The sequence below is a fragment of the Somniosus microcephalus genome, chromosome 22, assembly GCF_052327205.1.
Source record: "Somniosus microcephalus isolate GS21.2 chromosome 22, FLI_Smic_1.0, whole genome shotgun sequence".
NCBI lineage: Eukaryota > Metazoa > Chordata > Chondrichthyes > Squaliformes > Somniosidae > Somniosus > Somniosus microcephalus.
In genome coordinates this window covers 14,945,280-15,232,980 of record NC_141008.1, presented here as the reverse complement: position 1 = coordinate 15,232,980, position 287,701 = coordinate 14,945,280, and the positions used below count along the sequence as shown (strand labels likewise).

At 45.0% G+C, this 287,701-nt stretch overlaps 5 protein-coding genes across 9 annotated transcripts; 4 read left to right on the top strand and 1 right to left on the bottom strand.

The window, feature by feature from the left end:
• The first annotated feature begins 18,356 nt into the window (after positions 1 to 18,356).
• Positions 18,357 to 41,415, top strand: LOC147102058 (schlafen family member 13-like). Its single transcript, XM_085964213.1, has 5 exons — positions 18,357 to 21,501; positions 34,477 to 35,605; positions 36,681 to 36,809; positions 38,198 to 38,972; positions 39,881 to 41,415. The coding sequence occupies exons 2-5, from the start codon at positions 34,477 to 34,479 to the stop codon at positions 40,683 to 40,685; spliced, it is 2,838 nt and encodes a 945-aa protein (XP_085820339.1). The 5' UTR covers positions 18,357 to 21,501; the 3' UTR covers positions 40,686 to 41,415.
• A 23,708-nt stretch (positions 41,416 to 65,123) lies between these two features.
• Positions 65,124 to 88,877, top strand: LOC147102057 (schlafen family member 13-like). The gene is made up of 5 exons (XM_085964215.1): positions 65,124 to 68,273; positions 81,910 to 83,038; positions 84,150 to 84,278; positions 85,669 to 86,443; positions 87,352 to 88,877. Exons 2-5 carry the CDS (start codon positions 81,910 to 81,912, stop codon positions 88,154 to 88,156), a joined length of 2,838 nt encoding a protein of 945 aa, XP_085820341.1. The 5' UTR covers positions 65,124 to 68,273; the 3' UTR covers positions 88,157 to 88,877.
• Positions 88,878 to 103,396: 14,519 nt separating this feature from the next.
• On the top strand, positions 103,397 to 133,501 carry LOC147102056 (schlafen family member 13-like). 2 transcript variants are annotated; one of them, XM_085964211.1, is made up of 7 exons: positions 103,397 to 105,925; positions 106,743 to 106,831; positions 107,683 to 107,731; positions 119,284 to 120,391; positions 121,475 to 121,603; positions 122,981 to 123,755; positions 131,979 to 133,501. In XM_085964211.1, the coding sequence occupies exons 3-7, from the start codon at positions 107,690 to 107,692 to the stop codon at positions 132,778 to 132,780; spliced, it is 2,856 nt and encodes a 951-aa protein (XP_085820337.1). In that variant the 5' UTR covers positions 103,397 to 105,925; positions 106,743 to 106,831; positions 107,683 to 107,689; the 3' UTR covers positions 132,781 to 133,501. The 2 variants fall into 2 exon arrangements, with proteins under 2 accessions (XP_085820337.1, XP_085820338.1); XM_085964212.1 differs by lacking the exon at positions 107,683 to 107,731 and having other exon boundaries at positions 103,398 to 105,925.
• Positions 133,502 to 138,385: 4,884 nt separating this feature from the next.
• On the bottom strand, positions 138,386 to 240,601 carry LOC147102055 (E3 ubiquitin-protein ligase rififylin-like). 4 transcript variants are annotated; one of them, XM_085964206.1, is made up of 8 exons: positions 240,138 to 240,601; positions 231,407 to 231,448; positions 180,154 to 180,341; positions 159,226 to 159,636; positions 155,538 to 155,603; positions 149,257 to 149,470; positions 149,129 to 149,155; positions 138,386 to 145,764 (listed from the first exon to the last, which is right to left on the bottom strand). In XM_085964206.1, exons 3-8 carry the CDS (start codon positions 180,328 to 180,330, stop codon positions 145,583 to 145,585), a joined length of 1,077 nt encoding a protein of 358 aa, XP_085820332.1. In that variant the 5' UTR covers positions 180,331 to 180,341; positions 231,407 to 231,448; positions 240,138 to 240,601; the 3' UTR covers positions 138,386 to 145,582. The 4 variants fall into 4 exon arrangements, with proteins under 4 accessions (XP_085820332.1, XP_085820335.1, XP_085820336.1 ...); XM_085964209.1 differs by having other exon boundaries at positions 149,129 to 149,152; XM_085964210.1 differs by lacking the exon at positions 149,129 to 149,155.
• Positions 240,602 to 240,620: 19 nt separating this feature from the next.
• Positions 240,621 to 278,291, top strand: rfc2 (replication factor C (activator 1) 2). Its single transcript, XM_085964205.1, has 11 exons — positions 240,621 to 240,863; positions 251,436 to 251,505; positions 257,615 to 257,656; positions 259,637 to 259,743; positions 262,948 to 263,049; positions 264,314 to 264,414; positions 266,180 to 266,337; positions 268,393 to 268,458; positions 270,995 to 271,075; positions 271,870 to 271,983; positions 276,911 to 278,291. Exons 1-11 carry the CDS (start codon positions 240,736 to 240,738, stop codon positions 277,019 to 277,021), a joined length of 1,080 nt encoding a protein of 359 aa, XP_085820331.1. The 5' UTR covers positions 240,621 to 240,735; the 3' UTR covers positions 277,022 to 278,291.
• Positions 278,292 to 287,701: the final 9,410 nt, after the last annotated feature.

Sequence of the window (287,701 nt, the reverse complement as noted above, 5' to 3'; positions counted from 1 at the left end):
CACAGCATCTGCAGTGGTGGTGTACAGTCTACAAACCTCTGGATACAGGGAGTAATAGTCTGTGACGACAAGATAGTCCTTCCCTTGACATACGAATAGGTCAGCGCCTACCTTCTGGTAAGGTCTGTCTGGCGCTGGGTGTGGCTTTAGTGGTTCTACCGGATTGCTTGCTCGATATTTCAGGCATATTGTGCAGTTTGACACCTCATTTGTCACATCTTGGTTGATTCGTGGCCAGTACATCACCTCTCGTGCTCTTTTCTTACACTTTTCGATTCCCAGATGTCCTCCATGGATCTTTTTTAACATCTCTTTTCTCAGACTCTTTGGGATAACTATTTTACTTCCTTTGTAGATGATGTCTTCGACCACTGATAGTTCCGCCCTGCAGTTCCAGTACTCTGCCATGTCAGGTGAGCAGTCTTGCTTCATGTTGGGCCATCCATCCAAGATGCTTTTTCTCAGTCGTCTCATTGTTTCATCTTTGTTTGTCTCAGTCTTTATGAGCTCCATTTTTGCATCTGCTATGGGCAGTGCACTTGTGATCATGTCCACGTAGGCGTTCACTTTTTCATCCATTGTGGTGTTTGCGGGCTCACTTGGGTCAACAGCTCTGGACAACGTGTCTGCTGTATACATCAGTTTACCCGGTGTGTACGCAATATTCAGTGTATAGCATTGCAGCCTGGTCATCATTCTTTGTATTCTAAGCGGACAGCTATTTAGTGGCTTTTGGAACAATGCAATCAAGGGCTTATGGTCAGTCTCTACACTGATTGCTTGTCCTGCCACAAACTGGTGAAATCTTTCACAGGCGTATGTGATGCTGAGCAGCTCCTTTTCTATTTGAGCATATCGCGTCTCCGCGTCTGTCATTGAGCGCGATGCATATGCAATAGGTTGCCAGTAGTCATATTGTTGCAGAAGAATGGCACCGAGCCCACTCTGTGATGCATCTGATGATATCTTGATGGGTCTCGCTGGGTCATAAAACCTCAGAACTGGTTCCTCTGTGAGCAGTTTCTTTAGATCGCTCCATGACTTCTCATGCTCATGATTCCATTCCCATTCTATGCTCTTTTCAGTTAGTCTTCTCAGTGGCGCCATCTTTTCTGAGAGGTTGGATATGAATTTCCCCATGTAGTTGATCATTCCATTAAACCTCTGCACGTCCTTTTTGCATTGTGGCTTTGGCATATTCTCAATGGCGGACACCTTTCTGGGATCTGGTCTGATGCCCTCACTGCTAAGGTTATCTCCCACGAATGTCAGTTCTGTCACCCCGAGCTGGCATTTCACTCTATTCAGCTTCAGGTTTGTTTTCCTTGTTGCTTCCAGCACTTTTTTCAGTCTCTCGTCATGCTCAGTTCTCGTGGTTCCCCATACTATGATGTCATCCATTGATGTATCAACTCCCTCCAGGTGCTCATAGATCATATGGATTGTTTTGTGATACACTTCAGGAGCTGAGGCAATGCCAAATGGTAACCTTAGGAATCTGTATCTGCCAAATGGACTGTTGAACGTGCACAGTCTTGAACTTGCTTCGTCCAATTTCATCTGCCAAAATCCTGATGATGCATCTAACTTGCTGAAATACTTTGCATTTGCAAACTGTGCCATGATTTCCTCACGTGTAGGAAGCTTGAAGTGCTCTCTCTTTATTGCTCTGTTTAGATCTCTTGGATCCAGGCAAATTCTGAGCTTTCCATTCTTTTTGTCCACTACGACGAGGGAACTCACCCACTCAGTTGGCTCATCTATCTTCCGAATCACGTTCAGGCTTTCCATCCTGTCCAACTCTGCCTTCAGTTGCTTTTGAAGAGCAAACGGGACTTTTCTGCATGGATGTATGACCGCTCTGATCGTGTGTTCTCCTGGAATGCAGCCTAGACCCTTAAATAGGTCGTTGTACTCTTTCATGAGTTCATCATAGACTGTCTCTCCTTCGCTTTCCACAACGAGGACTCTCTTTACCAGGTTCAGTCTCTCACAGGCTTTTAAACCTAGTATGGCTTGCACATCCTTTGGCACCACGATTAATGCTAACGTGTGCTCTCTGTCCTTGTGTGTCACTTTGACAATGCATCTTCCTTTCACTGGTATTTCAGTACCTGAGTATCCTGTCACTTTCACTTTGATTCCACGTATCTTTGGTCTGGGTCTAATTTTCTTAAAATTAGTTTCTGATATCACATTAACTTGTGCTCCAGTATCCAATTTAAATGGAATGTGTATGTCATTCACTTTTAGTGTCAACATCCAGTCTCTTTCTTCTTTTTTGTTTTCAGACACAACATCCACGTAGAACTCCTCTATGTCGCTTTCATCTACTGTATGGACCTTGCTTTGTTGCACTTGGTTCTTACAGCAACGGGCATAATGGTTGTTTTTGTTGCAACTATTGCATGTTTTACCATATGCTGGACACTTTCTTGGTGGATGCTGTGTACCGCATCGACTACATGACTTTCGATTGTCCCTGTCATTTTCGTTCGCTGGCCACGCCTCTTTTTTCACATTGGTGCTCGTTTTGTTAAACGGTTTGTATCCGTTCTTTCTCACTGCATCCACGTTGCAGCTATTGTCACTGAACAGCTCCTTTGCCTGCAACTTCACAGTCTCTGTAGCCCTACACAGTGCTATGGCTTTTCCCAGGTCTAGATCTTGCTCTCTTAGCAGTCTTTCCCTTAGACCATTATCTGGAATACCACACACCAGTCTGTCTTTTATCAGCGAGTCTGTCAGTCCCCCAAATTCACACGATTTGCTTCGGTTTCTTAGTTCAGTCACATACTGATCAATAGTCTCACCCGTTTTCTGTACACATGTGAAAAATCTGTGCCTCTCAAACGTCACGTTACGTTTAGGTATGCAGTAGGCCTCAAACTGTTCCATTATTTTATCTAGCTTCATTTTGTCTCCATTAGCAGCGAATGTGAAGTTATTATACACCTCCAGCGCTTCATCACCCACGACATGTAAGAACAGTGACGATTTCCTTCTATTACTTTTCTCGTCTGCTCCGATTGCCGCTAAATACAACTCTACATGTTGTTTGAATCTCCGCCAATTTTCAGCCACATTACCTGTCAACTGAAGCGTCGCCGGTGGGAGTAAACCTTCCATTTTTCACTTCGTTAGCTATTCTCTAATGGTAAGTAACGATGTTCTCTGTTGGCTTGCTAATCTGTGGAGAGCTGATTTAACTTCAGATTTTTTCTCTTCATCTCTTTCAATCACTTCTGACACCATGTATTGATTTCTTTGTGGGTTCAATGATGAGACATTTATGAAAGAGAATGTCTTTTAATCTAAAGTCTGTTCAACTCTTTATACAGCTTTACAGGAGACACGATGCTAGTGATGCATCTAGAATGAAACTGAAACTAAACTCACTGCCTTGCTTCTCTCGGTCACATGCCCTCTGCTGGTCAGGCACAAGCAATCAATCAGGCAACTATGCTGGTAAGACATGATAATCAAACAGGCAAACATCACTATTTGCTGATATCATTACACCCACCACAGCCACTCTGCCAGTGCCCTTGCTGTTGCCTGTCAGCCAGCCAGCCCAGACTGCTGCCGTCCATGCAGAGATGGTGCAGTCTACAGCTGAGCCTTCTAGGCCCAGAGCTGTTCGAGGTCGTCCTGCAAGACCATCTGCAGTCTCTCCCACTGAAAGACAGCAGCCTTCTATCAGCAATGCTGCAACCACTGGGGTAGCGCTTCATAGCAGCATTAGGACAGGGCACAATGAAGACAGGCAGGAAAGGTTGGACAGGCTAGGCTTGTATATGCTGGAGTTTAGAAGAGTAAGAGGTGACTTGAGTGAAACATATAAGATTCTGAGGGGTCTTATCAGGGATGTGGAGAGGATGATTTCTCTTGTGGGAGAATCTAGAACTAGGGGTCACTGTTTAAAAATAAGGGGTCGCCCATTTAAGACAGATGAGGAGAAATTTTTTCTAGGAAGGTCGTGTGTCTTTGGAACTGTCTTCCTCAGAGGGCGGTGGAAGCAGAGTCTTTGAATATTTTTAAGGCAGAGGTAGATAGATTCTTGGTAAGCAAAGCGGTGAAAGGTTATCGGGGGTAGGTGGGAATGTGAAGTAATCCGATCAGCCATGATCTTAGTGAATGGCGGAGCAGGCTCGAGGGGCCGAGTGGCCTACTCCTGCTCCTAATTCGTATGTAATTCTCTTTCAGGTATGTAAAACACTTCAGAATTTAAAGATCAGTTGGATGCTGTGATTGGGAATCATGGAATAGAATTTTTTGCAGGGTTCTCCTGATCTCCTGCCGTAACTTTGGCAGGAAACCTGAGAGAAACCCCGTAAACGTTCGTTCACTCCATTTTTCTGGGTCTTCCGCCGGCGTTACTCCCATAGGTTTTTATGCAAGGTTGAGTTCAATGGATAGAATGGCCTCCCTTATCTACACCAACTGCTGTGATGCAAAGTGCACCTCAGGCCAGAACGTGCATGGAGCCCCACCCCTCACCGTGTCAACTTCACTCAGTTGGTAGCACGCTTACCCTCACCCTCAAAAGATTGCAAGTTCAACTCCCATCCCTGGATGTGAGTGCACAATCTAATCAGACACGCCCATGCTGCATTATTCCAGATCTCCTTTGGATGAGACATTCAACCAAGGTCCTGTCTGGTGTTTCATGGTGAATGTTAAAGCTCCCAACACTAGTATGGCCCCAGCTAGAGTATTGTGTCCAATTCTGGGCGCCACACTTTAGGAACGACGTGAAGGCTTTGGAGAGGGTACAGAGGAGATTTAATGGAATGGTTCCAGGGATGAGGGATTACAGTTACGTGGAGAGACTGGAGAAGCTGAGGTTGATCGCCTTGGAACAGAGAAGGCTAAGAGGAGATTTGGTAGAGGCGTTTAAAATCTTGAAGGGTTTAGAAAGAGAAACTATTTCCAATGGATTGGTAATGAGAGGGCACAGATTTAAGGTTATTGCCAGAAGACCCATTGGCGACATGAGGAAAAATGTTTTACACAACGAGTGGTTAGGATTTGGAATGCACTGCCTGATAGGGTGGTCGATACAGATTCAATAGTAGCCTTAAAAAAGGAATTGCATAAATGCTTGAAGGAGAGAAAATTACAGGGATATGGGGAAAGAGCGAGGGAGTGGGACTAACTGGAAAGAACCGGTGCACTCGATGGGCCAAATGGCCTCCATCTGTTGTATGATTCTCTGATATCACACGTTGAAGAGAAGGGACTTCTCCCAGAACCATTTGGCCTCAATTATTTAATGTAAAATGAAGGGTCTTAGAATCATTCAATTACGGCTTTAATGCCTTAATTTATTTAAAACCAAAGCATGCCACTCTAACCAAAGCATGCTACTATAACATCTATTAAAAGGAATTGCATTAAAATATAAAAAGAAATGGGGAAAGGGCAAGGAAATGGAATTGCAGTAGACAGCTCCAGTTGAAAAGCAAGCACTGGTTAGCAAATGTTACACCCTTGATCAAAAAAGGGTGTAAAGATAAACCCAGCAACTACAGGCCAGTCAGTTTAACCTCGGCAGTGTGGAAGCTTTTGGAAACAGTAATCAGGGACAAAATTAACAGTCACTTGGATAAGTGTGGATTAATTAAGAAAAGCCATCACTGATTTGTTAAAGGCAAATTGTGTTTAAACAACTTGATTGAATTTTTTGATGAGGTAACAGAGAGGGTTGATGAGGGTAATGTGGTTGATGTAGTGTACATGGATTTCCAAAAGACGTTCGACAAAGTGCCACATAATAGGCTCGCCAGCAAAGTTGAAGCCCATGGAATAAAAGGGACAGTGGCAGCATGGATACGGAATTGGCTAAGTGACAGGAAACAGAAAATAGTGGTGAACGGTTGTTTTTCGGACTGGAGCAAGGTATACAGTGTTCCCCAGGTGTCGGTTCTAGGACCACTGCTTTTCTTGATATATATTAATGACTTGGATGTGGGTGTACAGGGCACAATTTCAAAATCTGCAGATGACACAAAACTTGGAAGTATAGTGAACAGTGAGGAGGAGAGTGATAGACTTCAGGAAGATAGACTGGCTGGTGAAATGGGCGGCCACGTGGCAGATGAAATTTAACACAGGAAAGTGTGAAGTGATACATTTTGGTAGAAAGAATGGGGAGGGGACATATAAACTAAATGGTACAATCCTGAATGGGGTGCACGAACAGAGAGACCTAGGGGTATGTGTGCACAAATCATTGAAGGTGGCAGGGTAGGCTGAGAAAGCAGTTAAAAGGCTTACGGGATCCTGGGCTTCAGAAATAGAGGTACAAGGCAGGATTTTCATTGGGCCGTGGAGGCGGGATTGGAGGCGTGTGGGGGTTAAAATCCCGAAATCGGGGGGCACGAACCCATCCCGCACCCAACCCACCTCCATGCCAGTTTCAAAGGAAGCAGGTACCCGACCCGCACTGGGATCTGCCTCCCCTCGGCGGGAAGGGAATTAGTGCCAATTAACTACCTGCTAACAAGTAGTTAACAGGCAGTTTTAGCCTAATCCCTATTTTTATCACTGAAGTGTGGGATTCCCGACAGCTCCAAACCACGCCAAGTTAGAGGAGGCGGACCGTCGGGATGAAGGGCTTGGAGGGGTCGAGATGTCTGGTGTTCAGGTGAGTGATGGGTGCATGAGTGCAAAGGTAAGTGTGTTTGGTGTGTGTAAAGTGTTTAAATAAGTTTTACATACCTTTACTTACCGTTACAGCCTTCCTTCCTTCAGGTCTCGGGAGTCCCTCATCTCACCGGCACAGAAAGCAGAATGGCCGCGATCTGTCAAAAATTGCAGCATTCAGCTTTCTGTTCCGGGGAGATCTCTAAATCAGCCTGAGAGGAAGGAATTAACCTGGAGTACAGATTGTCAGTGTTTGACAGCTTCAAACAGCTGTGAAACGCTGATATTTCATCTGTCAAAAGGTCTTGACAGATGAAATATCAATCTGTGACGTCACCTATTGCCGGGTGGCCGTAATTGGCCTGCTAAGCCCGCTGGGCGGGCTCAACAAGGTCAATCAAGTCTAAATCGCGTGGGTTGGCTAGAACTCGATGGAGGCGGGACTACAACCCCGAAAGTTGTAGTCCCGCCTCCTACCCAACTCCTCAATGAAAATCCAGCCCATAGAGTACAAAAGAACCTGTATAAAACAATGGTTCGGCCCCAACTGGAGCACGGTGTCCAATTCTGGGCACCACACTTTAGGAAGGATGTAAAGGCCTTTGAGAGGGTGCAGAAAAGATTTACGAGAATGATTCCAGTAATGAGGGAATTCAGCTACGTTGATAGACTGGAGAAGCTGGGGTTGTTCTCTTTGGAGTAGAGAAGATTGAGAGGAGATTTGATAGAGGTGTTCAAAATCTTGAGGGATCTGGACAGAGTAGATAGAGAGAAACTGTTCCCATTGGCAGAAGGGTCGAGAACCAGAGGACACAGATTTAAGGTGATTGGCAAAAGAATCAAAGACGACGTAAGAAAAAAAAATTTTACGCATCAAGTGATTAAGATCTGGAATGCACTTCCTGAAAGCGTGGTGGAGGCAGACTCAATCTTATCTTTCAAAAAGCAGTTGAATAAGTATTTGAAGGTAAAAAATTTGCAGGGTTTTGGGGAAAGGGTTGGGGAGTGGGACTAGCTGAGAGTCAGCACGGGCTCGATGGGCAGAATGGCCTTCTTCCGTGCTGTAACCATTCTATGATTCTATGGTACACCCATGATGGGCTGAATGGCGTCCTCCTGTGCTGTAATTTCGATGATAGTGTGCGTGTGAGACCATGAATACATTCAAAGGAAACATTCTACCTTTTGAATACAGTTTCAGTAAAAGAAATCCTGAAACCTGCAATAGAAGCCCAGAAACCGAGTTCAGAATATTAAAACACTTTACACCTAGCAATCTCATTTTCATAAAATGAGAATGTCACTGTTTTAGAAATAAATTATCTGTTAGATTTTATTGGCTTAAAAAAGGTGAACTGTTTGATATTTTTCTCACTAGAAATGTTCATGAACTTTTGAGGAGAAAATCATCATTTCTGAGTAAAATTAAAATCTTCCCTGAATTGGAGATTTTCTATAAAATTCCAAATCTCTCCTCCATTTAATGGGTCTCATTTGAAAGGCTGAAAGCTGCTTAGAAAGAATAAAGAAAATGGGAGGAGAGAGATATGGGGAGAAGGCAGGGACAGGGTACTGAATTTGGATGATCAGCCCTGATCTCATTAAATGGTGGAACAGGCTCGAGGGGCCGAATGGCCTACTCCTGCTCTTATCTTCTATGTTTCTATAAGGAGAGACTTGCATTTATATAGTGCCTTTCATGAACTCCAGACATCCCAAAGCGCTTTACAGCCAATTGAGTACTTTTGAAGTGTAGTTACTGTAGTAATATAGAAAACGCGGCAGCCAATTTGCACATTGCGACAGGTGGTGAGGGAACCAACAAGAGGGAAAAACCTACTTGATCTCGTCCTCACCAATCTACCTGTTGCAGATGCATCTGTCCATGACAGCATTGGTGGAAGTGACCACCGCACAGTCCTTGTGGAGACGAAGTCCCGTCTTCATGTTGAGGATACCCTCCACCGTGTTGTGTGGCACTACCACCGTGCTAAATGGAACAGATTTCGAACAGATCTGGCAACTCAAAACTGGGCATCCATGAGGCGCTGTGGGCCATCAGCAGCAGCAGAGTTGTATTCAACCACAATCTGTAACCTCATGGCCCGGCATATCCCTCACTCTACCATTACCATCAAGCCGGGAGGTCAACCCTGGTTTAACGAACAGTGCAGGAGAGCATGCCGGGAACAGCACCAGGCATACCAAAAAATGAGGTGTCAACCTGGTGAGGCTACAACACAGGACTACTTGCATGCCAAACAACGGAAGCAACATGCGATAGACAGAGCTAAGCGATCTCACAACCATCGGATCAAATCAAAGCTCTGCAGGCCTGCCACATCCAGTCGTGAGTGGTGGTGGACAATTAAACAGTTAACAGGAGGAGGAGGCTCCAAAAATATCTCCATCCTCAATGATGGTGGAGCCCAGCACGTGAGTGCAAAAGACAAGGCTGAAGCATTTGCAACTATCTTCAGCCAGAAGTGCCGAATGGATGATCCATCTTGGCCTCCTCCTGAGGTCCCCAGCATCACAGATGCCAGTCTTCAGCCCATTCAATTCACTCCACGTGATGTCAAGAAATGGCTGAAGACACTGGATACTGCAAAGGCTATGGGCCCTGACAACATTCCAGCAATAGTACTGAAGACTTGTGCTCCAGAACTAGCTGCGCCCCTAGCCAAGCTGTTCCAGTACAGCTACAACACTGGCATCTACCCGGCAATGTGGAAAATTGCCCAAGTATGTCCTGTCTACAAAAAGCAGGACAAATCCGACCCGGCCAATTACCGTCCCATCAGTCTGCTCTCAATCATCAGCAAAGTGATGGAAGGTGTCGTCGACAGTGCTATCAAGCGGCACTTACTCAGCAATAACCTGCTAACTGACGCCCAGTTTGGGTTCCGCCAGGGCCACTCAGCTCCTGACCTCATTACAGCCTTGGTCCAAACATGGACAAAAGAGCTGAACTCAAGAGGTGAGGTGAGAGTGACTGCCCTTGACATGAAGGCAGCATTTGATCAAGTGTGGCATCAAGGAGCCCTAGCAAAACTGAAGTCAATGGGAATCAAGGGGAAAACTCTCCATTGGTTGGAATCATACCTAGCACAAAGGAAGTTGGCTGTGGCTGTTGGAGGTAATTCATCTCAATCACATGACATCACTGCAGGAGTTCCTCAGGGCAGTGTCCTAGGCCCAACCATCTTCAGCTGTTTCATCAATGACCTTCCCTCCAATATAAGGTCAGAAGTGGGGATGTTCGCTGATGATTGCACACTGTTCAGCACCATTCGAGACTCGTCAGATATTGACGCAGTCCGTGTCCATATGCAGCAAGACCTGGACAACATTCAGACTTGGGCTGACAAGTGGCAAGTAACATTCGCACCACACAAGTGCCAGGCAATGACCATCTCCAACAAGCGAGACTCTAACCATCTCCCCTTGACATTCAATGGCATTACCATCGCTGAATCATTTAAGTGTATTTTGTGAATTTTAGTGTGTTAAGAAGTCAATTATTTGAAGTAAGTTTAATTTTTTAAGGGTTTTTTAAACTCTTGGGCAGTTTAAACAGGAAGTAGAATCCAGGTATAAAAGGGGAGGGGCTAGTGCGGTGCACGGAGTGCTTTGTGCATTGAGTGCTGTTGGAGTTTTGCTAAGTGGGAGAGTTCGGATAAGTGGGAGGTGAGGGTGTGTTTTTTGCTCTGTTTTGTTCCCTACTCCCAGGCTTAGACAACACTGCGGAGGCGGAGCAGCGAGACGAGTCAACCAAACAGGCTCCACAGACAGTATTCAAGGAGGAGGTTGGTGATCAGCTGGTTGGTTGGTTTTCTTCCTTTTCTCTTTCATACCTTTAAGTTGGTAAGTCCTATTGAATAGTGGTGTGATATTATCATATATATCCGGGCAGGGTCTTCATAACTAATAATAAGAAATTTAATTAATTATATAGAATGGAGCAGGTGATGTGTTACTGTTGCGAGATGTGGGAGCCGGTGAGCCCCATTGAGGCTAACGGTGATTACATCTGCGACAAGTGTTTGCTGCTAGAGGAACTCAAGTCCCATGTTATGGAGCTTGAGACCGAGCTTCGGACACTGCGACACATCAGGGAGGGGGAGAAGTTCCTGGACTCTATGTTTCAGGAGATGGTCACACCGATGAAGTTAATTACTGCAGATGTAGTCCGTGGTCAGGGACAGGACGGTGTGACTACGAGTGAGGAAGGTACAGGGATCCAGGATGTAGTGTTGAAGGAGACGCAGCCCTTGTTCTTGTCCAGCAGGATCGAGGTTCTTACTCCCTGTGAGGGCGGGAGCGGGGACTGCAGGGAGGATGAGCAACCTGGCCACAGCACCGTGGTACAGGGGGCCATTCAAGTGGAGGGAGTAAAAAGAAATGTTGTAGTGGTAGGGGATAGTATCATTAGGGGGATAGATAGGGTTCTCTGCAGTCAAGAGCGGGAGTCCCGAAGGCTGTGTTGCCTGCCTGGTGCCAGGGTTAAGGACATCTCTTCTGGGCTGGAAAGAAACTTGCAGTGGGAGGGGGAGGATCCAGTTGTCGTGGTCCATGTTGGTACAAACGACGTAGATAGGACAAGGAAGACGGTTCTGTTAAAGGAGTATGAGCAGCTAGGGGTCAAATTAAAAAACAGAACCTCAAGGGTAATAATCTCTGGGTTATTACCTGAGCCACGAGCGAATTTGGCCAGGATAAATAAAATTAAAGAGTTAAATGCGTGGCTCAAAGACTGGTGTGGGAGAAATGGGTTTTGCTTCTTGGGACACTGGCACCAGTACTGGGACAGGAGGGAGCTGTTCTGTTGGGACGGACTCCACTTGGCCAGTGCTGGGACTAGAGTCCTGGCGAATCATATAACTAGGGCTGTAGAGAGGGCTTTAAACTAATTAGTGGGGGGGAGGTTTCTAGAGAGCAAATAATAGAAATGACAACAGAGAAGGTCATAGACTTAGGTAGCAGTGGGGGAATTAAAAAACAGAATGTGTCAGGAAGGGACAGAAGGTATGGAGTAAAAAGTAAAGTACTAAAAAGGGAAAAAACAGGAACTAAGTGTTACAAAACATATTTGAAAGTCCTTTATCTGAATGCACGTAGCATTCGTAACAAAATGAATGAGTTAACGGCACAAATAATGACATATGGGTATGATCTTGTGGCCATTACAGAAACATGGCTGCAGGGTGACCATGACTGGGAATTAAACATACCAGGTTATTTAACAATCAGGAAGGACAGGCAGGAAGGGAGAGGAGGTGGGGTGGCTATGTTAATAAAGGAAGGAATCACTATAATACAGAGAAATGATATTGGGTCAAAGGAGCAGGATAGTGAAACAGTTTGGGTGGAGGTAAGGAATAATAAGGGGAAAAAAACACTAGTGGGTGTAGTCTATAGGCCTCCGAACAGTTGCAACTCTGTTGGACGGAGTATTAATCAGGAAATAGTTGAGGCTTGTAATAAGGGAACAGCTATAATTATGGGGGATTTTAATTATCATATTAACTGGACAAATCAAATTGGGCAGAGCAGCCTTGAGGAAGAGTTCATTGAGTGTATTAGGGATGGGTTTCTTGAGCAGTATGTAACTGAACCGACCAGGGGGCAAGCAACCTTAGATTTGGTCCTGTGTAATGAGACAGGGTTAATTAAAAATGTCCTAGTAAAGGATCCCCTTGGAATGAGTGACCATAACATGGTTGAGTTCCATATTCAATTAGAGGGTGAGAAGGTTGGATCTCAAACAAGCGTGCTGAGCTTGAATAAAGGAGACTATGAAGGTATGAGAGCGGAATTAATTAGAGTGGACTGGGAAAATAGATTAAAGGGTAAGACGGTACATGATCAGTGGTGTACATTTAAGGAGTTATTTTACAACTTCCAAAAAAAATATATTCCACTGAGGAAAAAAGGGTGTAAAAGAAAAGATAGCCATCCGTGGCTAAGTAATTAAGGATAGTATCCGACTAAAAACAAGGGCATATAAGGTAGCCAAATCTAGTGGGAGGATGGAAGATTGGGAAGTCTTTAAAAGACAGCAAAAAATAACAAAAAGATTGATTAAGAAAGGGAAGATAGATTATGAAAGTAAATTAGCAAAAAATATAAAAACAGACAGTAAAAGTTTCTATAGTTATATAAAAAGAAAAAGGGTGGCTAAAGTAAATGTTGGTCCCTTAGAGGATGAGACCGGGAAATTAATGGTGGGAAACATGGAGATGGCAAAAACACTGAACAATTATTTTGTATCAGTCTTTACAGTAGAGGACACTAAGAATATCCCAACATTGGACAAACAGGGGGCTCTAGGGGGGGAGGAACTAAATACAATTAAAATCACTAAGGAAGTGGTACTTGGTAAAATAATGGGACTCAAGGCGGATAAATCCCCTGGACCTGATGGCTTGCATCCCAGGGTCTTGAGGGAAGTAGCGGTAGGGATTGTGGATGCATTGGTAATAATTTTCCAAAACTCACTGGACTCAGCAAAGGTCCCGGCAGATTGGAAAACTGCTAATGTAACACCCTTATTTAAAAAGGGTAGTAGGCAGAAGGCTGGAAACTATAGACCTGTTAGCCTAACATCTGTGGTTGGTAAAATGTTAGAGTCCATTATTAAGGAGACAGTAACGGGACATTTGGATAAACATAATTTAATAGGGCAAACTCAGCATGGTTTCATGAAGGGGAAGTCATGTTTAACAAATTTGCTTGAGTTTTTTGAGGAAGTAACATACAGGGTGGATAAAGGGGAACCAGTGGACGTAGTGTATTTAGACTTCCAAAAGGCATTTGACAAGGTGCCACACAAAAGATTATTGCTCAAGATAAAAAATCACGGGATTGGGGGTAATATTCTGGCGTGGGTGGAGGATTGGCTCTCTAACAGAAAGCAGAGAGTTGGGATAAATGGTTCGTTCTCAGATTGGCAACCAGTAACTAGTGGTGTTCCGCAGGGGTCAGTGCTGGGTCCCCAACTCTTTACAATCTATATTAACGATTTGGAGGAGGGGACCGAGTGTAACATATCAAAGTTTGCAGATGATACAAAGATGGGACGGAAAGTAGTGAGTGAGGAGGACATAAAAAACCTGCAAAGGGACATAGACAGGCTAAGCAAGTGGGCAGAGATTTGGCAGATGGAATACAATACTGGAAAGTGTGAGGTTATGCACTTTGGCAGGAAAAATCATAGAGCAAGTTATTATCTTAATGGCAAGAAACTGGAAAGTACTGTAGTACAAAGGGATCTGGGGGTCCTGGTGCACGAAACTCAAAAAGTTGGTATGCAGGTGCAGCAAGTGATTAAGAAGGCCAATGGAATGTTGGCTTTTATTGCTAGGGGGTTGGAATGTAGAAGCGGGGAGGTATTGCTGCAGTTGTACAGGGTATTGGTGAGGCCGCACCTGGAATACTGCATACAGTTTTGGTGTCCATACTTAAGAAAAGACATACTTGCTCTCGAGTCAGTACAAAGAAGGTTCACTCGGTTAATCCCGGGGATGAGGGGGTGGTCATATGAGGAGAGGTTGAGTAGATTGGGACTCTACTCATTGGAGTTCAGAAGAATGAGAGGCGATCTTATTGAAACATATAAGATTGTGAAGGGGCTTGATCGGGTGGATGCGGTGAGGATGTTCCCAATGATGGGTGAAACTAGAACTAGGGGGCATAATCTTAAAATAAGGGGCTGCTCATTCAAAACTGAGATGAGGAGAAACTTCTTCACTCAGAGGGTGGTAGGTTTGTGGAATTTGCTGCCCCAGAAAGCTGTGGAAGCTACATCATTAAATAAATTTAAAACAGAAATAGATAGTTTCCTAGAAGTAAAGGGAATTAAGGGTTACGGGGAGCGGGCAGGAAATTGGACATGAGTCTGGGTTCAGAATGGTCATGGCCCTGTGGGTAGTGGAGTGGGCCCAGGGGCCGTGTAGCCTTGTTCTGCTCCTACTGTGTTCTAATTCTGTTAGATTTCAGGAGATGGTTTTATTCCTGTTCCTGGCTGGGGTGGAGATCGCCTTTACAGAAGGTAAGTACTGTAGAAAATATAGGGACAGAGTGATCTCCTGGAAGAATTTCGATCGCCTAGATGGGTCGGAGAGGAATTTCCCAGATTTTTTTCTCCCAAATTGGCCATTGGGTCTTTATCTGGTTTTTTGCCTCTCCCGGGAGATCACATGGGTTCGGGTGGATGCAGAGTGATAGAAGATTTGAGGTTAGGATCAGATCAGCCATGATCTTATTGAATGGTGGAGCAGGCTCGAGGGGCCGATTGGCCTACTCCTGCTCCTATTTCTTATGTTCTTATGTTCTTATGAATCCCCCACTATCAACATCCTGGGGGTTACCATTGATCAGAAACTGAACTGGACCAGCCATATAAATACTGTGGCTACAAGAACAGGCCAGAGGCTGGGAATTCTGCAGCGAGTGTCTCACCTCCTGACTCCCCAAAGCCTTTCCACCATCTACAAGGCACAAGTCAGGAGTGTGATGGAATACTCTCCACTTGCCTGGATGAGTGCAGCTCCAACAACACTCAAGAAGCTCGACACCATTCAGGATAAAGCAGCCCACTTGATTGGCACTCCATCCACCACCTTCAACATTCACTCCCTCCACCACCGGCGCACTGTGGCTGCAGTGTGTACCATCTACAAGATGCACTGCAGCAACTCCTTCAACAGCACCTTCCAAACCCGCGACTTCTACCACTTAGAAGGACAAGGGCAGCAGACGCATGGGAACATCACCACCTACAAGTTCCCCTCCAAGCCACACACCATCCTGACTTGGACCTGTATCGCCGTTCCTTCACTGTCGCTGGGCCAAAATCCTGGAACTCCCTTCCTAACAGCATTGTGGGTGTACCTACACCATATGGACTGCAGCGGTTCAAGAAGGCGGCTCACCACCATCTTCTCAAGGGCAATTAGGGATGGGCACTAAATGCAGGCCTAGCCAGCGACGCCCACATCCCATCAATGAATTTAAAAAAAACACAGCAAACAACAAGATAATGACCAGATAATCTGTTTTAGTGATGTTGGCCAGGACACTGCTCTTCCGTTGCATTGTGGCATGGGATCTTTTACGTCCACCTGAGAGGGCTGACGGGGCCTCGGTTTAACATCTCATCAGAAAGACAACCCCTCCGCCAGCAGCACTCACTCAATACTGCGTTGGAGTGTCAGCTTAGAATTTGTGCTCCAATCTCTAGAGTGGGGCTTGAACTCACGACTTTCTGACTTGGAGGCGAGAGTGGTACCACTGAGCTACAGTTGACATCTGAAGGCTGTGGGTGACATTGGCCTAGAAATTGGACATTGACAAAAACCAGCCGGTGTCGCCGCGGCCTCGGGTTTATGGCCGCTGAAATTGGCCACAGCACTACCAGGCAAAAATTTGTGTTTGGGCTAAAGATTTTTGGCCCAGCGCTAACCTACAGTGTAATGCCGTCCTGGTGGCCTTGGTTAAGGCATCTGACTCGAAATTCCCGTCCCGGAGCGGCGTTGCAGCTTCTTACAGCCTCTGGGAGTGAGGCTGTGGAGTTCGCAATGAATTGTGGATAATTAAAAGGGCTATGAATTAAAGGGGCAATGTGTTCAGTGTTCATAGAAATTAAAATCAAATGAAAAGATCAATTTTTCAGCCCTTATTGCTTTTCAAAAAAAAAAATTACTAAAAAGAATTCCCAATTAGGAGTCTTCAGCACTTAAAGCTGAATTCCCTTCTGAACCTCAAAAAATGGGAAAAGTGTCTCAGAACTAACACAAATGGCTCAGCAAGCCAGGGAAGGGACCCTAAGGTCCTGCACTCAGCAATCCAGCTTTGTGCAGTGGGTCAACACTGCAAGAAGGTTCTCTACCCACAGGGGCCAGTAGGCCCTCCAGAAAGAATGATGTGGGACTACATCTGTGAGGCCGTCACTGCCAACAGTTTCACTCCCACCAGCTGGCTCCAGTGCCCAAAGAAGCTGCATGACCTCAGACCACTGGTCAGGGTCAGTGAATGCAACTTCAAAAGCCGTCTCCTACCAACTGAATCACTAGCTTCACAAACTGCTCAATGCACGACTCGCCCCACCCAATCACTCACCTACCAACAATCTGTACCGATTACGAGGCACATCTTCCATTCCTAGCCTCACCTCACCCCCTTGGAAGAGATGGTGCAGACCATTCTTGGCAGGGGCATGGCTGAGCCCTTGGCCAGCGGGGCGCGGGGCGGGGGGGCGGGCAGAAAGAGACAAGATGCTGGTATCTCACACGTCAACCTCCTTCTCCCATGCACCTCTTGCTGTTCCACCCTCCCATCGTCACAACTCCACCTTTGTGCCTTCCTGATTTCCTACACCCAGGAAATGCAGCCTACGCATCTAGGGGTTGGCCAAGAAGAGGGAGAGGAGAGTGAAGAGGAAACGTCACTCGATTTCACTCTCCCAGCTACCAGCTCCTCGAGGTTGACCAGCAAGGCCATTTGAAAGTCAGCAGCCTTCCACCAGCCATGCTGCAGCCACTGGTGACATCACTAGGATAGGCAAATTCACACACAAGATAGTCACTAAAGGAATGCATAAGAGTGATGAGTTGATTTCTTGATGTCATATTGGATGAATAGATGTATAAAGTTGGATTGGAAAGTTTGCTTTGTGGTGGCTTTTATTTCAGCATTGTGGCCAAGATGTGATGGTCAGTAACAAAGGGAAGGTAAGGTGTGGGGCTACTGTTGAAAGGGGAGTTGGGGTTGTGGTCACTGGGACCGCAGGCGGATGGTTCCATTCCCGATTATCCCGGCCAGAAAGGAGCTGTCTGGGTTGCATCCTTCCTTCTGCTTCCTCCTCTTTGGCTTCCTCCTCTTCCGTGTCTTCCTCTTCCCTCTGCGAGCGGATGCAGTAAATCCGAAATTACATCACAAAATACTGGAAATACTCAGCAGGCCAGGCAGCATCTCGACCTGAGACGTGAACTCCGTTTCTCTCTCCACGGATGCTGCCTGCCCTGCTGAGTATTTGCAGCATTTATTGTCTTCTCAGAGGCCTTCCTTTACCATCAAGCCACTATTACAACAAAATCAAAAAAAAAGTCCAAAAGCTTAAATGCTTTGTGGCTGTGGTGGAAAGGGTGGACAGCTTTAAGTTCCTCGGAGTCCACATCACGGAAGACCTCTCCTGGTCCCTCAATACCTCCTCTCTGGTGAAGAAGGCCCAGCAGCGCCTATATTTCCTAAGGAGGCTGAAGGGATGTAACCTGTCACCCCTGATCCTCTCTAACTTTTACCGCTGCACAATAGAGAGCATCCTGACAAACTGTATCACAGTATGGTATGGCAGCTGTAGCTACTATGACCGGAAAGCCCTGCAGCGGGTAGTCAAAACTGCCCAACGCATTACCGGCACCTGGCTACCGACCATAGAGCACATATACCAGAAACGCTGTTTACGGAGGTCACGGACCATCATCAAAGACCCTACCCACCCCAGCCACAGTCTGTTCGCCCTCCTGCCATCTGGGAGACGCTACAGATGCATTTGCACCCGTACGACCAGATTTAGGAACAGCTTCTTTCCCAGGGCTGTCATCCTACTGAACTCCACAAATAAACTCTAAAGCCTGCACATCTGCCAATGCACTTTATTATGGTTATGTTTATGTTAATGTATTACAAGCCAAATGTATGTTGAATGTTTAAATGTCTTAATCTAAATGTACACTCTCAGGAGCCGCAAGCCTACATTTCGTTGTACTGCACTTGTGCACTAACAATGACAATAAAAGTTGATTATGATTATGATGAAAAGATGTGTGTGTCCCTTTAAGGCGTGCTAACAGCGCCTCTGTCAGTCTGCTTGCACGTTGGGTTTACCTGGCAGCTTAGGACCCAGCACTGATCTCAGCGCTAGGGTCGAAGTTCGCCTTGGTGACGTTAAGTCGGCATTGCACGGCGACTGACATCACCACAGCACCATTTTTCTCTTCAGGGCGATACTACTTACCGGCAGTGCTACCGGGACAACGAAAATGGAGGACGGCAAGGGGCCTGCCACCAGCTGGCAGAACAGCGGCGGCCGCTGCTTTCTCCACATTACGCCGCGCTAACGTTTGGCGATAAGGTAGGGAATTTCCCCGCCAATGACTTTCCTCTAATCACAGCATTCTAGGAGAGATTTTGGACTGGCAGCTTTATTGCTGCTGAGTCAGATTAATCTGACACATTTCTTACAGGAAAGAGGATTTTTTGGTTGCTTGTGATAACTCAAGTGCACGCTTGTTAGATGTCTAAAGCCCAACGAATGGCTATTCTCCTTAGGATCAAGTGGGCTCTAAGCTGACGTGTATCTTGGTTGGCGACTGAGCGTTGGATGTTCCTCTGTCGTACCACCCTAAATGGGGCAGTATTGTTGCAGAAATGGCAGGCAAATCAGGCGGTGAGGGCACCACCCTGTGCCTGCCCCCATCTCTCTTTTCCTCCCCCCACCCCTGCCAAGAATGCCACCAGTCACCCCTTCTGGGGCAAAGCCTTAAAGGTGCAGGTACAGCTTAAAGATCCACTGGCTCTTCCTGTGGGGCACAAAAAGGGTGGTTTGGAGAAGCTCTGGTGACATTGCTGGTAAATCGGTGAAAAGTCTCTCAATTCTCAGGATGCAGGCGGGAACGTCACATTTGCCGAGAGGCGCAACTAGTGATAATGGTGTTGTCAGTAGCGATATCTGCTATCCACAACACGTTGTCAATAATACAAAAATACTAACAGTTTCTTACCCCAAACCCTAACACTAATTCTGACCATAACCCCTGACCACTAGTCCTAATTCTAAAACAAATCCCTGATCACTTGCCCTAAACCCTAAATCACGTGATGTCAATTGCACGGTTGGCTGCGGTGTCGATAGTAATCATGGCATTGTCGGTGATGCAGTTTGGTCACATTGTCAATAATCACTCTGTTTGCGCTGAGAGCCTTGGAAGTCATTGGGCTGAATTTTGCTGTAGAAATGATGGTGAGGCTAACAGCGCTCACTGTTGTTAAAGCATAAATTGGACAGCAATTTCCAGCAACCACACATGTGCAGTTAAACACGGAAATCAGGAAGTAGCTGTCCAAGTTGCCATGCTCCTACAGAAGCTGAACTAGAATGGCATCTCAGCGAGAGACACGGCATTGAAATACTTGGAACGGCATGAAGTTGCTGAATTCGCCAGAAAAAGTTAGGGTTTCTCCATTCCAAAGTCAATTTCTAACAGTGTGATCAGTCTTAATTACTGCCAAACAACCTCTCTGGCACTGAAAATTAACTTTTATGAGTGTGGAGGCTCATTCCAGATTTTAATTATTGTTGGAGATTTTAAAAAATTAAAACATTTAGCTAATTTTTTTTTGCTTTTTGTTTCTGCTTCTTTTGTCTTGCTCTCTTAATCCCATCTCTCTAACCCTCTCTTTATTTTGCTTTCTGTACCTGATTTGACGTTAAATATTCTAACTGACACTTCCTGGTTCAGATGCGCTGCTCATTAACGATTCTTCAATCTGATTGGATAAGGAGATGCACAATTTCTTGTCCTGTTCACACAGGCCCCAGATCCCCTGAAGAGGGCGCTGCACCTGAATGGCTCTCTAATTACAGTAAGTTCCAATGCAAAATCCCATCAAAAGTCTGTGGGCAATTGCAAGTGTAATGTTCGCAAGAGCAAAATCCGGCCCATGGTGTTCAGGTGGTTTGTGACGAGAGAAACATAATCATGTACATCAGTGGCAGTGGACTATGGTGCCCACATTCTGTGAAGGAGGAGAAGACACTGGTTGGATGGCTTTTGGAAGAACCAAGTTATCCTCTGCACCAATGACTGTTGACCCCACTGAGAAGACCCCTAACAGCAGAGAAGTGTCTCGAGCTGGAGGCCTGAGCATCTGTGTGCTGTTCCACATCTACCACCCGCAGGTAAATTGTGCATATCGCTTGGTTGCAATGAAAGTGTCTGTCAAAGTGTAATGGCTGTGAGCTGTGTGCAGAGGATTGGTGAGTTTCCAAATTAGCTTTATGGGATGCTTGATAAACCTTCCAAGAATTGTGTGCTGAAGTGAGCAGCACATTCACCGTCACCTTGCCCCTGAGAGCTGGATGCATCTTCCTCATATGCAGCCAGGTGCGGTCAGCTGGGTGACTGCATGGTCCTGAGCGCAAGACTCCCTTCATGCAGCTGGGAACTGTGCTCTTACTGGAAGGCATTCAAAAGCCTCAAATATGGTCAATGTCCTTGGGTCCAGCCAGTGCTGCCCACATGTCTCCACTGAGCCATTGTGAACAACAAGGCAACTTTTCTGTCCCCACCACAATTTGCCTTTTTATGGTGAGCTGCAGCCCTTTAAGAGCTGCTCCTACACCCATCGTTCCAATTCCTAGCCAGGTGAGCTGCAGGCCAAGCTCTCAGATATTGTATTAAAACAATGGTTAGAGCTCATAATCAGAACATTGGGTGCAGCACACCCCCATGCTACAGGTGTGCCTCACATTTGGGCCAGCATATCCCCATTTTTGCTGATGTCGGATCATCGGACCTCAATGTAACTTTTAATGCTTTCTTTAAGTTTCAGGTTTTTTTTAACCCTCCAAAAAAGTTGAATTTAGAATGAAAATAGTGTGTCATTGTATCTCCTGATCCAACTGGAAAGCTTGAGTGAATTGCTGAGGCCACGCCCACAGGAAATAAATAGATTATTTCCTGAAGACATTTTATTACAGTATTGGAGAGCCGGAGTCAGAGCAACCACTGAACCGGGCAGGAGATAGTTTGGAAAAACAGACCTGAACAAGTCAACACCTGAACTACAGTAAGTTTCTCTTCAAGAGTTCAGTAATTCTCACAGAGATTAGTTTAATTTAATTTTTAATCCACATCCATCGCTCCCATTTGTAATTGATGTCTTTTTATATTTGTTCATTCCGAGCTGGAAGTTAGATTTAATACTATGATATTTAGAACTATTGAAACAATATTGAGTAAGGTTCTGACTCCCGCCACTAGCCCATTCCCACTGCCCATCCCCCCGGCGTGTCTTTGTTTTCATTGAACTCCTTCTACTGCAGAAACTTGACCTCTATCACGGGATTTCTCGCAGACAGGACCTCGCTGATTACACGGTTTGACTCAGTGGTTGTGACGCTGCTTTGTTTTTCAGTCACTTCAAGTCTTAAGCTGCGGAATTCTTTTGTCAAATTAGTTTCCGATCTCCTGGACTTCTCCGGACATCTAGACTATATTTCTGCTTTGAACTACGTTGGATTACACTATAAGACTTAACTGCTGGGTCTCTATCTTTGAAAATGTAAAAAGATTTTTACCTTTAAACTTCCGGTTGTGTGTCTGCTGAACTGGTTCTACTGGTTTTTCAGCTCTGCTGGTTTGTAGGTAGCAGCTCCACCTGCTGTCAGGTGACTTGTTCTACCGGTTTTCAGCTTTGCTGGTCACTGGTTTGTGGTTTTACGTTTTCTCCGCCGCTTTGACCTACGGTGACCTCCAACTTGCGTCAATTTAGCCGTCATCGTTCTGCATCGGTACCGACTCTCATTCCTACAGCAACAACCTCCATCCTCGAACTCTCTACCCTTCAAATAGCTGCTGGACTTCACTCACCTGCTTTGGACAGCGGTTCATTGATGCTCCGTACCGGCCCCATCCTGCTCACGTCGGCTTTGTCCCTCCATGGGACCTCGGACATTGACCGTGGTCTTCCTACTGTTGTCCCCAACCTATTCCCTGCTACCAGGAAATATGTATTCCATTAATTATTACATTTAAACAGGCCTATGTAACCTGAGCTTTTGTACTCTATACCTCTACTCATGAAGCCCAGGATCCCGTAAGCCTTTTTAACCGCTTTCTCAACCTGCCCTGCCACCTTCAATGATTTGTTTGAGATGCACTGGCTACAACCGGATAGGTAGGAGTGGGACCAAGCAAAGGCAGTTCCATGGAGCAGGTCAAAGGAGAAGCAGTGGAGGAGGATGGCGTGATCTGCCATGTCAAATGCTGTGGAAAGATTGTGGAAGACAAGGAGGGATAATTCACCACAGTCACAGGGGTGATTGCAGCCCTCGATTATCTTGCTCAAGTGACTATTTTTAAAAAACAGAAGAGAAAACTTGCATTTATATGATCTCAGAATGTCCCAAAGTGCTTTAGAGCCAATTAAGTATTTTTGAAGTGTAGTCACTGTTGTAATGAAGGGAAATGCAGCAGCCAATTTGCGCACAGCAAGGTCCCACAAACAGCAATTAAATAAATGACCAATTAAAGTGTTTTAGTGATTTGGTTGAGGGATAAATATTAGCCAGGACACCAGGGAGATTTCCCCTGCTCTTTGATTAGTGCCGTGGGATTTTTTACATCCTCCTGAGAGCGAAGACATGACTTTGGTTTTTCATCTCACTTAGAATACAGCACCTGCAACAGTGCAGCACTCCCTCAGTATTGGACTGAAGTGCCGGCCTAGATTATGTGCTCAAAAAACACCTGCTGTTCTTCGAACTAGTGGCAATGGATCTTATACATCCACCTGAGAGGGCAGGCTGGGCCTCAGTTTAACGTCTCATCTGAAAGATGGCACCTCTGACAATGCAACACTCCGTCAGTACTGCACTAGAATGTCAGCCTAGGTTTTGTACCCAAGTCTCTGGAATGGGACTTGAACCCACAACCTCTGACTCCGAGGTGAGAGTACTACCACTTTTTTTTAAAGTATTTTGTTGAACATTAAGAACATATACAACATCGTGATCATTTCATTGTATCATACAAATCAATTCCTCCGCTCTGCACAGCCATTCCTCCACCACATTTTAACATCAAACCCTGAAGTTTAATTTGTCTCCCGTAACATATATTAATCGATTGTACTTTAAAAATTGATTGTAATATACTATCTTTAAATTCCTTTCTGAATAAAACATCCACAGAGCCTTATAATGATCTTTTAGCTTATATTTAAAATACTCTTTTAGATTGATTCTCCTCCCCTTAAAAAACAGAGGATTCCTTCTTTGCACAATCACGAATCTAGCCAAACTGAACATTAAATTAATTGCCGCTCCGCTAGACTCGGGCAGACTCTCCTGCAATCCCCATCTCAAAATTGAGTCCCACGGGATTCCCATTCTCACTCTTTGGTCCCCACCCAGCAAAAAAACTTCACACAACTGTCGAACATAGTACTTAAAATCATTTAACTGCGGACATAACACCAGTAAATGGGACAGAGTCTCACCCCGTGTCCCACACACTGGGCAAGTTGCCCCCTCCACTTGTCCAATCTTGCACAAGACCGTCATGGTAAAAATCCGGCTATGAGCCAATTTGAAATCCAGTTCAATCCACTCTGGACATTTAAAATTCGCCCACACTCCCTTCCAAATCCTGTTGAAGTCCAGCTGTGGGTATATACTCTGCCAAATCTCCTGACCAGCAGGTGTCTTGAATCTCCATTCTCTAAATACCTCATAGAAATCTCGAATATTACAGTTGTCAAATTGGACCAACTCTCCCTCTTTCTCCAGCAGAAAGCTTGGAAAAGTGGGACGCTTTTTACTTCCTTTGGAGATTTCCGCATTTATTTCTTCCATCCAATCCTGTGGCATTGCCCTCACAATCTTCTCATACATGATTCCTATTGCTTTTCCTTCTACCTCCTGATCCTCCTCCCACACCATGTCCCTCACTATCGCTTCCGGCAACCAACCTGGAATTACCTCGTATAATACATCTTTCACAGATATAATCCCAGCTTTTATAAAAGCTTGATTAAATAATACCCCTCCTTCGATACTGACCCACCTGTTCAAAAATAAGGGCTGGTCTAAAAATTCCTCAACACCCTTGGGCATAAACTGCACACTTTTTAAATATTGGGCCCAAGTCTCTACAAGCCCCTTATAATACCTAGGGAGAAGTTTAATCGATTTCAAAAACATATTATTGTATTCCATATACAATATCCCCTGCCCTCCTATCCCACTTTGTTTAAAAAAATGCTCAAAACAACTCTTCCAAAAACTTGTATTTGACTTCTGAAGAAATCTCTTCATCCATTTGATTCTAAAGGATTTTTTCTTCAAATCAATATCTGGGAAATTGAGTCCTCCCTGACTTCTCCGTCCAATGATGGTATTGTAAGCCACCAAGGCTGGTTTCCCTTCCCATAAAAACCTCACACAAGCCTCTCGGATGGACTTTTCCGCCCACTCAGGAATATCCTCCACCGTCAATAAGCACCATAGCTTAGAAACCAGGAGAGCGGACACCACTGTCGCTCTTCCTTGCACTTTCAACCACCTTCTTTCCCATCTTCCCAAAATCTTTTTAATTTTCATAACCTTCGGTTCCCAATTTAATCGATCCACTTCCTCCCTGTCTTTCTTGTACCCAATGTGCACCCCCAGAACTTCCAAAACCTCCACCACCTTAAAGGGACTTTCCTCCAACCATTGCCCCTACCCCTTCCTGCAACCAGGCATTGGAACTTACTATAATTCACTCTGGCTCCTGAAGCTGTACAATATTCCTCCACTACATCCATAGTTTTCCTCACTGACTCCCCATTTCTCAATGTTAAGGTTGTGTCATCTTCATATTGGTGTATCACCGACACCAGCCCGGAAGTGGGAACCACAATCCCAACTACACCTTGTTTCTTTCGCATCATATAACGTAATGGTTCTGCTACCAATGTGTACAACAATGGGGACAGGGGACAACCCTGTCTCACTGATCTCTGTATCGGAAAATACTTGGATAAAAACCATTACATTTAACACATGTTTGAATAAAAAATCCTTATCCACTCAATGAAATTTTCCCCGAAACCAAATGCTTCCAAAACCTTCAATAAAAACTCATGAGAGACCCTATCAAAGGCTTTCTCTTGATCTATCTTTCATACATAAGCCTCCCTCCCACTCTCTTCCATGAGCTCTATCGCATCTCGGATTGAGACCACAGAGTCTGCGATGTCCCGGCATATGACTCCATAGGACTGAGAGGGCCAAACTATCTGCGGCAACAACTCCTTCATACATAACCCTCACCAAGATCTTATAATCCACATTTAATAGTGTGATGGGCCTCCAATTCTTCAGATCCCGTCTATCCCCTTTATTTTTATAAGCTAAGCCTATGACACCTCTCCTCATAAATGGGGCCAGGCTTCCCTCAATTTTAATTTCCTTAAAAACTCCTAAGAGCAATGGACATAAAATCTCAAAAAATTCTTTATAAAATTCTGCTCTTAGACCATCCGACCCTGGGCTTTTCCCCCCCTTCATTCAACTTATTGCTACTTTTATTTCCACTAATCCTACTTCTTTGTCACACATGCTTCTCTCATCCTCCTTTAAACCCTCTTCAATAAAAGCACTAACCTTCTCCATCGCCAAATTGGAAATGTCTTCTTTTGTATATAACTCTTGATAAAAGCTGCTAGCCGCCCCTAAAATCTCCCCACTTTCATGAATGATCTTCTCACCAAGCTTCAACTCTCCAATTAATGATAATCTCTGTCGCAGCTTCTCCTGCTCTAGAAAATATCCAGTGCATCTTTCGCCCTCCAATGCATCTCTAGCCTTTGCACGGAGAATGGCCCCCTTGCATTTTTCAGCTTGCAATAATTCCCACTCTTCCTTTAACACCCGGCACTTACTCTCAGCTCCCTTATCCCCTCCGTCAACTGCTTTACAGACATCCATAAACCTTTTGTTTATATTCTCTTCTCGACGCTGGTTAGCTGCCGCTCTCTTTTTCCCATAACGTACCGAAAAAACTTTTACCTCATACTGTATTTGAAATTGTCCCACCAAACTCTTCTTTCTTTCAAGAACAAAGGTTCCTTCCGAGCATTTTTTATTATATTTAAAATCCCATCTTTATAAGCAATTTCTTTCAGGTATTGATTGTTTAAAATCCACACCCCTGAACCGATCTTAACTCTGCTGTTCCAAATTCTAAGAACCAAAGTCGAGTGGTCACTAAAAAATACTTTTTTATAATAAACCTCCATCACCTCAGAACTTAACACAAAATCTATTGGGCTCTGTTTTAAAACATCACCCATCCAACCTGTTCTGGAGAACTCCCTTTTTATGGGGTTCCGGTCTCTCAAATTTAAATTTGCCATCATTTTTACAATCATCCCTCTGGAGTTATCATCCTTAATGGTCATCTGGGCTGAAATGTCCATCCGAGATAAAAATACATTAAAATCCCCCACTATACAAGGATTTTCCACCTCTGCCACTTCAGTGAATAACCCCCGAAAAATCTCGCGACGCTTGCAATGATCGTTCGGTGCATAGATATTAAAGAGATCGCAATTAAATTCCTCCATTTTTACCCTTAGTCATAAAAATCTCCCCTCAGTGTCCTTGTCCTCCAAGGCAATGTTCTCTTTTATGGATGAACTCACGAAAACAGCCACCCCTCTACGGTTATTGTTTGCACAACTTGCAAACACCTCTCCCTTCCAAACCTTCCGAACTCTTTCTAGGATATCCTCATCCCAAAAGGTTTCTTGCAGGCACAACAAGTCCGTGCCTTTAAAACACTGCAACAACTGCTGCAATTTCTTCTCACCCCTCAGTCCGTTCACATTAATCGAGACCAATGTAATCATGGCTCCAAAGAAGGGAAGTATGCCTGATAATCTCCCCATCATTTAATCTCTGGCCCTTCCTTCCTCTCATGCTCCTTCCCAACTTTTTGGCCAGCTGTTGCTTCTTCCTGCAGCCTCCGGCTCTTTTTCACCTCCTGTTTGAACCTTTCCTGCTGTTTCAGCCTCTTCCTTGCATTAAGTTTGGGCCAAGGAGTTGCCCCTTCTCCCTCCTTCTGCCCCTCACTAGCCTTTCCCTTTCCACACGATGCCACCCCACCCCCCACTTCCATGTCTCTGTCCCCCTCTAATTCCTCACTCTCGAGCTCTTCTGCAACCCTCTGTGCCTGCTCCCCATCAGATACATAATCCTGCTTCCCATCAGATACATCATCTCCCATAGAGAGTCTTCCTGCTATTGCAGTTTCTCCAACAGTGCCGCTCCCTTCGACCTCATCTCCACCTCTGACCCTTGCTCCCTGATCCTTCTCTCTGGGACAATGGCACACCTCTATTGTTCCCTTCTGCTGTCTTTGTCTCGCCGCTCCCGTCCTGCTGCCGCTTTAAGGCTCCTGCCTCTTGCGCCCTCTCCTTGTCTTGCCCCCTCCTGCTCACCGAGATGTCTGACTCCCCCTCTTCCTTTGGAGTACTTACATTTACCATGCACCCTGCTCCCACCTCCTCTCCCCCCGCGGACACCAGATTCTTTAGGGAGAGCTGAACCGTATTCAGGCTCGAGTCTGCCCTCGACCCATGTTGCCCTCTGCTGTCTTTGTTCTTTTCCACTGTACTTGGTGTGTTTTCCACCAGCTCCATCCTGTTCTCTGCTCTGCAATTTTCTGCCTCTTCCTGCGCTCTTTTCTCCTTCAATTTGCCAGCCGTGTCCTCCGACTGCTCCACTCCTCCAGCCATTCCACTCACACCTCCTGCTCCTTCTCCCATCTCCTCGTCACTCATAGAGCTTCCTTCTGCCTCACACTCACAGCGGGTGGGGCATTTGTGACACACCCCACAGCTCTCCACCTTGCAGCTCCGAACGATGTGTCCAGACTTGCCGCAATTATAACAGTACAAGTCCGGACAGTTTCTTACAAGATGGTCGTGTCCAAGACAATAATAACAAACCCTCACTTGGTTATCATGCAGTACTCGGAAGTACTGCACTCCTTCCATTGTCTCGAATTTCATGCTGTATGTTAATGACTTCACCCCCTCTGGGAACCACAGCTTTACATAACGGGTTCCATCTGCTACCCGTGTTCCTGGGTAGTATCTCCTCTTTATTGCTGAGCAAATTTTAATGTCCCACGACTCCAACTTTTTGATCATCCTCAATATAAACTGGCAAGTTTAAGAATGAGACCACTACCTCTTCCGAATATAGCAGAGATACCTCCAAGAACTTATTGCCAAACTTCAAACTAAGTAAAAGTCATTCCACCTCCTCTCGGCCACTGACCGTCACCTCGAACCCAACATTCGGCTTTGGTTGGCAGGCAAAGCAGCTTCCATAGAAACATAGAAGATAGGAGCAGGAGTAGGCCATTCGGCCCTTAGAGCCTGCTCCGCCAGTCAATGAGATCATGGCTGATCATCCAAATTCAGTACCCTGTCCCTGCCTTCTCCCCATATCCCTTGATCCCTTTAGCCTTAATATATTTAATGAACTGGCCTCCACCGCCCTCTGTGGCAGAGAATTCCACAGGTTCACCACTCTCTGGGTGAAGAAATTCCTCCTCATTTCAGTCATAAATGGCTTACCCCTTATCCTTAGACTATGACCCCTGGTTCTGGACTCCCCGGCCATCAGAAACATCCTTCCTGCATCTAGTCTGTCCAGGCCTGACAGAATTTTATAGGTTTCAATGAGATCCCCTCTCAATCTTCTAAACTCCAGTGAGTATAAGGCCAATCAACCCAATCTCTCCTCATACGTCATTCCTGCCATCCCAGGTATCAGCCTGGTGAATCTTCGCTGCACTCCTTCCATGGCAAGAACGTCCTTCCTCAGGTAAGGCGACCAAAACTGCACACAATACTCAAGGTGCGGTCTCACCAAGGCCCTGTACAACTGTAGCAAGACATCCTTGTTCCAGTACTCGAACCCTCTTGCTACAAAGGCCAACATACCATTTGCCTTCTTAACCGCCTGCTGCACCTGCATGCTTACCTTCAGCGACTGGTGCACATGAACACCCAGGTCTCTTTGCACTTCCCCTTCTCCCAATCTATTGCCATTCAAATAATAATCTGCCTTCCTGTTTTTGCCACCAAAGTGGATAACCTCACATTTATCCACATTATAGTGCATTTGCCATGTTTCTGCCCAATCACCCAACCTGTCCAAATCGTATTGGAGTTTCACGACATCCTCCTCACAGCTTACCCTCCCACCCAGCTTTGTGTCATCTGCAAATTTGGAGATATTACATCCAATTCCCTCATCCAGATCATTAATATATATTGTGAACAGCTGGGGTCCTAGGACCGATCCTTGCGGTACTCCACTAGTCACTGCCTGCCACTCGGAAAACGACCCGTTTATTCCAACTCTTTGCTTTCTGTCCGCCAACCAGTTCTCTATCCAAGTCAATACCTTGCCCCCAATCCCATGTGCCTTAATTTTGCACGCTAATCTCTTATGTGGGACCTTATTGAAAGCCTTATGAAAGTCCAAATACACCACATCCACTGGTTCTCCCTTATCTATTTTACCAGTTACATCCTCAAAAAATTCCAGTAGATTAGTCAAGCATGATTTACCTTTTGTAAATCCATGTTGACTTTGTCCGATCCTGTCACTGCTTTCCAAGTGCTCTGCTATTACATCTTTTATAATAGACTCTAGCATTTTCCCCACTACCGATGTCAGTTCCCCGCTTTTTCTCTACCACCTTTTTTGAATTGTGGGCTAACATTAGCTACCCTCCAATCCATGGGTACTGCCAGAGTCTATCGAGTTCTGGAAGATGACCAGCAATGCATCTACTATTTCTAGGGCCACTTCCTTAAGTACCCTGGGATGTAGATTATCAGGCCCTGGGGATTTATCGGCCTTCAGTCCCATCAATTTTCCTAACACCATTTCCCTACAAATACTGATTTCTTTCAGTTCCACCCTTTCATCAGACCCTATGTTCCCCAGCATCTCTGGGAGGTTATTTGTGTCCTCCTTTGTGAAGACAGAACCAAAGTATGAATTTAGTTGGTCTGCCATTTCTTTGTTCCCCATTATAAATTCCCCTGTATCTGACTGCAAGGGACCTACGCTTGACTTCACCAATCTTTTTCTCTTCACATATCGATAAAAGCTTTTACAGTCAGTTTTTATGTTCCCTGCAAGCTTACTCTCATATTCTATTTTCCCTTTCTTAATTAATCCCTTTGTCCTCCTTTGTTGAATCCTAAACTGCTCCCAATCCTCAGGATTATTGCTTTTTCTGGCCAATTTATATGTCATCTCCTTTGATCTTATGCTATCCCTAATTTCCCTTGTTAGCCACGGTTGAGTCACCTTTTTTGTTTTATTTTTATGCCAAACTGGGATGAACAAATTCTGTAGCTCATCCATTTGGTCTTTTAATGTTTGCCATTGCCTATCCACCCTTTGAGTGCCATTCCCCAATCAATCCTACCCAACTCGCTCCTCAGACCATCGTAGTTTCCTTTATTTAAATTGAGGACCCTAGTCTCTGAGTCAACTACTTCATTCTCCATCTTAATGAAGAATTCGATCATATTATGATCGCTCCGACCCAAGGGGCCTAGTACAACAAGATTGCTAATTAATCCTTTCTCGTTACATAATACCCAGTCTAAGATGGCCTGATCTCTGGTTGGTTCCTCGACATATTGGTCCAGGAAACCATCCCGTAAACACTCCAGGAATTCCTCCTCCACAGTATTGTTACTAATTTGGTTGGCCCAATCTATATGTAGATTAAAGTCACCCATGATGACTGCTGTCCCTTAGTGCACGCTTCTTGAATTTCCCTTTTAATGCCATCCCCAACCTCCGCCTTACTGTTGGGAGGTCTATATACCACTCCCACTAATGTTTTTTTCCCCTTAGTATTTCTCAATTCTACCCATACAGATTCCACATCATCAGAGCTAATATCCTTCATTACAATTGTATTAATCCCTTCTTTAACCAGTAATGCTACCCCACCTCCCTTTCTTTTTTGCCTATCTTTCCTGAATATCGAATACCCCTGGATGTTGAGTTCCCAGTCTTGGCCATCCTTGAGCCACGTTTCCGTAATCCCAACCAAATCATATTCGTTTACCTCTATTTGCGCAGCCAATTCGTCCACCTTATTACAAATGCTCCTCGCATTAAGACACAAAGCCTTCAGGCTTGTTTTTTTAATGCTCTTAGACCTATTAGAATTATTATTTACTGTGGCCACGTTTGATTTAAACCGTTGATTTCTCTGACTGCCACTTTTGTTTTTCTCCTTCCTATCTTTTGCTTTTACCCCTGTTTCCCTTTCCTCTGTCTCCCTGCTCAGGTTCCCAACCCCCTGCCATTTTAGTTTAAACCCTCCCGAACAGTGCTAGCAAACCTCCCCGCAAGGATATTTGTCCCGTTCTGGTTCAGGTGCAACCCGTCCGACTTGTACAAGTCCCACCTTCCCCAGAAGCAGGCCCAGTGATCCAGGAAACTAAAGCCCTCCCTCCTGCACCAACTCTTTAGCCACGCATTCATCTGCTCTATCCTCCTATTCCTATACTCACTAGCACGTGGCACCGGGAGTAATCCAGAGATTACAACCTTTGAGGTCCTGCTCTTTAATCTGCTACCTAGCTCTCTAAATTCTTGCTGCAGGACCTCATCCCTCTTCCTACCCATGTCATTGGTCCCAATGTGAACCACGACCTCTGACTATTCACCCTCCCCCTTCAGAATGCCCTGCAGCCGTTCAGTGACATCCTTGACCCTGGCACCAGGGAGGCAACAAACCATCCTGGAGTCACGTCTATGGCCACAGAAACGCCTATCTGTTCCCCTTACGATAGAATCACCTACCACTATTGCTCTCCCACTCTTTTTCCTCCCTTCCTGAGCAGCAGAAGCACCCCTGGTGCCAGGAAGTTGGCTGCTGCTGCCTTCCTCTGGTAAGTCATCCCCCTCAACAGTATCCAAATTGGTATACCTGTTTGAGAGGGGGGTGGCCACAGGGGTCCCCTGCACTACCTGCCTGCCTCTACTGCTCTGCCTGATGGTCACCCATTTCCCTTCTGCCTGTGCAGCCCTTACCTGCGGTGTGACCAACTCACTAAACGTGTTATCCACGACCCTCTCAGCATCGTGAATGCTCCAAAGCCTATCCATCCACAGCTCCAGCGCCGCAATGCGGTCTGCTAGTAGCTGCAGCTGGATGCATTTCTGGCACACATGGTCGTCAGGGACACAGGCAGCGTCCCTGAATTCCCACATAGAACAAGAGGAGCATAACACGGGGTTGGGCTGTCCTGACATGACTTACCCTTTAATTAATTTAAATTAATTCACTATCACCAATTAAAGATAAACTCTAAGGCACTTGTATGGTTTACCAACAGTCCCCGCTACACCAGAAAGACCTTAGCAACTATAAACCACAGAGTTAAAGTTTAAAAAAGAGAAATACTCACCAACCAATCACTTACCTGCTCCCTGGTGACATCACACTGTGATTACTTTTTATCTCTCTCCCCGCTGCTGAGTTGGTCGGGCCTCACTGCTCCCTGGAACTGGTCGGGCCTCGGTGCTCGCGCTGGTTTTTATACCGGGCTCCTCACCTCACTGCTCCCTGGAACTGGTCGGGCCTCGGTGCTCGCGCCGGTTTTTATACCGGGCTCCTCGCCTCACTGCTCCCTGGAAATGGACGGGCCTCGGTGCTCGCGCCGGTTTTTATACCGGGCTCCTCACCTCACTGCTCCCTGGAACTGGTCGGGCCTCGGTGCTCGCGCCGGTTTTTATACCGGGCTCCTCCCCTCACTGCTCCCTGGAACTGGTCGGGCCTCGGTGCTCGCGCCGGTTTTTATACCGGGCTCCTCGCCTCACTGCTCCCTGGAACTGGTCGGGCCTCGGTGCTCGCGCAGTCCTCATGTACCGCTTGCACCACCGTGTTTTTTTTTGGCAAACCTCATGGGGTCCCGGCCCAAATTTTTGGGCCTTTTTCTTTCCCTTCCAACCACAGTTTCTCCCCTGATCAAATTCATCTTGGGAACACTGTCCTCTGAGGGGCCCGGCCCTCCGGACCCCTCAGCTGTCATCTGGCTGCTGTTTATGGGCCAAAAATGCCCTAAAACCTGAAAATAAAACCAAAAACCCACCACCAACTTTTTACAAGCTCACTCCAACTCCCTGCAGCAATCAGGTAATCAATAACACCTGCTCACACCTAGCCCCTCCCACCGAGCGAGTGCTACCACTGAGCCACAGCTGACACCTGACACTTTACATATGTGAGTTTGTGCAGAGTGTGTTGGGAGCCTGTTCAATCATAGCACCATCACAACCAAGCTTGAATTAGTCTTTACCAAATCCTTCGCATGCACTTCCAGCAGTAATCGCTGCAGAAGAATTTGTCTCTCTTCCCCCTTCCTAAACTGGAACGTCGTGAACTTCAGAGCTACTCTGCTGTCCACCTTGAGATTACTTAACTCAGGACAGTGACGCGGGGATTGAAGCTGTGATGTTGCTGGACTATATAGCTAGTAATACATCAGGCCATTTATCTACTGAGCTGTCGGAGGGTATACACGTCAGTGTAAGATTTGCATCTCATTAATTTCATGCATATTGTGTGGTCTGAGCACAATACATAATGACATGGGATGTGATCCTTGTCCACGAGGGGTATGATGTGCCAAATAACTGCCTGAATCCATGAGGTTAAAGCTTAAAACTAAAGGCTTTTATTAAGTAAGAACATGGCATCAAGTTAGCACAGGGCAACCATCATTCATCACCAACCCAGCCCTTGGTAGAACATTCCAGAAGAGGGGCGGGGCTAGGGAGGAGCATTAGTGGTTACACCGGTGGAACATTCCAGACATTAACAAGTACAACAACAACAATACAAATGCCAGAACATAGAGTTATTTCATCACAGGGTACTTGGGGCCTTGCTGCTTGTGAGTTCCCAGCTCATTCATTCTGTTTTATTTATTTTCCAGATGGCACGTGAGAACATTCGAGTGATCGAGACTGAATACCCTGACTTGGTGCTGGATGCAGGCACAGCAACCTTTGGGGAGGAATGTAGAGAAGAAATGAAAGACAAAATATTGAAAGGGATGCAGTGCAAAAATATACTTCGATCAGCATGTGCTCTATTAAACTCTGGGGGTGGGATCATCACTGTGAAATTGCAGAATGAAGATTACAACTATATCGTTGATGGAATTGGGTCAGATATAGAAACTGCGTTCAGCGAGCTGGTAAAAGGTCGACTGTCAAAGAGAGAGAAGAGAAAAGGTTCAACAAACTCATCGTTCTTTGAATTCAGGCAACAAGATGGAACCATGTTGATTTTTGTGCCATCTTGGACCAGTGGAATTATTAACACAAATTTGCCACGACTTTGTACTGTAGCATGTAATGTCTACAAACGATCATTCAGCCATTTGGATCCCATAACTCCCCTTGATGTGGCGAATTTATTAAGAGAAACCAAGCTTGCTCCAAACAGTGACAGCACTGAAGAAGATTCAGATTCCAACACTGAAGAAGATTCAGATTCCAACACTGGACCAGCAGTGAAAAAATCCCGTTTATCTCCTAAAAGTGAAGATATTGAGTCCGCTCTCAGTATGTTAGATAGAACACAATTTCAGTACGGTGAAACTTTGGGTTTCACTGAATCTATTCACATCGAATTTAAAGATTTTTCAGGGAAAAAATTCTTAAACAGGATAAAAGAGGTACTGCCAAAGTACATCTCTGGTTTTGCAAACACAGATGGTGGGTTTTTATTTATTGGTGTCAATGGCAAGTCGAGAGAAGTTGTTGGATGTGGGCAGGGTTTTAAAGATCCGAAATATTTTGAGGAATTGGTATCCAGAACTGTAAACAAACTCAACACTGCGCACGTTTGCTCCTCTCCAAAGAACATTAACTACAGGCTTAATGTTGCCAGAGTTATGCGAGAATCAGAGCAGCACAGCTTTTTGTTAATTTTGCATGTGAAGCCATTCTGCTGTGTCGTGTTTGCCGATTACCCTGACTGCTGGAAGGTAGAAAATGGCCAGGTTAAGAGAGTGGAACCTGGTGAATGGGCTGGAATGGTGTCGGCTACAGATCCTGGTAAGTACCCAAGTCGTGTAAAATCTGGTAAAGCTCACTCTTTGTTTATTAGTTTATGGGATGTGGGTGTCGCTGGCGAGGCCGGCATTTATTGCCCATCTCTAATTGCCCTGAGAAGGTGGCGGTGAGCCGCCTTCTTGAACCACTGCAGTCTGTGTGGTGAAGGTACTCCCACAGTGCTGTTAGGGAGGGAGTTCCAGGATTTTGACCCAGCGACGATGAAGAATCGGCAATATATTTCCAAGACAGGATGGTGTGTGACTTGGAGGGGAACTTGGAAGTGGTGGTGTTCCCATGCGCCTGCTGCCCTTGTCCTTCTAGGTGGCAGTGGTCGCAGGTTTGGGAGGTGCTGTCGAAGAAGCCTTGGCGAGTTGCTGCAGTGCATCTTGTAGATGGTACACACTGCAGCCATGGTACGCCAGTGGTGGAGGGAGTGAATGTTTAAGGTGGTAGATGGGGTGCCAATCAAGCATGCTGCTTTGTCCTGGTAGGTGTCAAGCTTCTTGAGTGTTGTTGGAGCTGCACTCATCCAGGCAAGTGGAAAATATTCCATCACACTCCTTACTTGTGCCCTGTAGAAAGGCTTTGGGGAGTCAGGAGGTGAGACATTCGCCACAGAATGCCTGCTCTTCTTGCCACAGTATTTATGTGGCTGGTCCAGTTAAGTTTCTGGTCAATGGTGACCCCCCAGTATATTGATGGTGGGGGATTCGGTGATGGTAATGCCACTGAATGTCATGGGGCGGTGGTTAGACTCTCGCTTGTTGGAGATAGTCATTGCCTGGCACTTCTGTGGCGCGAATGTTACCTGCCACTTATCAGCCCAAGCCTGAACGCCGTCCAGGTCTTGTTGCATATGGGCACGGACTGCTTCACGTTGTAAACAGGAGGGAGTGATTTTACAGCAGAGCAGCTTCTAGTTTTTCGAACCTAAAACAGTGACTAAAATAGAGAAATAATTTTGTTACTATATTCAGCGAATAAACACCACAAATAATTACAGTTGGCAGTAGAGTTGCTGTAGGTTGCTGACAAGATGTCATTTTGAAAGGTATGATTTTTCTCTTTCCTGCAGAGATGGAAGAACTCGGGATGAATTTTAAGAATGAATTGAGTGTGTCTGCAGCGCCACCAGGGTGTAAGCCAGTGTTTTCAGTTGGAGGGGCTGGACGTTTGGGCAACTTGCAACAGCAGCTCTTTAAAGGTTTGAAGCCGTGGTGAAAGTTTCACTTCCCTTCAACAAGAGGTCAAAAAAATGTTGAAGCGTTGCACTAATGGTTCCTCTCCATGTGTTTGTCGATCTGTTTTGTACATTAATATATATATCCCCCTTTTCCTGATCATTTGAATATGCCTTTCTGTTTCTTGCTTTTCAGTACTGATGAAGGGTGTGGATCTGTTCTCTCTACAGATGCGGATTAGCCTGCCGAGTGTTTCCAGCTTTTTCTGTTTTTCATTTCATGTGTTCAAATGAAAATCTATAACTTTTATAGTTTTTGCCATTCTGTTGATGCCATAGCCTTTGATGTATCTCGTGCACTCAGTTTGATGTGAGGTCATGAGACTTAATAGGGTCTAAGTCAATGTTGAGGACTCCTAGGGATTGGTCAATAAATGAAGGAAGACTAAGGTAAGAGGTGGTAGGTATTGGATGGGCTTTCTGGATGTGCCTGAAGAGTTGAAACAATAAACACATTGCTGCTCTGCAGCAAATGGAGACGGTCATGATGTAAAACTGTAAATTACTGATTAAAATTGGGCACCTAATTAAATAGGACCGGAATTTACAGGAGCGGGGCATCTCACTGTGTGCCCAGTTAGTTAGACTTTGTCCTGCACACTTCAGCTCAAAATGTTTTTACTCCGGGAGTTGCTGGAAATGTGAACTGATAACGGCACAGCGAGAGCAACAGGGCATCTGGAACCTTGGTGAATGACGGGACCAACAGTGTAACTCCTTAACCAATGAGATTTAAGGATTGAGAAAAATACAGAGGAAGGACAGGGAAAGAGGGTGAATTAGAGCGGGTGAATTCAATGTCAAATCAGGTTCAGAAAGAGAAATTAAGAGAGGAAAAGAAAGATTCGATTGAGAGAGGAAAAAGAGACAGAAAGGAAAAGGAAGATTTAAAAAAAAATAAAGTTTGACCTTTTTAAAATCTCCAACAACAATTACCATCTGAAGGAATGAGCCTCCACAATTTAATTGTTCACTTTCTGGGCCAGAGAGGGTGATTGGAAGTCATTACAGTTATCACATTGTTAAAAGGCTACTTACTCTATTAATTACTAGACATCATTTTCTGTGGCATGTTTAATGGGCAAATGCAGCAACTCCATGAAACTCACGGGGGGTGGTGGGGGGGTTAAGGGTGAGCTGCTGGTTTCACGAAGCTAACGGAAGAGCAAAGCAAATCATCCAGCAACTTGTGGCGATTCGCAATTCTCACGTTACCACTTCCTCGCCACAAGTTGCTGGCCGATTTACACGTTAATAACAGCGTGTGTCATTCAATATCATATTTCAATATCTCCATTATTAATTTAATTATTCAGTATTATATATTTACTATTTCATTTACTGTTTTACAGTGAACTTTAGATCCTCCAATAGAATTCGTATAACACCAGAGAATTTGCATAAAGAACTACTAAAGGATTATCCAGCTCTGAGGAATCTGCTACCTAAAATGAAACCAGCAGGAAGTCGGGGAGTTCTGATTTTCTCCAGAAGCTGGGCTGTTGACATTGGCCTGCCAAAGAACCTGGATGTAATATGTGATGCTCTGCTAGTGGCCAGAAGGAGTGCTCCACTATTGTACACCATCGTCAGACAGGAAAGTGAGGGAGTGGCCAAGTATTCAAAAGAGACAGCATTTTCCATCAAACAAAAACTGGTGAATCCGGGTGGCTATGCAGGAAAACTCTGTGTAATTCCCAAAATCCTCCGGTGTACAGACCGTGAGTCAGACGAAGATGGCAATGCCTCCACATTGGGATTTGGCAATGTGCAGGAGACTGTGAGGAAGTTACAAGGTCAGTACCCACCTGCTTATAGTGCCTTAAAAGACACTGACATCAAAGCATTGCTGAGGGCGCTCACTATTGTTCTACTGAGTTTCAGCTCCTTCCTAAGTAACCAACTTGGCTGTGAATTTCTCAATCTGCTAACACTGAAGCAATTTCAGATTCTTCATTCAAAACACAATATTGAGAAATGCAAAAAGCTCTTTGTACACGGTCTTCCTGGAACTGGCAAAACAATTATAGCCGGACAACTCATTGAAAGGATTATCAACACCTTCCGTTGTGAAAGACACGAGGTCCTTTATATTTGTGAAAATAATCCATTGGAGAAATTTATGAGGTAAAATTTACATTGCAACCTTTTTTTAAAACAAAGCTAAATGCACTAGTATATTTTTATAGTTTGAGTCATGATGTAGAAGAAGAATGAAAGGTTTGGAGCCTTTCTTCCAATTTCATCGTCCATTTTGCCTTTAGTTCAATCTTCATTGACACAAATCCTAATATTGCCCCAATTTGTATGTGGCCACTCAATATTCCATCAAGAATAGTATAAATCTCCCTCCAAAACATCCACTTAGATTTAGGAGTCCTAATTTTTCTTACCAAAATACAGCCACTGCCTCGTCACTGCAAAAAGGGAGAAAAAAATAAAGAACTTGCATTTATATAGCGTCTTTCCAAACGTTCCAAAGCGCTTTACATCCAGTGAAGTACTTTTGAAATGTCGTCTCTGTTGTGACAGCAAAACGTGGCAGCAAATATGTGCACAGCAAGGTCCCACAAACAGCAATGTTACCAGATAATCTGTTTTAGGTGCTGGTGAGGAAAAAGTATTGACCAGGACAGCGGGGAAAAAAGCCTGCTGTTCTTCACAATAGTGGCAATGGATCTTTTACAACTCCCTGAGAGGGCAGACGGGGCCTCAGTTTAACACTTCATTCGAAAGATGGCACCTCCGACAATGCAACACTCCATCAGTACTGCACTAGAATGCCAGCATAGGTTTTGTGCTCAAGTTTCTGGAGTGGGACTTGAACCCACAACCTTCTGACTGAGGCGAGAGTGCTACCGACTGAGCCGCGGCTGCAAACCCTTTACAAAATGGGGTTGAAACAGCTAAACATGTGTCAGGCTGCACACCCAGATGTGTAAAGTTTATCACCAAGTATCGTTTTTGAAATATTTTTATCACAGATGAGCTGTTTTTGAGTGATATTTTGCATTAAACTGGCATTTTAATCTTAGGCAAAAAACTAATTGCATCTGCGTTACAAGGAGCACCTTCATGAAGGAGAGTTTCCCAGAGGTGAAACACATCGTCGTTGATGAGGCTCAAAACTTCCGTCTGGATTCTGGTGACTGGTACAAAAAAGCTGAGAGAATCAGAACAGCTAAACAAACACATCCTGATGGACCAGGAGTCTTCTGGATTTTCATGGATTACTTCCAGACTTCCCATCCTTATAAAAATGGATTGCCCAAATTTCCATTCCAGGATCCCAGAGAGGAATTGACAAGAGGAGTCCGGAATGCGAGGAAAATACATGAAGTTGTCTGCTCGCACATGAATAAGATTATTCAGTCACAAAATATCGATCAGCATCGTGAGTTTCTTAGAAAACTATCTGATGAAGCTATTTGTGGCCATTCTATTCCAGGGATAGTTGATGAGCCAACAAGCATGACACGAGAAGAGATTGCCCAATACATAGGGGCCAAAGTAAAAAATTATCTTGAGGAAGGTTACGCACCAAAACAGATAGCTATCCTGTGCAACACAGAGGCCGCATGCAGCAATTACAATGATCTGCTGCAGCGTGAGCTCACAGCACTGAAACCCAGTGTACGTTTTGCAAAAGCAGATGATGAAATACTTGAGGATTGTATTATCCTGGACAGTGTACGCCGATTTTCAGGCCTAGAAAAGACCATTGTATTTGGCATCCACCCTGTACCTCACCACAAACACCGTGAACTAACTTCTAATATTTTAGTCTGCCTGGCATCACGAGCTATGACACAGCTTCATGTGTTATATGAAGTAAATTAGACTCAGTAGCCTAGATTTTCTTCTCATCGCCTAAATTGGATCTGAATGCTATTGGTGGCTTTAGACGGACTGAAGTGGAAGTGTGGTGTTTGCACCCAACGTTCATTAGCTAACCTCATGAACGTAGCTTCAGATTCACATTTGGGTGAGTCTGGGGGGACACACGAGCAGCAGGAGCAGAAAATTGTGAGTAAATGAATTTAAAGGGGTGGGAATAATTAAAGGGATGCCACAAAAGGGGAACTTTTAAATTTAATTACTTTTACTTTTAATAAATTTCATCATTAAGTAGATTTTGAGCTTGCTTCTTGCAGAGACAGGAACAGAACCAGCTTATGGAATCAGTCCAAAGAGCTGAGTCCGTGTTTTAGTTGTGGAGTATAAGCAGTGTAATAATAGCAATAATTAGAAATAATCTAAATAGGAAGCAACATAATAATGTTTAAACACACTTGTTGATTTGTCTTTAGGCTAAGTGTCATCCGTGTCATACACAATGCTGGGAGCCATCTTGCTAAATGAACTGTAAAAGCTAACTTTCCAAGCAAGTACTATCATCATGAAATTGTTTCTTTTATTATGCTCTGAAACTGTAACTCTGAACATGCTCTGATAGAATAATTCTGAGCTGAGTATTATGTTGGTGGATGTATTATCTTTGCACATGCAGATGTAGTTAAATAAACTAAAGAAAAGACTTGCAATAAACTAACCATTAGTTGTACCTCAAGTTGTGTCCACTCCTCGATCCTCCTGAGGTGAACTATGAGTGAAATACTATTCCCACCAGTGCTCAGTTTACCAACAATCTCTGGCAAACAGGATTCATACCTCACATTCATAGCTTCAGCTCACCCTCACACTTAGCACTGCTGCATGCCTCCCACATCTCACAGCTTGCACACACTGCCAGCTATTCAACAATAACAGGCACATCACCCAAGCACATTGCACCACACTCACTCACACACTTCCCTCTCTTGCAAGACAAGTTGGAGCATAACCAGAGGCAGCAGGAGCTAACCGGCGTGGGAGAGGCAAACCCGTATCACCTTACCCCGATGGAGACGGTGGTCGCCATCACTGGAGCAGCCATCGCTGAGCCCGCGGCCAGCTACGGGGCTGAAACCATCGAAGATGATGGTATCCTCATACCTAATCCTCCTCCTCACATCCCACTTCCCCCTCATCCTACAATGTCTTTTGATTTTAAAGCTGCAGATGGTGTAAGCATGCACCTCTTACTTTCCCCCCTCCCTGCACTGCAACCCTATCATTGTGCCTTTCTCCTTTCAGATACCCAAGCACTGCAACCAGGCCAGGCACTGGTGGAGGAGCAACAGGTGGAAGAGGAAGCAGGCCGTGATAAAGAAGACACAGCTCTGTCACTTGATTTCACACTCTCAGCCACCAGTTCAGATAGTGACCCTCTGTGTAATTTAGTGGAAAACTTAGACGCGAGATCTGCATGTGGAGAGTCACCGGGCACAAGGGGCCTGTAGCCAGGGCAGGGGGCAAGGGTAGCCCAGGAGCCAGCTCCCCGAAGGGCGAGGTCACACACGAATTCTGCTGCAGAGGACTCGGATGAGCAATTCAATGGGGGCGGCCTACAGAAGAAGGCTGATGGGTGTAATGATATCAGCAAATAGAGATGGTATTTGCCTGTTCGATTATGATGCCTTAAAGCATGTTTGCAGGTATTGACTACTTATGCCTGACCAGCAGAGGTCATGTGAGAGACAAGCAGTTTGGTTTTAGTTTCAGTTTCGTTCTGGATGCATCACAGCATCATGTCTCCTGTAAAAGCTGTATAAAAGAGTTCAACAAAGCTTTAGATTAAAAGACATTCTCTTTCATAAATGTCTCCTCATTGAACCAACAAAGAAATCAATACATGGTGTCAGAAGTGGCTGAAAGAGATGAAGAGAAAAACTCTGAAGTTAAATCAGCTCTCCACAGATTAGCAAGCCAAAAGAGAACATCGTTACTTACCATTAGAGAATAGCTAACGAAGTGAAAAATGGAAGGTTTACTCCCACCGGCGACGCTTCAGTTGACAGGTAATGTGGCTGAAAATTGGAGGAGGTTCAAACAACGTGTGGGGTTGTATTTATCAGCAATCGGAGCTGACGAGAAAAGTAATGAAAGGAAATCGCCACTGTTCTTACGTGTCGTGGCTGATGAAGCGCTGGAGGTGTATAATAACTTCACATTCGCTGCTAATGGAGACAAAATGAAGCTAGATAAAATAATGGAACAGTTTGAGGCCTACTGCATACCTAAACATAACGTGACGTTTGAGAGGCACAGATTTTTCACATGTGTTCAGAAAACGGGTGAGACTATTGATCAGTATGTGACTGAACTGAGAAACAGAAGCAAATCATGTGAATTTGGGGGACTGACAGACTCGCTGATAAAAGACAGACTGGTGTGTGGTATTCCAGATAATGGTCTAAGGGAAAGACTGCTAAGAGAGCAAGATCTAGACCTGGGAAAAGCCATAGCACTGTGTAGGGCTACAGAGACTGTGAAGTTGCAGGCAAAGGAGCTGCTCAGTGACAATAGCTGCAACGTGGATGCAGTGAGAAAGAACGGATACAAACCGTTTAACAAAACGAGCGCCAATGTGAAAAAAGAGGCGTGGCTAGCGAACGAAAATGAAAGGGACAATCGAAAGTCATGTAGTCGATGCGGTACACAGCATCCACCAAGAAAGTGTCCAGCATATGGTAAAACATGCAATAGTTGCAACAAAAACAACCATTATGCCCGTTGCTGCAAGAACCAAGTGCAACAAAGCAAGGTCCATACAGTAGATGAAAGCGGGATAGAGGAGTTCAATGTAGATGTTGTGTCTGAAAACAAAAAAGAAGAAAGAGACTGGATGTTGACACTAAAAGTGAATGACATACACATTCCATTTAAATTGGATACTGGAGCACAAGTTAATGTGATATCAGAGACTGATTTTAAGAAAATTAGACCCAGACCAAAGATACATGGAATCAAAGTGAAAGTGACAGGATACTCAGGTACTGAAATACCAGTGAAAGGAAGATGCATTGTCAAAGTAACACACAAGGACAGAGAGCACACGTTAGCATTAATCGTGGTGCCAAAGGATGTGCAAGCCATGTTAGGTTTAAAAGCCTGTGAGAGACTGAACCTGGTAAAGAGAGTCCTCGTTGTGGAAAGCGTAAGAGAGACAGTCTATGATGAACTGAATGTTGCGTACACACCGGGTAAGCTGATGTATACAGCAGACACGTTGTCCAGAGCTGTTGACCCAGGAGAGCCCGCAAACACAGTGAAAAGACTGAAGTACAAGGCAAAAGACAGTGGAACTGACTTCTACCAAAGCATGCTTGTATACCGCACAACGCCGCTCGAGTGTGGTATGTCACCAGCCCAACTCCTGATGGGATGTCGGCTAAGGTCAAACCTACCCATCCCGGAGAACCTCCTGAAAACAAAAGAGGGGGAGAAAGTGAGGAAGTTCAAAGAACAACAGAAAGAAAAGCAAAAGTACTACTATGACAGAGGAACACAAAACCTACCTGAACTCCACACTGGTGACCAAGTAAGGTTCAAAGACAAAACAAACACATGGACTCAGAAGGGAACTGTCTTGAGTGAAGTTCAACCAAGATCATACACCATTCAGACAAATGAGGGTGCTGTTCTGAGAAGAAATCATCGAGATCTTCTCATGGGACCAGCCACAGCAGGTCAAGAGACTGATACTGTTGAACAACCTGATCACACAGCTGAGAACCAATCATCTGAGGCAACAACTCAGATTCAAGGACAATCAATCAGAAAATCCTCAAGACACGTGAAGCCTCCTGAGAGACTCATTGAGCAAATTTAAGGACTATTGTTATGGAAGGAAGTAATGTTATCTTATTCTTTCTTCAAGTTCTAGTGTATTGACATATTTCATGTGAACACACAAAGCAAGGTTAAAAAACCTTGATCATGATAATGATAATGTAAGTTCATTAAGTGTTACAGTTAAAATGCAGATTAATACAAAGAAAACATGTTGTTAGTTAAAAGTAAAATACTTTTGTTTTAAGGAAAGGAGATGTAATGATATCAGCAAATAGAGATGGTATTTGCCTGTTCGATTATGATGCCTTAATAGCATGTTTGCAGGTATTGATTACTTATGCCTGACCAGCAGAGGTCATGTGAGAGACAAGCAGTTTGGTTTTAGTTTCAGTTTCGTTCTGGATGCATCACAGCATCATGTCTCCTGTAAAAGCTGTATAAAAGAATTCAACAAAGCTTTAGATTAAAAGACATTCTCTTTCATAAATGTCTCCTCATTGAACCCACAAAGAAATCAATACAATGGGTATGCTCAATGAAATGCTTGGTGCATTGGCAGGCCTGCCAGAAAGCCTGTGGTCAATGTCAAGGAGCATGGAGGAGTCCAGCACCAACTTGGTACAGGGCTTTGAACATAGTTTGGAGCCCATCCTTTCCAGCGTGGAAGCGGTCGCCAACTCCACACACTTGTGGACCAAACGATAATGGAGCATCTGATGGCCGATGCCTCAGCTTCCATTGCAGCACAAGCAGAAGCCACCCAATGTCTGGGTGCTACGATGGAAGCTCACACTTCTGTCATGCAGGCTCAGCTTGCTGCCACGTAAGCACAGACTGCTGCCGTCACGGCTGTGGATACCAGTGTTTAAAGGGGCTTGCAGGGTGTCACAGCAGTTCAGCAATCGGTCCTCCAACAGATTACTAGGAATGCTGAGGCGCCGCCCCAGGGGAGTGGCAGTGGCTCCATGGAGCACGAACCTGCTGTCCTCTCTCAGGATGACAGCATTCGTCCTCCCACTGTATTGATTTCTTTGTGGGTTCAATGACGAGACATTTATGAAAGAGAATGTCTTTTAATCTAAAGTCTGTTCAACTCTTTATACAGCTTTACAGGAGACACGATGCTAGTGATGCATCTAGAACGAAACTGAAACTAAACTCACTGCCTTGCTTCTCTCGGTCACATGCCCTCTGCTGGTCAGGCACAAGCAATCAATCAGGCAACTATGCTGGTAAGACATGATAATCAAACAGGCAAATAACATCACTATTTGCTGATATCATTACATCTCCTTTTCTTAAAACAAAAGTATTTTACTTTTAACTAACAACATGTTTTCTTTGTATTAATCTGCATTTTAACTGTAACACTTAATGAACTTACATTATCATTATCATGATCAAGGTTTTTTAACCTTGCTTTGTGTGTTCACATGAAATATGTAAATACACTAGACCTTGAAGAAAGAATAAGATAACATTACTTCCTTCTATAACAATAGTCCTTAAATTTGCTCAATGAGTCTCTCAGGAGGCTTCACGTGTCTTGAGGATTTTCTGATTGATTGTCCTTGAATCTGAGTTGTTGCCTCAGATGATGGTTTCTCAGCTGTGTGATCAGGCTGTTCAACAGTATCAGTCTCTTGACCTGCTGTGGCTGGTCCCATGAGAAGATCTCGACGATTTCTTCTCAGAACAGCACCCTCATCTGTCTGAATGGTGTATGATCTTGTTTGAACTTCACTCAGGACAGTTCCCTTCTGAGTCCATGTGTTTGTTTTGTCTTTGAACCTTACTTGGTCACCAGTGTGAAGTTCAGGTAGGTTTTGTGTTCCTCTGTCATAGTAGTACTTTTGCTTTTCTTTCTGTTGTTCTTTGAACTTCCTCACTTTCTCCCCCTCTTTTGTTTTCAGGAGGTTCTCCGGGATGGGTAGGTTTGACCTTAACCGACGTCCTATCAGGAGTTGGGCTGGTGACTTACCACACTCGAGCGGCATTGTGCGGTATACAAGCATGCTTTGGTAGAAGTCAGTTCCACTGTCTTTTGCCTTGTACTTCAGTCTTTTCACTGTCTGGACCGATTTTTCCACTAGTCCATTGGACTGTGGATAGTGAGGACTTGACGTTGTGTGGACAAAGTCCCACTCTTTGGCAAAGTGTCGGAAACTTGCATTGTAAAACTGGGGTCCGTTGTCTGTGAAGACCTCGCTTGCCACACCATGTCTGGAGAATATGGCTTTCATACATGTTATCACAGCATCTGCAGTGGTGGTGTACAGTCTACAAACCTCTGGATACAGGGAGTAATAGTCTGTGACGACAAGATAGTCCTTCCCTTGACATACGAATAGGTCAGCGCCTACCTTCTGGTAAGGTCTGTCTGGCGCTGGGTGTGGCTTTAGTGGTTCTACCGGATTGCTTGCTCGATATTTCAGGCATATTGTGCAGTTTGACACCTCATTTGTCACATCTTGGTTGATTCGTGGCCAGTACATCACCTCTCGTGCTCTTTTCTTACACTTTTCGATTCCCAGATGTCCTCCATGGATCTTTTTTAACATCTCTTTTCTCAGACTCTTTGGGATAACTATTTTACTTCCTTTGTAGATGATGTCTTCGACCACTGATAGTTCCGCCCTGCAGTTCCAGTACTCTGCCATGTCAGGTGAGCAGTCTTGCTTCATGTTGGGCCATCCATCCAAGATGCTTTTTCTCAGTCGTCTCATTGTTTCATCTTTGTTTGTCTCAGTCTTTATGAGCTCCATTTTTGCATCTGCTATGGGCAGTGCACTTGTGATCATGTCCACGTAGGCGTTCACTTTTTCATCCATTGTGGTGTTTGCGGGCTCACTTGGGTCAACAGCTCTGGACAACGTGTCTGCTGTATACATCAGTTTACCCGGTGTGTACGCAATATTCAGTGTATAGCATTGCAGCCTGGTCATCATTCTTTGTATTCTAAGCGGACAGCTATTTAGTGGCTTTTGGAACAATGCAATCAAGGGCTTATGGTCAGTCTCTACACTGATTGCTTGTCCTGCCACAAACTGGTGAAATCTTTCACAGGCGTATGTGATGCTGAGCAGCTCCTTTTCTATTTGAGCATATCGCGTCTCCGCGTCTGTCATTGAGCGCGATGCATATGCAATAGGTTGCCAGTAGTCATATTGTTGCAGAAGAATGGCACCGAGCCCACTCTGTGATGCATCTGATGATATCTTGATGGGTCTCGCTGGGTCATAAAACCTCAGAACTGGTTCCTCTGTGAGCAGTTTCTTTAGATCGCTCCATGACTTCTCATGCTCATGATTCCATTCCCATTCTATGCTCTTTTCAGTTAGTCTTCTCAGTGGCGCCATCTTTTCTGAGAGGTTGGATATGAATTTCCCCATGTAGTTGATCATTCCATTAAACCTCTGCACGTCCTTTTTGCATTGTGGCTTTGGCATATTCTCAATGGCGGACACCTTTCTGGGATCTGGTCTGATGCCCTCACTGCTAAGGTTATCTCCCACGAATGTCAGTTCTGTCACCCCGAGCTGGCATTTCACTCTATTCAGCTTCAGGTTTGTTTTCCTTGTTGCTTCCAGCACTTTTTTCAGTCTCTCGTCATGCTCAGTTCTCGTGGTTCCCCATACTATGATGTCATCCATTGATGTATCAACTCCCTCCAGGTGCTCATAGATCATATGGATTGTTTTGTGATACACTTCAGGAGCTGAGGCAATGCCAAATGGTAACCTTAGGAATCTGTATCTGCCAAATGGACTGTTGAACGTGCACAGTCTTGAACTTGCTTCGTCCAATTTCATCTGCCAAAATCCTGATGATGCATCTAACTTGCTGAAATACTTTGCATTTGCAAACTGTGCCATGATTTCCTCACGTGTAGGAAGCTTGAAGTGCTCTCTCTTTATTGCTCTGTTTAGATCTCTTGGATCCAGGCAAATTCTGAGCTTTCCATTCTTTTTGTCCACTACGACGAGGGAACTCACCCACTCAGTTGGCTCATCTATCTTCCGAATCACGTTCAGGCTTTCCATCCTGTCCAACTCTGCCTTCAGTTGCTTTTGAAGAGCAAACGGGACTTTTCTGCATGGATGTATGACCGCTCTGATCGTGTGTTCTCCTGGAATGCAGCCTAGACCCTTAAATAGGTCGTTGTACTCTTTCATGAGTTCATCATAGACTGTCTCTCCTTCGCTTTCCACAACGAGGACTCTCTTTACCAGGTTCAGTCTCTCACAGGCTTTTAAACCTAGTATGGCTTGCACATCCTTTGGCACCACGATTAATGCTAACGTGTGCTCTCTGTCCTTGTGTGTCACTTTGACAATGCATCTTCCTTTCACTGGTATTTCAGTACCTGAGTATCCTGTCACTTTCACTTTGATTCCACGTACCTTTGGTCTGGGTCTAATTTTCTTAAAATTAGTTTCTGATATCACATTAACTTGTGCTCCAGTATCCAATTTAAATGGAATGTGTATGTCATTCACTTTTAGTGTCAACATCCAGTCTCTTTCTTCTTTTTTGTTTTCAGACACAACATCCACGTAGAACTCCTCTATGTCGCTTTCATCTACTGTATGGACCTTGCTTTGTTGCACTTGGTTCTTACAGCAACGGGCATAATGGTTGTTTTTGTTGCAACTATTGCATGTTTTACCATATGCTGGACACTTTCTTGGTGGATGCTGTGTACCGCATCGACTACATGACTTTCGATTGTCCCTGTCATTTTCGTTCGCTGGCCACGCCTCTTTTTTCACATTGGTGCTCGTTTTGTTAAACGGTTTGTATCCGTTCTTTCTCACTGCATCCACGTTGCAGCTATTGTCACTGAACAGCTCCTTTGCCTGCAACTTCACAGTCTCTGTAGCCCTACACAGTGCTATGGCTTTTCCCAGGTCTAGATCTTGCTCTCTTAGCAGTCTTTCCCTTAGACCATTATCTGGAATACCACACACCAGTCTGTCTTTTATCAGCGAGTCTGTCAGTCCCCCAAATTCACACGATTTGCTTCGGTTTCTTAGTTCAGTCACATACTGATCAATAGTCTCACCCGTTTTCTGTACACATGTGAAAAATCTGTGCCTCTCAAACGTCACGTTACGTTTAGGTATGCAGTAGGCCTCAAACTGTTCCATTATTTTATCTAGCTTCATTTTGTCTCCATTAGCAGCGAATGTGAAGTTATTATACACCTCCAGCGCTTCATCACCCACGACATGTAAGAACAGTGACGATTTCCTTCTATTACTTTTCTCGTCTGCTCCGATTGCCGCTAAATACAACTCTACATGTTGTTTGAATCTCCGCCAATTTTCAGCCACATTACCTGTCAACTGAAGCGTCGCCGGTGGGAGTAAACCTTCCATTTTTCACTTCGTTAGCTATTCTCTAATGGTAAGTAACGATGTTCTCTGTTGGCTTGCTAATCTGTGGAGAGCTGATTTAACTTCAGATTTTTTCTCTTCATCTCTTTCAATCACTTCTGACACCATGTATTGATTTCTTTGTGGGTTCAATGATGAGACATTTATGAAAGAGAATGTCTTTTAATCTAAAGTCTGTTCAACTCTTTATACAGCTTTACAGGAGACACGATGCTAGTGATGCATCTAGAATGAAACTGAAACTAAACTCACTGCCTTGCTTCTCTCGGTCACATGCCCTCTGCTGGTCAGGCACAAGCAATCAATCAGGCAACTATGCTGGTAAGACATGATAATCAAACAGGCAAACATCACTATTTGCTGATATCATTACACCCACCACAGCCACTCTGCCAGTGCCCTTGCTGTTGCCTGTCAGCCAGCCAGCCCAGACTGCTGCCGTCCATGCAGAGATGGTGCAGTCTACAGCCGAGCCTTCTAGGCCCAGAGCTGTTCGAGGTCGTCCTGCAAGACCATCTGCAGTCTCTCCCACTGAAAGACAGCAGCCTTCTATCAGCAATGCTGCAACCACTGGGGTAGCGCTTCATAGCAGCATTAGGACAGGGCACAATGAAGACAGGCAGGAAAGGTTGGACAGGCTAGGCTTGTATATGCTGGAGTTTAGAAGAGTAAGAGGTGACTTGAGTGAAACATATAAGATTCTGAGGGGTCTTATCAGGGATGTGGAGAGGATGATTTCTCTTGTGGGAGAATCTAGAACTAGGGGTCACTTTAAAAATAAGGGGTCGCCCATTTAAGACAGATGAGGAGAAATTTTTTCTAGGAAGGTCGTGTGTCTTTGGAACTGTCTTCCTCAGAGGGCGGTGGAAGCAGAGTCTTTGAATATTTTTAAGGCAGAGGTAGATAGATTCTTGGTAAGCAAAGCGGTGAAAGGTTATCGGGGGTAGGTGGGAATGTGAAGTAATCCGATCAGCCATGATCTTAGTGAATGGCGGAGCAGGCTCGAGGGGCCGAGTGGCCTACTCCTGCTCCTAATTCGTATGTAATTCTCTTTCAGGTATGTAAAACACTTCAGAATTTAAAGATCAGTTGGATGCTGTGATTGGGAATCATGGAATAGAATTTTTTGCAGGGTTCTCCTGATCTCCTGCCGTAACTTTGGCAGGAAACCTGAGAGAAACCCCGTAAACGTTCGTTCACTCCATTTTTCTGGGTCTTCCGCCGGCGTTACTCCCATAGGTTTTTATGCAAGGTTGAGTTCAATGGATAGAATGGCCTCCCTTATCTACACCAACTGCTGTGATGCAAAGTGCACCTCAGGCCAGAACGTGCATGGAGCCCCACCCCTCACCGTGTCAACTTCACTCAGTTGGTAGCACGCTTACCCTCACCCTCAAAAGATTGCAAGTTCAACTCCCATCCCTGGATGTGAGTGCACAATCTAATCAGACACGCCCATGCTGCATTATTCCAGATCTCCTTTGGATGAGACATTCAACCAAGGTCCTGTCTGGTGTTTCATGGTGAATGTTAAAGCTCCCAACACTAGTATGGCCCCAGCTAGAGTATTGTGTCCAATTCTGGGCGCCACACTTTAGGAACGACGTGAAGGCTTTGGAGAGGGTACAGAGGAGATTTAATGGAATGGTTCCAGGGATGAGGGATTACAGTTACGTGGAGAGACTGGAGAAGCTGAGGTTGATCGCCTTGGAACAGAGAAGGCTAAGAGGAGATTTGGTAGAGGCGTTTAAAATCTTGAAGGGTTTAGAAAGAGAAACTATTTCCAATGGATTGGTAATGAGAGGGCACAGATTTAAGGTTATTGCCAGAAGACCCATTGGCGACATGAGGAAAAATGTTTTACACAACGAGTGGTTAGGATTTGGAATGCACTGCCTGATAGGGTGGTCGATACAGATTCAATAGTAGCCTTAAAAAAGGAATTGCATAAATGCTTGAAGGAGAGAAAATTACAGGGATATGGGGAAAGAGCGAGGGAGTGGGACTAACTGGAAAGAACCGGTGCACTCGATGGGCCAAATGGCCTCCATCTGTTGTATGATTCTCTGATATCACACGTTGAAGAGAAGGGACTTCTCCCAGAACCATTTGGCCTCAATTATTTAATGTAAAATGAAGGGTCTTAGAATCATTCAATTACGGCTTTAATGCCTTAATTTATTTAAAACCAAAGCATGCCACTCTAACCAAAGCATGCTACTATAACATCTATTAAAAGGAATTGCATTAAAATATAAAAAGAAATGGGGAAAGGGCAAGGAAATGGAATTGCAGTAGACAGCTCCAGTTGAAAAGCAAGCACTGGTTAGCAAATGTTACACCCTTGATCAAAAAAGGGTGTAAAGATAAACCCAGCAACTACAGGCCAGTCAGTTTAACCTCGGCAGTGTGGAAGCTTTTGGAAACAGTAATCAGGGACAAAATTAACAGTCACTTGGATAAGTGTGGATTAATTAAGAAAAGCCATCACTGATTTGTTAAAGGCAAATTGTGTTTAAACAACTTGATTGAATTTTTTGATGAGGTAACAGAGAGGGTTGATGAGGGTAATGTGGTTGATGTAGTGTACATGGATTTCCAAAAGACGTTCGACAAAGTGCCACATAATAGGCTCGCCAGCAAAGTTGAAGCCCATGGAATAAAAGGGACAGTGGCAGCATGGATACGGAATTGGCTAAGTGACAGGAAACAGAAAATAGTGGTGAACGGTTGTTTTTCGGACTGGAGCAAGGTATACAGTGTTCCCCAGGTGTCGGTTCTAGGACCACTGCTTTTCTTGATATATATTAATGACTTGGATGTGGGTGTACAGGGCACAATTTCAAAATCTGCAGATGACACAAAACTTGGAAGTATAGTGAACAGTGAGGAGGAGAGTGATAGACTTCAGGAAGATAGACTGGCTGGTGAAATGGGCGGCCACGTGGCAGATGAAATTTAACACAGGAAAGTGTGAAGTGATACATTTTGGTAGAAAGAATGGGGAGGGGACATATAAACTAAATGGTACAATCCTGAATGGGGTGCACGAACAGAGAGACCTAGGGGTATGTGTGCACAAATCATTGAAGGTGGCAGGGTAGGCTGAGAAAGCAGTTAAAAGGCTTACGGGATCCTGGGCTTCAGAAATAGAGGTACAAGGCAGGATTTTCATTGGGCCGTGGAGGCGGGATTGGAGGCGTGTGGGGGTTAAAATCCCGAAATCGGGGGGCACGAACCCATCCCGCACCCAACCCACCTCCATGCCAGTTTCAAAGGAAGCAGGTACCCGACCCGCACTGGGATCTGCCTCCCCTCGGCGGGAAGGGAATTAGTGCCAATTAACTACCTGCTAACAAGTAGTTAACAGGCAGTTTTAGCCTAATCCCTATTTTTATCACTGAAGTGTGGGATTCCCGACAGCTCCAAACCACGCCAAGTTAGAGGAGGCGGACCGTCGGGATGAAGGGCTTGGAGGGGTCGAGATGTCTGGTGTTCAGGTGAGTGATGGGTGCATGAGTGCAAAGGTAAGTGTGTTTGGTGTGTGTAAAGTGTTTAAATAAGTTTTACATACCTTTACTTACCGTTACAGCCTTCCTTCCTTCAGGTCTCGGGAGTCCCTCATCTCACCGGCACAGAAAGCAGAATGGCCGCGATCTGTCAAAAATTGCAGCATTCAGCTTTCTGTTCCGGGGAGATCTCTAAATCAGCCTGAGAGGAAGGAATTAACCTGGAGTACAGATTGTCAGTGTTTGACAGCTTCAAACAGCTGTGAAACGCTGATATTTCATCTGTCAAAAGGTCTTGACAGATGAAATATCAATCTGTGACGTCACCTATTGCCGGGTGGCCGTAATTGGCCTGCTAAGCCCGCTGGGCGGGCTCAACAAGGTCAATCAAGTCTAAATCGCGTGGGTTGGCTAGAACTCGATGGAGGCGGGACTACAACCCCGAAAGTTGTAGTCCCGCCTCCTACCCAACTCCTCAATGAAAATCCAGCCCATAGAGTACAAAAGAACCTGTATAAAACAATGGTTCGGCCCCAACTGGAGCACGGTGTCCAATTCTGGGCACCACACTTTAGGAAGGATGTAAAGGCCTTTGAGAGGGTGCAGAAAAGATTTACGAGAATGATTCCAGTAATGAGGGAATTCAGCTACGTTGATAGACTGGAGAAGCTGGGGTTGTTCTCTTTGGAGTAGAGAAGATTGAGAGGAGATTTGATAGAGGTGTTCAAAATCTTGAGGGATCTGGACAGAGTAGATAGAGAGAAACTGTTCCCATTGGCAGAAGGGTCGAGAACCAGAGGACACAGATTTAAGGTGATTGGCAAAAGAATCAAAGACGACGTAAGAAAAAAAATTTTTACGCATCAAGTGATTAAGATCTGGAATGCACTTCCTGAAAGCGTGGTGGAGGCAGACTCAATCTTATCTTTCAAAAAGCAGTTGAATAAGTATTTGAAGGTAAAAAATTTGCAGGGTTTTGGGGAAAGGGTTGGGGAGTGGGACTAGCTGAGAGTCAGCACGGGCTCGATGGGCAGAATGGCCTTCTTCCGTGCTGTAACCATTCTATGATTCTATGGTACACCCATGATGGGCTGAATGGCGTCCTCCTGTGCTGTAATTTCGATGATAGTGTGCGTGTGAGACCATGAATACATTCAAAGGAAACATTCTACCTTTTGAATACAGTTTCAGTAAAAGAAATCCTGAAACCTGCAATAGAAGCCCAGAAACCGAGTTCAGAATATTAAAACACTTTACACCTAGCAATCTCATTTTCATAAAATGAGAATGTCACTGTTTTAGAAATAAATTATCTGTTAGATTTTATTGGCTTAAAAAAGGTGAACTGTTTGATATTTTTCTCACTAGAAATGTTCATGAACTTTTGAGGAGAAAATCATCATTTCTGAGTAAAATTAAAATCTTCCCTGAATTGGAGATTTTCTATAAAATTCCAAATCTCTCCTCCATTTAATGGGTCTCATTTGAAAGGCTGAAAGCTGCTTAGAAAGAATAAAGAAAATGGGAGGAGAGAGATATGGGGAGAAGGCAGGGACAGGGTACTGAATTTGGATGATCAGCCCTGATCTCATTAAATGGTGGAACAGGCTCGAGGGGCCGAATGGCCTACTCCTGCTCTTATCTTCTATGTTTCTATAAGGAGAGACTTGCATTTATATAGTGCCTTTCATGAACTCCAGACATCCCAAAGCGCTTTACAGCCAATTGAGTACTTTTGAAGTGTAGTTACTGTAGTAATATAGAAAACGCGGCAGCCAATTTGCACATTGCGACAGGTGGTGAGGGAACCAACAAGAGGGAAAAACCTACTTGATCTCGTCCTCACCAATCTACCTGTTGCAGATGCATCTGTCCATGACAGCATTGGTGGAAGTGACCACCGCACAGTCCTTGTGGAGACGAAGTCCCGTCTTCATGTTGAGGATACCCTCCACCGTGTTGTGTGGCACTACCACCGTGCTAAATGGAACAGATTTCGAACAGATCTGGCAACTCAAAACTGGGCATCCATGAGGCGCTGTGGGCCATCAGCAGCAGCAGAGTTGTATTCAACCACAATCTGTAACCTCATGGCCCGGCATATCCCTCACTCTACCATTACCATCAAGCCGGGAGGTCAACCCTGGTTTAACGAACAGTGCAGGAGAGCATGCCGGGAACAGCACCAGGCATACCAAAAAATGAGGTGTCAACCTGGTGAGGCTACAACACAGGACTACTTGCATGCCAAACAACGGAAGCAACATGCGATAGACAGAGCTAAGCGATCTCACAACCATCGGATCAAATCAAAGCTCTGCAGGCCTGCCACATCCAGTCGTGAGTGGTGGTGGACAATTAAACAGTTAACAGGAGGAGGAGGCTCCAAAAATATCTCCATCCTCAATGATGGTGGAGCCCAGCACGTGAGTGCAAAAGACAAGGCTGAAGCATTTGCAACTATCTTCAGCCAGAAGTGCCGAATGGATGATCCATCTTGGCCTCCTCCTGAGGTCCCCAGCATCACAGATGCCAGTCTTCAGCCCATTCAATTCACTCCACGTGATGTCAAGAAATGGCTGAAGACACTGGATACTGCAAAGGCTATGGGCCCTGACAACATTCCAGCAATAGTACTGAAGACTTGTGCTCCAGAACTAGCTGCGCCCCTAGCCAAGCTGTTCCAGTACAGCTACAACACTGGCATCTACCCGGCAATGTGGAAAATTGCCCAAGTATGTCCTGTCTACAAAAAGCAGGACAAATCCGACCCGGCCAATTACCGTCCCATCAGTCTGCTCTCAATCATCAGCAAAGTGATGGAAGGTGTCGTCGACAGTGCTATCAAGCGGCACTTACTCAGCAATAACCTGCTAACTGACGCCCAGTTTGGGTTCCGCCAGGGCCACTCAGCTCCTGACCTCATTACAGCCTTGGTCCAAACATGGACAAAAGAGCTGAACTCAAGAGGTGAGGTGAGAGTGACTGCCCTTGACATGAAGGCAGCATTTGATCAAGTGTGGCATCAAGGAGCCCTAGCAAAACTGAAGTCAATGGGAATCAAGGGGAAAACTCTCCATTGGTTGGAATCATACCTAGCACAAAGGAAGTTGGCTGTGGCTGTTGGAGGTAATTCATCTCAATCACATGACATCACTGCAGGAGTTCCTCAGGGCAGTGTCCTAGGCCCAACCATCTTCAGCTGTTTCATCAATGACCTTCCCTCCAATATAAGGTCAGAAGTGGGGATGTTCGCTGATGATTGCACACTGTTCAGCACCATTCGAGACTCGTCAGATATTGACGCAGTCCGTGTCCATATGCAGCAAGACCTGGACAACATTCAGACTTGGGCTGACAAGTGGCAAGTAACATTCGCACCACACAAGTGCCAGGCAATGACCATCTCCAACAAGCGAGACTCTAACCATCTCCCCTTGACATTCAATGGCATTACCATCGCTGAATCATTTAAGTGTATTTTGTGAATTTTAGTGTGTTAAGAAGTCAATTATTTGAAGTAAGTTTAATTTTTTAAGGGTTTTTTAAACTCTTGGGCAGTTTAAACAGGAAGTAGAATCCAGGTATAAAAGGGGAGGGGCTAGTGCGGTGCACGGAGTGCTTTGTGCATTGAGTGCTGTTGGAGTTTTGCTAAGTGGGAGAGTTCGGATAAGTGGGAGGTGAGGGTGTGTTTTTTGCTCTGTTTTGTTCCCTACTCCCAGGCTTAGACAACACTGCGGAGGCGGAGCAGCGAGACGAGTCAACCAAACAGGCTCCACAGACAGTATTCAAGGAGGAGGTTGGTGATCAGCTGGTTGGTTGGTTTTCTTCCTTTTCTCTTTCATACCTTTAAGTTGGTAAGTCCTATTGAATAGTGGTGTGATATTATCATATATATCCGGGCAGGGTCTTCATAACTAATAATAAGAAATTTAATTAATTATATAGAATGGAGCAGGTGATGTGTTACTGTTGCGAGATGTGGGAGCCGGTGAGCCCCATTGAGGCTAACGGTGATTACATCTGCGACAAGTGTTTGCTGCTAGAGGAACTCAAGTCCCATGTTATGGAGCTTGAGACCGAGCTTCGGACACTGCGACACATCAGGGAGGGGGAGAAGTTCCTGGACTCTATGTTTCAGGAGATGGTCACACCGATGAAGTTAATTACTGCAGATGTAGTCCGTGGTCAGGGACAGGACGGTGTGACTACGAGTGAGGAAGGTACAGGGATCCAGGATGTAGTGTTGAAGGAGACGCAGCCCTTGTTCTTGTCCAGCAGGATCGAGGTTCTTACTCCCTGTGAGGGCGGGAGCGGGGACTGCAGGGAGGATGAGCAACCTGGCCACAGCACCGTGGTACAGGGGGCCATTCAAGTGGAGGGAGTAAAAAGAAATGTTGTAGTGGTAGGGGATAGTATCATTAGGGGGATAGATAGGGTTCTCTGCAGTCAAGAGCGGGAGTCCCGAAGGCTGTGTTGCCTGCCTGGTGCCAGGGTTAAGGACATCTCTTCTGGGCTGGAAAGAAACTTGCAGTGGGAGGGGGAGGATCCAGTTGTCGTGGTCCATGTTGGTACAAACGACGTAGATAGGACAAGGAAGACGGTTCTGTTAAAGGAGTATGAGCAGCTAGGGGTCAAATTAAAAAACAGAACCTCAAGGGTAATAATCTCTGGGTTATTACCTGAGCCACGAGCGAATTTGGCCAGGATAAATAAAATTAAAGAGTTAAATGCGTGGCTCAAAGACTGGTGTGGGAGAAATGGGTTTTGCTTCTTGGGACACTGGCACCAGTACTGGGACAGGAGGGAGCTGTTCTGTTGGGACGGACTCCACTTGGCCAGTGCTGGGACTAGAGTCCTGGCGAATCATATAACTAGGGCTGTAGAGAGGGCTTTAAACTAATTAGTGGGGGGGAGGTTTCTAGAGAGCAAATAATAGAAATGACAACAGAGAAGGTCATAGACTTAGGTAGCAGTGGGGGAATTAAAAAACAGAATGTGTCAGGAAGGGACAGAAGGTATGGAGTAAAAAGTAAAGTACTAAAAAGGGAAAAAACAGGAACTAAGTGTTACAAAACATATTTGAAAGTCCTTTATCTGAATGCACGTAGCATTCGTAACAAAATGAATGAGTTAACGGCACAAATAATGACATATGGGTATGATCTTGTGGCCATTACAGAAACATGGCTGCAGGGTGACCATGACTGGGAATTAAACATACCAGGTTATTTAACAATCAGGAAGGACAGGCAGGAAGGGAGAGGAGGTGGGGTGGCTATGTTAATAAAGGAAGGAATCACTATAATACAGAGAAATGATATTGGGTCAAAGGAGCAGGATAGTGAAACAGTTTGGGTGGAGGTAAGGAATAATAAGGGGAAAAAAACACTAGTGGGTGTAGTCTATAGGCCTCCGAACAGTTGCAACTCTGTTGGACGGAGTATTAATCAGGAAATAGTTGAGGCTTGTAATAAGGGAACAGCTATAATTATGGGGGATTTTAATTATCATATTAACTGGACAAATCAAATTGGGCAGAGCAGCCTTGAGGAAGAGTTCATTGAGTGTATTAGGGATGGGTTTCTTGAGCAGTATGTAACTGAACCGACCAGGGGGCAAGCAACCTTAGATTTGGTCCTGTGTAATGAGACAGGGTTAATTAAAAATGTCCTAGTAAAGGATCCCCTTGGAATGAGTGACCATAACATGGTTGAGTTCCATATTCAATTAGAGGGTGAGAAGGTTGGATCTCAAACAAGCGTGCTGAGCTTGAATAAAGGAGACTATGAAGGTATGAGAGCGGAATTAATTAGAGTGGACTGGGAAAATAGATTAAAGGGTAAGACGGTACATGATCAGTGGTGTACATTTAAGGAGTTATTTTACAACTTCCAAAAAAAATATATTCCACTGAGGAAAAAAGGGTGTAAAAGAAAAGATAGCCATCCGTGGCTAAGTAATTAAGGATAGTATCCGACTAAAAACAAGGGCATATAAGGTAGCCAAATCTAGTGGGAGGATGGAAGATTGGGAAGTCTTTAAAAGACAGCAAAAAATAACAAAAAGATTGATTAAGAAAGGGAAGATAGATTATGAAAGTAAATTAGCAAAAAATATAAAAACAGACAGTAAAAGTTTCTATAGTTATATAAAAAGAAAAAGGGTGGCTAAAGTAAATGTTGGTCCCTTAGAGGATGAGACCGGGAAATTAATGGTGGGAAACATGGAGATGGCAAAAACACTGAACAATTATTTTGTATCAGTCTTTACAGTAGAGGACACTAAGAATATCCCAACATTGGACAAACAGGGGGCTCTAGGGGGGGAGGAACTAAATACAATTAAAATCACTAAGGAAGTGGTACTTGGTAAAATAATGGGACTCAAGGCGGATAAATCCCCTGGACCTGATGGCTTGCATCCCAGGGTCTTGAGGGAAGTAGCGGTAGGGATTGTGGATGCATTGGTAATAATTTTCCAAAACTCACTGGACTCAGCAAAGGTCCCGGCAGATTGGAAAACTGCTAATGTAACACCCTTATTTAAAAAGGGTAGTAGGCAGAAGGCTGGAAACTATAGACCTGTTAGCCTAACATCTGTGGTTGGTAAAATGTTAGAGTCCATTATTAAGGAGACAGTAACGGGACATTTGGATAAACATAATTTAATAGGGCAAACTCAGCATGGTTTCATGAAGGGGAAGTCATGTTTAACAAATTTGCTTGAGTTTTTTGAGGAAGTAACATACAGGGTGGATAAAGGGGAACCAGTGGACGTAGTGTATTTAGACTTCCAAAAGGCATTTGACAAGGTGCCACACAAAAGATTATTGCTCAAGATAAAAAATCACGGGATTGGGGGTAATATTCTGGCGTGGGTGGAGGATTGGCTCTCTAACAGAAAGCAGAGAGTTGGGATAAATGGTTCGTTCTCAGATTGGCAACCAGTAACTAGTGGTGTTCCGCAGGGGTCAGTGCTGGGTCCCCAACTCTTTACAATCTATATTAACGATTTGGAGGAGGGGACCGAGTGTAACATATCAAAGTTTGCAGATGATACAAAGATGGGACGGAAAGTAGTGAGTGAGGAGGACATAAAAAACCTGCAAAGGGACATAGACAGGCTAAGCAAGTGGGCAGAGATTTGGCAGATGGAATACAATACTGGAAAGTGTGAGGTTATGCACTTTGGCAGGAAAAATCATAGAGCAAGTTATTATCTTAATGGCAAGAAACTGGAAAGTACTGTAGTACAAAGGGATCTGGGGGTCCTGGTGCACGAAACTCAAAAAGTTGGTATGCAGGTGCAGCAAGTGATTAAGAAGGCCAATGGAATGTTGGCTTTTATTGCTAGGGGGTTGGAATGTAGAAGCGGGGAGGTATTGCTGCAGTTGTACAGGGTATTGGTGAGGCCGCACCTGGAATACTGCATACAGTTTTGGTGTCCATACTTAAGAAAAGACATACTTGCTCTCGAGTCAGTACAAAGAAGGTTCACTCGGTTAATCCCGGGGATGAGGGGGTGGTCATATGAGGAGAGGTTGAGTAGATTGGGACTCTACTCATTGGAGTTCAGAAGAATGAGAGGCGATCTTATTGAAACATATAAGATTGTGAAGGGGCTTGATCGGGTGGATGCGGTGAGGATGTTCCCAATGATGGGTGAAACTAGAACTAGGGGGCATAATCTTAAAATAAGGGGCTGCTCATTCAAAACTGAGATGAGGAGAAACTTCTTCACTCAGAGGGTGGTAGGTTTGTGGAATTTGCTGCCCCAGAAAGCTGTGGAAGCTACATCATTAAATAAATTTAAAACAGAAATAGATAGTTTCCTAGAAGTAAAGGGAATTAAGGGTTACGGGGAGCGGGCAGGAAATTGGACATGAGTCTGGGTTCAGAATGGTCATGGCCCTGTGGGTAGTGGAGTGGGCCCAGGGGCCGTGTAGCCTTGTTCTGCTCCTACTGTGTTCTAATTCTGTTAGATTTCAGGAGATGGTTTTATTCCTGTTCCTGGCTGGGGTGGAGATCGCCTTTACAGAAGGTAAGTACTGTAGAAAATATAGGGACAGAGTGATCTCCTGGAAGAATTTCGATCGCCTAGATGGGTCGGAGAGGAATTTCCCAGATTTTTTTCTCCCAAATTGGCCATTGGGTCTTTATCTGGTTTTTTGCCTCTCCCGGGAGATCACATGGGTTCGGGTGGATGCAGAGTGATAGAAGATTTGAGGTTAGGATCAGATCAGCCATGATCTTATTGAATGGTGGAGCAGGCTCGAGGGGCCGATTGGCCTACTCCTGCTCCTATTTCTTATGTTCTTATGTTCTTATGAATCCCCCACTATCAACATCCTGGGGGTTACCATTGATCAGAAACTGAACTGGACCAGCCATATAAATACTGTGGCTACAAGAACAGGCCAGAGGCTGGGAATTCTGCAGCGAGTGTCTCACCTCCTGACTCCCCAAAGCCTTTCCACCATCTACAAGGCACAAGTCAGGAGTGTGATGGAATACTCTCCACTTGCCTGGATGAGTGCAGCTCCAACAACACTCAAGAAGCTCGACACCATTCAGGATAAAGCAGCCCACTTGATTGGCACTCCATCCACCACCTTCAACATTCACTCCCTCCACCACCGGCGCACTGTGGCTGCAGTGTGTACCATCTACAAGATGCACTGCAGCAACTCCTTCAACAGCACCTTCCAAACCCGCGACTTCTACCACTTAGAAGGACAAGGGCAGCAGACGCATGGGAACATCACCACCTACAAGTTCCCCTCCAAGCCACACACCATCCTGACTTGGACCTGTATCGCCGTTCCTTCACTGTCGCTGGGCCAAAATCCTGGAACTCCCTTCCTAACAGCATTGTGGGTGTACCTACACCATATGGACTGCAGCGGTTCAAGAAGGCGGCTCACCACCATCTTCTCAAGGGCAATTAGGGATGGGCACTAAATGCAGGCCTAGCCAGCGACGCCCACATCCCATCAATGAATTTAAAAAAAACACAGCAAACAACAAGATAATGACCAGATAATCTGTTTTAGTGATGTTGGCCAGGACACTGCTCTTCCGTTGCATTGTGGCATGGGATCTTTTACGTCCACCTGAGAGGGCTGACGGGGCCTCGGTTTAACATCTCATCAGAAAGACAACCCCTCCGCCAGCAGCACTCACTCAATACTGCGTTGGAGTGTCAGCTTAGAATTTGTGCTCCAATCTCTAGAGTGGGGCTTGAACTCACGACTTTCTGACTTGGAGGCGAGAGTGGTACCACTGAGCTACAGTTGACATCTGAAGGCTGTGGGTGACATTGGCCTAGAAATTGGACATTGACAAAAACCAGCCGGTGTCGCCGCGGCCTCGGGTTTATGGCCGCTGAAATTGGCCACAGCACTACCAGGCAAAAATTTGTGTTTGGGCTAAAGATTTTTGGCCCAGCGCTAACCTACAGTGTAATGCCGTCCTGGTGGCCTTGGTTAAGGCATCTGACTCGAAATTCCCGTCCCGGAGCGGCGTTGCAGCTTCTTACAGCCTCTGGGAGTGAGGCTGTGGAGTTCGCAATGAATTGTGGATAATTAAAAGGGCTATGAATTAAAGGGGCAATGTGTTCAGTGTTCATAGAAATTAAAATCAAATGAAAAGATCAATTTTTCAGCCCTTATTGCTTTTCAAAAAAAAAAATTACTAAAAAGAATTCCCAATTAGGAGTCTTCAGCACTTAAAGCTGAATTCCCTTCTGAACCTCAAAAAATGGGAAAAGTGTCTCAGAACTAACACAAATGGCTCAGCAAGCCAGGGAAGGGACCCTAAGGTCCTGCACTCAGCAATCCAGCTTTGTGCAGTGGGTCAACACTGCAAGAAGGTTCTCTACCCACAGGGGCCAGTAGGCCCTCCAGAAAGAATGATGTGGGACTACATCTGTGAGGCCGTCACTGCCAACAGTTTCACTCCCACCAGCTGGCTCCAGTGCCCAAAGAAGCTGCATGACCTCAGACCACTGGTCAGGGTCAGTGAATGCAACTTCAAAAGCCGTCTCCTACCAACTGAATCACTAGCTTCACAAACTGCTCAATGCACGACTCGCCCCACCCAATCACTCACCTACCAACAATCTGTACCGATTACGAGGCACATCTTCCATTCCTAGCCTCACCTCACCCCCTTGGAAGAGATGGTGCAGACCATTCTTGGCAGGGGCATGGCTGAGCCCTTGGCCAGCGGGGCGCGGGGCGGGGGGGCGGGCAGAAAGAGACAAGATGCTGGTATCTCACACGTCAACCTCCTTCTCCCATGCACCTCTTGCTGTTCCACCCTCCCATCGTCACAACTCCACCTTTGTGCCTTCCTGATTTCCTACACCCAGGAAATGCAGCCTACGCATCTAGGGGTTGGCCAAGAAGAGGGAGAGGAGAGTGAAGAGGAAACGTCACTCGATTTCACTCTCCCAGCTACCAGCTCCTCGAGGTTGACCAGCAAGGCCATTTGAAAGTCAGCAGCCTTCCACCAGCCATGCTGCAGCCACTGGTGACATCACTAGGATAGGCAAATTCACACACAAGATAGTCACTAAAGGAATGCATAAGAGTGATGAGTTGATTTCTTGATGTCATATTGGATGAATAGATGTATAAAGTTGGATTGGAAAGTTTGCTTTGTGGTGGCTTTTATTTCAGCATTGTGGCCAAGATGTGATGGTCAGTAACAAAGGGAAGGTAAGGTGTGGGGCTACTGTTGAAAGGGGAGTTGGGGTTGTGGTCACTGGGACCGCAGGCGGATGGTTCCATTCCCGATTATCCCGGCCAGAAAGGAGCTGTCTGGGTTGCATCCTTCCTTCTGCTTCCTCCTCTTTGGCTTCCTCCTCTTCCGTGTCTTCCTCTTCCCTCTGCGAGCGGATGCAGTAAATCCGAAATTACATCACAAAATACTGGAAATACTCAGCAGGCCAGGCAGCATCTCGACCTGAGACGTGAACTCCGTTTCTCTCTCCACGGATGCTGCCTGCCCTGCTGAGTATTTGCAGCATTTATTGTCTTCTCAGAGGCCTTCCTTTACCATCAAGCCACTATTACAACAAAATCAAAAAAAAAGTCCAAAAGCTTAAATGCTTTGTGGCTGTGGTGGAAAGGGTGGACAGCTTTAAGTTCCTCGGAGTCCACATCACGGAAGACCTCTCCTGGTCCCTCAATACCTCCTCTCTGGTGAAGAAGGCCCAGCAGCGCCTATATTTCCTAAGGAGGCTGAAGGGATGTAACCTGTCACCCCTGATCCTCTCTAACTTTTACCGCTGCACAATAGAGAGCATCCTGACAAACTGTATCACAGTATGGTATGGCAGCTGTAGCTACTATGACCGGAAAGCCCTGCAGCGGGTAGTCAAAACTGCCCAACGCATTACCGGCACCTGGCTACCGACCATAGAGCACATATACCAGAAACGCTGTTTACGGAGGTCACGGACCATCATCAAAGACCCTACCCACCCCAGCCACAGTCTGTTCGCCCTCCTGCCATCTGGGAGACGCTACAGATGCATTTGCACCCGTACGACCAGATTTAGGAACAGCTTCTTTCCCAGGGCTGTCATCCTACTGAACTCCACAAATAAACTCTAAAGCCTGCACATCTGCCAATGCACTTTATTATGGTTATGTTTATGTTAATGTATTACAAGCCAAATGTATGTTGAATGTTTAAATGTCTTAATCTAAATGTACACTCTCAGGAGCCGCAAGCCTACATTTCGTTGTACTGCACTTGTGCACTAACAATGACAATAAAAGTTGATTATGATTATGATGAAAAGATGTGTGTGTCCCTTTAAGGCGTGCTAACAGCGCCTCTGTCAGTCTGCTTGCACGTTGGGTTTACCTGGCAGCTTAGGACCCAGCACTGATCTCAGCGCTAGGGTCGAAGTTCGCCTTGGTGACGTTAAGTCGGCATTGCACGGCGACTGACATCACCACAGCACCATTTTTCTCTTCAGGGCGATACTACTTACCGGCAGTGCTACCGGGACAACGAAAATGGAGGACGGCAAGGGGCCTGCCACCAGCTGGCAGAACAGCGGCGGCCGCTGCTTTCTCCACATTACGCCGCGCTAACGTTTGGCGATAAGGTAGGGAATTTCCCCGCCAATGACTTTCCTCTAATCACAGCATTCTAGGAGAGATTTTGGACTGGCAGCTTTATTGCTGCTGAGTCAGATTAATCTGACACATTTCTTACAGGAAAGAGGATTTTTTGGTTGCTTGTGATAACTCAAGTGCACGCTTGTTAGATGTCTAAAGCCCAACGAATGGCTATTCTCCTTAGGATCAAGTGGGCTCTAAGCTGACGTGTATCTTGGTTGGCGACTGAGCGTTGGATGTTCCTCTGTCGTACCACCCTAAATGGGGCAGTATTGTTGCAGAAATGGCAGGCAAATCAGGCGGTGAGGGCACCACCCTGTGCCTGCCCCCATCTCTCTTTTCCTCCCCCCACCCCTGCCAAGAATGCCACCAGTCACCCCTTCTGGGGCAAAGCCTTAAAGGTGCAGGTACAGCTTAAAGATCCACTGGCTCTTCCTGTGGGGCACAAAAAGGGTGGTTTGGAGAAGCTCTGGTGACATTGCTGGTAAATCGGTGAAAAGTCTCTCAATTCTCAGGATGCAGGCGGGAACGTCACATTTGCCGAGAGGCGCAACTAGTGATAATGGTGTTGTCAGTAGCGATATCTGCTATCCACAACACGTTGTCAATAATACAAAAATACTAACAGTTTCTTACCCCAAACCCTAACACTAATTCTGACCATAACCCCTGACCACTAGTCCTAATTCTAAAACAAATCCCTGATCACTTGCCCTAAACCCTAAATCACGTGATGTCAATTGCACGGTTGGCTGCGGTGTCGATAGTAATCATGGCATTGTCGGTGATGCAGTTTGGTCACATTGTCAATAATCACTCTGTTTGCGCTGAGAGCCTTGGAAGTCATTGGGCTGAATTTTGCTGTAGAAATGATGGTGAGGCTAACAGCGCTCACTGTTGTTAAAGCATAAATTGGACAGCAATTTCCAGCAACCACACATGTGCAGTTAAACACGGAAATCAGGAAGTAGCTGTCCAAGTTGCCATGCTCCTACAGAAGCTGAACTAGAATGGCATCTCAGCGAGAGACACGGCATTGAAATACTTGGAACGGCATGAAGTTGCTGAATTCGCCAGAAAAAGTTAGGGTTTCTCCATTCCAAAGTCAATTTCTAACAGTGTGATCAGTCTTAATTACTGCCAAACAACCTCTCTGGCACTGAAAATTAACTTTTATGAGTGTGGAGGCTCATTCCAGATTTTAATTATTGTTGGAGATTTTAAAAAATTAAAACATTTAGCTAATTTTTTTTTGCTTTTTGTTTCTGCTTCTTTTGTCTTGCTCTCTTAATCCCATCTCTCTAACCCTCTCTTTATTTTGCTTTCTGTACCTGATTTGACGTTAAATATTCTAACTGACACTTCCTGGTTCAGATGCGCTGCTCATTAACGATTCTTCAATCTGATTGGATAAGGAGATGCACAATTTCTTGTCCTGTTCACACAGGCCCCAGATCCCCTGAAGAGGGCGCTGCACCTGAATGGCTCTCTAATTACAGTAAGTTCCAATGCAAAATCCCATCAAAAGTCTGTGGGCAATTGCAAGTGTAATGTTCGCAAGAGCAAAATCCGGCCCATGGTGTTCAGGTGGTTTGTGACGAGAGAAACATAATCATGTACATCAGTGGCAGTGGACTATGGTGCCCACATTCTGTGAAGGAGGAGAAGACACTGGTTGGATGGCTTTTGGAAGAACCAAGTTATCCTCTGCACCAATGACTGTTGACCCCACTGAGAAGACCCCTAACAGCAGAGAAGTGTCTCGAGCTGGAGGCCTGAGCATCTGTGTGCTGTTCCACATCTACCACCCGCAGGTAAATTGTGCATATCGCTTGGTTGCAATGAAAGTGTCTGTCAAAGTGTAATGGCTGTGAGCTGTGTGCAGAGGATTGGTGAGTTTCCAAATTAGCTTTATGGGATGCTTGATAAACCTTCCAAGAATTGTGTGCTGAAGTGAGCAGCACATTCACCGTCACCTTGCCCCTGAGAGCTGGATGCATCTTCCTCATATGCAGCCAGGTGCGGTCAGCTGGGTGACTGCATGGTCCTGAGCGCAAGACTCCCTTCATGCAGCTGGGAACTGTGCTCTTACTGGAAGGCATTCAAAAGCCTCAAATATGGTCAATGTCCTTGGGTCCAGCCAGTGCTGCCCACATGTCTCCACTGAGCCATTGTGAACAACAAGGCAACTTTTCTGTCCCCACCACAATTTGCCTTTTTATGGTGAGCTGCAGCCCTTTAAGAGCTGCTCCTACACCCATCGTTCCAATTCCTAGCCAGGTGAGCTGCAGGCCAAGCTCTCAGATATTGTATTAAAACAATGGTTAGAGCTCATAATCAGAACATTGGGTGCAGCACACCCCCATGCTACAGGTGTGCCTCACATTTGGGCCAGCATATCCCCATTTTTGCTGATGTCGGATCATCGGACCTCAATGTAACTTTTAATGCTTTCTTTAAGTTTCAGGTTTTTTTTAACCCTCCAAAAAAGTTGAATTTAGAATGAAAATAGTGTGTCATTGTATCTCCTGATCCAACTGGAAAGCTTGAGTGAATTGCTGAGGCCACACCCACAGGAAATAAATAGATTATTTCCTGAAGACATTTTATTACAGTATTGGAGAGCCGGAGTCAGAGCAACCACTGAACCGGGCAGGAGATAGTTTGGAAAAACAGACCTGAACAAGTCAACACCTGAACTACAGTAAGTTTCTCTTCAAGAGTTCAGTAATTCTCACAGAGATTAGTTTAATTTAATTTTTAATCCACATCCATCGCTCCCATTTGTAATTGATGTCTTTTTATATTTGTTCATTCCGAGCTGGAAGTTAGATTTAATACTATGATATTTAGAACTATTGAAACAATATTGAGTAAGGTTCTGACTCCCGCCACTAGCCCATTCCCACTGCCCATCCCCCCGGCGTGTCTTTGTTTTCATTGAACTCCTTCTACTGCAGAAACTTGACCTCTATCACGGGATTTCTCGCAGACAGGACCTCGCTGATTACACGGTTTGACTCAGTGGTTGTGACGCTGCTTTGTTTTTCAGTCACTTCAAGTCTTAAGCTGCGGAATTCTTTTGTCAAATTAGTTTCCGATCTCCTGGACTTCTCCGGACATCTAGACTATATTTCTGCTTTGAACTACGTTGGATTACACTATAAGACTTAACTGCTGGGTCTCTATCTTTGAAAATGTAAAAAGATTTTTACCTTTAAACTTCCGGTTGTGTGTCTGCTGAACTGGTTCTACTGGTTTTTCAGCTCTGCTGGTTTGTAGGTAGCAGCTCCACCTGCTGTCAGGTGACTTGTTCTACCGGTTTTCAGCTTTGCTGGTCACTGGTTTGTGGTTTTACGTTTTCTCCGCCGCTTTGACCTACGGTGACCTCCAACTTGCGTCAATTTAGCCGTCATCGTTCTGCATCGGTACCGACTCTCATTCCTACAGCAACAACCTCCATCCTCGAACTCTCTACCCTTCAAATAGCTGCTGGACTTCACTCACCTGCTTTGGACAGTGGTTCATTGATGCTCCGTACCGGCCCCATCCTGCTCACGTCAGCTTTGTCCCTCCATGGGACCTCGGACATTGACCGTGGTCTTCCTACTGTTGTCCCCAACCTATTCCCTGCTACCAGGAAATATGTATTCCATTAATTATTACATTTAAACAGGCCGATGTAACCTGAGCTTTTGTACTCTATACCTCTACTCATGAAGCCCAGGATCCCGTAAGCCTTTTTAACCGCTTTCTCAACCTGCCCTGCCGCCTTCAACGATTTGTTTGAGATGCACTGGCTACAACCGGATAGGTAGGAGTGGGACCAAGCAAAGGCAGTTCCATGGAGCGGGTCAAAGGAGAAGCAGTGGAGGAGGATGGCGTGATCTGCCATGTCAAATGCTGTGGAAAGATTGTGGAAGACAAGGAGGGATAATTCACCACAGTCACAGGGGTGATTGCAGCCCTCGATTATCTTGCTCAAGTGACTATTTTTAAAAAACAGAAGAGAAAACTTGCATTTATATGATCTCAGAATGTCCCAAAGTGCTTTAGAGCCAATTAAGTACTTTTGAAGTGTAATGAAGGGAAATGCAGCAGCCAATTTGCGCACAGCAAGGTCCCACAAACAGCAATTAAATAAATGACCAATTAAAGTGTTTTAGTGATTTGGTTGAGGGATAAATATTAGCCAGGACACCAGGGAGATTTCCCCTGCTCTTTGATTAGTGCCGTGGGATTTTTTACATCCTCCTGAGAGCGAAGACATGACTTTGGTTTTTCATCTCACTTAGAATACAGCACCTGCAACAGTGCAGCACTCCCTCAGTATTGGACTGAAGTGCCGGCCTAGATTATGTGCTCAAAAAACACCTGCTGTTCTTCGAACTAGTGGCAATGGATCTTTTACATCCACCTGAGAGGGCAGACAGGCCTCAGTTTAACGTCTCATCCGAAAGATGGCACCTCTGACAATGCAACACTCCGTCAGTACTGCACTAGAATGTCAGCCTAGGTTTTGTACCCAAACCTCTGGAATGGGACTTGAACCCACAACCTCTGACTCCGAGGTGAGAGTACTACCACTTTTTTTTAAAGTATTTTGTTGAACATTAAGAACATATACAACATCGTGATCATTTCATTGTATCATACAAATCAATTCCTCCGCTCTGCACAGCCATTCCTCCACCACATTTTAACATCAAACCCTGAAGTTTAATTTGTCTCCCGTAACATATATTAATCGATTGTACTTTAAAAATTGATTGTAATATACTATCTTTAAATTCCTTTCTGAATAAAACATCCACAGAGCCTTATAATGATCTTTTAGCTTATATTTAAAATACTCTTTTAGATTGATTCTCCTCCCCTTAAAAAACAGAGGATTCCTCCTTTGCACAATCACGAATCTAGCCAAACTGAACATTAAATTAATTGCCGCTCCGCTAGACTCAGGCAGACTCTCCTGCAATCCCCATCTCAAAATTGAGTCCTACGGGATTCCCATTCTCACTCTTTGGTCCCCACCCAGCAAAAAAACTTCACACAACTGTCGAACATAGTACTTAAAATCATTTAACTACGGACATAACACCAGTAAATGGGACAGAGTCTCACCCCGTGTCCCACACACTGGACAAGTTGCCCCCTCCACTCGTCCAATCTTGCACAAGACCGTCATGGTAAAAATCTGGTTATGAGCCAATTTGAAATCCAGTTCAATCCACTCTGGACATTTAAAATTCGCCCACACTCCCTTCCAAATCCTGTTGAAGTCCAGCTGTGGGTATATACTCTGCCAAATCTCCTGACCAGCAGGTGTCTTGAATCTCCATTCTCTAAATACCTCATAGAAATCTCGAATATTACAGTTGTCAAATTGGACCAACTCTCCCTCTTTCTCCAGCAGAAAGCTTGGAAAAGTGGGACGCTTTTTACTTCCTTTGGAGATTTCCGCATTTATTTCTTCCATCCAATCCTGTGGCATTGCCCTCACAATCTTCTCATACATGATCCCTATTGCTTTTTCCTCTACCTCCTGATCCTCCTCCCACAACATGTTCCTCACTATCGCTTCCGGCAACCAACCTGGAATTACCTCGTATAATACATCTTTCACACATATAATACCAGCTTTTATAAAAGCTTGATTAAATAATACCTCTCCTTCAATGTTGACCCACCTGTTCAAAAATAAGGGCTGGTCTAAAAATTCCTCAACACCCTTGGGCATAAACTGCACACTTTTTAAAAATTGGGCCCAAGTCTCTACAAGCCCCTTATAATACCTAGGGAGAAGTTTAATCGATTTCAAAAACATATTATTGTATTCCATATACAATATCCCCTGCCCTCCTATCCCACTTTGTTTAAAAAAATGCTCAAAACAACTCTTCCAAAAACTTGTATTTGACTTCTGAAGAAATCTCTTCATCCATTTGATTCTAAAGGATTTTTTCTTCAAATCAATATCTGGGAAATTGAGTCCTCCCTGACTTCTCCGTCCAATGATGGTATTGTAAGCCACCAAGGCTGGTTTCCCTTCCCATAAAAACCTCACACAAGCCTCTCGGATGGACTTTTCCGCCCACTCAGGAATATCCTCCACCGTCAATAAGCACCATAGCTTAGAAACCAGGAGAGCGGACACCACTGTCGCTCTTCCTTGCACTTTCAACCACCTTCTTTCCCATCTTCCCAAAATCTTTTTAATTTTCATAACCTTCGGTTCCCAATTTAATCGATCCACTTCATCCCTGTCTTTCTTGTACCCAATGTGCACCCCCAGAACTTCCAAAGCCTCCACCACCTTAAAGGGACTTTCCTCCAACCATTGCCCCTACCCCTTCCTGCAACCAGGCATTGGAACTTACTATAATTCACTCTGGCTCCTGAAGCTGTACAATATTCCTCCACTACATCCATAGTTTTCCTCACTGACTCCCCATTTCTCAATGTTAAGGTTGTGTCATCTTCATATTGGTGTATCACCGACACCAGCCCGGAACTGGGAACCACAATCCCAACTACACCTTGTTTCTTTCGCATCATATAACGTAATGGTTCTGCTACCAATGTGTACAACAATGGGGACAGGGGACAACCCTGTCTCACTGATCTCTGTATCGGAAAATACTTGGATAAAAACCATTACATTTAACACATGTTTGAATAAAAAATCCTTATCCACTCAATGAAATTTTCCCTGAAACTAAATGCTTCCAAAACCTTCAATAAAAACTCATGAGAGACCCTATCAAAGGCTTTCTCTTGATCTATCTTTCATACATAAGCCTCCCTCCCACTCTCTTCCATGAGCTCTATCGCATCTCGGATTGAGACCACAGAGTCTGCGATGTCCCGGCCTATGACTCCATAGGACTGAGAGGGCCAAACTATCTGCGGCAACAACTCCTTCATACATAACCCTCACCAAGATCTTATAATCCACATTTAATAGTGTGATGGGCCTCCAATTCTTCAGATCCCGTCTATCCCCTTTATTTTTATAAGCTAAGCTTATGACACGTCTCCTCATAAATGGGGCCAGGCTTCCCTCAATTTTAATTTCCTTAAAAACTCCTAAGAGCAATGGACTTAAAATCTCAAAAAATTCTTTATAAAATTCTGCTCTTAGTCCATCCGACCCTGGGCTTTTCCCCCCCTTCATTCAACTTATTGCTACTTTTATTTCCACTAATCCTACTTCTTTGTCACACATGCTTCTCTCATCCTCCTTTAAACCCTCTTCAATAAAAGCACTAACCTTCTCCATCGCCAAATTGGAAATGTCTTCTTTTGTATATAACTCTTGATAAAAGCTGCTAGCCGCCCCTAAAATCTCCCCACTTTCATGAATGATCTTCTCACCAAGCTTCAACTCTCCAATTAATGATAATCTCTGTCGCAGCTTCTCCTGCTCTAGAAAATATCCAGTGCATCTTTCGCCCTCCAATGCATCTCTAGCCTTTGCACGGAGAATGGCCCCCTTGCATTTTTCAGCTTGCAATAATTCCCACTCTTCCTTTAACACCCGGCACTTACTCTCAGCTCCCTTATCCCCTCCGTCAACTGCTTTACAGACATCCATAAACCTTTTGTTTATATTCTCTTCTCGATGCTGGTTAGCTGCCGCTCTCTTTTTCCCATAACGTACCGAAAAAACTTTTACCTCATACTGTATTTGAAATTGTCCCACCAAACTCTTCTTTCTTTCAAGAACAAAGGTTCCTTCCGAGCATTTTTTATTATATTTAAAATCCCATCTTTATAAGCAATTTCTTTCAGGTATTGATTGTTTAAAATCCACACCACTGAACCGATTTTAACTCTGCTGTTCCAAATTCTAAGAACCAAAGTCGAGTGGTCACTAAAAAATACTTTTTTATAATAAACCTCCATCACCTCAGAACTTAACACAAAATCTATTGGGCTCTGTTTTAAAACATCACCCATCCAACCTGTTCTGGAGAACTCCCTTTTTATGGGGTTCCGGTCCCTCCATAAGTCTCTCAAATTTAAATTTGCCATCATTTTTACAATCATCCCTCTGGAGTTATCATCCTTAAAGGTCATCTGGGCTGAAATGTCCATCCGAGATAAAAATACATTAAAATCCCCCACTATACAAGGATTTTCCACCTCTGCCACTTCAGTGAATAACCCCCGAAAAAACTCGCAACGCTTGCAATGGTCGTTCGGTGCATAGATATTAAAGAGATCGCAATTAAATTCCTCCATTTTTACCCTTAGTCATAAAAATCTCCCCTCAGTGTCCGTGTCCACCAAGGCAATGTTCTCTTTTATGGACGGACTCACCAAAACAGCCACCCCTCTACGGTTATTGTTTGCACAACTTGCAAACACCTCTCCCTTCCAAACCTTCCGAACTCTTTCTAGGATATCCTCATCCCAAAAGGTTTCTTGCAGACACAACAAGTCCGTGCCTTTAAAAAACTGCAACAACTGCTGCAATTTCTTCTCACCCCTCAGTCCGTTCACATTAATCGAGACCAATGTAATCATGGCTCCAAAGAAGGGAATTATGCCTGATAATCTCCCCATCATTTAATCTCTGGCCCTTCCTTCCTCTCATGCTGCTTCCCAACTTTTTGGCCAGCTGTTGCTTCTTCCTGCAGCCTCCGGCTCTTTTTCACCTCCTGTTTGAACCTTTCCTGCTGTTTCAGCCTCTTCCTTGCATTAAGTTTGGGCCAAGGAGTTGCCCCTTCTCCCTCCTTCTGCCCCTCACTAGCCTTTCCCTTTCCACACGATGCCACCCCACCCCCCACTTCCATGTCTCTGTCCCCCTCTAATTCCTCACTCTCGAGCTCTTCTGCAACCCTCTGTGCCTGCTCCCCATCAGATACATAATCCTGCTTCCCATCAGATACATCATCTCCCATAGAGAGTCTTCCTGCTATTGCAGTTTCTCCAACAGTGCCGCTCCCTTCGACCTCATCTCCACCTCTGACCCTTGCTCCCTGATCCTTCTCTCTGGGACAATGGCACACCTCTATTGTTCCCTTCTGCTGTCTTTGTCTCGCCGCTCCCGTCCTGCTGCCGCTTTAAGGCTCCTGCCTCTTGCGCCCTCTCCTTGTCTTGCCCCCTCCTGCTCACCGAGATGTCTGACTCCCCCTCTTCCTTTGGAGTACTTACATTTACCATGCACCCTGCTCCCACCTCCTCTCCCCCCGCAGACACCAGATTCTTTAGGGAGAGCTGAACCGTATTCAGGCTCGAGTCTGCCCTCGACCCATGTTGCCCTCTGCTGTCTTTGTTCTTTTCCACTGTACTTGGTGTGTTTTCCACCAGCTCCATCCTGTTCTCTGCTCTGCAATTTTCTGCCTCTTCCTGCGCTCTTTTCTCCTTCAATTTGCCAGCCGTGTCCTCCGACTGCTCCGCTCCTCCAGCCATTCCACTCACACCTCCTGCTCCTTCTCCCATCTCCTCGTCACTCATAGAGCTTCCTTCTGCCTCACACTCACAGCGGGTGGGGCATTTGTGACACACCCCACAGCTCTCCACCTTGCAGCTCCGAACGATGTGTCCAGACTTGCCGCAATTATAACAGTACAAGTCCGGACAGTTTCTTACAAGATGGTCGTGTCCAAGACAATAATAACAAACCCTCACTTGGTTATCATGCAGTACTCGGAAGTACTGCACTCCTTCCATTGTCTCGAATTTCATGCTGTATGTTAATGACTTCACCCCCTCTGGGAACCACAGCTTTACATAACGGGTTCCATCTGCTACCCGTGTTCCTGGGTAGTATCTCCTCTTTATTGCTGAGCAAATTTTAATGTCCCACGACTCCAACTTTTTGATCATCCTCAATATAAACTGGCAAGTTTAAGAATGAGACCACTACCTCTTCCGAATATAGCAGAGATACCTCCAAGAACTTATTGCCAAACTTCAAACTAAGTAAAAGTCATTCCACCTCCTCTCGGCCACTGACCGTCACCTCGAACCCAACATTCGGCTTTGGTTGGCAGGCAAAGCAGCTTCCATAGAAACATAGAATATAGGAGCAGGAGTAGGCCATTCGGCCCTTAGAGCCTGCTCCGCCAGTCAATGAGATCATGGCTGATCATCCAAATTCAGTACCCTGTCCCTGCCTTCTCCCCATATCCCTTGATCCCTTTAGCCTTAATATATTTAATGAACTGGCCTCCACCGCCCTCTGTGGCAGAGAATTCCACAGGTTCACCACTCTCTGGGTGAAGAAATTCCTCCTCAGTTCAGTCATAAATGGCTTACCCCTTATCCTTAGACTATGACCCCTGGTTCTGGACTCCCCGGCCATCAGAAACATCCTTCCTGCATCTAGTCTGTCCAGGCCTGACAGAATTTTATAGGTTTCAATGAGATCCCCTCTCAATCTTCTAAACTCCAGTGAGTATAAGCCCAATTGACCCAATCTCTCCTCATACGTCATTCCTGCCATCCTAGGTATCAGCCTGGTGAATCTTCGCTGCACTCCTTCCATGGCAAGAACGTCCTTCCTCAGGTAAGGCGACCAAAACTGCACACAATACTCAAGGTGCGGTCTCACCAAGGCCCTGTACAACTGTAGCAAGACATCCTTGTTCCAGTACTCGAACCCTCTTGCTACAAAGGCCAACATACCATTTGCCTTCTTAACTGCCTGCTGCACCTGCATGCTTACCTTCAGCGACTGGTGCACAAGAACACCCAGGTCTCTTTGCACTTCCCCTTCTCCCAATCTATTGCCATTCAAATAATAACCTGCCTTCCTGTTTTTGCCACCAAAGTGGATAACCTCACATTTATCCACATTATAGTGCATTTGCCATGTTTCTGCCCAATCACCCAACCTGTCCAAATCGTACTGGAGTTTCACGGCATCCTCCTCACAGCTTACCCTCCCACCCAGCTTTGTGTCATCTGCAAATTTGGAGATATTACATCCAATTCCCTCATCCAGATCATTAATATATATTGTGAACAGCTGGGGTCCTAGGACCGATCCTTGCGGTACCCCACTAGTCACTGCCTGCCACTCGGAAAACGACCCGTTTATTCCAACTCTTTGCTTTCTGTCCGCCAACCAGTTCTCTATCCAAGTCAATACCTTGCCCCCAATCCTATGTGCCTTAATTTTGCACGCTAATCTCTTATGTGGGACCTTATTGAAAGTCTTCTGAAAGTCCAAATACACCACATCCACTGGTTCTCCCTTATCTATTTTACCAGTTACATCCTCAAAAAATTCCAGTAGATTAGTCAAGCATGATTTACCTTTTGTAAATCCATGTTGACTTTGTCCGATCCTGTCACTGCTTTCCAAGTGCTCTGCTATTACATCTTTTATAATAGACTCTAGCATTTTCCCCACTACCGATGTCAGTTCCCCACTTTTTCTCTACCACCTTTTTTGAATTGTGGGCTAACATTAGCTACCCTCCAATCCATGGGTACTGCCAGAGTCTATCGAGTTCTGGAAGATGACCAGCAATGCATCTACTATTTCTAGGGCCACTTCCTTAAGTACCCTGGGATGTAGATTATCAGGCCCTGGGGATTTATCGGCCTTCAGTCACATCAATTTTCCTAACACCATTTCCCTACAAATACTGATTTCTTTCAGTTCCACCCTTTCATCAGACCCTATGTTCCCCGGCATCTCTGGGAGGTTATTTGTGTCCTCCTTTGTGAAGACAGAACCAAAGTATGAATTTAGTTGGCCTACCATTTCTTTGTTCCCCATTATAAATTCCCCTGATTCTGATTGTAAGGGACCTACGCTTGACTTCACCAATCTTTTTCTCTTCACATATCTATAAAAGCTTTTACAGTCAGTTTTTATGTTCCCTGCAAGCTTACTCTCATATTCTATTTTCCCTTTCTTAATTAATCCCTTTGTCCTCCTTTGTTGAATCCTAAATTGCTTCCAATCCTCAGGATTATTGCTTTTTCTGGCCAATTTATATGTCGTCTCCTTGGATCTTATGCTATCCCTAATTTCCCTTGTTAGCCACGGTTGAGTCACCTTTTTTGTTTTATTTTTATGCCAAACTGGGATGAACAAATTCTGTAGCTCATCCATTTGGTCTTTTAATGTTTGCCATTGCCTATCCACCCTTTGAGTGCCATTCCCCAATCAATCCTACCCAACTCGCTCCTCAGACCATCGTAGTTTCCTTTATTTATATTGAGGACCCTAGTCTCTGAGTCAACTACTTCATTCTCCATCTTAATGAAGAATTCGATCATATTATGATCGCTCCGACCCAAGGGGCCTAGTACAACAAGATTGCTAATTAATCCTTTCTCGTTACATAATACCCGGTCTAAGATGGCCTGATCTCTGGTTGGTTCCTCGACATATTGGTCCAGGAAACCATCCTGTAAACGCTCCAGGAATTCCTCCTCCACAGTATTGTTACTAATTTGGTTGGCCCAATCTATATGTAGATTAAAGTCACCCATGATGACTGCTGTACCCTTAGTGCACGCTTCTTGAATTTCCCTTTTAATGCCATCCCCAACCTCCGCCTTACTGTTGGGAGGTCTATATACCACTCCCACTAATGTTTTTTTCCCCTTAGTATGCTATCCCACCTCCCTTTCCTTTTTGCCTATCTTTCCTGAATATCGAATACCCCTGGATGTTGAGTACCCAGTCTTGGCCATCCTTGAGCCATGTTTCCGTAATCCCAACCAAATCATATTCGTTTACCTCTATTTGCGCAGCCAATTCGTCCACCTTATTACAAATGCTCCTCGCATTAAGACACAAAGCCTTCAGGCTTGTTTTTTTAATGCTCTTAGACCTATTAGAATTATTATTTACTGTGGCCACGTTTGATTTAAACCGTTGGTTTCTCTGACTGCCACTTTTGTTTTTCTCCTTCCTATCTTTTGCTTTTACCCCTGTTTCCCTTTCATCTGATTCCCTCCTCAGGTTCCCAACCCCCTGCCATTTTAGTTTAAACCCTCCCGAACAGTGCTAGCAAACCTCCCCGCAAGGATATTTGTCCCGTTCTGGTTCAGGTGCAACCCGTCCGACTTGTACAAGTCCCACCTTCCCCAGAAGCAGGCCCAGTGATCCAGGAAACTAAAGCCCTCCCTCCTGCACCAACTCTTTAGCCACGCATTCATCTGCTCTATCCTCCTATTCCTATACTCACTAGCACGTGGCACCGGGAGTAATCCAGAGATTACAACCTTTGAGGTCCTGCTCTTTAATCTGCTACCTAGCTCTCTAAATTCTTGCTGCAGGACCTCATCCCTCTTCCTACCCATGTCATTGGTCCCAATGTGAACCACGACCTCTGACTATTCACCCTCCCCCTTCAGAATGCCCTGTAGCCGTTCAGTGACATCCTTGACCCTGGCACCAGGGAGGCAACAAACCATCCTGGAGTCACGTCTATGGCCACAGAAACGCCTATCTGTTCCCCTTACGATAGAATCACCTACCACTATTGCTCTCCCACTCTTTTTCCTCCCTTCCTGAGCAGCAGAAGCACCCCTGGTGCCAGGAAGTTGGCTGCTGCTGCCTTCCTCTGGTAAGTCATCCCCCTCAACAGTATCCAAATCGGTATACCTGTTTGAGAGGGGGATGTCCACAGGGGTCCCCTGCACTACCTGCCTGCCTCTACTGCTCTGCCTGATGGTCACCCATTTCCCTTCTGCCTGTGCAGCCCTTACCTGCGGTGTGACCAATTCACTAAACGTGTTATCCACGACCCTCTCAGCATCGTGAATGCTCCAAAGCCTATCCATCCACAGCTCCAGCGCCGCAATGCGGTCTGCTAGTAGCTGCAGCTGGATGCATTTCTGGCACACATGGTCGTCAGGGACACAGGCAGCGTCCCTGTATTCCCACATAGAACAAGAGGAGCATAACACGGGGCTGGGCTGTCCTGACATGACTTACCCTTTAATTAATTTAAATTAATTCACTATCACCAATTAAAGATAAACTCAAAGGCGCTTGTATGGTTTACCAACAGTCCCCGCTACACCAGAAAGACCTTAGCAACTATAAACCACAGAGTTAAAGTTTAAAAAAGAGAAATGCTCACCAACCAATCACTTACCTGCTCCCTGGTGACATCACATTGTGATTACTTTTTACCTCTCTCCCCGTTGCTGAGTTGGTCGGGCCTCACTGCTCCCTGGAACTGGTCGGGCCTCAGTGCTCGCGCCGGTTTTTATACCGGACTCCTCGCCTCACTGCTCCCTGGAACTGGTCGGGCCTCGGTGCTCGCGCCGGTTTTTATACCGGGCTCCTCGCCTCACTGCTCCCTGGAACTGGTCGGGCCTCGGTGCTCGCGCCGGTTTTTATACCGGGCTCCTCACCTCACTGCTCCCTGGAACTGGTCGGGCCTCGGTGCTCATGCCGGTTTTTATACCGGGCTCCTCGCCTCACTGCTCCCTGGAACTGGTCGGGCCTCGGTGCTCATGCCGGTTTTTATACCGGGCTCCGCATCACTGCTCCCTGGAACTGGTCGGGCCTCGGTGTTTGCGCCGGTTTTTATACCGGGCTCCTCGCCTCACTGCTCCCTGGAACTGGTCGGGCCTCGGTGCTCGCGCCGGTTTTTATACCGGGCTCCTCGCCTCACTGCTCCCTGGAACTGGTCGGGCCTCGGTGCTCGCGCCGGTTTTTATACCGGGCTCCGCCTCACTGCTCCCTGCAACTGGTCGGGCCTCGGTGCTCGCGCCGGTTTTTATACCGGGCTCCGCCTCACTGCTCCCTGCAACTGGTCGGGCCTCGGTGCTCGCGCCGGTTGTTATACCGGGCTCCTTGCCTCACTGCTCCCTGGAACTGGTCGGGCCTCGGTGCTCGCGCCGGTTTTTATACCGGGCTCCGCCTCACTGCTCCCTGCAACTGGTCGGGCCTCGGTGTTTGCGCCGGTTTTTATACTGGGCTCCTCGCCTCACTGCTCCCTGGAACTGGTCTGGCCTCGGTGCTCGCACCGGTTTTTATACCGGGCTCTTCGCCTCACTGCTCCCTGGAACTGGTCGGGCCTCGGTGCTCGCGCCGGTTTTTATACCGGGCTCCGCCTCACTGCTCCCTGCAACTGGTCGGGCCTCGGTGCTCGTACCGGTTGTTATACCGGGCTCCTTGCCTCACTGCTCCCTGGAACTGGTCGGGCCTCGGTGCTCGCGCCGGTTTTTATACCGGGCTCTGCCTCACTGCTCCCTGCAACTGGTCGGGCCTCGGTGCTCGCGCAGTCCTCATGTACCACTTGGATAATATCCCAAGCTCGTATCTCCTTATCCTTGCACTGAACAACCACCACCGTGTTTTTTTTGCCAAACCTCATGGGGTCCCGGCCCAAATTTTGGGGCCTTTTTCTTTCCCTTCCAACCACAGTTTCTCCCCTGATCAAATTCATCTTGGGAACACTGTCCTCTGAGGGGCCCGGCCCTCCGGACCCCTCAGCTGTCATCTGGCTGCTGTTTATGGGCCAAAAATGCCCTAAAACCTGAAAATAAAACCAAAAACCCACCACCAACTTTTTACAAGCTCACTCCAACTCCCTGCAGCAATCAGGTAATCAATAACACCTGCTCACACCTAGCCCCTCCCACCGAGCGAGTGCTACCACTGAGCCACAGCTGACACCTGACAATTTACATATGTGAGTTTGTGCAGAGTGTGTTGGGAGCCTGTTCAATCATAGCACCATCGCAACCAAGCTTGAATTAGTCTTTACCAAAGCCCTCGCATGCACTTCCAGCAGTAATCGCTGCAGAAGAATTTGTCTCTCTTCCCCCTTCCTAAACTGGAACGTCGTGAACTTCAGAGCTACTCTGCTGTCCACCTTGAGATTACTTAACTCAGGACAGTGACGCGGGGATTGAAGCTGTGATGTTGCTGGACTATATAGCTAGTAATACATCAGGCCATTTATCTACTGAGCTGTCGCAGGGTATACACGTCAGTGTAAGATTTGCATCTCATTAATTTCATGCATATTGTGTGGTCTGAGCACAATACATAATGACATGGGATGTGACCCTTGTCCACGAGGGGTATGATGTGCCAAATAACTGCCTGAATCCATGAGGTTAAAGCTTAAAACTAAAGGCTTTTATTAAGTAAGAACATGGCATCAAGTTATCACAGGGCAACCATCATTCATCACCAACCCAGCCCTTGGTAGAACATTCCAGAAGAGGGGCGGGGCTAGGGAGGAGCATTAGTGGTTACACCGGTGGAACATTCCAGACATTAACAAGTACAACAACAACAATACAAATGCCAGAACACAGAGTTATTTCATCACAGGGTACTTGGGGCCTTGCTGCTTGTGAGTTCCCAGCTCATTCATTCTGTTTTATTTATTTTCCAGATGGCTCATGAGAACATTCGAGTGATCGAGACTGAATACCCTGACTTGGTGCTGGATGCAGGCACAGCAACCTTTGGGGAGGAATGTAGAGAAGAAATGAAAAACGAAATATTGAAAGGGATGCAGTGCAAAAATATACTTCGATCAGCATGTGCTCTATTAAACTCTGGGGGTGGGATCATCACTGTGAAATTGCAGAATGAAGATTACAACTATATCGTTGATGGAATTGGGTCAGATATAGAAACTGCGTTCAGCGAGCTGGTAAAAGGTCGACTGTCAAAGAGAGAGAAGAGAAAAGGTTCAACAAACTCATCGTTCTTTGAATTCAGGCAACAAGATGGAACCATGTTGATTTTTGTGCCATCTTGGACCAGTGGAATTATTAACGAAAAGTTGCCACAACTTTGTACTGTAGCATGTAATGTCTACAAACGATCATTCAGCCATATGGATCCCATAACTCCCCTTGATGTGGCGAATTTATTAAGAGGAACCAAGCTTGCTCCAAACAGTGACAGCACTGAAGAAGATTCAGATTCCAACACTGAAGAAGATTCAGATTCTAACACTGGACCAGCAGTGAAAAAATCCCGTTTATCTCCTAAAAGTGAAGATATTGAGTCCGCTCTCAGTATGTTAGATAGAACACAATTTCAGTACGGTGAAACTTTGGGTTTCACTGAATCTATTCACATGGGAATGAAAGATTTTTCACGGGAAACAGGCTTAGACAGGATAATAGAGGCACTACCAAAGTACATCTCTGGTTTTGCAAACACAGATGGTGGGTTTTTATTTATTGGTGTCAATGGCAAGTCAAGAAAAGTTGTTGGATGTGGGCAGTTTATTGAAGATCCTAAGTGTTTTGAGGAATTGGTATCCAGAACTGTGAACAATCTCAACACTGCGCACGTTTGCTCCTCTCCAAAGAACATTAACTACAGGCTTAATGTTGCCAGAGTTATGCGGAAATCAGAGCAGCACGGCTTTTTGTTAATTTTGCATGTGAAGCCATTCTGCTGTGTCGTGTTTGCCGATTACCCTGACTGCTGGAAGGTAGAAAATGGCCAGGTTAAGAGAGTGGAACCTGGTGAATGGGCTGGAATGGTGTCGGCTACAGATCCTGGTAAGTACCCAAGTCGTGTAAAATCTGGTAAGGCTCACTTTTTGTTTATTAGTTTATGGGATGTGGGTGTCGCTGGCAAGGCCAGCATTTATTGCCCATCCCTAGTTGCCCTTGAGAAGGTGGTGGTGAGCCGCCTTCTTCTTGAACCGCTGCAGTCCGTGTGGTGAAGGTACTCCCACAGTGCTGTTAGGGAGGGAGTTCCAGGATTTTGACCCAGCGACGATGAAGGATCAGCGATATACTTCTAAGTCAGGATGGTGTGTGACTTGGAGGGGAACTTGGAGGTGGTGGTGTCCCCATGTGCCTGCTGCCCTTGTCCTTCTAGGTGGAAGAGGTAGCGAGTTTGGGAGGTGCTGTCGAAGAAGCCTTGGCAAGTTGCTGCAGTGCATCTTGTAGATGGTGCACACTGCAGCCATGGTACGCTGGTGGTGGAGGGAGAGAATGTTTAAGGTGGTAGATGGGGTGCCAATCAAGCATGCTGCTTTGTCCTGGTAGGTGTCAAGCTTCTTGAGTGTTGTTGGAGCTGCACTCATCCAGGCAAGTGGAGAGTATTCCATCACACTCCTTACTTGTGCCTTGTGGATGGTAGAAAGGCTTTGGGGAGTCAGGAGGTGAGACACACGCTGCCGAATACCTAGCCTCTGACCTGCTCTTGTTGCCACAGTATTTATGTGGCTGGTCCAGTTAAGTTTCTGGTCAATGGTGACCCCCAGTATATTGATGGTGGGGGATTCAGCAATGGTAATGCCATTGAATATCATGGGGCGGTGGTTAGACTCTCGCTTTTTGGAGATAGTCACTGCCTGGCACTTGTGTGGCGCGAATGTTACCTGCCACTTATCAGCCCAAGCCTGAACGCCGTCCAGGTCTTGTTGCATATGGGCATGGACTGCTTCACGTTGTAAACAGGAGGGAGTGATTTTACAGCAGAGTTGCTTCTAGTTTTTCTAACCTAAAACAGTAACTAAAATAGAGAAATAATTTTGTTACCATATTCAGCGAATAAACACAGCAAATAATTACAGTTGGTAGTCGAGTCATTTAGATTACAATGCTGTAGGTTGCTGACAAGATGTCATTTTGAAAGGTATGATTTTTCTCTTTCCTGCAGAGATGGAAGAACTCGGGATGAATTTTAAGAATGAATTGAGTGTGTCTGCAGCGCCACCAGGGTGTAAGCCAGTGTTTTCAGTTGGAGGGGCTGGACGTTTGGGCAACTTGCAACAGCAGCTCTTTAAAGGTTTGAAGCCGTGGTGAAAGTTTCACTTCCCTTCAACAAGAGGTCAAAAAAATTTTGAAGCGTTGCACTAATGGTTCCTCTCCATGTGTTTGTCGATCTGTTTTGTACATTAATATATATATCCCCCTTTTCCTGATCATTTGAATATGCCTTTCTGTTTCTTGCTTTTCAGTACTGATGAAGGGTGTGGATCTGTTCTCTCTACAGATGCGGATTAGCCTGCCGAGTGTTTCCAGCTTTTTCTGTTTTTCATTTCATGTGTTCAAATGAAAATGTGTAACTTTTATAGTTTTTGCCATTCTGTTGATGCCATAGCCTTTGATGTATCTCGTGCACTCAGTTTGATGTGAGGTCATGAGACTTAATAGGGTCTAAGTCAATGTTGAGGACTCCTAGGGATTGGTCAATAAATGAAGGAAGACTAAGGTAAGAGGTGGTAGGTATTGGATGGGCTTTCTGGATGTGCCTGAAGAGTTGAATCAATAAACACATTGCTGCTCTGCAGCAAATGGAGAAGGTCATGATGTAAAACTGTAAATTACTGATTAAAATTGGGCACCTAATTAAATAGGACCGGAATTTACAGGAGCGGGGCATCTCACTGTGTGCCCAGTTAGTTAGACTTTGTCCTGCACACTTCAGCTCAAAATGTTTTTACTCCAGGAGTTGCTGGAAATGCGAGCTGATAACGGCACAGCGAGAGCAACAGGGCATCTGGAACCTTGGTGAATGACGGGACCAACAGTGTAATTCCTTAACCAATGAGATTTAAGGATTGAGAAAAATACAGAGGAAGGACAGGGAAAGAGGGTGAATTAGAGCGGGTGAATTCAATGTCAAATCAGGTTCAGAAAGAGAAATTAAGAGAGGAAAAGAAAGATTCAATTGAGAGAGGAAAAAGAGACAGAAAGGGAAAGGAAGATTTAAAAAAAAAAATAAAGTTTGACCTTTTTAAAATCTCCAACAACAATTACCATCTGAAGGAATGAGCCTCCACAATTTAATTGTTCACTTTCTGGGCCAGAGAGGGTGATTGGAAGTCATTACAGTTATCACATTGTTAAAAGGCTACTTACTCTATTAATTACTAGACATCATTTTCTGTGGCATGTTTAATGGGCAAATGCAGCAACTCCATGAAACTCACGGGGGGTGGTGGGGGGGTTAAGGGTGAGCTGCTGGTTTCACGAAGCTAACGGAAGAGCAAAGCAAATCATCCAGCAACTTGTGGCGATTTGCAATTCTCACGTTACCACTTCCTCGCCACAAGTTGCTGGCCGATTTACACGTTAATAACAGCGTGTGTCATTCAATATCATATTTCAATATCTCCATTATTAATTTAATTATTCAGTATTATATATTTACTATTTCATTTACTGTTTTACAGTGAACTTTAGATCCTCCAATAGAATTCGTATAACACCAGAGAATTTGCATAAAGAACTACTAAAGGATTATCCAGCTCTGAGGAATCTGCTACCTAAAATGAAACCAGCAGGAAGTCGGGGAGTTCTGATTTTCTCCAGAAGCTGGGCTGTTGACATTGGCCTGCCAAAGAACCTGGATGTAATATGTGATGCTCTGCTAGTGGCCAGAAGGAGTGCTCCACTATTGTACACCATCGTCAGACAGGAAAGTGAGGGAGTGGCCAAGTATTCAAAAGAGACAGCATTTTCCATCAAACAAAAACTGGTGAATCCGGGTGGCTATGCAGGAAAACTCTGTGTAATTCCCAAAATCCTCCGGTGTACAGACCGTGAGTCAGACGAAGATGGCAATGCCTCCACATTGGGATTTGGCAATGTGCAGGAGACTGTGAGGAAGTTACAAGGTCAGTACCCACCTGCTTATAGTGCCTTAAAAGACACTGACATCAAAGCATTGCTGAGGGCGCTCACTATTGTTCTACTGAGTTTCAGCTCCTTCCTAAGTAACCAACTTGGCTGTGAATTTCTCAATCTGCTAACACTGAAGCAATTTCAGATTCTTCATTCAAAACACAATATTGAGAAATGCAAAAAGCTCTTTGTACACGGTCTTCCTGGAACTGGCAAAACAATTATAGCCGGACAACTCATTGAAAGGATTATCAACACCTTCCGTTGTGAAAGACACGAGGTCCTTTATATTTGTGAAAATAATCCATTGGAGAAATTTATGAGGTAAAATTTACATTGCAACCTTTTTTTAAAACAAAGCTAAATGCACTAGTATATTTTTATAGTTTGAGTCATGATGTAGAAGAAGAATGAAAGGTTTGGAGCCTTTCTTCCAATTTCATCGTCCATTTTGCCTTTAGTTCAATCTTCATTGACACAAATCCTAATATTGCCCCAATTTGTATGTGGCCACTCAATATTCCATCAAGAATAGTATAAATCTCCCTCCAAAACATCCACTTAGATTTAGGAGTCCTAATTTTTCTTACCAAAATACAGCCACTGCCTCGTCACTGCAAAAAGGGAGAAAAAAATAAAGAACTTGCATTTATATAGCGTCTTTCCAAACGTTCCAAAGCGCTTTACATCCAGTGAAGTACTTTTGAAATGTCGTCTCTGTTGTGACAGCAAAACGTGGCAGCAAATATGTGCACAGCAAGGTCCCACAAACAGCAATGTTACCAGATAATCTGTTTTAGGTGCTGGTGAGGAAAAAGTATTGACCAGGACAGCGGGGAAAAAAGCCTGCTGTTCTTCACAATAGTGGCAATGGATCTTTTACAACTCCCTGAGAGGGCAGACGGGGCCTCAGTTTAACACTTCATTCGAAAGATGGCACCTCCGACAATGCAACACTCCATCAGTACTGCACTAGGATGCCAGCATAGGTTTTGTGCTCAAGTTTCTGGAGTGGGACTTGAACCCACAACCTTCTGACTGAGGCGAGAGTGCTACCGACTGAGCCGCGGCTGCAAACCCTTTACAAAATGGGGTTGAAACAGCTAAACATGTGTCAGGCTGCACACCCAGATGTGTAAAGTTTATCACCAAGTATCGTTTTTGAAATATTTTTATCACAGATGAGCTGTTTTTGAGTGGTATTTTGCATTAAACTGGCATTTTAATCTTAGGCAAAAAACTAATTGCATCTGCGTTACAAGGAGCACCTTCATGAAGGAGAGTTTCCCAGAGGTGAAACACATCGTCGTTGATGAGGCTCAAAACTTCCGTCTGGATTCTGGTGACTGGTACAAAAAAGCTGAGAGAATCAGAACAGCTAAACAAACACATCCTGATGGACCAGGAGTCTTCTGGATTTTCATGGATTACTTCCAGACTTCCCATCCTTATAAAAATGGATTGCCCAAATTTCCATTCCAGGATCCCAGAGAGGAATTGACAAGAGGAGTCCGGAATGCGAGGAAAATACATGAAGTTGTCTGCTCGCACATGAATAAGATTATTCAGTCACAAAATATCGATCAGCATCGTGAGTTTCTTAGAAAACTATCTGATGAAGCTATTTGTGGCCATTCTATTCCAGGGATAGTTGATGAGCCAACAAGCATGACACGAGAAGAGATTGCCCAATACATAGGGGCCAAAATAAAAAATTATCTTGAGGAAGGTTACGCACCAAAACAGATAGCTATCCTGTGCAACACAGAGGCCGCATGCAGCAATTACAATGATCTGCTGCAGCGTGAGCTCACAGCACTGAAACCCAGTGTACGTTTTGCAAAAGCAGATGATGAAATACTTGAGGATTGTATTATCCTGGACAGTGTACGCCGATTTTCAGGCCTAGAAAAGACCATTGTATTTGGCATCCACCCTGTACCTCACCACAAACACCGTGAACTAACTTCTAATATTTTAGTCTGCCTGGCGTCACGAGCTATGACACAGCTTCATGTGTTATATGAAGTAAATTAGACTCAGTAGCCTAGATTTTCTGCTCCTCGCCTAAATTGGATCTGAATGCTATTGGTGGCTTTAGGCGGACTGAAGTGGAAGTGTGGTGTTTGCACCCAACGTTCATTAGCTAACCTCATGAACGTAGCTTCAGATTCACATTTGGGTGAGTCTGGGGGGACATACGAGCAACAGCAGAAAATTGTGAGTAAATGAATTTAAAGGGGTGGGAATAATTAAAGGGGTGCCACAAAAGGGGAACTTTTAAATTTAATTACATTTACTTTAAATAAATTTCATCATTAAGTAGATTTTGAGCTTGCTTCTTGCAGAGACAGGAACAGAAGCAGCTTATGGAATCAGTCCAAAGAGCTGAGTCCGTGTTTTAGTTGTGGAGTATAAGCAGAGTAATAAAAGCAATAATTAGAAATAATCTAAATAGGAAGCAACATAATAATGTTTAAACACACTTGTTGATTTGTCTTTATGCTAAGTGTCATCCGTGTCATACACAATGCTGGGAGCCATCTTGCTAAATGAACTGTAAAAGCTAACTTTCCAAGCAAGTACTATCATCATGAAATTGTTTCTTTTATTATGCTCTGAAACTGTAATTCTGAACATGCTCTGATAGAATAATTCTGAGCTGAGGATTCTGTTGGTGGATGTATTATCTTTGCACATGCAGATGCAGTTAAATAAACTAAAGAAAAGACTTGCAATAAACTAGCCATTAATTGTACCTCAAGTTGTGTCCACTCCTCGATCCTCCTGAGGTGAACGATGAGTGAAATACTATTCCCACCAGTGCTCAGTTTACCAACAATCTCTGGCAAACAGGATTCATACCTCACATTCATAGCTTCAGCTCACCCTCACACTTAGCACTGCTGCATGCCTCCCACATCTCACAGCTTGCACACACTGCCAGCTATTCAACAATAACAGGCACATCACCCAAGCACATTGCACCACACTCACTCACACACTTCCCTCTCTCTTGCAAGACAAGTTGGAGCATAACCAGAGGCAGCAGGAGCTAACCGGCGCGGGAGAGGCAAACCCGTATCACCTTACCCCGATGGAGACGGTGGTCGCCATCACTGGAGCAGCCATCGCTGAGCCCGCGGCCAGCTACGGGGCTGAAACCATCGAAGATGATGGTACAGGTAGACTACCCTTTATCCGGACTTCCGAAAACCGAAACCCTCTAAAAACCGAAGGTTTTTTCGTTCAGCGTAAGTCGTGCGTACGACTTACGCTGAACGAAAAAACCTTCGGTTTTTAGAGGGTTCCGGTTGCGGAAGTTCGGATAAAGGGTAAGTCGTGCGCACGACCCCCCGCCGACCCCCCCGCCAGCCCCGACAACCGCCAGCCGCCGACCCCGCCAGCCCCGACCCCGCCAGCCCCGACAACCGCCGACCCCGCCAGCCGCCGACCCCCCCGCGGACCCCGCCGGCCCCGACAACCGCCGACCCCGCCAGCCCCGACAACCGCCGATCCCCCCGCGGACCCCACCAGCCCCGACAACCGCCGACCCCCCCCGCGGACCCCGCCAGCCCCGACAACCGCCGACCCCCCCCGCGGGCCCCGACAACCGCCGACCCCCCCGCGGACCCCGCCAGCCCCGACAACCGCCGACCCCCCCCGCGGGCCCTGACAACCGCCGACCCCCCCGCGGACCCCGCCAGCCCCGACAACCGCCGACCCCACCCCCCGCCAGCCCCGACAACCGCCGACCCCCCCCCCGCGGGCCCCGACAACCGCCGACCCCCCCCGCGGACCCCGCCAGCCCCGACAACCGCCGACCCCCCCCGCGGGCCCCGACAACCGCCGACCCCCCCCGCGGACCCCGCCAGCCCCGACAACCGCCGACCCCCCCCGCGGACCCCGCCAGCCCCGACAACCGCCGACCCCCCCCCCCGCGGGCCCCGACAACCGCCGACCCCCCCGCCAGCCCCGACAACCGCCAACCCCCCCCCGCGGGCCCCGACAACCGCCGACCCCCCCGCGGACCCCGCCAGCCGCCGACCCCCCCGCGGACCCCGCCAGCCCCGACAACCGCCAGCCCCGACCCCCCCGCGGACCCCGCCAGCCCTGACAACCGCCGACCCCCCTCCCCGCGTACCCCACCGGCCCCGACTCCGACTGATTTACGCTGAGCGTCAGCGTAAGTCGTGCGCACGACCCCCCGCCGACCCACCTTCCGAAATCCGAAATTCTCCTTTATCCGAAACTCGGCTGGTCCCGAGGTTTTCGGATAAAGGATAGTCTACCTGTATCCTCATACCTAATCCTCCTCCTCACATCCCTCTTCCCCCTCATCCTACAATGTCTTTTGATTTTAAAGCTGCAGATGGTGTAAGCATGCACCTCTTACTTTCCCCCCTCCCTGCACTGCAACCCTATCATTGTGCCTTTCTCCTTTCAGATACCCAAGCACTGCAACCAGGCCAGGCACTGGTGGAGGAGCAACAGGTGGAAGAGGAAGCAGGCAGTGATAAAGAAGACACAGCTCTGTCACTTGATTTCACACTCTCAGCCACCAGCTCAGATAGTGACCCTCTGTGTAATTTAGTGGAAAGCTTAGACGCGGGATCTGCATGTGGAGAGTCACCGGGCACAAGTGGCCAGGGGGCAAGGGTAGCCCAGGTGCCAGCTCCCCGAAGGGCGAGGTCACACACGAATTCTGCGGCAGAGGACTCGGATGAGCAATTCGATGGGGGCGGCCTACAGAAGAAGGCTGATGGGTATGCTCAATGAAATGCTTGGTGCATTGGCAGGCCTGCCAGAAAGCCTGTGGTCAATGTCAAGGAGCATGGAGGAGTCCAGCACCAACTTGGTACAGGGCTTTGAACATAGTTTGGAGCCCGTCCTTTCCAGCGTGGAAGTGGTAGCCAACTCCACACACTTGTGGACCAAACGATAATGGAGCATCTGATGGCCGATGCCTCAGCTTCCATTGCAGCACAAGCAGAAGCCACCCAATGTCTGGGTGCTACGATGGAAGCTCACACTTCTGTCATGCAGGCTCAGCTTGCTGCCACGTAAGCACAGACTGCTGCCGTCACGGCTGTGGATACCAGTGTTTAAAGGGGCTTGCAGGGTGTCACAGCAGTCCAGCAATCGGTCCTCCAACAGATTACTAGGAATGCTGAGGCGCCGCCCCAGGGGAGTGGCAGTGGCTCCATGGAGCACGAACCTGCTGTGTCCTCTCAGGATGACAGCATTCGTCCTCCCACCACAGCCACTCTGCCAGTGCCCTTGCTGTTGCCTGTCAGCCAGCCAGCCCAGACTGCTGCCGTCCATGCAGAGATGGTGCAGTCTACAGCCGAGCCTTTAAAGATCAGTTGGATGCTATGATTGGGAATCATGGAATAGAATTTTTTGCAGGGTTCTCCTGATCTCCTGCCATAATTTTCACAGGAAACCTGAGAGAAACCCCGTAAACGTTCGTTCACTCCATTTTTCTGGGGCTTCCGCCGGCGTTACTCCCATAGGTTTTTATGCAAGGTTGAGTTCGATGGATAGAATGGCCTCCCTTATCTACACCAACTGCTGTGATGCAAAGGGCACCTCAGGCCAGAACGTGCATGGAGCCCCACCCCTCACCATGTCAACTTCACTCAGTTGGTAGTACGCTTACCCTCACCCTCAAAAGATTGCAAGTTCAACTCCCATCCCTGGATGTGAGTGCACAATCTAATCAGACACGCCCATGCTGCATTATTCCAGATCTCCTTTGGATGAGACATTCAACCAAGGTCCTGTCTGGTGTTTCATGGTGAATGTTAAAGCTCCCAGCACCAGTATGGCCCCAGCTGGAGTATTGTGTCCAATTCTGGGCGCCACACTTTAGGAACGACGTGAAGGCTTTGGAGAGGGTACAGAGGATCTTTAATGGAATGGTTCCAGGGATGAGGGATTACAGTTATGTGGAGAGACTGGAGAAGCTGGGGTTAATCGCCTTGGAACAGAGAAGGCTAAGAGGAGATTTGGTAGAGGTGTTTAAAATCTTGAAGGGTTTAGAAAGAGAAACTATTTCCAATGGATTGATAATGAGAGGGCACAGATTTAAGGTGATTGCCAGAAGACCCATTGGCGACATGAGGAAAAATGTTTTGCACAACGAGTGGTTAGGATTTGGAATGCACTGCCTGATAGGGTGGTCGATACAGATTCAATAGTAGCCTTAAAAAAGGAATTGGATAAATACTTGGGAGAAAAAATTACAGGGATATGGGGAAAGAGCGAGGGAGTGGGATTAACTGGAAAGAACCGGTGCACTCAATGGGCCAAATGGCCTCCTTCTGTTGTATGATTCTCTGATATCACACGTTGAAGAGAAGGGACTTCTCCCAGAACCAGTTGGCCTCAATTATTTAATGTAAAATGAAGGGTCTTAGAATCATTCAATTACGGCTTTAATGCCTTAATTTATTTATAACCAAAGCATGCCACTATAACCAAACCATGCTACTATAACATCTATTAAAAGGAATTGCATTAAAATATAAAAGGATTTGGGGAAAGGGCAAGGAAATGGAATTGCAATAGACAGCTAGAACATAAGAACATAAGAAATAGGAGCAGGAGTAGGCCAATCGGCCCCTCTAGCCTGCTCCGCCATTCAATAAGATCATGGCTGATCTGATCCTAACCGCCAATCTACTATCACAGAACCATCTCCTGAACCTAACAGAATTAGACACACGAAATAGGAGCAGGATCAGGCTACACGGCCCCTGGGCCCGCTCCGCTACCCACAGGGCCATGACCGATCCGAACCTAGACTCATGTCCAAATTCCTGCCCGCTCCCCGTAACCCTTTATTCCCTTTACTTCTAGGAAACTGTCTATTTCTGTTTTAAATTTATGTAATGATGTAGCTTCTACAGCTTTTTGAGGCAGCATATTCCATGGACCTACCACCCTCTGGGTGAAGTAGTTCCTCCTCATCTCAGTTTTGAAAGAGCAGCCCCTTATTCTAAGACTATGCCCCCTAGTTCTAGTTTCACCCATCATCGGGAACATCCTCCCCGCATCCACCCGATTCAACCCCTTCACAATCTTATATGTTTCAATAAGATCGCCTCTCATTCTTCTGAACTCCAATGAGTAGAGTACCAATCTACTCAACCTCTCCTCATATGTCCATCCCCTCATCCCCGGGATTAACTGAGTGAACCTTCTTTGTACTGACTCGAGAGCAAGTATGTCTTTTCTTAAGTATGGACACCAAAACTGTATGCAGTATTCCAGGTGTGGTCTCACCAATACCTTGTACAACTGAAGCAATACCTCCCTATTTTTATATTCTATCCCCCTAGCAATGAAAGCCAACATTCCATTGGCCTTCTTAATCACTTGCTGCACCTGCATACTAACCTTTTGAGTTTCGTGCACCAGGACCCCCAGATCCCTTTGTACTTCAGTACTTTCCAGTTTCTTGCCATTAAGATAATAACTTGCTCTATGACTTTTCCTGCCAAAGTGCATAACTTCACACTTTCCAGTATTGTATTCCATCTGCCAAATCTCTGCCCACTTACTTAGCCTGTCTATGTCCCCTTGCAGGTTTTTTATGTCCTCCTCACTCACTACTTTCCCTCCCATCTTAGTATCATCTGCAAACTTTGATATGTTACACTCGGTCCCCTCCTCCAAATCGTTAATATAGATTGTAAAGAGTTGGGGACCCAGCACTGACCCCTGCGGAACACCACTAGTTACTGATTGCCAGTCCGAGAATGAACCATTTATCCCAACTCTCTGCCTTCTGTTAGATAGCCAATCCTCTATCCATGCCAGAATATTACCCCCAATCCCGTGATTTTTTATCTTAAGCAATAATCTTTTGTGTGGCACCTTGTCAAATGTCTTTTGGAAGTCTAAATACACTACGTCCACTGGTTCCCCTTTATCCACCCTATATGTTACTTCCTCAAAGAACTCCAGCAAATTTGTCAAACATGACTTCCCCTTCATAAAACCATGCTGACTTTGTCCTATTAAATTATGATTATCCAAATGTCCTGTTACTGTCTCCTTAATAATGGACTCCAATATTTTACCTACCACAGATGTTAGGCTAACCGGTCTATAGTTTCCAGCCTTCTGTCTACTGCCCTTTTTAAATAAGGGCGTTACATTAGCAGTTTTCCAGTCTGCCGGGACCTTTGCTGAGTCATGGGAGTTTTGGAAAATTATTACCAATGCATCCACAATCCCTACCGCCACTTCCCTCAAGACCCTAGGATGTAAGCCATCAGGTCCAGGTGATTTATCCGCCTTGAGTCCCATTATTTTACCGAGTACCACTTCCTTAGTGATTTTGATCGTGTTTAGCTCCTCCCCCCCATAGCCCCCTGTTTGTCCAGTGTTGGGATATTCTTAGTGTCTTCTACTGTAAAGACTGATACAAAATATTCATTCAGTGTTTTTGCCATCTCCATATTTCCCAACATTAATTTCCCGGTCTCATCCTCTAAGGGACCAACATTTACTTTAGCCACCCTTTTTCTTTTTATATAACTATAAAAACTCTTACTATCTGTTTTTATATTTTTTGCTAATTTACTTTCATAATCTATCTTCCCTTTTTTAATCAATCTTTTTGTTATTTTTTGCTGTCTTTTAAAGTTTTCCCAATCCTCTATCCTCCCACTAGATTTGGCTACCTTATATGCCCTTGTTTTTAGTCGAATACTATCCTTAATTTCTTTACTTAGCCACGGATGGCTGTCTTTTCTTTTACACCCTATTCTTCTCAGTGGAATATATATTTTTTGGAAGTTGTAAAATAACTCCTTAAATGTACACCACTGATCATGTATCGTCTTACCCTTTAATCTATTTTCCCAATCCACTCTACTCAATTCCACTCTCATACCTTCATAGTCTCCTTTATTCAAGCTTAGCACGCTTGTTTGAGATCCAACCTTCTCACCCTCTAATTGAATATGAAATTCAACCATGTTACAGTCACTCATTCCAAGGGGATCCTTTACTAGGACATTTTTAATTAATCCTGTCTCGTTACACGGGACCAGATCTAAGGTTGCTTGCCCCCTGGTCGGTTCAGTTACATACTGCTCAAGAAACCCATCCCTAATACACTCAATGAACTCATCCTCAATTTGTCCAATTAATATGATAGTTAAAATCCCCCATAATTATAGATGTTCCCTTATTACAAGCCTCAACCATTTCCTGATTGATACTCCATCCAACCGAGTTGCAAAACTGTTCGGAGGCCTATAGACTACGCCCACTAGTGTTTTTTTCCCCTTATTATTCCTTATCTCCACCCAAACTGTTTCATTATCCTGATCTTTTGACCCAATATCATTTCTCTGTATTACAGTGATTCCTTCCTTTATTAACATAGCCACCCCACCTCCCCTTCCTTCCTGCCTGTCCTTCCTGATCGTTAAATAACCTGGTATGTTTAATTCCCAGGCATTGTCACCCTGCAGCCATGTTTCTGTAATGGCCACAAGATCATACCCATATGTAATTATTTGTGCCATTAACTCGTCTATTTTGTTACAAATGCTACGTGCATTCAGATAACTTTCAAATATGTTTTGTGACACTTAGTTCCTGCTTTTGCCCTTTTTATTACTTTACCTTTTACTCCATACCTTCTGCCCCTTCCTGACATGCTCTGGTTTTTAATTTCCCCACTGCTACCTAAGTCTATGACCTTCTCTGTTGTCATTTTTATTATTTGCTCTCTAGGAACCTCCCCCCCACTAGTTAGTTTAAAGCCCTCTCTACAGCCCTAGTTATATGATCCGCCAGGACTCTAGTCCCAGCACTGGCCAAGTGAAGCCCGTCCCAACGGAACAGCTCCCTCCTGCCCCAGTACTGGTGCCAGTGTCCCAGGAAACAAAACCCATTTCTCCCACACCAGTCTTTGAGCCACGCATTTAACTCTCTAATTTTATTTGTCCTAGCCAAATTCGCTCGTGGCTCAGGTAATAATGCAGAGATTATTACCCTTGAGGTTCTGTTTTTTAATTTGACCCCTAGCTGCTCATACTCCTTTAACAGAACCGGCTTCCTAGTCCTATCTACGTCGTTTGTACCAACATGGACCACGACAACTGGATCCACCCCCTCCCACTGCAAGTTTCTTTCCAGCCCCGAGGAGATGTCCTTAACCCTGGCACCGGGTAGGCAACACAGCCTTCGGGACTCTTGCTCTCGGCTGCAGAGAACTCTATCTATCTCCCTAATAATACTATCCCCTACCAATACAACATTTCTATTTACTCCCCCCTCTTGAATGGCCCCCTGTTCCACGGTGTTGTGGCCAGGTTGCTCATCCTCACTGCAGTCCCTGCTCCTGTCCCCACAGTGAGTAAGAACCTCGAACCTGTTGGTCAAGAGCAAGGGCTGCGGCTCCTCCAGCTCTACCTCCTGGATCCCCGTACCTGCCTCACTTGTAGTCACACCGCCCTGTCCCTGACCATGGGCTACATCTGAATTACTTAACTTCATAGGTGTGACCACCTCCTGATACACAGAGTCCAGGTACTTCTCCCCCTCCCTGATGTGTCGCAGTGTCTGAAGCTCAGACTCCAGCTCATCAACACGGCGCTGGAGTTCCTGTAGCAGCAGACACTTGTCACAGACGTAATCACCGTGAGCCTCAATGGGGTTCACCGGCTCCCACATCTCGCAACAGTAACACATCACCTGCTCCATTCTATGTAATTAATTAAATTTTTTATTGTTAGTTATGGACACCCTCTGCCTGATTTTAGATGCTAGAATCCCCTTTAATTAACTGGATTTAAATTAAATCAATCCCTCTAGTTACACCAGTTAAATGGTTTACCAACAGTCAGTCTGCACCAGAAAGGCCTTGGTACACCACAGCAACCTTAAAAACTATAAACCACAGACTTAAAGTTTTAAAACGAGAGAAATACTCCAACCAATCACCTACCTGTTTTGTGGTGACGTCACAGCTTGAATACTTTTTACCTCTCCTTGCCTGAGATTGGAGATTGGTACGCCTACCTGAGCCTCTGGGGCCTCTTGTAGTTGCTCTGCCGTGCTGCTCCGCCTCCACCCGCTGCCGATGCCACACTGAGGCCTACCTGAGCCTCTGGGGCCTCTTGTAGTCGCTCTGCCGCGCTGCTCCGCCTCCACCCGCTGCCGATGCCGCACTGAGGTCTACCTGAGCCTCTGGGGCCTCTTGTAGTCGCTCTGCCGCGCTGCTCCGCCTCCACCCGCTGCCAATGCCGCACTGAGGCCTACCTGAGCTTCTGGGGCCTCTTGTAGTTGCTCTGCCGCGCTGCTCCGCCTCCACCCGCTGCCGATGCCGCACTGAGGCCTACCTGAGCCTTTGGGGCCTCTTGTAGTCGCTCTGCCGCGCTGCTCCACCTCCACCCGCTGCCGATGTCGCACTGAGGCCTACCTGAGTCTCTGGGGCCTCTTGTAGTCGCTCTGCCGTGCTGCTCCGCCTCCACCCGCTGCCGATGCCGTACTGAGGCCTACCTGAGCCTCTGGGGCCTCTTGTAGTCGCTCTGCCGCGCTGCTCCACCTCCAACCGCTGCCGATGCCGCACTGAGGCCTACCTGAGCTCCAGTTGAAAAGCAAGCACTGGTTAGCAAATGTTACACCCTTGTTCAAAAAAGGGTGTAAAGATAAACCCAGCAACTACAGGCCAGTCAATTTAACCTCGGTAGTGGGGAAGCTTTTAGAAACAGTACTGCAATCAGGGACAAAATTAACAGTCACTTGGATAAGCGTGGATTAATTAAGAAAAGCCATCATTGATTTGTTGAAGGTAAATCGTGTTTAACCAACTTGATCGAGTTCTTTGATGAGGTAACAGAGAGGATTGCTGAGGGTAATGTGGTTGACGTAGTGTACATGGATTTCCAAAAGGCGTTCGACAAAGTGCCACATAATAGGCTCGCCAGCAAAGTTGAAGCCCATGGAATAAAAGGGACAGTGGCAGCATGGATACAGAATTGGCTAAGTGACAGGAAACAGAGAGCAGTGGTGAACGGTTGTTTTTCGGACTGGAGGAAGGTATACAGTGGTGTTCCCCAGGGGTCGGTTCTAGGACCACTGCTTTTCTTGATATATATTAATGATTTGGACGTGGGTGTACAGGGCACAATTTCAAAATTTGCAGATGACACAAAACTTGGAAGTATAGTGAACAGTGAGGGGGAGAGTGATAGACTTCAGGAAGACATAGACAGGCTGGTGAAATGGGCGGACATGTGACAGATGAAATTTAACGCAGGAAAGTGTGAAGTGATACATTTTGGTAGAAAGAATGGGGAGAGGACATATAAACTAAATGGTACAATCCTGAATGGGGTGCACGAACAGAGAGACCTAGGGGTATGTGTGCACAAATCGTTGAAGGTGGCAGGGTAGGTTGAGAAAGCAGTTAAAAAGGCTTACGGGATCCTGGGCTTCATAAATAGAGGTATAAGGCAGGATTTTCATTGGGCCGTGGAGGCGGGATTTGAGGCATGTGGGGGATTAAAACCCCGAAATCAGGGGGCATGAACCCATCCCGCACCCAACCCGCACCCATGCCAGTTTCAAAGGAGTCAGGTACCCGACCCGCACTGGGACCTGCCTCCCCTCGGCAGGAAGTGAATTAGTGCCAATTAACTGCCTGTTAACAGGTAGTTAACAGGCAGTTTTTAGCCTAATCCCTACTTTTATCACTGAAGTGTGGGATTCCCGACAGCTCCAAACCACGCCAAGTTAGAGGAGGCGGACCGTCGGGATGAAGGGCTTGGAGGGGTCGAGATGTCCAGTGTTCAGGTGAGTGATGGGTGCATGAGTGCAAAGGTAAGTGTGTTTGGTGTGTGTAAAGTGTTTAAATAAGTTTTACATACTTTTACTTACCTTTACAGCCTTCCTTCAGGTCTCGGGAGTCCCTCATCTTACCGGCACAGAAAGCAGAATGGCTGCGATCTGTCAAAAATTGCAGCATTCAGCTTTCTGTTCTGGGGAGATCTCTAAAGCAGTCTGAGAGAAAGGAATTAACCTGGAGTACAGATTGTCAGTGTTTGACAGCTTCAAACAGCTGTGAAACGCTGATATTTCATCTGTCAAAAGGTCTCGACAGATGAAATATCAATCTGTGACGTCACCTGTTGCCGGGTGGCCCTTAATTGGCCTGCTGAACCCGCTGGGCAGGCTCAACAAGGCCAATCAAGTCAAAATCTCGTGGGTTGGCCACAACTCGATGGAGGCGGGACTACAACCCCGAAAGTTGTAGTCCCGCCTCCTACCCGCCTCCTCAATGAAAATCCAGCCCATAGAGTACAAAAGAACCTGTATAAAACAATGGTTCGGCCCCAACTGGAGCACGGTGTCCAATTCTGGGCACCACACTTTAGGAAGGATGTAAAGGCCTTTAAGAGGGTGCAGAAAAGATTTACGAGAATGATTCCAGTAATGAGGGAATTCAGCTACGTTGATAGACTGGAGAAGCTGGGGTTGTTCTCTTTGGAGTAGAGAAGATTGAAAGGAGATTTGATAGAGGTGTTCAAAATCTTGAGGGATCTGGACAGAGTAGATAGAGAGAAACTGTTCCCATTGGCAGAAGGGTCAAGAACCAGAGGACACAGATTTAAGGTGATTGGCAAAAGAACCAAAGGCGACGTAAGAAAAAATGTTTTTTACGCAGCGAGTGATTAAGATCTGGAATGCACTTCCTGAAAAGGTGGTGGAGGCAGACTCAATCTTATCTTTCAAAAGGCAGTTGAATAAGTATTTGAAGGTAAGAAATTTGCAGGGTTTTGGGGAAAGGGTTGGGGAGTGGGACGAGCTGAGAGTCAGCACAGGCTCGACGGGCGGAATGGCCTTCTTCCGTGCTGTAACCATTCTATGATTCTATGGTACACCCATGATGAGCTGAATGGCGTCCTCTTGTGCTGTAATTTCGATGATAGTGTGCGTGTGAGACCATGAATACATTCAAAGGAAACATTCTACCTTTTGAGTACAGTTTCAATAAAAGAAATCCTGAAACCTGCAATAGAAGCCCAGAAACCGAGTTCAGAATATTAAAACACTTTACACCTAACAATCTCATTTTCATAAAATGAGAATGTCACTGTTTTAGAAATAAATTATCTGTTAGATTTTATTGGCTTAAAAAAGGTGAACCGTTTGATATTTTTCTCACTAGAAATGTTCATGAACTTTTGAGGAGAAAATCATCATTTCTGAGTAAAATTAAAATCTTCCCTGAATTGGAGATTTTCTATAAAATTCCAAATCTGTCCTCCATTTAATGGGTCTCATTTGAAAGGCTGAAAGTTGCTTAGAAAGAATAAAGAAAATGGGAGGAGAGAGGTGTGGGGAGAAGGCAGGGACAGGGTACTGAATTCGGATGATCAGCCATGATCTCATTGAATGGTGGAACAGGCTCGAGGGGCCAAATGGCCTACTCCTGCTCCTATCGTCTATGTTTCTATAAGGAAAGAGATGCTTGCATTTATATAGCGCCTTTCATGAACTCCAGACATCCCAAAGCGCTTTACAGCCAATTAAGTACTTTTGAAGTGTAGTTACTGTAGTAATATAGAAAACGCGGCAGCCAATTTGCACACAGGAAACAACAATGAGATAATGACCAGATAATCATGGGTAGCCCACTCTTATATACATACAGCACCACCTAGTGTACCATTCCAGAATGACAGGTTACTGATCATTACAGTGCAGACCATTCTTGGCAGGGGCATGGCTGAGCCCTTGGCCAGCGGAGGGCGGGGGGGGGGGGGGGGAGCAGAAAGGAGACAAGATGCTGGTATCTCATACGTCAACCTCCTTCTCCCATGCACCTCTTGCTGTTCCACCCTCCCATCGTCACAACTCCACCTTTGTGCCTTCTTGATTTCCCACACCCAGGAAATGCAGCCTACCCATCCAGGGGTTGGCCAAGAAGAGGGAGAGGAGAGTGAAGAGGAAACAACGTCACTCGATTTCACACTCCCAGCTCCTCAAGGTCGACCAGCAAGGCCATTTGAAAGTCAGCAGCCTTCCACCAGCCATGCTGCAGCCACTGGTGACATCACTAGGATAGGCAAAGTCACACACAAGACAGTCACTAAAGGAATGTATAAGAGTGATGAGTTGATTTCTTGATGTCATATTGGATGGATAGATGTATAAAGCTGGATTGGAAAGTTTGCTTTGTGGTGGCTTTTATTTCAGCATTGCGGCCAAGAGGACGCTGTGATGGTCAGTAACAGAGGGAAGGTAAGGTGTGGGGCTACTGTTGAAAGGGGAATTGGGGTTGTGGTCACTGGGACCGCAGGCGGATGATTTCATTCCCGATTATCCCGGCCAGAAAGGAGCTGTCTGGGTTGCATCCTTCCTTCTGCTTCCTCCTCTTTGGCTTCCTCCTCTTCCGTGTCTTCCTCTTCCCTCTGCGAGCGGATGCAGTAAATCCGAAATTACATCACAAAATACTGGAAATACTCAGCAGGCCAGGCAGCATCTCGACCTGAGACGTGAACTCCGTTTCTCTCTCCACGGATGCTGCCTGACCTGCTGAGTATTTGCAGCATTTATTGTCTTCTCAGAGGCCTTCCTTTACCATCAAGCCACTATTACAACAAAATCAAAAAAAAAGTCCAAAAGCTTAAATGCAAACTTACCTAAAAGATGTGTGTGTCCCTTTAAGGGGTGCTAACAGCGCCTCTGTCTGTCTGCTTGCACGCCGGGTTTACCTGGCAGCTTAGGACCCAGCACTGATCTCAGCGCTAGGGTCGAAGTTTGCCGTGGTGACGTTAAGTCGGCATTGCACGGCGACTGACGTCACCACAGCACCATTTTTCTTTTCAGGGCGATACTACTTACCGGCAGTGCTACCGGGACAACGAAAATGGAGGACGGCAAGGGGCCCGCCACCAACTGGCAGAACAGCGGCGGCCGCTGCTTTCTCCACATTACACCGCGCTAACGTTTGGCGATAAGGTAGGGAATTTCCGCCCCCCCCCCCCCCCCCAATGACTTTCCTCTAATCACAGCATTCTAGGAGAGATTTTGGACTGGCAGCTTTATTGCTGCTGAGTCAGATTCATCTGACAAATTTCTTACAGGAAAGAGGATTTTTTGGTTGCTTGTGATAACTCAAGTGACGCTTGTTAGATGTCTAAAGCCCAACGAATGGCTATTCTCCTTAGGATCAAGTGGGCTCTAAGCTGACGTGTATCTTGGTTGGCGACTGAGCGTTGGATGTTCCTCTGTCGTCCCACCCTAAATGGGGCAGTATTGTTGCAGAAATGGCAGGCAAATCAGGCGGTGAGGGCACCACCCTGTGCCTGCCCCCATCTCTCTTTTCCTCCCCCCACCCCTGCCAAGAATGCCACCAGTCACCCCTTCTGGGGCAAAGCCTTAAAGGTGCAGGTACAGCTTAAAGATCCACTGGCTCTTCCTGTGGGGCACAAAAAGGGTGGTTTGGAGAAGCTCTGGTGACATTGCTGGTGAATCGGTGAAAAGTCTCTCAATTCTCAGGATGCAGGCGGGAATGTCACATTTGCCGAGAGGCGCAACTAGTGACAATGGTGTTGTCAGAAGCGATATCTGCTGTCCACAACACGCTGTCAATAATAAAAAATATTAACAGTTTCTTACCCCAAACCCTAACACTAATTCTTACCGTAACCCCTGACCACTAGTCCTAATTCTAAAACAAACCCCTGATCACTTGCCCTAAACCCTAAATCACGTGATGTCAATTGCACAGTTGGCTGCGGTGTCGATAGTAATCGTGGCATTGTCGGTGATGCAGTTTGGTCACATTGTCAATAATCACTCCATTTGCGCTGAGAGCCTTGGAAGTCATTGGGCTGAATTTTGCTGTAGAAATGATGGTGAGGCGAACAGCGCTCACCGTTATTAAAGCATAAATTGGACAGCAATTTCCAGCTACCACACATGCGCAGTTAAACGTGGAAATCACGAAGTTGCTGTCCAAGTTTGTAGGGCTCTTCACTTTCTATAGCCCTGAAGGAGTATAGAAAATGCAGGGGGGTACTTAAAAAAGAAATTAGGAGAGTGAAGAGGGGGCATGAAAAAACACTGGCGGGCAAAATAAAACTATGTTTTATAAGTATATTAAGGGCAAGAGGATAACCAGGGAAAGAGTAGGGCCCATCAGGGACCAAATTGGCCATCTGTGTGTAGAGCCGGAAGATGTAGGTGAGGTTTTAAATGAATATTTTGCATTTGTGTTCATTATGGAGAAGGACGATGTAGGCATAAAAATCAGGCAGGGGGATTGTGATATACTTGAACAAATTATTATTGAGAGGGAGGAGGTACTAGTGGTTTTAGCGGGCTTAAAAGTGGATAAATCCCCAGGCCCAGCCGAGATGTATCCCAGGCTGCTGTGTGAGGCAAGGGAGGAGATTGCAGGGGCTCTGACACAATTTTTCAGAACCTCTCTGGCCACAGGGGAGGTGCCAGAGGACTGGAGGACAGCTAATGTAGTACCATTATTTAAGAAGGGTAGTAGGGATAAACCAGGGAATTACAGACCAGTGAGCCTAACATCAGTGGTAGGGAAATTATTAGAAAAAATTCTGAGGGACAGAATTAGTCTCCACTTGGAGAGGCAAGGATTAATCAAGGATAGTCAGCATGGCTTTGTCAAGAGGAGATCATGTCTGACCAATTTGATTGCATTTTTTGAGGGGGTGACTAGGTGTGTGGATGAGGGTAGTGCAGTTAATGTGGTCTACATGGACTTCAGTAAGGCTTTTGACAAAGTCCCACATGGGAGACTGGTCAAGAAGGTAAGAGCCCATGGGATCCAGGGCAACTTGGCACATTGCATTCAAAATTGGCTTAATGGCAGGAGGCAGAGGGTGATGGTCGAAGGTTGTTTTTGTGGCTGGAAGCCTGTGTCCAGTGGTGTACCGCAGGGATCGGTGCTGCGTCCTTTGCTGTTTGTAGTGTACATTAAAGATTTAGATATGAATGTAGGAGGTATGATCAGTAAGTTCGCAGGTGACACGAAAATTGGTGGGGTGGTAAATAGCGAGGAGGGAAGTCTCAGGCTACAGGACGATATAGACGGGTTGGTCAGATGGGCAGAACTGTGGCAAATGGAATCTAACCCTGAAAAGTGTGAGGTGATGCATTTTGGGAGGACAAACAAGGCAAGGGAATACACAATGAATTGGTAGGACCCTAGGAAGGACAGAGGATCAGAGGGACCTTGGTGTGCATGTACATAGATCCCTGAAGGCAGCAGGACAGGTAGATAAGGTGGTTAAGAAGGCATATGGGATACTTGCCTTCATTAGCCGAGGCATAGAATATAAGAGCAGGGAGGTTATGATGGAGCTGTACAAAACGCTAGTTAGGCCACATCTGGAATACTGTGTGCGGTTCTGGTCGCCACACTATAGGAATAATGTGATTGCATTGGAGAGGGTGCAAAGGAGATTCACCAGGATGTTACCTGGGCTGGAGCGTTTCAGCTATGAAGAGAGACTGGACAGGCTGGGGTTGTTTTCCTTAGAGCAGAGAAGAGTGGGGACCTGATTGAGGTGTACAAAATTATGAGGGGCATAGATAGGATAGATAGAAAGGAACTTTTCCCCTTAGTAGAGGGGTCAATAACCAGGGGGCATAGTTTCAAGGTAAGGGGCAGGAGGTTTAGAGGGGATTTGAGGAAAATCTTTTTCACCCAGAGGGTGGTTGGAATCTGGAACTCACTGCCTGAAAGGGTGGTAGAGGCAGGAACCCTCACAACATTCAAGAAGCATTTCGATGAGCACTTGAAATGCCATAGCATACAAGGCTACGGACCAAGTGCTGGAAAATGGGATTAGAATAGACAGGGCTTGATGGCCGGCGCAGACACGATGGGCCGAAGGGCCTCTTTCTGTGCTGTATAACTCAATGACTCTAAGTTGCCATGCTTCTACAGAAGCTGAGCGAGAATGGTATCTGAGCGAGAGACACGGCATTGAAATACTTGGAACGGCATGAAGTTGCTGCACTTACGTGACAGATATCCACTAAACTCACCAGAACAAGTTAGGGTTTCTCCATTCCAAAGTCAATTTCTAACAGTGTGATCAGTCTTAATTACTGCCAAACAACCTCTCTGGCACTGAAAATTAACTTTTACAAGTGTGGAGGTTCATTCTAGATTTTAATTATTGTTGGAAATTAAAAAAAAAAAAATATTTAGCTAATTTTTTTATTTTTGTTTTTGTCTCTTTTGTCTTGCTCTCTTAATCCCATCTCTCTTTCCCTCTCTTTATTTTGCTTTTTGTTCCTGATTTGACTTTGAATTAAATATTCTAACTGACACTTCCTGGTTCAGACGCTGCGCTGCTCATTAACGATTCTTCAATCTGATTGGATAAGGAGATGCACAGTTTCTTGTCCTGTTCACACAGGCCCCAGATCCGCTGAAGAGGGCGCTGCACCTGAATGGCTCTCTAATTACAGTAAGTTCCAATGCAAAATCCCATCAAAAGTCTGTGGGCAATTGCAAGTGTAATGTTCGCAAGAGCAAAATCCGGCCCATGGTGTTCAGGTGGTTTGTGTCGACAGAAACATAATCATGTACATCAGTGGCAGTGGACTATGGTGCCCACATTCTGTGAAGGAGGAGAAGACACTGGTTGGATGGCTTTTGGAAGAACCAAATTATCCTCTGCACCAATGACTGTTGACCCCACTGAGAAGACCCCGAACAGCAGAGAAGTGTCTCGAGCTGGAGGCCTGAGCATCTGTTTGTTGTTCCACATCTACCACCCACAGGTAAATTGTACATGTTACTTGGTTACAATGAAAGTGTCTGTCAAAGTGTAAAGGCTGTGTGCAATGCTGGAAATGGTACCTCCCAGAGGATTGGTGAGTTTCCAAATTAGCTTTATGGGATGCTTGATAAACCTTCCAAGAATTGTGTGCTGAAGTGAGCAACACATTCACTGTCACCTTGCCCCTGAGCGCTGGATGCACCTTCCTCATATGCAGCCAGGTGTGGTCAGCTGGGTGACTGCATGGTCCTGAGCGCAAGACTCCCTTCATGCAGCTGTGAGCTGTGCTTTTGCTGGAGGGCATTCAAAAGCCCCAAATATGGTCAATGTCCTTGAGTCCAGCCAGTGCTGCCCACATGTCTCCAGTGAGCCATTGTTGACCACAAGGCAACTTTTCTGTCCCCACCACAACTTGCCTTTTTATGGTGAGCTGCAGCCCTTTAAGAGCTGCTCCTACACCCATCGTTCCAATTCCTAGCCAAGTGAGCTGCAGGCCAAGCTCTCACATATTGTATTATACAACAATGGTTAGAGCTCATAATCAGGAAATTGGGTGCAGCACACCCCATGCTACAGGTGTGCCTCACATTTGGGCCAGCATATCCCCATTTTTGCTGAGATTGGATCATCGGACCTCAATGTAACATTTAATGCTTTCTTTAAGTTTTAGGTTTTTTTTAACCCTCCAAAAAAGTTGAATTTAGAATGAAAATAGTGTGTCATTGTATCTCCTGATCCAACTGGAAAGCTTGAGTGAATTGCTGAGGCCACACCCACAGGAAATAAATATATTATTTCATGAAGACATTTTATTACAGTATTGGAGAGCCGGAGTCAGAGCAACTACTGAACCGGGCAGGAGATAGTTTGGAAAAACAGACGGAAGGAAGTCAACACCTGAACTACAGTAAGTTGCTCTTTAAGAGTTCAGTAATTCTCAGGGATTATTTTAATTTAATTTTTAATCCACATTAATCGCTCCCATTTGTAATTGATGTCTTTTTATATTTGTTCATTCCGAGCTGGAAGTTAGTTTTAATACAATGATATTTAGAACTATTGAAACAATGTCGAGTAAGGTTCTGACTCCCGCCAATAGCCCATTCCCACTGCCCAGCATCTTGCGTGTTTCACTCTCCGAGCCGGTGATGTTTCTTGTGTTTTTCAGCCTTTTCCTCCTTGGGACCAGGTGGTTGTATCCTTCTTGTTGTGATTTGGTGCCTTTATTTAACTGCTGTTTGCTTCTCAATCTTTGCCGGATCGGTGGCACTTTTTGAACTCCGGATGTACGGGCTGTTTTGTTACTTTGCTCCCCTCTCGATAATTATATGTAATAGGAATTCAAAACATGCTGAATGTGGAGGAAATGCTGGGGTGAGGTTTCAGATCACAAAAGGGGTGTATTTCTTCTGCACATATAAAGTAGAAAAAGGTATTTTACTAAACTGTCATTATGAACTTTACACAAAGAAAAGTATATCTCAGAATGAGACAAATCAAATGGAGTTATATTTATATTTAAAGGGGGCAGAACGGAGGTGAAATCCTTAAACTATAATCAGTGATGGTCATTTCCAGTACATGAAATTTAACAGATCTGTTTTAAATCATTCCATGTAATGCTATGATTTAGGTTTGTATTCTGAGGCATTTATTTTTAATCCAGCATTTGTTTTTAATTTGGTCGGTTGGGAAATTCATTGTTTTCCTTTGAATCATTTCCGTATTTAAAATTTGGCGCCTTTATTTTCTTGGCAGAGGCAGAATGGCGGGAAGTGGGGAGTTAATTGAACAACACAGTCTGTCTGTAAGTGCTGAACTCTGTAATTCAACTGAACAGCAGTGTCATAAGTGCAATTTCTCAACCCTAGTAGTTTTTAAATAAATGAAACTGGAGCTATCTTTCTTAACTCATTTGGATTGTACAGGAGGCAAGTGGCCATTAAAACCAGAGGCAGTCCAGCCTTGTATAATATTGCCACATATGCACCATTCGATTGTAGCACTCTTAATATTTAAACCACAAATCACAGTAGAAAAGATAATGACAATATACAGAACATAAATGCTATAATGTTGAAGTGATATTAAAGCTGTGACAGATGCCAGCAACATAAAAATTAAATACAGCTTTATTTAATTCTTCAAGAAATATCTACTTGACTCTTAAAAGCCTGAAAAGAAATGTCAGATTTAGGCAAATTGTCGCAGCTGGAAGAAGGAGGATGAATCATAGATACTGTCTTGCTGCACGTCTTCATGATACAGGATCACTTGTGCATACAGCTATTTGCTGGGAGTGTATCCCATCAGTACTGGCAGTCCTTCAGGATGTAGTACCCTGTACTGTACCTGGACTGGCTTGGGTGCAGAATTAAGCTTGGACAGGTAGAGAAGCCCCAAAGCAGATATGCAGCAATGATTGAACCTGGTGTCTGTTTTCATTAGAAGAGAGGATTTGGGGTGACTTGATGGAGGTGTAGATAGAAAGAGTCTGTTTCTAGTGGTTGTTGTCAATGGAATTGAATTAGGATCTGCTCACAGACCAGTTACCAGTGATGTCTCGCAGGGTTCGGTGTCAGAACCTTTGCTCTTTACTATTTTCACTAATGATCGAAATTGGTCATGAAGTTAAAAGCCCATGGGATCCAGGGCAAAGTGTCAAGTTGGATTCAAAACTGGCTCGGAGACAGGAAGCAGAGGGTAATGGTTGATGGGTGTTTTTGTGACTGGAAGGCTGTTTCCAGTGGGGTTCCGCAGGGCTCAGTACTAGGTCCCTTGCTTTTTGTGGTATATATCAATGATCTAGACTTGAATATAGCGGGTATGATTAAGAAGTTTGCAGATGATACTAAAATGATACTGTGTGGTTGATACTGAAGAAGGAAGCTGTTGACTACAGGAAGATATCAATAAATTGGTCAGGTGGGCAGAACAGTGGCAAATGGAATTCAGTCTGAAGAAGTGTGAGGTAATGCATTTGGGGAGGGCTAACGAGGAAAGGGAATACACATTAAATGGTAGGACACTGAGTAGCGTAGAGGAACAAAGGGACCTTGGAGTGCATGTCCACAGATCCCTGAAGGTAGCAGACCAGGTAGATAAGGTAGTTAAGAAGGCATACGGAATGCTTGCCTTTATTAGCCGTGGCATAGAATACAAGAGCAGGGAGGTTATGCTTCAACTGTATAAAACACTAGTTAGGCCTCAGCTAGAGTACTGCGTGCAGTTCTGGTCACCACATTACAGGAAAGATGTGATTGCACTAGAGAGGGTACAGAGGAGATTTACAAGGATGTTGCCGGGTGTAGAGAATCTTAGCTACGAGGAAGGACTGGATAGGCTGAGTCTGTTTTCCTTGGAACAGAGGAGGCTGAGGGGAGACCTTATTGAGGTGTATATTATTATGAGGGGCCTAGATAAATTGGATAGAAATGACCTATGTCCCTTAGCAGAGGGGTCAAAAACCAGGGGATACAGATTTAAAGTAATTGGTGGAAGGTTTAGAGGGGATTTCAGGGGATATTACTTCACCCAGAGGGTTGTGGTGGTCTGGAACTCACTGCCTGAAAGGGTGGTAGAGGCAGGAACCCTAACCACATTTAAAAAGTACTTGGATGTGCACTTGGGATGCTCTAACCTGCAGGGCTACGGACCAAGAGCTGGGAAGTGGGATTAGGCTGGATAGCTCTTTGTTGGCTGGGGTGGACACGATGGGCCGAAATGGCCTCCTTCCGTGCTGTAACTTTCTATGATTCTATGATTAAGTGTGGGAAGAATTATCTGCAAGTTTGCAGATGATACCAAGCTATGTGTGAGTAATAGGACTGTAGAGGATGCTTTGGGGAAATGGACCCGTGTTTGGCAAATGATGTTTAACTTAGAAAAGTGTAGTGTTATGCTTGTGGGCAGGTCAAATGCTAAATATACATATGCCCTACATGGAAAAGAATTGAATCCAGTAGCGAAAGAAAATGACCTGGGTGTTATAGTGCATCAGTCTGTAAAGGTTCATGAACAATGCCGTAAAGCTATAGCGAAAACAAACGGTTGTATTCACAGGACAATTCACTACAAAACAATGCATACCATTTTATCCTTGTACAAGACCTTGATTAGGACTCAGTTAGAATACTGTGTCCCATTTTAGTCTCCTCATGTGTATGGGGTATTGAGGCTTTGGAAAGGGTGTGGAGGAGGGTGTACAATGCCTTTGGTATTCCTGATTTTTAGTTGAAGGAATTTGTGACAGATGTGACAGCGTGGAGAAGGTTGTGGGGTTGAGAGAGGAGGTGGAGAGATAGAGCTGGATACTATCAGCATACAAATGTGACCTGACTCTATGTCTGCACTGAAGGGCAGCATATAGAGGAGGAAAAGGAGGGGAGCCAAAGATGGATCCTTGGGGGACTCTGGAGGTGACAGTGTGTTGGGAGGAGGGGGAACGAAAAGCCATTAGAATCATAGAACGGAATCATAGAATGGTTACAGCATTGAAGAAGGCCATTGTTGTGTATGTACCTTTAAGAGAATAACTGGTCTCAGACTGCAGTACCGGCAGTGACCACCCCTGTATAAAAGGCGCTAGTGAGCCTCTGTTGTTTCAGTTTCACTATTGACTTCCATCAGTAAAGACTTGTTTTGTTCAACTCCTGCTGTCCGTGTCTCAATCATTCACGGACGTAATACTGGCGACGAGCAGATACGAACCCACCTACAGTCTGCACCACCTCCTGGGATCCATTCCTACAGCGAAGTGAGCAGAGGTCGAGGCCAGAAAAAGAAAAAAAAGTAAGAAGCAGTAGAAATGGGCGTCGACCGTGGGCATCCGCCCCTGTGTTAGCGGAGTTGAAGATTGCTGGAGAAGCTGTCGGAAGCGGGGCCTGGTTCCTGTCGACGGTGCTTCAACTAATCGGGCTGGTGGCAGGTAGTGCACTGATCCTTCCTGGGCTGCGGCGGTCGTGAACTCGAGCGGGTGGTTTGCAACGGGGCCGAGCAGCGTTGTCGGGAAGAGAGAGAGAGGGTGGAGCACACAGGGCGCGGCCGGTGCTACGAAGCCGGGCTGCGTATAGACCCAAGAAGAGGGAGGCAAGAGTCCCACAGGGTTGTTCCACGACGGGAAAATAATTAAAAAAAGAAATATTAAACGCGCAAGAAACCGCGAGGAGCTGCAGGTTGCAACGGGAACCGCGGAAAGCAGCGCTAGCAACAGCGGGGAAGAAGGCAAAGCGCGGGAGGCGCCATCTTAATCAGCGGGGAAGAAGGCAAAGCGCGGGAGGCGCCATTTTGTTAAATCGGGGAAGAAGGCAAAGCGTGGGAGGCGCCATTTTAGATTTGCAAGATGCCGAAGACTGGCTGTATCGCTGCTTTTGATAATACAATAGAGGACTGGACCACGTATGTGGAAAGAGTCGAGGTATATTTCGAGGCAAACGAAATAGCTGAGGAGAAAAAGGCATCGATATTGCTAAATTTAATGGGCGCTAGAACGTACGGCCTATTGCGGGACCTGATTACTCCAGCCAAACCGAAGGCGAAGAGTTTTAACGAAATTGTTGCTGTCCTACAGGAACACCTAAACCCTGCACCGCTGTTGATAGCAGAAAGATTTAAATTCCACAGGAGAACTCAGCATAAGGATGAGAGCAATGCTGAGTACCTTACGGAACTACGCAAGCTATCAAAGCACTGCCAGTTCGGAGAAGGACTGGCAGATACCCTACGGGACAAATTTGTCTGTGGACTCGAGTGAAGGAACACAGAAGAAGTTACTATCAGAGAAAGAGCTGACGCTAGATAAGGCTTTTAGCGTGGCAGTATCGTATGAAGCAGCAGCCAGGGGAGCTGCAGAAATTCAACAAAAGCCACAGGAATACGGCACCCACGAAATGACACGGGGATTTGCAAAATGTTATCGCTGCGGCAGAACTAACCATGACCAGAAGGACTGCTGGTCCAAAGACAAAATATGCAGGCAATGCGGGAAGATGGGACACATTTCACGAGTTTGCAGGTCTGGGAAGAAGACCAGCGACAACAAAAAGGCTACTAAGGAACCATACAAGAAAGTACAAAAGATGACGGACAGTAGTTCCAAAGACCAGATGAGCGATAGTGAATCCGGGAACAGGAGACTAAGCTGTCTCAAACTTCACAATGTAATCGCAAAAGAGGATCACCGAACCATTTGGGTCACCCTCACGATAGCAGGGTCCCAAGTTAAAATGGAATTGGATACAGGATCAGCGCTAACCGTCATGAATCGACGAGACTACGAGCGGCTATTTTCACACATACCCTTGAGAGAGACATCCATCGTCTTGACGACGTATACGGGGCAAAAAGTATAACCCAGAGGAAAAATAAGGGTGCCTGTCGAATACAACGGCAAGAAAATACGGAAATTGTATCTCTACATACTGCCAAATGGTGGACCACCGTTATTGGGACGGGAATGGATCAGGAAGATAAACTTAGATTGGCACTCCATTCATGCAATGACGGTGGACGGTAAAAAAGATAAAGACGTCACTCCTGGACGATTGTCAACAATCTTAGCTAACGCCAAAGAGGTATTTCAACAAGAACTGGGCACGCTTAAAGGCGTAACCGCCTCGATAAAAATAGAAGAGAATGCAGTTCCCAAGTTTTTCAAAGCAAGACCGGTACCATATGCAATTCGCCCAGCCGTCGAGGCAGAGCTGGAGAATCTGGAGAAGGCAGGCGTGTTGTCTAAGGTCGACTGGAGCGAGTGGGCGACACCCATCATTCCTGTCATGAAGAAAACGTTAAGTAATAAGTCCGGGGAGCCAAGGAAGATTCGCATCTGTGGGGATTTCAAGGTGACGGTGAACCCAGTCCTTCACACAGTACAATATCCTCTTCCAAGGATAGAAGACATCTTTGCCTCACTGTCTGGAGGGAAGCGTTTTACAAAAATTGACCTAGCACAAGCATATTTGCAGATGGAGGTTGAAGAGTCCTCTAGGAAGTATCTCACGATAAACACTCACAAAGGTCTTTACCAGTATCATCGATTGGTATTCGGAGTAGCATCGGCTCCGGCGATATGGCAAAGAGTGATGGAACAAGTCCTGCAAGGGATTCCGGGGACTCAGTGTTACTTGGACGACATCCTTGTGACAGGTGAAGATGACAGTGAACACCTTAACAACCTAGAACAGGTGCTCACTAGACTACGGGAACATGGGCTGCGAGCCAACCGCCCCAAGTGCGAATTTTTTAAGAAACAGATATTGTATTGTGGCCACGTGATTGATGAAGAGGGGTTACATAAGTCCCCTGACAAAATTGAAGCGGTTGTTAAGGCCCCAGCGCCTGAAAATGTGTCGCAACTGAGGTCATTCCTCGGATTGGTGAATTACTACCATAAGTTTTTGCCGAATTTGTTGACAATTCTGCACCCACTGAACGCCCTGCTACGAACGGGAGTAGCATGGGAATGGAGCAATGATTGTAAGCGGGCTTTCCAGAAGAGTAAGGACTTAATCACTTCAAGGGAAGTATTGGCTCACTACAACCCAGCACTGCCGATCAGACTGGCATGTGATGCGTCTCCCTACGGCATTGGGGCGGCACTGTCACATAAATTCCTTGATGGTTTAGAGAGGCCAATAGCTTTTGCGTCACGCTCGTTAACTTCTGCCGAGCGTAACTACGCTCAGATTGACAGAGAGGCCCTCAGCCTAGTGTGGGGGGTGAAGAAGTTCAATCACTACCTGCACGGTCAAAAATTTACTCTACTAACCGATCATCAACCTCTTGTCTCCATTTTCAACCCTCAGAAGGGCGTACCGATAATGACAGCACAACGGCTGCAGAGGTGGTCCCTTTTCCTACGGGCACACCAATATGACATCGAGTACAAAGGAACTAAACAGCATGGAAATGCTGATGGATTGTCACGCCTACCGTTGCCGACGGTGGAAGAAGAAGACCTTGCAGTGGATCCAATGGAGTTATTCCACTCGACCATAGTCGAATGTCTCCCTGTGACGAATGCAAACATAGAAAAGGAAACACGGAATGACCCGACACTATCACGGGTCTATGATTTAACGGTGAAGGGATGGCCAGCACATGGCGAACCACTGCTGCCAGCATTCTCGCCGAGAACAGCTGTCAGTGTGCAGAGGAACCTTGATGTGTGGATCCAGAGTAGTAATTCCACCTAAGTTGACGGATAGAGTGCTCAATGAGCTTCATGAGGGTCATCTGGGTGGGGTAAAAATGAAGAACTTAGCCAGAGCGTTTGTGTGGTGGCCGGGAATCGATAGAGAAATCGAAGAGATGACCAAGAGCTGTGCAGGATGACAGAAGGTCCAAAACGCCCCACCACAAGCTCCTCTGCATCCATGGGAGTGGCCCTCATCTCCATGGCAAAGGGTGCACATTGATTTTGCTGGTCCCTTTATGGACTCGATGTTTTTAATTGCGGTGGATGCACATTCAAAGTGGCCAGAGGTAATAAAAATGTCCTCAACCACCACGGAAAAAACTATCACAGTTTTACAAACCATATTCGCCAGGAATGGGCTGCCTGAACAGATTTGCTCTGACAATGGACCACAGTTTGTGTCTGAAGAGTTCCGGAGGTTCTTAAAGAACAATGGTGTTAAGCATTACACATCTGCCCCATATCATCCAGCCACTAATGGATTGGCCGAGAGGTTTGTCCAAACATTCAAGAAGGCTATCAAGGCAATGTGTAATGAAGATATACCCCTACAACACAAGGTGGACAACTTCTTGTTTGCCTACCGGAATGCGACACATGCGGTTACCAACCAAACTCCAGCCATGATGTTCTTCAATCGAAGACTACGATGCCGCTTGGATTTGGTTAAGCCAAACGTCCGACGAGATGTGGAGAATAGGCAGTTTCAGAATATGAATGAAAGGCCGACCAGGAGTTTTAAGATAGGTCAACCAGTTTTGGCCCGGGACTACCGCACTGAGAAATGGCAGCCAGGAACGATTTGTACATGGCAAGGACCTCTCATGTATACCGTGGACGTTGGAGAGAGCATTGTAAGACGCCATGCTGACCAGATTCTAGAGTCACTGGAAAACGTCAACTCCACACCACGATCTGATACACCTCGTAATGAAATCGACGTACCAATTGCAGCTACCGCAGAACCGGTAATACTGGAAGCAGATGAACCAAACAACGACATTGATCCCGACTCAACATTGCCAGAAGAACCTGATACCCCAAGAGGCGTTATCCAGACAGAATCAGGAAGCCTCCTCAAAGACTGAACTTATAATTGCTTAAACTTAACCAATGTATCTAGCAACCGTAATTGTGATTGTAATTAGTTATCATTGAGTTGTTAAATGAATGTTATGTACTGTTTATCTAAAAGGGGAGGAATTGTTGTGTATGTACCTTTTAAGAGAATAACTGGTCTCAGACTGCAGTACCGGCAGTGACCACCCCTGTATAAAAGGCGCTAGTGAGCCTCTGTTGTTTCAGTTTCAGTATTGACTTCCAGCAGTAAAGACTTGTTTTATTCAACTCCTGCTGTCCGTGTCTCAATCATTCACAGACATAATAGCCATTTGGTCCATCAAGCCTGTGCTAGCTCTCTGCAAGAGCACTTCAGCTAGTCCCACTCCCCCGCCCTTTCCCCGTAGCCCTGCAAATTTATTTCCTTTGGGTACTTATCCAACTCCATTTTGAAAGCCGTGATTGAGTCTCCCTCCACCACCCTTTCAGGCAGTGCATTTCAGATCCTAACCACTCGCTGCATAAAAAAGTTTTTTCTTACGTCGCCTGTAGTTCTTTTGCCAATCACCTTAAATCTGTGTCCTCTGGTTCTCGACCCTTCTGCCAATGGGAACAGTTTCTCTCTATCTATTCTGTCCAGACCCCTACATGATTTTGAACACCTCTATTAAATCTTCTCTCAATCTTCCCTGCTCCAAGGAGAACAACCCCAGCTTCTCCAGTCTATCCATGTAACTGAAGCCCCTCATTCCTGGAATAATTCTCGTAAATCTTTCCTGCACCCTCTCTAAGGCCTTCACATCCTTCCTAAAGTGGGGCCAAACCAGTGTTTTATACAAGTTCATCATAATTTCTATGCTTTTGTACTCTATACCTCTACTCATGAAGCCCAGGATCCCGTAAGCCTTTTTAACCGCTTTCTCAACCTGCCCTGCCGCCTTCAACGATTTGTTTGAGATGCACTGGCTGCAACCGGATAGGTAGGAGTGGGACCAAGCAAAGGCAGTTCCATGGAGCGGAACAAAGGAGAAGCAGTGGAGGAGGATTGCGTGATCTGCCATGTCAAATGCTGTGGAAAGATTGTGGAAGACAAGGAGGGACAATGCATCACAGTCACAGAGGTGATTGCAGCCCTCGATTATCTTGCTCAAGTGACTATTTTTAAAAAACAGAAGAGAAAACTTGCATTTATATGATCTCAGAATGTCCCAAAGTGCTTTAGAGGCAATTAAGTACTTTTGAAGTGTAGTCACTGTTGTAATGGAGGGAAATGCAGCAGCCAATTTGCGCACAGCAAGGTCCCACAAACAGCAATGAAATAAATGACCAATTAAAGTGTTTTAGTGATTTGTTTGAGGGAGAAATATTGGCCAGGACACCAGGGAGACTTCCCCTGCTCTTCGATTAGTGCCGTGGGATTTTTTACATCCTCCCGAGAGCGAAGACATGACTTTGGTTTTTCATCTCACTTAGAATACAGCACCTCCGACAGTGCAGCACTCCCTCAGTATTGGACTGAGGTGCCGGCCTAGATTATGTGCTCAAAAACACCTGCTGTTCTTCGAACTAGTGGCAATGGATCTCTTACATCCACCGGAGAGGGCAGACGGGGCCTCAGTTTAACGTCTCATCCAAAAGACGGCACCTCTGACAATGCAACACTCCGTCAGTACTGCACTAGAATGTCAGCCTAGGTTTTGTGCCCAAGTCTCTGGAGTGGGACTTCAACCCAGAAACTCTGACTCCGAGGTGAGAGTGCTACCACTGAACCACAGCTGACACCTGACACTTTATACATGTGAGTTTGTGTAGTGAGTGTTGGGAGGCTGTTCAATCATAGGACCATCACAGCCAAGCTTGAATCAGCCTTCACCAAAACCCTCGCATGCACTTCCAGCAGTACATAAGAACATAAGAAATAGGAGCAGGAGTAGGCCATATGGCCCCTCGGGCCTGCTCCGCCATTCAATAGGATCATGGCTGATCTGAATCTAGACTCACGTCCACTTCCCTGCCCTCTCCCCATAACCCCTAATTCCCTTATCTGCTAGGAAAATGTCTATCTCCATTTTAAATTTATTTAATGTTGCAGCTTCCACAGCTCTCTGGGGTAGCAAATTTCATAGATTTACTACCCTCTGAGTGAAGAAGTTTCTCCTCATCTCAGTTTTGAAAGGGCAGCCCCTTATTCTAAGATTATGCCCCCTAGTTCTAATCTCACTCATCAGTGGAAACATCCTCACCGCATCCACCCGATCAAGCCCCCTCACAATCTTATATGTTTCGATAAGATCGCCTCTCATTCTTCTGAACTCCAATGAGTAGAGTCCCAACCTACTCAACCTTTCCTCATACGTCAACCCCCTCATCTCTGGAATCGAGTGAACCTTCTCTGAACCGCCTCGAGAGCAAGTATATCTTTTCTTAAATATGGAAACCAAAACTGCACGCAGTATTCCAGGTGTGGCCTCACCAATACCCTGTATAACTGCAGCAAGACTTCCCTGTTTTTATACTCCATCCCCCTTGCAATAAAAGCCAAGATTCCATTGGCCTTCCTGATCACCTGCTGCACCTGCATACTAACCTTCTGTGTTTCATGCACCAGGACCCCCAGATCCCTTTGTACTGTAGCACTTTGCAGTTTCTCTCCATTTAGATAATAACTTGCTCTTTGAATTTTTCTGCCAAAGTGCATAACCTCACATTGTCCAACATTATATTCCATCTGCCAAATCTCTGCCCACTCACTTAGCCTGTCTATGTCCTTTTGCAGGTTTTTTATGTGCTCCTCACTCATTGCTTTCCCTCCCATCTTTGTATCATCGGCAAACTTGGATATGTTGCACTCGGTCCCTTCCTCCAAATCGTTAATATAGATTGTAAAGAGTTGGGCTCCCAGCACTGACCCCTGTGGAACACCACTAGTTACTGATTGCCAGCCCGAGAACGAACCATTTATCCCAACTCTTTGTTTTCTGTTAGATAGCCAATCTTCCACCCATTCCAGTATATTACCCCCAATCCCGTGATTTTTTATCTTGATCAGTAATCTTTTGTGTGGAACCTTGCCAAATGCCTTTTGGAAGTCCAAATACACTACATCCACTGGTTCCCCTTTATCCACCCTGTATGTTACATCCGCAAAGAATTTGAGTAAATTTGTCAAACATGACTTCCCCTTCGTAAAACCATGCTGACTCTGTCCTATTAAATTATGTTTATCCAAATGCTCTGTTACTGTTTCCTTAATAATGGACTCCAACATTTTGCCAACCACAGATGTTAGGCTAACTGGTCTATAGTTTCCAGCTTTTTGTCTACTTCCCTTCTTAAATAAGGGTGTTACATTAGCAGTTTTCCAATCTGCCGGGACCTTTCCTGAGTCCAGGGAGTTCTGGAAAATGATCACTAATGCATCCACAATCCCTACCGCCACTTCTGTCAAGACCCTAGGATGTAGGCCATCAGGTCCGGGGGATTTATCCGCCTTAAGTCCCATTATTTTACTGAGTACCATCTCCATAATGATTTTAATCGTGTTTAGCTCCTCCCCCCCATTGCCCCCTGTTTGTCCAGTGTTGGGATATTTTTAGTGTCCTCTACTGTAAAGACTGATACAAAATATTTGTTAAGCGTCTTTGCCATCTCCATGTTCCCCACCACTAGTTTCCCAGTCCCATTCTCTAAGGGACCAACGTTCACTTTAGCCACCCTTTCTCTTTTTATATAGCTGTAGAAACTCTTGCTATCTGTGGAAGAATTTGTCTCTCTTCCCCCTTCCTAAACTGGAACGTCGTGAACTTCAGAGCTACTCTGCTGTCCATCTTGAGATTACTTAACTCAGGAGAGTGACTCGGGGATTGAAGCTGTGATGTTGCTGGACTATATAGCTAGTAATACATCAGGCCATTTATCTACTGAGCTGTCGGAGAGTGTACACGTCAATGTAAGATTTGCATCTCATTAATTTCATGCATATTGTGTGATCTGAGCACAATACATAATGACATGGGGTGTGATCCTTGTCCACGAGGGGTACTTGGGGCCTTGCTGCTTGTGAGTTCCCAACTCATACATTCTCTGTTTTATTTATTTTCCAGATGACACTTGAGAACATTCGAGTGATCGAGATTGAATACCCTGACTTGGTGCTGGATGCAGGCACAGCAACCTTTGGGGAGAATCAGAGAGAAAGAATGAAAGACAAAAGATTGAAAGGGATGCAATGCAAAAATATACTTCGATCAGCATGTGCACTATTAAACTCTGGGGGTGGGATCATCGCTGTGAAATTGCAGAATGAAGATTACGACTGTAAGGTTCATGGAATTGGGTCAGATATAGAAACTGGGTTCAGCGAGCTGGTAAAAGGTTCAACAAACTCATCGTTCTTTGAATTCAGGCAACAAGATGGAACCATGTTGATTTTTGTGCAGTCTTGGACCAGTGGAATTACTAATGAAAATGAAAAGTTGCCACAACTGTGCACTGTAGCATGTAATGTCTACAAGCGATCATGCAGCCGTACTGTTCACATAACTCCTCTTGAAGTGGAGAATTTATTGAGAAGAGGAACCAAGCTTGCTCCAAACAGTGACAGCACTGATGAAGATTCAGATTCCAACACTGAAGAAGATTCAGATTCCAACACTGGACCAACAGTGCAAAAATCCCGTTTATCTCCTAAAAGTGAAGATATTGAGTCCGCTCGCAGTATGTTAGATAGAACACAATTTCAGCACGGTGAAACTCTGGGTTTCAGTGAATCTATGCACATCGAATTTAAAGATTTTTCTGGAGAAAAAGTCTTAGACAGGATAAAAGAGGCACTGCCAAAGTACATCTCTGGTTTTGCAAACACAGATGGTGGGTTTTTATTTATTGGTGTCAATGACAAGTCGAGAGAAGTTGTTGGATGCGGGCAGTGTATTGAAGATCCTAAGTGTTTTGAGGAATTGGTATCCAGAACTGTAAACAAACTCAACACTGCGCACGTTTGCTCCTCTCCAAATAACATTAACTACAGGCTTAATATTGCCAGAGTTATGCGGGAATCAGAGCAGCACAGCTTTTTGTTAATTTTGCATGTGAAGCCATTCTGCCGTGTAGTGTTTGCCGATTACCCTGACTGCTGGAAGGTAGAAAATGGCCTGGTTAAGAGAGTGGAACCTGGTGAATGGGCTGGAATGGTGTCGGCTACAGATCCTGGTAAGTACCCAAGTCGTGTAAAATCTGGTAAAGCTCACTTTGTTTTATTTGTACATGGGATATGGGCATTGCTGGCATGGCCAGCATTTATTGCCCATCCCTAGTTGCCCTTGAGAAGGTGGTGGTGAGCCGCCGCCTTCTTGAACCGCTGCAGTCCGTGTGGTGAAGGTACTCCCACAGTGCTGTTAGGGAGGGAGTTCCAGGAATTTGACCCAGCGACGATGAAGGATCGGCCGATATACTTCTAAGTCAGGCTGGCGTGTGACTTGGAGGGGAACTTGAAGGTTGTGGTGTTCCCATGCGCCTGCTGCCCTTGTATTAGGCGGAAGAGGTCGCGGGTTTGGGAGGTGCTGCCAAAGAAGCCTTGGTGAGTTGCTGCAGTGTATCTTGTCGATGGTACACACTGCAGCCATGGTACGCCAGTGGTGGAGGGAGTGAATGTTTAAGGTGGAGGATGGGGTGCCAAACAAGCGGGCTTCTTGAGTGTTGTTGCAGCTGCACTCATCCAGGCAAGTGGAGAGTATTCCATCACACTCCTTACTTGTGCCTTGTAGATGGTAGAAAGGCTTTGGGGAGTCAGGAGGTGAGACACACGCTGCCGAATACCTAGCCTCTGACCTGCTCTTGTTGCCACAGTATTTATGTGGCTGGTCCAGTTAAGTTTCTGGTCAATGGTGACCCCCAGTATATTGATGGTGGGGGATTCGGTGATGGTAATGCCACTGAATGTCATGGGGCGGTGGTTAGACTCTCGCTTGTTGGAGATAGTCATTGCCTGGCACTTGTGTGGCACGAATGTTACCTGCCACTTATCAGCCCAAGCCTGAACGCCGTCCAGGTCTTGTTGCATGCGGGCATGGACTGCTTCACGTTGTAAACAGGAGGGAGTGATTTTACAGCAGAGCAGCTTCTAGTTTTTCTAACCTAAAACAGTAACTAAAATAGAGAAATAATTTTGTTACCATATTCAGTGATTAAACACCACAAATAATTACAGTTGGCAGTAGAGTCATTTATATTACAATGCTGTAGGTTGCTGACAAGATGTCATTTTGAAAGGTATGATTTTTCTCTTTCCTGCAGAGATGGAAGAACTCAGTATGAATTTTAAGAATGAATTGAGTGTGTCTACAGCGCCACCAGGGTGTAAGCCAGTGTTTTCAGTTGGAGGGGCTGGACGTTTGGACAAATTGCAACAGCAGCTCTTTAAAGGTTTGAAGCCGTGGTGAAAGTTTCACTTCCCTTAAACAAGAGGTCAAAAAAATGTTGAAGCGTTGCACTAATGGTTCCTCTCCATGTGTTTGTCGATCTGTTTTGTACATTAATATATATATCCCCCTTTTCCTGATCATTTGAATATGCCTTTCTGTTTCTTGTTTTTCAGTACTGATGAAGGGTATGGATCTGTTCTCTCCACAGATGCAGATTAGCCTGCTGAGTGTTTCCAGCTTTTTCTGTTTTTCATTTCATGTGTTCAAATGAAAATCTATAACTTTTATAGTTTTTGCCATTCTGTTGATGCCATAGCCTTTGATGTATCTAGTGCACTCAGTTTGATGTGAGGCCATGAGACTTAATAGGGTCTAAGTCAATGTTGAGGACTCCTAGGGATTGGTCAATAAATGAAGGAAGACTAAGGTAAGAGGTGGTAGGTATTGGATGGACTTTCTGGATGTGCCTGAAGAGTTGAAACAATAAACACATTGCTGCTCTGCAGCACATGGAGAAGGTCATGAGGTAAAACTGTAAATTACTGATTAACATTGGGCACCTAATTAAATAGGACCGGAATTTACAGGAGCGGGGCATCTCACTGCGTGCCTGGTTAGTTAGACTTTGTCCTGCACACTTCAGCTCAAAATCTTTTTACTCTGGAAGTTGCTGAAAGTGCGAGCTGATAACGGCACAGCGAGAGCAACAGGACATCTGGAACCTTGGTGAATGACGGGACCAACAGTGTAACTCCTTAACCAATGAGATTTAAGGATTGAGAAAAATACAGAGGAAGGACAGGGAAAGAGGGTGAATTAGAGCGGGTGAATTCAATGTCAAATCAGGTTCAGAAAGAGAAATTAAGAGAGGAAAAGAAAGATTCGATTGAGAGAGGAAAAAGAGACAGAAAGAAAAAGGAAGATTAAAAAAAATAAAGTTTGACCTTTTTAAAATCTCCAACAACAATTACCATCTGAAGGAATGAGCCTCCACAATTTAATTGTTCACTTTCTGGGCCAGAGAGGGTGATTGGAAGTCATTGCAATTATCACATTGTTAAAAGGCTACTTACTCTATTAATTACTAGACTTCATTTTCTGTGGCATGTTTAATGGGCAAATGCAGCAACTCCATGAAACTCACGGTGGGGTTTAAGGGTGAGCTGCGGGCTTCGCAAAGCTAATGGCAGAGCAATGCAAATCATCCAGCAACTTATGGCGATTCGCAATTCTCGGGTTACCGCTTCCTCGCCACAAGTTGCTGGCCGATTTACACATTAATAACAGCATGTGTCGTTCAATATCATATTTTATTATCTCCATTATTAATTTAATTATTCAGTATTATATATTTACTATTTCATTTACTGTTTTACAGTGAACTTTAGATCCTCCAATAGAATTCGTATAACACCAGAGAATTTGCATAAAGAACTACTAAACAATTATCCAGCTCTGGGGAATCTGCTGCCTAAAATGAAACCGGCAGGAAGTCAGGGAGTTCTGATTTTCTCCAGAAGCTGGGCTGTTGACATTGGCCTGCCAAAGAACCGGGATGTAATATGTGATGCTCTGCTAGTGGCCACAGACAGTGCTCCACTATTGTACACCATCGTCAGACGGGAAAGTGAGGGAGTGGCCAAGTATTCAAAAGACACAGCATTTTCCATCAAACAAAAACTGGTGAATCCGGGTGGCTATGCAGGAAAACTCTGTGTAATTCCTAAAATCCTCCGGTGTACAGACCGTGAGTCAGGCGAAGATGGCAATGCCTCCACATTGGGATTTGGCAATGTGCAGGAGACTGTGAGCAAGTTACAAGTTCAGTACCCACCTGCTTATAGTGCCTTAAAAGACACCGACATCAAAGCATTGCTGAGGGCGCTCACTATTGTTCTACTGAGTTTCAGCTCCTTCCTAAGTAACCAGCTTGGCTGTGAATTTCTCAATCTGCTAACACTGAAGCAATTTCAGATTCTTCATTCAAAACACAATATTGAGAAGTGCAAAAAGCTCTTTGTACACGGTCTTCCTGGAACTGGCAAAACAATTATAGCCGGGCAACTCATTGAAAGGATTATCAACACCTTCCGTTGTGAAAGACACGAGGTCCTTTATATTTGTGAAAATAATCCATTGGAGAAATTTATGAGGTAAAATTTATGTTACAACCTTTTTTTAAAAAGCAATGCTAAATGCACTAGTATATTTTTATAGTTTGTCATGATGTAGAAGAATGAAAGGTTTGGAGCCTTTCTTCCAATTCCATTGTCCATTTTGCCTTTAGTTCAATCTTCATTGACACAAATTGGGGCAATATTAGGATTTGTATGTGCCCCCTCAATATTCCATCAAGACTAGTATAAATCTCCCTCCAAAATATCCAGTTAGATTTAAGAGTTCTCATTTTTGTAGTGTATGTGCTTTAAGTCAGAACTACTTTGTACAGCTCCTGTATACTGTAGTACCGGCAGTGACCACACCGGTATATAAGCTGTGCGCATGCCTCTGTACCCCAGTCTAGAGATTACTCTCCTCCAGTAAAGACCTGTTATTTGTTAATGTACAGCATCCGTGCGATTATTTATCCACTGAACCACGGATCTAACAGTGGCGACGAGTGTCGATTCGAAACTACCTGCAACATAAATTTTAAAAAAAATAGTCGAGGCCAGGAACACGGGCGTCGACCACGAGCAACCGCCCAGCAGTCAGGCAGAGATCCAACTTCGCAGGGGAGGCTGTGGAGAGCCGGGCTTGGTTCCCCAGCCACAACGAGCAGTAAGAGTCCGATGACAGGTCCAGAGCAGACCCTTCCCGAGCAGCGGCGGCTGGAGCCGACCGACGGCAGAGAGCCGAGCAGCGTCGACGGGGTAAGAAAGAGGGTGAAGAGCACAGGGCGCAGCCGGGAGTTGAACACCGAGCGGCGTCGAGGAAAAATACTGCAAACCGGAGAGAGGGTAAGAAACAGCCGGGTTCTAGACTGAGCGGCGTCGACAAATATCAAGAGAAGAACGCGCAGAGCACAGCCAGGGATCACGGGCTGATCAGGGTCCGCGGGGCGAAGCAAGGGGAGACGCCATTGAGCCGCGGAGAAGCAGGGAGAGCGCGGGAGACGCCATTGAGAAGCAGGGAGAGCGCGGGAGGCACCATTGAGCCGCGGAAAAGGAAGAGCGCAGGAGACGCCATTTTGAGAAGCCGCAGCGGAGAAGAAGGGCGAGCGCGGGAAGGAAGGAAAACGCGGGAGACGCCATTTTGTGCCAGCAGAGAAGAAGGGGAAGCGCGGGAGGCGCCATTGGTGATAGTTAATGCACAACCAAGGATGCCGAAGAGTGGCAGTATCTCTACGTTCGACAATGAAGTCGAAGATTGGGCGACATATGTGGAACGTATTGAGGTGTACTGCAGGGCGAATGAAGTGCCAGATGCTAATAAAGCACTGGTTCTGTTAAATTCCATGGGTGCAAAAACTTAGGGGTTACTGCGAAATCTAATAACCCCAGAGAAGCCGGTAAACAAGAATTTTGAAAGCATAGTAGAAATCCTACAGGACCACTTAAACCCCACACCGCTGCTGATAGCAGAACGATTTAAGTTCCATAAAAGGAACCAACACAAAGACGAAAGCAATGCTGAGTACCTAACGGAACTGCGCAAGCTATCGAAATACTGCCAGTTTGGAGCGGGACTAGCAGACACGTTAAGGGACAAGTTTGTGTGTGGGCTACAAAGTGAAGGAACCCAGAAACGGCTTCTATCAGAAAAGGACCTTATGCTGGACAAAGCTTTCAGTATGGCAGTATCACACGAAGCAGCCACAAGGGGCGCTGCAAAGATACAACGGAGACCGCAAGAATATGGCACCAACGAAATGACCTATGGAACAGGGAAGTGCTATCGCTGCGGCAGAACAACACATGACCAGAAAGATTGTTGGTTCAAGGACCAAGTGTGCAGACAGTGTGGGAAAGCAGGACACACAGCAAGAGTCTGCAGGTCTGGGAAGAAAACCAACAGTAAGAAATCTCCACAGGAGAAGTACAAAAAGGTACATAAGGTGATGGACAGTGGTTCAGACGAACAGAAGTGTGACACAGACTCCGGAAGCAAGGAGCTGGGTTGTCTGAAACGACATAATGTAACCGAAATGGAGGATCACCAGACTATCTGGGTTACACTCAAGATAGACGGAGTCCAAGTGGAAATGGAATTGGACACAGGGTCAGCTCTAACAGTCATAAATCAAAGAGACTACAAGCGGCTATTTTCACACATACCCTTGAAAGCTACAGAGATTGTCTTGAAGACGTATACGGGGCAAAAAGTCTACCCCAAAGGAAAAATAAGGGTGAAAGTGACATATAAAGGCCAGGAAATACCTAAAATGGATATATATGTATTGCCAAATGGAGGACCACCACTGCTAGGACGTGAATAGATCCGGAAGATACAATTAGATTGGCATTCCATACAGGCACTGAAGGTTAAGGCCAAAAAGGATGACGACGTCACACCTGGACGACTGTCAAAAATGCTAACTGACGCAAAAGAAGTGTTCCAGGAGGGACTAGGAACACTAAAAGGAATAACAGCAACAATTAAAAGAGGAAAATGGAAGCCCAAAGTTTCTGAAGGCCAGACCAGTGCCTTATGCGATCAGACCAGCTGTTGAAGCAAAGCTGGAAGGGTTGGAACGTTCAGGAGTACTGTCCAAAGTGGACTGGAGCGAGTGGGCTACACCCATCGTTCCTGTAATGAAGAGGTCGTTGAGTAATACGCCTGGGGAACCAAAGAAGGTCCGCATCTGTGGGGATTTTAAGGTGACAGTGAACCCAGTCCTTCACACGGTGCAATATCCGCTTCCACGTATTGAGGATATTTTCGCCTCGCTATGTGGTGGTAAACGCTTCAACAAAATTGATATAGCCCAGGCGTACTTGCAAATGGAGGTAGAAGAAGCTTCGAAACATTACCTTACGATCAACACTCATAAAAGGTCTCTATCAATACAACCGGCTGGTGTTTGGAGTAGCCTCGGCTCCGGCTATCTGGCAAAGGGCGATGGATCAGGTCCTGCAAGGGATTCCAGGGACCCAGTGTTATTTGGACGACATCTTGGTCACGGGCGAAAATGACGGTGATCACCTCGCTAACTTGGAGAAGGTGCTCACCAGATTAAAGGAGTATGGGCTACGAGCTAATCGCCACAAGTGCGAGTTTTTCCAGAAACAGATCTCGTATTGCGGCCACGTCATCGATGAAGAGGGGTTACATAAGTCCCCTGACAAGATTGAGGCAGTAGTCAAGGCTCCAGCACTGGAAAATGTGTCACAACTGAGGTCGTTCCTCGGGCTGGTAAACTATTACCACAAGTTCTTACCAAATTTGTCTATGGTATTACACCCGCTGAACACCCTACTGCAAACAGGGGTACCATGGAAGTGGGATGACGAACGGAGACGAACTTTCCAGAAGTGTAAAGAATTGATCACATCAAAAGAGGTGTTGGCCCATTTCAACCCAGCACTACCAATTCGTTTGGCATGTGATGCATCACCCTACGGCATTGGAGCGGTGCTGTCGCACAAATTCCCAGACGGGTTGGAGAGGCCAGTAGCCTTTGCGTCTCGGTCACTAACCTCAGCTGAGCGCAACTACGCCCAGATTGACAGGGAGGCCCTCAGCCGAGTATGGGGAGTAAAAAAATTCAACCACTATCTGCATGGGCAGAAGTTCACCTTGCTGACTGACCACCAACCACTTGTCTCCATCTTTAATCCTAAGAAGGGCGTGCCAGTAATGACTGCACAGCGGTTACAAAAATGGTCCCTGTTTCTAGGGGCGAATCAATATGAAATAGAATATAAAGGCACGAAACAGCATGGGAACGCTGATGGGCTATCGCGCCTGCCACTGCCTACTGTGGAGGAAGCACCAGCAGTGGGCCCTATCGAGATATTTTATTCGTCGATAATCGAACGATTGCCAGTAACAAACGCGGATATAGAGGAGACCCGCAATGATCCGACGCTGTCACGGGTATATGAATTGACGGTGAGGGGGTGGCCAACACATGGCTACTCACTGTTGCCAGCATTCTCATCCAGAAGAGAACAGCTGTCAGTATGCCAGGGGACAGTGATGTGTGGATCCAGAGTGGTGATTCCACCCAAGTTTAGGAGTTAAGGGAGAGAGTGCTAAATGAGCTACATGAAGGTCATCTGGGGGGAGTGAAAATGAAAAGCCTTGCTAGGGCTTGTGTGGTGGTGGCCGGGAATCGATCAACAAATCGAAGACCTAACTAAGAGCTGCTTAGGATGCCAGAAGGTCCAAAATGCACCACCATATGCCCCTCTACACCCATGGGAGTGGCCCTCCTCTCCATGGCAACGGGTGCACATTGATTTCGCTGGTCCATTCATGGACTCAATGTTCTTAATAGCAGTGGATGCTCATTCAAAGTGGCCTGAGGTGATAAAGATGTCTTCAACCACTATGGAGAAAACGATTGCAGTCCTACGGACCATATTTGCCAGAAACGGGTTGCCAGAGCAGATCTGCTCTGATAATGGACCACAGTTTGTGTCCGACGAGTTCCAAAAATTCATGAAAAGGAATGGGGTAAGGCATTACACATCCGCCCCGTATCATCCAGCCACTAATGGATTGGCTGAGAGGTTCGTACAAACCTTTAAGAAGGCGATAAAGGCCATGTGCAACGAGGAAATTCCACTACAGCATAAGATGGACAATTTCTTATTAGCCTACCGAAATGCGACACATGCAGTTACCAACCAGACCCCGGCCATGATGTTCTTTAACCGAAGGTTGAGATCTCGTCTGGACTTGCTCAGACCAAATGTGCGAAGAAATGTTGAGGACAAACAATTCCAGCACATCAATGAGAAGCCGACAAGGAGCTTCAATGTAGGGCAACCAGTCTTGGCCTGTGACTATCGAACAGAGAAGTGGCAACCCGGAACGATATGTACAAGGCAGGGGCCATTAATGTACACAGTGGATGTCGGGGAGAACATTGTGAGACGCCACGTCGATCAGATCTTAGCGTCAGAGGAACGCGTCAACCCCACGTCTTGAGTACCTGGGGATGAACCAGACATACCGGTAGCATCTACTTCAGACCCAGTAGCAGTGGAACCCGATGAACTACCCGATGAAAAGGGGTCAGAATCGCCTCTGCACCAAGAACAAGAACCTCTGGAAAGGCGCTATCCCGAAAGGGTCAGGAAGCCACCCCAAAGACTGAATTTATAACTGGACTTTTGTTATTTAATGTACATGTAAAAATGTAATTGTTATTTGAATATTAAGGGGGTATTATTAATCTAAAAGGGGAGGAATTGTAGTGTATGTGCCTTTAAGTCAGAACTACTTTGTACAGCTCCTGTATACTGTAGTACCGGCAGTGACCACACCGGTATATAAGCTGTGCGCATGCCTCTGTACCCCAGTCTAGAGATTACCCTCCTCCAGTAAAGACCTGTTATTTGTTAATGTACAGCATCCGTGTGATTATTTATCCACTGAACCACGGATCTAACAATTTTTCTTACCAAAATACAGCCACTGCCTCGTCACTGCAAAAAGGAAGAAAAAAATAAAGAACTTGCATTTATATAGCGTCTTTCCAAATGTTCCAAAGCGCTTTATAGCCAATGAAGTACTTTTGAAATGTAGTCTCCGTTGTGACAGCAAAACGTGGCAGCAAATATGTGCACAGCAAGGTCCCACTAATAGCAATGTTACCAGATAATCTGTTTTAGGTGCTGGTGAGGGAAAAGTATTGACCAGGACACCTGAGAGGGCAGACGGGGGCCTCAGTTTAACATCTCATTCAAAAGACGGCACCTCCGACAATGCAACACTCCGTCATTACTGCACTAGAGTGCCAGCCTAGGTTTTGTGCTCAAGTCTCTGGAGTGGGACTTGAACCCACAACCATGAGTGTGCTACCACTGAGCCAAGGCTGAAAACCCTCCACAAAATGGGGTTGAAACAGCTAAACATGTGTCAGGCTGTACACCCAGATATGTAAGGCTTATCACCATGATAGAATTCTTCATTAAAATGGAAAGTGAAGAAGTCCAATCCGAAACTAGGGTCCTAAATCTAAACAAAGGAAACTATGATGGTATGAGGAGGGATTTGGCTATGATAGATTGGGGAGCTTCATTAAAAGGCATGACAGTGGATAGGCAATGGCTAACATTTAAGAAACAAATGCATGAATTGCAACAGTTATACATTCCTTTCTGGCGCAAAAACACAAAAGGAAAAGCGGCCCGACCATGGCTAACAAAAGAATTAAGGATAGTATTAGATCCAAAGAAGAGTCATATAAAATTGCCAGAAAAAGTAGCAAGCCTGAGGATTGGGAGCAGTTTAAAGTTCAGCAAAAAAGGTCCAAGAGATTGATTAAGAGGGGGAAAATAGAGTATGAGAGTAAACTTGCAAGGAACATAAAAGCTTCTACAAGTATGTAAAAAGAAAAAGATTAGTGAAGACAAATGTAGGTCCCTTAGTCAGAAACGGGAGAATTTATAATGGGGAACAAGGAAATGGCAGAGCAATTATACAAATACTTTGGTTCTGTCTTCACAGAAGAGGACACAAATAACTTCCCAGAAATGCTAAAAAACCAAGGGTCTAGTGAGAAGGAGGAATTAAAGGAAATTAGTATTAGTAAAAAAAGTGCTGGAGAAATTAATGGGACTGAAAGCTGATAAATCCACAGGGCCTGATAATCTGCATCCCAGAGTACTAAAAGCGGTAGCCATGGAAATAGTGGATGCATTGGTTGCCATCGTCCAAAATTCTATAGATTATGGAACAGTTCCTGCAGATTGGAGGGTGGCAAATGTAACCCCATATTTAAAAGAGGGAGAGAAAACGGAACTACAGACTAACATCAGCAGTAGGGAAAATGCTAGAGTCTATTATAAAGGATGCGATAACAGGACACTTAGAAAATATCAATGGGATTAGACAAAGTCAACATGGATTTATGAAAGGGAAATCATGTTTGACAAACCTACTGGAGTTTTTTGAGGATGTAACTGGTGGAATAGATAAGGGAGAACCAGTGGATGTGGTGTATTTGGATTTTCAGAAGGCCTTTGATAAAGTCCCACATAAGAGGTTAGTGTGCAAAATTAAAGCTCATGGGATTGGGGGTAATATACTGGCATGGATTGAAAATTGGTTAACAGATAAGAAACAGAGAGTAGGAATAAATGGGTCTTTTTCGGGGTGGCAGGCGGTGACTAGTGGGGTACCGCAGGGATCAGTGCTTGGGCCCCAGCTATTCACAATATATATCAATGATTTGGATGAGGGAACCAAATGTAATATTTCCAAGTTTGCTGACGACACGAAACTAGGTGTGATTGTAAGTTGTGAGGAGGATGCAAAGAGGCTTCAAGGCGATTTAGACAAGTTGAGTGAGTGGGCAAATACATGGCAGATGCAGTATAACATGGATAAATGTGAAGTTATCTACTTCAGTAGGAAAAACAGAAGGGTAGAGTATTATTTAAATGGTGATAGATTGGGAAATGTTGATGTACAAAGGGACCTGGGTGTCCTTGTACACCAGTCACTGAAAGCAAACATGCAGGTGCAGCAAGCAGTTAGGAAGGCAAATGGTATGTTGGCCTTTATTGCATGAGGATTTGAGTACAGGAGCAAGGATGTCTTACTACAGTTGTACAAGGCCTTGGTGAGACCATACCTGGAGTACTGTGTGCAGTTTTGGTCTCCTTACCTATAAAAAGGATATACTTGCCACAGAGGGAGTGCAGCGAAGGTTCACCAGATTGATTCCTGGAATGGCAGGACTGTCGTATGAAGAGAGATTGGGTCGACTAGGCCTGTATTCACTAGAGTTTAGAAGGAGAGGGGATCTCATTGAAACGTATAAAATTCTGACAGGGCTAGACAGACTGGATGCAGGGAGGATGTTCCCCCTTGCTGGGGGGAGATCTGGAATGAGGGGTCACAGACTCAGGATACGGGGTAGGACATTTAGGACTGAGATGAGGAGAAATTTCTTCACTGAGATTGGTGAACCTATGGAATTCTCTACCACAGAAGGCTGTAGAGGCCAAGTCACTGAATATATTTGAGATAGATAGATAGATAGATAGATTTCTAGACACAAAAGGCATCAAGGGGTATGGGGAGAGAGCAGGAATATGGTATTGAGATAGAGGATCAGCCATGATCATATCGAACGGCCAAATGGCCAACTCCTGCTCCTATTTTTCTATGTTTCTAAGTATCGCTTTTGAAGTATTTTATCACAGATGAGCTGTTTTTGAGTGATATTTTGCATTAAACTGGCATTTTAATTTTAGGCAAAAAAATAATTGCATCTGCGCTACAAGGAGCGCCTTCATGAAGAAAGATTTCCCAGAGGTGAAACACATCGTCGTTGATGAGGCTCAAAACTTCCGTCTGGAGTCTGGTGACTGGTACAAAAAAGCTGAGAGAATCAGAACAGCTAAACAAACACATCCTGATGGACCAGGAGTTTTCTGGATTTTCATAGATTACTTCCAGGCTTCCCATCCTTATAAAAATGGATTGCCCAGGATTCAAGACCAGGATCCCAGAGAGGAATTGACAAGAGGAGTCCGGAATGCGAGGAAAATACATGAAGTTGTCCACTTGCACATGGATAAGATTATTACGTTAGAAAATATCGATCAGCATCGTGAGTTTCTTAGAAAACTATCTGAAGAAGCTATTTGTGGCCATTCTATTCCAGGGATAGTTGATGAGCCAACAAGCATGACACGAGAAGAGATTGCCCAATACATAGGGGCCAAAGTAAAAAATTATCTTGAGGAAGGTTACGCACCAAAACAGATAGTTATTCTGTGCAACACAGAGGCCGCATGCAGCAATTACAATGATCTGCTGCAGCGTGAGCTCACAGCACTGAAACCCAGTGTACGTTTTACAAAAGCAGATGAAGTACTTGAGGATTGTATTATCCTGGACAGTGTACGCCGATTTTCAGGCCTAGAAAAGACCATTGTATTTGGCATCCACCCTGTACCTCACCACAAACACCGTGAACTAACTTCTAATATTTTAGTCTGCCTGGCGTCACGAGCTATGACACAGCTTCATGTGTTATATGAAGTAAATTAGACTCAGTAGCCTAGATTTTCTTCTCATCGCCTAAATTGGATCCGAATGCTATTGGTGGCTTTAGACGGACTGAAGTGGAAGTGTGGTGTTTGCACCCAACGTTCATTAGCTAACCTCATGAACGTAGCTTCAGATTCACATTTGGGTGAGTCTGGGGGGACATACGAGCAACAGCAGAAAATTGTGAGTAAATGAATTTAAAGGGGTGGGAATAATTAAAGGGGTGCCACAAAAGGGGAACTTTTAAATTTAATTACATTTACTTTTAATAAATTTCATCATTAAGTAGATTTTGAGCTTGCTTCTTGCAGAGACAGGAACAGAAGCAGCTTATGGAATCAGTCCAAAGAGCTGAGTCCGTGTTTTAGTTGTGGAGTATAAGCAGAGTAATAATAGCAATAATTAGAAATAATCTAAATAGGAAGCAACATAATGTTTAAACACACTTGTTGATTTGTCTTTATGCTAAGTGTCATCCATGTCATACACAATGCTGGGAGCCATCTTGCTAAATGAACTGTAAAAGCTAACTTTCCAAGCAAGTACTATCATGAAATTGTTTCTTTTATTATGCTCTGAAACTGTAACTCTGAACATGCTCTGATAGAATAATTCTGAGCTGAGGATTCTGTTGGTGGATGTATTATCTTTGCACATGCAGATGCAGTTAAATAAACTAAAGAAAAGATTTGCAATAAACTAGCCATTAATTGTACCTCAAGTTGTGTGCACTCCTTAATCCTCCTGAGGTGAACTAAGAGTGAAATACTATTCCCACCAGTGCTCAGTTTACCACCAACAATCTGTCAAACAGGATTCATACCTCCCACTCATAGCTTCAGCTCACCCTCACACTTAACACTGCTGCATGCCTCCCACATCTCACAGCTTGCACACACTGCCAGCTATTCAACAATAACAGGCACATCACCCAAACACATTGCACCACACTCACTCACACACTTCCCTCTCTTGCAAGACAAGTTGGAGTATAACCGGAGGCAGCAGGAGCTAACCGGCGCGGGAGAGGCAAACCCGTATCACCTTACCCCGATGGAGACGGTGGTCGCCATCACTGGAGCAGCCATCGCTGAGCCCGCGGCCAGCTACGGGGCTGAAACCATCGAAGATGATGGTATCCTCATACCTAATCCTCCTCCTCACATCCCTCTTCCCCCTCATCCTACAATGTCTTTTGATTTTAAAGCTGCAGATGGTGTAAGCATTCACCTCTTACTTTCCCCCCTCCCTGCACTGCAACCCTATCATTGTGCCTTTCTCCTTTCAGATACCCAAGCACTGCAACCAGGCCAGGCACTGGTGGAGGAGCAACAGGTGGAAGAGGAAGCAGGCAGTGATAAAGAAGACACAGCTCTGTCACTTGATTTCACACTCTCAGCCACCAGCTCAGATAGTGACCCTCCGTGTAATTTAGTGGAAAGCTTAGACGCGGAATCTGCATGTGGTGAGTCACCGGGCACAAGTGGCCTGCAGCCAGGGCAGGGGGCAAGAGTAGCTCAGGTGCCAACTCCCCGAAGGGCGAGGTCACACACGAATTCTGCTGCAGAGGAATCGGATGAGCAATTCGATGGGGGCGGCCTACAGAAGAAGGCTGATGGGTGTGCACAATGAAATGCTTGGTGCATTGGCAGGCCTGCCAGAAAGCCTGCGGTCAATGTCAAGGAGCATGGAGGAGTCCAGCACCAACTTGGCACAGGGCTTTGAACAGAGTTTGGAGCCCATCCTTTCCAGCGTGGAAGTGGTAGCCAACTCCATTCACACACTTGTGGACCAAACGATGATGGAGCATCTGATGGCCGATGCCTCAGCTCCCATTGTAGCATAAGCAGAAGCCCAATGTCTGGGTGCTACGATGGAAGCTCAGACTTCTGTCATATAGGCTCAGCTTGCTGCCATCATGGCTGTGGATACCAGTGTTTAAAAGGGGCTTGCAGGATGTCACAGCAGTCCAGCAATCGGTCCTCCAACAGATTACTAGGATTGCTGAGGCGCCGCCCCAGGGGAGTGGCAGTGGCTCCATGGAGCACGAACCTGCTGTGTCCTCTCAGGATGACAGCATTAGTCCTTCTGCCACTGCCCTTGCTGTTGCCCGTCAGCCAGCCAGCCCACTGCCATCCATGCCGAGATGGTGCAGTCTGCAGCCGGGCCTTCTAGAACGGCGCGAGGTCAGAAAGGAGCTGTCTAGTTTGCCTCCTCCCTTTTCCTCCGCTGGTCGCTGTAAAGCCGATGGCAAGGGCTGTGCCCTCATGATGGCGAGGTTGTGCAGCCCGCAGCAGACCACCATGAATCGACACCCGCTCTGCCGAGTATTGCAGGGCTCTTCCAGAGCAGTCCAGGCAGCGGAAGCGTTGCTTCACCACGCCAATGGTCTGCTCAATGATATACCATGTGGCAGTATGGCTTTCGTTATATACATGCTGCCCATATGTGTGGGTTGCGCACGGGAGCCATGTTATTAACGGTTAGCCCTTGTTGCCCAGTAGCCACCCTCTGGTTTGTCATGGCAGCTCAAATGCAGGTGGCACAGCGGACTGCCACAGAATGAAGGCATCATGACTGCTGCCAGGATACTGGGCATTCACTTGCATGATTCCAAGTATGGCCGCACTTTCGGTTGCGGTACATCTCACATGCGGCGCCCGTAAAGCAACGCGCGTGCAGTCAATGGCACCCTGCACCATGGAAAAGCCCGCAATCCTTGCAAAGCCACGTGCTTGCTTCGCTTGCTGCTCTCTGGCTAGAGAGAATGAAATGTATTCAGCTCTGTTGGAATACAGAGCTCAGTTACCTCTCTTATGCAACAGTGGACAGAAAACTGGGAGATGTTGCAAATATCTCGTTAGAAGGAGCCCAACGCATTAAAGTTTATGGCTTAGGGCCCAGGCAACAGAAGGCACGGCCACCAATGATTGAGCGATTAAAATGAGGGATGCTCAAGAGGCCAGAATTAGAGGAGCGGAGATAACTCGGAGGCTTGTGGGGCTGGAGGAGATTACAGAGATAGGGAGGGGCGAGGCCATGGAGGGATTTGAAAACAAGGATGAGAATTTTGAAATTGAGGCGCTGCTTAACCAGGAGCCAATGTAGGTCAGCGAGCACAGGGGTGATGGGTGAACGGGACTTGGTGTGAGTTAGCACACAGGCAGCAGAGTTTTGGATGACCTTAAGTTTACGGAGGGTAGAATGTGGGAGGCCAACCAGGAGCGCGTTGGAATAGTTTTGAGGTAACAAAGGCATGGATGAGGGTTTCAGCAGCAGATGAACTGAGGCAGGCGCAGAGTCGGGAATGTTTCGGAGGTGGAAATAGACGGTCTCCGTGATGCTGCGGATGTGTGGTCGGAAGCTCATTTCGCAGTGAAATATGACACCAAGGTTGCGAACAATCTGGTTCAACCTCAAAGATGCCGGGGTGAAGGATGGAGTCCATGGCTCGGAAATGGTGTTTGTGGCAGGGACTGAAGACAATGGCTTCTGTCTTCCCAATATTTAGCTGGAGGAAATTTCTGGACGTTGGACAAGCAGTCTGACAATTGAGACCGTGGCGGGGTCGAGAGAAGTGGTGGTGAGGTAGAGCTGGGTGTCGTCAGCGTACATGTGGAAACTGACGCTGTGTTTTCAGATGATGTCGCCGAGGGGCAACATGTAGATGAGAAATAGGAGGGGCCCAAGAATAGATCCTTAGATACATAGAAGATAGGAGCAGGAGTAGGCCATTCGGCCCTTCGTGCCTGCTCCGCCATTCGATGAGATCATGGCTGATCCTTTAATTCAGTATCCCGTCCCCGCCTTCTCTCCGTAACCCTTAACCCCTTTTGCCCGTAGAAATATATCTAATTCCCTCTTAAATATATTTAATGAGCTGGCGTACACTGCCCTCTGTGGCAATGAGTTCCACAGGTTCACCACTCTCTGAGTGAAGAAATTCCCCCTCATCTCTGTCCTAAATGGTTTAGCCCTTATCCTTAAATTATGTCCTCTAGTTCTGTTCTCACCCGCCAAGGGAAACATTCCTTCTGCATCCAGTCTGTCTAGACCTGTCAGAATTTTATACACTTCTATGAGGTCCCCTCTCAATCTTCTAAACTCCAGTGTGTACATCCCTAAACTACATAGTCTCTCCTCATAGGTCATTCCCGCCATTCCTGGTATCAGCCTGGTGAATCGCCGCTGCACCCCCTCCATGGGGGACACTAGGGGCTGGATTTTCATTGAGGAGACGGGGACAACTTTTGGGGCTGTAGTCCGCCTCCATCGAGTTCTAGCCAACCCACGCGATTTAGACTTGATTGACCTTGTTGAGCCCGCCCAGCGGGCTCAGGCCAATTAAGGGCCACCCGGCAACAGGTGACGTCACAGATTGATATTTCATCCGTCAAGACCTTTTGACAGATGAAATATCAGCGTTTCACAGCTGTTTGAAGCTGTCAAACACTGAATCTGTACTCCAGGTTAATTCCTTCCTCTCAGGATGATTTAGAGATCTCTCCGGAACAGAAAGCTGAATGCTGGAACTTTTGACAGCTGGCAGCCATTCTGCTTTCTGTGCCGGTGAGATGAGGGACTCCCGAGACCTGAAGGAAGGCTGTAAAGGTAAGTAGAACTTCTTTAAACATTTTACACAGACCAAACACACTTACCTCTGCAATCATGCACCCATCACTCACCTGAACACCGGACATCTCGACCTCTCCAAGCCCTTCATCCCGACGGCCCGCCTTGCTAACTTGGCGTGGTTTGGAGCCGTCGAGAATCCCACATTTCACCAATGAAAATAGGGATTAGGCTAAAAACTGCCTGTTATCTACCTGTTAACAGGCAGTTAATTGGCACTAATCCCTTTCCTGCCTCGGGGAGGCGGGTGCCAGTGCGGGTCGGGTACCCGCCTCCTTTGAAACTGGCATGGAGACTGGTTGGGGCGGGATGGGTTCGTGCCCCCCGATTTCAGGATTTTAACCCCCCTACATGCCTCCAAGGCCCAATGAAAATCTTGCCCAAGAAGTAATGATGCGGGAGCGGGAAAAGACGCCATTGCAGGTGATTTTCTGGCTACGATTTAGATAGATAACCATATATACCTCAATAAACTTTCCCCAGCTGGAATTGGCCTTCATTGATTCACTCTTCGGACCGAAGCTGCTTTTCACTTCGAGTCAGTAACTGATCCAATTCTCAATGTGGGGAGGGCAGAGATGAACATTACTGAAAATGCAGCACTGCTTGTAAATGCCTGCTATTTGAGAATGAGTCTGTGCTATCAGCTAGCCAGCACAAATGCAGTTGATTTTTTTTTATAAGCAAACACTGAACTCCACCTTGAATACATTCAACCCAGCACCAATCTGTACTCAAGGATTTAACACAAAATGATGTATTATTTAAACACTGATTTTGGGGGGGGGGGGGGGGGGGCGGGGGGGCTGGTGGTGAAGTACAATTGGAAGAAAACAATCTATCGCAGTGCATAAACTGGGGGGGGGGATTTCTAAAACTCCCAAGTCTATCGGATGAGATGACGTGCGGGTGTGTGCGCGTTATGTACAGCATCACTCTGCAGAAGTGTTTTCAGAAATTCAATACATCAAAATTCCAAATTTACATTTTTTTTTATTGTTTAGAAAAATGAAATCTAAAATCATGTACAAGTTTATGCAGGCTTTAAAATTAAACAAGGAACCGATTCCAAGAATTATCCATATAATCAATAGTATAGACAATATTTTCCAGTGTAGATAAATGATATAGATTACCAAACTCCATTAGACCACAAGTGTATAGAATAAATCATCAGACCCTCATTTATTGCTGACATTTAGTCTACTCAGTGCTCAGCAGAACCATTCACTTCTTTCCCACATCAGTAAAAAGGAAACAGTAAAACCCCAAAATAAAAATAAGTTTCATGAAAGCCACACGAGTGAAAATGAGGCATTTTGTGCCTTATTTTTAATTCTGCTCCTGACACAGTCAGTTGTCTTTTGAAATAAAAAATGCATCCAATGCTTGGTTATATTCAACACTCTCATTGTTTAAAATAGTATTGAAAAAAACAAAAACCTATGAATGCTTTAAACATTGAAGTTTATACATTCAATTAGATATGCATTTCCCATGTAAATATACTTTGATCACCAGTCTTCACAGAACAAGCTCCATTTTCTACTTGATTTTTTGAAAATCACATCAATCGTGCTTCCGCTTTATTACAAAACGAAGCAGGGGAAATAAAAACCTTAACATGAAGGGTCTATTTTAAATATCACATTCTTAATCTGGCCAGAAAATTAATTCATATTCTCATCAGTCTCTTCACCCTCCATTTCCCCAATCTGACTTTCAGATTTGACATTGTTATATTGCTAAATCTTGTTAATTAATATTCTTGCTTTTAAAAAGTACAGAGAAGATTTCAAAAGAGTAGCTAGAGCAGTTACTCATTCTTTGCATATATTTTACTGAAGATACTTTGGTAGGAGGGGGGAACTGAATTGTGGCAAGTTTAAAAAGACACTAAACTTACAGCAGATCTTGAACAGTTCGGAAGGGAAATGGACAATGTAATCTGGTGTTTCAGGGGCACCAGGTCATCTGTAAAACTTCCACAAAGTTTGATTTAGATTGTCATTTTCAATAAAAATTTGTTGATTTAATTTACTCACCAATTTTGTTTTTAAATAAAGAAAATTCTATTATGGGAGACACAAACAGGAAAGGAGGTCTGGTCCAATGGACAGCATTGTTTCAATATTCTCTTGTGACTGCTGCTGAACAGGTTACAGTAATGGTGATGTGACTGGCAATGAAATATTACTGCCACACAAAAAACACATCACTGCAAATAACCAGTTGATTAAGTCCACAAGAGGCCAGTATTTCCTTGGACTGCCAGAAAAGAATTTTAACATCTGTATTCCACCTCTGCCTCAAATGCTGCTGCCTTCCTGATGAGGTACTGATTTTTGGTTTCCTCAAATGCAAGGGATTTGAAGTATTAGTACATGAAGCCACTTTCTTTGGGTATATCAGTTTCTGGTGAACACAATGACATTACCAAATTGGTCTCCAATGAGATTTGTTTCAACAGTTGATTAACTCTTCGTGTAGCTTAGAATCCAGTCCCAGCCCGTCCATGAACTCTCCACTAATGTGACAGGTTACACAACTCAGAGCCCTTCCATATTTGGCGCTCAAATCCCAGTCTAGAGTGTATGTCCAACATATGCATACTTCACAACACTGTGCTTAATAGCAGTGAATGATATAGTAAAATAACAAATGTACTACAGTAATAGGTTGCTCACTTTTTCAGCTCAAAGTCATTTGTAGGAACCATCACTCTTTTGATTAAATCTTGCTTCATCCATCTACGGATTTCCAGTCATTGTAAGTAACAGACTGTCAAAGATGAAGGCATACGCCCCTCAATATATTGTGTTCTCACACTGGTCTGAACATACATCATGGGACCTCCTATCCTTATACGATTCACACAAGCTCCAATACTTAATGGTGGGGTAGTACAACTTGATCAAAATATTTCCTCATTTTATACAGGAAAATAATAGTCTGAACAAATACTTTTGGCATTTTAGCAAAAGCATCAAGTTCTCTTTTAAACCAGCGTTCAGAACCCCCCCCTCGCTGCTAGGCTGGTCTGGTGACATCACCACCAGAGAGTAACCCCCGGGCATCTAGAGCAGCTTTTAGGAAACGCTGGGGAGGGGGGGGGAGCTGTGATGACAGGGTCACCGGACCCCAGGGCACAGCACTGCAGGCTGGGAAACCTGCACCCAGCCTACAGAATGGTTTGAAAATGAAGTCCCTGCTGTTTCCTGTGGAGCCTCTGAGTGGACACACCGACTTTCTTCTATAAAATGGACTTTGCTTCCCCTTTAAGGGGATGTATTAACTCCCTATAAAGCAGCTGGGCCTATAAAACTAGTAAATTATGCTTTTCTTTTTCGTCCCATCCCCTGTAAAAAAAAAAAAAAAAAACCTTTCTTCAGCTTCCCCTCCAGTATTGAACAGTTGAAAGCAATAAAGGCACTTCAGGCAACGTTGAGCTTTTCACAGCTTTTTTCCTTTAGAACTACAGGGGGTGTGTAGGGAGTAATAAGTATATTCTCCCAAACAGCCCATCCATTTTCCGAGGCCTGTTATTAAAGGTAAACCACCATCAGAATCTTTATCATTTCAAATATGTAAATCACATTTTTTTAAAATCAGAAACGTTTTACAGAGTGTCAGAAGGAGAAGTCCTCTTGATACAAACAATAATTCTTCAATGATGCACCAATGTACAAAACGTGCACTCAGGAGAAGCTGAATGGGAAAACCGTAGACCTCGGCACCGCAAGGGTAAAGATGTGCTGAATATCTGTGGAAGAACAAAAAGGATGTCCTCTTGGCTATAATCTTCCAATCGGAGATCGATATGATTGAAAATCCATATTTGTGGAGAAGACAATGTTGAAGGTGAATTTTCAGTAGACTGTCCTTGTGATGGTGTTTTATGTTGAGGCCATTTTATGGTAAGATAGCAAAAAGTATTTTATCAGCAATTTAAAAAAAAGTAAAATGGTCGAGATAATCCAAATATAAAAATACCAGCTGATATCTGATAGTACACAACCAGATAAATCTGTAAACACTACAGTTCACTCCAGTTGTAGAAGCTTCAGTGACTGGAAAAGACATTTTACTGTAGGAATTCCTTTTTCCAAAATCCAGCTTTTACATAAATTACATTTACATAAATATGATTGCAAGATACTTAAATAAACTGTGGCTTGCAGCCACCGTAGCTTCAGCAGAAGGTGGGTGGATACCCAGTCTACGCATGTAAATGCCTAGTTACGGTGGAGGAGCAGGAGACGCCTCACGGCAACTCCGTCCCACCCCCTATTATCTTATGAATCCTTCACGCGCAGTCAACACCACCTGATATACTGCACCCACCACCAGCACCTCTGTCCAACCTCTCAGCAGCGTCAAGTAAGTTTCAACACTATAAAAGGGAGGAAGGAAAGTGGGTTGGTTTGTGTGCGTGTATAAAAGAGAGCCACACTCAACAGCAAACACTCCTGGCCCTTCAGATTAGGCTTACCACACATCCACACTCTTAAGTAGCATTCACTTGATATGTGGGGGTGGAAAAAAAAAAAATTAAAGGTAAATGTAAAGTGGGAAAACTTGCTGTAGGTAGAATTGTCCTCCAGAACATTAGGAAAGTTCACGACAGCATTATGGATGAGATGACTACTACAGGAAACTGTGCTATCTGGCACCGAGCTGTTGCCGTCCCATCAAAACTGCCGGACAAACCAGCGCTAATGTTGAAACATAGAGATTGAGCTCCGTATCTGGCAACAAACCCTTTGCAACAGCTTCTAAACAGTCGGCCGTACCTTGCAAGCGTCTCTGGAGCTTAGCAACAGCTTCAGCGAGACCTTGCAGAGCCTGACTGGTGAAAAAGCAGCAACGAAAAGCAAAAAAACCCTAACGGAACGGCTCCTGATTTTTGCAGGTGGCTCGAGCATTCCGGACAGTTAACCTCCGGATAAACCAGTTTCCTGTACTTAATACATTTTTCCCCATGAAACGAAGCCACTGCTGCCATAAAGGATGCAACACAAACATGGCTTAGGTGGGAGAGGGGTATAGTTTCCACCATCTTAGAAGCAACAGCAGGAGATATTTTGTTACCCATGTGGAAAGCCGCTTACAGAATACAGCGCCCTTTTCTAATGGGAGACCAGTGCGGACCAATGTGGATCTATTTTTGGGGTGTGTGCAAGAGGTGGTTGGTGCTAATACACATTTATCCTGGATTTTGGAAATTTACAATATAAAAAGGACTGGAGTCAGATTGAGGTGGGATTCACAAATCACATTTTGCGACATTCTGGTCCAAGGACTACAAGACTCCTCAAAAGTTTGCATCAATGTAAACCCAATAACCAAGACTTCGGTTGACATGCCTTCCTCGTTAGTTATTGCTTTCAAGACACAAGTAGCACCATCGCAAATATAGGCATAGTCAGTTTACACAGCTGAAAGAAAACCTGTCTGAGAGAACAGGTTTAAATGGGTGGGATGAATTTTGAGGAAAGCGGGGCAGGAAACAGCTTTCAATCCTGAGAAAGAGGGAAACGGTAAACATGTCTGCAGATGGACAAAAGCTACAAACTATCATCAGAACAGCCGCAGGTACAGTACAATTAACAGACTACAAAAGGTTTAACAGATTGATTGTTAGCACACTAAAATGTTTGCATGTTGAAAACATAAATCCCAAAAAACAAACAAACATTCACTGTACAGATAAGACTACTATTGAACTTCAAGGCACAACAGATTCTTACATTTTTCAATAAAAGCCACTTCAAATAGTGCATTTGGTGTCATGAATTTTCTTTTGGTTGAGGGTGGTGGGGAAGGAAATGAAAAATAAAAGAGTTACAGGGGAAAATATTGGTATAAAATGTACGGTCAAACTATGATGGCGTAGGACTGCCGGAAGTAGAAAACCAGTACCTACAAAGCAACAGAATGGATAAAAGATGCGAAGACACTGGCATCAAACACACAGCTTAGAAGAGCAGTAGCGAAAACCAGTCAATCTTAAATGATTTAACAGAATGTACAATGTTATTGTTTGACCTTTAACCTGCTTAATACTCTTGTAAACATGTCCATGCAATTATTACACTGTAGATACAAATGCAAAGTTAAAGATCAATAGACTGGATTTAAAACAACTTAAATTTATCTTTACTTTTTAAATTGTGTACGTCTACTGATCTTTAAATATACTCATCCGATCTACACGGTACAGAAAAACAGGAAGATTCAGATAGCACAGAACCATATAAATGATATGGAACCATGCAGATTTTTGCATGGCAGTTTCATTTTAAGGTTTGGGGTACAATAAAATGAAGATGGTGCATTTTATCAACCCAATTTGGCCTACACATGTAAATGTAACTGCTAACCAGGGACTGGCTTTGCCCGATGACCGTTAAATGCATTGGGAAGCCTCGCGCCTGTAATTTGTAATAATATATCTGGGATTTAATTCAGTGGGTTTAGGTTTAAGCACTGAACTAAATGGACAGCTGGCAGAGCCAAGTTTCAGCTGGAACTGAAAAATCTTTATTCGTTCTACTTGCATTCTGAAAATTAGCATGATGACTGTGGTTTATTAATGTTTCAAACATCTACCAGTACTTGTTCAGTTTAGTGCAGTTCCATTTCTGCCCTTTTATTTGCCCCCATATAGGTTTCCATTGCATATTTAGTGCCCCCTCAGTAACTACTAGTAAAAACAAATTGCACTATTTCTAAAGTGTCTGCAGTCATTCTGATACAACTCAATGCTCAAAACATAGGTACAAGATCCTTCAAAAATACTAATTACCCCAAATAGAAACTACAGGAAACTCTCTTTTTACTGGCACCTAAATAACCGGAAATCTCTCTTAACCAGCAAAATTCAGGAGTAGGTTCACGTTCATATTAGTGGCCGTGTAACCGGGGTTCCTGGATCTGTGGCCGTGTAACCGGGGTTCCTGGACCTGTTGCGATGCAACAGGGACGCCTGGATCTGTGGCCGTGTAACCGGGGTTCCTGGATCTGTGGCCGTGTAACCGGGGTTCCTGCACCTGTTGCGATGCAACAGGGACGCCTGGATCTGTGGCCGTGTAACCGGGGTTCCTGGATCTGTGGCTGTGTAACCGGGGTTCCTGGATCTGTGGCCGTGTAACCGGGGTTCCTGCACCTGTTGCGATGCAACAGGGACGCCTGGATCGGTGGCCGTGTAACCGGGGTTCCTGGATCTGTGGCCGTGTAACCGGGGTTCCTGGATCTGTGGCCGTGTAACCGGGGTTCCTGGATCGGTGGCCGTGTAACCGGGGTTCCTGGATCGGTGGCCGTGTAACCGGGGTTCCTGGATCGGTGGCCGTGTAACCGGGGTTCCTGGATCGGTGGCCGTGTAACCGGGGTTCCTGGATCGGTGGCCGTGTAACCGGGGTTCCTGGGTCGGTGGCCGTGTAACCGGGGTTCCTGGATCGGTGGCCGTGTAACCGGGGTTCCTGCACCTGTTGCGATGCAACAGGGACGCCTGGATCTGTGGCCGTGTACGGGGCTCTCGTACTTTAGTAAGTATACCTCTCTGTAATCCGGACTTTTTGATCAACCAGCACCACACCAGTCCCGTCGGTGCTGGATAAAAAGTGTGTTTCTTGTAGCTTACATTTAATAATCTCTTCGCTGCCCTGCCCCAGACCAGCAGCCTGCTCTCACATTCTGTCAATGCCACTCCTTAACCAAGTGCTAGGTATACAATGGAACCCTGGAGCAACTCTCACCTCCAATTTTCAAGATTAGTGACATGCTAAAATAGCTCAGCCATACATGTTGTTCTACAGAGTGGCTAAAACCAGTGGTTTCGAGTTTCATTTCTTTTTGCTTTGGGCTTTCTTGTATTTCTCCTTCCAATCCCATTTCTTTCGTTTCTACCTTACTTTCCACAGTGGAAGGAATTGCAGCTGTATAAAAAGTGACCATTTCAACACATCCAAGGTAAATGATATGTTTTATGTAAAAAAAAACCCTCTCTATACAATTAAATAGTGTTTTCAGTGAGTGAAGTAGAAACGTGTTAGCTCACTTACTAGTAGTATAGGTGGACAGATATGTTTAAATCAGCGGCGTGGGGTCTGGGTTGTGAAAATGCACGTCTCCAATCGATCGGATATGGTTTCACAGTAGATGTGGTTACTCAAGACTTGAAGACATGCACAGCCCGTATGACAAACTGCCTGCAGATGGGGCACTCGCTCATGCGCTTTCCACACTTAGTACACGTGACCATATGGCCACACTCTAGCAGCACACAGTCAATTGGAGAGTCCATGCATATTTTACAGAGGTTTTCATCAACACCCGACGATCCAGTCCCACCTACACAAAATAAAACAATGAATGGAAAACACCTCTACTGAGAGTCAGGCTAAAGTTATAACAGAAAATTGGCTAATGTCCAAAATATAAATTTTCATTTTTGTGGTCAAACAGAGAATGTCAGTGCTGGAGAATGAAACACTATTTTTAGTGCTCAGCTCTCACCCACACACATTAAAAATTATCTGCCGGGGGGGGGGGGGGGGGGGGGCGGGGTTGGAACTCTGCACGTGTCCAAGCATGCAAGCAGAGTGCTGCTTTGTCACTGATCTCAGTCCGTAGTACAATTCCAGTCTGCTGACTGAACATCACACTCCACAGATGTAATGCAACTCCAGGCAAAAAGGTACATTCAAGTTTTGGGCTTTTGGAATACATCAAGGAAAGCTGCGAGAGACTGTGCAATGCAGGAATTTCACCTGACCTTTCACCCCTAGGTTCTGGGTTTGAAATCAACCAACTCAATGGGATGAAAGTCTTGTTTCTCTCTACTCTACACGGGTCCTGAAGTGAAACGGGTTTGCCCAGTTTCAATCCCATGCCTGGTGGCGTAAGTGCCTAGAACAAAACTGCTCACAGTTCAGCACTGATTGTCAGTAAGGATGCAGCCTCAGCTTCACTCAAAGGCCAGAGACATGCTGCGGTTAGAAATGGAAAACCTACACTGGGACAGTAGTAGCACTTTCCTGCAGTTGGTGTTAGGGCACATGTTAGGCAGGGTCAAGGATTCTTTTGGCTTGTATTAAATTCAGGAATGCTTTTAAACAAATATCGGGTGAAAAATCTAGCAAATAATCAACTCCCCAGCACCAATACCCCTTACTTGGGAGCACAATATTCATCCAGTAAAGTTATGACATACAAACTAGAACAGCTAGAGTTTTCAAATGCTGCTTTATATCTACATTAGGTATTGCTCTACCCTCCACAATCAAAGATAATCTTATCTATTTATGCACAATGGGGTTACATGAAGGGTGGGAGGAGGCTTCTGTGGAGCATAAACACCGGCGTGGATGGACTTGTTGAGCCGAATGGCCGGTTTCTGTGCTGTAAATACGGTGTAATATGTAATATAATGAATTCTTCATTAAGATGGAGAATGAAATAGTTGACTCAGAGACAAGGGTCCTCAATTTAAATAAAGGAAACTATGATGGTCTGAGGAGCGAGTTGGGTAGGGTTGATTGGGGAATGTCACTCAAAGGGTTGACGGTGGATAGGCAATGGCAAACATTCAAAGACCGAATGGAGGAGCTACAGAATTTGTTCATCCCAGTTTGGCATAAAAATAAACAAAAAAGGTGACTCAACCGTGGCTAAGGGAAATCAGGGATAGCATAAGATCCAAGGAGAGGACATATAAATCGGCTAGAAAAATCAATAATCCTGAGGATTGGGAGCAGTTTAGGGGTCAACAAAAGGAGGACAAAGGGATTAATGAAGAAAGGGAAAATAGAATGAGTGTAAGCTAGCAGGGAACATAAAAACTGACTGTAAAAGCTTTTATAGATATGTGAAGAGAAAAAGATTGGTGAAGTCAAGCGTAGGTCCCTTACAGTCAGAATCAGGGGAATTTATAATGGGAAACAAAGAAATGGCAGACCAACTAAATTCATACTTTGGTTCTGTCTTCACAAAGGAGGACACAAATAACCTCCCAGAGATGCCGGGGAACATAGGGTCTGATGAAAGGGAGGAACTGAAAGAAATCAGTATTTGTAGGGAAATGGTGTTAGGAAAATTGATGGGACTGAAGGCCGATAAATCCCCAGGGCCTGATAATCTACATCCCAGGGTACTTAAGGAAGTGGCCCTAGAAATAGTAGATGCATTGCTGGTCATCTTCCAGAACTCGACAGACTCTGGAACAGTACCCATGGATTGGAGGGTAGCTAATGTTACCCCACTATTCAAAAAAGGTGGTAGAGAAAAAGCGGTAGTGGGGAAAATGCTAGAGTCTATTATAAAAGATGTAATAGCAGAGCACTTGGAAAGCAGTGACAGGGTCGGACAAATCAACATGGATTTACAAAAGGTAAATCATGCTTGACTAATCTACTGGAATTTTTTGAGGATGTAACTGGTAAAATAGATAAGGGAGAACCAGTGGATGTGGTGTATTTGGACTTTCAGAAGGCTTTCGATAAGGTCCCACATAAGAGATTAGCGTGCAAAATTAAGGCACATGGGATTGGGGGCAAGGTATTGACTTGGATAGAGAACTGGTTGGCGGACAGAAAGCAAAGAGTTGGAATAAACGGGTCGTTTTCCGAGTGGCAGGCAGTGACTAGTGGGGTACCGCAAGGATCGGTCTTAGGACCCCAGCTGTTCACAATATATATTAATGATCTGGACGAGGGAATTGGATGTAATATCTCCATATTTGCAGACGACACAAAGTTGGGTGGGAGGGTATGCTGTGAGGAGGATGTCGTGAAACTCCAGTACGATTTGGACAGGTTGGGTGATTGGGCAGAAACATGGCAAATGCACTATAATGTGGATAAATGTGAGGTTATCCACTTTGGTGGCAAAAACAGGAAGGCAGATTATTTGAATGGCAATAGATTGAGAGAAGGGGAAGTGCAAAGAGACCTGGGTGTTATTGTGCACCAGTCGCTGAAGGTAAGCATGCAGGTGCAGCAGGCGGTTAAGGCGGCAAATGGTATGTTGGCCTTCGTAGCAAGAGGGTTTGAGTACAGGAACAAGGATGTCTTGCTACAGTTGTACAGGGCCTTGGTGAGACCGCACCTTGAGTATTGTGTGCAGTTTTGGTCACCTTACCGGAGGAAGGACGTTCTTGCCATGGAGGGAGTGCAGCGAAGATTCACCAGGCTGATACCTGGGATGGCAGGAATGACGTATGAGGAGAGATTGTGTCGATTGGGCTTATACTCACTGGAGTTTAGAAGGTTGAGAGGGGATTTCATCGAAACCTATAAAATTCTGTCAGGTCTGGACAGACTAGAAGCAGGAAGGATGTTTCTGATGGCCGGGGAGTCCAGAACCAGGGGTCATAGTCTAAGGATAAGGGGTAGGCCATTTAGGACAGAAATGAGGAGGAATTTCTTCACCCAGAGAGTGGTGAACCTGTGGAATTCTCTGCCACAGACGGCGGTGGAGGCCAGTTCATTAAATATATTCAAGAAAGAGTTGGATATATTTCTTGAGGCTAAAGGGATCAAGGGATATGGGGGAGAAGGCAGGGACAGGGTACTGAAATTGGATGATAAGCCATGATCTCATTGAATGGTGGAGCAGGCTCGAAGGGCCGAATGGCCTACACCTGCTCCTATCTTCTATGTTTCTATTCATAAGTGTTTCTTAAAAGTTACAGAGTGAAAATAATGCCGATTCTTACCGTCGTGTGTTCTGGATTCAGCAACTGCTGAGAAAAGAAATTAGGAGAAAAAAAAAAAGGTATATACCAAACAATGAAATGAACTATTAAGCACAGTCATCTGATTCTATATATGGAACTTCTCTTACCCTGATTGTGAAGGTCCTTTTGTTCATTGTAGAGCCTCGTCACTCTCTCCATCAGCTCCCACTTTTCACAACACCCTTTGTAATTTACAAAGTTCCGTGCTAGTATTTCTTTTAGCTGACGCACTGAGAGAGCTTCAATGTCTTCCACGCGAGTCAAGTCTGATAGAGAGGCTCGGTGCCGGCCTGGAGCTACTACCTCCTCTGAATCGATTGACTAGGGCAACCAAAACCAAAAGGGCTAGTGATTAGAGATATATATGGTGTGAACAATATCATGCAAAAACAACTAATCATTTATTCCACACACTAGATATAAAAAAGGTACAGTAACAGTAAAACTCACTGATGCACTGCAATTATACGTAGTACTAAAAGTTCCCCAAACTCGACCAAACAAATTTTATGGACATCTAATTTGGGGTGAGGAAATGGGTGAAGTGAATTTTTCTCTTACTTTTATCAGAACACGTCTATCGAAGAGAATTAATCCTTCTTTTCATCAAGGATTAATAAAGGCCTTCTTTGATCGAGGGGTAATTGGGTGAAGTGCAACTGTTACTACAACAGCTACTTGCATTTATATAGCGCCTTTTAACGTTGTAAAGCGTCCCAATGCGCTTCACAGGAGTATTATAAAACAAAAAATTTGACACCGAGCCATATAAGGAGAAATTAGGGTAGATGACCAAAAGCTTGGTCAAAGAGGTAGGTTTTAAGGAGCGTCTTAAAGGAGGAGAGAGAGATAGTGAGGCGGAGAGGTTTAGGGAGGGAGTTCCAGAGCTTAGGGCCCAGGCAGCTGAAGGCACGACCACCAATGGTTGAGCGATTATAATCAGGGATGCTCAAGGAGGGCAGAATTAGAGGAGCGCAGATATCTCGGGGCGGGTTTGTGGGCCTGGAGGAGATTACGGCGATAGGGAGGGGCGAGGCCATGGGGGGATTTGAAAACAAGGATGAGAATTTTGAAATTGCTGTGTTGCTTAACCGAGAGCCAATGTAGGTCAGAGAGCACAGGGGTGATGGGTGAACGAGGTAGAGAGGTGGGTGGTTTAGGTCTGGAATTCCAGAGCTTTGGGCCCAGGCAGCTGAAGGCACGGCCACCAATAGTGGAGCGATGAAAATCGGGATGTGCAAGAGGCCAGAATTGGAGGAGCGCAGAGATCTTGGGGAGTTGTAGGACTGGAGGAGGTTATAGAGATAGGGAGGGGCAAGGCCATGGGGGGGATTTGAACAGAAGGATAAGAATTTTAAAATCAAGGCATTGCCGGATCGGGAGTTAATGTAGGTCAGTGCGCACAGAGGTAGTGGGTGTACAGGACTTGGTGCAAGTTAGGATACGGGTATCAACAGGAAACATCGTGGGAATCCTAAATAAATTACAGTGCACACAGAATTACTGCAAAATAGGATTACTGATCCTGGGCCCTGCAAACCAAGACATACACGCCTAGATCACAAGGAATGCGGATCATTTTTGGACAGTATAGTGCAACTACTGAAAGGAAACAGTATTTATAAAGCCTGAATTGTAACATAGTACTTAAGATTAATTAACATCAATGCTCTAAACTGCGATGGTCATTAACAAGCAGTTACAGAAAAATCTGCAAGATGTGTTGACTCCCCCAAACAAATTGATGAACATTTGCATGGAGAGTAGTCAGCCTCAAAGACAGGTAGTCATGACCATTGTTCCCACTAAGCTGCGCAATTACCGCGAGGCTGCCACGCACCAGGTGTTGCAGGCTGTGCAGTTTCGCTGGAGCGGGCTCCAGCGCGCAGGCGCTCTTTTCAATCGCGTCCCACAGGCAGGAGCGGGCTTCGGCGCCTGTGTGCTGGAAACAGCTATAGGCCTGAGCCCTCAGCCACTGAGAATGTGAACGGTGTAATGATATCAGCAAATAGTGATGGTATTTGCCTGTACAGGTAGACTATCCTTTATCCGAAAACCTCGGGATCAACCGTGTTTCGGTTTTCGGAAAATTTCGGAAGGTGGGTCGGCGGGGGGGGGGGGGGGGGTTGGCGGGGGGTCGTGCGCACGACTTACGCTGACCCTCTGCTCAGCGTAAGTCGTGCGCCACTCTGGTCATGTCGTGCGCACGACTTACGCTGAACGAAAAAACCTTTGGTTTTTAGAGGGTTTCGGTTTTCGGAAGTTCGGATAAAGGGTAGTCTACCTGTATTGATTTGTATGTGGGTTCAATGACGACACATTCATGAGAGCTTGTCTTTTTATCTAAGGTATGTTCAACTCATTTAACAGCATTACAGGAGACACCATCTTAGAGATCCATCTAAAACGAAACTAAAACTAAACTCTGCCTGTCACATGCCCTCTGCTGGTCAGGCATAAATAATCAAGCAGGCATCATAATCAAACATAATGATAATGTAAGTTCATTAAGTGTTACAGTTAAAATGCAGAGTAATACAAAGAAAACATGTTGTTAGATAAAAGTAAAATACTTTTGTTTTAAGAAAGGGAGATGTAATGATATCAGCAAATAGTGATGGTATTTGCCTGTTTGATTATGATGCCTTACCAGCAGAGGGCATGTGACAGAGGCAGAGTTTAGTTTTAGTTGGATTTCTAAGATGGTGTCTCCTGTAATGCTGTTAAATGAGTTGAACATACCTTAGATAAAAAGACAAGCTCTTTCATGAATGTGTCGTCATTGAACCCACATACAAATCAATACAAATGGCTGGCGAATGCCGATGCGGTGCTGGGAGCCATGGCGAGTGGCGATGCGCTTATAAAGAGTGCCAGTGCCTATGCATTGGAACTCGCTACGGTCCGGAGCCTCAGAGAGAGAGAGAGAGAGAGGCGCGAGGGTCCAGGCACATGTAGTCCATTGCCAGGGACTGAGCAGTGATCACACTGTGGAACAACACAGATGGAGGCGCAGCACATGTACAATGGCCACTGGAAGGAGGCTGAAGCAAACAATTTTTAGGCCCGTGGTGAAATTTTTTTTTTAATTCGGAAAATTGTTTAAAGCCGGAAAAAAATACAAGAAAGTGATGTTTAATGTCCTGTGGTAAGTTCCAGTTAAATTTTGCCACGTGTTGTCCCCTTTTTGAAAGTTATCAGTGTTATTTAAATCATGTTGTTATGAGAGAGGGGAAAAAGTTTGTGCCCCTGTTTATACCTCAAAGTCTGTGAGAGACGAAGGGAATGGCAGCAGAGAGAGAGGAAACAACTTCTCCAAAACTGATCCCAACTGATTGCCAAGGCTGGGGCTAGATAACCTCACCGCCATCTTAGGAAATTTAACCACTTTATTCACTTCTTATTTGAGCTTCATTTGGAATTAGAGGTTTTTTTTGTTGTATGTTTAATGACAGCGTTGAAGAGGGAGCGAGAAACTTGGAGCAACTTCTTCCATCAAAGCTGCAATGAGACTTGAAAGAATTTAGATTTTTAATGAACTTTTCTCAAAATGAGTGTTAAAAACACTTTTTCTCCCCCCAAATTTCAAATGTGTTTTTGGAAGAAACAAGCAAAAATCAATTTCCTCATCTAAACAAATTTCAACCAGATCGTGAAGTCCAAACGCTTTTAAAGAGGCTCTGATTTACTTACAATGTTTTAAAATTGAAATTTCTCAATGTTTGATTTTGATTTTGAATGATCGACTTAAACACACATGCAACCTACTGTTGAGGAGGGGGAGGGCAGAGGATCATTTGTAGGAGATGCATATTTTTTTTTAAAGTCAATAAAAAGTATTAAGACGTTTAGGAAGAGAACTAAAAAAGGGGAAAAACACAAACCGTTTTATTTTGTCTGTCGTTCTATACTCCGAACAAGTCCCAGGAATAATGTAAATACAGGAAACACTTTTTTTTAAATCCGGCACCGATGGCACGGCGTGGTGCCGGTTGATCAAAAAGTCTGGATTACAGAGGTGTATACTTATCAAGGTACGAGAGCCCCGTACATGGCCACAGGTGCAGGAGCCCCGGTTACACGGCAGTTGTGCAGGAGTCCTGGTTACACGGCCACAGATCCAGGAGTCCCTGTTGCACGGCCGCAGGTGCAGGAACCCCGGTTACACGGCCACTAATATATAGTAAAACTTACCTGAACCTACTCCTGAATTTTGCCGGTTAAGAGAGATTTCCTCTTAAACATTTAGTGGTTACAGTAGTAAAAACAAGAGTTATGTAATGATGTATAAAAAGTGTAGAAAGCTACTTTAGAAGAAACCACTATTTATTTATTGAGAAAGACACAGAAAAAACTTTGATTAAACTGATAATGTACAATTTCAATTGGTATAAATGTTTGAAATAGGAGATTAAAGCACTTTATATTTGTTGGTTGTCTGGTTGCATTGTGATTAATATTCTAATTACTTATGTAGACGTACAGCATGTCAGCACCATAGGAAAGCCTCTGCTACTGCTGCTTGTGCAGCCATTGCTATAATGACATGAGGGATGGGCTAATACGTTGAAAACTTTAAAATTAATATTAATTGCATGAATAGATATGCCTCTTTCAGCTCATGACCACTAAATGAGTTGCTTTTGGATTGTTTGTTGATGCGTAACCGTGTAACAGTGAGGTTTCCGAAGTGTTAATGCATTATTATGCAGTTCTTTTATATCCCAGTCATTTCTGACAAAAAAAAAAAAATTAATAGTTTGCACATGACAAACTAAAAGCTTTTAATTAATTCTACCATAAACAAACCGTAAATGACAAATGAATTTCAATATTAGGTAAGTGTGAGGGGGTGCATTTTGGAAGGAGGAATAAGGAGGTTACCTACTCCTGGAAAATAAGAGTCTAAATGGGGTAGAGGTGCAAAGGGATCTAGGGGTATAGATTCACAAATCATTAAAAGTAGCAACGCAGGTTAAAAAAAGCCATAAAAGTGCAAATAAAGCACTGGGGCTCATTTCTAGTGGAATGGAATTCAAAAGCAGAGAAGTTATGTTAAACTTGTATCGAACCTTGTCTGATCGTCTCATGATTTGAGACGGTGAGGTGGCAATGGCAATATGGCATTACTGTATACAGGAAACTTTGTTATATCCGGCACCAACGGGACCGAGCTGTTGCCGATCTATCAAAACTGCCGGACATACCAGCGTTAATGTTGAAGCATACGGAGGTTTTCATCTCCGTATCTGACAACAAACACTGTTGCTTAGCAACAGCTTCTAAACAGTCGGCCTGTACCTTGGAAGCGTCTCTGTAGCTTAGCAACAGCTTCAGAGAGACTTTCCAGAGCCTGACTGTTGAAAAAAAAGCCACGAGAAGAAAAAAAACCTAACAAAACAGCTCCTGATTTCTGCCGGTAGATCGGGGTTTCCGGACATACAACCTCCGGATAAACCAAAGTCTCCTGTATATGCTTTTAAGTGGTAGCTGTTGTAGTAAAATTTTCCCACGGATGAAAAAGTCACGCTCAAAGGAGTTTGTGGCCCACTCAGTACAAAAAAGAGAGGAAACATTGGTCATGACCACTAAATGAGTTGCAGCACCCCTAGTATGCCACGGATGAGCCCCCTCATTCCGGTCCACTGGCACTATGGAGGAGCTAACTTAACCTGCGGTAGCACTCTTCATTTTGATGTACAAAAATCACATCAAGAATTGATCTGATTGCGTCTTATGACACAACCTCGTCAAACTTCAGAGCTCCATACCTTTAGCAGCTAAAAATTGACCTTTGCAGCCAGTGACCATTTTTATTTCAAAACATGCTTCCACCTCAAAAATGGTCAGTGGAACCCAGCTGGCAGGCATAAATAGGCATGCAGAAGTTTAAAAAAAGGAAAATAAATTTATATATGATAAAAAAATAAAGTTTGAATAGAGAGACTTGGTAAAAATGAGAAATCACAGAATAAGGAAAGACAGAGCCAGCACAAATAAAATGATTTCGTTATATAGGGTTATTACAGTAATAAAGCTATTAACGACAGTAACTTTATATTAGGATCATTTTAGCATGCAAGCTAAAAAAAAAAAATGTAGAAAATGATTAGCTCAAGGTGATTGGAATTTTCCAGAGTTACCCAAGTTTAAGGGTTAGCCATTTTGTAACACCACTAACATCATGCTCTGTGAAGAACTGGTCTGTGGGACTGAGTATAATTGACCTCACTCAATAAAGAGAGACTATTTTTGACTGAAAATATGGTCAACATAGTACTCTCGGCACATTACTGATTGACTTCCAAAAACATCATCGTTGGTCGCAAACAGAATTCCAGAAACAAGAGAACTACATTGTGGCACCAGGAGTAAAGATGCAACATACCTCGGTCTCATCCTCCATTTGTGCCACAGACTCATGCTGACTTTCTCCTGTCACTTCTGCGTGCACCTGTGTATGTATAGACAAGAGGAATTAACTCAGTAATTCAAAACTGCATCACATTCATATTCTAAAATGGTCAACAAAGTGAAAACTAAATTGATTAAGATGAAAGTTCATGACTAATATTGAAAGATTATATACGTGGCCAACACATCATTTCTAACGAGTTCAATTTCAATTTCTACACAACAGAGTAAAAAAAAAAAATTGATAATGTATATGTAACCAGTTCATATTATTTGAGTAGACTGCTAAGGGTTTCCCAGTGAACCTAACAGACGTCACTACTATTACGATAGCAAAATACTGCAGATGCTGGAAATCCGAAATAACAACAGAAAATGCTGGAAAAACTCAGCAGGCCAGGCAACATCCGTGGAGAGAAAATAGAGTCGACATTTCAGGTCTAACCCTTTTTCAAAACTGGAAAGGAAATGAAATCGATCGAAAGGCAGGGCTGGGAGAGAACAAAAGAAGTGAAGAGACATTAAGAGGTATTCAAAACCAGACGAGATGGCGATAGGACTAGTGGAGACAAAAGACCGCTCCAGATTAGGTGTGAAATGTTCTGGCAGAATGGGAGACAGCTGCCATGTGGGAGAGAAAAAAAGGGTGGGGGGGGGGGGGGAGGGCCAAAACAAAGATGTGGATAAAATAAGCAAAAATGTAATGGGGGCCGAGGTCTCCGACACCTCCTCCTACCTCCCCCTGGACCATGACCCCACTATCGAACATTAAACCACCGTTTCCAAGACTGTCACTGACCTCATCTCCTCTGGCGATCTTCCCCCCGTGGCCACCAACCTCATAGTTCCCCAACCCCGCACAGCCCGCTTCTACCTCCTTCCCAAGATCCACAAACAGGACTGCCCTGGTAGACCCATCGTTTCAGCCTGTTCATGCCCCACGGAACTTATAGAAACATAGAAGATAGGAGCAGGAGTAGGCCATTTGGCCCTCTGAGCCTGCTCCGCCATTCAACGAGATCATGGCTGATCATCCAAACCCTAGCACCCAGTCCCTACACTGACAGCCATCCCACCCAAGCCCTATCCCCGTAACCCCGCGTATTTAATCCCCCCCAACACTAAGGGCCAATTTTTTTTTATCATGGCCAATCAACCTAACCCGCACATCTTTGGACTGTGGGAGGAAACCGGAGCGCCCGGAGGAAACCCACGCAAACACGGGGAGAATGTGCAAACTCCACACAGTCACCCGAGGCCGGATTTGAACCCGGGTCCCTGGCGCTGTGAGGCAACAGTGCTAACCACTATGCCACCGTGCTTCCTAACTCGACTATCTTTTCTCCCCTTGTCCAGTCTCTTCCCACCTACATCCGCGACTCTTCGGACACCCTCCGCCACTAACAGTTTCCAGGCCCCAACTACCTCCTTTTCACCATGGACGTACAATCCCTCTACACCTCCATCCCCCACCAGGCTGGCCTGAAGGTGCTCCGCTTCTTCCTTGAACAGAGGCCCGTCCAGCCCCATCCACCACCACCCTCCTCCGCCTGGCTGAACTTGTTCTCACATTGAACAACTACTCCTTTGACTCCACTCATTTCCTCCAAATCAAAGGTGTTGCTATGGGTACCCGCATGGGTCCTAGCTATGCCTGCCTTTTCGTGGGATATGTGGAACACTCTTTGTTCCAGTCCTACTCGGGTCCCCTCCCTCACCTCTTCTTCAGGTACATGGATGACTGTATCGGTGCCGTTTCCTGCTCTCGCCCCGAACTAGACAATTTCATTCACTTTGCCTCCAATTTCCACCCTTCCCTCACCTTCACATGGTCCATCTCCGACTCTTCCCTTCCCTTCCTCGACTTCTCAGTCTCCATCTCTGGGGATAGGTTATTGACCAACATTCACTACAAGCCCACTGAATCCCACAGCTACCTGGACTACACTTCCTCCCACCCCGCCTCCTGTGAGGACTCTTCCATTCTCCCAGTTTCTCCGTCTCCGCCGCATCTGCTCCAACGATGCCACCTTCCACACCAGTGTCTTCCTTTTTCCGCAACCAAGGATTCCCCTCTACCGTGGTTGACACGGCCCTCGACCGTGTCCGTTCTATCTCCCGCACTTCTGCCCTCATCCCTGCCCCTTCCTCCCAGAACCACGATAGGGTTCCCCTTGTCCTCACCTTTCACCCCACCAGCCTCCACATTCAACGGATCATCCCACCACCAAACGCATCTTCCCTTCCCCTCCCCTTTCAGCATTCCGTAGGGACTGCTCCCTCCGAGACACCCTAGTCCACTTCTCTATCATGCACATCACCCCTTCTCCTTCGCCCGGCACCTTCCCGTGCAAGCGCAGGAGATGCAACACCTGCCCTTATACCTCCCCCCTTCCCACTGTCCAGGGCCCCAAATACCCCTTCCAGGTGAAACAGCGATTTACTTGTACTTCTTGCAATCTAGTATACTGTATTCGCTGCTCACGATGTGGTCTCCTCTACACTGGGGAGACCAAACGCAGATTGGGTGACCGCTTTGCGGAATACCTCTTCAGTCCGTAAGGGTGACCCCGAGCTTCCGGTCGCCTGTCACTTGAATTCACCGGCCCATTCCCACTCAGACCTCACTGTACTCGGGCTCTTGCATTGTTCCACAGAAGCTCAACGTAAACTCGAGGAACAGCACCTCATCTTCCGATTAGGCACTTTACAGCCTTCCGGACTCAACATCGAGTTCAACAATTTCAGATCATAACCTCGACCCCCATTACATTTTTGCTTATATTTTATCCACATCTTTGTTTTGGCCCTCCCCCCCACCCCCCTTTTTTTTCTCTCCCACATGGCAGCTGTCTCCCATTCTGCCAGCACATTTCACACCTAATCTGGAGCCGTCTTTTGTCTCCACTTGTCCTATCACCATCTCGTCTCGTTTTGAATGCCTCTTAATGTCTCTTCTCTTTTGTTCTCTCCCAGCCCTGCCTTTCGATCGATTTCATTTCCTTTCCAGTTTTGAAAAAGGGTTTGACCCGAAATGTCAATTTTATTTTCTCTCCACAGATGTTGCCGGGCCTGCTGAGTTTTTCCAGCATTTTCTGACGTCACTATGTTATTTTAACAAAGGAAGTTCTTAATTTCTGTATTAGATGCCAAACCCAGAAATAATATAGACACGAGTCATTTCCTCTTTGCAACTATAACCTTTGTGAAATTGGTTTGAGCATACATCCTCATTGCTCTGTCATTTAATAGGTTGTAGGTAATGTTTTATTGCAATAAGAATTTGAGAAAGTGGGAAATTGGTTTCTGTAGATGTCTATGCTGGATACACGTACTCAGACTTCCATCAGATTCAGATTCTTATCTTGCTGGCTGACTTTGTTTGTTTGCATCTCATGCACTGCAACACTTAAGAATGCACTAAAAGCTACTCAAATGTCACAAATAGCTATATTACTGAGGAGCTAACAGGAACCTCAAAATAATTGATTACTTTATTTACAAGACAGTCAAGTGACCAATATGACTCAATTGTAATTTCTTCCCCCCTACCACTGATACAAAATTATAAAGTTCAACATCACAGACACACAATCAACTTTTTAAAAAGTCGCCTTGTATGACTACTATGCAGTTTTCATAGATTTATAAAATATATATACCAGGTTTGTTTCCCGAGGCTGTCCTGGGTTATTTTGGCTGGTTGCTCCATACGGTGGCGGAGCATCATGTGAGGTAGATGCTGTTGTCCCTGTGTGTATATCTGGTATGAAGGACTGTTGCTCAGACATGTCCACCCTATAAACAGGAATGTGCATGTGACTGGTTGGGACGGACTGAGGTTGCTGTCCTAGTACCAGGTCTACTAGATCAGATTTCTCTCTGCACATCTCCATTGAAATTTCATGTAGTTGGAGGTAGTCACGCAAGTCTTTCACTTTTAGTTTCATCAGCTCCCTTCGCTGGAAGTCAGTGGCACGGAATCTCTGGCAAGTGTGGCACATTTTAGGACTGTCCTCAGGTTGGACTGAACAGGCTGTACAGAAATTCTTCTTACAATCCACACAGACATGCTGCAAAGACAGGAAGTGTTAATGGCACTCTGCATCTCAACAATCAAATTAATGCAGCATTCTTGCTCGACTCGTGATCATTTTCTTTTTTCTCCTAGGCCAAGGACATTTTTTAAACAGGCATTAAACCAGCATTTCTCAAACTACTTCCATATATCAGACATAATAGCCGCTCTCCCATGAGATTGCTCACAGTAAATTGGATGATATGCTAATGCTGTTTTATAAGGATAGCAGTGTTATACCATACAATTCACAATGTATTGTTCCGCTTCCCAGCTGTGCTCCTTTACAGCAACAAACTAATTAATTAGGGAAATAGATGTTCAGATCACTTGCCTCAAACTGGAATGCACTCATCGGTTACAGGCTGGAGATTAGAAATGCAGGTCAGATCACCCAGCATTTTAAGGTTGTTTTACATCTGTGACAAAGTGGGACGTCTGCAGCGTGACGTCTGTGTACAGATATGCTGTTTTTGATACATTACTGGCAGATCTTCCGTGGCATTGCTCATGGCGAGATGTTACATTGTCTTATAGGGACAGAAGTATTATCCTATGTAATGCACAATATATTATCTTGCTGGTAAAGTAAAACAGTACTTTCAGGCATCACGGTGGCATAGTGGTTAGCACTGTTGCCTCACAGCGCCAGGGACCCGGGTTCGAATCTGGCCTCGGGTGACTATGTGGAGTTTGCACATTTTCCCAGTGTTTGTGTGGGTTTCCTCCGGGTGCTCCGGTTTCCTCCCACAGTCCAAAGATGTGCGGGTTAGGTTGATTGGCTATGATAAATTGACCCTTAATGTTAGGGGGATTAAATACGTGGGGTTACGGGGATAGGGTGGGATATGTGTTGGTGTAGGGGTTACGGGGATCGGGTGGGATATGTGTCGGTGCAGGCTCGATGGGCCGAAATGGCCTCTATCTGCACTGTGGGGTTTCTGTGATTCTGTGAAGACCACAAATCTAGCAGCTGTTGGGTAAACATTGGGTGAGTTTATTCAGCGTTTAACTGCTAATTGGAATGCAAGTCAGAACCTTGGTTTGAAGTGTAGTTGGTAAAAGCAATTAAGAGGCGGCAGACTTCAATATTTTCTGTATATTCCAAATGACTGCCGCTGTATTTATTTAAAAAAAATCAGGTACGAGGCTCTGGTATTTTCCATTTCTGATTCTTCATCTCCCCCTCCTCCACCCACCACCCCGCCCCCCCCAACCCCCTGCTAAGTGTGTCACAGCAAATTTCAGTTTGACAAAGTCCACCGGACAAGAAATGCAACAGAGAGGAAATGTGTCCTTCTTTCCACGATACCACTACGGGATCTCTCGTGCAGTGCTCAATGTGAGTCATAGGTTAAGCTATTGCAAGGTGCTGTGGTGTGAAAAAAGGGATTGGGTATACATTTCAGTGGGAAAAAAAAAGTGTTTAAGAATGTTATGCAGAGATACTGGAGCAAGCATTTGTTGATAAGTTCCAGTAAAATAAATTAGAGTTTTCCTTACTGCAGTGGGATAAATAGCACAGCTGCATAAATGAATCTGTAAAAAAAAATTTACATTCTCAGTATGAACAAAAAAAGGTGCTCCAAACATCTCAGCCATATAATAGCAAAATACTGCGGATGCTGGAAATCTGAAATAACAAAAGAAAATGCTGCAAACACTCAGCATTGAGAGAGAGAAAGAGTTAACATTTCGAGTTGGTGACCCTTCATCAGAACTCTCAGCCCCTCTGAAGCAAAAGGAAATGAGAGTGGGGTGCACATTATCTTAAGAATTCTGCTTAAAGACAATGGCCTGGATTTTGCGGTAGAAATAACCGCGAGGCTATCAGCGCTCACTGTTATTAAAGAGTAAATCGGACAGCAACTTCCGGCGACCGCATATGTGCAGTTAAACGCAGCAATCAGGGAGTTGCTGTCCGGGCTGCCTTGTTCCTCCAGAAGCTGCGCGAGAATGGCTTTTTGCTGAAAGACTCTGTTTTCAAATAGGTGGAAGGGTATCAAGTAGGGTGCTTGCGTGGGAGATACCCACTAAACACGCCAGGAAACGTTAGGGCTTGTCCATTCAAGTGTATGTGAATTTAACAGCTTAGTAAATCTTAAGTACTGCCAACCAACACCTCTGGCACTGAAAATTAACTTTTACAAGTGTGGAGTCACATTCCTACAGATTTTAATTATTGTTGGAGATTTTTTAAAAAATGTAAAAATTTAAATCTTTTTTTAAAAAACTTTTTCTTTGTCTCTCAATCCCATCTTTCTTTCCCCTCTCTATTTTGTTTTCTGTACGTGATTTGGCATTGGATTAATTATTCTAACTCACACTTCCTGGTTTAGACTGTGTGTCTCAGTAAGGATTCTTCAATCTGATTGGTTAAGGAGATACACAGCTGCTTGCCCGGTTCAGACATGTCTCAAATCCCCTGTAGAGGGCGCTGTGCTGTTTTGGATTTCTGATCACTAAGTTCTGGTGCAAAAGCCCACAGAAAGTCTGTGGGCAAGTGTAATGAACGGCTAGCGCAGCTCGTTGGCCGCTGACTGCAAAATCCGGGCCATTGAAGCAAGTGCTCTTTGGTTGCAGGAAAATATTTAGTGTGTCCTTACTCACGGCAGCTGGAAACAAATAAATCTTTATGTAACGATTGCTGTTTTCAAATTCTAGGACTGAAATTTTAAAAACTGGTGTTACAATCTCAATTTCTCTTTGAGCAGTAAAACAAAAGTACCAGAAAAGAGTTTTTCTGTGAACCTTTACTTGAAAAGGGGTTTTAAATTTATTTTCAAGCCTGTTTTGAAATAACTTGGAAAAAACAAACCCAATTTGTCGTCATCTGCTAAAAGACCCAGTGCAGCATCATATGGATCATGTTGGAGAATTTAATGCTGCACACGCTCAGACTATGGCAACCTGGGAATTGCAGACATAGGTTTACTTGTTTACTCTCTTCAGCTGGCAGAATGATGGCTTTGGGAGGAATACCAACTCCAACCCTAGACTTCAGTCGAGTGAATGAGCTCCCATGGTTAAAACATTAACGAAGGTACTCGGACAAGAAAGGGATTTTTATAATCATGTTGTGAGCCATGTCTTCTTAAAACATTGTTATGAACCTCCTTTGACATAGAAAGTTTTGAGTCAGAGAAAACAAATGTGGCCAAAAAGATTTTGAAATTTTGTTCTGAGCAATTTGATTGATTCAGTTTCTTCAAATTATCATCTGAAATTAGAAAGAGTAAGGCAAATTTACATGAGAGTAGAATTGAACAACCTTGTTTAAATAAATCTGACTTGAAGCCGCAGAATCAAACATATAAATTGTTAGGACTCACCAAAATGGGAATGGAAGTCATAGTAACCCCCTTTTTAAATTCTTTCACAAACAAAATACTAGAGTTTTAATCTGTACTTGTGCAGGTCATCGTAAGATTTTAAGAATTCATGTAATGCTTATGTGATATCTACATGTGTAAAGCCCTATCTATGTGCATTCTGCCAATGAGCAAGTCAGTTTAAAATAATTGGTAATCTAGAAATTAGTAAGTTGAATAAAAAATACTTGCATTTATTTAGCACCTTTCAAGGCCTCAGGACATCCCAAAGCGCTACACAGCCAATGAAATATTTTTGAAGTGTAGTCACGGTTGTAATGTAGGCAAACAAGGTAGCCAATTTGCGCACAGCAAGGTCCCACAAACCCCAATAAGACAAACGATCAGCTAATCAAAGTTATTCTGGCCGAGAGACAATTGATGGCCAGGAAACCGAGATAGGGCCCCTACTACTCTTCAAATACAGGAAACTCGCGATTTACCGGCACCCACACAACCGGAAATCTCGCTTAACCGGCAAAATTCAGGAGTAGGTTCAGTTAAGTTTTTCTTTATATTAGTGGCTGTTTCTTGATTCTTGGCTGTGTAATCGGAGGTTCCTGCACTTGTTGCTAAGCAACAGGGACGCTTGGTCTGTGGTCGGGCTTCTTGCAGCTGTTGCTAAGCAACAGGGAAGCCTGGATTTGTTGCTGTGTACGAGCTCTCGTACCTTTTAACTATAACTCTCTGTAATCCGGACTTTGATAAACTGGCACCACGCCGGTCCCGTCTGTGCCGGATAAAAAAAAAGTTTCCTGTAGTGCCATGGGTTCTTCTATGGCCACCCGAGAGAGCAGACATGGCATTGGTTTGCACCTCATCCAAAAGACAGCACTTGGCAATTGAGCACTGTCACTGTCATACTGAAGTATTAGCAGAGGTTGTGCGTCAGTGTCCTGGAGGAAGCTTGAACCCATGACCTTCTGACTCAGAGGCATGAGAGCTACCACTGATGCAAGGCCAACACTAGTATTTCCAAGGTATAAGAAGCTTGTGCAGATTATGTCTGTGCGCAGAATCGCAGTGGCCAGCTAAACAGAAGTTACTGTAGTAAGAACATTATCATCTTCGTTTGCTTGTGTCTTACACAGATGCTTTGGATTCTTAAGGCAGTACTGTCTGGGCAAGTGGCTGTCTAAAAACACACAAAGACAGGAGGGAATAGGGGGTAAAAATAATGAGGTACAGAAAAAAAAAAGATTCAGAAAGGAATTACTTCCAGACAAACTCTCTCAATGTGTCCCAACCTTCATGGTTAAAACTTCACAGTAGAAGACCATGAGGCAGCTCTAAATATTTCCTCTAATAGGTCTGCAGTAGCGATTCCCTTGTAGTTTCTTTTAATCCAGAGTTCCCAATTGGTAACAAGGTGTGATCATGAGCCATACAGAACAGGAAGGTCCACAGGCGGTGCGGAGTTACCTGATCTCAGACAAAGCAGCGGTGGATAAGTTACAATTGACTTTGCTGACCAAGGACCAGGAACGACCTGTGGAAGCTGTTCTCGCCATTCAGCTAAATATTTGGTAAGTTCTCATGTCAAAAAATGACCATTTAAGACTCAACTGTGATGCCATCGACAATCAATGAACCTGCTAGGTTTACACTTAAATCACTTGAGTGAGGTACTTTCAGCAGTTGAAAGGAGAAAAACTTGGATTTCTCCATCTTCTTGGATTCCAATATGCAAAGACTTCGGTTCACTTGTATGTTGAGCCAAAGATGCAAAAATAAGCTCTCAGAAACACATGGCAAAATAAAATCAGGAGACTTGCAAGAGGAGCTTGGAATGGGAGCATTGCCAAGTGAAATATAAATCACTGTTTGAATTCAACAGATATCACATTTGTGAACAATCTATCCACATTATTGAAAGTTGTGTGTATGTAAAAACATAGACCGGATTGGAAAGTGCTTCCAACTGTGGTTAGCATTTACTATACTGTCACAGACAGCGTGGCATTGATTCCAAAATCAGAAACATATCTACCATGAGAATTCGCCATCAACTTGGTCTTAAGTTTCTACAGCCAGCCCAGCATACTATCTAAAAGAAAAAGTGCTATAAAAACAGCCAGCCATTCAATTCCATTACCTTCATCTTTTGGGTGGAGACTGCCTTCTGGCCCCACCTCCCAGCTGCTCCCTTCGGCCCACTTTCTGACCCCACACAAATTCTGTTTGGGGACCATCAAAATACTCCATGTCCTGGGTGGGACTGCACTCGCCTGGTTCCATTCTTATCAATCTAATCGTAGCCAGAGAATCACCTGCAACGGCTTCTCTTCCAGCTCCCGCATCGTTACCTCTGGGGTCCCCCAAGGATCTATCCTTGGCCCCTCCTATTTCTCATCTACATGTTGCACCTCGACATCATCCGAAAACACAGCGTCAGTTTCCACATGTACGCCGACGACTACTTCTCTCGATCCCTCCACGGTGTCTAAATTGTCAGACTGCTTGTCTGACGCACAGTTCTGGATGAGCAAAAATTTTCTCCAATTAAATATTGGGAAATCCGAAGCCATTGTTTTCGGTCCCAGCCACAAACTTCGTTCCCTAGCCACTGACTCCATCCCTCTCCCTAACATCTGTCTGAGGCTGAACCAGACTGTTCGCAACCTTGGTGTCATATTTGACCCGGGAATGAGCTTTCGACCACATATCCGCAGCATAACTAAGACCGCCTATTTCCACTTCCGTAACATCGCCCCGCCTCCGCCCTTCCCTCAGCTCATCCGCTGCTGAAACCCTCATCCATGCCTTTGTTACCTCTAGACTTGACAATCCCAACACATTCCTGGCTGGCCTCCCACATTCCACCCTACGTAAACTTGAGGTCATCCAAAACTCGGCTGCCCGTGTCCTAACTCGCACCCAAGTCCCGTTCGCCCAACACCTCTGTGCTCGCTGACCTACATTGGCTCCTGGTTAAGCAGCACCTCGATTTCAAAATTCTCATCCTTGTTTTCAAATCCCTCCATGGCCTCGCCCCTCCCCATCTCTAATCTCCTTCAGCCCCACAACCCCCCACCCGAGATATCTGCGCTCCTCTAATTCTGCCCTCTTGAGGATCCCGGATTATAATCGCTCAACCTTTGGTGGCCGTGCCTTCTGTTCCCGAGGCCCTAAGCTCTGGAATTCCCTGCCTAAACCTCTCCGCCTCGCTACCTCTCTTTCCTCCTTTAAGACGCTCCTTAAAACCTACCTCTTTGACCAAGCTTTTGGTCACCTGCCCTAATTTATTCTTGTGGCTCGGTGTCAAATTTTTTGTCTTAAAATACTCCTGTGCAGCGCCTTGGGACGTTTTACTACGTTAAAGGCACTATATAAATACAAGTTGTTGTTGTTGTCTAGGTCAGTGGCATAACACTTTGCTGCTCCACAGCAGGAGTTGTCGCATTAAGCACCTGCACAAGCTCTCTCAGAATCAAGAAAAGCAGAGGGACGAATCTCCTGAGCACTGCTCCTTGTAAAATAAAAATCTGTAGCAGCAGAATTACACACTTTGCAAATCAGCTAACTTGCCAGACCCTACTTTGTGAGCTTGTGTGGTCACTTAAAATTCTTGTCTAGAGTCATTTTAAGAGTACATGTTCCAATTAACTTAAAATAGATCTTGCATTGATATAGTGCCTTTCACATCAAGACATCCCAAAGCTCTTTGCAGTCAATGAATTATTTTTGAAGTGTAATCACTGTTGGTCTGCAGGAGAAATAAATGTATTTGCTTGTTGAGTTAGTGTGAAAACTTTGTACCATGTCTTGAGTGGTGCATCAGTTCCAAGAGCCTTCTAATCAATTTTACAGCAGAAAAGTTTGCAGCCAAGAATTTTAAGTGCTGATCCTACTGCAGTTGCGTTTTATACATAGAAGAGAGTGCGTATTCTGGCCTTGCCAGATCATTCTCTGTAACCAACATTTCCTATTGTGGAAATGCACACATTAAAGAAAATGTATTGTTCTCCCTCTTATGTTAACACACCTCCTTCCTCTTCCCCATGGCCCTCCCCACATGCAGCCACAGAAATCCTTACCAGAATCAGTTAACTACCAAGCAGGAAAAGGCAATTCTCTCCACTCAAGGATAGTTAAACAACATTACAGTTGTACATGGACCCTTTCTCTACCAGCTACTACTCTGAGGTACATTCCTCAGCTTCAGTTTAGGTCTTCAGCACACAAATATTCTGAAACAGTCAACTCAGCTGAGAAACTCTCAAGCCTATTAAAAAAAAAGTATTGGGACAAATTGCAAGTAACTAAGGCTGCAGATAGGATTAGTTTCTTGAATCTAGTCCGTCCATCCAAACAAAGTTTGGAGGAAAGAAAGAGACATCAATAATTTCCATGGGGGTTCTACCGAGCTCGCACTTCAACTCCAGTGGAAACGTCAGAGAAACGGTATGTACAGTCATTGCCACCATTTCTCTGCGGTTCCTGCTGGCGCTACGGCGGGAGATCGGGGAACCCGTGGAGAAATTCTACCCCTAAGTGTTTGGAAGAAATATAAAGGTGAATTGCCACTGGATGCATTTCCACAAGAGGAAATGCTGGTCACAGAATGATTATGGTATGGCTAGAATGATCCTCAACTACAAGAGAACTTGCCAGTTAGTCAAGTTTTAATTGCATAACGTAGGGAAAACCTACATGTCCCTTCCTTATAGGGGATTCGATGGAACTGTGCCATTAGACATGTTGCCCAACACATATCCAAACAGTGGAATCAAGGCTCCACCACAAACCTGTAAAACTGAGTTCACTGAAATGATATACTACTCGTGCCAAGTATTTTAAAAATAGGTTACAGCACATAAAAGTACTTTACATGGCAAGTACCTCCCCTTGAATGCGCACGACATTAATCCCCTTCTGCACTGAATGCAACAAACTAATATTTTTGGGGGATTCTCGGAGGCCACATCTGTTAGGAACCTCAGATTCCTGCATGTTTAATAAGTGTACAGTCAAGCCCTAAGCTACATTTTCCTTTCAAAAGTACTGTGCCGAGTGGATATAGCTCTTAGTTGGGTTTTAATATGCCGATCACGGAGTATCTTTGGCACTTGTTGGACATGCTCCCCAAGGATCCTGCTGCCAGATACCAACAGAATTTCCCATCTACATGGAATATCAGTCCGCCATATTTCTTGAATTAAGAGCTGGAGAGCGGGTTCTTGTCAAAAGGTGGAAGCATGCTTAAAATCTAGTGTTGTAGGATATCCATGGGGTCAAGACAGAGAAGACTATTTTGCACTGAACATAATGTTCTGCTTTGAGATCGACAGTGGGATTGAACACAACACAAAACCCTGTTGGTTGCTCACCATTCTCAATGAACCAACCAAAAAGATTCAGCTTGGTTCAGTTAGATTCTCGTTTGAATCGGAAGCCTTTTGTGAGGCCTTTTACACATTATCTAGGCATCTAGAGTGCAGTATTGAAGGACTGCTGCATTGTCAGAGGAACCGTTTCCTCGGATGTAATGTTAAATCAAAACCCTGTTTCTCTATTCCAGTGCTCCAGGTCAACATTCTTCAATTAACATTCCCGCCTCAACCAACATCAAACAGATTAATTGGTCATCCACATTATTTTTGTGGCATCTTACTGTACACAAAATGGTTGCTATGTTTGTCTACATAAGAGTGATTGTATTTCAAATAAATTCACAGTGAAGCACTTTGAAACATTTCCGAGACACAGTAAGGCATTATATAAACCCAGTTCAGACGACAGGTCATTGACCTGAAACGTTAACTCTTTCTCGCTCCAAAGATGCTGCCTAACCGGCTGAGTAGTTACAGAATTTTCAGCAATATTTTGCTTTTGTATTATATAAACCCATGTCTTATCATGTAGCTGGCTTGTAAATCTTTTGATTGGTGTCTTTCCAAAACTAGTTTTCAAAATGCCACAACTCTCCAATGCCACTTTTCTTCATTTGCCCTAAAAGGCTATTTCCTGCAAAAAAAGGGGTTGAGAAGGAGATACAGAAGCGTATTTCTGGGGGTACATCTCTGTCCCACCCGGTGTACGACCGAGTTATTAGTTCCTTCTCTTCCTATTCTCCACCTCTCACTCTCCTCCCCGAGGCACTGCACCATTCCCATCTCTCATTCCACCATTGCTATCACTTTGCTGTATGCCTATCCCTCTATTGTCCCAAGCTTGTGGCTCAGTCTCATTTGTCTCACCCATTTACTCTAACTACCACCATATCCATACAGACAACATCCCAAGACACTCTCCTGTCCACCATGCCTTGACCGGCTCAAAAAATTCAAATAGATTAGCCAGACATGACCTACCATTCACCTTTGAATGATATTCTAACTTCTCACTCATTTGCAATGTAGTTCTCGTCCTCTCCACAGCATTGACATTGCCCTATCAAAGACTGACATCTAGTGTGACTGTAGCTGCCTGCTTCTCCTCATCCTCCTACAACTTTGTGCTCCCTTCGACACTATTCATCACTCCATTCTGCTTCACCAGCTCTTCCTGCAGTTTATGAAGGTTGGGTCTATACTCAAGAGTTTAGAGGCGTGATCTTATTGAAACATAAGATTCTGAGGGGGCTCGACAAGGTAGATGCAGGGAAGAGGTTTCCCCTCGTGGGGAATCTAGAACTAGGGGGCACAGTTTCAGAATATGGGGTCGCCTATTTAAGGCTTCTCAGAGGGTCGTGAATCTTTGGAATTCTCTACCCCAGAGAGCTGTGGAGGCGGAGTCAGTGAATATACTCAAGGCAGAGATTGACAGATACTTGAGTTACAGGGGAGTCAAGCGTTATGGGGAGCGGCCAGGAAAGTGGAGTTGAGGCCAAGATCAGATCAGCCATGATCTTATTGAATGGCGGAGCAGGCTCGAGGGGCCGAATGGCTGACTCCTGCTCCCATTTCTTATGTTCTTATCTTTGTGGTTCGATATTCATGGTTCTACTGAATACTCTTCCCACCCTGTCATTTCGTTCCTCAATGTTTTTTCCTTCCAGGTCCACATGGTCAGCTGTGGCTCTCTCTCGGCGTTTTTTTTTTTATTTATATAAAAGGAGCCATTCAAGGCACCAGTCGTTGTCTCATCAGCAGCAACTCCAAGTTCTCCGTTCTCCTTTCACTGATCTTCCTGCAGTGTGCCTATTGCCAACCTCCTTCCCATCCCACTCACTCCATTGACACTGCGTCCTGACTGCTGACGGATGAACTAGACATCTCCACACTTCCCTTCAGAATGTCCATTTACTCGCAAACAAAGCCGTTGCCATCTAGTACCTTACTGTGGACAACTTCATTGACACCCTGACTTTGACCGAAACTTTGTACATGGATGGCAACACCGTGCCCCTTACTGAATCATCCCCACCTAGCTAAACGTTCCATCACCTGCCCCCCAAACCACCTTGGTGGTGCTGTAATCCTCATCACTAAATCACACTTTGGTGTCTCCCCTACTTTCTCCTCCTTTGAGCTCCTCACTTTGTTCCATCCCGCTTGCCTTTTTAAAAAAATGCTCATTTTCTGCCAACCCACCAGAATTTCTCAGATATTCCCCTTGCATTGCGCAATTCCTCATCTTCGATAATTTAAATCTCCATCTCAGCTCCCCTTGCCCTCTCTCCTCTGAATTAATTGTCCTCCTGTCCTCCCAAAACCTCTCCCTCCATATAAATTCTCCTACTCACATTCACGGCCACCATGTCAACTTTTCCATCTCCCACAGCCTCACTCGATCAGACAAGGTAATCTCTGACCACTTCCGTATACCGCTCACCACCCCCCTCTTTTTCCAACCCCACTTCCTTCTGTACTCCTGGAAAAAAAATGGTACTCTAATATTGATGGAAGAATCGTCACCTATCATTTATCAGTGTAAATGGCAGGGGGCACAGACTAGATCCCTTTTACAAATTCATCACTCATGCCCCACCCCTTGGACAAAGCCTTTTGAATTTATACTGTTAAATTTACAATCTAACTAGCTCATTTGCCATTACCTCCATCTTCTTTAAAAGCCTCACATGCAGTGTTTTTTTCAAATACCTGCTGGACATTCCATTGAAGAGCTGTCACCGCCAGGAATTCCAATAGGCTTGAGGTACAGCCGACCACATATGAACCGATGCTGACTGTCCCTTATGGCATCCAAACTAGAGATAAACACTTCACACCATTTATATTGTAGTAACCAGTATACAATTCCCTCGACAACTTTTTTCTTGAATATTAGGTTAACATTCACCACCTTCTTCTCCTCAGAGACAGCTCCTGGAATTACAGACTTCCTGTTCCTCCTTCCTTACTTATTTCTTCACACACTCCAAATGATTTAGTGACGTCTGTGGTATACTAAAAATGGCATTTAAATCTTCTGTAATGATCCTGAAAAAAGCTAGACTTCAAAGATCAGAACATGCCACTGTTGATTAGTGCATATATTTACATATTTAATGAAAGAGGAAGTCTTTTAAAGATTGTATGCATCTCATTCTAAAATGTGTTTCATCCTGCACTGTACACTAACATGCAGCTGACGACTCTCGCCCCACCCCCCACCGTCAACATCTGCAACTGGCCACTTAATATTACAACATTGCCCTAGACAGCCTCTGGTCTAATTATTGCAGAATAAGCATTTCTGGTTAAATAGCAGTGGGGAATTAAGAGTTTTGGTTTCCCCTTTCCTGTTCTGGGATTCCGAGACCATTTGTACATCTCCACTGCTGTCTTGGCCTAGTACGACTAATCAAACTCAGACTGCAAAGTGGCCACATCCAGCTCATTCATTTGCATGGAAGCCCAGCATTATTAATGACAGACAAAAAGAGGGAGCATAAAGAAAAAGGGAGAAGAAAAAGAAAAACGAAAAAGAGAAACAGACAGAAAAGGATGAAAGAGACAGAAAGAGAAAGAGGAAAATGAAAAAGATAAAGGGAAGGGGGGGGAAAGAGAGACTTGCATTTCTATAGTACCTTTCACAAACTCAGGACATCCCAAAGTGCTTTACAGCCAATGAAGTACTTTTGAAGTGTAGGAAACTCGACAGCCAATTTGCGCACAGCAAGCTCTCAGACAGCAAATGTGATAATGACCAGATAATCAGTTTTGGGGATATTGGTTGAGGGAAAATATAGGCCAGGACACCAGGGCGAACTCCCTTGCTCTTCTACGAATAGTGCAGTGGGATCTTTTGCGTCCACCTGAGGCGGCACACGGGGCCTCGGTTTAATGTCTCATCCAAAAGACGACATCTCTGACAGTGCGGCACTCCTTCAGTTCTACACTGAAATGTCAGCCTAGATTTTGAGTTTAGCAAGATATTGCTGGACACAAAACCGGATACAGGAATTTTCTTTCTAGGTTATATCTGCTACGATATGTAAAGAATAAAAGGTATATATGATTGATAATAGATTCAGGAACCACTTTTGCTCCTTTTAGCACTGTACATAGCACATGGGAAATAATTCACAAATGCTCCCAAGGAAATGGGTACCATTTTATAAATAAAAAAAGCAGCCTTCCAAAATAGAGGTTCCAAAGAGCGTGACTCAGCTCGGTTAAAAGAAAACTGACAATTCAAATTACTGGCTCGAATAACAGGTTTGATCACAAGACAAAGGGCACCCATTCTTCTGAAGGAAAACAAAACTGGTGGGTGTGCACTTAAAAAAATATTCAGCATCAATGAAACACTTGTGGAAGGTCAATAGTTTCGACATGAATCTTAAATTGCTTCTGCAGTTCGATTTAAGCTCTTGAAATAGCAGCATAGAAAATAAGGAACACTTACTGGTTTTTACTCAAGATTTTAGAAGAATAAAATGCTTCTAAATACAGCAGCATGAACCTTTCTGAAACAAAAAAGGGCTCCATTCCTGACTGCAACTAACTAATCTAGCAGTTGGGAGCTTTCAGGAGCAAAGTTGTTAAAAGTTACGTAATGTACATTTGAGTTGGAAGAGATCGATATCCTGCGTGATAAGGGAGGATTTTCAAAGCAATGTTACAGTAGCCAGAGCACCTCCTCGGGAAGGATTCATGGTCTTTACCAAGAAATGTGAACTAAACTCATCAAAAATAGGTAATGATATGCCAATTAGCTTCTTCAAGTAAAAGCTAAGCACACTCAATAGCTCAGTAGGTAGCACATTCGTGTATGTCACTGATTCATATAGATCAAGGTCCCACACATTCAATCTCTACAGCGAGAGCGGGACCAGAGGCGAGAGACGGGGATAAAAGGAGCGGCGATCAGAGGAGAGAGCGGGACCAGAGGCGAGGATAAAAGGAGCGGCGACCAGAGGAGAGAGCGGGACCAGAGGCGAGGATAAAAGGAGCGGCGACCAGAGGAGAGAGACGGGGATAAAAGGAGCGGCGATCAGAGGAGAGAGACGGGGATAAAAGGAGCGGCGACCAGAGGAGAGAGCGGGACCAGAGGCGAGAGACGGGGATAAAAGGAGGTGGAGAGAGAGCACAAAAAAAAAATCAAGGACGGACATCACAGGACAGCAGGTAGGTGATTGCTTGTTGAGTATTACAACTTTTTTTGCCTCTCTAAGCTAGGGCAGTGGTTTAAACTAATGAGCTGGGGAATGATAACTATTACTTTATTAAATTAACAACTAGATAAACTAATTAATATAACCACAAATAATTGTGTGAATAAAAACTTTAAATTAATTCAGGCTATCAATAAGCAAATAAATAAAAATGACGCGAGATGGCAGGGCAGGCTATGTGTCAGGACTGGAGTATGTGGGAGTTTGTGGACAGCGAGACTGTCCCGGATTCCCACATCTGCAGGAAATGTCTCTGCCTTTAGTCACTCCGGCTCAGAGTCATTGAGCTGGAGTGCAAGTTCGAGACACTCCGAAACAAAAAGGGGGGGGGGGGGGGGGGAGGAATTTCTGGACACCCTCGAGGAAAGCACAGTTTCAGGAAAGGGAGGGGGGTGACCATTAGGGAGCTGGGTAGCAAGGGCTTAGGAGAGATTGAGAAGGAGGTCCCAGACACTGGTCCTGTCCACCAGGTACGATGTACTCGCTACCTGTGACGACAAGGAAAAAGACTGCGAGGGGGACAGCAGACCAAGGCACAGTGGCTCAGATGGGTGTCCTGGAGGGGGTGATGGGGAAGAGCAGAATAGAAATGTGGTAATGATAGGGGATTCTATAATTAAGGGGATAGAAAGCGTCCTCTGCAGCCACAAACGAGAATCCCAAAGGGCGGGTTGCCTAACTGGTGCCAGGGTAAGGGATATCTCGTGGTGGTTCGAGAGGAATTTGGAAAGTGAGGGGGAAAATCTAGTTGTCGTGGTCCATGTTGGAACAAACGACATGGGTAGGAACAGGGAGGTCCTGCGGAGAGAGTAACAGGAGTTAGGAGCTAAAGCAGGACCTCGAGGGTAATAATTTCTGGATTACTGCCCGAGCCATGTGTAAACTGACATAGAACTAGTCAAATCAGGAGAATTAACACATGGCTAAAGGACTGGTGTGGGAAAGAGGGGGTCCTTTTCATGGGACATTGGCACCAGTTTTGGGATAGGAAGGAGCTGTACCAATGGGACGGCTCCACCTGAACCGGGATGGGACCCGTGTCCTAGCAGAAAGGGTAAATAGGGAGGTGGCAAAGGCTTTAAACTAGTAAGACGGGGGAAGGGATCTACAAGAAATTAAACCTGCCTAAATATAAACAAAACAGGAAAGGGGAGCATAGGAAAGAGTAAAGTAAGGGAGGACATTGATGGCCAGGGAATAAAAAGTTATAGAACAGAAGTAAAAAGATGGTTAAAAATAAAGTGAGGGGAACTGCTATTAAAAATGAGTTAAACTGTTTGTACAGCAATGCAGTGTCTGTAATAAAACAGGGGAACTGGAGGCAATAATACGCTGCGAGGAACCAGACAAAGTAAGGATTACAGAGATGTGGCTACAGAAAAATCAGGACTGGGAATTAAACATTGCAGGGTATAATGTATTTTGAAAAGATAGAGAGGGAAAAAGGAAGTGGAGTAGTTGTGCTTATTAGGGATAACAATGGCAGTAGTAAAAAGTGGTACAGCTATCAGCAAGACAGAAATAGAATCCAAGTGGATAGAGATAAAAGATAATAAAGGATCAATCATACTAACAGTCTACAGACCACCTAATAGTGGAAGGGAGGTGGAGGAAGAAATATGCAAACAAATTAAAGAAATGAGTAAAAAACCAAGAATAATTATCATGGGGGATTTCAACAACCTAGATATTAATTGGCCAGAAAAGGTAGGCAAAGGGGAAAAGGGAATGGAGTTCCTACAATGTGTACAGGACTCCTTCCTAACCCAATATGCAAGAAGCCCAACAAGGGAGGATTCTGATATTAGATCTAGTAACAGGGAATGAACCAGAGCAGATAAAAGTAAAAGTAAGGGAACATCTAGGAAATAGTGGCTATAATATAATACACTTTAAGATAATAATTGAGAAAGACACAGGTAAGCCAGTTTTCAGGCAATTCGATTCACTCACCGTGATATCAAGAAACGGCTGAGTGTACTGGATACAGCAAAGGCTGTGGGCCCTGACAACATCCCGGCTGTCGCGCTGAAGACTTGTGCTCCAGAACTAGCCGAGCCTCTAGCCAAGTTGTTCCAGTACAGCTACAACACTGGCACTAATTCACAGCGGCAGAAGGTGGTTATTGGTGTTCCTCAAGGATCAGTGCTGTGATCACTGCTGGTCACAATTTACATTAACTATTTAGATTTTGGAATTAAAAACACAATTTCTAAATTTGCTGATACAAAATTGGGGGGGGGGGGGGGAAGGGTAGTCAATACTGAGGAGAACTGCAACAAATTACAAGAGGACATTAATAAGCTTGCAGAATGGGCAAATAATTGGCAAATGAAGTTCAACACAGATAAATGTGAGGTATTACATTTTGGTAGGAAGAATAGGGAGGTCACGAGTCTAGGTGGGGTAGAGGAACAAAGGGATCTCGGAGTATAAATACATAAATCACTAAAAATTGCGCCACAGGTTAGCAATCCATAAAAAAAGGAAATCAAGCACTAGGGTTTAATTCTGGAGGGATAGAATTGAAAAGTAGGGAAGTTATGCTAAACCTGTGTCGAACCTTGGTTAAACCACGAAGTACTGTGTGCAGTTCTGGTCGCCATATTATAAAAAAGAGAGAGGCACTGGAGAGGGCGCAGAGAAGATTTACAAGGATGATACCAGAAATGTGAGGTTATACATATCAGGAGAGGATGAACAGGCTCTTGAAAAAAGGCTGAGGGGTGACCTAATAGAGGTCTTTAAAATTATTAAAGGTTTGATAGAGGGGACACAGAGAGAGTGTTTCCACTTGTGGGGAAGAGCATAACTGGAAGCCATCAATATAAGATCGTCACCAAGAAATCCAATAGGGAATTCAGAAGAAACTTCTTCACCTAAAGAGTGGTGAGAATGTGGAACTCGCTACCACAGGGAGTGGTTGAGGCGAATAGTACAGACACATTTAAGGGGAGGCTGGACAAGTATATGAGGGAGAAGGGAATAGAGGGTTATACTGATAGATTTAGATGAGGAAAGACGGGAGGAGGCTCGAGTGGAGCATAAACACCGGCCTGGACTGGTTGGGCTGAAAGGATATACGACACAGAAACAAGCCAATGTAAATGATGAAGACCAGGGTAATAGGTTGGAGAAAAGCAGATTTTGAGGGGCTGAGAATAGAACTTCGGAAAATAAAATGGACAACAAGTCATAGTAAGGGAAACAAACCTTTCCACTCTGCATTTTTGTGGTCAAATATGAGTCAGCACAGTGCTCCCTAGTGACCTTTTTATAAATATTCAATATCCCAAGCCTGAGAAAAGCTGGTTCTATGATTTCATAGTGGCAGTTTTACAGTGAAATTAAGTACGTACAATTTTAGTGGGGTCCAAACACAATTTCCTTTTGGGGTGAATATCAAAGCCATGATAGAATTAATATACTTCACTGCATTAAAAAGTCGATAATTTCGCAAATTAATATACACACTGGTGCAACACTGTTCAACAGTGCACTTTCTTTGCCACTGTGACAAGGGGGGGGCAGAAGTGGGGGGGCAGAAGTGGGGCAGGGGGGCACACCTTCACTATGAGAGTTTGGAGAGAAGTTTGCAAGTTCATGGACTTCGATTGTTTCCTAGAAAATAAAACAGCACTTTCCATCCCGTTGTAAGTAGATAAATAAATATACAGGAAACTCTTTTAACCGGCACCTAAATATCCGGAAATTTCTCTTAACCGTCAAAGTTTAGGAATAGGTTCAGGTAAGTTTTACTATATATTAGTAGCTGTGTAACCGGGGTTCCTGGATCTGTGGCCATGTAACCGGGGTTCCTATACCTGTCGCCGTGCAACAGGGACTCCTGGATCTGTGGCCGTGTAACCGGGACTCCTGCACAAGTGCCGTGTAACCGGGGTTCCTATACCTGTGGCCGTGCAACATGGACTCCTGGATCTGTGGCCGTGCAACAGGGACTCCTGCACAAGTGCCGTGTAACCGGGGTTCCTATACCTGTGGCCATGCAACAGGGACTCCTGCACAAGTGCCGTGTAACCGGGCCCGGCTCCTGCACCTGTGGCCGTGTACGGGGCTCTCGTACCTTGGTAAATATACCTCTCTGTAATCCGGACTTTTTGATCAACCGGCACCACGCCGGTCCTATCGGTGCCTGATAAAAAAAAGTTTCCTGTCATTGCTCCCCTCACATTGAGATATAAATGTCCCACAGGGTAGTAGCTCTTTAACTTATGAGGATGAAGAAATATTATTATAAGAAAAAGATTAAACTAATTTACATCTTTCCTTCTTAAAATATTTCTGCAATATTACTTACTGTTAAAGGGTTCTGTTAGACAAACATGTTTAAATTCAGGACTTCTAAACAGAACCTTCCTGCAAACTAGAATAATGCTATAGTCCTTCGAGAACTTGTTGCCTATATTTGCTCTATTTTCCTGATTGCTTCAGTTCTCTCTCAAAGATACAAAAGAAATGCAGCCGTTATAATCAGAATATACTACAAAAAAAAAAATCACAAAATTGCAAAGTTTCACACCACACCAATATCATATGACCTAAATTTACAACTCCCTTGAGTATATTAACATACATTGTTTTCTTTGGCAAAGTTACCTCGGAAAATGTCGAGGTCATGCTTTATTTTGTTTTGATCTTTTTGACAAAAACAAATTCCAATTGCCTTCATTACCTCAGTCATTTTCCACCAAGAGTGGAAGGAGGACTTGGGCACATAACAGCAGGTTCTACACACACTGTGAATGGTCAGTCTTGCTGCCAATCAAAAGAATCCCAGGCACAGGTGCACACTGGAAGGTGTAGCAAGCTACCCTGTCGAGTTTCTCCTACTCTGGGAAAGTGCATGACTCGAGCATCGCAGAAAAGAAATGCACAAGCCTCCGACCGAAAATATTAGCAACATTGACACAAAATGTGGCTATATAGCTAAATGTACAGGAAACTCTCGATTTACCAGCACCCAAACAACCGGAAATCTCGGTTAACCGGCAAAATTCAGGAGTAGGTTCAGTTAAGTTTTTCTTCATTAGTGGCCGTTTCTTGATTCTTGGCTGTGTAATCGGGGGTTTCTGCACTTGTTGCTAAGCAACAGGGACGCTTGGTCTGTGGCCGGGGTTCTTGCAGCTGTTGCTAAGCAACAGGGAAGCCTGGATTTGTTGCTGTGTACGGAGCTCTCGTACCTTTTAACTATAACTCACTGTAATCCAGACTGTTTGATAAACCGGCACCACGCTGGTCCCAGATAAAAAAGAGATCCTGTAATGCTTTTCTTCTAAATGTTGTGTTTTTATTTGAATGTCTACTACTTTACGAATCTTACTTCCTGCACTACGTTTCTCCGATTTAGAGTGAGAGTTCTACGGTCAGCCAAAAAAGATTTTCAATAAAATCTTTGGAGCCATTTTATTGGTTTACCTCCGTTTCATCTCTCGCCACCCATATTGCATCTCCCTACATGCCGCACGCCTTAAAAAGAAAAGCTAAGATATTGCGCACAAACAAGAACATGTGAGAGAGCGCCACAGAAACACTGACGACATACAGCAGAGGAGACAGACTGGAGTAAAACAGTGCGACATGAACAATGAAAATGTTACAGGCCAATCGACATAACAGGAAAAAAAAAGTGTTCAGCAGCCAGAGAAAGCATTACAGAAGGATGGAAGTCAAAGAATTAAAAAAATTAAGGGCGTGAGAAGCAGAGAAATTTTCACAAAAAGGTTTTTTTCCCCCCATTTATTAATAATACCACAGGGTCAAAACTGGTACATCTAGGGAATCCAGAAATCATATTTTGTTACTGAAAATATTTTGAACTGCTGGATGCTATAGAGCTGCAGCCTAAAACTGACCAGAACATTCAAAACTATAAGCTTCCCCGATCAAACAACAAGTCTTATTCATCTAAATGTTTACTTAGCAATTAGACTTGGCCGTCTTAGGAGACACAGCTGTGCCTTAGCGGAATGCACTGTGCGTTACATGTTAGAACACTTCTCTAAAAATCGCAAATCATCTGATCTGCCATGGAATAGTCACATAAAAAGTTACGTCTAGAAAATTTTTGATTACTGCCTCAAATACCATTCACAAAACACAAGTCACAACCAGAAAGGGAACTTAACAAGTAGAATCTTTAAAGAAAGGCATTAAAAGAGAAAAAGCAATTAGCTTCCAATTCACAGCAATTAACCCATGTGGCATGAACAGAGGTCAAATTTAGCAGAACAGATGACATATTACACGTTAAGTTCCTGGCCTTTTAAAACAGCATATCCGCCAATTTACCATCACAGGAACCAGGCATGAGATGAATAAGTAACCAAATCATAAACAAGTAAGCAACTATTGACAGAATGCATCACCTTCTGCCTCAATAAAATCACTAATGAATTTCTCCAGCACAGGTTAAAAGTACAGGTTAACAGCACAGGATACAATCACATTTAGCAAAGTTTATTTCTAACCTACAACTTCTGCTGAAAATTAGTCAAATTTCTTCCTGCGCAAGCAGAGTTCAATTCAATTCTAGTCTCTAGCTCACACTTGTACCCACCTTTCTCGATGCATTTTCAAATCGAGAACCACAAGCTCTGCACGTGTTCTCCAATCCAGATGGAGAGGACTGAGAGTTGTAGCCTGCATTAGTGTACGCCTCCCTTCTAGGATTAGTGTCAGGTTCATCCATGGTCTGGTTGTCCACGCAGAACCAGTTGCAGCAGGAGGCCCACATTGCAGTGCCGTCTGCGAAAACACAACGATTTATTCATAACTTGCAGAAGAGTGACACTTGCATGACAATATCTATATCCGACTTCACACATTTTATCACTTTTTTTAGTTATTCATTCATGGGATGTGGACGTCTCTGGCAAGACCAGCATTTATTGCACATCCCTAGTTGCCCTCGAGAAGGTGGTGCCGAGCTGCCTTCTTGTAACGCTGCAGTCTGTGTGGTGATGGTGCGCCCAGTGTTGTTAGGGAGGGAGTTCCAGGAGTTTGACCCAGCGACGATATATTTCCAATTCTTGGAGGTGGTGGTGTTCCCATGTGCATGCTGCCATTGGCGTTTTATGTGGTGGAGGTCGTGGTTTGGGAGGTGCTGTTAAAGAAGCCTTGGCAAGCTGCTACAATGCATCTTGTAGATGGTACACACTGCAGCCACGGTACGCCGGTGGTGGAGGGAGTGAATGTTTAGGGTGGTGGATGGGGTGCCAATCAAGTGGGCTGCTTTGTCCTGGATGGTGTTGAGCTTCACTCATCCAGGCAAGTGGAGAGTATTCCATCACACTCCTTACTTGTGCCTTTAGGTGGTGGAAAGGTTTTGGGGAGTCACTCATCACAGAACACCCAGCCTCTGACCTGCTCTTTTAGTCAGTATTTATGTGGCTGGTTCAGTTAAGTTTCTGGTGAACAGTGACCCCCCAGGATGTTGATGGGGGATTAGACAATGGTAGTGCCATTGAATGTCGAGGGGAAGTGGTTAGACTCTCTCTTGTTGGAGATGGTCATTGCCTGGCGCGAATGTTACTTGCCACTTATCAGCCCAAGCCTGGATGTTGTTCAGGTCTTGCTGCATGCACAGATTGCTTCATTATCTGAGGAATTGCGAATGGAACTAACACTGCAATCATCAGCGAACATCCCCACTTCTGATCATATGATGGTGGGAAGTCATAGAGCACAGAAAGGTCATTCGGCCCATCGTGTCTGCACCAGCCATCAAGCCCTATCTATTCTAATCCCATTTTCCAGCACTTGGTCCGTAGCCTTGTATGCTATGGCGTTTCAAGTGTTCATCTAAATGCTTCTTGAATGTTGAGGGTTCCTGCCTCTACCACCCTCTCAGGCAGTGAGTTCCAGATTCCAACCACCCTCTGGGTGAAAAAGTTTTTCCTCAAAACCCTCTAAACCTCCTGCCCCTTACCTTGAAACTGCCCCTGCTTATTGACCCCTCTACTAAGGGGAAAAGTTCCTTTCTATCTACCCTATCTATGCCCCTAATTTTGTACACCTCAATCAGGTCCCCCCTCAGCCTTCTCTGCTCTGAGGAAAACAACCCCAGCCTGTCCAGTCTCTCTTCATAACTGAAATGCTCCAGCCCAGGTAACATCCTGGTGAATCTCCTCTGCACCCTCTCCAAAGCAATCACATCCTTCCTACAGTGTGGCGACCAGAACTGTACACAGTATTCCAGCTGTGGCCTAACTAGCGTTTTGTACAGCTCCATCATAACCTCCCTGCTCTTATATTCTCTGCCTTGGCTAATGAAGGCAAGTATCCCATATGCCTTCTTAACCACCTTATCTACTTGTCCTGCTGCCTTCAGGGATCTATGTACATGCACACCAAGGTGTCTCTGATCCTCTGTCCTTCCTAGGGTCCTACCGTTCATAGTGTATTCCTTTGCCTTGTTAGTCCTCCCAAAATGCATCACTTCACAATTTTCAGGGTTAGATTCCATTTGCAACTGTTCTGCCCATCTGACCAACCATCTATATCGTCCTGTAGCCTGAGGCTTCCCTCCTCGCTACTTACCACTCCACCAATTTTCGTGTCATCTGCGAACTTACTGATCATACCTCCTACATTCATATCTAAATCATTAATGAACACTACAAACAGCAAGGGACCCAGCGCAGATTCCTGCGGTACACCACTGGACACAGGCTTCCAGTCATAAAACAACCTTCGGCCATCACCCTCTGCCTCCTGCCACTAAGCCAATTTTGGATCCAATGTGCCAAATTGCCCTGGATCCCATGGGCTCTTACCTTCTTGGCCAGTCTCCCATGTGGGACTTTGTCAAAAGCCTTACTGAAGTCCATGTAGACGACATCAACTGCACTACCCTCATCCACACACCTAGTCACCCCCTCGCAAAATTCAATCAAATTGGTTAGGCATGATCTCCCGACAAAGCCATGCTGACTTGATCAATCCTTGCCTCTCCAAGTGGAGACTAATGCTGTCCCTTAGAATTATTTCCAATAATTTCCCTACCACTGATGTTAGGCTCACTGGCCTGTAATTCCCTGGTTTATCCCTACTACCCTTCTTAAATAATGGTACTACGTTAGCTGTTCTCCAGTCCTCTGGCACCTCCCGTGGCCAGAGAGGTTCTGAAAATTTGTGTCAGAGCCCCTGCAATCTCCTCTCTTGCCTCACGCAGCAGCCTGGGATACATCTCGTCTGGGCCTGGGGATTTATCCACTTTTAAGCCCGCTAAAACCTCCTCCCTCTCAATTCTAATTTGTTCAAGTATATCACTGAAGGGGTTAAAATGAACCCTCTCAGAATAACTTTCTTTTATGAAAAAGACTTTCGTGCTACTTTCGCTGGTTTTAAACAAAGAACAATGTGAGAAGCTTCGAAAAACCAAGGTAAGACGCAGTTGTGGGACCAGACAGAATATGTGCGTTTTGCGTAAGCGAGAAGGAATATGCTGCTTTAGCTAAAAATTGTACACAGCAGAATATAGGGGTCATGGGAATTTGACCTGTAACCAAAGGCATAGTAAGATGTAACTAACCTTTACTAATACTGAAAAGAATCCACGTGATCAGGCGATTATTGTAATACAATGTGATCAGGTGATTATTGTAATACAATGTGATTGGATGAAAATAGAATAAAAAGCTGTACTAACCAAGAGAGAACGAGAAGGTGCTCGCACAGACCGCGGGGTCCGAGACTCTTCTCCCAGAGCTCTGATAAACTGCATCTTTTTACTTTTACACGGTTTAGATGTGAATTTATTTTCACCACAACAAATTGGCGCTGCGAGCAGGGTACTTCGGAGCTGGAAGACCGCCTGCACCAGTGAACGGGGTGAGTAGTCAAATCTTGACCGTCCAGAAATTGGATCACTCGGAAGGGCGGTGTGACAGCGACGCAGTACCAAAAAAATCTGGTATCCGTGACGGGTGAGAGATGCAGTTTAAATAGTGGATAAGTTTAAATAGTGGATAAGTTTAAATAAGTGGTTAAGTTGATTGACATCTGATGTGTTATTTTGGAATGTAAATGTCTCGAGGACCCACACTGAGCCGGAATTAAGAGGGCAATTGGGCCCCACGTGAAGGCCAGAGTTAGTTGGGAATCCGAGACAGACTAAAAGTCTCTCTGTTGTATTGCATGACGCGACGTATGGTAATAATGTATTAACGGCTGCAAGTGAAATAATCACCTCTGACAGCGAGATAGTTACAAGTCAGGACCGCCATCACTAGTGGTGGATGATAGGTAGACCTCGGAGAACGAGTTACTAGGGAGGACCGGAACGCGGTAGACTAGTATCAAAAATAATACATTATGACAGAAGGCGGAGGCCCAGATTGGGGACCGCCGGGATCATTGAGTTGGCTCTATGCTGACGATCAGAAAGGTTTGATAGATAAGATGAAAAAGGATGGATGGGATCCGTCTAAGGTACCAGTGTACCAACGAGAATGGTGGGAGACACAAAAGGGAAGTAAGACAAAGAAAGCGGGAGTTTTATTGGTACACCAATTAGTAACGGTCATTCAAAAGACCGAGGAAATTAAAACGAAAATCTACAGGAGCAGGTGACAAAATTAGAGAAAAAAAATTGGCAAAACTAAAGGACAAACAAGGAGAAAGGTGGGGACACCGATGGAAAAAGAGAAACTTAAAGTTTTACTGACATGGAAGTTATTAACATTTGTGCAGAGACAAATAAAACACAAGATTTTCTGAGTGAAATGAACCTTAAAAACTGCTGGAATTTCAGTTTGTGAGAAAGTTTTCCTGACTATGAATGTTTAAGAAGTTACAGTATTTCTTTTGTCTGAAAGTCTGTCTTTAAAAGAAAGATTCTGTTGTGTGGTTTAGCTCCACCCACTTCTGTGTTAAAAGCGTTTAAATCTTTTGTCTTGTCTTGGATTTTGGAAGTTTTAAGAATGTGCGAATAAGATTGTGCCCCAAGAATTGAAAAAAAAACCTTTGAACTAATTTAAGTTAAGCTGGTGTGTAAAAACTGAGAAGAGCAACAAAAAGTTTGTTTAATAAAAGATTAAGTTTCAGTCTAAGATTTAACCTTGGAGTCGCGGTTGCTATGGTGAAATCTTCTAAAGCAGTTTGATTTGATAAGAAAATATGACGTAATTTACTGTTTTCTGCAAGAATGTGCTATTTTGTTTTGTTTGTTCATAGTTTTACAAAAGATAAGCTTCTGCCTTAAAGTTATAGTTGCCAATGTGCTTGGAAGAAAATTAATTTGAATGTTTACAAGATCTGGATGAAATTGGAGTTATGCGGTTAATTAACCTATTAAAACCAGACTTTCATTGTGGCCACGGTGAAATTTTGGTTGGTGTAAATTTGCGTAGACCGCATTGAATAAGATAACTCCACTCCGCAAGAACATCCGATAGTTGCAGAGTTCCTTACAAAGACTTACTTAGCTTGTGAACTTTGCTCAATCCCATCTTTTTTTCACTGTCCATATTACCTCCGTGTTCGTGTTTAGTTAAAGTGTGAAAACACAACTGTCTTTCGATCAGGAAAGTGTTTTTTTTTTATTTACGTGAATTGACGCAGTTGCGTGCATTTGATAATGTTTTGCTCCACCTTCTTAAAAACCTGCAAAGGAGTTAACCCTTTCCACTGACAGCTGTTTAAGTTCACCAAGCAACAACTTTAGTGTTGCTGAATTAAATTTAAAGATATTGGACATTATTAAATTTAAGTTTCTTAATTTTAAGTTATTATTTCACCACAGTGACAGAGGGAAAATTAAGATTTGATAAATTAACCCCTTGGGCTCTAAGCAGAGTCACAATGGATTCCCTTCTTTCTTCTGTTATATGGAAGTTACCTTGTAAACTAATTGCAGCACTTCTGTCTCTAATGTTAAAAACACTGTCTAAGCTACCTAGCCTGAGAATCACTTGTTTCTGAAATTGGAAATGGAAGATAAATTGATAGAGATGAAATTGAACATAGACAAAACCTGTCAGTTCAACTGTACTGCTATTTGGATTTTGGGATAATTTTGAAATGACAAAATGGACTCGGGCACAATATATTTGGTTACTTTTGGGAAAATAAAAGATCCTCTAAAAATAATGATAATAAAATGTGTTAATAACTTGGATCAAGTGAGAACGTTTGATCTTCCCCTCCCCTCCCCTTTCAGCATTCCGCAGGGACCGCTCTCTCCGAGACACCCTAGTCCACTCCTCTATCACTCCAAACAGCCCTTCCCCTTCGCCTGGCACCTTCCCGTGCAAGCGGAGGAGATGTAACACCTGCCCCTATACCTCCCCCCTCCCCACTGTCCAGGGCCCCAAACACCCCTTCCAGGTGAAACAGCGATTTACTTGTACTTCTCGCAATCTAGTATACTGTATTCGCTGCTCACGATGCGGTCTCCTCTACATTGGGGAGACCAAACGCAGATTGGGTGACCGCTTTGCGGAACACCTCCGTTCAGTCCGTAAGGGTGACCCCGAGCTTCCGGTCGCCTGTCATTTCAATTCACCGCTCCATTCCCACTCGGACCTCACCGCCCTTGGCCTCTTGTACTGTTCCACGGAAGCTCAACGTAAACTCGAGGAACAGCACCTCATCTTCCGATTAGGCACTCTGCAGCCTTCCGGACTCAATATCGAGTTCAACAATTTCAGATCATAACCTCGGCCCCTATTTCATTTTTACTTATATTTTTCCACTCCTTTCCTCCTCCTCCCCCCCTTTCCTTTTGTTTCTCTCTCACACCTGGCAGCTATCCTTTGCCCTGCCAGTACACTTTACACCTAATCCCAGCATATTACCATCTCGTCTAGCTTCTAATCTCTTTTACTTCTTTTGGTTCTTTTATTCTTTTGTCCGATCGCAGCCCTGCCTTCGATCTAGTTCCTTTTCTCTCCAGTTTTGAAGGGTCAAACCCGAAACGTCAACTCAAATTTCTCTCCACGGATGTTGCCTGACCTGCTGAGTTTTTCCAGCATTTTCTGAACGTTTGATCTATGTTTTCTATCTTAAATATTGTACTGGACAGTAAAGTTTTTCCAGGACTCATGAATGAGATATGAATGGTAATTAAAGGAACGTGATTGAGAGTGTAAGATTGAAACGGGAGAATTACACTACTGAATGAGAACTTGCAAAATGCTCTCAGGCAGTTTAAAAGAGCAGAAACAAAACTGAAAAAAAAAAAATCAGTCTGAACTCGATCTGAAACAAGAAGAAAATAATTTGAACGACCGCTTACTAAATCTCCAGGTAGATTGCCAGACCAAGGAAGAACTGGTTTCAGACTTGGAGAATAAATTAATGACGTCAAAGCAGAATGAAAATTCTCTTGCCTCCCTTCTAGCTGAGAAGGAAGATGCTTTACTTGAAAAAGTTGACAGGTTAAAGCAGTTTTTGGAAAACATTGAGAAAAGTCAGGCAACAATAGAGACCGTGGAAAAAGAAAAGTTGAATCTTGAGAATAACTTTAAGCAACAGATTATGCTTTTAGAGAGCCTAATAGCTGAGAAAACCACATTAGTGAAAGCACAACTACAGGAAAGAGCACTTCAGGAGAAAGAAATGGAAGAGATTAATGTAGAGCTAGTTACTGCTAAAAATCAGCTTGAAATCAAGCAGGCTGAAGTGGCCAGATTACAGGCAGAGGGCCAAGAGCTCAGGTCAAAGCTTAAATAGCAGCAAGTAAGACCTTGAAGTATTCAGCCATTAGACGACTACAATCTTTCGATAAGATACCTGAAAGCCCGAGAAAGGCTTGTATCGGGTGGCATGATATTGAGATACCAGTATGAGTGTGCAAATGTGATTTGTTACGTATGAAGTAATTACCATCCAGGAATGTATGGTGAATTTACACTGAAGAATGGGTCTCAGACATGCTCACTTACTTGGCAACAGCAAAACATGAAATGGTTAATGTGGCTCAGGAGAGCGAGACAACCTTTAAAGCATACTCCATCGAGAAACTATCCAATTAATGAAACAATCAGAATAGAGTTAAACACACTGGTACCTGTTAGAGGGATTTAAATTAAAGTTGAAGTGGAGAGTTACATGGGATCTGGATTGGTACAATCGAGGGCCAAGGAGAAATCATGTTTAGTAAGAATTATCCACAAGATGGATACGAGCAAAAAAGAGATCTGGAGAATCTTTTAAATCCATGATTTGTTGATTAGATGTTGAACTGTAATGTATTTGATATGACTGTACGACTGAATTTAACTGACTGTAATAATTGTGTTTTGTAGGTAACAGAGCGTGGGAAAAACCAGTATGAATCCAGTATGAGGTGATTTTAGTGGTGCCTCCTGTGTCACTACTACTGCAATTACCATGCTTTACGGGTCTAACAGGACCTGTCCCATCAACCAACATGTTTTTAAGTATGAGCTACACAATTATGTGGCACAATTCGGATACTCGGATATGACATTCCCCTGTTGTTTGTGGGTTTCAGTGAGGTCATGATGCGACTGAACTCCTCCCTAAAGCATTTTTGTGTTTTGGAGCAAGACAACTCGAGAATAGATATTGAAATTGACAGCATAGGGGACAACTCACATTGATGGGATATTGGGCTTAATACATCAGCACACCCTTAGGTTCATATTATTTCACATGCTCTGGTAGCTATCCAACTTGTAATGATAGTGTATTTGATATATGTAATGTGTGTAGTAAGACTTTGATACATAAGCCAATTGGCTCATGCCCATGACTGACAAACACTAACACATTAATTGAGCACACCAAAAGAGAAGATCCGAAGCAATGTAGAGGAGACCCCAGGCGGGGTAACATCAGGAAAGATAGAAGAAACAGAGGAGACCCCAAGCGGGGCAGAATTGGAACACCGGAACAGTGAATTGAATTTGAGTAAGGGGTCAGAGGTTGCTCCTTCTCCTCAAAGGAATGGACTGTAAGGGAGAAATCTTCAAGACTCCCTACTAACTAACGCCCAAGTTGAGAGAGCAATAAGAGCTAGCTAGATTAGTCAAGAGTCGATTGTGAGAAGTCAATAAGGATATTTCCAGCAAGGTCGAATATCAAGCATCAAAAGACAAATAGAAATGATAAGGGAATGGTAAAATGCAAGGAAACAGGGAGGATAACACCTGCTAGATAACAAGGAGCCACGAAACCCCAGGGGAAGGTTGGTGGAGTTGGCTATTGGGAGGATCTTGGAGTTCATATCTGACGCATGGACTTATAATTGTTATTATAGTTGTAATATTATTTTGTGTCATGATGACTGTTTTGAATGCATGTTGTAGGGCAGCTGTGTCCCGAATAGTGCCGGTTGCTATAGTTGATATAATTGATATTGAGCCGGAAACCGAACAGTTAATGCGGGATAATGAACTGATAAGAGATAGGAACATACATGTAAAGTTCTTTGGTCATTTGCACAGACTACCACGCCTAGCACAACAAGATAGACAGAGGGGAAAGATGAACTTAGGTACTAAGTTTAAGCCATCAGTTAGGAGTAAACCCGGGGATGGTAAAAGTAGAAGAGAAGTTGGTATCCCTAGCCAAAATCTAAATTTGGTGCGGGACTGACGGGGTTAAAATGAACCCTCTCAGAATAACAACTTTCTTTTATGAAAAAGACTCTCATGTGAAAGACTTTCGTGCTACTTTCGCTGGTTTTAAACAAAGAACAATGTGAGAAGCTTCGAAAAACCAAGATAAGACGCAGTTGTGGGACCAGACAGAATATGTGCGTTTTGCGTAAGCGATAAGGAATATGCTGCTTTAGCTAAAAATTGTAGACACAGCAGAATATAGGGGTCATGGGAATTTGACCTGTAACCAAAGGCATAGTAAGATGTAACTAACCTTTACTAATACTGAAAAGAATCCATGTGTGATCAGGTGATTATTGTAATACAATGTGATCAGGTGATTATTGTAATACAATGTGATTACATGAAAATAGAATAAAAAGCTGTACCAACCAAGAGAGAACGAGAAGGTGCTCGCACAGACCGCGGGGTCTGAGACTCTTCTCCCAGAGCTCTGATAATAAACTGCATCTTTTTACTTTTACACGGTTTAGATGTGAATTTATTTTCACCACAACAATCACAATCCCCCTGCCCGATTTCTACGCCTACATTGTCGTTCTCCATCGTGAACACAGATGCAAAATATTCATTTAAATCCTCACCTAAATCTTCCGGCTCTACACACAGATTGCCACTTTGGTCCCTAACGGGCCCTGCTCGTTCCCTGGTTATCCTCTTGCCCTTAATATACTTATAAAACACCTTGGGATTTTCCTTTATTTTGCCCGCCAGTGTTTTTTCATGCCCTCTAATTTAATTTTTTAGGTACCCCCCTGCACTTTCTATACTCCTCTAGGGCTTCCACTGTTTTTAGTCCTTTGTACCTGCCAAAAGCCTCCCCTTTTCCCCCCTAATCCATTCCTGTATATCCCTTGACATCAAGGGTTCCCTGGACTTGTTGGTCCCACCCTTGAAATTTACGGGAACATGTTGGCGCTGTACTCGCTATTTCCTTTCTGAATGACTCCCACTGCTCTGATGTGGATTTTCCTACAAGTAGCTGATCCCAGTCCACTTTGGCCAGATCCTGCCTTATCATATTAAAATCAGCGCTCCCCAAATTTACAACCTTTATTTCCAGTCCATCTTTGTCTGCAGTCAGAATCAGGGGAATTTATAATGGGGAACAAAGACATGGCAGACCAATTAAATACATATTTTGGTTCTGTCTTCACAAAGGAGGACACAAATAACCTCCCAGAGATGTCGGGGAACATAGGGTCTGATGAAAGGGAGGAACTGAAAGAAATCAGTATTTGTAAGGAAATGGCGTTAGGGAAATTGATGGGATTGAAGGCCGATAAATCCCCAGGGCCCAATAATCTACATCCCAGGGCACTTAAGGAAGTGGCCCTAGAAATAGTAGATGCTTGCTGATCATCTTCCAACATTCAACGGAATCTGGAACAGTACCCATGGATTGGAGGGTAGCTAATGTTACCCCACTATTCAAAAAAGGTGGCAGAGAGAAAACGGGGAATTACAGACCGGTAAGCCTGACATCGGTAGTGGGGAAAATGCTAGAGTCCATTATAAAAGATGTAATAGCAGAGCACTTGGAAAACAGTGACAGGATCGGACAAAGTCAACATGGATTTACAAAAAGTAAATCGTGCTTGACTAATCTACTGGAATTTTGAGGATGTAACTGGTAAAATAGACAAGGGAGAACCAGTGGATGTGGTGTATTTGGACTTTCAGAAGGCTTTCGATAAGGTCCTGCATAAGAGATTAGCGTGTAAAGTTAAGGCACATGGGATTGGGGGCAAGGTATTGACTTGGATACAGAACTGGTTGGCAGACAGAAAGCAAAGAGTTGGAATAAACGGGTCTTTTTCCGAGTGGCAGGCAGTGAATAGTGGGGTACCGCAGGGATTGGTCCTTGGACCCCAGCTATTCACAATATATATTAATGATCTAGACAAGGGAACTAGATGTAGTATCTCCAAATTTGTAGACGACACAAAACTGGGTGGGTGTGTGTGCTGCGAGGAGGATGCCGAGAAACTCCAGGATGATTTGGACAGGTTGGGTGATTGGGCAAAAGCATGGCAGATGCAATATAACGTGGATAAATGTGAGGTTATCCACTTTGGTGGCAAAAACAGGAAGGCAGATTATCTGAACAGCAATAGATTGGGAGAAGGGGAAGTGCAACGAGACCCGGGTGTCCTTGTGCACCAGTCGCTGAGGGTAAGCATGCAGGTGCAGCAGGCGGTTAAGAAGGCAAATGGTATGTTGGCCTTCGTAGCGAGAGGGTTTGAGTACAGGAACAAGGATGTCTTGCTGCAGTTATACAGGGCCTTGGTGAGACCACATCTTGAGTATTGTGTGCAGTTTTCGTCACCTTATCTGAGGAAGGATGTTCTAGCCATGGAAGGAGTTCACCGGGCTGATACCTGGGATGGCAGGAATGACGTCTGAGGAGAGATTGGGCTTATACTCGCTGGAGTTTAGAAGAATGAGAGGCGATCTCATTGAAACTTATAAAATTCTGACAGGACTGGACAGACTAGATGCAGGAAGAATGTTCCCGATGGTCGGGGAGTCCAGAACCAGGGTCACAGTCTAAGGGGTAGGTCATTTAGGACAGAAATGTGGAGGAATTTCTTCACCCAGAGAGTGGTGAACCTGTGGAATTCTCTACCACAGAAGGCAGTAGAGGTCGGTCCATCTGTCTGCTATACACTCAAAAGTTATAGAGTGTACCTACACATATTTCAAAAAAAAGAAAGCTGATGATCAAGGGAGTGTCATAGGCTTATTTACTTTTTGGTCAGACAAAAATTGTTCGGACAGTATACAAAAAACGTTCAAAAATCCGCTCATTAGCGGTTGACCAATCCCACCGCTCATTAACGTTGAGTGATGTGATGGTTGACCAATCCTACATTTCAGTGACCTGATGGTTGACCAATTGGAGTGTCACAGGCGGGACCTAATCCTGCAGCCTCCTGAAACCTCGCCGCCATTTCCCCCCCTGCTTTTCCTGAACAGCGAGCGGGGCAGCTGCGTCGGCCCGCCGGAGCGGGAGGCGAGTTGGGGTCACTCGGGCCGGGCCTCACAACCGCTCGGCCCGACACACAGAGCGGGGGAGCGGCAGCGGGCGGCCATGAACCGCGCCGCCCTGTAAACTGCCCTGGCAATGCCAGGCCCCCCCAGCTAGTTAAATATATTCAAGAAGGAGTTGGATATATTTCTTAAGGCTAAAGGGATCAAGAGGATATGGGGGGAAAGCAGGGACCGGTTACTGAATTTGGATGATCAGCCACGATTGCATTGAATGGCAGAGCAGGCTTGAGGGGCCGAATGGCCTACTCCTGCTCCTATCTTCTATGTTTCTCCTTTTCCATGACTACCTTAAATCTCACCGAATTAGTCACCGTCACCAAAATGCTCTCCTACTGACACTTCTACCACTTGCCCAGCTACATTCCCTAGAATTAGGTCCAGTACCGCCCCCTCTCTTGTAGAAACATAGAAGATAGGAGCAGGAGTAGGCCATTCGGCCCCTCGAGCCTCTACTGCCTTCTGTGGTAGAGAATTCCACAGGTTCACCACTCTCTGCGTGAAGAAATTCCTCCTCATTTCTGTCCTAAATGGCTTACCCCTTATCCTTAGACTGTGACCCCTGGTTCTGGACTCCCCGACCTTCGGGAACATACTTCCTGCATCTAGTCTGTCCAGTCCTGTCAGAATTTTATAAGTTTCAATGAGATCGCCTCTCATTCTTCTAAACTCCAGCGAGTATAAGCCCAATCGACCCAATCTCTCCTCATACGTCATTCCTGCCATCCCAGGCATCAGCCTGGTGAATCTTCGCTGAACTTCCTCCATGGCAAGAACATCCTTCCTCAGACAGGACTTTCTACATGCTGGCTCAAAAAGCTCTCCTGGATGCACTTTAAGAATTCCACACCCTCTAAGCCTTTTACACTGACTATCCCAGTTAATATTGGGGAAGTTGAAATCCCCCATTATTTCTACACTTCTGAGATTTGCCTACATAGCTGTTCCTCTATCCTCCCCTGAATGTTTGGGGGCCTAAAGTACACTCCCAGCAAAGTGCTTGCCCCCTTTTTGTTTAAGTTCTACCCATATGGCCTCAATAGATGAACCTGCTAAGATATCATCCCAGCCGTGAGTGGGAGCGGCGGACCTGCGAGAAGCACAGAGCGCAGGGAGCGGGAGAGGCTGATTTAAACAGAGCCGAGAGCGGGAGAGAGAAGTAAAAAGTAATAGAAGTGTGACGTCACCAGAAAGCAGGTAAGTGATTGGTTGGTGAGTATTTCTCTCTTTCTCGCTTTTTCCAAACTTAAATTTTGTGGTTTATAGGGTCTGTGTTTTGGAGCAGGGACTGCTGGTAAACAAGGGCCCTTGAGTATATCATTTAGTTGTAGTTTAATTGGTGGGATTGAGTCGAGTTAATTTTATTTGAATTAATTAAAGGGTAAGTCATGGCAGCACAGCTCGGCGCTGTAGTATGCTCCTCCTGCACTATGTGGGAAATCAGGGACACTTCCCGTGTCCCTGATGACCATGTGTGCAGGAAGTGTATCCAGCTGCAGCTACTAGCAGACCGCATTGCGGCGCTGAGGACGTCGTGGATATCACGTTTAATGAGTTGGCCACACCGCAGGTAAAGGCTGCACAGGTAGGAAGGGAATGGGTGACCGCCAGGCAGAGTAGTAGGTGCAGGGGTCCCCTGTGGCCATCCCCCTCTCAAACAGATATATCGCTTTGGATATTGTTGGGGGAGATGGCTTATCGGAGGAAGACAGCAGCAGCCAACTTCCTGGCACCGTGGGTGGTTCTGCTGCACAGGACGGGAGAAAAAAAAAGTGGGAGAGCTATAGTAATAGGGGATTCTATTGTAAGGCGACTAGATAGGCGTTTCTGCGGCCGCAAACGAGACTCCAGGATGGTATGTTGCCTTCCTGGTGCAAGGGTCAAGGCTATCTCGAAGCGGCTGCAGAGCATTTTGGAAGGGGAGAGTGAACAGCCAGTTGTCGTGGTGCATATAGGTACCAACGATATAGGTATGAAATGGGACGAGGTCCTAAAAGCTGAATATAGGGAGTTAGGAGGTAAATTAAAAAATAGGACCTCAAAAGGTAGTAATCTCAGGCTTGCTACCAGTGCCACGTGCTAATCAGAGTAGAAATAGAAGGACATTTCAGATGAATACGTGGCTAGAGGAATGGTGCAAGTGGGAGGGATTCAAATTCCTGGGACATTCGAACCGGTTCTAGGGGAGGTGGGACCAGTACAAACTGGACGGTTTGCACCTGGGCAGGACCGGGACCGATGTCCTAGGGGGAGTGTTTGCTGGTGCTCTGGGGGAGGGTTTAAACTAAAATGGCAGGGGGCTGGTAACTTGTTTCCCTTTCCTCTGTCTTCCTGCACAAGGATAGCAGCAAAAGACAGGAAGGAGAAAAGCAAAAGTGAGTCAGAGAAATCAAGGGTTTAAATCAAATATGGCCACAGTAAATAATAATTCTAAAAGGTCAAAGAGTGTTAAAAAAAAAAGAAGCCTGAAGGCTTTGTGTCTTAATGCGAGGAGCATTCGTAATAAGGTGGATGAATTAGCTGCGCAAATAGATGTAAACGGATATGATATGATATGATTGGGATTACAGAACCATGGCTCCAGGGTGACCAAGGCTGGGAACTCAACATCCAGGGGTATTCAATATTCAGGAAAGACAGGCAAAAAAGGAAAAGGAGGTGGGGTAGCATTGCTGGTTAAAGAGGAGATTAACACAATTGTAAGGAAGGATATTAGCTGTGATGATGTGGAATCTGTATGGGTAGAGCTGAGAAATACCAAGGGGCAGAAAACGTTAGTGGGAGTTGTACACAGACCCCCAAACAGTAATGCGGAGGTTGGGGATGGCATTAAACGGGAAATTAGAGACGCGTGCAATAAGGGCACAGCAGTTATCATGGGTGGCTTTAATCTACATATAGATTGGGCTAACCAAATTAGTAACAATACTGTGGAAGAGGAATTCCTGGAGTGTATACAGGATGGTTTCCTGGACCAATATGTCGAGGAACCAACTAGAGATCAGGCCATCTTAGACTGGGCATTATGTAAGGAGAAAGGAACAATTAGCAATCTTGTTGTGCGAGGCCCCTTGGGGCGGAGCGATCATAATATGATCGAATTCTTCATTAAGATGGAGAGTGAAGTAGTTGACTCAGAGACTAGGGTCCTGAATTTAAATAAAGGAAACTACGATGGTATGAGGCGCAAGTTGGGCAAGATTGATTGGGGAATGTTACTCAAAGGGTTGACGGTGGATAGGCAATGGCAAACATTTAAAGATCACATGGATGAACTACAGAATTTCTTCATCCTCGTTTGGCATAAAAAAACAAAAAAGGTGACTCAACCGTGGCTAACAAGGGAAATTAGGGATAGCATAAGATCCAAGGAGAGGACATATAAATTGGCCAGAAAAAGCAGCAAACCTGAGGATTGGGAGCAGTTTAGGATTCAGCAAAGGAGGACAAAGGGATTAATTAAGAGGGGGAAAATAGCGTATGAGAGTAAGCTTGCAGGGAACATAAAAACTGACTGTAAAAGCTTCTATAGATATGTGAAGAGAAAAAGATTGGTGAAGTCAAGCGTCGGTCCCTTGCAGTCAGAATCAGGGGAATTTATAATGGGGAACAAAGAAATGGCAGACCAATTAAATACATACTTTGGTTCTGTCTTCACAAAGGAATACACAAATAACCTCCCAGAGATGTCAGGGAACATAGGGTCTAATGAGGGAGGAACTGAATGAAATCAGTATTTGTAGGGAAATGGTGTTAGGGAAATTGACGGGATTGAAGGCCGATAAATCCCCAGGGCCTGATAATCTACATCCTAAGGTACTTAAGGAAGTGGCCCTAGAAATAGTAGACGCATTGCTGGTCATCTTCTAAAATTCTAGTCTCGAACAGTTCTGATGGATTGGAGGGTAGATAATGTAACACGACTATTCAAAAAAGGTGGGAGAGAGAAAACGGGGAATTATAGACCAGTAAGCCTGACATCGGTGGTGGGGAAACTGCTAGAGTCCATTATAAAAGATGTAATAGCAGAGCACTTGGAAAACAGTGACAGGATCGGACAAAGTCAACATGGATTTACAAAAGGTAAATCGAACTTGACTAATCTACTGGAATTTTTGGAGAATGTAACTGGTAGAATAGCTAAGGGAGAACCAGCAGATGTGATGTATTTGGACTTTCAGAAGGCTTTCGATGAGGTCCCACATAAGAGATTAGCGTGTAAAGTTAAGGCACATGGGATTGGGGGCAAGGTACTGACTTGGATAGAGAACTGGTTGGCAGACAGGAAGCAAAGAGTTGGAATAAACAGGTCTTTTTCCGAGTGGCAGGCAGTGACTAGTGGGGTACCGCAGGGATCGGTCCTAGGACCCCAGCTATTCACAATATATAATTAATGATTTAGACGAGGGAACTAGATGTAATAGCTGCAAGTTTGCAGACGACACAAAGCTGGGTAGGTATGTGTGCTGTGAGGAGGATGCTGAAAAACTCCAGTATGATTTGGACAGGTTGGGTGATTGGGACAGGTTGGGTGATTGGGCAGATGCAATATAATGTGGATAAATGCAAGGTTATCCACTTTGGTGGCAAAAACAGGAAGGCAGATTATCTGAATGGCAATAGATTGGGAGAAGGGGAAGTGCAACGAGACCTGGGTGTCCTTGTGCACCAGTCGCTGAAGCCAAGTATGCAGGTGCAGCAGGCGGTTAAGGCGGCAAATGGTATTTTGGCCTTCGTAGCGAGAGGATTCGAGTACAGGAGCAAGGATGTCTTGCTACAGTTGTACAGAGCCTTGGTAAAACCACACCTTGAGTATTGTGTGCAGTTTTGGTCGCCTTATCTGAGGAATGATGTTCTGGTCATGGAGGGAGTGCAGCAAAGATTCACCAGGCTGATACTTGGGATGGCAGGAATGACGTATGAGGAGAGATTGGGTGGATTGGGCTTATACTCGCTGGAGTTTAGAAGAATGAGTGGGGATCTCATTGAAACTTATATTCTAACAGGACTAGACAGACTAGATGCAGGAAGGATGTTCCCGATGGCGGGGGAGTCCAGAACCAGGGGTCACAGTCTAAAGGATAAGGGGTAAGCCATTTAGGACAGAGATGAGGAGGAATTTCTTCACCCAGAGAGTGGTGAACCGGTGGAATGACAGGGTACTGAATTTGGATGATCAGCCATGATCTCATTGAATGGCGGAGCAGGCTCGAGGGGCCGAGTGGCCTACTCCTATCTTCCATGTTTCTAACTGCAGTAATTGACTCCGATTAATATTGCGACACCCCCTCCTATTTTACACCCCCCTCTGTCTCGCCTGAAGATTCTATACCCCGGAATGTTGAGCTGCCAGTCCTGCCCTTCCCTCAACCATGTCTCTGCGATAGCAACAATATCATACTCCCATGTGTTCATCAACACCTTCAATTCATCTGCCTTACTCTGAAGGCTCCTTGTATTAAAATAAATGCCATCCAGCCTTGCCATACTCCCTGGTGCCGTTACTTATTTTCTCTGCCTTCCAGGCGGACTTGTTTTTTCCTCTATATTTGGCTGTGCTGGAAGGTCGTTGATGAAGCAGCTGAAGATGGTTGGAACTGGGACACCGACATGAACGCCTGCAGTGATGTCCTGGGGCGATGATGATTGGCCTCCAACAATTATCGTTGTGTGTGTTAGGTATGACTCCAGCTAGTGGAGAGATTTCCCAGAGTTTAATTTTACTGGGGCCCCTTAATGCCACGCTTGGTCTAATGCTGCCTTGATATCAAGGGCTGGCACTCTTACCTCACCTCTGGAATTCAGCTCTTTTGTCCATGTTTGGACCAAAGTTGTAAAGAGGTCTGGAGCAGAGTGGTGTTGGCGGAACCCAAACGGAGCATCAGTGAGCAGGTTATTGGTGACTAAGTGCTGCTTCACAGCACTGTCAACGGCACCTTCCATCACTTTGCTGATGATTGAGAGTAGGCCTATGGGGCGTTAATTGACTGGATTGGATTTGTCCTGCTTTGTGTGGACAGGACATACTTGGGCAATTTTCCAATTTGTCAGGTAGATGCCAGTGTTTTCGCTGTACTGGAACAGCTTGGTTAGAGCTGCGGACTAGTTCTGGAGCACAAGTCATCACTAAGACTGGAATGTTGTCGGGGTCCACAGCCTTTGCTGTGCGCACAGCCATTTCTTGATATCACGTGAAGTGAATCGAATTGGCTGTGAACTGGGGACCACAGGAGGATGGATCATGCAGTCTGAACTTCTGGCTGAAAATGGTTGCGAATGAGTCTTTTGCACTCGTGTGCTGGGCTCTGCCATTGTTGAGGATGGAGATGTTCATGGAGCCTCCTCCTCCAGTTAGTTGTTTAATTGTCCACCACTATTCATGACTGGGTCTGGCAGGACTGCAGAACTTTGATCTGATCCATTGGTTGTGGCTCATTTCTACCAATACCGCCATGGACAGGTACATCTGTGACAGGGAGAGGACGAGGTTAGCTCGGTTTTTCCTCTCGTGTTGGTTCTCCCACCACCTGTCGCAAGCACAGTCTGGCAGCTATGTCCTTCAGGACTCAGCCAGCTCCGTCAGTAGTGGTGCTACTGAGCCACTCTTGGTGATTGAAGTCCCCCACAGAGTACATTCTATGCCCTTGCTATCCTCAGTGCTTCAAGTGGTGTTCAACATGGAGGAGTACTGATTCTTCAGCTGAGGGAGGGAGATAGGTGGTAATCAGCAGGAGGTTTCCGTGTCCATGTTTGACCTGATGCCACGAGACTTTATGGGATCCAGAATCAATGTTGAGGACGCGGAGGGCTACTCCCTCCAGACTGTATACCACTGCACCGCCACCTCTGGTGGGTCCGTCCTGCTGGTGGGAAAGGACATACACAGGGATTGTGATGGAGGGGTCTGGGACATTGGCTGAAAGGCATGATTGAGTGTATGACTACTTCAGGCTGTTGCTTCACTAGTCTGTGGGACAGCTCTCCCAATTTTAGCACAAGTTCCCAGGTGTTTGGGAGGAGGACTTTGCAGGATTGATTGGGCTGGGTGTGCCTTTATCAAATCAGTTTCTGATGCCTAGGTCAATGCCGGATAGTCCATCCGGTTTTATTCCTCTTACACTTTTTTGTAGCGGTTTGGTACAACTGAATGGCTGACTAGGCCATTTCAGAGGGCAGTTATGAGTCAACCGCATTGCTGTGGGTTTGGAGTCACGTATAGGCCAGACCAGGTAAGGTTTCCTTCCTAATGGACAGTGAACCAGCTGGGTGTTTACAACAATCCGGTAGTTTTCATGGTCACCATTACTGATACTAGCTTTTTATTCCAGATTTATTTAATTAACTGAATTCAAATTTGCAAACTGCCAGGCCTCTAGAACCACTAAGCCACCATACTCGCACTTTATACACTTAAAACATTTCAGCTGAACAAGGAACACACATGACTCACCGCAATAATGCTCCTCTGGAAGGAAAGAATTAACCAAAGCTTCTCAGCATACTTTTTACAAAACAGATCTGACATTTGGTAGGCTAGACCATCAACTAATGGACTCCTGCAATAAAATGCAACTAACTTAAAAATACCGGATTACAGAAATTCAAACATTAATCTCAGTTAGGAAAAACTGGGAGAGTGTGGAACGCTCACCCCCCAAAAGTGATGGAGAAAGCTTCAGAAATTAACAGTGCAAAACATTCAATGAGCATAATATTCCTTCCACAAGCACTCATCTGGACTGGTCAATGAAGAACACATTGCTGTAGAACAGGAAATGAGCAACTTTCCAAAACTGGGTCACTCAAGAGAATGGACTTTAATTTATTTGCCTCAAAAATAACTTGGTATAAACGCTTGCCCTACACCCAAACCAACTCAGTGAAGGCAGAAACAGCAGCAATGACTAACATGACCACTAGTTAAGCAGGATTCCCTTGATCCTCTAGCTAAATTGTATTCCAGAGACTGACCAAACTAACTGCCGCTACCCTTAAAGAAAAACAGCTCTGTTTCGAAACCTATTGCATCAGTATGCTTTTACTGCAATCAGGCAAATATGTAACAATGCAAACCCTTGAATGTTCAATTAAAAAAATCATTCGTAGTGCTCAAAATAGATCCAAATGTAAATGCATACAGCAACTCTTTGGAGATATTAAATGTGAACTAAACCCAAGATATTTTCTATATGCTGAACTCGAAAATTCCCTTTCAGTAAGCCCCAAAACTATAAATGTAGAAAGAGAATCTCGATTATAAAATGGTACAAAATTTCAAGACTCAAGATTAGAGTTAACCTCACACTTTCCAAGATTTATAAGCCAGTTATACAGTAGTTAATGTCAGAGATCTGAAGACAATGGGAATATCGGCATGTGGTACTTGGAAGAGATAGTATCACATCATTTGGGCTTAAGAGCAGGAGTACAGCTGCAATTGTTGTAAAGCCATCTTCGTTCTTCTTGAGAGGTCAAGGGCAAGATGGGACGTTGAGCTGGTCTAGGCTCATTTCTCAGAATGCTAACTATTCCATTATAGTATTCAAGATCATTTTGAATGTCTGAATGCTTTTTCTTCCACTACCCCAAGTGGTAGACTGCTTCAAGCATATCAATTTTGGAGTTGCTTTTACATTGGGGTTTAGTGGGTTAGGGTTAGTGCCAGCTGCTCTGTACCCGCACAATAAACTTGCTGGATTTGCCGAGATTGGCTACATGGATAACACAGTTTAAAAAAAAAAATTTGAGCAACCTCAGTGAATTCAATAAGTAGTGGGGGTGTGCAAGACCCATGCATCGGGAGCTCTCTGCTCTCTCTCTTAGGCAGTTCCTCGGAACCAAGGATGACTTGCTTCCACATTAAAAATGAGTTCTCAGGTGACTGATGAGTCCAATGCGGGACCTACAGTCTCTGTCACAGGTGGGGCAGACGGTGGTTGTTGCCTTTCCAGAAGGTGGTGTAGCCACCACCTTGCTCCTTGAGCTGGCCTTCCCCTGCCCGCCGGGTCTCACTTAGGGCGGCGATATCAATGTCAAAACGTCTGAGCCCCCAGGCAACGATAGCAGTACGGCATTCCGGTCGGTCACTGTTGGGGTCGTCCATGAGGGTCCTGACGTTCCAGGTCCCGAACTTCATTTTAAAAAAGGGTGGAAGATGCCTGTGTGTGAATTCTTTTAACGTGGGGTGGCCGTTGCACACCAGCTACCACACGGGCTTGACAGAGCAAGGTCTTGGTCCAATGGCAAGGGGATCCAAGACGATTGGAGACCAGGCTCTGCTATAACGGCCTAGCACACACGCACGCCCGCCCTGCTACTGTCCCCCTCCCTTCTTCCCACAGGTCCTCTCTGCCTGGGTTTCGTAGGATGCATTGTGATCTTCCCGACCTCGCTGTTGGCCCGTGCTGCACCATCCCTGGACCCCGACCCCGCTGCGCCACTCCCGGGCCGTGACCTCACTGCTGGGCTCGTCCTCGCTCCTGGGTCCCGGCCTCGGACATGAATGACGTTGGCTCTCAGGATCAAATTAGCACTGGTATTCTCACGATGAACTTGCAGTTAGGGATAAAATGCACCCATCATTAGAGCATGGGGAACTTAAACAAGAGAGGAGACTTGGGGGGGGGGGGGGGGGTGGGGGAAGAGAAAGAGCAAAGGATGGCAATGGATAGCCAAGGAGCTCCCTAGGGAGCTGCCAGCCCAGGAGCCATCTTGTTAACACGGGAGCTAGCGACAGAAACACCCCACTAAACCCAATATTCTGCCATTCAATGAGATCATAGCTGATCTGCATCCGAATTTCATTTACCCGCCATGGCTCCTTATCTCGTAATACGCTTGGCTAGCAAAAAGCTATCGATCTCAGAATTTAAAATTATTAATTTTAAATTATAAACTGAGTTAGCATCTACTTGCGCAAAGAAGTGTTTCCTAAATTCTCCCCATCTACCCTATCAATTCCTTTCAAAATCCTAAAAACCTCAATCAAATCATCCTTGAACCTTCTATATTACAGGGAATACAAGCCTAGTTGATGTAATCTCTCCTCATAATCTAACCCTTGGAGCCCTGGTAACATTCTGGTGAATCGGCACTGCACTCCTTCCAATATCCTTTCTAAGGCACAGTGCCCAGAACTATACAAAGGGCTTGAGATCTGATCTAACCAGGGCTTTGTGTGGCTGTAGAAAAACTTATTTCCTTTTATATTCTAGCCCTCCAGATAAAGGCTAACATTCCATTAACATTTTGGACTATTTTTTGTATCTGACCATTACATTTTAGTGATCTGTGCACATGGACCACTAAATCTCTTTGGACCTCCACTGTTCCTAGCTTTTCACCATTTAAAAAAAACTCAGATCTATTTTTTTTTTGTCCAAAATGGATGACATCACACTTAACTGCGTTGAAATTCATCTGCCAGTTTTGCCCACTCACTTAATCTATCAATGTCTCTGTAATTTTATGTTTCTGTCTACACTACCTACAGAAAACTCTCGATTTACCGGCACCTAAATAACCAGAAATCTGTTAACCGGCAAAATTCAGGAGTAGGTTCAGGTAAGTTTTACTTCAGATTACTGGCCGTTCCTGGATCTGTGGCCATGTAACCAGGGTTCCTGCACCTGTTGCCATGCAACAGGGACGCCTGGATCTGTGGCCGTGTATGGGGCTCTCGTACCTTTTACTATTCCTCTCTGCAATCCGGACTTGGATAAACCGGCGCCACGCCGGTCCCGGATTGAAGAAAAAAAAGAGTTTAATGTACTATGCCACCAATCTTTGTGTGATCGGCAAACTTGGATACAGTATAAGGCTCTGTTATGCAAGTCATTAATAAATATAGTGAATAGTTGAAGCACAGATCCTTGTGAGACACCACTAGTCACTTCCTTTCAATTAGAATACATACCTATTATCCCTACTCGGTCTTCTACCACCTAACCAATCTCCTAACTAGGTCAATAATTTGCCTTCACGACCATGAGCTTTAATATTAGCCAATAGTCTCTTATGTGGAACCTTAACGAATGCCTTCTGGAAGTCCATGTAAACTACATCCATAGCCATTCTCCGGTCTACTATTTTATTTACTTCCTCAAAAATTTCAGTTAGATTCGCTAGACATGACCGACCCTTCACAAATCCACGTTGGCTCTCTCTCGAATCAGCTCAGGTCACTATCATTAATGATCGATTCCAAGAACTTCTCCACAACAGATGTTAGACTAACAGATCTATAATTTCCTGGTTTCTCTCCCTCACCATTCTTAGATAATGGAGTTACATTTGCAATTTTCCAATCTAAAGCGACAATTCCTGAATTGAGTGTGTTTTGGAAGATTATGGCAAAAGAATCTGCAATTTCCTCACCGACTTCCTTTAAAATCCTGCGGTGGAAACCATCAGGTCCGGGGGATTGTCAGTCTTCAGTGCCATTACTTTTTTATAATACTGTTTTCTTGCTTACGTTAACTTTAGCGAGTTCCAGTCCTTGATTCAGGATTAGTTTCCCTGGAATGTCAGGTATATTATCCTCTTCCTCTACTGTGAAGACCGACACAAAGTAATTATTCCAACAAAATCTGCCATTTCCTTGTTTTCATTTACAATATTACCCACCTCTGGGTTTAAAGGGCCCACATTACCACTGACGACTCTTTTTCATAATATAATTGCAAAAACTGTTCTAATCTTGATATCTCTCAAGTTTCTTTTTGTATTCCGTTTTGCAGCTCTCACTATCTTGTCTTCATATATAAAAGACTATTTCGCACTTACTTAAATTTGTATCCTCTGACCTTACTTTCTTGGTTTAATATCTAGTAATGCCTTGGGTGTATACCTAAAAATCTATCCATACCATATAATATTTTGCACAGCTCATGGAGGTATGTCAAGGCCATCATCAGGCTCAGACGTGATGCTCCCACACCTGAATAGCTTGATGACCATCACTGTTATAGCTTTCAAGAATGCAGACCACTTGTGCAAGGTACCAGCAGGCGGCTGCTGCCCACGAAACTATAACGGAGCACGAGTCACCACTTCCAGGAGAGGAGGGGAGAAGGCACACAGAGAAAAGGGCTCGGATAGAATTAACGCCTTTGATTTATTCCCAGGAAACGAGCTGTATTAACTGCCCTTGCGTAATCTTATACTTCCGCACTTCTCATATTTCCTTTGTTTCCGTTTCTCTATATCTGCCCTCCACTTCTTTTATTCTCTAAAGGAACAAATAACAGGCCTTGGAGAGGGATGCCAACACGAGGTAGCACTTCAGTGCTGAACTCTAAAACTTTAAGTTCATGCAAGTACTTCCCATCCTAAAATGCAAACTGGAGCACAGAGAGAGAATTTGAAAAACCTCAAAATCCCACCAAAAGGCAAACCTCAAGAGACAGTGGAGAGACAGCTTAAAGTTTTACATTTTGACACTCCAAAATACAACAACTTGTTGTTGTTAAAGGCACTATATAAATACAAGTATTTATATAGCACCTTTAATGTAGTAAAACATCCCAAGGTGCTGCACAGGAGTATTTTAAGACAAAAAATGACACCGAGCCACATAAGGAGAAATTAGGGCAGGTGACCAAAAGCTTGGTCAAAGAGATTGTCTTTAAGATGCTCCTTAAAACCTGAGGTTTAAGGAGGGAATTCCAGAGCTTAGGGCCAAGGTGACAGAAGGCACGGCCACCAAAGGTTGAGTGATTATAATCAGGGATGCTCAAGAGGGCAGAATTAGAGGAGCGCAGATATCTCGGGGGGGTTGTGGGGCTGAAGGAGATTACAGAGATAGGAAGGGGTGAGGCCATGGAGGGATTTGAAAACAAGGATGAGAATTCTGAAATCGAGACGTTGCTTAACCGGGAGCCAATGTAGGTCAGCGAGCACAGGGGTGATGGGTGAACGGGACTTGGTGAGAGTTAGGACACAGGAAGCAGAGTTTTGGATGACCCCAAGTTTACGTAGGGTGGAATGTGGGAGGCCAACCAGGAGCGCGTTGGAATAGTCAAGTCTAGAGGTAACAAAGGCATGGATGAGGGTTTCAGCAGCGGATGAGCTGAGGGAAGGGCGGAGACGGGCAATGTTACGCAGGTGGAAGTAGGCGGTCTTTGTTATGCTGCGTATATGTGGTCGGAAGCTCATTTCCGGGTCAAATATGACACCAAGGTTGCGAACAGTGTGGTTCAGCCTCAGAGACAGATGTTAGGGAGCGGGATGGAGTCAGTGGTTCGGGAATGGAGTTCGTGGCGGGGACCGAAAACAATAGCTTTGGTCTTCCCAATATTTAATTGGAGAAAATTTTTGCTCATCCAGAACTGTATGTCGGACAATTTAGACACCGTGGAAGGGTCGAGAGAAGAAGTAATGAGGTAGAACTGGGTGTCGTCAGTGTTCATGTGGAAACTGACGCTGTGTTTTCAGATGTCGCCGCCAAGGGGCAACATGCAGATGAGAAATAGGAGGGGGCCAAGGATAGATCCTTGGGGGACACCAGAAGTAACGATGCGGGAGCTGGAAGAGAAGCCATTGCAGGTGATTCTCTGGTTACGATTAGATAGATAAGAATGGAACCGGGCGAGTGCAGTCCCACCCAGCTGGACGACAGTGGAGAGGCGTTGGAGAAGGATGGAGTGGTCAACCGTGTCAAAGGCTGCAGACAAGTCAAGAAGGACGAGGAGGGATAGTTTACCCTCGTCACAGTCACAAAGGATGTCATTTGTGACTTTGAGGAGAGCCGTTTTGGTAGTGGCAAGGGCAGAAACCTGATTGGAGGGATTCAAACATGGAATTGCAGGAAAGATGGGCACGGATTTGGAAGGCGACACCACGTTCAGGTATTGGAGAGGAAAGGGAGGTTGGAGATAGGACGGTAGTTTGTAAGGACGGAGAGATCAAGGGCTGGTTTTTTGACGAGAGGAGTAATGACGGCAGATTTGAGGGAAGGGGGGGGGGGGGGGGGACAGTACCTGAGGGGAGAGAGAACCGTTAACAATATCAGCTAACATGGGAGCCAGAAAAGGAAGCTGGGTGGTCAGCAGTTTGGTGGGAATAGGGTCGAGGGAGCAGAAGGTGGGTCTCAGACAAGATGAGTGCAGAGAGGTCATGAGGGGAGATTGGAGAGAAACTAGAGAAAGATGTGAGTTCAGGGCTGGGGCAGGAGGGAACATTACAGGTAGTTTGCTCCAGTGGGCTAGGGGAAGGAAGGGAAGTGGCAGAGGCAGCTGAACGGATGGTCTCAATCTTAGACAAAGTAGTCCATGAGCGTCTCACTTGTTATCGGAGATGAAGAAGGTGGAGGAGACGGGAGAGGGGTTTAAGAAGACGGTTAGCAGTAGAGAATAGGAGCCGGGGTTTATCTTTGCATTGCAGAATGATTCTGGAATAGGGAGCAACTTTGGCAGACGAGAGCAGGGCCCGATAATGCTTTATGTGGTCCAGCCAGATCTGGCAGTGAATGGCTAAGCCAGTAGTCCACCATATCCGTTCAAGTCTGCGAGTAACGTGGTAAAACATCCAAAAGCGCATCATAGGAGTGCCAAGAAAAAAAATGACACCGAACCACATAAGAAATTAGGGCAGACTTGGTCAAAGAGGTAGGTTTTAAGGAGCGTCTTCAAGGAGGAAAGAGGTAAAAGAAAGACTTGCATTTATATAGCGCCTTTCATGACCACCGGACGTCTCAAAATGCTTTACAGCCAATGAAGTACTTTGGAGTGTAGTCACGGTTGTGGTGTAGGAAACGTAGCAGCCAATTTGCACACGGCAAGCTCCCACAAACAGCAATGTGATAATGACCAGATAATCTGTTTGTTATGTTGATTGAGGGATAACTCCCCTGCTTTTCTTCGAAATAGTGCCATGGGATCTTTTACGTCCACCTGAGAAAGCAGACGTGGCCTCGGTTTAACGTCTCATCCGAAAGACGGCACCTCCTACAGTGCAACACTCCCTCAGTACTGCATTGGAGTTTCAGCCTAGATTTTTGTGCTGAAATCCCTGGAGTGGGATTTTATTCCACAACCTTCTGACTCAGAGGCGAGAGTGCTACCCACGGAGCCACAGCCGACACGAACACAGGTAGAGAGGCGGAGAGGTTTAGGGAGGGAGTTTCAGAGCTTAGGGCCTTGGTAGCTGAAGGCACGGCCACCAATGGTTGAGCGATTATAATTAGGGATGCTTAAGGCGGCAGAATTAGAGGAGCACAGATATCTCGGGGGTGTTGTGGAGCTAAAAGAGATTACAGAGATAGGGAGAGGCGAGGCGAGGCCATGGAGGGATTTGTAAGCAAGGAGGAGAATTTTGAAATCAAGGTGTTGCTTAACCGAGAGCCAATGTAGGTCAGCGAGCACAGGGGAGTTGGGTGAACAGGACCTGGTGCGAGTTAGGACATGGAAGTGAGGAGATGCATTTTAGCAGAAGGAACAGGGAAAGGCAATATGCACTTAATGGCAGTGTTTAAAAAAAAAAGTGTGCAGGGACAGAGGGACCCGAGAGTTAATGTGCATAGGTCCCTGAAGGTGGCAAGGACATTTAAAAAAAGAGTGGTTAGCAAAGCATACGGGATCTTGGGCTTCATAAATATAGGTTTTGAGTACAGAAGTAGAGAAGTTATGCTGAATCTTTATAAAGTGCTGCTTAGGCTGCAACTGGAGTATTGTGTCCAGTTGTGGTCACCACACTTTAGGAAGGATGTGAAGGCCCTCGAGAGGGTGCAGAGGAGATTTACCAGAATGGTTCCGGGGATGGGGGATCTTAGCTACAAGGACAGGTTGGAGAAGCTGGATTTGTTTTCATTAGAGCAAAGGAGGTCGAGTGGTGATTTGATAGAGCTGTACAAGATTATGACAGGTTTGGATAGGCTAGACGGGGAAAGGCTGTTCCCACTAGGTGATGGTACAAGGACTAGGGGACACAGATTTAAGGTTTTGGGCAAGAGATACAGGGGGGAGGTGAGGAAAACAATGTTGACGCAGAGTGGCAAGGACCTGGAATTAGCCGTTTTGGATGACCTCAAGTTTACGTAGGGTAGAATGTGGGAGGCTAGCCAGGAGTGCGTTGGAATAGTCAAGTCTAGAGGTAACAAAGGCATGGATGAGGGTTTCAGCAGCAGATGACCTGATGCAGAAGCGGAGACAGGCAATGTTACGGAGGTGGAAGTAGGCGGTCTGTTATGCCGTGGATGTGTAGTCGGAAGCACATTTCAGGGTCAAATATGACACCAAGGTTGCAAACAGTCTAGTTCAGCCTCAAACAGATGCTAGGGGGAGGGATGGAGTTGGTGGCTAGGGAACGGAGTTTGTGGCGTTGGAGGAGGATGGAGTGGTCAACCGGTGTCAAAGGCTGCAGGCAGGTCGAGAACGACAAGATCTAGAAAGCAACAGGTATGCCTACTTCAGTCAAATTTTGGTACGTGCCATGTAATTGGCACACACATACACAAATATTAAATGTATCCAACTTAGAGACAATTGGTTTTTGTAAAGCAAACTAGGAGATGGGGAGGAACAATAGAATGAAGAGGGAAAGTCACAATAGACTGCTACAAATCAGAAGACATTCATAACATTGAAATAACGGAAAATGCTGGAAACACTCAGATTTCCAGCATCCGCAGTATTTTGCTATTGTATTCATAACATTGAAAGCAAATTGAGCCAGTGGATAATGTGTTTCATTTTCCCCAAGTGAGATTTTGTCTGCAAGAGCATTATTTCTGTAGAGCCTATTCAATTATATACACAAGAATATGGATCACACAGAGTTCTCTGTGTAGCATTTAAATTTGAGACGGCAGTTAATAAACACTGATCTCTGAGCAAATGAATAACTAACATAAGCCAAAAGATCAAGTTAGCTAGATCAAGTTAGTAGTTAAAGTTTTCCAAAGGATTAGGCAACAATTCAACGGTTTTAAGTTTTGATATCAATGTGCCAGTCACGAGAGCAGGATACCATCGGGAACCGGATGGGATTCTATTTCACAAGTCTACTGGAAACAGAGTGTGACATTTTACAGAAAGCTATGGTATTAAATCATTTGACTGGATCATTGCTCTACACACTTTCACAATGGAACACGAATCCCCACCCATGCCAATCATGTGTGCACCAGCAACCTGAAGATACGCATCAGCTAATATTCCCAGACAAAACAACGTTTTATTGGTCAGCAAACGGAGCAGGAAGACTAAAATGGCAAAGCAGAAACACTCGACAAGAGCCACATGTCTTGCAGTTGAAATCAAGCGAACATTGCAAAACCCAAGACTACAAGTGGATTTACTTTTTATTTTAGAAAAGTGAGACATCTCAAATATATCTTCAAAGTCCAGTTTACACTGCAATCCCAAAAGTTCAGGTTGCAAATCTGCAATAGCTTGTCATTTATTATTAGAGTCATAGAGTTTTACAGCACAGAAAGAGGCCCTTCGGCCCATCGTGTCCGCGCCGCCCATCCACCCCTGTCCTGTCTAATCCCATTTTCCAGCATTTGGTCCATAGCCTTGTATGCAATGGCATTTCAAGTGCTCATCCAAATGCTGCTTGAATGTTGTGAGGGTTCCTGTCTCTACCACCCTTTCAGGCAGTGAGTTCCAGATTCCAACCACCCTCTGGGTGAAAAAGTTCCTCCTCAAATCCCCTCTAAATCTCCTGCCCCTTACCCTGAATCTATGCCCCCTTGTTATTGACCCCCCCCTACTAAGGGGAAAAGTTCCTCTTTATCTACCCTATCTATGCCCCTCATCATTTTGTACACCTCAATCAGGTCCCCCCTCAGCCTTCTTTGCTCCAAGGAAAACAACCCCAGCCTGTTTAGTCTTTCTTCATAGCTGAGGCGCTCCATCCCAGGTAACATCCTGGTGAATCTTCTCTGCACCCTCTCCAAAGCAATCACATCCTTCCTATAGTGAGGCGACCAGAACTGCACACAGTACTCCAGCTGTGGCCTCACCAGCGTTTTGTACAGCTCCATCATAACCTCCCTGCTCTTATATTCAATGCCTCGGCTAATGAAGGCAAGTATCCCATATGCCTTTTTAACCACCTTATCTACCTGTTCCGCTGCCTTCAGAGATCTATGTACATGTACACCAAGGTCCCTCTGAACTTCCTAGGGTCCTACCACTCATTGTGTATTCCCTTGCCTTATTTGTCCGTCCAAAATGCATCACCTCGCACTTTTCAGGGTTAAATTCCATTTGCCACTTTTCCGCCCATCTGACCAACCCGTTTATATCGTCCTGTAGCCTGAGGCTTTCCTCCTCGCAATTTACCACCCCACCAATTTTCGTGTCATCTGCGAACTTACTGATCATACCTTTTTACATTCTCATCCAAATCATTTATGTAGATCACAAACAACAAGGGACCCAGCACCGATCCCTGAGGTACCCCACTGGACACAGGCTTCCAGTCACAAAAGCATCCTTCGACCATCACCCTCTGCCTCCTGCCACTCAGCCAGTTTAGGATCCAACGCGCCAAGGCACCCTGGATCCCATGGGCTCTTACCTTCTTGACCAGTCTCCTATGCGGGACTTTGTCAAAAGCTTTACTGAAGTCCATGTAAACCACATCCACAGCATTTCCCTCATCCACCCCCCTAGTCACCCCCTCGAAAAATTCAATCAGATTTGTCAGACATGATTTACCCTTGACAAAGCCATGCTGACTATCCCCGATTAATCCTTGCCTCTCCAAGTGGAGACTAATTTTGTCCCTCAGAATTTTTTCCAATAATTTCCCTACCACAGATGTTAGGCTCACTGGCCTGTAATTCCCTGGTTTATCCCTGCTACCCTTCTTGAATAATGGTACTACATTAGCTGTTCTCCAGTCCTCTGGTACATCCCCTGTGGCCAGAGAGGTTCTGAAAATTTGTGTCAGAGCCCCTGCAATCTCCTCCTTTGCCTCCCACAGCAGCCTGGGATACATCTCGTCCGGGCCTGGGGATTTATCCACTTTTTGGCCTGCTAAAACCGCTAGCACCTCCTCCCTCTAGATGCCAATATGTTCAAGTATGTCACAGTCCCCTTGCCCGATTTCTATGTCTGCATCGTCTCTCTCCATAGTGAACACAGATGCAAAAAATTCATTTAAAACCCCGCCTACATCCTCTGGCTCTACACACAGATTGCCACTTTGGTCCCTAATGGGCCCTACCCTTTCCCTGGTTATCCTCTTGCCCTTAATATACTTATAAAACATCTTAGGATTTTCCTTTATTTTGCTCGCCAGTGTTATTTCATGGCCCCTCCTCACCCTCCTAATTTCTTTTTTAAGTATGCCCCTGCACTTTTTATACTCCTCTAGGGCTTCTTCCGTCTTTAGTCTTTTGTAACTGCCAAAAGCCCCCCTTTTATTTCTAATGCATTTTTGTATATCCCTTGTCATCCAAGGTTCCCTTTGCTTGTTGGTCCCACCCTTGACCTTTACAGGAACATGTTGGCGTTGTACTCTCTCTATTTCCCTTCTGAAAGTCTCCCACTGTCTTGATGTGGATTTTCCTGTTAGTACATAGTGTCATGAATCTCATCATGACTTATGAAGTAACACTGGGCGGCCAGCTGGTGGCGGCGTCCAAGGAGTATAAATACTCGGTGTGGGCCCAGCTTGCTCAGGATGTTTCTGTAACCAGGAACTAGTGATGTAACTAGAATCTCATGGTTTTGAAACAGTTGATTAAAGCCTCGTTTTATACTCAAACCAAGCACTCAATAGTCTTTTTACATCACATAGTAAAAGCTCCAACTGTGGAAACTGGACCTCAAAAGAATGGCAATTTAAGTTTCACATCAGATTTCCACAAAGGCCAAATGAAATTCATTTTCCACTTCACATAAAAACAAGAGTTCATGTATCAGGCTCATAAATTTTAAACGGCCGAGCACACGAACTGAACAATGGCACAGGTAGGTGCAAGTGCGCCAATACTGCATTTCTACCCTCGATGCAATCTTACAGTCGAAGTCCTCCGAGAGGTGTCTTAAGATTTTAATGGTTACAATAATTTTTGCTTCAATAGATAAACCAAACTCTTTGAAAAAATTATAATTCAAAATATAGTAGCACAAAAAACTGGACAAGTCCTGTGTTATTTCAATAGATCAAAATGCAGCACCATCAGAACGTAAATTAGATATTTCTGCATCCAAGGTTAGTAAAACCCTGGGGCGAAAAGCAGAATAAATTAAACCCAATTTCCATCATAGAAACATAGAAGATAGGAGGAGTAGGCCATTCGGCCCCTCGAGCCTGCTCCGCCATTCAATGAGATCATGGCTGATCATCCAAATTCAGTACCCTGTTCCTGCCTTCTCCCCATATCCCTTGATCCCTTTAGCCTTAAGAAATATATCCAACTCCTTCTTGAATATATTTACTGTATTGGCCTCTACTGCCTTCTGTGGTAGAGAATTCCACAGGTTCACCACTCTCTGGGTGAAGAAATTCCTCCTCATCTCTGTCCTAAATGGCTTACCCCTTATCCTTAGACTGTGACCCCTGGTTCTGGACTCCCCGACCATCGGGAACATCCTTCCAGCATCTAGTCTGTCTAGTCCCGTTAGAATTTTATAAGTTTCGATGAGATCCCCTCTCATTCTTCTAAACTCCAGCGAGTACAAGCCCAATCGACCCAATCTCTCCTCATACGTCATTCCTGCCATCCCAGGCATCAGTCTAGTGAACCTTCGCTGCACTCCTTCCACGGCAAGAACATCCTTCCTCAGATAAGGCGACCAAAACTGCATACAATAATCAAGGTGTGGTCTCACCAAGGCCCTGTACAACTGCAGCAAGACATCCTTGTTCCTGTACTCAAACCCTCTCGCTACGAAGGCCAACATACCATTTGCCTTCTTAACCGCCTGCTGCACCTGCATGCTTACTTTCAGTGACTGGTGCACAAGGACACAAAGGTCTCGTTGCACTTCCCCTTCTCCCAATCTATTGCCATTTAGAGAATAATGTGCCTTCCTGTTTTTGCCACCAAAGTGGATAACCTCGCATTTATCCACGTTATATTGCATCTGCTATGCTTCTGCCCAATCACCCAACCTGTCCAAATCACACTGGAGTTTCTCGGCATCCTCCTCACAGCACACACGCCCACCCAGCTTTGTGTCATCTGCAAACTTGGAGATATTACATCTAGTTCCCTCGTCCAGATCATTAATATATATTGTGAATAGCTGGGGTCCAAGGACCGATCCCTGCGGTACCCCACTAGTCACTGCCTGCCACTCGGAAAAAGACCCGTTTATTCCAACTCTTTGCTTTCTGTCTGCCAACCAGTTCTCTATCCAAGTCAATACCTTGCCCCCAATCCCATGTGCCTTAATTTTACACGCTAATCTCTTATGCGGGACCTTATCGAAAGCCTTTTGAAAATCCAAATACACCACATCCACTGGTTCTCCCTTATCTATTTTACCAGTTACATCCTCAAAAAATTCCAGTAGATTAGTCAAGCACGATTTGCCTTTTGTAAAGCCATGTTGACTTTGTCCGATCCGGTCACTTTTTTCCAAGTGCTCTGCTATTACATCCTTTATAAATGGACTCTAGCATTTTCTCCACTACCGATGTCAGGTTTACTGGTCTGCAATTCCCCGTTTTCTCTCTACCACCCTTTTTGAACAGTGGGGTAACATTAGCTACCTGCCAATCCATGGGTGCTGTTCCAGAGTCTATCGAATTTTGGAAGATGACCAGCAATGCATCTACTATTTCTAGGGCCACTTCCTTAAGTACCCTAGGATGTAGATTATCAGGCCCTGGGGATTTATCAGCCCTCAATCCCATCAATTTCCCTAACACCATTTCCCTACAAATACTGATTTCTATCAGTTCCTCCCTTTCATTGGACCCTATGTTCCCTGACATCTTCGGGAGGTTATTTGTGTCCTCCTTTGTGAAGACAGAACCAAATTATGTATTTAATTGGCCTGCCATTTCTTTGTTCCCCATTATAAATTCCCCTGATTCTGACTGCAAGGGACCTACGCTTGACTTCACCAATCTTTTTCTCTTCACTTATCTATAAAAGCTTTTACAGTCAGTTTTTATGTTCCCTGAAAGCTTACTCTCATACTCTATTTTCCCCCTCTTAATTAATCCCTTTGTCCTCCTTTGTTGGATCCTAAACTGCTCCCAATCCTCAGGTTTACTGCTTTTTATGGCCAATTTATATGTCCTCTCCATGCTAATCTTCATACTAATAATCAATCAAACATAATTAGCAACAGAATGAATGATAGATAATGAGGCACATCACAGTAGCTTTTTAATCAGCTATGGAAGCTTTATACGGGAGGTCACTTGCTCACTTTACACAATCAACCAGCACAAAGGGAAAATAATCAAACTGACTACGTGGAGGAAAATAGCAGTGATGAACTCGCTACCACATGGCTTAATTGAGGCAAACAGCATCAATGCATTTAAGGGGAAGCTATATAACTACATGAGGGAGAAAGAAATAGAAAGATAATCTGATATGGTTAGATGAAATATGGGAGGAGGCTCGTGTGGAGCATAAACACCGACCAGTTGCGCCGAATCATCCATTTCTGTGCTGTAAATTCTATGTAACCCACAGTCTTAAACTTTATGGCGCAACACATCAGGGGCAACTTCACAGAAAGACCAGCAATACCACAAAACAGGAATCAAGCCCCTATCTGCTCAGTTCTGGATTTGAATGGTGTGGATTGTGGAGGAGCTAAGCAGAGGCTATGGTATCTCTAGGTTAGAGGGGAGAGGGTGGAAAAACTGGCAAGGAGAATCAGGTCTGGATGCTCTTCTGTATCTCAGAGCCTGATACGGATGACAATGATGGCAGCAGGTTTTATGCATGCCTTGTTGGACTACATGATGTCAAGCCAGACACATTATGAAAGAAAAGGGGAGTTGAGGTTGCATCAAGGAAGATTACATTCATACAAAGAAAATCCGGTGAAGTCAATTTTTAAGTTTGTATTTCATTATTAGAAGATATCATTTTCTAGGCTTATAGTGCTGTAAACTGCACTTGGTTGTAGAATCTGGAGAGGATAGACTTTCCTTTACAAACTGTTGCCATGAATTCATTATCCGATAGCAAAACAAGCAATCATTAACTTTTAAAATTAATGATGCGTCAGAATTAAGATACTCAACCATACCATTGGCAAAGTCAATGTCAGAACACATCAGTCCCCAAAAATGATCGTTGCCTGCTGAAGAATGAATTCAGACAAGGAATTACATTATAGCCAAGTCTTAAAATTCAAACCAGAAGTTTTTCAGTTGATGTTACACCCCCCACTCCGAATGGCTGAAAAAATATTTTGATAAAATGTTAAGATTCAGAGGGGGAAAATGATGTTGAAACGTTGCCAAAATCCCTCCTCCAACACTGTTCCAGCAGGACAAGTGATTTATTAAATCCTGGATAAATATTTCACTTGCACATCTCTCTGGATTAGTAAAAATAGCCTCAAGCAGCTTTTTAAACAGACAATCATTTACTGGATGGATCTAATCCTTTCTACAACCCTTTCACCCTCACTAGAATAAACCAATTCCTTTATTCATAATATTTCTAAAAAAAAATAAAGTTTTAGGGTACAGTGGTCAAGTATGGCCTCTGCCAAAACACTTCACTTGGGCCAATCAAAATAAGACAATCAAGAAATAGGCATTTGGATGATGGAGGCCATTCAGCCCATCTTAATTGAGCATGACCTCACATTTCTCTCATTGCTGCATCTACTCGTTTCTTAAATAATTCCAGGGTTTTTGTCTCCACCACTAACCAGAAGCCCATTCGAAGAGTTGAAGAAGAGCCTAGTATCAATCCTAAAATTACTATCTACTAGTTTGAACACGTGTCCTAATCCTACTCTCGCTGTTGAATTTAAAGTAGTATTCCAGATCATCCTTTTTCATACCACTTACTATCTTAAGTACTTTTAGAAGATCACCCCCTTTCCAGGCTGAACAGTCCAAGTTCGTATTGTCTTTCCTCAGAACTCAGATCCCCGACACTAGAGATCAGCCTTGTGGCTCGTTCTCCACGGCCGCCAGTGCTTGAACGTCTCCCTTATTTCTCCAGAGCACTGCAGTACGATTACCTCCTCTGACTTGTATTTGACTATTTTGGCTATTGGCTTGCTGGTTTGTATTGGATGGTTATGTTGAGTCTAAGACTCCTAGGTCTCTTTCAACTTCACCCATAGCTATTTCATCACCATTCACAAAATATTATGTTGCCCATTTTTCCTCCCCATGTGCAGCACTTTACATTTGTCTGCATTAAATTTATCTATTGTTCAATCCATTCACATATTTTGTTTTGATCTTTTTATAGTTTAGGCTGCCTCCTCCTAGCTTGGCATTATCTGCAAATTTAACCAATTTGCATTGAGTTTCAGAATCCAGGTCACTGATGTACTCAATTCATATAATGGCCCTGAATTTGCGGTGAGTAGTAACAGCGAACGAACAGCGTTTGCTGTTATTACCACTTTGAAACTGGCTGCAACTTCAGGATTTAGCGCATGCACATCCCTAAGGCGGATCTCCTGAAGTTGCGGTCAGTCATTCACTGCTCCGACACTGGCGGCACTGTGGCCCGTGCACCATCCCCCGCCCCCAGCCAGCAATCAGTGTAATTAGGGAAATCGGTGAAACTGACGAAAACTTGGGCTTTTCCCACGGTAATATCGCGGTTAAATTCCCCAGTAAAAGTTAAACCTTGTTGGATTAGGTTTTAACAGTGTATTGACTGCTGAACAAACATTACGGCCCTGAAAAACTCATTTTAATTTTGTGGAGTCTCAAATTTCCCCATTATAATAAAAATTACAAGTTGTCAGAAACTTCCCCAATCTTGGTTTTGCTCTCTAACATTTTTAAAAAGTCAGAATATAAGAACCTTCTTCACTTCCCGATTCCCTGTGAGAATTCTGCATTGTGATTGGCTGCTTAGGCAGCTTGTTGCGTGAGCTGCTGTGACGTCTATGGAATTCCCACTACACTGATCTCAACTGCATGTCGAAATAGCCGGTCACAGAGATCGAGAGATCTTTGTGGGCAGCTTTCTTCGGGGCCAGCGGTGAACGCCTTTGCTTTGCTGCTGACTGCAAATTACAGGCTCAGATTAATCATTTGAAAGCCACTGCTTATTAAATTTATATTCTGGGTTGCTGTGTGTAGAAAAACTCGGGATAGAATCTTAACAGAAGAGGAAAGAATGAAAATCCTAGTAATTGTTGAAACAGGTCTTCCACACATGCACAATTGGGGTTATGTATAAATTACAGCCTGTATCCCCTTCCTAATTCAGGGGCTCCGTGGCCAGTTGCAACACTCCTATTGCTACCATGGCTGAGATCAGCGAACTCAATACATACCAGGCATCGACTGGCACCTTCCTAGTCTGTAAGGCTTAACTAAATCACTAGGCAAACTCAATAATAAGTCTTGTATTTATTATACAGGATCCCAAACATAATTGAAACAAATAAAAATACTATGGCAGCAACTGAGCTAATGTGTGTACATTTGCACCAACGATCTGCACAGGGTAATTTGTTTTTGGCAGGTAACAGGAGAAATTGGAAAAGGAATTAAATTGCATGTGTGCGCCAACTGTGCACAAAGCAGTACCGAATTAACAAGAGTAGCTTCAGTATGCATTGTGTCGTCCAGTATATTTAATGAGCAAGCTCATTATAAAAAAGTTATTTTATGCAATTTTATATTGGTGTAACTTTCTGGAAGTTAAACAATGAGTACTGATGACCAATGTTCCCTTGAATTTTTATGTTCGGAGCGCGGTCCCTTTAACTGGTTGTGCAGTCTATTCAAATTTTCGTGCATGTGTGGTTTCTTCAATGTAAAAGCTGGTGAGCGGCCTGCGCGGGACCTCCAGACCGCTGCACGGCCTCGCAGCTTAGTGGGAACGTTGATGACATCAGTGGAAACTGGCTAGGTGTTCCTGAAACCAATAGTCGCGGTACACCTAATATTAAAAAAAGATGTACCATCTTCCATGATTATCACGTCAATTTGCCGAATCCAAAATCCTTCTGGAATAATAAGAACGTGCTCAAATGCAAGAAGTACAACTGATTTCAGAGTTCAAGAGCCAGTTCAATTGTTGGTCTCACTCCCAAAGCAATGCATTTACTGGTACTGCACTGGTTGCTAAAAGGGCACACGAATTTCACTCCCATATCCTGCACAGCAAAAAATGTTTTGCCTTATAAATCGGATTGTGGTCTGATGTCAAGACATACCCAACTTGTAAACTCATTTTCTTTTCTTTCAAGTGTGAACTGTATTGAGACAGACTTTAAAATATGGAAGAAATCTTTTAAGATTCACATGTTATCTGGAGGTACATACATACATATATAAAAAGGATTCTTTTAGTTGAAGAACTGGGTCATGTTTTAACGGTCACAGTGACAGTGGATGCAATTTCTATTCCCAAAGGGAGAAAGCGGAGAGGAGAGTGAAATCAAGGTGGGTGGCACAAAGGTGGGTTTCATGTTTCAGCTTCTTTTGCAACAATAAGTTTTAGATTAGATTGCTGTCCAGAAAAATTATCTGGAAGTGATGCTGGATCATGAGCCGAGCCCAGGGAAAGCAGAAACCATTGTCTGAAAGCAATGATCCAAATGATGTCATAATTATGCTCCTTCAAAAGATTAGCTAAACACTTTCCCACAAAGACAAAGCGCCTCAAATTTACAGAAGCAGCACAGATTACACTTTTCGGTTGCAGGGCCTATTCATATTACCCTGGAGCATTGTTCTGGTGTTCTGTACTGGTAAGCTGCATGGTTTCAGCTGGTTACACGCCAGGAGTACCGTTACACACACTTGGCCTAATTCTCAGCTCTACCAACCTGCACCCTAGCTCTCTGGATTTAGGGTGTGTTTCTGTGGGGAGAATGCACGCATTCTATCAAATATTTTGATCCAGTGGCGTTGTTCAGGCTGAAGCATGGTGACAGATCATATCAGATTCCACCCGACCAAAAAATATATTAGGCAAATCCCAAATTCAGTAAAAACAGAAGTGTCACATAGCCTGCTCACTAGTGCATTCACTATGAGAATTCATTCCATTTTCACACACAAAAAACACTAACATTTCCCACAATCCAGTCTGCCAAACATGCACTGCCATTGCTTTGAATTTCCACTATTTTCCAAATTAGAAGGGATTTGAAAAGATGCACGCACTTATTTTTATTATTCTAAAATGTTGCTCCAGAAGTCGCTGGTTGTCCCGTTACAAACTGTCGCCTCTAGTCTGGATTTAAATCCATCACAAAGCAAAATTAAAAATGAATGCTGTGACAGTCGAATCATCTGTAACTATACAGAGGAAAGGAAAACTATCCTTTCATTAACTGCATTCTTCAGCACTAGGGTGGTTAGCAAAGTAAACATGTGTTTTGATGGTGACTGATTTACATTTGGACTAACAGTACAAATGTAAATGAACAGTTGCACACAACTGTTATATATTTTTTAAATGTGTATATATTATGTATATGTATGTATGTGTATGTATATATTTTAAAATAGGACCTGTAATTCAACATTTTATTGTTTTAAGTCCAAGGTGGCTCAAATGAAGGTTTATTGTAAACACCTGTCATTTATAGTTAAGAGCGGTCAAGTTTAATTTATTGGTGCACGGAATGTATTTGCGGAGGACACAAAATTGGTGGGGGGGGGTGGTCAATACTGAGGAGCACTGCAACAAATTACAAGATGACATTAATAAACTGGCAGAATAGGCGTATAATTGGCAAATGAATTTCAACACAGAGAAGTGTGAGGTATTACATTTTGGGAAGAAAAATAAGGAGGTCACATATTACTTGGAAAAGAAGAATCTAAATGGGGTAGAGGAACAAAGGGATCTCGGAGTACAAATACACAAATCACTAAAAGTAGCGACACAGGTTAATAAGACCATAAAAAAGCAAACCAAGCACATGGGTTTATTTCTAGAGGGATAGAATTGAAAAGTAGAGAAGTTATGCTAAACTTGTATTGAACCTTGGTGAAACCTCACTTGGAGTACAGGAAACTCTTCTTTATCCAGCACCGACGTGGTGCCGGTTTATCAAAAAGTCCGGATTACAGAGAGGTATAGTAAAAGGTACGAGAGCCCCGTACACAGCCACAGATCCAGGCGTCCCTGTTGCATAGCAACAGGTGCAAGAACCCCGGTTACACGGCCACAGATCCAGGAACGGCCACTAATATGAAGTAAAACTTACCCAAACCTACTCCTGAATTTTGCCGGTTAACAGAGATTTCTGGTTATTTAGGTGCCGGTAAATCGAGAGTTTCCTGTACGGTGTACAATTCTGGTTGCCATATTATAAAACGAGGGTGCAAAAAAGATTTATAAGGATGGTACCAGAAATGTGATGTAATACCTATCAGGAAACTTCTTCATCCAGAGAGTGGCGAGAATGTGGAACTCGCTACCACAGGGAGTGGTTGAGCTGAATAGTATAGATGCATTTAAGGGGACGCTAGATAGCATATGAGGGAGAAGGGGATAGAAGGTTATGCTGATAGAGTTAGATATGAGGAAAGACGGGAGGAGGCTCGAGTGGAGCATAAACGCCGGCATGGACTGGTTGGGCCAAATGGCCTGTTTCTGTGCTGTATATTCTATGTAATTCTATTGAGAAATTGACATACGGTAACCAATTTAAACATCATTGCTTTTGGGAACATTAAATTAGATTTACTGCAGCAAATGCCAATCCACCACCCAGAGTAAACACATCTCATATCACCAACAGTGAACAAGTAATATATCATAACAGAAATATGAATCATTGATCATCAAATGTGCAGTCATCACAAAACATTTCCTGATTTGGCAAATATTTCTCATCTCTCACATGCAATGATCAATATGCACACTGGTTCAGACTGGTGTCCTGTATAATTGCATGTATTTACATTTCTGGTGGAAAAACTTCTGTAATAAAAGGGATTTATCAAAAATAAGTACACAAAAAATAGTCCAGAGCATATGCATATACAAGAAATCTGACTACTTCCTGCGTGCATCACCTCCATGCAACAAGCAGGGTGTTGGCTGCCAACCAATAATCTGACTAAAATGCCCAAAGATAAACAGCAGCTGTGCTCACAGCCTGATATGATGATTTCCTCACTCAAAGAGCCTGCTAACACAAGAAACAGTATGGATGGCATCCTGGACCCACAGTCCAGCAAACATTGACATGTTAATAATAATTATAATAAATCAACTTTATTGTCATTGTTAGTGCACAAGTGCAGTACAACGAAATGTAGGCTTGCGGCTCCCAAGAGTGTACATTTTGATTAAGACATTTAACATTCAACATTCATTTGGCTTGTAATACATAAACATAATAAAGTGCATTGGCAGATGTGCAGGCTTTAGAGTTTATTTGTAGAGTTCAGTAGGATGACAGCCCTAGGAAAGAAGCTGTTCCTAAATCTGGTCGTTCAGGAGCATAGAGCAGAAACTAGAGATGGGGGGCGTGGAGAGGAGAGAATTACAACTGGATCAAATTGACCAGAAATCAACACTTTAAGGAAAAAGGCTCTTTTAAGATCTGCATCATTCAGGAAGTCTGCATTTCCAGCCAAATCTGAAATATTTTAACTCTTTAATTACCATGAAGAGATCTGACCAGTCCAGACTTTTTAGTGAAAAAAATTCCCAAAGGACCTAAAATAAAATGTTGTCCGCCTTGTATTTGCACTGAAGTTTCCCCTTTGATTAGATTGTACCTTTCAACACAATTAATACACAATCCTACAATTAAAAAAACTGTGCCGAGACTGTTCGTCTTTTCTGGTCACTGCTAACAATGTTGTATTACTGTGACTGCACATGATTACAGCAACCAAAATTGGAAAAGTAAAAACAGTGACAAGAGTTCCAAACCAATGGCACACCTCAGGCGTCACGTTGAGGTATAGAGTGTGTCACACACCTTCAACATTGTTATCACACTCTGATCCTTCGCCTAATCCATCCTATTGATAAAACATCCATTTTTGGAATCCTTTATACTATGAGAACAATATGCATTTTTGCACACTTCAATATTTGCTAGTCATACACCCATTTAGTAAATCGCTAGAAGTCTGCATTTTCTTTTTTGTCAGAACACCCAAGATTTTCCACACAAGTTGGTGTAATTCAGACATTTAAGATGTTCTACGTAAAATATCCACATTAAGATCATTACTAAACATTATATAAATAATAAGAGGTCCAGGTCAGATTGGAAGGGGACTATATGAAAGCTGGCTTATTAAAATTAACCTCAACAACTCCCGAGCACTTATCTGTTGCCCAGGTTCCAAGACAACTTTACCCAGGAGCTTTCAGTCAACAATGTGTCTCGTCAGGGCCATCAAATGCTTTCGGAAACTCAAATGAATTCCAACCAGCACCTGACTATATAACACACAAGTGATAAAAGGTTTAGTGTATTACAGTCAGTCAGTCAGGTCTGCTGGTTGTATAGATGCATTGCACAGAACCTACATGATGTTCTAATTAAACAACCACCGTGTGCAGAAGACTCATGCCGTAAAGTTCTGAATTTGTTGAAGTTTGTGAAGAATGGAGGTTTGAGAAATCAATCCTTGAGGTGAAGGCGACATGGATGAGGGTTTCAGTGCTGGAGGGGCTAAAGTAGGGCGCAAACCGACAACGTCTTCAAGGTGCAGGACAGTCTTGGCTACGGTCTGATACGCAGTTCAAATCTCAGCTCAGGGTCAAACAGAACACACAGGTTTTACATAACGAAGTTCAGTCGGAGTGGGCAACCAAGTTGAATGAGCCAGAGTCAGAGGCACGTCATGTCTTAGGTGCTGGCAAGAGCTGGGCACAATTTCAGTTCTGCCAACAGTAAGCCAGGACTTAGTGTTGAACAGGCAGTCAGATAGCACAGCAACAGCCCAGAGCCCAGGTGATGTTATCAAGGAGTAGCAAGTAGATGAAGGGAGATTAGGAAAGAGGGATATAAAAGACTGGCAGTCAGACGCGATTATGCCATAGTTTTTAACGAGGACGTGAAAGTGAAAATGCAACTGTAGGAGTACTTGGAGAATGTGGAAGAACCACTACTGGAGCTAAATATTTATACGGAAAGCATTCCAAAAGTTAATAGAACTAAATGTAGAAAAGTCACCAGGCCCAGTGTAAGAAGGATATCAGAGCCATGGAAAGGTATAGTCCAGATTCATTATAATGAAAGCAGGAATGAGAGGTTATAGTTAGAAAGGCTTGAAAAATGACGCTGGAGATGAGGAGGTTAAAGAGGATCCAATAAAGATTTTCAAGATTATGAATAATTTGGGGAGTGTAAATAGTAAAAGCTGGTTTTCACTGGTTGGTAAATCAGTAACAAGGGGGCACAGACGGAGGGTGCTCACTGAGGGTAAAGAGTTAAAGAGAACGTTTTCTAGAGGGTTACTAGAACATGGAATGCTTTACCACAAGTGGCACAGACGACAAATTCATTTAAACAAGAATTGGATAAATATTTGAAACAGGAAAATTATAAAAGCAAATGGGGAAAGGGAATTCGAGTAGCTAGTTCTAGTTAAAGAGCCAAGCGTTGGCACAGGGTGGTGCTCTTTAACTGAAGCGATCGGAAGTAATAAAACTCACTACACACTTGGTTTGAGCATAAAGCAAGGCTTTAAATCAACTTGTTTCAGAATATGGAGGTCTAGTTGTACTTCACTAGCTCCTCGTCTTACAAAATGTCCCTGGAAAGCTGGGCCCATGCCTGAGTATTTATACTCCTTGGACGGCGCCACCAGCTGGCTGTCCAGTGTTATTTCATAAGTAGTTTCTTGATGGAGATTTATAACACTATCTACTCTAATGGACACCTTCTGTGGTGTAATTTCGAGGATTCTCTCCTCTAAAGTCTACCTCCAGGGCACTGCTCTTTCCTGGTTCACGATTATCTGACTCACCACAGCCACTATACTGCTGCCAATGACTTGTCCTCCTCTGCTCATATTTCCATGGGTCGATCCTTGGTTTTCTCCTCTTTATTATCTACATACTACCTCTTGGCTGGATCATCCACTAGTACACAGTTAGCATTTGCATGTATGCTGATGACACACAACTCTCCATCTCCTCCACTGACCCAAAGGTTGTTGCTAAGTTTTCAAATCACATATCCAATATCAAGACCTGGATAGGAGTCAATATTTCCTTCAGCTGAATGCGGAGAAAACTGAGATCATCCCCCTTCAGTGCCTCTGAGCTTCTGGCCTCGAGTCAATTTCAAGCCGAGTCAGGAAATGCTAAATTTGGCATCCTGCTCAACTTCCTACCCATATATTCTCTAGTATTGAAAGTGTTTTCTTCTAGTCATTGCCTCAGCTCCCCCCTTCTGCAGCTGAAACCCTTTCATGCCTTCACCTCAAGGGTAGACTTCTCCAACATCCTTCTTACTGACCCATGCACTTCAACCTCCACTATCCCAGGTCCTCACTCATACTAAACCCCATTCTCTCATTTCTCCCACCCTCTTCAAGCTCCACTGACTGTGCTCCAGCTTGTCAATTTCAAATTACTCATCCTTGCTTGCAACTCGCTCCATGGCTTCACCCCTTAATGATAGCCCCGTTTTGTATCATTGCACATACCCTCTGCTCCTCGAACACTAGACTTCACCTCATCCCTTGCGCTCTCTGCTCACCAATAGCAGCTGCTTGTTCAATTACAGCGTCAGGTGGCTGTAAAAGATCCCATGGCACACTCTGAAGAGCAGGGGTGTTCTCAGAGTGACTTAGCCACCATTAATCCCTCAAGCAACAGCTAAAACAGATGATCTGGTCATTTATTTCATTGCTGTGCACCCTACATTACAACAGTGACTATGCTTCAAAAGTACTTCATTAGTTGTAAAGCACTTTGAGACATCCTGAGGTTGTGAAAGGCATTATATAAATGCAAGTCTGTCTTTCTTCTCCTCACTGCTGCCCTTCTGGAATTTTATCTTGTTCCCTCCACCTTGGTGACGCCATTCTTGCTGTCAAAAACCTGCTGAAAATCCTCCTCTTAGACTGTGCCTTGTTCCCCATCCTAGACTTTCTTGATGCTCCTTATTGTAAAGCACTCCAAGATGTCTTTCTACATTGAGGAATACTGCAGGTTGTTGTTGATTCTAATAGGAGGAGGAGATAAAGGACAAAGCTTTGGGATACACCAGAGGTGACCATGTAGGCACAAAAAGTGCTGATTGAGGAAATGTAACTGGACACTTAGGAGCGAAATCACAAGTGAGAGAATGGAAGCAGTGTTGAGACTGGATAGCAAGCCATGATCTCTGTCACACAAACCGTCATTGCTGACTTGGTCCAGGGCACTGTCCATGTTGCAGGTTGGTTATAAACCAGAAGAGGGATTATAAAAAGGCAGCAATGACAAGGATCCTAGATACAAATGGAAGGCTATGATATAAAACGGTTAAGGAAGGCCCATCTTACCTCATCCTTCCAGGCAAGCCCGATAGTCCTCCCATGGCATCCAACTGTTTCTTAAAAGATTCCAAGTTTTTCACATCCACTACCTTACCAAAGCAAACTCTACGTTGATCACTTTTGTGAAGAGCTGACATTACCTTTTTAGTTTGAACCTGCACCCCCTTATCCTACCTCACAATATAGCTGGTAGTAGTTTTCTAAATCTACCTTGCCCGTTACCTGGATCATCATTACAATATTTTGTCTACAGAATGCACTTGAAATGCAGAAACCCATAGCGGATTTAGAAGCCAAGCCTTTTAAGGAATTTCAGTAATACAACTCTTCCATCTACTGCAGCGAAAACAATGACTCCAACAGTCATTAAAAAACTCCACAGATCTGTCAGTGATCATCTTACACCTCATTAAGCAATTAACACGACCCTACAATATCTAAATATTGATTGCAGTTGAGCAAATAACTGGCATTAAAGAGCTTCATTTTCAAGGTCACTTCTGTATTTAAAGTGGCAAACGACTGTCAATTAGTCAAACTAGTCACACCAATTAATTCATTTATAAAACAGGGGAAACATTTTCACTTATTTTGGTGATTACTCTGTCGGGTAATCAGCACTGCCTATGCTTTGTCAGTTGGGAGCAGGATCTGTTCCACAGCCCAATAATGATACTCACTAAAGACTAATGCTCATCAACGCAAGCTGTGCAGTGTAATTTGGATGGCAAGTCGCCCAATGCCAATTTAGTGAAACAGTGCAAGACCACCTAGAGAAGATAGTCTGATATCACTCAATTTCACAACAGCTTCATTGGAACTACAAGCTGGGCAAGGAGGGTTGGCTCTCCGACGTGAAAATCTAACTGGCATTCGAATGCTCACGAGCAGATCTCCATCTACCCCAACCACAGAACAGTATGAAATCAGTAGCATAATTTCGGTCTGCCCGTCAGTTTCTGTAGGTAGTAATTGCTTTCAGCAGCTACCAGTTTTTTTAAAACCAACAGAAAATTCTGCAACAGAACGACATCCTAAGTATCCATTCTCACAGCTCAACAGAACGCTTCCAACACATCAAAAGTTGGTCAGCAACTTCTCAAGCAGTTTCCGGTAGATATTACATACAATGTCAGCAATTCAAACTTTAAAAAATGTCACTGCAATGCATTTTTACAGTAAATGTATCCCAACTATTTCAGTGCATATCTGTAACTAAATAGTATGTGTTGCAGATTCAGCAGGACTTCATTCCCGAGTTGCTCCTTGGAATTATTGTACAAGCAATAGCTGTGCAATAATAATGCGGGCTGCTAGCAAGGCAAATATGCTGTTGCCTCTACCTACTTACACACAATCAGCTACTTCAACAAGCTGGGGGAAGCGGATTCCAATCAAAATTCAAAAGAGGAAAGCACATTTTTTGCAGCAGCGAGAAGTTAGCCTCGTGTACAATTGGTGAACGACTTGTAATGATAGGAATGAAGGTTATTGTAGGCACACATCATACCAATCAAAATCAGTGCAATACTACTTTAAATGTGCCTGTTCACCTCCCAATACTGCACCTGGAAATTAAACTGTTCACTTGAAACTCTAGACTCGTTTTAGTATTTAAAGAACCACACAGCAAACAAAGCTTGAAGAAATGTCTTATTTCTCCAGAAAATTATAGTAGCAAAGCTCCAACATATCTGCAAAGTAAGAACTACTAAATGTAACTATTTACGTGATAACCACTTAGAATGTCATTCATTCTTGACATTTCAAATTTGTTTAAAAAAAAATTTCAATTTGAACATTGACAAAGTACATAAGGAGGACAGTGGAGACGAGCGGAAACATTTCAAGGATAACCCGAAGCAAAGACTTAAGGAATGTGACATTCTTCCAGAAACATGACAACATTTCGCCAAAGACTGCATAGTTTGAAAATTTGCCTTGAAGCCAACAGAGTGCTAACCACAATAGAAAACCCTTGTTGCAGAAGCAGCCAACCAGCAATTGGAATATGGAACACTGGGCATGTGACTGTTAATGCGCATCACTGACTGTGACCATTTTCTATACTTCTGTCTCATGGTCTTCTAAGTGACTTGTAATTTATTTTGATTGGCTGGGTATGGCATGCATGAAGAATAATTATGCTTAAAAGTCTCAAAGCAACTGAGAAATCTACACAATGCAATTTCCGATATGCCAGATATAAATTCCACACACTCTCCCCATTCTAACAAACCCCATGTACCCAAATTCAGATAGCTTAGCAAAAGCCAAGACTCAGAGATCCTGTTGAATTTATGCCAACTAAAACCACCATAGGTATTGGCTTCTGCCCCTCATCTATCTAGGACTATCCTACCAGTTAGGACACCGATTTACAGATTACCTGGCTGAAGGGGACAAATTTCAGCCGCGTGATAGGTCTGCCCGCCCCGCTCCTGGCACAGCCAAAGTCTAGCTGGCTAATAATCAGTAGCATTCTTGCAGATGAGCCTGGCTCAGGTACCAGATTACCAAGTCCACAACAGAGAAGGAAAGAACTTGCATTTACATTGCAACTTTCACAACCTCAGGGCGTTCCAAAGTGTTTCACCAGCAAGTGAAGTCCTTTTGAACTGTTACGTACTTTTGAAGTGTAGTCACTGTTGTAAGGTAGACAAATGTAGCGCCAATTTGCACATTCCACAATCAGCTTTGAGATACACGACCAAATCTGTTTGAGTGAGGTTAGTTGAGAGATAAACGTTAGCCAGGACACTGGGAGAAATCCCCCGCTCTTCTTCAAACAATGCCGTAGGAACTTTTACGTCCACTTAAGAGGGCAGACGCTGCCTTGTCCAAAAGACAGCACCTCCTACAGTGCAGCACTCCCTCGGTACTGCACTTCAGTGTCAACCTAGATTAGGTGCTCAGGTCTCACGGTGGGCTTGAACCTTCCATCAAGCTGAGGCCGACACCTTCGAATCTCCCATAGGTAGATGTGTTTGGGCGCAGATGTTGAAAGGCATCACTCAAGATTTCTATCATTAGACGTGAGTTTGGTGCAGTTGGTAGCACTCTTGCCTCGGAGTTAGAAGGTTGCGGGTTCAAGCCCCACTCCAGAACATGAACATATAACTTAGTCCAATATCGGAATGCAGTACTGCAGGGAGTGCTTCATGGTCAAAGGTACCATCTTTTGAATGTGACCTTAAACCAAGACTGTCTACTTGTTTAGGTGAGTGTAAAATATCCCATGGCACTACCCAAAGAGTAGGGAGTTCTGCTGGTGTGCTACCAACATTCATTCCTCAATCAACACCATAACAGATTAACTGATCATTCATCTCATTGCTGTGTGCAAATTTGTTGTCACATTTGCCTACAAAACAAGAGCGATCACACTTAAAAATTAATTCATTGGCTGCGAAGCATTCAGGAGATCCTGAAGATATGAAACATGCAATATAAATGCAAGTCTTCCTATTCTAAAAGTACTGCATTAAAATATCACAAATGAATACAAATAAGCTTCATTTCTTGCAACAGGGTTCCTTACTGCTGATTTCTTAGTTCTTTTTTATAACAAAGCTAGTCTCCCTTATGACATAGAAACATAGAAGATAGGAGCAGGAGTAGGCCATTCGGCCCTTCGAGCCTGCTCCGCCATTCAATGCGATCATGGCTGATCATCCAAATTCAGTACCCTGTCCCCGCCTTCTCCCCATATCCCTTAAGAAATATATCTAACTCCTTCTTGAATATCTTTAATGAACTGGCCTCCACCGTCCTCTGGCAGAGAATTCCACAGGTTCACCACACTCTGGGTGAAGAAATTCCTCCACATCTCAGTCCTAAATGGCTTACCCCTTATCCTTAAACTATGACCCCTGGTTCTGGACTCCCCGGCCATCAGAAACATCCTTCCCGCATCTAGTCTGTCCAGGCCTGACAGAATTTTATAGGTTTCGATGAGATCCCCTCTCAATCTTCTAAACTCCAGTGAGTATAAGCCCAATCGACACAATCTCTCCTCATACTGCCATCCCAGGTATCAGCCTGGTGAATCTTCGCTGCACTCCTTCCATGGCAAGAACGTCCTTCCTCAGGTAAGGCGACCAAAACTGCACACAATACTCAAGGTGCGATCTCACCAAGGCCCTGTACAACTGCAGCAAGATATCCTTGTTCCTGTACTCGAACCCTCTTGCTACGAAGGCCAATATACCATTTGCCTTCTTAACCGCCTGCTGCACCTGCATGCTTACCTTCAGCGACTGGTGCACAAGAACACCCAGGTCTCTCTGCACTTCCCCTTCTTCCAATTTATTGCCATTCAAATAATAATCTGCCTTCCTGTTTTTGCCACCAAAGTGGATAACCTCACATTTATCCACATTATAGTGCATTTGCCATGTTTCTGCCCAATCACCCAACCTGTCCAAATCGTACTGGAGTTTCACGACATCCTCCTCACAGCATACCCTCCCACCCAGCTTTGTGTCGTCTGCAAATTTGGAGATATTACATCCAATTCCCCCGTCCAGATCATTAATATATAGTGAACAGCTGGGGTCCTAGGAGCAATCCTTGCGGTACCCCACTAGTCACTGCCTGCCACGCAGAAAACGACCCGTTTATTCCAACTCTTTGCTTTCTATCTGCCAACCAGTTCTCTATCCAAGTCAATACCTTGCCCCCAATCCCATGTGCCTTAATTTTGCACGCTAATCTCTTATGTGGGACCTTATCGAAAGCCTTCTGAAAGTCCAAATATACCGCATCCGCTGGTTCTCCCGTATCTATTTTACCAGTTACATCCTCAAAAAATTCCAGTAGATTAGTCAAGCATGATTTACCTTTTGTACTATTAATGGAAAATTTAGCATGTACAGGTGGAACCCCGGTAATCCGGCACCCGACGGTCCGGCACAAATTGAAAGCGGTGGTCTTCAGTTTGCGGAGCAGCCGCTCGGTGGCGCCACCGTTTCCCGCGATATAAACAAACATAATATTGTTATTTTAGGTGTTATTTACCTAACCTTCAGTGGTTCAGAATTTTCAATGGTCCGGCACCGGCCTGGTCCCGAGGGTGCCGGATTACCGGGGTCCAACCTGTACAAGATTCCACAAACATCATATAGTCCCAAATAAAAATTAGCTCAAGTTTGAGACCAGTGCGTTTAGAAAAGTACTAGTAGAAATGATCATTTGATTAGTCCAATGGGAGTATTCCAACATGCACATGCTCAGTGCGTAGCTTTTTAAACTAGCTTTAACAAAACTTGTACAGCACAAAATGAATCAATACTGTGTTAGGAGAACAGCAACAATGGCTCCGCTGTTCATTCAGCAGCTTTAATTTGAAACCCCAATTTTAAACTTTATGATCACCCTCAGGTACTTAGCGCCACATTGGCTGCCTTCACCAGGTTTTCAATTTCTCCAAAACTCAGGCGCTATTAGACTAGCGGTTCTGGCACAAGAGAGAGAGAGAGAGAGCCCAGACAACCACAGCATCAGCTACACAACGACGGAGCGAAGGCTGCAATGGACACATTTACCCAGGTCAAAACAATCAGGCTACTTTTGTGAGACTCCGAGTGAGCAGCATACACTCACCTGAACTGACAGCAGTCTTCACCTCACCTTTGGGATAGTGATCTGTAATTACACACCATATTACTGCTTAATGGGAAAAGACGCTATTACTACTCATTTCTAATTTATTTTTGCAAATAAGATTACATTTCTAAGATAATTCCTGATGGGCCTTCAATAACCACAAAACTAGAAGTTATAGACTTAAACAAGTTGGCTTTTAATCACTAAGATCAGAGCTAACATCTCAACACGCCGACTGGTTCACAGGAATGAGTCATACAGATCCTGGGATCTTTATGTAAGAGAAGTCAGGGGCGGAGCCAAGAGCCAAGACCTGGAACCTCCCAGGTTAGTCAGGAAAGAGGAAGTGAAACTATACACAGTGGGGGAGGGTAATATACATGAGTGCAAAACAAATACAGGATCAAGACAAACAGATTTCATTACAATTCCATTCTGACAACTTATGACTATTCAACTAGATCTGGTGGAAACTGTACAAGTCCAAACTTTATTTTTACCCTACAGAAAATGTAAGAAATTAATGGGCGTATGTTCGCAAGTGGGGTACTGAAGTTTCATTTTTAAAGTTACACTAGCCAAACTCTCATGGCATTGCTCATGGTGAGTCAGAGGTTTTCACAGAATCATTGAAATTTAGGAGACAGGAGGCGGCCATTTGGCCCATCGGGTCTGTACTGGCCGAAAAAGAGCAATTCAGCTTCATCCCACTTTCTACCTCCTGGTCCGTAGCCTTGTAGGCTACAGCATTTCAAGTGCATATCCAAGTACTTTTTAAATGTGTTGAAGGTTTCTGCCTCTACCACTCTTTCAGGCAGTGAGTTCCAGACCCCCACCACCCTCTGGGTGAAAAAAGTTCTCCTCAACTCCCCTCTAATCCTGCTACCAATGACCAAATCTGTGCCCCCTGGTTATTGACCTCTCTGCTAAGGGAAATTAGGTCCTTCCTATTCACTATCTTATTTATACACCTCAATTAAGTCTCCCCTCAGTCTCCTCTGTTCCAAAGAAAACAAACCCAGCATATCCAATCCTCCTCATAGCTAAAATCCTCCAGTCTAGGCAACATCCTCACAAATCCTCTCTGGTGCAATCACATCCTTCCTGTAATGTAGTGACCAGAACTGTACGCAGTACTCTAGCTGTAACCTAACTAATGTTTTATACAATTCTAGCATAACCTCCCTGCTCTTATATTCTATGCCTCGGCTAATAAAGGCAAGTATCCCATATGCCTTCTTAACCACCTTATCTACCTGTCCTGCTACCTTCAGGGGTCTGTGAACATGCACTCCAAGGTCCCTCTACACCTCTCAGTATCCAACCATTTATGGTGCATTCCCTTGCCTTGTTAGCCCTCCCCAAAATGCATTACCTCACACTTCTCTGGATTGAATTCCACTTCCCACTTTTTCTGCCCACCTGACCAATCCATTGATTTCTTCCTGTAGTCTACAGCTTTCTTCCTCACTATCAACCACACGGGCAGTTTTTGTATCCTCTGCAAACTTCTTAATCATGTCTCTTACGTTGAAGTCTAAATCATTGATATATACTACAAAAAGCAAGGGACCTAGTACTGAGCCCTGTAGAACCCCACTGGAACAGCCTTCCAGTCACAAAAACACCCGTCGGCCACTACCCTTTGCTTCCTGCCACTGAGCCAATTTTGGATCTAACTTGTCACTTTTCCTTGGATCGAATGGACTTTTACTTTTCTGACCAGTCTGCCATATGGGACCTTTTCAAAAGCCTTGCTAAAATCCATGCAGACTACATCAAACGTGTTACCCCACTTGTTACCGCCTTAAAAAATTCAATCAAGTTAGTCAGACACGACCTTCCCTTAATAAATTCATCTGACCATCCCGGATTAATCCATGGCTCTCTAAATGACGATTAACACTGTCCCTCAGAATTTTTTTCCAATAACTTGCTCACCACCGAGGTTAGGCTGACTGGCCATTAATTACTTGGTCTATCCCTTTCTCCCTTTTTAAACAAAGTTTTGTACCAAGGAGTATTACCAGGGACACTGACCTATCAGCACTGGGGCAGCCCGGAGACCAGGGAGCACGGAGAAAGGTCTGACTTTAATGAAACAGGGTTTCAGTACTCTGATCGTGGTCCCTGGGCACTAGAAGGGGGGATCTCAGCGTTCCAGAAACACTGTGGACACTCCTAGGAGAGGAATACTTGGACTGGGGATGGAAAGAGCTTACATTTATATGTATACGCCTTTCACGACCACCAGATATCTCAAAGCGCTTTACAGCCAATGAAGTACTATTTGAAGTGGAGTCATTGTTGTAATGTGGGAAGCGCAGCAGCCAATTTGCACACAGCAAGGTCCCACAAACAGCAATGTGAAAATGACCAGATAATCTGTTTTTGTTATGTTGGTTGAGGGATAAATATTGGCCAGGACACCGGGGATAACTCCCCTGCTCTTCTTCGAAATAGTGCCATGGGATCTTTTACGTCCACCTGAGGGGGCAGACGGAGCCTCGGTTTAACATCTCATCTGAAAGATGGCACCTCCGACAGTGCAGCACTCCCTCAGCACTGCACTGGAGTATCAGCCTAGCTTTATGTGCTCAAGTCCCTGGAGTGGGACTTGAACCCACAACCTTCTGACTCAGAGGCGAGTGTGCTACTAACTGAGCCACAGCTGATACTGTGGGAGGGACATAGTGGTTAGCACTGGCATAGTGGTTAGCACTGTTGCCTCACAGCGCCAGGGACCCGGGTTCAAATCCAGCCTCGGGTGACTGTCTGTGTGGAGTTTGCACATTCTCCCCGTGTTTGCGTGGGTTTCCTCCCACAGTCCAAAGATGTGCGGGTTAGGTTGATTGGCCATGATAAAAAAATTGGCCCTTAGTGTTAGGGGGGGATTAAATATGTGGGGTTACGGGGATAGGGCTTGTGTGGGATGGCTGTCGGTGTAGGGACCGGGTGCTAGGGTTTGGATGATCAGCCATGATCTCATTAAATGGCGGAGCAGGCTCGAAGGGCCGAATGGCCTACTCCTGCTCCTATCTTCTATGTTTCTATGGAAGCCTCAGGGAGCACTGGGAATGCAGTCTATGTATTTCTGAACACTGAGAAAGGGGCCCAGGAGGGGAGTTCTCATGGCCAGCAGGACTGAGGGGATGATTTTGGAGTATTGGGGGTTGTTGGAATCTAGGAGCATGATCGAACAGCTGGTGGGGGGGTTGCTCACAAGGGGACTCTAAATGCCACTGGCCCCTTTGCAAACCATCATGCCCCATCCTCTCACCATGTTTCAAGGGGTCAGTCTCCTCCCCCAATTTGGCTAGCGCCTCTTTGGTGTTCAGGTTCCCCACGACTACGTTCCCCATTGTTAGCTGGGTCTTGTTTTTATGTTCTGCTTTAAAACATTGAAGAATGAATTTTCTGCTTTTTAAAATGAACAGAAAATTGTGGGCTGGGATGCCTAATTTCCTAATATGCACTCCCTGCATGTGCCAGGGTGCAGAAGTGAAAAATGTGTTGCACTATCACAGAAACCCCATAGTGCAGATAGAGGCCATTTCGGCCCATCGAGCCTGCACCGACACATATCCCACCCGATCCCCGTAACCCCAACACATATCCCACCCTATCCCTGTAACCCCACCTATTACTAAGGGTCAATTTATCATAGCCAATCAACCTAACCCGCACATCTTTGGACTGTGGGAGGAAACCGGAGCACCCGGAGAAAACCCACGCAAACACGGGGAGAATGTGCAAACTCCACACAGACAGTCACCCGAGGCCGGATTCGAACCCGGGTCTCTGGCGCTGTGAGGCAACAGTGCTAACCACTATGCCACCGTGCTGCCCCTATTAGTGAATTTACTGACACAATTTTAATACACAGGAATTTCCATAAACTAAAGTTTTTAAAATAAGGGAGTTTACAAGTTTTTATAATAAAAAAACCTTCAATTTCAAAAATGGTTCAGGAGAGATTTTTTCCCCTTGATCTAGGCAGCTGAAAAGGGGCGATATTTTATAGACAATGGATGCTTTTAGAAAATCGGTTTCCTTTTCTAACCATCTACGAAGAAACCACACTAACCTAACACACTGTTACTGATCACACCTGCTGCCTCAGGTGTTTGTAGAATTCAAATACAATTGGAAGCACATTTATATTAATTCGCTTGTTTGAAATAATAGCATTGAGAATTCAATTGGTACTTTTTCAATTTCTTTTAAAAAAGCAATTAAACTCAAGTCCTCACAGGAGGTGGGTACAAACTCCACTACCCTTGTTGATGCACAGACTGTGTACTGGCTAATCCTGCAAACGGTTCAAAATACATCGCTGGGGTTGGCAGATTTGTGCAACTTTGGGGTAAAAGTTTCCAGTCTAATACAGGTATTAGGCTTTTGAGACAGGTTTAAAGATTTGTCAATTTTTTTTATTTTTTATATAAAGGCGAGCACTAAAAGACACAAACAATTCAACGGGCAAATTTAATCATTTTATTATGCACTATATATGGTTTTTATTTTCTTAACGCTTATTCTGGACATTATATAGTTCAATTACTGAAAAAAATGGACAAAAATATTTTGAAAAAGCGTTTTAAATTAATTTGATTCAATCAACAAGAGTTGGAGGCAACTGTTTAAATTGGAAAGTCGCCTTATAAATGTTTATATAAGCAGTTTCAATGTTGATGTAAAAGTGGGGATCAAAAATGACGACAACAGAAAGGAAGGTTTGCAGACAGGAAGTATGCAAATACAACAACTTGTATATCATGCCTTTAACATAGAAAAAACCACATCCAAAGGTGCTTCACAGGCATGGAAGGAAAACATAAATGCCGAGCCAAAAACTGGAGCTATTAGGAGGGGGTGATCAAAACCTTAGCCGAAGAGGTGGGTTTTAAGGAGGGCCTTAAAAGAGGGGTTTACAGAGCACGGGACAGAGGCAGTTGAAGACACAGCTGACAATGGTGGGGGATGCACAAGAGTCAGAGGAATGGAATGGAAAGTTCAGGGAGCAGTTTCAAGCTGGAGGAGGTTAGAGATTTCTAATAAGATGTGTAATAGAGATATTTCCAATGAACATCAAGACTTAACAGCAAGAACAACAGAAAATGCTGGAAAAACTCAGCAGGCCAGGCAACATCCGTGGAGAGAAAATACAGTCAACGTTTCGGGTGAAAACCCTTTGTCAAGACTAAAGAAGCACAGGAAATGAAATAGATTAAAAGGCCAGGCTGGGAGAGAACAAAAGAGAAGAGGAGACATTAAGAGGTATTCAAAACGAGATGAGATGGTGATAGGACTAGTGGAGACAAAAGACAGCTCTAGATTAGGTGTGAAATGCGCTGGCAGAATGGGAGACAGCTGCCACGTGGGAGAGAGAGGAAGGAAAAAAAAGGGGGGGGGGGGGGAGGGGAGGAGGCCGCCAAAACAAAGGTGTGGATAAAAAATATAAGTAAAAATGTAATAGGGGCCGAGGTTATGATCTGAAATAGTTGAACTCGATATTGAGTCCGGAAGGCTGTAAAGTGCCTAATCGGAAGATGAGGTGCTGTTCCTCGAGCTTACGGTGGGCTTCCGTGGAACAATGCAAGAGACCGAGGTCCGAGTGGGAATGGGGCGGTGAATTAAAATGACAGGCGACCGGAAGCTCGGTCTTAAGACTGAGCAGCAGCCTGGCGGAGAGCCTGGAGATGTTGCACTACTTTCTTTCGTGTGGCAGTAGCAAATCAAATCGTCAATATCCAAGTTGGATGTACTGTAATTGAAGTAGGCCTCCTAAATCCTGAACTGCACTTGGGTTTACTGTAGAAAGTGTCTGTACTACAAAGTAGTCATATACAACTTTTGTTTGTCTTTAAAAATTGCATGGATTATAGTTTTAGCAATAAAAAATATTTAGTTGAAAGAGTGGCATGCAATAAGTTATGAATAATAAGTAATTCTATACATTCCACAACAAACAGAACAATTTTTTTTGCAGCGAGGGGGAAGAAGAGAGAGATGAACACCATCTCCTTCCTGCTTTGCCCTCATCACTTTTGCTCCATCAGTTTCCTCCCCTCTCTGATCGCCTCAATGTTTGAATCCTTGCTGGGGTAAAGTGATCATTATTTGGGCACGAGCTTAGACATTGAGCGTCAACAGGATACAGAGCATCAGAGCCAAGCCAAGTCTTCCTCACCAGACAGCCAAAAAGATCACTTCCAGTAGGAGTCACTCAAGAATAAATCAGAAATGGAAACCGTGGCTAATTTTCCCCTTCTAGTCCTGGGATCCAACTGTCATCACCCAGGTTCAACACAACTAACAAAGCAGAGATCAGGATTTACATTTGGGGCCTTCCTGGTCTATCAGAAGATGAAGCAAAGGAGTAACTCGAAGAGATATCGTCGAGATTCTCAAGGATATAAAATGGTAAATAGCGGTAGACTGTTTCCACTGGTTGCTAAGACACTAACAAGAGGGCACAATTTAAGATGATCACAAAAAATAATTAAAAAGGGAGTTTCGAAAAAAGTTCTTAAACAGAGGTGGTTAGAACACATAACTCTCTGCCATTAACTGTTGTTAAAGCAGATTTTAACAGGCAGTTCCACAGACCATCTCCTGGGCATGGGAGGCATCAGAGGTCCCCCCCCACTTCCTGTGAACATAGGGGACAAAGGAAGAGCGAAACACATTTTCAGGGTCAGTCCCCAAAAAAGGATGCCACATGAGGCAAGGAGGAGGAAGTAAGCCAGAAATAACAGAAAACGCTGGAAAAACTCAGCAGGCCAGGCAACATCCGTGGAGAGAGAAATAGAGTCAACGTTTCAGGTCGCAGACCCTTCGTCAGAACTGAGAAAAAAGGCAGGAGATGAAACAGATTAAAAGGCCAGTTGGGGGCTGGGAAATGGGGGAGGGGATGAAAGAACAAAGGGGAAGTGAAGAGACATTACGAGGTATTCACGACGAGATGAGATGGTGATAGGACTAGTGGAGACAAAAGACGGCTCTAGATGAGGTGTGAAATGCGCTGGCAGAATGGGAGACAGCTGCCATGTGGGAGAGAAAAAAAGGGAAAAGGCACAAACCAGAGGTGTGGATAAAAAAATATATAAAAATTGTTGAACTCGGTATTGAGTCCAGAAGGCTGTAAAGTGCCTAATCGGAAGATGAGGTGCTGTTCCTTGAGCTTACGCCGAGCTTCCGTGGAACAATGCAAGAGCCCGAGGACGGTGAGGTCCGAGTGGGAGTGGAGCGGTGAATTAAAGTGACAGGCGACTGGAAGCTCGGGGTCACCCTTACGGACTGAACGGAGGTGTTCCGCAAAGCGGTCACCCAATCTGCGTTTGGTCTCCCCAAATAGGAAGTAAGCCAGCCTAGGCTAGACAGCTAGTCCGGTTTCCAGAGTAAAAGTCTGTCCAAGAAAAGTACATTTAGTTTTAGCCTGCTGAAAGGGTCAGTGTGGCATTTTTTTTTAAACAAGGAAAGACTGAAGTACTGTAAAGTTATATCAAGATGCAATTTGTAAAATAAAGATGCTTAATTGGTTTCTGGCCTCATCTCAGTGTTAATCAGTCTGTCTTTCAAAAGATTGGAGAAGCACAAGTGAGGGCAACAGTGAGGACCACAATATCCTGTTCATACAACGGAGTGTCTCATTGTTACACACCCCAGGTTATGCTATCGTACAGGTAGACATTGAATTGCAAAAGCAAACTCCCGATTGTGAGTCACACGGGTGAGATCAACTTAAGAGAATATCCAAGGCAGGCCTGAAATTCAAAACTGGTCAAACCAGGTGAGCAACCAAGAACGTCTATATTTTATACTATGAGATAATATGCAAGATATCAGACACACTACATTACAAGATGTTTCATTATTTAAACCTAGACTTTGCCATTAAATGAGTGAATTTTAAATGCGACATAACAATCTTCATAAGATAAAGCTGATCGACAACTTTGCCGAAAAAATAGTGGCCAGTATATTTTGACAGCCTGCCAAATGAAATTTAATCTCTCTGGACTTTACACTAAAGCGTACTGTGCATCTAAACCAAACAACAGAATCTTATATCTTTGAAATACATGGTTAAAAAGTTCCCACAAGCACACCTACTTTATAGAGCCAGCAACTACCCGCCACGATTTCTATGGCAATTATAGATTAAATACCTCCAGCTATGGTTCAACTATTTACAAAAAGGACTTATATTTTGCAGCTTTGGGTACCCGAACAGTAACAAAAGTATTAACTATTAGATACCATGTCCTGACAGGTGCTAATATTTTACTCGGGGAAGGAGGCTTTTTTAGTGTCTATATATTAAAGTACAGTAACTTGAAGGACAGGTTTAAGTTGAAGGTGCAGCAAGAGTTGGGTGAGAATTCAGGGGCAACCTGCAGGACCCGCAGAAGCTGTGAGTTGCCCTAAGTCTGGTACAGAAGACAATAGTGAACGAAGTACTTAGCAAGATATATCCCCAATCAGCAGTGTTTAGTATTTACAATTGTGAACTGCGAAGCTAATGTGTGAGAGCATGTAACAAAGAGCCTGATTAATACTGGAGTGTTTTAAAAATGTGGCTGGCGGTTGAGGAAGTTGTGGAGGAGTGTTTCAGGTACACTCTGATGCAGGTTAGCTTTTCCCCCTGTCTGGCACGTACACCCTACCCCACCACACACACTCACTCACTCACTCATAAAACCCAGAGCCAGCACTTCCTTACCTTCGTTCCTTTATCGAAAACTTTTCCTTACTTCGTTTCATCGGCGAAGACGTAAAATGTAAAACATAGGGGAAACTGGACGGGGAGGAGAAAAGAAGCGAGAAACAGCAACAAAACAAATGGAGGAGAAAACCTGTAAGCTGCGACTTGGACGAACGCTTGACGGCAACTTCTAACCGACTTCTCCCTCCTCCCGCTCTCGCCAACAACTCGGGTGCGTGCGCGCGCACGCGCACCTCAGCTCAGCCTCGCCGACCCTGGAGGACCACCGCCGACAACAGGAGGGCTGCTCTTGGCATCGTGTGCATATCGTTAGCGAAACGCTCGCGTAAACAGCGCCGCTTACCGAGGGGGGAAAATTCCGTGAAACAGGGCAATCCGGCGTACCAGTACGCCGCATGAAGGCACAGATTCATTGCAAGCGGGGGTGATTTATTTTTAAATAGTCTATTGCGATTTAAATCAATCAATCATTTAAAAATACCAAGTTATTGTGTTCTGAAGCGCTTGACCAATGAGAGGAGGCGGTGACGACGCGCTGACGAACGGGCCGCCCGCAGCATGCTGACGTAACGCGCAGTGCGCGGGAACTGTCGACATGGAGACGGCGGGCGGCGAAAGAGAGAGTGAGAGTGGCCCGGGAGATGGGTCGCAGCGGGAGAAGGAGCAGGCGGCCACCAGCACTGCTGCGGGGCGAACGGCAACAACCGCCTACGAACTGCCCTGGTGAGTGAGTGGGGGAAGGGTCGATAGGAAACTCCCCCCCCCGCGATGAGGGAGGAGGGCCCCCCCCCTGCGATGAGGGAGGAGGGCCCCCCCCTGCGATGAGGGAGGAGGGCCCCCCCCCCTGCGATGAGGGAGGAGGGCCCCCCCCCCTGCGATGAGGGAGGAGGCCCCCCCCCCTGCGATGAGGGAGGAGGGCCCCCCCCCTGCGATGAGGGAGGAGGGCCCCCCCCCCTGCGATGAGGGAGGAGGGCCCCCCCCCTGCGATGAGGGAGGAGGGCCCCCCCCCCTGCGATGAGGGAGGAGGGCCCCCCCCCCTGCGATGAGGGAGGAGGGCCCCCCCCCCTGCGATGAGGGAGGAGGGCCCCCCCCCTGCGATGAGGGAGGAGGTTCCCCCCCCCTGCGATGAGGGAGGAGGGCCCCCCCCCCTGCGATGAGGGAGGAGGGCCCCCCCCCCTGCGATGAGGGAGGAGGGCCCCCCCCCCCTGGGATGAGGGAGGAGGCCCCCCCCCCCCGCGATGAGGGAGGAGGGCCCCCCAAACTGATGAGGCACAACTACTTGCGGTTCGTTGGCAGCAGTTGTGTCATTATTATTGATCTGCCTATAGAAGACCTTTGAATTCCCTTTTATGTTAGCTGCCAATCTACTCTCATACTCTCTCTTTGCCCCTCTTATTTTCTTTTTCACTTTCCCTCTGAACTTTCTATATTCAGCCTGTTTCTCACTTGTATTCTCAAGCTAACATCTGTCATACATGCTCTATTTCTGCTTCATCTTACCCTCTATCTCTTTCGTCATCCAGGGAGCTCTGGCTTTTGTTGCCCTACCTTTCCCCCTCGTGGGATTGTACCTCGACTGCGCCTGAACTGTTTCCTCTTTAAAGGCAGCCCATTGTTCGATTACAGTTTTGCCTGCCAATCTTTGATTCCAATTTACCCGGGCCAGATCCGTTCTCAACCCACTAAAATTTGCCTTCCTCCATTTTAAGTACTTTTACTCTGGATTGTTCCCTGTCCTTTTCCATAGCTAATCTAAACCTTATGATACTATGATCACTGTTCCCTAAATGTTCCCCTACTGACACTTGCTCCACTGCAAATGCCTGTCTGATCCCCCACCACCATTGCCTTCCCGATCTTCCTCCTCTTTCCCCCGCCCCCGTCCAGCTGAGCCACCCGTGGTGCTGTGGACTTGCCTCTGGCTGTACTCCCCAGAAGAACCATCGCCCTCACCAGTATTCAGACTGGTTGGAGAGCGAGATGCACTTGGGGGACTCCTGCACTACTTGTCTTGTCTGACGGTCACCCATTTTCTCTTTGCCTGCACACTCTTGTGCTGCGGGGTGACCCCCTCCTGAAACGTGCTATCCACGTAGCTCTCAGCCTCACGGGTGCACCGCAGTGACACCAGCTGCTGCTCAAGCTCCGAAACTCGGAGCTCGAGCTCCTCCAGCCGACGACACTTTCTGCACACGTGGTTGTCCAGGACACGGGAAGCGTCCTGGAGTTCCCACATGGCATGAGATGTGCATTCCACGGGACCGAGGCGCCCTGCCATGCCTCTATTTATTCGATTATTAACTAACTTACAGAAATAAACTTAAGACTAACAGTCTTAAAAGTTGGCCCTACCTTTACATCCAGATGCTTCTCTTGCTCTGTTAGTTAAAGTCTTTATTCACCCAATTATTTATAGTTGTAGTAATTAGTTTACTAGTTAAGTTAGAGAGAATAAAACGCTGATACTCACCCACCAATCACCTACCTACTGTCCTGTGACGTCAATCCTTGATTTTGCTGTTCTTTTAGAATTTGCTGGATTTGTAACTGACTCCTCGCAGGTCCACACTGTCCCCTCTGATGAGGGAGGAGCCCCCCTCTGCGATGAGGCAGGAGCCCTCCCTCCCTCCCTCTGCGATGGGGCAGGAGCCCGCCCTCCCTCTGCGATGGGGCAGGGGCCCTCCCTCCCTCCCTCTGCGATGGGGCAGGAGCCCTCCCTCCCTCCCTCTGCGATGGGGCAGGAGCCCTCCCTCCCTCCCTCTGCGATGGGGCAGGAGCCCTCCCTCCCTCTGCGATGGGGCAGGAGCCCTCCCTCCCTCTGCGATGGGGCAGGAGCCCTCCCTCCCTCTGCGATGGGGCAGGAGCCCTCCCTCCCTCTGCGATGGGGCAGGAGCCCGCCCTCCCTCTGCGATGGGGCAGGAGCCCTCCCTCCCTCCCTCTGCGATGGGGCAGGAGCCCTCCCTCCCTCCCTCTGCGATGGGGCAGGAGCCCTCCCTCCCTCCCTCTGCGATGGGGCAGGAGCCCTCCCTCCCTCCCTCTGCGATGGGGCAGGAGCCCTCCCTCCCTCCCTCTGCGATGGGGCAGGAGCCCTCCCTCCCTCCCTCTGCGATGGGGCAGGAGCCCTCCCTCCCTCCCTCTGCGATGGGGCAGGAGCCCTCCCTCCCTCTGCGATGGGGCAGGAGCCCTCCCGCCCTCCCTCTGCGATGGGGCAGGAGCCCTCCCGCCCTCCCTCTGCGATGGGGCAGGAGCCCTCCCTCCCTCCCTCTGCGATGGGGCAGGAGCCCTCCCTCCCTCTGCGATGGGGCAGGAGCCCGCCCTCCCTCTGCGATGGGGCAGGAGCCCTCCCGCCCTCTGCGATGGGGCAGGAGCCCTCCCTCCCTCTGCGATGGGGCAGGAGCCCGCCCTCCCTCTGCGATGGGGCAGGAGCCCGCCCTCCCTCTGCGATGGGGCAGGAGCCCTCCCTCCCTCTGCGATGGGGCAGGAGCCCTCCCTCCCTCCCTCTGCGATGGGGCAGGAGCCCTCCCTCCCTCTGCGATGGGGCAGGAGCCCGCCCTCCCTCTGCGATGGGGCAGGAGCCCGCCCTCCCTCTGCGATGGGGCAGGAGCCCGCCCTCCCTCTGCGATGGGGCAGGAGCCCGCCCTCCCTCTGCGATGGGGCAGGAGCCCGCCCTCCCTCTGCGATGGGGCAGGATCCCTCCCTCCCTCTGCGATGGGGCAGGAGCCCTCCCTCCCTCTGCGATGGGGCAGGAGGCCCCCCCCCCCTTGCGATGGGGCAGGAGCCCTCCCTCCCTCTGCGATGGGGCAGGAGCCCTCCCGCCCTCCCTCTGCGATGGGGCAGGAGCCCTCCCTCCCTCTGCGATGGGGCAGGAGCCCTCCCGCCCTCCCTCTGCGATGGGGCAGGAGCCCTCCCTCCCTCCCTCTGCGATGGGGCAGGAGCCCTCCCTCCCTCTGCGATGGGGCAGGAGCCCTCCCGCCCTCCCTCTGCGATGGGGCAGGAGCCCTCCCTCCCTCCCTCTGCGATGGGGCAGGAGCCCTCCCTCCCTCTGCGATGGGGCAGGAGGCCCCCCCCCCCCTTGCGATGGGGCAGGAGGCCCCCCCCCCTTGCGATGGGGCAGGAGGCCCCCCCCCCCCTTGCGATGGGGCAGGAGGCCGAGTACATAGTCTGACCAGTGGGGGGGATTTACTGCCACAAACCTGCTGTTGAAGCAGCGACCATAACTACTTTCTAAAGGTAATTGGACAGATGATTGAAGGAGAGGAATTTTACAGCGAGTGGAATAAGATTAGGGGGTCATGTAAAGACAAACACGGGCGCAGACATGTCCTGTTTCTGTGCTGTGAAACCATAATTCAGTGTAAAATCGTGACTGATAGCAAACAATAAACTGCCACTATATTTGAGTTTTTGAAAGAACCTAGCCAGCAGCTGCCTGTGCACAGAGCTTGCCCAGCCAGCAGTAACCCAAGACAAAGTTGCCAGATCGGATAGGCCATGCCAAAATCTTCCGAATGGTCACCCTTCGTAAATCTGGCACATTGATTCTGAGGTCACTGCCTTCTGCATGGCACCCATGCATTGCCAGCCCACAGCTGTGCCACGCCATCAGTTGCATTAATGAGTACAACATTGATGCCGCTGAACTGTTCAGACCCCAGGCTGCAGAGCGCTCAACATCAGGGAAATGGCTGATGAACAAGGGTCTGCCCCCAAACTTGATGTGTCTTTCAAACATTTTGGGCGAAAAATTGGGGCGCTAACTTCGCCACTTTTAGCGCCCCGGAAAAATTAGTGCCCTCGCGACCGAAATTGAGTGGTCGCGCCCCAAGAGGGAAGCGTGGCGCTACTGGAAGCGCCCCGCCTCCCTCTTGGGGCGCTGCGAGGGAATATCGCGGCACTACATGCCGCAGTATTGCAGGCCTTCCTCCCCTTCTTAAAGGGGAGGGGCCTTGCACAGTGCGACCCGGGGCCCAGCTGGTACCACAGGGATCGGGAGTGCCAGCAAAAGAGCCCGGCACTCAAGAGAAGTGCTGGGCTCATGGAGCGGGTAAGGAGGCTGGGGACGGCAGCGGAGGCAGGTGCTGGCAGCAAAAATGGCCGCCCGGCACCTCACCTTTTAAATAGCGCCACCCCGGCCACAGGTAGACCCCCTGACCCCGTTGGACATAGCATCTGGCGGTAAGTCAGGGGGCGCTACCAGAGATCGCGGCCGGGGCGCTGCGCACGGCAATGACGTCATCGCCGGGGGCGCAGCGCCGCTAACCTGTTGAATTTCGCGGGAGGCGTTGGCGGCGCCACGCCCGGGCACGAGCTGCTTTACGCCCGTTACAACAGGAGGCGCAAAGGAACCAAATTTTCCCCCCTTTCCCTTTTATTTCTAGCATTTGTAGTTTTTTGTCTTGGCACTAGGAAAATGTTTGGAGCAGGCTTTATATAAGATCACAAACTGCAAGCCGATTTGAACAAAATGAGCTGTGTTTACTTTTTAGTATTATGCCTTAAATTAGGTGACTTTTTTTTCCAAACTAAAGTGAGTGAGGCATGACTGACCTGTCAAAGCTTCCTGGTCCTGGAGTCATTGGCTTGAATGAGATGTGGGTTTCTGAATAACCTCTGCAATGTTACAAACAATTAAACATTCTGCTGATTCAGACTTGACAGCCAATATTTTCAGATGCAATCCTCCCATCTAATTCTGTCCTGATTTTTCTCATTCTCCTGTTCATTAACATCTCTGATAAATCATTTGTTTAGTTAAATGTTCATTATATATTGTCCTACCTATACACCCAAAAGCTAATGTTACCCCACTATTTAAAAAAGGTGGTAGAGAGAAAACGGGGAATTACAGACCGGTAAGCCTGACATCGGTAGTGAGGGAAATGCTAGAGTCCATTATAAAAGATGTAATAGCAGAGCACTTGGAAAACAGTGACAGGATCAGACAAAGTCAACATGGATTTACAATAGGTAAATCATGCTTGACTAATCTACTGGAATTTTTTGAGGATGTAACTGGTAGAATAGATAAGGGAGAAGCAGTGGATGTGGTGTATTTGGACTTTCAGAAGGCTTTCGATAAGGTCCCACATAAGAGATTGGCGTGCAAAGTTAAAGCACATGGGATTGGGGGTCGTCCTCGTACGTGTCTTCGCACTGTTCCCTTTGGGGAACTGTATGAAGTGGTGGAAGGATTTCTGGCCGCATTAACGCTCCTTCCGTGACCGTAACCATCTTCATACCAGCCATTAGGGTGGTTAGTCCTATGGCGGGAGGGTTTTACGGGCTCCCACAACCCATACGAGGGGGGGGGGGCCACCCACACCCACGGACGCAAGTATCCCGCTGGATGTCAACCCAAAATTTAGAGCTGGAGATCCGACTCCCCTTGCCGAGACTGTCTGGAGCGGGGTTTGAAACCCTACACCTTCTGGCCCAGCAGCGGGGATGCTACCGCTACGCCAAAGGCCCACTCCGGATTGGGGGTAAGGTACTGACTTGGATAGAGAACTGGTTGGCAAACCGGAAGCAAAGAGTTGGAATAAACGGGTCTTTTTCCGAGTGGCAGGCAGTGACTAGTGGGGTACCACAGGGATCGGTGCTAGGACCCCAGCTATTCACAATATAAATGATCTAGACGAGGGAACTAGATGTAATATCTCCAAGTTTGCAGACGACACAAAGCTGGGTGGGCGTGTGTGCTGTGAGGAGGCAGAGAAACTCCAGTATGATTTGGACAGGTTGGGTGATTGGGCAGATGCAGTATAATGTGGATAAATGCAAGGTTATCCACTTTGGTGGCAAAAACAGGAAGACAGATTATTATCTGAACGGCAATAGATTGGGAAAAGGGGAAGTGAAACGAGACCTGGGTGTCCTTGTGCACCAGTCGCTGAAGGTAAGTATGCAGGTGCAGCAGGCGGTTAAGAAGGCAAATGGTATGTTGGCCTTCATAGCGAGAGGGTTCGAGTACAGGAGCAAGGATCTCTTGCTGCAGTTGTACAGGGCCTTGGTGAGACCACACCTTGAGTATTGTGTGCAGTTTTGGTCGCCTTATCTGAGGAAGGATGTTCTTGTCATGGAGGGAGTGCAGCGAAGATTCACCAGGCTGATACCTGGGATGGCAGGAATGACTTATGAAGAGAGATTTGGTCGATTAGGCTTATATTCGCTAGAGTTTAGAAGAATGAGAGGGGATCTCATTGAAACTTATAAAATTCTAACAGGACTAGACAGACTAGATACAGGAAGGCTGTTCCCGATGGCGGGGGAGTCCAGAACCAGGGGTCACAGTCTAAGGATAAGGGGTAAGCCATTTAGGACAGAGATGAGGAGGAATTTCTTCACCCAGAGAGTGGTGAACCTGTGGAATTCTCTACCACAGAAGGCAGTTGAGGCCAACTTATTAAATATATTCAAGAAGGAGTTAGACATATTACTTAAGGCTAAAGGGATCAAGGGATATGGGGAGAAGGCAGGGACAGGGTACTGAATTTGGACGATCAGCCATGATCTCAATAAATGGCGGAACAGGCTCGAGGGGCCGAATGGCCTACTCCTGCTCCTATCTTCTATGTTTCTATGTACAGCTTTTTTAGATGGTTTTTGTCTAAACCTGAAAATTTGTCATGGCTGTTTAAGTGTAAGTAGTGCAAGACGTGGGCCAAATGTCAATGAGCCTAACACAATAAAGGCAGTGAAAATATCTGCCGAGTACATTTATATCGTATTCTGATTTCATCTCCAGATTTTCTGAGCTGTTGATACTATATGATTATGTTGTGGCTTTGTTACTATTGGTGCATTACAGAATGATGTAATCGTAGAATAGAACAGCACAGAAGGAGGCCATTCGGCCCATCGAGTCTGCGCTGGCTGTTTCGAAGATCAATCCAGTCAGTCCCACTCCCCTGGCTATTTCCCCCTATCACTGCAATATTTTCTCCTTCAAGTATTTATCCATTTCCCCTTGAGAATAGAATAGAATAGTTTAAAGATAAAGAACTCCATAACTGAAATACGCATCAGGACAAATACAAACCTGTGTTTAAGCCTTTTTTAAAAATGTATCTGCCCCAATGGGAAAGTGGGACAGGCTTTCTTGCTTCAAGATAATGTGGGATTGTAAACAGAATAGGAAGGTGATTGTGGCAGAACCTGGTTTGGATTCTGGTTTGCATGGTAGAGGTTGAGATGAGTCAAGTTGCCAGTGCACATTTAAGGTCATCATAATTTGTGCAATAATTCTTTTTGAACATTTGAATGATACCAGAGACTTCAGTTATGTGGAGAGACTAGAGAAGCTGAGATTGTTCTCCTTAGACCAGAGAAGGTTAAGGGGAGATTTGATAGAGGTGTTCTAAATTCTGAATAGTTTTGTTAGTACAGGAAACTCTCGATTTACCGGCACCTAAATAACCGGAAACCTCTGTTAACCGGCAAAATTCAGGAGTAGGTTCAGGTAAGTTTTACTTCATATTAGTGGCCGTTCCTGGATCTGTGGCTGTGTAACTGGGGCTCCTACACTTGTTGCTAAGCAACAGGGACGCTTGGTCTGTGGCCGGAGTTCCTGCACCTGTTGCTAAGCAACAGGGAAGCCTGGATTTGTTGCTGTGTACGGAGCTCTCGTACCTTTTTAAGTATACCTCTCTGTAATCCGGACTTTTTGATAAACTGGTACCACGTCGGTGCCGGATTAAAAAAAAAGAGTTTCCTGTAAATAAGGAGAAACTATTTCCACTGGCAGGCGGGTTGGTAACCAGAGGACACAGATTTAAGATGATTAGCAAAAGAACTAGAGGGGAGATGAGAATTTTTTTTACAAGCGAGTTATGATCTGGAATGCGCTGCCTGAACAGGTCGGTGGAAGCAGATGCAATAGTAACTTTCAAAAGGGAATTGGATAAATACTTGAAAAGGAAACATTTGCAGGGCTATGGGGCTAGAGCAGGGAGTGGGATTAATTGGATAGTTCTTTCAAAGAGCCGGCACAGGCTGAAGCCAATTGTAGCACACCTACAGCTGTCCCAGCTGAGCGTGACAAACTAAGCACAGACCAGGATCAGCCATGAAATTTCCTGGTCCCTATGACAGATTACGCAGTATGGTGCGGTGTGTCCACCGAGCTGTCTGGACAGCGGAAAGTGATTTTTGAAGGGAGTGTAAATATTGGAGTAGACTGCGTTCACTCTTTAGGCAGATTTATATTGCGCTGGCGCTGTTGTGTTTCCTTAGTGTGGATCTTCCGCAGCTAACGGCACCCATTACTCGCTGATGAACATATACCTTCTCAAAAGTTGTCTATGTCTTCCTCTTTCCTCCTGCCGCCCCAATACAGCAGGGTTTTATTTTCCTTTGTCTACATCCATGCTTAACATGTTTTCTTCTCTCTTCACCCCTGTTCAGCATAGTTTTGTTGATTTTGGATCCATTACAGAATGATGCAGTGTGTTGTAAAATAATATAACGACATTATATATATATATAGCAATGTCACCGGAACACCATTCACGTCCAAGTCTCTCACCATCCTGCCTGGCATATATCTCTTGTTACTTCATTGTTGTTAGGTCAAAACCTGGAATTCCCTACTTGATACCATTGTGGGACCATCAGCACAAGGACTGTGATGGTTTAAGAAGAAGGCCCACCATCACCTTCTCGGGGCAACTAGGGACGGGCAATGAATATGGCCTTGCTAGCCTCACCCACATCTCAAGAACAAATATTTTTACAACTCTGATAGGGTTAACATTGTCTTGCCTAATCTCAAGCCTCGTAACCTTTCTCTCTCTCTCTCACAAACTCTCTATTTTATAGATACAAAGGTCAAAGCTTCTCTCTGATTGCAGGGGCAGGGTACATAAGAACATAAGAAATAGGAGCAGGAGTAGGCCAATCGGCCCCTCTAGCCTGCTCTGCCATTCAATAAGATCATGGCTGATCTGATCCTAACCGCCAATCCACTATCACAGAACCATCTCCTGAATCTAACAGAATTAGACACCCGAAATAGGAGCAGGATCAGGCTACACGGCCCCTGGGCCCGCTCCGCTACCCACAGGGCCATGACCGATCCGAACCTAGACTCATGTCCAAATTCCTGCCCGCTCCCCGTAACCCTTAATTCCCTTTACTTCTAGGAAACTGTCTATTTCTGTTTTAAATTTATGTAATGATGTAGCTTCTACAGCTTTTTGGGGCAGCATATTCCATGGACCTACCACCCTCTGAGTGAAGTAGTTCCTCCTCATCTCAGTTTTGAAAGAGCAGCCCCTTATTCTAAGACTATGCCCCCTAGTTCTAGTTTCACCCATCATCGGAAACATCCTCCCCGCATCCACCCGATCCAACCCCTTCACAATCTTATATGTTTCAATAAGGGTAGAAGGTCATGCGCACGGGAGATACACAATTTGGACCTGGGACCAGGGAAGAACCTGGAGTGGGCTCTAAAGTGGACAAGGAGTGACCAGAAGCAGATTGGGAGCTAGCCTCAAGCAGCCTCGAGGTGGCCCATTGAGTGGAGAGCAGCAAGAATGGAGTGGGGCAGAAGGGTTAATGGTGTTCGTGAGGCACAAGATCACAAGGATTTGATGGAGTAGATGGAGAGAAACTATCTTCTCTGGTGGGGAAGTCCTGAACAAGGGGCCATAACCTTAAAATGAGGGCTAGGCTGTTTAGGGGTGATGTCAGGAAGCACTTCGCACAAAGTGTAGTGGAAATCTGGAACTCCCTCCCCCAAAATGCTGTTGAGGCTGGGTCAATTGAAAATTTCAAAACTGAGCTTGATAGATTTTTGTTAGGCAAGGGTATTAAGGGATAGGGAACCAAGTTGAGTAGATAGAGTTAAGATACAGATCAGCCACAATCTGATTGGATGGCGGAGCAGGCTTGAGGGCCTGCATGGCCTCTTCCTATTCCTATGTTCCACCCTACCTCTGTAGCCTCTTCCAGCCTCATGTCTACTCTTGACCCCTGAGTTTGGCCTTGTTTGTATCCCTACTTCCCTCTGCTCCACCCTCCAGGGCAGAGCCATACTATCTGGAATTTTCTTCCCAAGCCCGTCTGTCTGTCTACTCTGTCCATCTTTAACAAGCTTCCCTGACACCCATTTCTTGACCATCTCTCAACTTGCCTACAAAAGCTCAGCGTCCCTTCCTTGCTTCCTCCGTGAAGCATCTTGTGATGGTTTGCTACATCTTATTACTGCAAGTTATGGCTGTTGGAACACAATCTTTTCAATGCATCCAAACTTGGATTTAAAAATAATTCTGATGTTTGCACTTTGTTAAACAGGGTTGAGAAATACAGACCACTGAAACTGCATGACGTTGTGGGGAATGAAGAAACAGTCAGCAGGTTGGAGGTAATTTCTCGCACTTTTCTTTTCTGTAATGTTTAAAGAAGCAAATCTTAAAGTTGACAAGTTACATGGTGAAGAAAATTCACTTTCTTTACCTGCCCCACCAGTGCTAATGCATCAGCACCTTTAAAAATAAATACGACAGGAGACTTTGGTTCATCCGGAGGTTGTATGTCTGGAAACCTCGATCTATCGGCAGAAATCAGGAGCCGTTTTGTTAGGTTTTTTTTCTTCTCGTGGCTTTTTTTTCCACAGTCAGGCTCTGGAAAGTCTCTCTGAAGCTGTTGCTAAGCTACAGAGACGCTTCCAAGGTACGGGCCGACTATTTAGAAGCTGTTGCTAAGCAAGTGTTTGTTGCCAGATACGGAGATGAAAACCTCCGTATCCTTCAACATTAGCGCTGGTCTGTCCGGAAGTTTTGATAGATCAGCGTCCCGTCGGTGCCGGATATCGCAAAGTTTCCTGTAATTGATCTCCTGTAGTACTGCACTTAGGAAGTCACGGTCAAGTGCCGTATTCAGGACAAGGAGGATTAGCAGGTGGTGAGGGGGGCGGGGGGAGCGTGGTGGAGAGATCGTTGGACCTGAAAGGAGGAGACCGATGGGAGTGGAGAGGAGGGGGAAAGGAAGAATTTGGAGGGGGACCGGGGGTTTGGGGGGGGGGGGGCGGCGAGATAGAAGTGAGGGAGTTGCGGGAAGCTCCCCTTCCTTGTGCAGGCCCTGGGTTTACATACCAGTGGGACAGGTTAGGATGAGCTTCCCTTCCCAGGCTGTAGATTTTCTGAGGGATTCTGTTGAGCTGCAATTAGCCCTGGGTCCTGGAGTAGAGGGAAGCTGAGCTGCCTTTCCCTCTTCGAATCATGAATGTTTTATCTCAGTGAGGGAGTGGGGTTACAGTGAGCTGCCTTGCCATCGATTTTCATCTGCGTACTGGAGCAGGGAGGGGGCGGAAGGTGCTTTCTTTCGAAACTGGATTTTCCTCTGGGGGTGGGAGGGGTTGCATGGAGCTGCCCTTCCTTCTTTGATCCTTTTGTGCGTCTCGGTGAAGAAGGGGGAAATGAATGAGTTACCCTACCCTCTCTGACCCCTCGCGTTCGATTTCATTGTTGGCTTATCCTCTCTGAGACGTGATTTTCTGTCTCCGTGATGGCGGAGTTCCTCGCTGATCTGTCACTGGGGGTTTGTAGCTTTCTGTGCATTCCTTTTGCGTATATTACGAGCTGTGCTGTTCATTGGGGCAGAAACTATTTCCTTGAGTGTGTCGGGCAGCAATGATGTCGGTGCTGGTACTTCAGGACACGTACGGGCTCACAAACATCAGCACTCAGAAGTTTTCCACTGTAAAGCTGACAAATGAGACTTTGATCTGTTTGGAAAGCTGCCAAGGCAACATGTACAGGGCCTTGGTGAGACCACACCTTGAGTATTGTGTGCAGTTTTGGTCGCCTTATCTGAGGAAGGATGTTCTTACCATGGAGAGAGTGCAGCGAAGATTCACCAGACTGATACCTGGGATGGCAGGAATGACGTATGAGGAGGGATTGGGTCGATTAGGCTTATATTCGCTAGAGTTTAGAAGAATGAGAGAGGATGTCATTGAAACTTATAAAATTCTAACAGGACTGGACAGACTAGATGCAGGAAGGATGTTCCCGATGGCGGGGGAGTCCAGAACCAGGGGTCACAGTCTAAGGATAAGGGGTAAGCCATTTAGGACAGAGATGAGGAGGAATTTCTTCACCCAGAGAGTGGTGAACCTGTGGAATTCTCTACTACAGAGGACAGTTGAGGCCAATTCATTAAATATATTCAAGAAGGAGTTAGATATATTTCTTAAGGCTAAAGGGATCAAGGGATATGGGGAGAAAGCAGGGACAGGGTACTGAATTTGGATGATCAGCCATGATCTCATTGAATGGCGGAGCAGGCTCGAGGGGCCGAATGGCCTACTCCTGCTCCTATCTTCTATGTAGCAGAGCTCTGTTCCTTTGGATATTTTAAGTAAATAGGTGGAGCTAGAAAAAACAAAATGGTAGGGATAGTTCAAGGCACTGAAAATCTCATCCTTTCCTGGAGATCTCCTGCTATTGGGTTGCCTGGTGGAGCTTGAATGAGATTGAAAAACTTCCGGCGGGGGGGTGGGGGTCGGTGAGGATGAGAGAGAGAGAGAGATAATGAACATTATTGGGGAGGTGAGATACCCTCTTTGTACAGAGCCAGACTTGCGGGTGGTAAGGAGGGAATTGTTAAGGGAGAGATGATATATAGCGCATGTATCGAAGAGGCCCAGTGTTATGTTTCTCAGTTTTCCTGCTTGTGCTGACAGCGTTTTTTGAGAGCCCCCAAGTGGGCAGGAAGATTGAAAAACAATGGTCATCACTCATCACTGTGACATACTTATTATGGGATTTGTCTTTTGAAAATAAAACCTGCAGGCACAACTGGTTCTGCAGTTAAATATTGACATGATTGGAGTTCCCATTGACAAAGCTTCACGTAGGTGTTTTCAATGTACAGGAAACTTTCTGGTATCCGGCACTGACAGGACCGAGCTGGTGCCGTACCATCAAAACTGCTGCAGAAACCAGCGCTAATGTTAAAACATACGGAGCTTTTGAGCTCCATGTGAATCAACAAACCCTGCAGCTTCAAAACAGTCGGCCGCAGCTTAAAAGCGTCTCTGTAGCTAAGCAACAGCTTCAGCTAGACCTTGCAGAGCCTGACTGGAAAAAAAAGCAACGAGAAGTAAAAAAACTTATAGGCAACGGCTCCTGAATTTTGCCGGTAGAGAGAGCTTTCCGGACATTTAACCTCCGGTTGAACGAAAGTTTCCTGTATTTTGAGATGGAATGTTGTGACCCATTCAGCATTTTAATACGTAATATTTTTGCACCCAAATGATTAGTTGGCAGTTTGAATTTTAAGGTGGGAGGAATCACAATTTTCCTGGCGTCTACTCCATCTTGAGCTTGTCTCCAGGGATAGTAGCTTCCTTTGGCTGTGGGAGGATTCCTCTTTTTAAAAAAAAATATTCATTTAGTTTTACTTTCATTCTTCATCGAAAGATAGATCATCTAGATCATCGAAACTTATAAAATTCTGACAGGTCTGGACAAACTAGATGCAGGTAGAATGTTCCCGATGGTCGGAGAGTCCAGAACCAGGGGTCATAGTCTAAGGATAAGGGGTAAGCCATTTAGGACAGATGAGGAAGAATTTCTTCACCCAGAGAGTGGTGAACCTGTGGAATTCTCTACCACAGAAGGCGGTTGAGGTCAAGTTAGATATATTTCTTAGAGCTAAAGGGATCAAGGGGTATGGGGAGAAGGCAGGTACGGGGTACTGAGTTTGGATGATCAGCCATGATCTCATTGAATGGCAGAACAGGCTCGAGGGGCCGAATGGCCTACTCCTGCTCCTATCTTCTATGTTTCTATGTTTCTTCCCTATTGTAAAGATACAAGAGCAAACACTGGTTTCTCTGTAACCACAAAAGTGGGACTTTATCATCAAGACAAGGCCAATTGTCCAAGTGTTTTATAGGCAACAGGTGCATTGAAAAAAACAACAGATTGGTCAGGAACGGGGTTTCGGTGATCTGGAAATGAAAATGGGAACCACTCACGATCTAAGAGTTATTTCCATTAGCAGTAACACAAACCATCTTCAACCAGATGTTTCCTACATTACACAACAGTGACTGCACTTCAAAAAGTACTTCATTGGCTGTAAAGCGCTTTGGGGCGTCTGGTGGTCGTGAAAGGCGCTATAGAAATGCAAGTTTTTTTTTAGATGCACATCAATTTTTAACTTTGATGGATTTGGACAATTATTAGCTGTGCAAATTTGGAGAACTAATAGTGCATTTATATTACAGGAAACTTTCAATTAACCGGTACCTAAATAACCGGAAATGTCGGTTAACCGGCAAAATTCAGGAGTAGGCTCAGGTAACTTTTATTACTTGCCTTCCTCCATGTGTTGCTGTGCAAGGGTGTGGCTGCAGCTGTTGCTAAGCTACAAGAGACGCTTGCAACTTGTGGCCATTGTTTTGAACCTGTTGCAACAGGGTTTGTTGCTTTATACGGAGCTCTCAGCTCCGTATCTTTTACTATAGCTTTCGGTTACCTGGAATTTTTGATGAACCGGTACCACGTCGGTCCTGTCCGTGCCGGATTTTAAAAAAGTTTCCTGTAGTGTGTTACTGCCAACAGTAGCCTCAACTTTGGAAGTTAGCACCACCACAGAAACAAGCTGGCATCAGTGTCGCCAGAGAAGCTAAAAAGCCTCTCTGAGGCTTCTGCAGCAGCCCTGAACACCACTGGACACCTCCCCCACCCCCCCAGCCTGCAGGCAGGATAAATTGTTAGCCTGCCTGTGCAAGCCAGTTACATGGTTTTTACACTACTTGTATAGATCAGTTTCTAACCTAGCAGAATGTGCACAGTCAACAAATCAACACATGCGACTGAGAAACAAGCGTGCAGCAGTTGTTCCTTGGTCTCTGCCAGTGCTTTGAACTCCATTCCACCCTATAAATATACCAAGTTCGGAGCACCGCGAGCCAACACGTATTGTAGAAGAAGTTCTGCAACATAAATAATGTGTAAAACTAGTTTCCATGTCAGTTAGGCCTTCTGCACATAGTGTGCAAAGTTCAATTCTCCTCCTCCTCAAACAGTCTGAGCCAAGGAACTGCAGGAGCAAAACTAAGTTCTTTTGAAATATGTCAGAGCTGCTGCTGAGCTTTTTTCTACAGTTACAAGTGATTCCCCTTGGAGATTAGCTTCTGTTTCTGAAGCCTTTTGAAATGAGTTGGCATAATGGTTTGGATGCTGTTAGTGGCTATAACCATGCTGCACAAAACTGTCAATGAATGTTCAGTGTTTGACACTCCAGAGAGGTCACAAAGATGGTTAGTTCAGTAAGGGATACTTTTCAAGCCTACTCACTCAGAGGGCCATGTGCTCAGGATAGGAGGAGATGGGGAGAAAATTAGCCGGGAAAAAGCTTGGAAACAAGGACGAAGGTTAGTAATGACTTACAGAAAAGAAGGAGCTTCATTCTGTGCCTGACCTTTGCTATCCCTCACTGCGAGGTGTAGCACAGATCAAGTACTGACACTGGGTCCTACTGACACTGGGCCCCACTGACACAGAAGCAGGCAGTCGCTTCATTCCCAAGTGCACTCTTCTCTGGCTATGATCACCAGAAAACTTGTCAAAATTTTAGCTCTATAAAACACTCTTCCAACATAGATTAGCAAGGATCAAACTCTTTTTATTTGTCAAATAAAGCTTGTTGGGTGTTTTTGGAAGGGTGGAGATTAGTTTCTGGAGTGTGTCTCCTTAGCGATTTAGTCTATGATTCAACAATCTCAGGATAGTTGTGTAGTACGAGGGCCTTGTTTCCTGGACCTTGTCTCTGTATGCTCCAGTAATGTCATGAGTATTTGAAGTTGGAGTTGAAGGGCTGCTTTGATGGGAGTGGAATAAATGCACCCATTGTTGATGCATGGCTGGTTGGAGTACATTGAAGGAGCATGATGTTTCTTTGGGCAGAAGGAGGCAAGTTATAACATCTACCAATTATACATAGAATATCATCAGCAGTTATTTGTGGAGAGCTCCACAAACTCCCTGCAGCCAGAGAAGGATGTTTGTTGTTGGCGAGAGCTAATAAAAAGATGTAATTTCTCAAACTTTTAATCATCTTCATTTGCAGAAAACAACCACGTTTCGTGGTAACCTGGTAGCCCCAGGCTGCCAAAACGCTCGATTGAGTATTGTATTTTAAACAGCTGCCAGGCTAGTTACCTGCCTTTCCTTGTAAACTGAATAATCAAGCTTTCAGTTGTGACTTTGACTACATCATTGGTGGGGGCTGGGCTACCAAGTTTGATGGTAGCTTCTTTGCCCATCAGTGAGCTATTGAATTTCCACCCCCTTCGGTAGGTGTTGCTGAGTTAATGTCCCATTGGTCTATTAAAATATGTATTGCAGTGTTCCCACGGTTTTGCATGATCCAGCACTTCCAAATGAGTTCATTGTTGAATTTGCAAATGCATACTGTCCACATTTGCTTTAGTAATCTCATTGTGTCATCTTTTACAGGTGTTCGCAAGGGAGGGAAATGTACCCAACATCATTATTGCAGTGAGTATGAATCATTCAGAGAAACGCCTGTTTCATTCTCTTGCAGGAATGGCTGATAGCAACATATTGAGATATTTCCAAAACACACAATTTTGTAAATCAACAGAAAGGTTGGTCAAACTGAAGGATATTAATGCCCAATGCGATGATGAGAACAGGAAATCAGACATCATCTTTTAAGTTGTGATGATAACAAATCTGTTCTTGAACTTGTATTTCCACTGCTGTCAGTTTGCATCACTTCCCCCCCCCCCCCCCACCTTTTTAATCTACTATTCCTACCATTTCATGTTTTAACAGTGATTAGTGACCAGGGTTTCTTGATCTGGTAGCTGCCCACATGGCAGCTGTCTTTCATTCTGCCAGCGTACTTTACACTTTATCTCGAGCCATCCTTTGTTTCTTAACCTGTCCCATTACCACCTCCCCTTTTGCCTTGAATATCTCGCAATGTCTCTTAACCTCTCCTGCCTTCTATCCTATCACAGACCTTCCCTTTTGTTCTTTCACCTCCCCCCTTTCCCAGCCCCGACACTTGCTTAAAATCTGTTCCATTTCCTGCTTTTTTTCAGTTCTGACGAAAGGTCATCGACCTGAAACGTTGACTCTTGTTTCTCTCTTCACAGAAGCTGCCTGACCTGCTGAGTGTCTCCAGCATTTTCTGTTTTTATTTCTTGATCTGGATGCAGCCTTGCACAATGGTTTTACTTGTGCTTATAGGGGCAGACAAGAACTACCACCATTTTGACTTGTGCATCACATTCCCATTGACTAGGAAGTTTAATTTGCATCAGTTAGCTTCAAAAATAATGCAAAATTTGCCAGTAGTCATAATACCTAAAAAAGGGAGAGGTCACTAGTAGAAACCCAGTAACTGGCCTTGAGGTAAGTCCTTGGTGACCACCTTTCACAGAAATCACAGAAACCCCACAGTGCAGATAGAGGCCATTTCGGCCCATCGAGCCTGCACCGACACATATCCCACCCGATCCCCGTAACCCCTACACCAACACATATCCCACCCTATCCCCGTAACCCCATGTATTTAATCCCCCTAACACTAAGGGTCAATTTATCATAGCCAATCAACCTAACCCGCACATCTTTGGACTGTGGGAGGAAACTGGAGCACCCGGAGGAAACCCACGCAAACACGGGGAGAATGTGCAAACTCCACACAGACAGTCGCCCGAGGCCGGATTCGAACCCGGGTCCCTGGCGCTGTGAGGCAACAGTGCTAACCACTATGCCACCCACCCCTATAGGTGTAAATTGTGCCTTGATGATGGTCTAAATCTTTTATTTTCATATAGCTAGAATGTTTGAGTGGTAAAGAACTAATTTTTGATTGTACCTTCACATCATATATGCTTATGAAATCCAGTGTTGACATTCATAGAAAGACATCATCGACTTTCCTAATATTGTGTTTCGCTGTCAGAGCGGGAACCATTTAGCCCCGAATATTTGTTAATTTTTTTTTCATCATTCGTGAGTTGAAAATTGACAAACCTCACTTTTACCATTCACAGCGAGAAGAATTGTCTTCGGATTATGTAGAAAATACACATTGGGGATTGGTGGTTTATGGGTAATAAACCTCATTTGGTTATACAGCGGGTGCCACTCAGTAGTGAATTTTCTTTATTTCACTGGGACACAACATGTATGCAATTGATGTGCACTATAAAATATTTTGTTAACAGGTTTAAAAATTATATTCTGTTTAACGGGATCACGTGATTTGGATGGAGTAATGATAACAGGGTCTAAATCATCACCATGTTTGTATTGACAATCTAATTTTTTTAATGTTTGTTAAGGCCACGAGTTATTGCTCAATGCTAACACCTTATTACAAAAACCAAAGATTCTAGTGCTTGCTATCAACATCTGTTTTCTATATTGATTCTCCTAAGTGAATGGTTTAACCTATTGCATATCTTCATACGTTAACCATTTATATGTATTGCCATCAAGGGTCCTCCTGGCACTGGAAAGACGACCAGCATCCTATGCTTGGCACGGGCGCTATTGGGTCCTGCATTAAAAGATGCCGTTCTTGAACTCAATGCTTCAAATGACCGGTAAGATGCATGAGGATATTTTGTATTGAGGTGGTCACTTCCAGTGCCTGTAAAATGGATCAGACAGATACTAGTACACATCTAGCTGGGACGTCAGAGTAAGGAGTTTCCAAAGGGGAAGGGGAAAGGAAATGAAACATTTTCTGGTGTATCACTCCATGCTGCTCTCATTCCAGTACAGAAAAGCTTTTTAATAAGGAGCATAAAATGCAGTTCAGAATGTTTTGCCAGGATAGTTTACGACTTGGATTTTCTTTCCACTTGCACAATATGTGGTGTTGCTGTGAAATATTGGCCCAGTAATTCCTGTCACAATGCGTGAGTACGGACGGGGTACTCACACGTGTGCCCGGAGGAATTGCCGGTTTTCAGCATGCACAGCACATGTGCTGAAAACCGGCATTTCCTGTCCTCTGACCCAAGGGGTTAAGAGGCAGAACGCGCGCGACTGCACAGGCAGCGCGTGCGCAGTGAAATTCCTTTTTTTTTCCAGAGTTGCGCGTGTGTAAAGGCCTCCGGTCTTTACGCATAGAAAAACCACACATAAGTACTTAGTTTTTCAGGTAAGTGGGCTTTTAGTACAATGGAGAAATTTTTTTTCCACAGGTTTGTTATTTTTAAAGAATTTACAGTAAGGTAAGTTTAGTTTTAGCCCCGATTTTTAAAAAAAAAAAAAAAAAAAAAATTCAAATTTTAGAATGATTGTTTAAAATAGTTTTTCAGAGTTCTTTATTGTTCATTTAAGTAGTGCAATGTTTTTTTAAATTTTCTTTCAGGTTTTAAGTAGTGTTTTGGGGCCAGGAGTTTTCATGAGTTTGACAGCTCTTACTGTCAAACTCATGAATGAACTTTTGCAACCTCCCATTGGTTGCCCTGTGCTCACGTGATCCCAGCCGGCTCATCGCACTAAGTACGCCGCTGGGTCACGCACAGCGCGGCAGGACCTCAAGCGGGCTAGTCAGAGGAAATGCAATGCGGGTCAGAATTAAAATGTCAGCGCGCTGGGTAAGTGAACATCAGGGGCTTGCACGTGTGGCAAGCTCCCGATCCTAATTTCAGGGCCATAGTCTTTTCCCAATGTTTTTGTGCTAAATCCCTACCCCACCTTTGTGTTGCTTCAGTCAAGACTAGTTATCGGAACAGTGAAGACAGTGTCCTGCTGACTGTTAACATTGGCAAAAGCATTATTAAATATGAAAATGAATAGATACAAGACAAAGCATCCCTTGTTGCATCCCATCCTCCCATGATAATATTGCTCTTGCTTTCTACCGATTTATGTGTAAAGTGAACAAATGGATTTTGTAACTTTAATCAAGTACAGCGTGTAGCTTTTATGCTGCAATTGATAGTGATGAAACTGTATAAGGTAATCACTTATTCTCAGCATTGAGCCCATGTGATATCTCATTTCACAATGTGGAAAGATGCAAGAAAGAACTTTAATTTGTGTAATGCCTTTCTCGTGCTTCATAGCCAATGATGTACTTCTGAAATGTTGTAGCTGTTGTAATGTAGGCAAAGGTGGCAACCAATTTGTGCACAGTAAAGCCCCACATACAGCAATGACACAAATGACTAGACGATCTGTTTTTTGTAGTGTTGGTTGAGCGGCACGTGTTGGCCAGGACATTGAGAGAACTCGCCTGCTCTTTTTCAAATGCTGCTGTGAAATCTTTTACGTCCACCTGAAAGAGCAGGTGGAGCCTCTGTTTAGCATCTCATCTGAATGACCGCACCTTGGACAATGAAGCACTCTCATTACTACACTGAAGTGTCAGCCTAGATTATATGCTCAAGTCTCTGGAGTGGGGCTTGAACCTGCAACACTCTGACTCCAATAAAAGTGCTACCAGTGAGCCAATACACTAAATATTGGTTTAATTTATTGTAGAGGCAGAAACCCTCATCACATTTAAAAGGTGCTTGGATGTGCACTTGAGGTGCCGTGGCCTGCAGGGCTACGGATCAAGCGCTGGAAAGTGTATTTAGGCTGGATAGCTCTTGTTCAACTGGCGCAGACACGATGGGCCGAATGGCCTCCTTCTGTGCCGTAAATGTCTAGGATTCTATTCATCTATGCACAAACTTATGAGCAGAGGGCAGGAGAAGTCTATTATGCCTGTCGACACTCAACGGTCTGATCTTGTGCGCTGCCCTCCGCAACTGCTGTTGAATATTCCGGAGAAGCCAAAAAACTGTCAGTGTTCCTGTGCTTGTTTTCAGGAAAACATTTCTGAGAAAATCTTTCCCCTCCCTGACTCCATAAGGCACCGGAGCTAAATTCAGAAAAGTTACCATGACTCCTCACTAGGCGAACTTAACTAACCCATATACTCCTAATGCGCTCAATGATCATCTTCAGGAATTTGTCAACTCTCATTTTAAATGATTGTAACTTATCCACGTTTACCGTATTCATTAGTAGCTTGTTCCACAGGGCAACAATCCAGTACTGGAGAAAATTAGGTCATGAACAAAACCTAGGGTTTGCAGAAACTGCCCCCCATCCACATGCCTGCCCATAGACAGTGATTATTAGATTCATTGTTGAATAGATTCCCATATCAGAAGTGGGGCAGAACAGAGTAAAATTCCATCTACTCTGCCTCAACAATGTGCCTTAGCCCCCAGCCTCCGAAGAGCCACCCCTATTGGATAACTGGGAACCCTTCCATTTCTTATACCAGCTGCCCTTGTTTAACAAAATTTGAGACTAAATTTAATCTTTGGGCTGCATAATACAGGAAACTTTCGTTTAAACGGAGGTTAAATCTCCGGAATGCCCTATCCACCGGCAAAATTCAGGAGTCGGTTCAGATAACTTTTTTTACTTTTCGTTGCTTTTTTTCTTCATTCCTGGCTCTGCAAGCGTCTAGCTGAAGCTGTTGCTTAGCTACAGAGACGCTTGCAAGCTGCGCCGACTGTTTTGAAGCTGTTGCTAAGCAACAGGGTTTGTTGCTAGATACGGAGCTCAGAAGCTCCGTATGTTTTAACATTAGCGCTGGTTTCTCCGGCAGTGTTGATTGACCGGCACCAGCTCGGTCCCGTCGGTGCCGGATACCAGAAAGTTTCCTGTAGATCTAGCTTGACACTTATAATTGTTTTTGAAATGTCGGGTTAACATTCCAAATCTTATATTTTTAATATTAATGACATGATGACTTTGTAAATTGATATGAATATGGCTTGCCTTTGTTACAGAGGTATTGATGTGGTCAGAAACAAAATCAAAATGTTTGCCCAGCAGAAGGTCACACTACCAAAAGGTCGTCACAAAGTCATCATCCTGGATGAAGCCGACAGGTGAGAGGATTCCTGTACTTAAGTGTAAAAGTGCCGTTATCTGATTTGTAGTTTAGACTGAGGGGGCGGATAGACACCAACAACTCTTCAGCATGAGAGTGGTAGGCCTTTCCCTGCCAAAGTGTGTTTATGGTCAGTATCGAAATCTTCATTGCACTGCAGTTGTGATCAGCACCAAAAGCTGTGACTAAGGCAGAAGTAAGCATAAAATGACGGACGGCTTCAGGAGGTAGCTCTACAACGCTAGTCACTGCTCCTGGTGCTTTAGAAACACTGCATTTACATTATTGGGATGCACTGTATAAAACTAGACCTATACCTAAACAGCTGCTTGTGGGCAACCTCATATATGTGCAGTTTTAAAGTTGCTGTGACTTTCTGCCAATGACCACTAATTTCTACAATGGCTGGGGGGAGGTTTGTATAGGCCACTGACGGCAAACATCACCTGTGCCAGCTTGGCTCAGTAAAAGTGTGCTCGCCTTAGAGTCCGAATGTTGTGGGTTTATGTCTCGCTCCAGGACTTGAGCACATAGTCTATGCTGAAGCTTCCGTACTGTACTGAGGGAGTGTGGGATTGTTGGGAGCTGCTGTCTTTCAGATGAAATGTTAAACCTAAGACCTCATTTGTCTAGCAGGTGGATGTATAAGATCCCATGGCACCATTTAAAGAGCAGGGAGTTTACCTGCTCTCCTGACCAATAGTGATCCCTCAAACAACACCAGCAAAAAAAACACAGATTAACTGGTCCTTTTTATTTCAGATTAACTGGTCCTTCATCTCATTTGCTCTGTGGGACCACACTGTGCATAATTAATTTACAAACAGCAGGAACTACTTTAAAAGTAATTAATTGGTTGTGAAATACTTTGGGACATTCGGAGAACATGCCAAGGAGTTTTAAGAATCCAAGCTCTTTCTTTCAATAGAGGGCAGGTGTAAGCATTTCAATACAGTCCACTGCAGCCAAAAACATGGCCACCACTTTTGGCGGAACACAGCACCTCCACAATTGGTGCAGACTCGTTACTTTGTTGCTGGCAGTAAAGCCATTATTGATGGCAAAGTAAATGCGGTATGAGTGTAGTACGCACCAGCTCATTTAAAGGACTGGCATTTTATTAGCCAGTGTTGTCACTGAAGCATTTTTGTACCCCTCTAGAGGTTCATGCAGGGGAGCAGGGACTGAATATAGGGTGAGGAGAACTTGTAATTTATGTACGGTATAATCAAGCTATGTTACGTATTCTCTATGGTTTGTAGTATGACAGATGGAGCCCAACAAGCCCTAAGGAGGACAATGGAGATTTACTCTAAAACAACACGCTTTGCACTGGCATGCAACGCTTCAGACAAAATCATAGGTAGGTTTGTGCTGATCAGTTAAACTGTTACTAAATACATCTTCAGAAGGTGTTAATTTGGCCACTGTCCTGTTACTGGTTACTCTGACTGTTTTTCCACAGAGAGGATTTCGGCTAGTTTTAATCTGCACTTCGAAAAGCAATGTATATTCTCGCCAGTTTATTTTTTTTTTTTAAAGCAGTCAGGCAGTAAAGTGCTGCGAGAAGGTTGAAAAGACCGGAACTGTAGGGAGAGGCAGTTCTGCCCTGGGCTGTAGGATAGGATGCAAACTTAGTCAAGTAAGACGACCCACTGATGGGGAGGGGGAGGGTGTGGGGGAATGTGGCATACCCTTCTTGTCATATCATTACCCAAATACAAGTTGTACTGATTAAACGGAGGGTCTCTGACCATAACTGTTGCTCTGTATGTTTGCACCTTATCGTGGAATAAAGCCACTCAATACAAAACCAAGCCCATATCTCATCTAAAGTTAACTCGGTCCACCTTCAGAGTGACCCCTGGCGGATTGAAGCAATATTACATTAAGCTGGCACCATGTGTCTGTAGTGCCATCAAGGAATGTCATTTTTCTAAATTGCAAGGAGTGTTATAAAAAGTTTAAAGTAAATAATTGTTTTTCATATGATTTTGACAAAGCAGGTGTTGGCATAGTGGTGAATTGTGGAAATGTGACCACTCTGTCCTGGGACTGATTTATTCAGCTTGAGTCACTTGATGATGGGTTATTTTTAGTAACTCGCCACTTCCTGGCCTGGATCCTCTCTATGGAATGAATCCTACAGCTCTAAACATAGAATTAAGAGACGGCTTGTTCTGATTGGATGCTGGCCTGGAAGGACTGCATCACATGAGCTTGACAGGCTGTGGCAGCTAGCTGCAAACTGATGAATTTTCATTGTGTTTTATTTGATAGAGAGGGCACGAGAAAGGGATGCAAAAGTAAAGTGCCCTTTACTTGCTGCTGTATAATTAAACCAATTTTTTTTAAAAGTAGCCATTATCGGCTGTTTAAATAAATACTGCTAATGCTGTACCACACGTTGTAGTGTTTACTGCTGTCTTGAATATGGTTGATTAGGTGTATCCTGTGCACTGGAGATGGATCATTCAACAGATCCAATGACAACTGTGCCATAGGTTCTTACACAAATCAGTCAGGAAATCAACTATGTGCTCATTTTACCTGCACTGTAGTCGGGTTCATTGTGGTTGCCAACTTATTAAAATTAAGTATTTGACTAAAAATACCAGTGCAATTGCAAAGGGTGCATGTTGTTTGGAAGTACAGGATACGTCCGGTAATGGGGATGTGTCGGGTACTAATTGCTACATAATCCTACATGTTACACAAGAAGATCTTTTGCATTCGTCCTGCTGTACCTTTGTCGTCTTCTTTTTGTGTGTTGCACCTTAAAACTGCTGGTCAGAGGCAACCTCAGTGGGTGTTTTGTACAAAATCCCCTTTACAGTGACATCCCATGAAGGAAATGCTGGACCGAGAGCTCTATCCCCAATCACTGGAGAGGAAATTCATGATATCATTGAAGAAAGATTCTTCTCGTTATGGCCATTTCGACACTGCCTCATGACCAGTCCAGCAAAGCACCAGAACTAACTTAGAAAACTAGATTATCAGAAAGATGCACCTTTACCCTAAAGTGTTCAGAATCCATTCAGTGCAGGATGCTGTAATTGTATCTACTGGCTGTTAGTGATCAGTGTACTATCATGTTTCATTTTCTAACCTCGGTGTACTCACAGAGCCTATCCAGTCTCGCTGTGCTGTCCTACGTTACACAAAGCTCACCGATGCCCAGGTCCTTGCGCGACTGATGCAGGTGGTTGAGCAGGAGAATGTCCAATATACAGATGACGGACTGGAAGCCATCATCTTCACAGCACAAGGAGACATGAGACAGGTAAGATTGGATTTTGTCGTGGTACTCAATCGGAGCATAGCATGAGGGTGCTGACCGTTAGATGTTAAGTATTGACACCAGCCAGTAGAGCAGGTATGCCACTTGTAGAAGACCCCTCTATAGTACAGTTCTGCCACAAGCTTTTCCCAACATCATCATCAACAACAACTTGCATTTATATAGCACCTTTAACATAGTAAAACATCCTAAGGCGCTCGACAGGAGCGTCTGCAAACACAATTTGACACCAAGCCGCATAAGATGATATTAGGACAGGTGACCTATCTTGGCTTGGTCAAAGGGGTAAGTTTTAAGGAGCATCTTAAAGGAGGAGCGAGGGAGGTAGTGAGGAGGAGCGAGGGAGGCAGTGAGGAGGAGCGAGGGAGGCAGTGAGGAGGAGCGAGGGAGGCAGTGAGGAGGAGCGAGGGAGGCAGTGAGGAGGAGCGAGGGAGGCAGTGAGGAGGAGCGAGGGAGGCAGTGAGGAGGAGCGAGGGAGGCAGTGAGGAGGAGCGAGGGAGGCAGTGAGGAGGAGCGAGGGAGGCAGTGAGGAGGAGCGAGGGAGGCAGTGAGGAGGAGCGAGGGAGGCAGTGAGGAGGAGCGAGGGAGGCAGTGAGGAGGAGCGAGGGAGGCAGTGAGGAGGAGCGAGGGAGGCAGTGAGGAGGAGCGAGGGAGGCAGTGAGGAGGAGCGAGGGAGGCAGTGAGGAGGAGAGAGGGAGGCAGTGAGGAGGAGAGAGGGAGGCAGTGAGGAGGAGAGAGGGAGGCAGTGAGGAGGAGAGAGGGAGGCAGTGAGGAGGAGAGAGGGAGGCAGTGAGGAGGAGAGAGGGAGGCAGTGAGGAGGAGAGAGGGAGGCAGTGAGGAGGAGAGAGGGAGGCAGTGAGGAGGAGAGAGGGAGGCAGTGAGGAGGAGAGAGGGAGGCAGTGAGGAGGAGAGAGGGAGGCAGTGAGGAGGAGAGAGGGAGGCAGTGAGGAGGAGAGAGGGAGGCAGTGAGGAGGAGAGAGGGAGGCAGTGAGGAGGAGAGAGGGGGGCAGTGAGGAGGAGAGAGGGGGGCAGTGAGGAGGAGAGAGGGGGGCAGTGAGGAGGAGAGAGGGGGGCAGTGAGGAGGAGAGAGGGGGGCAGTGAGGAGGAGAGAGGGGGGCAGTGAGGAGGAGAGAGGGGGGCAGTGAGGAGGAGAGCGGGGGGCAGTGAGGAGGAGAGCGGGGGGCAGTGAGGAGAGCGGGGGGCAGTGAGGAGGAGAGCGGGGGGCAGTGAGGAGGAGAGCGGGGGGCAGTGAGGAGGAGAGCGGGGGGCAGTGAGGAGGAGAGCGGGGGGCAGTGAGGAGGAGAGCGGGGGGCAGTGAGGAGGAGAGCGGGGGGCAGTGAGGAGGAGAGCGGGGGGCAGTGAGGAGGAGAGCGGGGGGCAGTGAGGAGGAGAGCGGGGGGCAGTGAGGAGGAGAGCGGGGGGCAGTGAGGAGGAGAGCGGGGGGCAGTGAGGAGGAGAGCGGGGGGCAGTGAGGAGGAGAGCGGGGGGCAGTGAGGAGGAGACGTTTAGGGAGGGAATTCCAGAGTTTAGATAAATTTACATTGATAAATGTAAGTGAGGTGTTTGTTTATGAATTTTTGTCCTCGTCCCATGAAGGATATCGGTGTTAAGGTATGGAAGATTTTTGCTTTCAGTTCCGGTATCTCAATCAGATGTAAAGTGAATGGCCTTTCACTCATCCCCAATACTGTGCTCTCGGCCCAATATCACAATCACCCCCTCTTGCAACGTGACATTCCCATTTCCAATTTCCATTTGCTTCTGGTTGAGATAGCTAATTAACATCAAATTATAGACCGTTTTGACCAAACATTCTTGGAACTGGGTTGAGTCTGTCTGGACTCCTTTCACGCCGAAAGAGGAGCCTTTATCCTGTTCCTGTGAGCTGGATTTGAGTGTAGCCAAGCTTTCGTATTACAGTATGTTCACTTTGAATAGAAACTCTAATGTAGGGATTCCTAGTTGTCCATTTCTTGGCTAATTTATTTTGGTTTTAATTTTTGGGCTTCTGGATCTAATTTTTTTTTACCTTAACAGGCTTTGAACAACTTGCAGTCAACACATTCGGGATTTGGGTTTGTCAACAGTGAAAATGTTTTCAAGGTAAGTGCTTAGAATTCTTGTAAAAAGAACGAACTAGGATTTTTATAGCACCTTTCACAAATCTCCGGACTTCCCAAAGCACTTGAAGCTTATGATCAGTTAATCTGTTTTCGGTGGTGCTTACTGAGGGATGAATGGTGGCTGGGACACTGGGAGAATTCGCAGCTCCTCATCAAATAATGCTATGGGATTCTTAACGTTCACCTGAACAGACAGACGAGGCCCTGGTTTAACATCTTATCTGAAAGACGGATGCCTCCAACAATACAGTACTCCCTCAGTATTGCACTGAAGTATCGGCCCGGATTTATGTGCTCGAGCAAGAATGCTACCACTGAGCCAGTCTTGCACTTGTTTAGTTACAGAATGTCGCTGTTACTTTACACCATACATCGATTATTTTTCTTAGTGTTTGATGCTGTTCAGTGATTTTTGTTTTTGTTTTGTTAGATCTGGCCTGAACTGCCTGAATATTGTTTTTCTTTTTAACAGTAGAATGCATCTTCCTCTCGTAACACAATTTTCTCCATTGCATGTTTATAAAAAAAAAACAGAACTGTTGCCTCCTTAATGCATAAAAACTCATTTTCACTCCATTGCTCTTGCACATGCGTTCATGAAGATTAGTATAGTGCTGCTTTCTAGTTGCTTTAATGTGACCACAATGGTTTTGGCCTTGATGTGCACCATTGCTGTTGTGTTATAATGACTTACATTTTCATTGTTTTATTAATGCATTGAGTTATTGAGCAGTATTTTGCCGCAAATCTTTTTAAAGACTTTGTTATAAATCTCATCATTCATCAAGAAACTACTCGTGAAATAACACTGGACGGCCAGCTGGTGGCGCCGTCCAAGGAGTATAAATACTCGGACATTTTGTAAGACAAGGAACTAGTGAAGTACAACTAGACCTCCATGTTCTGAAACAAGTTGATTAAAGCCTTGCTTTATACTCAAACCAAGTGCGGAGTGAGTTTTATTATGTCCGACTTTTTTTTATACAGATTATTCTGATTCACTACTGTTTAAGTTTTTTTTTTACATTTTTAAGCGACTGATGGTACGTTTGACAGTCCCGTGTTAGCTAGGTCCTTCCTGGGAGCACAGGATTGGTGAATTCACACCAATGCAAGCTTAAGTGGATTGGAGTTTAGATGTCAACTTGGCTCAGTTGGTAGCACTCTCACCTCTGAGTCAAGCTTGTGGGTTCAAGCTGCACTGTGGATTTAAGCACATAATCTAGGCTGACCCTCAGTGCAGTACCGAGGGAGTGCTGCATTGCTGGAGGTGCCACCTTGTCTGTGAGCCGTTAATCCAAGGTCCTGCCTGCCAATTCAGATGGATGTAAAAGATCTCGAGGTACTTTTCAAAGAAAAGCAAAAAAGCTCTCCATGTCCTGACCAATTACAACCGCCAAATAAAACACATTGGCCTAGAAATTGGGTTGGGGCGCCAAAGTGGCGCAAAAGTCGCCTGAGCGCAGGATTTAGCGCAGCGATCGGAGTAATACCGATCGCCAGAAATTCAGTTTCAGTGCCCCTCGAGGGACACGGGGCGAGGCTCGAGACGCTCCGCGTCCCTCTTAGGGAGCTGAAACTGATTATCGCAGCGCAACGTGCCGCAGCGCCACATGCTGCGGTACTGCAGGCCTTCCTCCCACTGTTAAGGGGGAGGTGCCTGCAACAGCGCGATCCCCGCTCGCAAGTGCCAGCAAATGAGCCCGGCACCAAGGAGAAGTGCCGGGCTCTCGGGAAACAGCCGGCAATGCCGCGGGGGGGGGGGGGGGGGGGGGTTAGGAGGCCGGGGACGAAGGTGCTGGCAGGCGGCCGCCCCGCACCTCCACCTTAACTTGCGCCGCTGCTGGCACAGTAAGGCCCCGTGAACCGGGCGCGGGTAGCGAACGGCGCAACTGCGCTGTTCGCTACCAAATATCGCGAACGGGGCACGAATGGGGCGCTGCGCACACCGATGACGTCATCGGTGGCGGCGCAGCGCAACAGGCTAACGCCACCATTAGCGCCCCTCCTGAATATCGCGGGAGGCGCAGCCAGTGGCGCTACAGCCACTGCCTGCCTCTTTAGGCGCTAACAGGTGGCGCTACTCACCCAATTTCTCCCTCATTATCCGGTTATTCACTTAATTTCTATTTGTGGAATCATCCAAGTTGCTGCTGCATCTACCAACGTAATAGTAATTACATTCAAGAGTAATACATTGACTGTATAGTACTTTGGAACATCCTGAGGATGTACTAAGGCGCTATATAAATAGACTTTTCTCCGTTTTTAAGTATTTGAGTGTGCACGCAACTGTCAGCTATAGTTGGGCAAGTACACATCTTGCAGATGGTTGAGATATTCTGGTTGGGTTTGTGTAGGAGTCAAAACAATGACTTATGAAAATCCTTACAGCAGACTTGGGAGGAAAAATTACAGCAACTTTAGCTAGTTACAGGCAAAACCACTGAAGATACTACATGTTCTGATCCATTATAGTTCTATCCTTCTCTAACTGACAGCCCTGTTTCCAATAGGTGTGTGATGAGCCTCATCCACTCTTGGTAAAAGAGATGATTCAGCACTGTGTGAATGCAAACATCGACGAGGCATACAAGGTAGGTTCTACATGGTGACACTATCATTTGTCCAAGTTTATAGTTAAATCTCAAACACATTTATCGATGTCCCCTCCTCAAGCTTTAATTTTTCAGCTAAGAATGCTGGAAGTACACAGCAGGCCCATCAGCATGTGCAAAGACAAATGACAGGTTAATGTTTCGAGTGTAGATGCTTCATCAGAACAGTTCTACACCCAAAACAGAACCACCTCTCTCTCTCTCTCTCTCTCTCTCTCTCCCTCCATTCCCAAAATCTCCTCCTACTCCCAAGATTATTCAGCAGGGTCAGGATGTTCCCAATACTCTCAATAATAAACTGCTGCCTCTGACTCTCTTCTGCAATCTCCTCCAACACCAAGCGCGAGGAGCTCATGGGCTGCTTTGTCTGAAAGATTGTGACTATCTGCTTGACTGCCTCATCCCTCTTTAATTTCACCTCCATCTCCCCTCCCTCCGCTCCCCATCATGGCCTTCTCCTTGTGGCAGCTATCTTTCGTCCTTCAAAACTGCTGTCATCACACCCTCCTCAAAAAGCTGTGAGCCCTGTATGTGCTGCCCCATCTCTAACCCCTTGCCCGCTCTTAAGGTCTGCAAGAGTGTCGTCACTGCCACACCTCTACTCACCTCCATTCACATTTCATAATTCTATTTTAATCTAGTTTTTCAGCTGGTAGCCGATTAATTTGCAGCATTTTTTCCCGCAGTGTGATTATTTGGCACGGGAGTGTTTCATTGTCCTTGGTGTTTGCTGATCATCTATCTGTTGTATGCCTGTTATTTTTCATCTGCAGGTTGTTGCTCACCTCTGGAAGCTGGGTTACTCGCCCGAGGACATCATTGGCAACGTCTTCAGAGTCTGCAAAACTTTCCAAATGCAGGAGTACTTGAAACTGGAGTTTATCAAGGTGAGAAAGGTTAAAGCCCTGGAGCCTAGATTATCCGAACAGCTTTACTTTAAAATAAGTGGCATTAAAAAAAATACCCCTCAGAAAAACAGCATGCTTCTATTTGACTTGATCAGCTTGAACTGCTTGGGTGCGTCCTTGCCTCTGGGTCAGATGGTAGAGGGTTTGTGCTCCACACCAGAATTTGAGCACATCATCGAGGCTGACGTTCCAGTGTAGTACTGAGAGAATTCAGCATTGTCGGAGGTGTCACCCTGCAGACAGCAGAGACCTCATCTGCCTGTTCTGGTGGATGTTAAAGATCCCATAACCCTATTATATAACCCTAGGGTTCTGGTGCACTTCAATGTAACAGCAATAAATGCTTCATTGTGTGTGATGTGTTTTGAGACATTTCTGAGATGACCTAAGGTACTATACGAATACAAGTCTTCCACACAGAGGAAGATGTTGAAAGGAAATAGTTTTCACTATTGCTTGCTTGTTTCCCTTAACGTGTGCGGGAGTAAAACAGCATGCAACATTTATGTTTTGAGCAAGGGAAGACCATTGGTTAATCCTAGCCTACCCTCCTATTGGGCTCCTTGCTGTAATTCTGAAACCATTGTCCTATATCCCATTTACTGGCAGGAAGTCATCCAGTCCCTTTTATATTAAAAAAAAAACTTGCCATGGTTTTCAATTTCACCACTTCTGCTGGTGATTTATTCAATAATTCGACCCTTTTACAGGAAGAAAGTTGCCTAAATTTCTTTTGCTTTGATGCCTTTTGATTTTCTTTTACAAAGTAGAAGCTTGACGCACCATGCTTGTTCTGATGCCAACCCTGCAAGTGGAATTAACTGCTCTAATTCCATTTCCATGCTCTTCATATCCATTATACTGTTACTTTTCAAATACTTATCCAATTCCCTTTTAAATGATATATTCTTTGCCTCAATAACCACTTGTGCTTTTAAAGCATTCCATATTCTAATGACCCTATGTATGAAAACATACAGGAAACTTTCGATTTACCGGCACCTAAATAACCGGAAATCTCGGTTAACCGGCAAAATTCAGGAGTAGGTTCAGGTAACTTTTATTACTTGCCTTCCTCTATCTGTTGCTGTGCAAGGGTGTGGCTGCAGCTGTTGCTAAGCTACAGAGACGCTTGGAACTTGTGGCCATTGTTCTGAACCTGTTGCTAAGCAACAGGGTTTGTTGCTTTATACGGAGCTCTCATCTCCTCGTATCTTTTACTATAGCTTTCGGTTATCTGGAATTTTTGATGAACTGGCACCATGTCGGTCCTGTCGGTGCCGGATAAAAAAAGTTTCCTGTAACTACTAATCTCCTATTTCATTCTTCTGGTGATCATCCTGAGTTTATGCCCCCTTCTTACCAATTTGCTAACCACTGGAAATTATCTTTCACTATTTACCTGCTCAATTCCTTTCATAATCTTGCAAGCCTCCATTAGATCCCCCTCCCCTCTTAATATTTTCTGTTTCAATTAAATAGCCCAATTTCTAGTTAAATTCTAGTAAATCGCCAGTGTAGCCTCAACATGTCTCTAATATCCTTCTTCTACTGGGGCGCCCCAAACTGCTAGTTGTATTCTAACTGTGGCCTAACCAATATCCTCACTTGCTGTTTTTATATTTAATGCCACCATGTATAAAACCCAGAATCCCATTTGCTTTATGACCTTTTCTCTCCACTTTTTAAAGACCCTGTACCTGCACCTCCAGCGCTCTCTTCCTCCACTCTGAACAATGTCATTGCTTAGGGTATACTTTCTTTCACTGTTCCTTTTCCCAAAATGTGCCACTTCACATTTCTCAGTACCTGTCATATATCTGCCCAGTCTTCTAACCTGTCTCTATTGTCCTCTATTCTTCCTCAGTGTGTCATGCTTCTAATTTTGCATCATCACAAAATTTCAATATCTTTCCTTTTGTACCTATGTCCATGTCACATATAAGTGGAAAGCAAGAGGTCACACCACTATCCACATCCTACCACTCTCTTCTGCTCCTTAGCCATTTCTCTAACCATATGCCATAATTTTCGTAACAAATCTCTTTTGTGACACCTTATTCCACACCTTCCAAAAATCCTTGTGCAACATCCACAGCGTTCCCTTTATCTCTACGCTTTCCTCAAAAAAACCGATGAAACTGGTCAAGCGAACCTGTCCTTTCCGAGTCCATGCTGACTATCCTTTGCTTTTCTCTGCATTAATTTTACCCCATATTATAAACTATAGAAGTTTAACTCTAGCACAGGTAAAACTAATTGGCCAGTAATTTCCTAGCTTAGCCCTTTTCTCCTTGAGCAGGGGAGTACCAGTTGCCATTTTTCATCCTTTGACACAATTCGTGCTTCCAAATATTATCAAAGATTCTGGTTAATGTCTCTGTTACATTCCCTCAGGATACATACCATCTGGGTTTGGTGACTCTTCTACTTTTAGCCCCATTAACTTCTGGAATAGTTTCTTCTTGAATATTTATCTTCAGTTGTGGTTCTTCCACATCTCCTCAGAAACCTACAGTCCCACTTTCACCTTCCTCTGTTAAAGAAGAACCTGAGGCAAAATACTTACCAAGTATTTCAGCTGCCGAGAGCCTTTATCTCCCTTTAACTATACCTTTACATGTGTGTTCATAAAAACTGTTGCTGTTTCCCTTTATGTTGACTTGTTCTTGACATGACCAACCTCCCTTTTTTTATACTGTTTGCTGCTTACAGCTTTCTTATGTAGTCTCTAAACGCCCCCCTCCCCATATGTCTCCTTTTTTTTAAAAACTTTATTTTTGCTCCAATCTCTCCATTTATCCATGAACTCCAAGCCTTTGACATACTTAATCCATATTATTCACCACCAACTTCAATATCTTCCATTGCTGGTGCTGGTTTGATTTGCCAGTTTTCCAACCATATTACAGGAAACTTTGGTTTATCCGGAAGTTGTATGTCCGGAAACCTCGATCTACCAGCAGAAATCAGGAGCCGTTTTGTTAGGTTTTTTTTCTTCTCGTGGCTTTGTTTTCAACAGTCGGGCTCTGGAAAATCTCTCTGAAGCTGTTGCTAAGCTACAGAGACGCTTCCAAGGTACGGGCCGACTGTTTACAAGCTGTTGCTAAGCAACAGTGTTTGTTGTCAGATACGGAGATGAAAACCTCCGTATGCTTCAACATTAACTTTGTATGTCCGACAGTTTTGATAGATCGGCAACAGCTCGGTCCCGTCGGTGCCGGATACAACAAAGTTTTCTGTAATCTGGGCAACGGCCCCTTTCAGCCCACATATTGGCTAATTAATGTGCACTTAATTTGATTAAAGTCACTATTTCCCAAGTGTTCTATCTTTAGGTTGCTTACTTGTCCTGTTTTCGTGACCAGAATCATTTCAGCATCTCTGTTCAACTTGCAGCTTGTATTAGACACGCTGGGGTGGAGCTTCTGTGTTGGGCGCAATCGGCAATCTGGGCGCAAATTGCGCTTGAAATGCCGCTGTTTTTCCAAAGTGAAGTTCTGGTTCAAGCTTCCGCCCAAACTCATTTGCATAATCGCAAACCTAAAATCTTCCATGAGCCAGCGCAATTGGGCAGTGTGATCGAACGTAATTGTTTATTTTTCTTTGCATTAAAAATATTCATTGATGTATTTGAGTGGTAACCTGGTGCAGTTTTATTAATACAGCTGAAAATGGGTTTATCTCAAAAAATAAGGATTTTTATTAAGTGTCTAGTCCACCACCTGTGAGTAACCTGATTTTAAATCACTGAAAATGACTTTAAAAAACTATACAAAACCATTTACTAGTTTCATTGGTGTACACGAGTCTGTTTATTCGTCAATTAAATATTTAAAATTTTTTAAAACCTGCCTTTGTACCAAAAAAACCTAGCTTAATTTGAGGAGCCTTCTCAGACGGGTGCAATCGCCATCCTCATTATTTTGATCTGGGAGCCAAGCCAGTTTTGTGGGCAGGACTGGCTTCCAGCGCAATGTTTTTTAAACCAGTGTTAAAGATCACGGAAACTTGATTTACACGCGACATAACTTGCGTTTAAATTTCCGCAATCTTTTACGCTGGTTTGCCTGCTTTCAGGCGAATTGCCCTGGTAAAACCAACGGAAACTTTAGGCCGCTATAATGGTTGGATCGTGGCTTCACATTCACAGTTCCTTGTGAATTGATCTTGTTGGGACCATTAGGAGCAAGTTGAGGTTGGGTTTTTCTCCTCCGTTAGAAGTTGGTAGCACAATGACGTTGATTAGAAGCATGGAGCAGATCACCTGCATCTTAATTAGTGCCACAGGAATGGGTCCTGGGAAAATGAGAGGAAAACAAGGAATAAAAGGACGGTTGAGTGATGGTGTTGTGGTCCTTTCTTACAGAAACCCATGTTTGAACCCATCTTGGAATAACAAATGAGTATTTTCTCTTTGTAACGAGACTGGGCAGTCTTGCTCTGAACCCCATTTGGTTCGATCCCACAATATAAAACTGGCCAATATTTAGTGCTGATTTGCAGAAGGGACGGCTCATATGGAAATGTCAGACTAGAGTGAATGTCTTTTGCGTTTAGGGTTCATTGTTTGAAGTAGAGCTTTACGTAGTTCATATTGTGCCTGATTTAGGCAGGTTTAATGCTGTTATAAAAGGAGAAAATTCCTCGTACATCCTTCACCTTCATTACCACAAAACTCGCCACCTCCGTGGAAAGAAGTGGCAAGAAGGTGAAACCGAATTGCAGAGCAAAGCTGCTGTTGTACACCCAATTTTGATTTGTTACGGCAATTATGGCACATGGTTAGAGAAATGGCTAAGAAACAGAAAGGCTTTGAAACCAAGATGTAACTAGTAGACATTGAGCTGAAAGTTTGTCAATGATTTAAAAAAACCAAATTCTCCTGTCTTCTCACTCCCTGCAGGAGATTGGATACACTCATATGAGGATTGCAGAAGGGGTGAATTCCTTGTTGCAAATGGCTGGACTGCTCGCTCGACTTTGCCAAAAGACTGCGGCGCCACCTGCAAGTTAATGCATGCGTCGTAATCTCCAGGGTACATTTGTTTTCAAAGGCTAGATTTAAGTTTGTTACAGACTTGTGTGTTAAGTGTCTGTAAAGACTATCATTAGATATCTCCTATCGGACACTTTTCCTGTATATATAGGATTCTATAGTTTTATACTTCTGTATCTCCGCTTTTGTCACTTTCTGGAGCTTGTTTAAAGTTCACAGAATAAATGCAAAAATCTTAATGTTCACAAATCAGTGTCGTTGAATTGTGCTGATGTTGGGCAAATTTTCTTTTGTTACTGACTGCAGAGCAAGGCATTACCTGACATCTATTTTAGCAAACGTGACTGTCTTCTTTGCTTCTCTACTTGAAGCAGTGTTTGCAGCGGTCTTTCATTGGTATTTTCACGTAGAAGGGATCAGCATTTATGGATTAAGGCAGAGAAAAACAGCAATCGTAATTCTGAAGATGTAAGTTATTGGTATTAAATTTACAATGAACATATTTCTCAGTGTGGAAAAAGACAACCACAGAGCACAGATTTGAGCGAGTGGAAACTAAAAGCTTAACCTTGTGCCTAAACATAGAAACATAGAAGATAGGAGCAGGAGTAGGCCATTCGGCCCTTCGAGCCTGCTCCGCCATTCAACGAGATCATGGCTGATCATCCAAACCCTCGCACCCGATCCCTACACCGACAGCCATCCCACACAAGCCCTATCCCCGTAACCCCACCTAACACTAAGGGCCAATTTTTATCATGGCCAATCAACCTAACCCGCACATCTTTGGACTGTGGGAGGAAACCGGAGCACCCGGAGAAAACCCACGCAAACACGGGGAGAATGTGCAAACTCCACACAGACAGTCACCCGAGGCCGAATTTGAACACGGGTCCCTGGCGCTGTGAGGCAACAGTGCTAACCACTATGCCACCGTGCTGCCTAGAATTTCAAAGTTGGAGGCGGTTATTCTTTCTGCGCTGTACATTGTATGCACATATATAAACAGGCCATTTGGCCCAAGTGTTTATGCTCCACACGAGCTTCCTCCCAAACTATTTTGTTTTATTTTATTTTGACACGGATGTTGCTGGCATCTTGACTTGCCTGTTTCATGGATGGGTTTTAATATTCTGTTCTCGTGTAGATTTTGCCTTGTAGCCTGTGCAAGTTTCTTGATAAGATACTGACTCAATGGCAGGTAATCGCCTGTACTGTTCCTTCTCGCCTACTCCAGTTATTCATGAAATAAATTGGCAATGAACTCACTGCAGGGGGTTTTCACCTATCGCTGCTTTCTGTTTTTGTCATTGGTCCCGATTGCACACAATTACACCATGAAAATAGCCCCATGTGTGATACAGTACCCCACGGGGCCACTTAAATCCCAGTTAATGTGCATGCTAGACTGCATTTCTACACTGCCATGACTGTCTCCGTGGAAATAAGCACACGTGCTGAAACCAAATAGCCTTTTTTTTAAACTGGTGAATATGATAAAGATGTTGACATTTCTCAGCACTTTCATAATATAAATAATGCACCTGCTCTGGGGATTTACAAGTGAGTTGTTTTTTATATCTGTTGACCTGATCATCAGTTCTAGAAAAAAACATGATTCACACTGGGAATGTCAAAAACGTAGTCATAGATGTGATTAATTGGATAGACAGTCGTATACGCATACAGTCACACAATCTGGTTTCCTTGTTCTTGACAAATTTATTTTATTGGGGGTGGTGAGGGTAGAGAGGGTGAAGAAAAGAGGAGAGTTTATCCACCAGAGCTGATTTTCCCAGATAGCGGCCCGAGAGGGAGGAGGGGCGCTACTGCAAGCACCCTGCGTTCCTCTTGGGGCGCAGCGAGCCAATATCGCGGCGCTACGTGCCGCGGTACTGCAGGCTTTCCCTTATTAAAGGGGAGGGGCCAGGGGCCTGGCGCCCAGCTGAGCCACCAGGGATCGGGAGAGCCGGCAAACGAGAGATTGCTCACGGAGAGCAGCCGGCACCCCACAGGGGGGCTTCACGGGGGCCGTGGACAGCAATGGAAGCAGGCGGCCAGCAACAAAAATGGCCGCCTGCCACCTCCCCTTTAACTAGCGTTGCCCCGGCCGCAGGTAGGGCCCCCCCCTGACCCCGGCAGACATAGCGTCCGGCAGTAAGTCGGGTGCCACCCAATATTACAGCTGGGGCGCGAGCGGGAAGCTGCGCACGGCGATGGTGTCATCGCCACTGGTGCGGCGCTAACTGCTAGCGCCGCCGCTAACCTCCCGCTGAATTTCGCGAGAGGAGTTAGCGGCGCCGTGCCCAGGCACTAGTTGAACCGAATTTAGCCCCCCTGGAATTTTGCAAACCAGAGGGTTTGAGAGTTGCAAAAATAGGATATTCAGGTTTGAAATGGAATTACAACAATGGTTAAATGTCAGTGGGTTAGGAATTGTCTGATCTGGTTAGCTGGATTGAGAAGGAACAGGCTAGAATAGTGTTTAATGGGGAAGTAATGTTTGTGGGGGAAATGCTAAAGTATCCTGCTTTTTGTAGAATGATGGTTCTTTGAGGTAAGTTTGTTGCTGGGGTGGGAATGCTCGAGTCAGGTCTGCTTCCCTTTTGGCCACTGCAGTGATGGCGGTTACAGGGAGTGGTTGTATGAAGATCAGTCTGTGACTGATGGGCTGCTCCAGTGTATTCATGCTAGTTTCATAAAAAACCTTAGAAACTTAAAGGGAGGAGTACTTCAAATAAAAGTACTCTTGTCCTCTCCCGGCTTTCCTGCTTTATTAAAATTGTCACAATTGTCTCTATTTAGGTGACCTATGTCAGAACTCCTTCAAACTTTCCTTGTTCCTCTTAATCTACGAATATGCCACCCTACCCACTTCTCCTCCCTGCATCCTCACTCTTAAAATCAAGACTCATTATGCTCTCCTGCTCTGTGTTGTGCTTTCTCAAGCCCTCAAAACTGTGGAACTCGTAATCTCCCTCTGTCTTCCCTTCATGTTTTTAAAACTCAAGCTTCACATTATCTAATCGCGACTTTCTGATTCATCCAGGGTTCTCTTCTGCTATCTAATCTTGGACTGTGGGCCGTCGCCCTTCACATAGGTTTAAAAAAATATAATCTGGGTGGGTTAAGGATTACTGCCAAAATCATAGGGTCGCATTGATAACCCCTGCTCCATTTTGCCAAACATGTTGATGTTTTTCTGCTCCAGACTATTGCCATCAAGGATGCTGCAGTGTATAACCGTGTTTTTAGAATGAACACTTTCTTCCCTAGAATGAATTGGTATATTATTCAGGTGGCAATATTTCAACAGCAGCTTGAAGTGAGCAAAACAATCGAAGTAGGGCTAATACCATGTGTCCCTGAGTCAGGGTTGGAGTAGACTGTACCGATCTCTGCCAGAATTCATTCAAAACACCTAGGTCGGAATTTTGAGGTATGAGCGTGGGGGTGGGGGTGGGGGGGAAGTGAAAGTTTAAAAAAAAAAGTGAACTCCAACCCGCCCAATTTCACCTTGCACTCAGGCGGGACAGGTGGGGGGGCGTATTGCCAACCTGCTGCCAGGAGGCGGGTTGGCAATTTACATATGATAATGAGGCCTGAGGCCTCTAATTTAACGATAGCAAAATACTGCGGATGCTGGAAATCCGAAATAACAACAGAAAATGCTGGAAAAACTCAGTTGGCCAGGCAACATCCGTGGAGAGAAAAACAGAGTCAACGTTTCAGGTCGAAACCCTTCGTCAGAACTGAGAGAAAAGGCAGGAAATGAAACAAAAGGCAGTTTGGGGGCTGGGAAATGGGGGCGGGGATGAAAGAAGAGACATTAAGAGATATTCAAGGTGAGACGAGATGGTAATAGGACAGGTAAAGAGACAAAGGATGGCTCTAGATGAAGTGTGAAATGCGCTGGCAGAGTGAGAGACAGCTGCCATGTGGGAGAGAGAGAGGAAAGGAAAAGTCACAAACCAAAAGTGTGGATAAAAAATATAATAGGGGCCGAGGTTATGATCTGAAGTTGTTGAACTCGATATTGAGTCCGGAAGGCTGTAAAGTGCCTAATCGGAAGATGAGGTGCTGTTCCTCGAGCTTACGCTGGGCTTCCGTGGAACAATGCAAGAGGCCGCAGACGGTGAGGTCTGAGTGGGAATGGAGCGGTGAATTAAAATGACAGGCGACCGGAAGCTCGGGGTCACCCTTATGGACTGAACGGAGGTGTTCCGCAAAGCGGTCACCCAATCTGCGTTTGGTCTCCCCAATGTAGAGGAGACCACAGCGTGAGCAGCGAATACAGTATACTAGATTGCAAGAAGTACAAGTAAATCGCTGTTTCACCTGGAAGGGGTGTTTGGGGCCCTGGACAGTGGGAAGGGGGGAGGTGTTGCATCTCCTGCTCTTGCACGGGAAGGTGCCAGGGGAAGGGGTGCCGGGGGTGATGGAGGAGTGGACTAGGATGTCTCGGAGGGAGCGGTCCCCACGGAATGCTGAAAGGGGAGGGGAAGATGCGTTTGGTGGTGGGATCACGTTGGAGATGGCAGAGGATGATCTGTTGAATGTGGAGGCTGGTGGGGTGAAAGGTGAGGACAAGGGGAATCCTATCGTGGTTCCGGGAGGGCGGGGCAGGGGTGAGTGCTGAAGTGCGGGAGATAGAACGGACCCGGTCGAGGGCCGTGTCAACCACAGTAGAGGGGAATCCTCGGTTGAGGAAAAAAGGAAGACATGTCGGAAGCACTGGTGTGGAAGATGGCATCGTCGGAGCAGATGCGGCGGAGACAGAGAAACCAGGAGAATGAAATAGTCATTACAGGAGGCGGGGTGGGAGGAAGTGTAGTCCAGGTAGCTGGGAGTCAGTGGGCTTGTAGTGAATGTTGGTCAGTAACCTATCCCCAGAGATGGAGACGGAGAAGTCGAGGAAGGGAAGAGTCAGAGATGGACCATGTGAAGGTGAGGCAAAGTGAATGAAATTGTCTAGTTCAGGGCGAGAGCAGGAAACAGCACTACTTTAACCTGCTTTGCAGATTTAACTTCAGGCGGAAGGGGATCCCAGGGCTTGAGATTCCCGGTGGCTGCATTAAGGTGGCCTCAGCCTTGGGGAGCAATCCTTGTGGGCCGTGCTGAGCAGGAAGTGCTTCCACCCAGCCCTCCCAAGCTCACCCACCAGCAGTCTGGCCTTCCTCGGGGTCGGGGATCTGACCCTCCTTCCCTCCAGGCCTGGAACGCCCCTGATCGGACCCCCACCGCCAGGCATTGCAACTCCCACAGGGATTGGAACCCTCCAGGCCTGGAACACCCCTGGCATCGCGATTCGGCCCCAGTGTCGGGGATCGGACCCCCCAGGCTTGAACCCCACCATCCTGGGCCCAGCACTTGCCTGTTGCTGAGGCCTCCTTCTCTCTGTTCCCCACATGGCTGAAAGCCATCCTGTCGAATAAGGCTGACTTCCGGACGGGAAACCTGCCCCTGACATCGCACCCACGCTGGGGAGTTAAAACTCCACAGCATGCCGGGAAACCCGACCTTCCGGGTTTCCCACCGTCTCCTGGGTTCCCCCGCAGCATGGGGGGGAGGGGAGGGGGTGGAGAAATCCAGCCCTTAGTGTTTCTCATGGCAGAAGATAGGTGGATCCATCTCCTACTGAAAAAAGAATATGAATTGGGCATTTTATTGAAATGTTTGCAAAAGAAACATGCAGAATAAAATCGTTAACTCCTATTACAAATATACTTTCAACAGATTTAACAGAAAGCAATCCAGTTAGATTGGTAAATTTATTTGTTTATGGATATTGCAGAAATCTTTTAAATTTTTTATGATTAAAATTAATGGCATTTTTAGTATCTCCAGTGTATTCATTGCTGAAGTGAAATGTAAATCTCGGCACTGTAACACTGTTCAAAGACTTTCCTTCTCTTTTAAGGAAGGGCCTAAAACACCTGAAACTTGGGCCTTCCTCGGGAATGCTCCTACCAGGAAGGCAGCATTCACGAGTAGGATTTTCACAGTTTGGGGCCTTTCAAAGGCCCGATCAATTCTGTTTCTCAATAGTTTTTTTTTAGCTTAATTTAGTGCTGCATTTTATATGGTGTCATTTCATATTAGAGTTTCCAGTGCCAATTACAGCCTCTTTCATATTATTAGAGCTGTATGAAAGTATCTGGAATGCATGAGAACACTGCACTGGAGGGCTGATTTTCCCAACCCTTACCCTGGGTGGGAAGTAGCACTCGGCTTCAAACAGTCCCAACTGGTCATATTCAATAGATGTTGAAACCGGTTTCGTGGTATGATATCCAAAGCCGCAATTCAGTACGGCCCACTATCCAAAGGTTTTCATTCCAAGAAACTGTAGGAGAGAGAATACAAACCAGATTAATATGTATCATTTTGAACAAATTCAGTTGAACCTCATCCAAACCTGGTTCTACATCATCAGTCAGTGATCAGAGAATCTCATAGTACAGCTGAGACCTGGTAAACATAGCCAAGCCATCTCCAGCTTGGATCATCAGTTCTGTACCGTGGAAGTGTATAGCAATTGTGCTTTGGGATTTTATGTTTGGCTGAGGTGTATATATTTCAGTATAGGTCAAATGATTGCAGCAAACAGAATATAGGAGCCCTTTCCCAGATAAGAGAATAGCACCATAACCCAGGTAATGATGCAAGTGCAGCTAGAATGCCTAATTATCCTATTTTTACAATAAATGTACCCACTTAAGTAAATTATTTTTCCCAGTATGCAATATGCATCATGATAATCCAATCCACCGCTTGTAAAAACATTGCTCTGGCGAGGGAAGGTGCTGTTAACATTGCTCTGGTGAGGGACGGTGCTGTTAACACTGCTCTGGCGAGGGAAGGTGCTGTTAACACTGCTCTGGCGAGAGACAGTGCTGTTAACATTGCTCTGGCGAGGGAAGGTGCTGTTAACACTGCTCTGGCGAGAGACGGTGCTGTTAACATTGCTCTGGCGAGGGAAGGTGCTGTTAACATTGCTCTGGCGAGGGAAGGTGCTGTTAACATTGCTCTGGCGAGGGACGGTGCTGTTAACATTGCTCTGGCGAGGGACGGTGCTGTTAACATTGCTCTGGCGAGGGACGGTGCTGTTAACATTGCTCTGGCGAGGGAAGGTGCTGTTAACATTGCTCTGGCGAGGGAAGGTGCTGTTAACATTGCTCTGGCGAGGGAAGGTGCTGTTAACATTGCTCTGGCGAGGGAAGGTGCTGTTAACATTGCTCTGGCGAGGGAAGGTGCTGTTAACATTGCTCTAGCGAGGGAAGGTGCTGTTAACATTGCTCTGGCGAGGGAAGGTGCTGTTAACTCCGATGTCCTGATAGACATGAAGTCACTCCATTTATGTTACTTCCATCAAGTCAACAGCCCACCAGTATTGTTTTACATTTGGTGGGTTCTTGAGAATCTATCACTGCGAAAGGAATAAACTAGTACTGTAATAGATGCTGACTGAGTTAAACAATTTTTGTTGCCCCTTCTACACTAATATACACAAGGGATTCGTGCATCTTTGCTTGGTCTGATACAGTTCGATTGTTTCTGTCTTTCTGGTCTGTACTGGTCCAATATGGGCTAGGGGTTTGGCACCACTCTACTGTTCTGCAGCCCCTCACACTCTCACGTAGGCTCAGCAGCACCGGCGCATGTGTCATTCTCCGGAGGCAACAACCTTGTGCAGTCCTCTTGCTCGACTGGTTCTAAATCAGCTCGTGGTTTGCAGCCGTGCCAAGAATTTCTCTCCTTCAATCCCTGTCGATAGTACAGAATGAACATGATTTCAACACTATGCATTTACCATAGTTCGACCAAAAGTAATTTCTACAAAGTGAAAACCCTGCCTTATCTTTTTTTTTAAGAACATAAGAAATGGGAGCAGGAGTAGGCCAATCGGCCCCTCGAGCCTGCTCTGCCATTCAATGAGATCATGGCTGATCTTCTACCTCAACTCCACTTTCCTGCACTATCCACATATCCCTTGATTCCCTTAATATCCAAAAATCTATTGATCTCTGTCTTGAATATACTCAATGACTGAGCCTCCACAGCCCTCAGGGGTAGAGAATTCCAAAGATTCGCCACCCTCTGAGTGAAGAAATTTCTCATCTCAGTCCTAAATGGCCAACCCCTTCTTCTGAGACTGTGACCCCTGGTTCTAGACTCCCCAGCCAGGTGAAACATCTCCCTGCATCTACCCTGTCAAGCTCTGTAAAAAATTTTGTATGTTTCAGTGAGGTCATCTCTCATTCTTCTAAACTCTGGAGAATATAGGCCTAGTCTATTCAATCTCTCCTCATAGGACAAACCCCCCATCCTCGGAATCAGTCTGGTGAACCTTCGTTGCACTCCCTCTATGGCAAGTATATCCTTCCTTTGGTAAGGAGACCAAAACTGGACACAATACTCCAGGTGTGGTCTTCCCAGGGCCCTATATAATTGCAGTAAGATGTCTTTACTCCTATACTCAAATCCTCTTGTAATAAAGGCCAACATACCATTTGCTTTCCTAATTGCTTGCTGTACTGCATGTTAACTTTGTGATTCGTGTACAAGGACACCCAGGTCCCTCTGAACAACAACATTTCGCAATCTCATCATTTAAAAAAAATACTCTGCTTTTCTATTTTTCTTACCAAAGTAGATAACTTCACATTTCTCCACATTATATTCTATTTGCCATGTTCTTGCCCACTCACTTAGCCTGTCTATATCCCCTTGAAGCCTCTTTGCATCCTCCTCACAACTTACATTTCCACCTAGCTTTGTATCATCAGGAAACTTGGATATATATTACATTTGTTTACCCTCATCCAAATCATTGATATAGACTGTGAATAGCTGAGGCCCAAGCACTGTTACTTGGGCCCCACTAGTTACAGCCTGCCAACCCGAAAATGACCCGTTTATTTCTACTCTCTCTTTCCTGTTTGTTAACTAATCCTCAACCCATGCTAGTATATTACCCCCAATCCCATGGGCCCTAATTTTCTTAATAACCTCTTGTGTGGCACCTTAGCGAATGTCTTCTGAAAATCCAAATACACCACATCCACTGGTTCCCCCTTATCTATTTTGCTAGTTACAAACTCAAAAAACAGATTTGTCAAACATGATTTCCCTTTCATAAATCCGTGTTGATTCTGCCCAATCCTATTATTTTCAAAGTGCTCTGTTACCACATCCTTAACAATAGATTCTAGCATTTTCCCTACTACTGATGTCAGGCTAACTGGTCTGTAGTTCCCCGGTTTTTCTCTCCCTCCTTTCTTAAATAGTGGGGTTACATTTGCGACCTTCCAATCCGCTGGGACCATTCTAGAATCTATGGAATTTTGGAAGATGACAACCAATGCATCCACTATCTCTATAGCCACCTCTTTTAAAACCCTAGGATATAGGCCATCAGGTCCAGGGGATTTATCGGCTTTCAGTCCCATTAATTTTTCCAGTACTTTTTTTTACTACTGTAATACTAATTTCTTTCAGTTCCTCTTTCTCGTTAGACCCTTGGTTCTCCACTATTTCCGGGAGGTTTTTTGCGTCATCTTCCGTGAAGACAGGCAGAAAGTAGTTGTTTAATTTCTCTGCCATTTCCTTATTCCCCATTATAATTTCTCTTGTCTCAGCCTGTAAGGGACCCACATTTACTTTCACTAATCTTTTCCTTTTTACATACCTATAGAAGCTTTTACAGTCTTGTTTTTATGTCTCTCACTAGTTTATGCTCATATTCTGTTTTCCCTTTCTTTATCAATTTCTTGATCCTCCCAATCCTCAGGTATACCATTTTTGGCAACATTATAAGCCTCTTCCTTTAATGTAATACTATCTTTAATTTCTCTTGTTAACCACGGTTGGACCATTTTTCCTGTGTTTTTATTCCTTAAGGGAATGTATATTCGTTGCGAATTATGAATTATTTCTTTAAATGTTTTGACATTGCTTTTCTACTATCATATCTTTTAATTTAGTTTCCCAACCTACCTTAGCCAACTCGCCTCTCATACTTACATAGTTTGCTTTGTTCAGGTTTAGGACCCTAGTTTCAGACTTGACTAAATCACTCTCAAACTCAACATCATATGATCACTGCTCCCCAGAGGCTCCTTTACTACAAGGTTATTAATTAACCCAGTCTCATTGCACAGTACTAGTTCTAAAATAACCAATTCCCTCGTAGGTTCCTTGACGTACTGATCTAGAAAGCTCTCGAATGCATTCCATGAACTCTTCCTCTGCACTATTTCTGCAAATTTGGTTTGCCCAGTCTATTTGAAACTTAGTCCCCCAGGAATACTGTATTACCCTTGTTACATGCATCTCTAATTTCCTGCTTTATACTCTGCCTGACACTACAACCACTGTTAGGGGGGGCCTATAGACTTCTCCCACTAGTGTTTTCTGTCCTTTGTTGTTTCTTAGCTCCACTGATTCTACATTTTGTTTTTCCGAGCCAAGATCCTTTCTCTACTGTCTTTATTCCCTCCTTTATTATCGGGGCTACCCCTGCTCCTTTTCCATTTTGCCTGTATCTTCTGAAAGTCAAATATCCTGGAATATTTAGTTCCCAACCTTGGTCACTCTGCAACCACAATAGCTATTAAATCAACCCCATTTATTTCTATCTGCGCTAGTAATTCATCTATTTTGTTGCGAATGCTTTGTGCATTCAGATAACAAATA

Excerpts from the sequence above, each read along its gene's own strand:
- LOC147102058 (XM_085964213.1), top strand. The coding sequence starts at position 34,477 with ATGGCACGTGAGAACATTCGAGTGATCGAGACTGAATACCCTGACTTG. Across the intron at positions 35,606-36,680 it reads GGTGTCGGCTACAGATCCTG|AGATGGAAGAACTCGGGATG; the intron begins GTAAGTACCCAA and ends TCTTTCCTGCAG. Across the intron at positions 36,810-38,197 it reads GCAACAGCAGCTCTTTAAAG|TGAACTTTAGATCCTCCAAT; the intron begins GTTTGAAGCCGT and ends ACTGTTTTACAG.
- LOC147102057 (XM_085964215.1), top strand. The coding sequence starts at position 81,910 with ATGGCTCATGAGAACATTCGAGTGATCGAGACTGAATACCCTGACTTG. Across the intron at positions 84,279-85,668 it reads GCAACAGCAGCTCTTTAAAG|TGAACTTTAGATCCTCCAAT; the intron begins GTTTGAAGCCGT and ends ACTGTTTTACAG. Across the intron at positions 86,444-87,351 it reads CCATTGGAGAAATTTATGAG|GCAAAAAACTAATTGCATCT; the intron begins GTAAAATTTACA and ends TTTTAATCTTAG.
- LOC147102056 (XM_085964211.1), top strand. The coding sequence starts at position 107,690 with ATGGCGGGAAGTGGGGAGTTAATTGAACAACACAGTCTGTCT. Across the intron at positions 120,392-121,474 it reads GGTGTCGGCTACAGATCCTG|AGATGGAAGAACTCAGTATG; the intron begins GTAAGTACCCAA and ends TCTTTCCTGCAG. Across the intron at positions 121,604-122,980 it reads GCAACAGCAGCTCTTTAAAG|TGAACTTTAGATCCTCCAAT; the intron begins GTTTGAAGCCGT and ends ACTGTTTTACAG.
- LOC147102055 (XM_085964206.1), bottom strand. The coding sequence starts at position 180,330 with ATGTGGGCCTCCTGCTGCAACTGGTTCTGCGTGGACAACCAGACCATG. Across the intron at positions 149,471-155,537 it reads AAATGGAGGATGAGACCGAG|TCAATCGATTCAGAGGAGGT; the intron begins GTATGTTGCATC and ends TGGTTGCCCTAG. Across the intron at positions 145,765-149,128 it reads TGAATCCAGAACACACGACG|GTGGGACTGGATCGTCGGGT; the intron begins GTAAGAATCGGC and ends TATTTTGTGTAG.
- rfc2 (XM_085964205.1), top strand. The coding sequence starts at position 240,736 with ATGGAGACGGCGGGCGGCGAAAGAGAGAGTGAGAGTGGCCCGGGAGAT. Across the intron at positions 251,506-257,614 it reads AAACAGTCAGCAGGTTGGAG|GTGTTCGCAAGGGAGGGAAA; the intron begins GTAATTTCTCGC and ends CATCTTTTACAG. Across the intron at positions 257,657-259,636 it reads TACCCAACATCATTATTGCA|GGTCCTCCTGGCACTGGAAA; the intron begins GTGAGTATGAAT and ends ATTGCCATCAAG.